The sequence below is a fragment of the Anoplopoma fimbria genome, chromosome 7 (genome assembly GCF_027596085.1).
Source record: "Anoplopoma fimbria isolate UVic2021 breed Golden Eagle Sablefish chromosome 7, Afim_UVic_2022, whole genome shotgun sequence".
Lineage (NCBI taxonomy): Eukaryota > Metazoa > Chordata > Actinopteri > Perciformes > Anoplopomatidae > Anoplopoma > Anoplopoma fimbria.
Window position 1 is genome coordinate 5,702,365 of NC_072455.1, and position 288,358 is coordinate 5,990,722.

Genomic DNA, 288,358 nt, shown 5'->3' on the forward strand with positions numbered 1-288,358 from the left:
TAGGTCAAACCCCAGTTAATTTAAAAGAATGCAAGACTGGCTCACATGTTCATTCATTCAGTGAGAGACAAGTCATGTATGTGGAGAAGGGAAAGACACACGCTAACATGCACACACACAAACACACACACGCACATCTGGAAATTTCCAAAACATAAAAACTCCCCACTTACTGACTGATTCCAAAAACACTTAACCGGATCTCACACACAAACACACACACTTACAAAACTCATTCCTGCAAGTTGAACACACACACACACACAATTAAAAAAACTCTGCCTGTTGGATCATAAACATCTCATAAAAACAAAAACAAAACTGAATATACTTCTCATTCATCGACACACAAACCCACTAACACAAAGGACACACTTGAAGACTCGTGCACTCAAACAAGCACACACCTGCATCAACAGGCCGCACTCAGAATGCTGACTCTGTCATCTGTCTAAACAGTCCTTACTCTAACCCAGACCCAGTACCGCTCCCACCAGGGAAAAAAACACCGGGTTTCGCAACCGCTCGTACTCCCTGTGACAAACTTGGTAGAAGGATTCTCTTTTTTTTGGCGGTGCAAAGGGCTCCAACTGCATTTATGTAGTAATCTTCCCATTTGCATGGCAAGGGATGCTGCTGCTGCTGCTTAACATGAAATATGGCGCACACATACATCATCCCCACTCAGGATGAATGGAAATAGCTTTGGTGATCTTTACTTTTCATGTGACGCCAATATAAGGAAATCTTTTTTGATTTGCCAGTACTGTGATTTATGCGCATATACCTGCAAAATTGATGACACATTTCTGTGATAATAAGCAAATGTCAGCATGCTAAAATGTCAAACTTAGATGTTAAACATAGTAAGTATTGTATCTGCTAAACATCAGCATGTTAGCATTGTCTTCGTAAGCATGTTAGCATGCCAAAGTTAGCATTTGGCATTCAAGTCTGGATACTTTTCTCATCCGACAAGCATTTTTTGGGGTCATCAGCCACAACAGGGTTTCGAGATCTCTCATTCAAAGGAATGAAGAAGTCTTTGAATGAGTCATCGCTGTTGTGTGCTCACAAGCTTAGACTTTACCCATCAGCCTTGTGTGGTACAGTGTACAGACATGGTTAAGAGTGGTGTGCAGATATTCCAGCTCAGTGGTTCGGACGGCCATGGCGCCTCTCCTATAGACTTTCTCCACAGGCGTCCTGCTCTCCTGATTCAGTGACTCATAGTCACATAATGCCAAAACGATTCACACACTGTGGCACTGAAACCCAGTTTTCAATGTTCCTATCAGAGCAGTGTCCTGCTCAAGATCCCTTAATTGTAGTACATGTTGAGAACATAACGCAAGTTCTGCAGGAAGCTTTAAAGCTCTGTTCAATGATCCACAAAAGCATGCTCAGTCATGAGTTTTACAATGATCTATTTGTAGTTATCATGTGCAGAATGGCAGAGAGCATGGAAAATGAAAACCATTCACACCTGTTAAGGAAATTAACACTAAAATACTTTTTTTTTTTAAAGGTCATGACTAAAACAAGTAAACAAATAGGTCTCACTACCTACACATCACATTGAAGTTACCATTTGTTTCCATTTCTAAAAAAAATAAAAGATATGTTACAATGCTTGTCGTAAGATAGAAGGTGTGTCACCTCTCAAAAGTTAATGAAAATGATGTCTTTGGTCATAAATTCCAACTGGAGAATTGCTGACATGCTCACACTCTGACACAGACGTTAATTCGTCTTCAGGTCTTTCAACTGCTTGTAACTGAAAGTAAAGTCGCACAATTATTGAGGTCAGTGTGTTCTGTAACACATACGGCACATTTACTTCAATAAATGGTTCTTACCATTTGCAAGTCAATGTCAGCATGGGCAGCATATTAATGTCCCAAAATAATAAGTTGTAAGTGCTAATCTTTATACCAGTTTTTATATTATAGGTGCTTTTAAGGCCTGGATTTATGCAACATGAACAAGCAAGATGAAACAACACTGGGGACATGGTAACAAAAACTGACTACTGTTACAGTAGGTATTTAGAACAGGGATTATTGTAGTATCACAGACAGTATTATGTGTAATTTAATCCTTTAAATACGGCTCCAGTTGAAATTACTGCTGAAGGAGAGGTAATGATGACCTAAACAAAAAAAATGTAGGAATGAAAGTTGAAGTTAAATGGCAGAGCAATAGGTATAGAGGACATAAGGAAAGGAAAGGAACTGATAATAGCATACAAATGGAGTGTGTCAAGTGAGGCCAAGGAAATAACAAGTCTACAGTAAGTGAGCGGTGTGAGTGTCAATAACGCCGCAATCGCAGTCCGTCAGTACTATGCCTTTGTGGTTTCCAGTGCTGAGAGGTCTGCGCTGCTGTAAGTGGATCTGTGCAGGCTTCGTGTCAGCACCCCGGACTGTACGCCATTGTGCTCTAATGAGCGGTGTCTCTGCCGATCTCTCTCACACACATTCCAGCCAAAAAAAAAAAAACCCGTCTCCTCCGGTGCCAAACCGGCCCAACTCTGGACGGTCAGAGGCAGCCAAGCACGCAGCACATGACTGTAAATACCAATACACCTACGTACACATACATATTGACTGTATATACAGTTATCCTCAAGGGACATATGAAAGTTTTGTTCCAAATAAAGACATCAACCATTTCATAGAACATATAGCGCATATTGCCAATCAATGAATATTGGTACCAAATTACAGTTTGTAAAATATACTTTTCTATGAATACTGCACATTGTTTTCACTTACTATTATTGAAATCTCGACACTGCACGTAGTGTTAAAGAGAAGTTTTCTTCTTATACTATTTGTGTATCAGACCAAGTCGCAACCACCTGTGCCAAAAACTGCAGTTCTTCAAATGGCCACTTGAGGCTGGCTTCAAAAGTGAGTCAGTACCCATTGAGATCTATGTTAAGATGGACAGCTTTACAGCAGAAATAAACATGTTTGCAGCCTGGTACAAAAAACGGAATTGGTCACATGACAACTATGTGGAAGAGGATTTTTTTATTACTCACTGGTTCAAATAATACTAGGGCTTAAAGTAATATATTATCAAGGGTGTAGCTGTTTTAAGTGACAGGTGAGTGCCATCCCCTCTGTTTTGGATGACGAAGCGGAGGGGATAGCACCTAGGAAAGATTCTGCTCTTTGGCCTTTTAAAAAAAATTAGGATGTGTTGTCTCTGAGATGGCGACAGACAGAATCACCCACGTTGAGATTAACAAACCTATGGGTGACGTCAAGGAGCCTACGTCCATATTTTCAACAGTTTATGTATGACACCTGCCGCACAGCTTGACATCATAGAGCCATGGCCTACCTTTTGCCGCCCAGGCCCTGAGGGGGCTGTTGTCGTCGATGATGTGGTAGAAAGTCAGCGGGATGATGAGGAAGGGGCTGTCGCTGGATGTGTCCACCTGGAAGGGCACATTGCGCTGGTCCAGCCGCACCGTCTCCCCCTCCTTGGTCAGCGACGTCTGAAGCAGCTTCCCCGTCACCTGGGAGCCAAGACGGAGTCAGTAAATGTAGCCAAGAGGTTGCAGAAAGGCATCCTGTAACCAAAAGGCCCCAGGTTTAATACCGGCATGGCCAAAATCTTCATCATAGGCGATGTGTCCTTGAGTATGGCTTTGTTTTGAGCACCCTACTTTACATTATAGTAGCCCCTTTAAAGAGCTTATGGTTCTCACTGCATGGGTTTCCAGGTATGACAGTATGTCAGGGGGTTCATACCCATCATGGGATTGCATCCAATCAAATGCTGTGCAGAGTAGGTGGAATCAATAATAACGCTCTTCAAAAGCATAAAAAAAGATACAAGACGGACAGACAGAACAGTAGCCATTTCAGGTTATAATTACTTCTGATGAGAGGAACCAAACTTGAACATATAGAAAGGAATAATACCTAAAAGTGACTTGCATACCTGGCATCCTAACAGCAGGCTTTTGCGCATGTTGGCCACTCGGATCATGAGGCAGGGACGACCCTCGTGATTTGACACAACGGCGTGTTGACTAAACTTCACTGTCTCGCCCCTCTTCTTGGGCCGAGCGACCTACAGGAGGCAGGAAACATGTCACAGTTGCAAGAAATGGATACATAACAATTCCTGTTAGTAAGTACTGTGAACCCTCCACATATAACCTTCAGCAATCATCTACAGGGGCCTCGGATTTCCTCTTTCTCTGTTCAAGATAAGTGAGGGGATAACGTTGCTTTTGACAGATACGAGTAGTAATAAACAGCTTGGTGACAATCAGTAAGCATAACCTTTAACATAGACGTTGACTGCAAAAAACATTGATAGTTTTACTGAAACAGGGAGGGTAAAGGAAGGACTTATTAAGGTCCGGGGTTTGAGGAACCAGCCGATGAACTGCAACATCCCAACTCAACTATCCAACAAAGACACTTTGAAGAAAGAACATATCACATGTTTTGGGTAGAAACAAACCTTGCACTAATAACTACACATGTCTACCTTTGCAAGGAAAGTGCCGGTGATGAAGATCTCCATCACCATGGTGATGACCAGCTGAAAGATGAGCAGGACAATGGCGCCGGGACACTCTTCGGTGATACACCGGAAACCGTAGCCAATTGTGGTCTGAGACTCCAGGGAGAAGAGGAAGGCTCCCGTCAGGGTCTTCACCTCCATTACACATGGAGTATGGTTGGAGGGGGGGTCAAACTCTGGAGGAAAGGAGGGAAGAACAGAGGATCTTGGGTTTTGGGGGGGTTGTAAACAAATTATCAAGGAACATTTTGTTCCTTCTCTCAATGTTCTGCCAGATCTTTCTCACGACAGATCTTTCTCACGCTCTCTCTTTGCAACTTTAAAACTGCATGCCTGTGTGTGTTTCTTGTGAACTCCTTCACAAAAAAGTACTTGAGCTTCATGGTTCCTTTTATATAAGCAGCCACAAATGGATAAAGACAAAGCTCCATCACCTTCCCTCCCTCCTCCTTACCCTGGAGATCTCCATGCACCAATGCCACCAGGTACCAAAGCACTCCGAACACGAACCAGGTCCCAGCGAAGGTGGCCGAGAAGAGGAAGAACTTGTAGCGCCACTGCATGTCCAGGAAAGTGGTCCAGAGGTCGCGGAGGTAAAGCGCCCCCCGTCCGCTGACGTGCTCGATGCGTACATTACTTCGTCCGTCTTTCGAGAGGACGCGCCGCCTCCTTCGCAGAGCGTTAGGCCCTAAGGCTCCCGTTCCAACTCCCCCACCTGCACCAGCACTTCCGGTCCCACCTGTGGAGCTCAGCAGGGGCTTGGTGATGTCAGTCTGCGTCTGGGAGTGGCATATCTTCTGAGGAGAGGAGCCTTCAGAGGAGGGGGGAGTGGCTGAGGTCATTGCCGGTGCTGCAAGGGGGGGATTGGAGACGGAGACAACAGGAGGTGAGGAGAAGAAGAAAAGTAGGTGAAGCGGGTGTACATTAAAAAAATAAGAGAGTTAAGATGGCTAAAAGAAAAGGGCAAAGGTTGTATAGGCGGCAAGATGAAGTGAACAGCAGGTGAGACCAAATGAAAAGGTGCAAGATGTGTGAAGAAGTGGAACATTTGGAAGGAGAGGGAGATGGCGACGAAGAGAGAAGAAGAGGAAGGGGATTAGAAGCACATTTTTCAACTGGACAGTGTCGTGGCTATCCACGGTGGTCCATTTTCCTTTCATTTGAGGCAGCTGGCCTCCTTTCAGCATGAAGGCACAGCTGCTCTTTCACATTAAAAGCGTGATAGTGCAGGCTCATTCATGTGTCGGTTGCACAAGAGGGCTTCTGAATTGAGTAAAGACCAGTTACTGTTGTTCCACATGAGAAAAAAGATTTAGAAAAGAGTCTTTAAATTTAAATCAAGGACGCTTAGGTCTTCTGCCGGACAACCGCTCTTCTTTTTTACTGAAAGTTGTTTTTTCATACACAAGCTCAACCCTTCATTTTCTGAGTTCTGAGAGACTTCATGTATGCATCATTTGCAGCAGAAGTGACAGGAAGAGGTGCGTCATTTTGCATAATTAAAGACGTGCAGTCAGATAAAGCTTTTGAGAGGTTGTCCACTGTGGAGAGCTGTACAAAAAGCTGCCTGTTATGTAGTTTTGGTGTAGTGCTGTTTTTCACGGTTTAGGAAATCTCAATGCTGCCACAATGATATGTGCACACGGCAGGGTTCATAAAGAAATGGTTCTCTCAGGTGGGAACCTCAACCCCATCCAACACCTTTATGATGAAGTGATAAGTGCGTGTTGTCATTTCGCAACTGTCAAGTGAAGGCATATGTCAAACAATGGGGGTGTAATGGATCTGTATATAAGTGACTGTGGGTCTCAACTGGGTGTCAGCATTATAATGACAGAATGAGAAGTCCCCCTCCTCACCCCCGGGTGCCATGGACACTTATTGTCACTGTATTTGTTTTCCCCCTGTACACACTTAACAGCTTCACCCTCATCTGGGCTGCAGTTTCTCCATGTCCTTCTTTTTTCTTTCTTTCCTTCCCTCTCACTCTCACACTCACTGTTCACCAAATGGCCCTTTTGTCTCAAACTGCCTCGTCTTTCCGGAGCAAATACGACAAAACCCAAAACAAAACAACCCAAACAAAAGCCTGAGAAACACGACGATCTGATACGCTCTGTCCTTTCTGACCCTTCTCTCTTCCCCTCTCCGTGCCGGAGCTCACACTGAGTGAATGAATAGAGATCTGTGTTGATGTCTGTGCTCTGAATACTAACATGTGGAGGGGGAAGGAGGGGAGGGAGGCGGGGTCAAGAGGAGGCACATGTGATTGGCCGTGTCAATCTCCGGCTGAACTCTGAACCCTGCGTAGCTCCGGCCTACACATACAGTAAACACACGCTTGTGTATGGCACATATAGACCTGCAGAACAGTTAGAGCACAACACCATTGATTGTGCAAAAGAATGTTTGGTTTGCAGAGTCAGGACTGTACACACAATAATACAGCAACTAGCAATAGAACTAGAATCAAACTAGTATTAACAGAGATTTTTGGCCACTTGGGGGATGAACAACAAGATGTAAACACAACAATGATATGTCAAGCCTATTATATTGCCTATTTACACATCCAGCAGGCACAGAGCAACATTAGCATTTCTTTTGTTTCATGTTTCTGGCCACCTGATAAAAGAAGGTCCAACATTCATGATCCTTTTAGCTTTGTTTTGGTCTCCACCATCAAGCAGCTAAATGCTCCAAAATGCCAAAAACTTGTTGCTATGTCTGCCTGCTGTTTGGTTCTGGGCAGCTTGTGCATATTGATTTTATCAAAGCTTTTTAACAGGAAAACGGCTGCTGTGTTTGGCAGTAAACAAGTTTGATGAGAGCGCTGAGACTGACCTAAAACAATAAGTTAAAAGATGCTAAAAACCTTGTTAAAACTAAGGTAAACTGCAGAGTCAAATTTTAAGATTATGAGATACATTTCTGTGGATACATCAGGGTACAACAATTTAATCATTTTTCTGGTGACGTTATGTCACGTAATGCTATATCATGGCATCTGTTTGTCACGTTACTTTACCTGAATACTTATTTTTGGCTAAACCACAGTGGGGGTTTTTTGTAAGCCTGAACCAAATTAGTTTTGTTGCTTACCCCAAACCTCCACTGTTTCACAAGTTTAACCGACTGAAGTTTCAGCTTTAAGATACTACACAAAAGGCTCCCCAAGCAGCAAATATGACGAGTAGGGATGAGATCAAGTTGAAATATTGACTAGCGCAGTTTTTTTCTTTTTTCGAAAGGTCTAAATAAGTGGTTTCATTTGTAAAAGCGTGGTGGGACTATTTCCTGCTGTGGATTAATACACATTTGGTGCTGTAGTAGGTATTGACAGCAGGAAACTACAGGTTCATGGTAATAAAGTAACTTTTCACTAAGTGCAATAGTTTGGTTCATTTTAAAGGTTGTTATCTACAACAGTGAGGGAAATATTTGTTCGATTTAGCTTCAATTCATTGTTGGTTTTTGGTATTTGTTGTTGTTATTTGTTAAATAGAAAAATCCAGAATATCACCACCCTTATCCTTTAACAGTATCTACAGTAACTACCCTTATAAATAATACAAAGAAAGTTATATACACATTAGTAGAGGCAAAACAATATTTGGGAAGTGTATCAATCACCCCGACAGCACAGTGATGGATTCCCTCTCTTGTGAAATGACTTTTTCCACACTCAAGGTTAGGATCTCTTCCTCTCCATCGCTCTCCTTCCCTCTGTCCCGTGTGCACAAGAATCCTTTTGTTTTCGCGGAGATGAAAGGGACAAAAGCCACCATTGAAAAATACGACTTGGTGAGCGAGTGAGTGAAAAGAGAGAGAGCAAGTTATACGGGGAGAGGAGAGCGGTACGGAGGGTTAAACTGAGTGTGTGTGTGTGTGTGTGTAATACTGTGTTTGATCATGTGTGAGTATGCAGCGCTTGACATTGTGAGGGCGAAGAAGGGAGAGAATAATCGGGTTTGAGGGGAGGATTGAGAGAGAATTTTAGCATTGGGTGACAAAGAGAGTGAAAGAGGAAAAGAGTGAGGGAAATGGATGGTGAGGGAGAAGTAGGAAGGGGTATGTGGAGTGAAGGTGGAGGAAACAGGTCGGTGACAAAAGGTGGTCATTAGTATTCCAGAGGAGAGAGTAATCCCTTCCACTCAGTGCCCCTGTCCAGTGTCCGCGGCCATAAAGAAACCCCATAGCAGCCGGTACACTGCGCTGAAAAGATTCAATACAACACATTATGAATGGCCGTGACCAGTGTCCACGCTGGAACGGCCTCTGCACCGCTATGAAAGGACTGTCTAAACATCAACACAGGCCGTGCCAAGAAGGCATGTACTCAGCCAGCACAAGACGTTAACGCCACAAAAACTCGCTGGAACCAAACTAAGCGCTGACCATCGGCATACAAATGAGCTGCTGGGGTGTCAATGTGTCTTTATTCATATAACAGTGAATGATTTAGGACAGAGACATTAAGAGAGAGCCTCTTTTGTTTTTGGCGGTACTTTATTTAGTTTGTTCTATTTCCTGTTTTGTCTTTTCACTTCTGGTCATTATTAAAGTTTAAAAGACTACAAATTCAGCCCTCTGATCGGCTCACACAGCCGACTATACGTTTCTCAAAAGCATCATTTATGTGCATGTGTGTGTTCCAAGCTGACTCGACCTCCTTCACCACCAATATCGGATTAAAAAAAAGATGTTCTTTGGCACAGAGGCGTTAACTAGCTTACAAAATTGCTCAACTAGCTTGTTGCAGCGGAAGATTAGCTTGATGTTTCTATGGTAACAGCACTGATCTTTAACCTGATGAGGCAGTTTATTGTTGTAGATTTAGGTTTTTTGTTTGCATTGACGCTTATGTACCCAACTATATAATATTGCTCACAAGCAGCAGATGTCCATCCACACAGCTCGGAACGTTCCGACCTCCGGTGCAGACGGGAAGTTAAAAGACAGAATTACAGAGTCAGAACACTTCCTTGTTGGTCAAGGTCAATATAAAAAAACACTTCTTATCATACATGTCAGATAGATGAGACCTAGATACCTAAAATGATTGCAATTTTCCTGTCCTGTGAAAACCATGTATCTCCCAGAAATCCCAAGCAAAGTTTTTTGACAAGGCTTTTTCAGATAATCCAATTAGTTTTTCAATTGTTCATTCATTAAGGAGTTGAAGACTTTTTCGACCCTTTAATGAAAATGTTATTGTAATCTGAAAAGTTGAAAATAACCACATTTGGGGAGCCCCAATTTACACTTGACAGTCTTTAATTTAAACTACAATCTGAAAATCAATGTATATGGAGGACTGATGGACAAATATTTATTTTATTTATTTCTTCCGAACTGCCACACTCAATAATCAGATTGGGGATGAGGGGGCACACATTTTGGTAGTCACACTAACAGTATTGCATGTGAAAAGTGACATAATTGTGTAAAACATTAGAAACAGAGCTCGAGTGTTCACCTTTGCACACTTGGCCAGTTGCTGCTTTGGGAAAGGGGAAGGTGGAGAGGGTTTCAATGCTGTTCGACCATCAGACGGACACTTTTGTTGAAGCATACTAAATCCCCAACATCCTCCTATGTTGCATCTGTTACTGAAACAATTATTTCCCCTCAAAATTAAATTCCTCATGTAAAATACAGCAGCTGTAGTAGCTGAGACTATAGTCTCTTACCTACGTTCAGTGTTTTATATTCTGTGTGTATTCCACGTTGACATAATTTACCTTCATGCGCAATTTAACAACAGGAAGCGAAAGTAATCAGTTGCCATGGTGATCAGACGTTTGTCTCAATGTGTCAGTGTTTCCCAACCTCCATCTAAATCTAAACACTTTAGCTTCCACTTCCTCGGCCCAGAATTAGTAGCTGAGGAGTTACGACACCGAGCCAAATTAAACAACAGAGAGCAGCTGTGGGCCACCGGGCTGTGATTTATGTCTGACTTTTACTTTCTTCTCCCGAGTCAGAGGTAACCGATGCTCTGTCTCCCTGCTGTAAATCTGACGGCTCTACTACTGTTGTGGTGCTGATGAGGATTCCTCAATGAGAACGTGTGATTTGTTTGGTCCGAATGTTTCCGAGCCGAGACTTCCTGTCGACTGGGAGTCAAAACACCATCACACCTGTTCTTTCCAATATGTTTTGTACTTGAGTACTGTACGACAACTTATAGTGTTCAGCAGAGGCCCAGATGTTTTCCCCTCTGTTGTTATTTACAGTAAACTGTGCTGAAAACCATATGTATCAATAATTTATTAATCAGAGCAGGACAGGCCCCTGATCGGAAACTTTTAATACAACGCTGAATTAATTTTGACTACAAAACCTTGTTGCACACAGTGCAGTATTAAATATTGTATGATTTTAAGGATTTTTTTGCCACTAATGCTAGTAAAATAGACTTATATAGATAAGATAATAAGAAATAATATTAAGATAATAGATTAATAGATTAAAGTAGATATATCTTTGTAGCAGTCAGACATAGCGGCACACATTCGATAGTGGAACCTCCTCTATTGTTTCACACTTCTGATATCCCTCCGCGATGTAAACACAACACATTAGATGCAGCGAGACGGAGCACCTGTTTGAATGTTGACCTCAAGCCTTGCATTACACTGTTCAAAAGTATGTTTCTTCTTATAACCCAAAAACACTTTTAGGAGAACTATTAATAAGATGAGGAGCCAAGAAAAATATCAGTGCTGTGTCATAGGAAATAACAAAGAAATAAGAAATAAAAGACAAACAAACTTAGTACAGTAGTGCTTAAAGGGATATCGCAGGGATGACACTATACACAATAATCTGTCAGATCTACACATTATTTCTTTGAATCAAACATTCCTTTGGTGTTTTTATTAGAAGAAGAAAAGCGACAAAATAAAAAAGATTAAAGACTGATTTTAAAACGTGTGTGTGTGTCTCTTACCTTTCTGTTGACTGGTAACAGAAGTTCACTCTGACCACAGCTTTGGAAACTTGAAGATTTGATGAGTTTCACTGTCCAGTAGACATGTAAAAAAAAAAAAAAAAAAAGACAGACAGCGTACAATTCAATCTGTCCTGGAGGGGGAAAAGATTGTGGAGAAAGTTCACGGTTTGGAACGGCGGGCTCTCGTTGAAAGCCCAAGCATGTTTTTTTTTCACAGCACCTCTCACTTTGACATCACATTGTTTGTTTTCTTTTTGCAGTCCTTCTACGCCGTTGACATCCTATATTTTTAAGAAATAGAAATTAAAAAAAACTCTTCACCAGAGATGCCTGGGTGAGGAGTAACCAGCGGTGAGTCGGTGTCTCCCAGCACACTGGTACTGACAGTACCGGTTCTGGCTCACTGTTACTGGGTCATTATGTAATCAGATTATCACAGTTTGCTCTTCTTCCCCTGCATGTGAAGCTGAGAGGAAGCCCTGTGTGTCCGCGGACGGAGAGAAGTTAAAGAAGCCTGTGCTGTCCACTCCTCCAGGACCCCCCCCTCCATCTCCTGCACGCCTCTCTATATAAACCCAAAAGTCTTCAGACAGCCGCTGTTTCACGACATTTTTAATTCATTAATTCAACTCTCCTCCCAGCTTCTCCTCCCACCCTCCCTCCCTGCGTCTCTCCCTGCACTGTACTCTATAAATGGGCCCCTTTGTTGCGAGGGCCTCCTCCGCCGCTGCAGCCTTTGTCAACTTTCTCATGTAAATGTTTGATGGTTATGAGATACAGGCCTGGAAGTTGTTGCACTGAAACGGAGGTATTTACAAATCAAAGGCGGGGAAGGGGGAAAAAAGAAAACAGGGCTCTTTTCTTGTGCTCTTGGCTACTTGCAGTTTTGCGTTGGCCAGTGTGCAGTGAATGGATAATGCCCGTGCACGTCTGTGAGGTTGTGCCATGTCCGCCTGCGATGGAAGGCGGGGGGGGTCTCGGTGGTGTTTAGGGCGAGGGCACATGGTTCCTGCTGTGAATGGACAGCACGGGACCACCAGGATGAATTAATCCACCAAAGTAACACACTGAATATCACACTGAGACAATTGTGCTGTCACTTTCACGGCTAATGGAAACATGAAGTACATTTACACAAGCACTAGGTTCCTAGCTTCTTATACTTGTACTCTCTACTTTTACTTCACTTCCTTTCAGAGGGAGAGATTGTAGGGTTTACTCGGCTTCATTTGTTTTACAGCTTTATTTACTTTGCAGACTTAACTTTTCTGTGCAAAACATTTGATCAACAAATGAAATACGATGCATATTTATAGATTAAACTGCCCAACAGCATAAAAAGTAGTATAAAATCAACTCCACTTACTTCCAAATGAATCCATCAATAAAAACAATAAGTTAATATTCTGTATAACTGTACATTAACACTCTGAAATGTCCTTCTGTTTCTGATACTTTTTGCTTTCATTACTTTAGCTGATAATACCTCTGAATATTTACTTGTAACAGAGTATTTGTCCGGGAAAATGTTAAGATTAAATCTTAAAGCAAGAGTGGTTGTGCAGGAATTTCTTTGATTTTTAAGATGCACTCCGGTGCACCTGCAATACAAATATTGGATGTGCTTTTATTTTTTTATTAGCAGGTATTAATTCCTGAGGTGCAAAGAGGGAATAAGTTACCTTTTCACATTGAAAAACAGCTACGATCACTGCAATTTTAAGAAGAAGGACAAATTATGCTGATTTTGTGGAAATGTTTTAGCTTTTTTTGTCTCAAACATGTGGAAAAGAAGGCAAGATTGGCTACTTGATTGTAGGCCACAGTTACATATTCTTTGTGTAATATATTTATAGTATAATATACACAAATATAACAAAGTATATGCTCCTACTCCCTATAGAGTTAGTGAATGTCTCTATAGGAGCAGTATTTTTTCATTCTAAAGAAAGTGAAAAGGGCAACCATTCAAAGCTCCCCTTTTAACTTTGTTTTGACGGGAGTTTAATTTACCGTTTGTTCAGATGAGAGTCAGCAGGCGGGGCGCAGACGCATGAATCTGCAGCTTGGACGCGCCGCACAATAAACCCCTGGCACTGCACAATATTCGGCCCCGGCTGGTTTCACACGCACATCAATCTGTAGGGGCCCCTCCAACCTGCCAGCAGGGTGTTGTTGCCCCCTTCAGCACCCTCTCCTGTCCTGCAGAGTTTGGGGCTCCCCTTATCCGGAGCAACGGGGCCCTGCATCCATAGGGGCCCCGGTTTATATGAGTGTGTTTACCTTCCGGGGGGACCATTTCATAAGGATTTGGCTCCCTTTAGGACGGGGTCATCCTCGGCTTCACCTGAAGTCATGAAGCAGCTGATAAATGGGGTAATAAAAGAAAGCAAATACATCAAGATTATTGCAACTGTTACAGAGAGAGATGATGAAGAACTGTTGCTGACCTGAAATAACCTCCTCTGTCAAAGCACCATATAACTTCTTTACCCGCTGTAACAATAACAGACATGACCTGTGTCATTGCTGTGTTGTTCTGTCTGTTGTTCTCCTCATTCTCCTCTTTTAATTTCTGAAAACAGAGCTCGGTTTTGTTTCTTTAACACAAACTGTTTTCTTTTTGGCCAAAGACAAAATATTCTCATTCATTTGATATAAAAGGTAGAGACAAAGTCTAGCAGTGTATAAGATAAGAGATAAGATAAGATAAGATAAGATAATCCTTTATTAGTCCCGCAGCGGGGACATTTGCAGGCTTACAGCAGCATAGAGTAAAGTGCACACAAGAGACATAGTAGAAGAAGACAAGATAAAAAATAAAAAATGAAAATGAAAAAAACAAGTATTATAAATAAGCAATAAAAAAAACAGTAGAAAAACAACAATAACTGATATTTACAGACAGAAAAGGGAGGCTGTGTGTATCTGTGTGTATCCCAGTAGCATTAATTTCTGTAATCTCAGTTTCGGAGCTAGATTTTTTTGTTGCCCAACACTTCGGAATATGACCAAACACTTGCAAAACTAGAGACAATCCCATCGGCCTCAGCTGCACACCGTGTGCACCAAATGTTAGCATGCTAACAGGCTAAGTTAGGATGGTTGCAATGCTAAACATCAGCATGTAAGAGTTGCCATTTTGAGCATGTTAGTATTATTCCTAAAGTACCACTGCGTTGCAATACAGCCTTACTAAAGAAACTTTTTGATACAAATGTCATCCAATACAATGTGTGCATGGAAGTGAAGGAAAGTAGCCCTATAAAACATTACTTTCAGAGTAAAAAACCACAAAACCATCACATTTACCTCCAATCCAAAGAACTTCAGAGACTTTAACCCATTTGAGTACATCAAAACCCTATATTGTCTTTTATAAGAAGCTTCAAATGTCAAATGAAATAGGCAATCCTCATGTATTCCAAAAGGGTTTATTTGGCTGCATTAAATATCACCGTACAGTATAAAGGCTCAGTTTTGCTCTACATCACATTTAACCCACTTCATGTACGTTTGAAAGAATGTGACCTCACTAAGCCAACACAAACTAATCCATTGCTCCTCTGTTTTCAGACCGGCGAGAGTTTTAGGAAAACTATGTGACGGAGATCAGCGGTCACTGAGAGGGAGTCAAGAGAGGAGGGAGAAGAAGAGGAGGAAGAAAAGAGAGACGGAGATGAAAGAGAAAGAATAGGACGGGAAGGAGGAGAAGAGAGAGACAGGAGACGTTAAATATGGAGGAAAGAGGCGTTTGTGGCACAGAGACAGATTGTAAGAGGAGGTAAAGAAGGAAGGAGACAAAGTAGCACATGATGGCGTAATGTGGACCGGTCGGAAGGCTCCCTTCCTTTTTTTCACCTCCTTCTTCCTTGTTTCTTCCCCTCTCTTTGTTGATCTGCCTCCTCGGCCAGTTTGTGTTTCCATCACATGTTGCCCTCCCCCTTTGTTTTTTCTTTCGTTCTTGTCACTTTCACTTCACTCACCCTCTCCCTCTTCCTTAGTGAGGGACAACCTCTTCCTGCAGATAGAAGAAAAAAAAAGGTGAGATGATGTGCACACCAATGCAGAAACCTCCAAAACCACATTAAACACAGACACATACAAACAGACAGATAAACAAAAACAGGAAAAAGGAAACAAACCAGAAAAATATTGCATGGTATGAAACTCTGTGGGTTTTGGTCAGCCCGTTTCTGCAAAGAACATCTGCAGAGGAAGAAGCTGGTCTGGCGCCAGAACTTGGGCCACCATAGAAGAAGAGGAAGTTACAGAGCCCTACTGCAGCAATAGCAACAACCTGTCAGTGCTTTGCATTAATGCGTTATTGTTAACAATTTCTCATTGGAAACCAAAATAAAAAAAAGCTTTCAAGTCAGCATTAATCTCTCACTCCATCTGGTGGTTGTCTGTTACACACACACTCATAAGAGATACAGACAGACAGACAGACAGACAGACAGACAGACAGATAGATAGATAGATAGATAGATAGATAGATAGATAGATAGATAGATAGATAGATAGATAGATAGATAGATAGATAGATAGATAGATAGATAGATAGATAGATAGATAGATAGATACTTCCATACCGCACCTGACCTTCTGACTTCAGCAACCCTGAAGGCCATTTTTCTGGAGTTGTAGTCTGGACAAATAGCATATCAAAGCTTTTGTTTGTTGAAATATATTAATTACAATATTGTCAAAAGGAAAATGGTTGTAGTCCACTGTTGGCTTAATGTGAAAAAAAATATTTCACCAAAGTTAATTTCAATTTAACAAATACCTTAAACACCAAGATCATACAGATTATGTCCGGTTAAAACCTTTTACCTTATTTTATTTAGATGACTGTAATCAATTAGCCTCGATAGATAGATAGATAGATAGATAGATAGATAGATAGATAGATAGATAGATAGATAGATAGATAGATAGATAGATAGATAGATAGATAGATAGATAGATAGATAGATAGATAGATCATAGGAAGCTGGATCTTCTTAAATCCTGATTGGGAGATTAATTTTAATTGAATTATAAGCTGTATGGAGAAAAGAAAAACTTCATCCTTGTGACTAAAAACTCAATTTCCACTCATGTGACATGCAGACGGGTCCCCAGTTAAAGGAAAACCTGACTATACCACGTAAGTCAAGAAACATTATGAATGCAGATGCTTATCTATAGAGCACAAAGGCACACAGTCACCAAATCTAAACCTCACTGAATACCAATGGAAGATTTAGTTTTGTTAGCACAGCCTCTCAAAATTTTAAGCATCAAGGTATTATTTTTTTCTTTAATTTATCTGTATTCTTTTTTTTTCATCTGACTTGTCTAAAGAATTTCCACTGATTAAGATGAAATTATCCCATCCAACAAAGCATAAAGATAATGTACTGACATAGTCCAACGCATAATTTGCTAATCCTGCAGAGAAACAGCTTTTATTCACGTTTCAATTAAAAAACTAAAACGGGAACCAGAATTTTTCTACTGTTTTTATTGCTTATTTATAATACTTGTTTTTTTTGGGGGTTTTTTTTATTATTTTTTATCTTGTCTTTCTTTACTATGTCTCTTGTGTGCACTTTACTCTATGCTGCTGTAAGCCTGCAAATTTCCCCGCTGCGGGACTAATAAAGGATTATCTTATCTTATCTTATATGACATATCAAAAAGTTGATGTGCAAAACAAGATACCAGGAATATCAAATCATTATTTGTCAGGTAGCCTTTTTCTCAAAATGTGCCGCAAACTCCAGCTTTCAAACTGACTAATTTGTGTCTCTGCTAGAGAGAACAAACTCTTAATTTTATAAACCAGCGATTCTAAAGAGGCTGCAGGAGGAAACAGTTAACTTGATCTACAGGAGGCACATGTACACGTACAAACAACTGACAAGTGATTCCTCCTTCTCCATTTGTTTTACCTAATGCGCTGCAGCATGGCAGCACGCAAATAGCTTCTCTAATTTCTTCCTTCACGAGGTCAAGTGGTCACAAATCCGAAAACCTGATCTGATCTTTCCATGTCATCACATGATCGGTGCAGACCTGAAGGCCCTTACAAAGTCATTCTTAAACTGATGCTATCTTATATCTTATGTCTCTGCTATGATCGTCATTTGTCTTTGTTTCCTATCAGTTGGGTGACTGTGATAAAATGTTTTTCTAAGTGCTGCTTAGAATTGAAGTCATAGGATTCCACATCAGCCTAAAAACAGCTGTCGTACTGCTTGTTAAAGCTAAACCAGGTTAAAAAGGTTAATGTTATGAAAACATGGGTCAGATAAAAAGTCTTTACTGCTATATAAAGCGTTTTTTGGCGGTGCAGAGATTGTCTCGGGGTCCCCAAAAAATACATACAATTAAATAGATTCTAAGCAATGTTAATAACTGGTTTGTTTATGTTTTAGCTGGTTCTCCAAATGAAGTGCATGCAGTCAAAAAAGCTTGGGAAATAGCTGCAGTTGTGCCTGCTGGGTGACAACGTTAGTCTTAGAGTTCCATAATTGTTTTGCCCATTTCTAAGAGTAGAATCATTGACACAAATTCCAGCAAAAAATTGTAAGAATTTCCCCTTTTAAGATGTTTCAACACATTCTCACACCAATGCTTGGTCAGCGGCAATAAGCTTCAAACTATGACGCTCTTCCTACCCTTCAATGTGCTCGACAATGTGAGTTTGTTACATGCATAGAGTATTTTCAAAATAAATGTTGGTCATCACAGGAAGGTAGGTTGAGTCAACGAAACTTAGGGTCAAGAAAAGAGCATGGTTGACGGAAACTTGGCTGACTAATGACTCCCAGGAAGTAAGTGCTTTTCAATTTGGGTTAACAGCCGGCCACAGTGACATCTATGCTGCTTCTGTAGTAATGAATGACATCGTATCAGCCCTTGGCCAAAGTTTTTGACAGGTGATCATGTTATTCTTCTAAAAAAAATGTCTTGAACCATCTACATAATACTAAAATAGGAAAGGGAACCTAACAGTTGCATTTAGGTTTAATTCCGGACAAAATATTATGAATTTCAATGAGAATGTCAAGCTCAACCTCATGGAGCGGGTTTTCAGATAACTTCCAAATGGTTTCATAACTAGCTTTTCTAATAAAATTCAGCATGTGGTGCAGGGCAACTAAAGAACTGAGCAACTTACTGTATCCAAAGGAGTTGCCCAAAGATCTATTCTGGGTCCACTTCATTTCATCTTCTACATACAAATACTTTGTTTCACACTAAGGTACCAGAAGCTAACATCTCTATGCTGATGACATAGTCTTATATTGTTAAGTTCTAAATTAGGATTCTGATTATGTCCATGACAATTTTCTTTATTTTTCAGTTTTTTAACCTATTACAGTTATGTGAATACATATTTAATCCCTATCAGGCACTTTTTGGATCTCCATTATGTTGCTTCATAGCTCTTTCTCCCTCTCTCCCCTACATTGCTTCATCTGATCAATGCTGGAAGCAACACAGCTGATAATGACCCTTGGCACAGACAGACAGGTCATGTTTGTGGACCATCTGTTACATAACTCTGACCACACAAATGACTCTGTGTATACCCAAATTCCCACCTTATAAGTGTGTAATCAGTCATTTTTGGCACTCTGTGGTTAATGTTGTTTCATACATTTTCTAGAAATGACAAAGCTTATCTTGAAACCAAAAGATCATGAATATCTGGGATTGTTTATGAATCCTTACCACGTGTATTAATCAGAGTCTTGGTTGGACAGGAATAGTTGTTACAGTAAATTACTAACCTGCTGAATTCAGTTTTGCTGAATAAAGTTGCATGTAATGATCTTCCAGGTATAGTTAACCACCAGTCTGTGAATAAGGTCAGTGTGTAGCATTTCAAGAGTCCTTGAAAATGAGACCACATGATTTAGTTTTCACGTGTAGTCACAATGTTCCACTGATGCAAATCTTTACAGCTGCATATGTGCATGTGAAATGTGTCTCTGTTGCACCCTGAGCTCTTCCCCATTTACTGTATAACTTTGCGACCTTAAAGGGGCAAAGAGTATATCTAAAGCCCTGTAGCGTGAGAACAAAGTGGTTTTATCAGATGCTGAGATTTCATTTACATAATGAAAAATTTCAGCATTTTAGAACAAGCTCCCTTTTATATTAATTCATGCAGATATTTGTGCCTTTAAGATACTCTGAGTAACCTGAAGTGCCTGGAATTTTTCAAAGCACCATCTGACCATAATCACTGTCAATGTGAAATTCAACTTTCTATTTGTATCCAGCCTTGGTCAGGTGGTTGTTTTCCAAACGCTCGAGTCACAATTTTGAGTCACAATTTTGCATTTTAACACTGATAACTTGTGACTTTAATTGGACTTGAGCCTTTAGATTAAAATATATTTCATACTTATCCCCAAGCCCAAACATTAAAACATATATACTTAAAAAGTGTGCCACGAATCAATTCATTTTTCATTTCTTGAATTTCCATTCCCAGCCAGTCCACACTTAACTCCAAATCTTTTTTTATGATGAAGTTCAGTCACACTTGTTTGGACAAACTTTAACAAACTCAAATTTTTTAAAGAGTTTAAGATTTTTGTCATTTAAATGTATTATTACTCTGTTGTTAAAATGGCAACTCCATTTGGTGAAGAGCGCATTATTTGGACTCAAAACTCTAGTTTAGTTTTGGACTTTGCACGTGACTTCGGGACTTGCCTGTCTTGACCCAGAGCCTGAGAAAAAAGACTTGAGATTTACATGTGACTTGGAAAAACAATGACTTGGTCCTACCTCTGATAGAAAGATAGATAGCAGATAGATAGTTAACTTTTCTACCCATCATAAATACCTTGACAGCAGTTATATGTGCGTCTGGAGGGTCAATAACGTGCACATTTTGCACAATACTGTTCATGCAACAGTGGGAGCATTTGAATAATGTGTCCTCCTAAGACGGACTGTCGTACACTGATGGTATTTGGCACTCAGTCACCATAAATGTAAGCACTTGTCATAACCAAGCGCTCATTCACAGTCAGTGCTTCAATGTTATGTAACATGGGTGACATTGCAGTAAAGAAACCAGGAGACCAAGTAATTCTACTTTTATGTAAAGTAATATTTCTGTTTTTACTGCTCCGGGAGTCTCAGTGTCAAAGTCTGACATTCTTGTAAGTAAGCAATATATCCATGCAGGTTTTTTTCTTTTATCAGTACATCAAACTAAACTATGTGTTATCCCTTTGGAAAAACAAACTTTGTTAAAATCACAAGGATTTGAACGAGAAAATACCCTGGCATGTTAAGTTATGGCTATAGGGCTGCTTTCCAACATTTCAACAAAGAATATCCAAGAAAAGTAGGTCTGGAGGGAGCAATGATTTCGTTTGTTGCACTTATGCTTGTCTTCAGTGCCTTGTGTGGAAATCTCTCTCTCATCTTGCACTATATGTTCTGTCTCATAAGTTCAATATTTAATATATGATAAGTAGGTTTTTTGCGGTGACTAGGCATGTTTGCTTGTAGGACACTGGGTGCAGAACAACTAATTCTGCATTGCTCTGGAAAAGTATCAAGGCCAGGCGAAAGGATATTTTGGTGATTTCTGTGACTCCAAATGTCAAAAAATATTTGCACAAACTCAATTGTGCAGTGAACTTTGTTTGTCTTTTTCTTATCGCTACTTAAAAAGCAAACATGAAAATTAATATGGAGAGCAAATGTAAAAGATATGAAAATCTGCTGCAAACTGAACGAAAAGAGTATGGAAACATTATTTTTGCTCAGAGTGGGTGTGTTTTAAACTGCCTCTCATGTCAACATGCACCCAAAAGACCAGGCTGTTCTTCTGAGGGTCAGGCAGCCAAAACAGTTTAGTAATATCTGTCTCTATCGTGCTGTTATCAGCTCATTATTCTATACAGGACTTTTCTAGCCAAAAAACTGAGGGAGGCTTAAAAAAACACTCAACAGGTGCAATAAAGCCTAACGGGCAGTAACAATGACTTTACACACGCACGCAAGTCCTGAGGGAACATCTAATCAGTCAAAATATTTTAAATCACATGTGTGGGTGTGCCATGGGTGTTTAGGACCTTAAAAGAGAACCCGATTTTACACATCAAAGTCCGTTTACAGGTGAAAGTGGCTACTATTGGATATGTGAAACATTTATGATTTTCCAATCACTGCAACAAGTAGGAAACCAGTAAGAATCGTTAGTTAATCGTTAGTTATTGGTTAGTTAATCGTTAGTTAATTGTTAGTTAATCGATGGTTAATCGCTAGTTGTGAGCCCCATTGCCTACTGGCTGCGACCACAGCTTAGTTGCATTGTGGGTAATGAGGGTGCTAGGTTTTGACAAGAGAACCGATTGTATGGAATAAAAAAGATGACATCTCTGGATCTGTTACATCGAGGCGGACTATTTGCAGATTGCACATTTCAACCTTTGTCTTGTGTACCATAGTCCGAGCATTAAAAGTGTAACAATACTGTAAGAGATTCACATCTTGTTAGTCATTGTCAGAGTGGGATAACAAAACTTTCCACGACAATTGTCACCATAAAAGACAAAGAACAATCGTTACATTCAGACAGGTCAATGTCCATTCCACTCCTTTTTTTATTTCTATTGTATTCAGCAAGTACAATGGCATGAAAACACACTGTGAGAAAAACAGAGATGACAGTTTTTCTGTGGTACTTTCTTGCTGCCGTCAGCGTCTACATTGGGAGAATCTTCACGCGCATTTTTTTGACAGTACAGTTCGTCTGTAAAAAAAAAACAGCAGGTTAACAGGATACTGTGGGCCGTCAGGCTGCAGGCAGATGGTCCCCACTCATTGGCTGAGTCAAAGGCGTGATAGTGATAACCGAGGGGAAGGGTGAAGAGGTCAACGTGTCAACCGTGTTATCGGACATGAACAAGTGTCCTGAAAGAGAACAAGAGATACGGAGACAACAGAACCCAAACAGAGAGGTGGTTGACTCGGAAAGGAAGTCATAATACGACTGTCATCGTACAGTGTCAATGTCAAACAACAATTCAAGGTCCAACGACGTCAGGCTGTATGTTGTGATGGAGGCTCTCCCTGTTTTGGTTGCTGTTAGACTTTGACAAGCCTCTGTTGGGACCCTCTTCGATTTGTATTTACCAGTGTAGTCCTGCAGAAGTAAACCAAGGCGAAGTTCAAAAATTGGCTTTATGAATTACGTAATGACCTTCAGTAGATATGTTTACTGGAGTTCTTTTTTTTTTAATGTACCGTATTTTATAAGGGGGTGGGGTGTTATGTAATCTTCGTCAGTGACTAGTGGGATTTTATTTATCTAAGTTTCCCGGTTTCTGTGTCCCTGGAATCTGTGGTGTCCTGTCGGGTTGGAACAGTACACAAAATCCACAGTTCTGTATGTACAGTGGTTTTTGGGGTCACAGTTTGATAATGATTAATAAGATGATTAATAAAATAATCCTTCATTCGTCCCGCAGCGGTGAAATTTACAGGATTTACAGCAGCGCAGAGGATAGTGCAAACAAGAGACGTAAATGAAAAAAACAAGATCAAAACAAGTATTATAAATAAGCAAATAAGCAGTAAAAACAGTAAAGAATATTAAATAAAAAAAATCCACAATAATTAAAATAAAATATATACAGACAGGATAACTATTATATTACACAGTGTATTCATATTGCACAGATTTTTTGTGTCAACAGTTAACAGTTAAGGCACTCAAATTCTGGCATACTGTCAATAAGAAAATATCAAAAGTTACTTATGCCCCCATCATAATTATTATGTATTATCATTATTAAACCTTTATTTAAGCTGGTAGTTAAATCCCACTAAGATTGGAAATATTATATAATATTTTCAAAGCGAGCCCTGGCGAGGACAGCAGCAATAAGACTCTGACCTTTTGATAATTGGAACGGGCTGCTATTCGATTATACAGATAAGGCACATGGCCTGGAGCACTCTGATCATATGCTTTAATGCTGTATTATCTATGACCGAGTGTGGTCCCACAATGCAGCGATAAACTCAAGCATTAGGTATTGATTTGGCACGCTCTGAATCTGCAATGAGAGACTCGTTTTTGTTTCCTTGACACATTCGCCTGATGTTGTTGTTAAATAATATTTTAAGCGTACCCACAGATATACCCTACTTCAAATGAAACATGGCCGCTTACAGTTTGACACAAATAGTAGTAACCATTACCGACCGTATCGAACGGTTAAGGACAAATACATTTGCCGTTCCATCCCTATTGACATCAACGCTAAAGGGATGGTTGCATTTTCGTCAAAAGGATGACTGATTTTCTTACTAGCTGTGATATAAATGCATTCACATAAATTCAGGCTTGGAGTCATTTCGAACTAACACATAAACCGTGCCTTTTTCTTCCTGTAGAGAAAGGGAAACACCTATCTCCTCATGTAAATAACTTGAGAAGATAAGATAAACCAGCTTGTGTCTTTGCATGCAGAGTTGTATGTACAAGGCTGCTTATTCAGTGAGGTAGAACCAGTCCTCAGTGATCTGCTGGAACTAGTCTGTGTTACCAAAAAGCACACAAAAAGAAGTTCTTAAGCCTTTTTCTCATGGTGGATTTTGGGTTCAGCGGCTCCTTTTCAGCGGTCTAAACTTTATTTGAATCATTGAAGAAAGTTGTCCAAAACATGTTTACAGTGCACATCTCCGCTAGGTGTGTCTGCAACGACCACTGCTGTATTATGAGATTGAATGAATACAAACCACAATAGGCAGTAGTACAGTGGTAGTACAGTGGTAGTTTCGTAAGCTGTCAGCGGTTAGCGGTTAGCTGTGTTATCATTAGCCACCTCTGCGGGGGGGCAGGTTTGAGAGGTGAGCGAGGACTCAGCAGGCAGTGAATGGCGGTATTTATTCATTCATTCATTCATTTTGCGTAACCTGCTTATCCAGTTAAGGGTGCTGGAGCCGATCTCAGCTGTCAATGGGCGAAGGCAGGGTTCACCCTGGACAGGTCGCCAGTCTGTCGCAGGGCTGACATATAGAGACAAACAACCATTCACACTCACATCCACACCTACGGGCAATTTAGAGTCTTCAATGCACCTAAGCTGCATGTCTTTGGACTGTGGGAGGAAGCCGGAGAACCCGGAGAGAACCCACGCTGACACGGGGAGAACATGCAAACTCCACACAGAAGGTTGTCCAGCCCGGGAGATGAACCCAGGCCCCTCTTGCTGTGAGGAGACAGTGCTAACCACTACACCACCTGAAGCCCTGAATGGCGGTATAAAACAGGAAATAAAAGTTGCTTTGAGAAAGTATGAGTCACCACAACCACAAGACCAAAACGTGATGCAGTTCGCTGCAGCAGAATGCCAAATCAGTTGTGGACAGACACATATATGCATAGTCCCTCACAGACCCACCCACACACACACACACACACACACACACACACACACACACACACACACACACACACACACACACGCACACACATCCCCGATCGCATGATTCTCCCAGCGGAGATAGTAAGTTGAATAAACTGGCTGATTTTTTTCATATATTTTAGGAAACTTAGTAAAGGATGTATAAAAATAAAGGATGTATAAAAATAAAGGATGTATAAAAATAAAAATAAAAGGGCCATTCTGCTTCTGATATTTAGTACTTGTACTTTTTATACTATCTAATTTAGGTGGTTAGTGAAGGACTACTTATCTTCACACTGTGATATCGATACTTTTACTTAAGTAAAGGATGTAAACACTTCCATTACTGGCTGAAACTGGTGTGTTTTCCGCCGTTTCACAATTCCTTCGCTTCCTTAATGTGTGTCCTTCGCTGCTGAATGTCTCGCTCCATTTCACTCTTATTTCTGGCACATCGATTACACGACATTCAGTCCAGGTGACATTTCCTCGTGATTGTGTGTGTTAGACTGGAAAAATACCCTCATGACTACAATGTTGAGCCATAAATGAGCAAATAAAATGAATGTTTATTTACAACTTCTAGGTTGTAATCTTCCTCATTTACGACACACACGTGGTTTAAACAAGGTGTGTCAATGAACAATCGAGTCTTACCGGCAACAAAAACACACATCATGATGCAATCTAATGACGAAAATGCCTTAAACACTAAGTAACAGCAATTTAAACAAGTATTGTTTAAAAAAAAATTCAAATGTGGTGTAAGGTGTTGATGCAGCTTTGTCTTTTTGGTAAATGTTACTTTTTTCGATCTCAGCTGTCAATGGGCGAAGGCAGGGTTCACCCTGGACAGGTCGCCAGTCTGTCGCAGGGCTGACATATAGAGACAAACAACCATTCACACTCACATCCACACCTACGGGCAATTTAGAGTCTTCAATGCACCTAAGCTGCATGTCTTTGGACTGTGGGAGGAAGCCGGAGAACCCGGAGAGAACCCACGCTGACACGGGGAGAACATGCAAACTCCACACAGAAGGTTGTCCAGCCCGGGAGATGAACCCAGGCCCCTCTTGCTGTGAGGAGACAGTGCTAACCACTACACCACCTGAAGCCCTGAATGGCGGTATAAAACAGGAAATAAAAGTTGCTTTGAGAAAGTATGAGTCACCACAACCACAAGACCAAAACGTGATGCAGTTCGCTGCAGCAGAATGCCAAATCAGTTGTGGACAGACACATATATGCATAGTCCCTCACAGACCCACCACACACACACACACACACACACACACACACACACACACACACACACACACACACACACACACGCACACACATCCCCGATCGCATGATTCTCCCAGCGGAGATAGTAAGTTGAATAAACCGGCTGATTTTTTTCATATATTTTAGGAAAGAAACAAAAATTGATGATCAAATAAAATTGTTAAAATCAGTTCCGCTGTGATCAGCTCACATTAAAGTGCTTCTTACAAGTTAATATAAAAATAAAAATAAAAGGGCCATTCTGCTTCTGATATTTAGTACTTGTACTTTTTATACTATCTAATTTAGGTGGTTAGTGAAGGACTACTTATCTTCACACTGTGATATCGATACTTTTACTTATGTAAACACTTCCATTACTGGCTGAAACTGGTGTGTTTTCCGCCATTTCACAATTCCTTCGCTTCCTTAATGTGTGTCCTTCGCTGCTGAACGTCTCGTTCCATTTCACTCTTATTTCTGGCACATCGATTACACGACATTCAGTCCAGGTGACATTTCCTCGTGATTGTGTGTGTTAGACTGGAAAAATACCCTCATGACTACAATGTTGAGCCATAAATGAGCAAATAAAATGAATGTTTATTTACAACTTCTCGGTTGTAATCTTCCTCATTTACGACACACACGTGGTTTAAACGTGGTGTGTCAATGAACAATCGAGTCTTACCGGCAACAAAAACACACATCATGATGCAATCTAATGACGAAAATGCCTTAAACACTAAGTAACAGCAATCACAAGTATTGTTTAAAAAAAATTCAAATGTGGTGTAAGGTGTTGATGCAGCTTTGTCTTTTTGGTAAATGTTACTTTTTTAAAGCTATTAAGACAATTTGGCCCCTTTGGCGCTTTCTTAGCTCATGTTACTCTAATATCTTAATACATTTCAGCTCAGAAAAATGTCCATAATTACACACACACAAAAATGTATAAATAATTGCTTCTTAAATAAATTGCATTTTGCCATTGAAAAGCCTCAAATGATCCTTTTGGGAATGCAGCAGAGTTGAGCAATGCTTATCAGTTCATAACATGTAATAAAAGCTTATGCTTCCTGATAACTTCATACAGCTCTTTTTGTGTCGAGCATTTGAGTGAATATTCAACATGAAAAGTCATATCAGCGATGACTTTATAATGTTTCTGAAAAAGTTTACACATTGGAAGTAACAAGCAGAATTGTTATATGCAAAACATACTTATCAAAAGATTAAATTCCAAAATGCTAAATTATCATAAGTATTCATTATTATTATTTCATGCATGTTGGGTATTAATTAATTAATTGCTTAATACATAACAATGTATCATATTTTGTTGAATAACATTTTTTAATCTGCACAGTCTACTGTCAGACACATGTAGTGAATAAAAAATAACAAATATAATAAATACTAATAATATAATATAATATAAGACAATATAATAAGATATATGATATAATATGATATGATATAGTATGATAAAATATATATATAACGTAATATAATATAATATGTTATATAATATTATATAATATATATACTTGATTACAGATATTGACACATGTACAAGCCAGTGTTGTCGTATTTGATAACATATACCTGTCAATGAAAGCGCTAACTGATGGAGAGAACAGGAGCACCAGTCACATGTCATAAGTGTGATGTTCCAAAAAGAAATGCTGAGTCATGCTGACGAAAAAAGCCCCCATATCCGGGAGAATACCCGGATTGTTGATCAATAAGCGGCCGATTGTTCATTGCTGAATGGGGGGGGCATATTGCACGAGCATATTTCCTCGTGTAAGTCGCATGCTATTTTGAAGGTGTGTTGGCCCGGCCAATGAGGCTGCAGCATCCACATGCGTCATATTGAGCAGCTGAGGGCTGGGGGGGGGGGGTCTCTGTGCCTATAATAAACCCAGTGACTGAGCCTTTTCCTCCACAGACAAGTGAGAGCTGAAGACTTAACAGATATAAACTAAATAGAAGATTTTTTAAAACTTTTCTTTTCATCTATAATATTTTTTCTCAACAGCTGGACTCTGATTCAACTTTCTTCTTTTTTTTTTGCCTCTTTGGAACTTTATTTCTCGTGCTTTAAAAAGTGCACATTTACTTCTTTTTTCTTTTTGTAAACACTTTTTGTTGAATCGTTGGCGATGTTTCCAGAGGCAAACAAAGGGTGAGTGCTCTCTTGAACAGACTGTACTCTTTCAGCTCTCCTCTCTCCATTCTGCAGGTCACATATTCTGTGGGCAGCAATGGTTTGAATGAAAAGCCGTTCATGTATTATTATGGGATTCCTACTTGGATTTAAAGGTTTCTTTTACACTTAATATTGACCATATAGCACAAATTTACTGGTTAGACCATTAGTAATATGAATATCATTTATTAAGGTTTGTCTGTGGCAGCAGGTGTTAATTAAGCACTACAGGACTTGCTTTCTCACGGCATATTTATTTATAGCACAGTCCTCTGTACCCATTGATCCATGCATGTGTTGGGGGTGAAAGCAGCTTGTCATATGAGAGGAATTACACAAATTGTCAAATTAAAGAGAATTAGTGTGTGGATTAGGACAGGAAGAGAGAAAAAAAAAGTGTGTGTTAATGTCACCATTGAAGTGCATAAGAGGAGTGCTGTGACTGCAGGAATGTGTGTGTGTGTGTGTGTGTGTGTGTGTGTGTGTGTGTGTGTGTGTGTGTGTGTGTGTGTGTGTGTGTGTGTGTGTGTGTGTGTGTGTGTGTGTGTGAGACAGAGAGATGTGTGCGTGTGTCTCTTCAAGTTGTATAATTATCAGTAGCAGTTCTCAGATCAGGCCGGCCGTCTAGAAAAAGGCCTCTTATCCTCTAATGTGATTATATTGACCACATCACATGATACTTAGTGAATCAGGAGGCAAAGAGAGGTTAACAAGGTCTCTGAGAAGAGCTGACATTTATTTTTTTGCAGTTAACTTGACCCCAGACTCTCTGTTTATGTCATCCAGCTACACCTATGAGGACTGCAAGGCCACGGCCGATTGGCTGATGGCCCAGACGGACGTCCGGCCCACGGTGGGCATCGTGTGCGGCTCGGGGCTCGGAGGGCTGGCTGACATGTTGAAGGACCAGGTAGCCTTCAACTACAAGGACATCCCCAACTTTCCACAGAGCACCGGTGAGTTTTAACCACAACGAACCCTCTCTGTTGCAGGCTGGTTTCCCATTTACTGTTCTTATTTACTGACCGGTTTGTTTGTTCTTCCTACAGTGCACGGACACGCAGGTCGGCTGGTTTTTGGAACCTTAAAGGGGAGGCCGTGTGTTTGCATGCAGGGACGCTTCCACTTGTATGAGGGCTACCCAATCCAGAAGGTGTGTGTGTGTGTGTGTGTGTGTGTGTGTGTGTGTGTGTGTGTGTGTGTGTGTGTGTGTGTGTGTGTGTGTGTGTGTGTGTGTGTGTCCTGCAACAGGTTACAGAGTGCATTGAACCCTTGGACTGAGCAGAAAACTGCCATGAAATGTATGGCCTTTAAAGAATGCTGTAAACCTTTAAACCAAAGTCCCCTCTGAGTGGTTATATAACATCTATGTGTGTGTGTGTGTGTGTGTTTACAGATTACACTGCCCATTCGCATCTTCAAGCTGCTGGGCGTGGAGACGGTGATGCTGACCAACGCGGCCGGAGGCCTCAATCAGGACTTTAAAGTGGGAGACATCATGATCATCAAAGACCACCTCAACATGCCGGGCTTCGCTGGCAACAATCCGCTGTCTGGACCCAACGACGAGAGGTAGGAATGGGGGTTTCCTGCACTGGGGCACGTTGCGAATAGTGAGCCTCTGAACCACCAAGCAAGTTTTATTTTTGCTCAGGTCACATTTTACTCTCTTTTTTTTTAAGTACAGCCCCTCTATGAAAACAGCACAATCAAGATAACTCAAAAATGCAGCGTACTCAGCAGCATGCAGTTTAGTCAAAGTTTCACAGATTTTTTGACACGTGACTGTTGGTCTCAGGCAAATCAATCATGGCTTCCTAGTTTGGGTGGGAAGCGCAGAATATTTTTTTTTTTTTTACAGTATCTGGCTTAAGTAGAAGGTTTATCCAGAGGGAGATTTTAAATGAGACATGTGGAATAAAATGTTTTTGATGAAATTACCACGACTGTAAGCAGCTCATGGACCGTTGGAAACATGTAAATCTGACAATAATTAGAGTTATTTTACAGCTTCTAGCTAAGGACAGTGTAGAAAACATTTTTTTCAGTCCAGCCAGCTGGTTTTGGTGGTGAGAGGGTCAGCAACCCGGCCTAACTGGGCCTGTTAAACCGGACATATATCAACATTCCCCTTTAAGTCTCCTTCCATCACTAAACCTCCCGCCTGTCCCTCCACGTCTTCCCCTCGCAGGTTCGGCGTGCGTTTCCCCTGCATGTCCGACGCCTACGACAGAGAGCTGCAGCAGATGGCCATGGACGTGGGACAGGAGCTCGGCTACGGAGACTTCCTGAGGGAGGGCGTCTACTGCGTGCTGGGCGGGCCATCGTTCGAGACCATTGCCGAGAGCCGCATGCTGCACAAACTGGGCGCCGATGCTGTTGGTGAGTAGCGTTTTATGGACTTAATAGGAATTATTTAGCAGCAATGTTTTATAATCACAGTGCAGAAGTGATATAGGAAAAATGTACCTTTAAAGATGCAATATTATTCATATTTAAAGATATAAATATAGATATAAAGCTTAATACAAACTTTTATACCAAAGCCAGCAAAGTTATTTCTTTCCTGGTTCCTAATTAGTAAAAATAAACATCTTGTATTTATCTCTTTTATATTTATCCCGATATTTTATTCTGAATGGACTTTTTTTTCCTTCTCCAGGCATGAGCACAGTCTTCGAGGTGATCATCGCCCGCCACTGTGGCATGCGAGTCTTCGCCCTCTCGTTGATCACCAACCAGGCCGTGATGGACTACGACAGCGAGGAGAAGGCCAATCACGAGGAGGTCCTCCAGATTGGCAAGCAGCGGGCGGAGCAGCTGGAGCGGCTGGTTTCCACCATGGTGACCAAGATCGAGCACAACAACAACTACGCCTAAGAGACGCCCCACGAAACCAGATCTTTAACCCTTTTAGCATGACTGAGGGAGCTGTAAAGTGGTGTATATTGAACGCTATTGTGCCAAAGAAAACCCCCAATTTGTTTATTATTAAGGTGATCAGTTGGGCTGTTTTTAGTCTTAGGTCAAAAGATTATAATATAGTAGAATCTCACTTTTCTCACATTTTTACAGAAAAACAACTTTTATTTTGCTTTTTCTGACATCTCACATTCCTCTACAGAAGAAATCTTCTTTTTTTGTATCATTCTAAACGAGACGTATTTGTTCTAACTTAAAACTTGTGATCAACTTATGTGTAAATGTCAGCAATTTAACTTAACAATGAGCAAAGAAATCAGCTGTAAAGATCTTAATTGTATGATGTTGTTGAAATGTGTACATTAGTGGACTTAAGGTATTTTACTGTGCTTGTTTTTTCACATGAATGTTGTTACTAAAGGTACTATTTATTACTAAATCACGTTTGTGTGTTTGGTTCTTTCGGGTGTGGAGGGGAGGCTTTTTTTTTTTCGCTCATCACGAACATAAAAATAATCCTTAATATAACAACATAAATTGAGACTCATGAAATAGCCATGTTTATTTGAAAAGTATTGAAGTTTTACAATAGTGCATGACAAATAGATCCAACTGGACCTTGACCATTGTAAACATTTGGTAATGTTACATAAGCATTACGCTGCAAAAACTGAAGACATGAATGCTGGCATTGTCTGACTACTATTTCAATTTGAAGGGTTTCGGCAGTCACGTTTTTGATTAAATGTTTCAAATTAATTTTCTCCATTTACAAAAACAACTAAAATAATTGGCAGAACAAACTATTTTGGCATTTGAAACACTTTGATAAGAAAACGATAACACTTCACATGTGGATCCTCCTTGGATCTTATTTTGAAGACAACTCTTCATTTAAAAACTCTTGCTCCCATGAACAGAAATCAGGCAGGCAGACAACAGATCACATTTCACACTGCATGCTCACAACATATCCATCCATCTTGCATAATAGTTTACCTTCACCTAAAGCATCGGCGTGTTCTTGTTCCCCCTTGAAAAGCCCCTTTACAAAAGGTTGATGCATCCCTTTTTTTTGTAACCCACTATGACATCCATGTCCAACCTTGATAGCAAAAACAGTCAGTTAAAAAGTGCCATGCATAATGATAAGCTAAATAGTCTCAACACATTCTCTATGATACAGCACGACACCATTGTCTCCGCACCGCAGGGCCCAGTGAAGCTTCATGAGTGGACTCTTGATGCCGATGTGAAAGCAAAAGTTTGGCAAATATTGTAAACAGAAAAGTGGCGGCGCAGCAAATGAAAGGCAGAGTACAGATATATATTTTTCGGCACATTCGTATGCGCTGAACTTCTGGCATTAAAGAGTACGTCCGGCACCGAGATTGTGAAAGCTGACGGCAGGTTTCAAAACCTTTCCACAGAGAAGCGTTTTTGCAGATTGTCCTCAAGTACATTAACTCTTGGTGGACTGGCCACAGGATTGTTTTCACGTATAGATGAATTGAGTTCATGGATAATCTGTCAAAACGTATTATTTTCCCATGTACCCATGCAGAAGTATCCCTTAGTGCTCATTATTAGGTAGAGTAATTGTTGATTGCTAATTCACTATAAAACACAATTTAAAAACCACACTAATTGACTTAAAATTTCCCAGTTGACCTGCTTAAAAGAACAGTGTGCAGCATTTACTGGGATCTAATGGAAGAAATGGAATAAAATAGTATAAAGTGTGTTTTCTTGAATGTAAAATCGCCTGAAAATAGGAATCGTTGTGTTTTTCGTCCCCTTAGAATAAGACATTTAGGTTACTACTGAGCCGTCCGCCCAGAACGGACAAACCGAACCCTGACTCTAGAAAGGGTCATTCCTGTTTTCACATCGTTCACCACAGTTCTCCTAAACGCTTGGCACACGGGAGGAAGTTTCAGTTGGTTGCAACCTCCACACTGCACCTTTAAAGGGTGGAGTTTTTATTCTAGAGTAAAAATATTCATATTGGTTGAGTTTCGGTGCAACGTGGACAGCTAAAAAAACTTTTTTTTAAGCGCTAGTTAACTAAAGTTAGCTTGGCTTTGCTGACTTCATCAGTTGATATGGAAACCAAAATCAGACTTTTTAGGAAGAAAAACTTGTTTTCATATTCAAGTCACTTAACCTCTTCTAAGGAAGTCTACTTAAAATAGTCAGCTAAATTCTAGGGAAAAGAATGAACGCGTTATTAATACATATGTTTCTCCTTAATTTCTCTATGCGTTTCATGTGTTATTATTGTATTGTTTATAAGGCAATTCATCAATTTATTGGACTCTTAATCCATCCATTTACTTTCTTATTATATAAGATTTGGCCTTCTTTAACCTGGTGGATACATGCTGAACAACAGCTAAGATAACCTTTAAAGAAATTTTATGGCCAGAATCCTTTTTTTTTGTTGCACGTTTTGTCTCCACCCACTGAAATTGAACCAATAAGTTTATTTCTGCTCCCAGAGTCTCGCTGCCTCCAAGAAATGTTTGTATAGCTGCGACCTGCAGAGTTGACCGCCAGGCTATGAGAATCGAGCGTCCCACTTGTTGGCAAAACAGGTGACAAATAACAGAATTGGCACATGTTTACAATGTAGGCACCGTATACACAAAATGTACAGTCTTGTAGCATCAGGGGGGCCTCAGCAGCGAGAGGTTGGAGAAAGAAGGCACTTCTGAAACAACACATACTGGGCCTGGAGCTGCAGCAGGATGCGGGGCAACATTTACAGAGGGGGTCCGCTCATCTCTAGGCAAACATGGTCAGAGTGATCCACTGTGGAACACAGAGAGCGAGTAGGAATTAGAGGAAAAGAAGTGGGAATAAAAAGACAAATGGTTTTGCGTCTATAGTAGCATCTCTGTTTATGTGTGTCCGTACCTGATGGAAGTTGAGGGACATGAAACCATCGTTATCCGTGTCCATGGTCTTAAAGGTTTCTGCAGAAGAAGGACACAAACGTATTTCAACTTATGTTCCGTATTGCATGTTATTTAATTGCAATTTGAGTCTGACTTTTTTCGTGGTGAAGTGAGATGGCAACAAGTTTCACTTTGGCCTTTTTCTTTTTTTAATAAAACACCTCAAAAGTAGGTGAACTGTTCCTTTAAAACACAGTGAGGTTGTGCCGTAATGGGACTCACTGAACATGGTCTCCAGTCGGACCAGACAGGTGACAAAGTTGTCGAAGTCGACAGACATGTCGGCCTCCGTGTAGCGCAGGATGATCAGCTGGAACAGCTGGTTGGTCAGCTTGAAACCTGAGCGAGAGACAAGGAATAAACAGGAAAATCAGATCACAATCAGAAATCAAAAGCGTCAGAAAAACTCTAGAAATAAGTGAAAATGCTTCATACTCTTGTGTTTCTCTTTATTCTCTTGTTATTGAAATAAAAAAGGAACTTTACCTGCAGATTCAAGAGCCATCCTCATCTCGTAGGAGCTCATGGTGCCTGATTTGTCCAAGTCAAACTGTCTGAATATGGTCTGGCGTGGTGACAGGAACGCAGTATAAGCAAACAAGTAAAAAAATTTAGAAAAACAGTCCACTAGTCTCATGTCAAAATAAACAACAGAGACGCAAGTACCATGAAGCAGAATCAATACTACTTTAACCCGATTTCCAAATCTGACCGATCGGTGATTAATCTCACCAGGTAGCGTTTAACCTTTTCCCAGAGGACGTGGAACTCCGTCAGGCCCAACTTTCCGCTGCCGTCCGTCTGAGCCCAGAAGTTAAGGGAACAACAGTGACTTTCATCTGAGCAATAACTACTATAACTTCACAAGCAGACTGTTTTAAAGGGGAATTCCTCTGATTTTACACTTCATAGTCTGTTCACAGGTCTTTGGGAGTAGAAATGTGAAAAAAGTCGGAGAATTTGCCTCAAGTGAACATTGGTTTCAGCTGAAGACCACAAAAAATAAAAATGTAAAAAAGCTTAGCCCACTCCAGCTGCTACTAGCACAACAAACCTGAATATTTGACCTTTAAAGGTGAGTTGCATTGTCGGTAATGTAGCTGCATTGATTTTTTGATACTTTTCATAACTGTCTATCAACACAATGATTTAAAAATGCAATGCTAAATCAGTGCTCTTTCATTATTATTAGTATTATTATAAAATTATAATTGTTATTATATTTAGTGCATAATGTGTCATATTATTGTTATTATATTCGTCATTATTATCTTTTTAATAAATATAAATATTTACTTTTTTATTAAATGTTATATATTTTTGTTCTTTTAATGTTTTTACGATTTTTATTTGATTTAAATTCCATTTCAAGGATACGTCCATGAGGCTTATCATACTGCGGCAAGCTTCCTTTGTGAAGCCGTCGGTCTTCAGGTCTTTATCTGTTAGCATGAGAAAGTAAAGATAAAAATAGAGAAGATTACATTAAACACTCTATATTGAAGCCTTTTAAAAAAAATTATACAATTATGTTATGAGCAAGCTTGTAATTCCAGAGAGATTTACAGCAGTAACTAACGTTTGCTGATGATCCTGTTCAATATGGTTTGCAGCTCTGTGAGGCTGATCTCCATGTCCTGTCGGCACAAACAGAGACGGTTGAATTATGTGAATATGACTGTGTGTTTGTATGTATACCATGAAAAATAATATTTTCTCCAGACGTGCTTACCGGCCCGGCCAGCTGTCTGAAGAGATTCTTGAAGGCGGGGTCGATCTGGCTCTCGTCCAGCTCGACCTAAAACCCAAACACACACATTCTGAGCACACGTTTGGTTTTATTAATCATTGGCGGTCAGTTATTGTCGCCGTTTCATCCCCTCACCTCTGTTGGAAGCTCTGCTGTGACGTCATCGTCGAGCTCCCTGACATGGAAAGAATAAAGATTTAGAGTTACCTACTTTGTTCAGTTTTATCATGATGTTCTGCAAGTATTTCTTTATGCATTTATTTCTGAAAACACGTTTATTCCTCTTTCTAATTTGTCTTTTACTGCATATTTATCCTATTTATTGCCAGATAGGACACTGTCCCTCAACAATTACGCTTTTTGATTTTGCTGACCCTTTACCAAGAATAATTATGAAAAAATTGCTTATTTTTTACAAATGTTCTCCCCCCCCCAAAACATCACACTCCGTCACAGCCACTCACTCTGAGTTGGCGGGCTTCTCGGAGAAAACTCTGAGGACAAAGTCGGCCTCTTTGTGCGGCTCGAAGGTGGAGGGCACGATGATGTATTCCCCGGCCGGCAGCTGCAGCCGCGAGCTGACCTCCCTCAGGTTGATGAAGAGCTCCGAGCGAGCGCTGGAGCCGTGGGTGAGGAAAAAGTCTCGCTTCAGGTGGACGCCCGATTTGCCCGCAAACTGAGAGGGGAGAGAGATGCGTTCAATGAATACTTAAAAAATGGGTTTGGTACTTTAAAAGGTACTTCTTATCTTGTCAAGTTTTGGGTTGAATCCCTTTATTTATTTGTTTTGCAATACGTGGGTAATATTTAAAAACTATTAGGTTGTTCTCATTATGCAATTGATTACATTTTACGTTACATTAGATTTTGCTAACAAGAGGGATGGTAACCCCTCTCATTCCACCTCAAATTGCCGACTGGTTGTTCTTGAATCACAAGAAAAAAGTGGAAAGAAATAAAACTCATACCTCCTTTGGAACCTGTAAGAGAGAGAGAGAGAGAGAGAGAGAGAGAGAGAGAGAGAGAGAGAGAGAGAGAGAGAGAGAGATGAGATTATTGCCATGATGGATGTGACCAGAAACAACAAAAGACAGCAAAGAAACTAGAAAGTAGAGACTATTCAGCTCTACAAAATAAAAGAAGTATATGTGAATCCTGAAATGTGAAATTATAAAAACTTAGAGAAAGAAAGCTCTTTCCCACTGCAGGAATTTAAAGTTTAAAGTTTAAACTTTTCTCAGCACGCTTTGGAAAAAAAGTTACTGAAATTTCCACGTCGCCGAAATGCAAGTCAATGGTTTGCGTTTTATCCTAAATATCCTGCATTTTCAAATAAACTAAAAACGCAAGGAACGAATGAGGTTGCAAAGCCTCACAAGGTTCTTCAAAAACCCAGATTAGATTATGTCCCTGCAGTAAAAAAGGATCTAACTTGTCTTTCAAAGATTACGTTCCTACCAGCAGCGTTTGTTGGACTGCGGCTAACCCCGTACCTCATAGAGGGCGAACCCGATGGTCTCCATGTCTTTGCCCTCATGCCGTTTCCTCCTGCGGTCCTTCTGCATCAGGCCGACCAGGAAGCTGCAGTCTGATTGGCCGGGAGTGTCCGGGTGCTGCAGAACCAGCTTGAACTGAGGGTTCAGCCAAAAGGTTGCTGGAAAAAAAAGAGTTGAAAAATTGTTCTGTGTTTTTTACTTTAATTTTCATTTATCCATTGTTGATAATCTGTTTTAATCAGTAGTAAAGAAATGAAGCTCCAGTAGGTCGATAAAACATCATGTATGTCTTTATTCATGATCTAAAATGTATTTTAAAGCTGACCATGTTTAGTTACTTAGTGTATAAATGGGAGACACTGGTTCACATTCATCCAAATCCTCCTTCCATACCTCCTTTTTAATTTGTTTTATTTTACTTTTTATCATAAAAATTCCAGTGTCTGGATAAAGAAAATAACACCCTTGTGTGATCCTTAAAAACTGGTTTGGTCAGTGTTAGGAGAAGCTCTGAATAAATCTCCAAAATGAAATGAAAGGAACTCCTCTATCATGTATCATGCCTCCATTTCACTCCTTTCATTTATACCTTCCCGCCGTTTTCCCCACCCGTCATACCTGGGAAGTTCCTGCATCCTCCGGCGGTGCTGCCCCTCCTCCACTCGCCCTGATACAGCGAGGAGCTCCACTTCTTCATCTGGCTGTTCTGCAGGGCGTCGGCCGTCAGGTTGCAGAGCTCCAGGCGAGAGAACTCACGCAGGAAGTCGCTGAACGACATCCTTGAAAGACGGAAATATAAGCACTTAGTTAGGATAAGTATAAGAGTTTCAACCCTTTTTGAAAAACAATGCTGCATCTAACATACACCACTTGTTGCTGAGAACATCCATATATTAAACAGACATTACAAAGGGAAGCAGAAGTGGAAGAAACATGTTATTTCATTATATTTAAATGGATGCAAATGGACACAAAAGTTTGCAAATGTAGTCAATTTCAACGGTATAAAGTCTTTGGGAGTCGGGTTGCATTCGTGGCCTTCAGGGGTTTTTCCTTCAGCCGCAGAAAGGCAAAAAAACTGCTTTTTACACAAGTAATGAGGAGAGTCCACGTGCACAAGAAGACTCACCAGAATTCACCGTCCTCGCTGCGGTTTTGTAGCCGAGCTCTGACTGAGCGATCCACACTGTCCCACTCTCTGGAGCTGAGGATTTCACAGAGAAACAAACATCAACTACAGAAGCATTTGTTCTGTAGGTTCACATATGACTCAGCAACAAAAAAAAATTATAATGTTGCTTAACACAGACTTACAGCAATCTCTAGAATAATTGAAGTGTTGTATGTGGTTTTGTTTCTCTATATTTTCTTTTTCGCTGACATTCAGCAGACGTTTCACACCGGTTTGAAGTTCAAAATGCTGAACTGGATTGTGAAATAATGTCTGGCACTTTCATAACTATGGTGATGTGATATTATGTAATCCCCCCATTTCTGCACTCTGACTCTTCTTCCAAATGCTGAGGACGGTCCTGGCTTTGAGAACTAGTTTATAAATACGTGTAAAAAACCTATGTAGTACGCAGATAAGAGGTAAAAAAGATTGATGCCAACAAAAATCTGAAACAGCACTAGAAATGCTGCACAGTATCTGATTGTCTTTCTCACTTATAAGAAATAGGGATATGTGTGTTTTTTCCCCCATTATGTGTTTCTATTTAACGCCAAAATTTCAGTGTATTAAGTGTGAAGTAAGATCGTACTTGTCGCTCCAGGCTCCGGTCCACTCCACTTCCCCCCACGGGTTCCTGATGCGGACCAGCTTGGTCATATTCCCTCTGTACACCACCTGAGGACAAAGGAAACGTTAGCACACTTCCTCACCGCATAGTCATGTGAATCTTCTGTCAGTCACTCTGAAATTACTTGTCACGGTAAAACACACCATGACAAAAGGAGAAATCAGCTCCGTCATTTGAGGCAAATTCATTTATTTTACAGAACGGGGCATTACCGATGATGTTATGTTCTGACATCTGAATTAATCATGTGACAATGACATTAGGGACGCAGCTTTACTGAAGAAAATGTCAAACAACAAAGATGTCATGATAAATGTATTATTCAATCTATACATCTTTAAGTCTAAAAGTTAACTAAACTGAAAAAAGTGAACTTTGAAACTGTCCCACAGCTCGTCTTCCGCTGGGAATGAATGAATGAAACACAAAACTATAAAAACTGCATTTCACCTTAGTCAGCTCAAAGTCATGGACATTTTAAGAGCTTAAATTGGGCAAATGGAATTGTTTTCATGTATGAATTAAGTTTTTGCTGATAAATGATGTATCGAATCAATTTCACGACTCTCTTTGCTCATATTTCTCCCAAAAATGACTTAAAAGTTTCCTTTCAGTATGTAAATTTGTGTTTGAGGGGCGAAAGATAAGCTTTAAAATGAATTGAATTTTAAGTCATGTCTTGAGAAACCACCATGTTATATCTTCTTCCTTTTCTTACACTTCAAACTGTATTCCTGAAATTGTTGGATCTGTTTTGAATAACTTTGCCGCCCCCCCGCTCACCTCGTCCACGGCGGTCACAGAGTAGGCGTGTCCCTTCACCAGCTTCTTGAACGTGACGGCCTCCTGGTCCTTGGTGCTGGTGATCTGAGGGCGAGAGTAAAACGGAGGTTTACTGACGTCAGGAGGACGGTGACGAAGACGGGGGGAGGATGTAATCTGCAAACTGCTGCTCCACATGTGACAGGGTTAGAGACATCAGCAAACTTTACATCTACCTGTCACTGGTTGTTTTATAGGGACAAACAGCAACACAAACAAACTCATCAATTATGCGGCACACCAGCAAATCTTTGTTCGACAAGGTAAAATTACTGTTTTTGTCAATGGAGTCTGTTACCTTACAATAGAGCATAAATAACGGTGACTTATATTCATACAATCATTTTTTTCTTTAATCAATTATTAGGGATGTTCTGCCTTCTCATTTAAACCCTGTCACAGTAAAAAGGAATGTTTCTCACTGTCTCAATATTTCAATATTTCATCATCTCCGGTTCAGAAAGCTCTTAGCGAGTCTGTAGTCTTTAATCTTTAGTATTTGTCTTCTTTTATGTTTCCCTAAGAAATCAGCTGAACAGGCAGACCTTCATACCCAGACGGAGCAGCACTGATAACAGAAGAAAATGACGAAAAGGGTTCAGTCCCCTCTGTCTGCAAACACTCAGTGTCCTGGAGGAGCGTGTTGAATTTCTGCCAGCTCCAACCATTTTTACCACCAGCTATCCTGATCTCTACCGCCCTCTGCTGGTCCCAGATCAAATTTCCTACATTTTTCTACCGTTACAGCAAGCAGCCTTTCACTCAAACTGCCCCCCCACCCGCTCTGTGAGACTGATAAGGGCTCTACAAGGGAAGAAGAAATGCGGTAACAACAGTTCTCTTTTCTTCCAAACATTAAATATATTCTGTATGTAAAACGTGACAGCCTATGAAGAAAGTGTCATTTCAATCTGTCTGGTTTCCATGATCCCCACCACCCCCCATCCCCGTGTGAAAATCCTCCCAAACTTTTGGACGTCCAAGATCAGTTTGTATGGCTCTTCTGACCTTTGACCTCCTCTTAGAAGGGGACAAGCTAAAGTATGGGTCAGACAGTGAGCCCCAGTCTTGCATTCTAAACTTTACAATCACCTGTTTGATTTGTAAGTGTTGAAGCAATGCAACCTTTCGTTGTCAAATCAAATGATAATGAATGTATTCTCACCGTTCGTTATTTAATTATATAAGTTTCCATTGTAAGTTAACAGAAACCACAGAATTGTCTCTTAAACTGCTTGTTAACATGAAAAGGCCTTAACAGAAACCACAGAATTGTCTCTTAAACTGCTTGTTTCACGAGAAAGAACAAACTTTTTTTACAACTTAAAATGAATTATTAAATTGGGACAAATCATGAAAAAGTCACTTTTTTAGTGCTTGTGCACAAACATTTGTGTGTCTGGAGTCTGAACACTTTGAAATAAGACAATCCAGTGAGTTTATTGTGAACCGTTTAACCGAAGTTAAAGGAACAGTTTCACATTTTAGTTAAATGCTTATTTGATTTTTACCCCAAAGTCATATAAGAAGATGGATAACACTCTTGTGTCTGTATGTTAAATACAAAGCTCGCACAGGTAGCTTAGCTTAGCACAAAAAATGGAAACATAGGGAAACAGCTAGCCCGGCTCTGTCCAAAATCCTCCTCCCAGCACCTGTAAAGCCAAAGCAAAGGATGCGTGAATGTTGCGGTACTGACGTCTATGGAGCAGCCCAGCAGCGATCCTCTCTCTATGGCCCTGCTGATGATGCTGTAGAGGTCGGCGGGGGCTTTCTTCAGCTCGAACATCTCCGTCACGCCGCCCGTAAAGTCCTCGAAGCCCTCGCAGGTGCTGCCGCCTGACAGGGCCTCATAGCAGCCGCTCAACCTGGGACACAACAAGAGATGAAGGAGGTTTTTAAATCATTAAAGAGTATAAATGTAATTATTAGGTGCTTCAGCAGACCTTAAATGGAGTCAAAGGACCTGACTAAAAGGTTTAGAGTATGTACTCTGTCAGATGAAACTCCACAGTACCATATATGAACGTGAACCTACATACAAGCAAATACAACAATGCATACATTTCACTCTTGCCTCACACTCTTCCCGTTCTGCTGCTTTCTTAACTTGTCAAACACTTCCTGAAACAATGCTCTGTTTCACTTTTACAGCTCACCAGATTTACAACTTGAGACCGCAGCTGTTCCACTGGAGCAGCTGCGGTCTCAAGTTTCTAAATAGCGACGTAAATGGATTCAAGTGTTTATCTGTCACGCTGCTAACAGGTTTTTTCTCTTCTTCCAGAAACTCTCCAGCGGGCTCTTAAGCATCTTTGTACAAATTCCTGCCACTACTTGAAGTCTTCAATAAGCCTTGACTTGTGATCATCTGACTGGGAGTTGAGCAGACCCATGTTTATGTCATGTTTATATCATGGTGGATTTGACATACATGTGAACAGCTGACTGGAATAAGCATGCAAGAACGTTCACTTTAACCTCACAAGGGTAATCAAAAATAGGATATGTGCATTCGTAATATCTCCAACTTTGTTACACAAAGTGAAGGTGAGTAAACTCAGGCCGCAAACAGCAGCAATGCTGAGAGTTAGCAACAGTTCTGTAAACTGCTTTTGTTGGACGATATATTGACCCAGGTATTATTACGATAAACAACATTCCTGTAATCTTAAGACCTTTTAATGCCACTGATATAATGATAACACAATAGCATAATATTGCAAGTACTACCTTTAAAAGAGCAATGAACTTTTAATTCTTACGAATATTCACACTTTGGAATATTAAAATATTCAAAACAGGACGAAAATAAATAAAATAAAACTACAAAATCTAAAATGGAAGGGAAAACCCTGTTGTGCTTTGTGGCATCATGTTGGCTAAAGTGCTGGTGACATTCTCAGGTAAACAAACACACATGTAAACACAACGGGCTATTTTGAGGTCAGCAAAAACGAACGAGGTCGTGACCCTATGTGGTCCAATAAGTCAATAATGTAAAGACTATCACGGTCATGTGCAAACATTTCTCGATAAATTGATTATGTAGAAACAATGGTGCGATAAGTTGATAACGTAATAGCGATCAAGGTCATGTCTAAATACCGTGCGATAAATCCTTCATGTAAGTATCGTAAAAGCTCTAGTTAGCGATCACATTTAATCCAAATGATCAATTAAAGGCACAAAAATAAAGCCAAATTTAGGTACAAACCTAAGTGATAAATACAAATTATCTTAAATGTAGACATCCTGAAACGTTAAAGGTATGGAAACGACGACATATGATTCAACCCGAAGCGTTTTCTGATGTGACCTTAACACATCATTAGCCCTGAGTTCTTTAAGTGTTCATTATGTCGGCCTTACTTTGCGTAGGCCTTTTCCAGCAGAGCGCTCCAGAACTCGGTCCCCTCCGCCGAGTGGACAAACAGCAGCTTCCCATCCTTCACCGGCAGCCGGTCATCGATCACCACCTCCACCCACTCGCCAAACTGCCAGAACTGGAGAAAAAAAAAAAAAAAACGTCACCACCTAACAGACAAGGTTTATACAGATACCCAGCATTTCATTCATCAAACCCGCAGGATTAAATGACAAGAGATGTACTTCTAGATTCATGGTGCACATAAACTAAAAGATGTAGAGGAGGAAAAAGAACAAAAGTGGAAGTAGAAGTAGAACGTACCACAAAATGGAAAGCACAAGTACCTTTAAATAATGTACAAGTACAAATCTGATATGCCTGTCTTGTTTGAATATGTTTTGCTCTCAAAATAGTCCTTGTAAATACTAAATTTGATCACAGATCAGTCAGCCCTCTTTTATTTATGGTGCTGCCTAATTTATCGTGCAGCTGGCTGGATTTACTGACGCTTCAACAAGCTCGAATTTTCATTGGTTTGAAATATATAGAAGAGTCAGATTCAGTCAAGTTTTATCAGGTGACATTGAGGCGATATCTGAGCGATGATGTAGTTCAACCCTGCTTTTGTGTTTCAACTCTTAAATAAATACAGAGACTAAAATAGGCAACCTTTAACACCGGCACCCTAACCAATAATTGAATCTCCTCTAAACCAATCCTGCAAGCAAATGTTTAGTTTACAAGGCAAAGTAGCTGCACCTTGTTTACCTGCTGTTTCTTACAGGAAACCAATTCTTATTATCAGAGAACTTTCAGAGAACTTATATCCAGAGAAGTCAAGAAAAGTTTTGATTTCGGGGAACTCCCTCTGCCGGTTTTTGAAATGTCTTTTAAATCTCTCAGACAAGAGGTTGAATCAGGTGACAAAGCAAGGCTTTCAACGCAGCAGCTGAACTGAGATTGATGACAGCAAGGTGAGGTTCTCTGAAATGTTTTTTTCTTCAGTTTTCCTGAATTGTTTTCCCACAATAGGCCTTAACATGTGGCTGTGTGCTTGTTGGCCAGCAGGGAGCACAAGAGAGTAACACAACATATAGTATACAGTATATACTATACTAGTATGCCATCTGCCATCAGACTGTATAACAACAGCGGAGACCACAGTCTGTCAACATGCTGACCAGGCGGCCCCCCCATGTGGATATACTGTACATTTTTATTCCTGTTCTATCTTTATGTTGTTGTATAGCATGTGTATTTATTGTCTGTGTCTGTGTAGTTGAGCTGCTGCAATAATTTCCCCATGGGGATCAATAAAGGAATATAATAATATATATATATATATATATTACTATATATACTGAATACAAGCCAAAGTCAAAGTGTTTCTGTTTTCGACTCCTGCTGTTTCCTAACAATTCAACCACAAAAACATGCTTTTAATTTGAAAATCCTTAAGGAGAACTTGCCATCAGAGCTCAACCTGAGTCTGACTGAGGTTGATAGGAATTTGCTCACAAAAATGAAAACAACTCAGGACATCACATCCTGAAATTATGAGACAAAAAACAAGTGGGAGAGTCAACACTACATCTGTTAACTGTATAATAAAACAAATAAATATTCATTGCTGTTTTTGTATACTAAGTTATTAATACTTGAAGCAAAGCATTTGATGGTTTTTGAACAATTATGTAAACCTGCACACAAAGTCATTGTTGTAATAAGCTACTCTGTGCTGTTCTTCTGCCCGATGTTCTGGCATCAAGGTGTGAATTACATTCTGGAAATGTTACAAGGCTTCAAATAGACGTCATTCAACACCTGCACCTACATTTGAAAATATATCTTTTGCACTTGGCTGCTGCCTTTTTGCGTTTTTCTGCGTTATCTTTTCATGTAGGTTTTCTGTCATCTTAAGGGACTTTGTGCAAGTGCAGAAAACCCAAACATAAAAAACAAGCCTACTCATATAGAAAACCTCGTGGGCAGTAATACAATAAACCTCATGCAAAAGAGGAGCAGAGTGCAGTAATACAGTGTTTGATATACAGAGAAATATTTCTCTGTCACTATAATTAGGTTTGTAGAAGAGAGGAATAGGGAGAAGGAAGTTGCAGGGTTTCATAAAAAGCAACAAAAAAAAGCTGCAGCTGCTTGGCGTTCATGTTTATGTGAATTTACAGATTTCCCTTCATATCAGCGCGTGTGTGTATGTGCGTGTGTGTGTTAGTTCATACAGCGGGAAGATAGACTGATGGATGGATGAATTCTGCATGCTCCGCAGAACTGAATCCACCTCTGGGAGGAGCTGTGTCACACAACCGCAGACTGAACACACACACACACACACACACACACACACACACACACACACACACACACACACACACACACACACACACACGCTTGCCTCTGGCACACGCAACTTCCTCATTTAACTCTTTCACACAGACACTGCTGAGTGTTTATCTTACAGCAACGAAGGAAACGAACATCTCTGTCATGACTTGCAGGCCAAACTTAAAGGGGACACATTTAACACATTTCCTGGTTCATACTTTTATGTATTTTGGGTTTCTACTTAATCTACTTGAACATGCTGACATGGATAATGTTAAAAAAAAAAACTCATTATTTTTCTCATACTGTCCATCTGAAATGCTCTGTTTTAGCTCCTCTCTCTTAAAGCCCCGCACCCCCCAACAAAGCCCAGTCTGCTCTGATTGGCTTTCAAGAAGAATGCGGTGCACCTTTGCAAAGGTAGTTATCAAACCACTGGCTGTATTTTCTAATAAGTCTGCATGTGATATAGAAAGGGGAGCCAAATATGAATGTCTTGTTAAATCGCATGTTTTCTGATCAAAGCAGCAAACAATAAACTCACTGGATTATCTTATTTTACAGTCATATGTGTTGGTAGGTATTCCAGGCGAGAAATCCCCAACACAACTCAACAAACAGTTCAGACTTTTCTTGTGTGAAACGCCTGCTATAATAAGAATATGATGAAAGATTCTGCCCCAGTTTGGTTTCATTTATTTTCCGACTGAGACGGCTGAGATTGCCTAGTTTATAATTTATTCTCCCTCCTTTTGTTACCCCGCCTCGCTCGCTTGCTCGTTTTTCGCACAGACTCCCTCCTTCCTTTGCTGTCCTACTTCAATTAAGATTCCCACTGCAATGCGCTCATAATTACATTTTTGGCATGACTCATCCGGGCCTGGGTAATTTTTCTGGAGGCTTAAAGGATCCAGACTGATACAAAGGGGAATCCCCGGAAGACTCGGCAGCACACAAAACAGAATGGAAACATGTCCGAGCAGTAAAAAAAACTGCAAGCAATGGAAACATTTATTGGCTGCAATACAAACACAATGACGAGAAGCTTAAACAGAAAAAACATCATTCAAGCATGATAGAAAAAGAGGGCGAGGAAAAGTAGGGCAACTCTAACTCATGCTAAACGGAGAGCAGCCATATGTATATTTACGAGCCATTTCACGCATGTACGTGCAACACAGGCGTGCGTTTACAAGCCCTTCAGAGCAAATGAAAGTATTATTTCCACTCATTCTAGCAGAGAGAACAAGTATGTCCATGTTCGTATAAAAATGAACACACAGAGAGAGTCTGTGGAAATAATCTGTGAAAAACGGGGTCAAATATTCTGCTTCCCCCCCTCGGTTGCCTTCTCTGTCATTGAGTCAGCAGCCCCGGCAGACATCTGTAAATGGGAGCTGTGTGTGTGTGTGTGTGTGTGTGTGTGTGTGTGTGTGTGTGTGTGTGTGTGTGTGTGTGTGTGTGTGTGTGTGTGTGTGTGTGTGTGTGTGTGTGATGGAATTCATTGATCCTCGGGTTACCAGATGAGTCAGCACCACAGCCCCAGAGCTCTCAAGAATGGAAAATTAACAACCCAAAAATTTACAACCCAAATGTTCAAGTTTTTGTCTTCAGGGCTAACGGATGGATTTCCCATTTACTATGCTCTAGACTGTACTGCATGTGTGTGTGTGTGTGTGTGTGTGTGTGTGTGTGTGTGTGTGTCATGTTCTACATTAAAGGCCGGTTTCTATACATGTTCACATGTGTCTTTGATGTGTGGGAGCGTTCCCTCTGTTCCCTGTTTCACTTCCTTGTTCCCTCTCTCCCTTGTAAACACTTGGCAGGCTAACAGTCTGGTTGGCAGAGTTCTCACTGCAGCAAAGAGGGAAGCCGAGACACGCTCTCTGACACAGCAGGTTGAGATGGTGGAAGTTTGCATAAAAGAATGAAATATCGAATCATTAAAAAAATGTGAGTGCTGAGTTTGGAATCTTTTTTTTTTTCTGGAAGCTGTTTTTCTGAGAACGTGAGAGGAACGAGTTTTTAAAGAGGGTCTGAAAACGAAACATAAGAAGATCAGAGGACTCACACTCAGGTTATGAGATATGTGAGATCACAGACAGACACACTCTTCCACAACCCTTCCTGAGGTCACTGATGAATAGAACAGAATAGAATAGTCAAAGTAAGCAACGTATCCTCATACAACGGTTCGTATGACGATCTTAACGAAAAGTCATTCCTCATTTTTATGCGTTTTCATGCAACTATATTCACGGGAAACTCAGATAGGTTTAGGCAACAAAAAACAATTAGTTAGGTTTAGGAAAAGATTGTCGTTTGGGTTAAAATAACTACGGAAGAAGTACTAGAGATCACGGTAAGTAAGAATAGACTTACTGCATTCTGATATTGTTTCAGATGTTTCATTCTTTTATTCCTAGCACTACTGGGTCTTGCACATACTCACTCTAGGGTAACAACAAATTTCTTTGAGTTCACGTCCTTATCTGCAACATCAGGTTTGTTTACTTATAAAGTGGATGTTTAAACATATTGTATCATAAAATGTTAGCTTTTTACCATCATTTTGTCACCTAAAGTACACCTCAAGCACAGCTACAGGAAATTGATGATTAGTTTTAAAAGTTTCCCATCATAAACTGAAGTGGAAAAAACAATTAAATGTGTTTCATACTATTGCAAAGAGCTGGCCATCACTTAAGGCAAAAATAGTTATTTCTATGATATATAATCAATATCTGCTATAATATATTGCAAGTATAGTTGCGTACACAACCAAAAGAACCCTCAGTGGAACTACTTGCTGGGTCAAAATGTCACCAAGATAAAGATTTATGATGCCAGTGTGCAGGTACTTTTCTTTTGCATTCATTTTGGTTGTGAAATATACTACATTCAAATCGAGCTTTTCATTATTATAAAGCACTGCCGCCAGGATTTCCCTATTTCACTATCTCACACTGCACTGAATGCACGTATTGTTCACCTGCTCACACTGACTGCAGCACACAAGGGTTTGTGATCAGCCGCTCCAGTGTGCAGCAGCTACTGTTTTGCCTGTGCTTTGTTGTGTGTGTGTGTGTGTGTGTGTGTGTGTGTGTGTGTGTGTGTGTGTGTGTGTGTGTGTGTGTGTGTGTGTGTGTGTGTGTGTGTGTGTGTGTGTGTGTGTGTGTGTGTGTATGTTTGTGCGTGTGTCTGGAGTATTTTGTGTACAAAGCAAAGTTCAGCTGATAAGGCCCGGCTCGCATTGCGGAAACAGAAAATATATAACACATATTTTGAATTTAAGACACAAAGCAGAAGGACTGGTCCCTCAGGCAGGAGAGGTGCTACTCAGCTACATTAGACACATCAGTGATAGGTTGTCAACAGTTTTTCTTTTGCTAGACGCGACAGACAGATTAAATCTCCTCTCCTACGTGTGATGAAGACATGGGTGTTGGTCACTTCAGGAGAGTCTGTTTAAATCAGTTTTGGCGGTGACTCAAACCTTCCCAGGTTTAGTTTATTTACTTACTGGGTGTGGATCTGAAAATGTCAGTTATCTCGGGTGACTCAGTGAGGTTTAACAAAGCACAGAAGAGGAGATTATTAAAGAAAAGATTATCATTTTGAATCCTTATTCTTTCTAGGAAATCCTTGGGAGAAGGAGAATAAGTTAAACTCTTTACTGACTCACTGATTCAATTTATTTACTGACACTTAGGACTACAACTGCAGATGTTTTTTAAATTAGAAAATAAACCATGAATATTTTCAATGTATGGCCAAGGCGTCATCCTGTAAATGCTTATTTTGTCAAAACAAAAAACCCCAAAGGATTCAGTTTAGAATTAAATGAGAAATGAGCAGGGAATCCTTACTTTTCTTAAAAAATACTTAGTCTTTTTTTTTTACTGAACTTATCATTTCAGCGATAATTCACATATATATAGTGGCCAGAAGCATGAATTCTACCAACTGTATCAATATAAAGCTGTAAGCTGCTCAGTGTTTCTTGCCAAAACACAAACAAAGGCATGAATAAAAGGAGAGAAATATCTAACAGATAGCATCTGGGCTCTTCCTGTGACTCAGTTTCAAAAACTAAAAATGACATCATGCATCTAACCACAGCGAGAGATCAACAAAATCGTTCTGCTTAAAAGAAAACTCTCAGCTGATCATGACGTTAGTTTGCTTGTAATGTATCACTGTCATGTCAAACACAGCTACACACAAAGATGCTACAAAATAAGCTTTTGAACCAACGATAAAACAAACTCATTTCGATTTTCACTCTAACAGTTTGCACAACCGGTGGTGCGACTAACAGGAAATTACACAACAGCAAAAACACACCAGAGTCAGTGAGCTTGCACAGAAGTTTAGGACCCTGAATACAAACGTCTTGACTTCCCCACAATAACAGAAAGTCCTCAGTTGAGCGTTTGATAAGAAAAAAGTAGTATTAATAATAGGGTTATTCTACTTTGCATGACATCGATCTCTGCTGTACTAAAAGCAGCAGACCCTGGGATATGTTAGTAATACGTTGCATAAATAGCCGAAGTCAGTCACAGGAGGAATATGAGACAATGGGCCCCCAGGCAAAGACATGCAAAAAGGAACCACCATCTTCCCTCCACATGAGCAACACACAGACTTTTAAATTCTTTGCCCCTTTTTTCGCTGTTTTGTTTCTCTTTGTGGTTGTTTTATATCTCTTGGTAGTCATTTAGTGTCTCTATAGGGTCTTTTTAGTTCTCTTTGTGGTCATTTTGTATCCCTTTAAGGTTGTTTTGAGTGTCTTTGTAGTCGTTTAGTGTCTCTATATTGTCTTTTTATTTGTCTTTGTGGTCATTTTGTGTCTCTTTGTAGTTGTTTAGTGTGTCTTTAAGGTATTTTTATGTCTCTTTGTGGTTGTTTGGCCCCTTTTGTAGTTATTTGAGATCTCTTTGCAGTTGCTTTGTGTCTCTTTATAGTTGATATATGTTTCTTTGTGGTCATTTTTGGGGGTAGGCCCATTCAATAATCATATCCATAAAAAACTTTTAAAGACTGATGCCCTGTCTTAGCACACTTCATCCTCTGGCGGCATGACTCATGCAGACATGACTTAACAACATGAACAGGTCATGATGAGATGTGTTGGCTGTATTCTGTCCTTAGACACGTGTGTGTGTTAATGCAGGAAGTGACGCTGTTGTAGTGAAGAATCTGTAGTCACCTGGAAGTGAAAGATGCCAGCGTAGCCCTGCTGAAAGCCCTGTCCGTGAGGAACCACTCGGTGGAGGAGGTTCTCGTTTAAGGTCAATGAGGCAATTGCTGCCAGCAGCCAGCAGTCGCCTGAGGAGACACACACACACACACACACACACACACACACACACACACACACACACACACACACACACACACACACACACACACACACACACACACACAGTTTTATTACACTGAATGCCAAACCTTCCATAATATATTTGAATGTTAAATTACAGCAGGATAGAAGAGAATCCTAACTATCTTCTAAATAATTCATGCTGCTGAGATAAAGTTGGAATGTTCTTTGAAGGCTCAGTGAGAAAGAAACGCATAAAACTGGAATTTCTTCTCCCAGTTAACAGACCAGTAAAGACAAGAGCCCTGAACTATGTTTGAACAAGCTTTGCCCTCTGGGGAAAAGGGAGAGGCACTTCTTCCACTGGACTTAAGAGAGGGTCTGAAACTAGCACTTCTCCACAGTAAGTCACCGATGTTATTAGTGGGAATCTCGCTGTGGGTTTCGAGCCATAATTTCTGTTATGATACAATGTGCTGCAAAAGTTTTCACCATCTTGCTTTTACATGTGCAGGCCGTGGCGTGGTCTTTGTTGTGTTATCTGGGAGTAGATTAACATTTTGATCTATTCTAATATCTTGAATGGGAAAGGTCATTACTCTTCTTGCAACTTTTTGTTTCATTATCTTCACACACAGTAATAATAATAAAAAAAAGGTAAAGGCCATTTCACTTTTTATATCTACCCATTAATAATCTTATCCATCATATAATCCATAAACAGCCCCTGATAGCAGCCGGTGTGTCGTCATAAAGATAACAACGTAGCATTTAGATAAAGACTTCCCAGTCGTTGTGCATTTGGGCTGTAAAACAAAACGGATATTTTCTGGCTCAACATTTTTTGGGGGTTATTGTTTTTTGCGATTCAGCCGTTCCTGTGGGAGTGAGGGGGAGTCGTTTCCTGCGCTGCCAGAGCGACTGGATCGGAGGCAGGGTGGCCTTGTTTACAGATGTGAGGCGGAGAAACAAAGCATGAATTATAGATGCAGCTCTGTGTCGAGCAGGAAACATCTCAGGCAATAAATTCTTACTGGTTCCGCTGAATTGACTGTTAATCCTCCATCTCCGGAGGTCACTTGTGACCTCATTTAGGTTGCTCTGGTGGCTTTGATCACTCATTTTTTAATCTGGCATTTTGTCCAAAGAGCTCAGTCTCATTTACACAAAAAGGAGGATTCTCCAACATGTATGCAATGGGAGCTGATTAATGGTATGAATGGTTTGCAAAAAAATATTCAAGGTAAATAATCTTGACTGAAATGATCGTGATATAGAATATTTAGAGAATTCCCTAATTTTAACATATACACAATAGTAAAACAAATATTTCTACACATACAAGGAATTTTTCATAGTGTTTGATGAATACAATAAACACATTATGAGGAGATGAAAAGTGAATGCAACTATTGCAAATAATATATGTTTTTTATGAATTTAGAACACAGAAATGACAATAAATATATGACAAAATACTATAAAAAGGATGTTGAGTATAACTGTTGAATAAATGAGAGAGCTGTACATTTTTGTGTACAGCTGCAGATGGATGTATGATGACAGATGGATGTTTATAATTCTGTCTTATGGTATAGCAAAAGATGAATAGAGCTTCCCAGTAACGTAATTTAGGATTAGAGTATCACATTTTCTTCTAAACTAACCTATTAATTTAAACCTGTGGCAGTCTGACAAAAGCTCATTAGGGGAATATCTTATTTTATTGTGTGGGATTATGCTGTCTGTGTTTCTGGAGGGACATGAAAGCTTAACTTATTAATGTCCTAAATCCACACTGTTACACTTGGAAATGCAACCTGGCAAGCCTCCAGTCAATCACCTGTTTCTTTTTGGCCTCTGCCATCATATCTCACTTAGTCTTTCTACTAGATTAAACCCAAAACATCTCTCTCCTCTCCTGACCTCCAATAGGTGAATCATGCAGTAGTAGCAGTGAAACAGATGTGAACTCTCTTACCCAGAGCTCCCTGGCAGATGTCTGTGCGAGTAGCTCCGTCTACGATGAACTCGGGGCGCTTGCAAAACTCCTGTAGAGTGGGGAAAACACAAACAAACACATTATTGCAATGCTTGCTTTTGGATACCAACTTTACAAGCGTGTTACATTTTCTGTCTTTCTCGTGAAGAGTGGGTTGGCTAATGGGCCTAATCCATTGAAAATGACACAATACATGGTTTATACTGGTTTAGTTCCTTTAAGATGTTTTTTTTCTGAGAGAGATACATGTCTTAAAGTTTATAAATAAGTCAAAGAAAAGTGCAGCATTTGAAAAACTGTCAGAGTCACGATGTGGTTTTGTGCGAAGACTTGACGCAGGAGCGAAGCAGCTAGCATCTGTTTCGCCGTCGTTGTTTAGATTTAACTCAAAAGTGAAAATAAGACATTATGGTTTTATTAACAGTCACCGCAGTCGTAGCCACAGTGTTTCTAGTAAAGCATGCATGATATTCATATCTCAAAAGCTTTTTAATGTCACTTTGGTTCAGCATCCAGTTGACGCTAGTGCACAAAAGTTTGCCACACTACATCCAACATCTGAGATGCTAAAGTTGTTGGTCAAGAAAAAGCTCCTCAAAAACTGCAATGTCTCACTTTAGATTGTTTTGGCTATAGTAACAGCCAAGATACAACACACACACTTCTGTATATAAGCTTTGAAGTTGTACAATGGTGTATTTTTACATTTTTGACTAAGCTAGGTTAGCCTTTTTCTCTTGTTTCTAGTGTCTGTGCTAAGCTAACATCCCAATGCTATCTGTTCTGAACGGATCTCAATCTCGTAAAAAAGTATAAAGCTGAATATATTTGTCAATTGACAGATAATTACATGGCAACAATTTTGCTAATACATTAACTGTTTGGCTAGTTAAGTATTCACTGGTTTATGAAATGTAAATATTTGCTAGTTTTCTTATCAATATCAATTATATTCCCCAAATGTGAAACTGCTTTTTTTATAATTGCAAAGCTAAAATATACACCAGACTATTTTAGGACCGGCAGAGGAGACAAAAAATTAACATTTCAAGGGGAACAATGTTTCTGTGTAGTCTTGTTTCCCATTATTTCCTGCTCCGTAAACCATCTTCGACTCGGCATGTTGAGCGTGAGAAGCCCCACATGGAGCTATAAAAAGAAAATATTCCATTTATTCTCGTGCCCTTACACACTCACACACCATCGGGCACATGGTTGAATTCACAGAAACAGTCGCCATCACATACACAGATTTTAATTCTCTCTTTCGGGGCTCACACTGAGCACAGATCTTTTGGGGAGGTGAAATGAGAACACTGCTAACCCTCTTAGTGTTATGCAGCGTAAATATTACAGATCCCATGGTGCAGGCGAGGGGCATGCATTATAAAATGTCAGACTTTTTTATGGAGAAACGAGACCCCGGGAAGCATTAGAGCACTCTCACACACGGCGGCTCTCGCACACTCAAACAGAAGCTGGAAGAGGAGATAACAGGCCGCAGTCACGCCAATGATCTCGACCCAGAGAGCTTTTTTAGGTCTCACTGCTCTTTTGCGGGGCTGACTGCAGCGACCCGTAACGGTATTTGCAAATCAAACAGTTATGAGAGTGCGCTGTCTTCAGGGCTGTCGTGATAACACCCAATGAAGACGGGCCTCACTTAGTTCTCTGGTGTCATACTCGGCTACAGGGAGAACCCTGATGTATTTATAATGTAGCGAGCAGTGATGAGAGACTGAGACTGAGGGGAAGGATTAGGGGCCTGGGGAGATACATGGACGGATAAAAAGCAGTGAGGAGGAGAAATAAACCTCTCTGAGACACTTGCAAACTCTATGCTGGTGTTGTGGGAACATTAAAATGTCAACCAATCATTCCTGACAAAATGTTTAGTTGCCCAGCAACAGATGAAATTAAAGTCTGGGAGGAAAAGTTGTTAAGGAGGTAAAAAAAACTATTATAGCAATGGCTATTTAGTCATCTGCTCACTCCTGAAGTCATCAGTCAATGTCTGATGGATTTTATACAATCATCAAACATGTAGAAAGTTAGTGTCCGTACTTCACAGCTTTCTCTAAAACTCGTTAAGTTAAAGGACCACATCTGCTTTAGCATCTTCTTGCACATGTCCTTAATACACATATACTATACAGTTCACTGTTATTATACACATTATATTGTTTGGAAAATCAGACAAATTAGTGAAATAAATGGGTAACAAAGATATATATATATATATATATATATATATATATATATATATATATATATATTGTGAAATAAATCACATTTCATAGCTTCTTGCATTGAAAAGGGTGTCGTTTCCAACAGCACTTGAACACACCAACTAGCAAGGCTTCTAATGAAGCAGAGGAAGATGTGTTATCGTACAGAGAAAAGGTAACTTTGACATGAAACAACTACAAACCTGTAGCTAGCTGGAAAATGCATTTTATTTAAACGCAAAACTAATTATATGTTCAGTTTGTTTTTAAGTACACATGTGATTTGTAATAATTAGGTTAAACAAAAAATAAAATGGTCCCTTAGCTAGAGTATATGTGTGCTTTGTATCTGTAATTTGAGTAATTACCAGATTATCTCCTATATTTACCTCACAACGAATGCTTTGACAGAGAACTATACAAGATAATGTAAAGTTGATTTAGCATGCTCTTTAGGAGCTTTAAAAGCACAGGCCTGCTAAGTAAATAGCCTGCAAGAACATTACTATGTCTGATGGACAAACTTTCTGGATGAACATTTAATAGTTTTAACTATTCGATTACCAACAATTGTCTTGGTTGCTCCATTTGTGTAACTCAAAAGCCTGAATTAATGATAATATCCCCACTAAGACACATTTTCTGCAAAATCACTGAGACCCCCCCCTCCCTTTCTCACCGTGGGCCTCATCCAGCGGACTCCGGAGGTCTTGGAAGATCTCGGGCCGAGCTCGTTGAATCCCAGAGACGACGCGGCGCAAGGGAACAGATTATCCTCGAACAGCCTCCGACCCTGGAGGCTCTGGGCCTTCAGACTCTCGTAGTCCTGACCCAGAAACTTCACCGCCTTGTGATTCTGTCCCAGACCATCATTTCGATCCCACTGGCTCCTCAGCTTGGCGGCCATGCCGGTTGCATAAATGGGCTCCTCCATCCAGAGCTCGTTGAGTACACTGTAGGGTCAGCCGTCACTCTCTGTCGGATGTTTGTATGTGTGGAACTACAATAAGATGTTAAGATGTTTTAATACTTAATGAGGGCAACTGTGACCTGCTCTAGCTACAGTTTGGATTAAAAGCGCTGCAGCAGAGCCGATGTAAATCTGATATAAGGTGGTAATGACTTCAATGTTCAATCGTATATCAGAATGAACTATCAGCGGCCATTAAGAAGCTATAAAATATTGACCAGCCCGCCGCTTAGTTGCGGTACTTGTGGTTCTGCTGTTGCCGGATGCTTCGAATGCAATAACAATCACAAGTTGTCGGGGTTTCAAATGCAGAAGCTGTACAGGTTCCAAGGCAGATCTTGTCCCAGTGAGAAACCAATCACACAGTTTTTCAGTCCTTCCTTCTCCAACCAGCAGGTAAACCCTAAAAGAAAGAAGTTGAAATGAGAGCCTGGGAAAGTATGCAGAGAAGAAAGCCAACATGGCTCTATACCTGTTCATGCAACACAGACAAAAGCAGCACCTATACACACTCTGTACATACATTCAGGGTTTAAAAGTCAAACGAGCCCTGCCTATTTATTCGACTGCTGGCGATGCATAGCAGAGGGATTAGTCACAATGGGCACATCGGTGCTACTTTTACTGCGCGTGAATGTGTTCACAGTGTCAGTCAGAAACGTTTCAAAGTCGATGTTTAATCAAAAGAGGTGTATTAACAAAGTGCTGTGTGTGTGTGTGTGTGTGTGTGTGTGTGTGTGTGTGTGTGTGTGTGTGTGTGTGTGTGTGTGTGTGTGTGTGTGTGTGTGTGTGTGGGGTTGGGGGGTAGGGGGGTAGTTATTGGGCAAAGGGGTTGCGGTTGCGTGTGATGCACAATGAAGGCAGCACAAGGCCCGGAACAAGCAAAAGCTCTCTCTCCGACTCTTCGATTAAGCAGAGACAGCGACGAGGAAGTGTAAACTGCCATTACTGCCACCGAAGCTCTTGACAGAACTGGAGCTTCTGACGCGGTTCATCTCAGTTCGCCGCGTCGCCGCTTGCTTTGCATCTTCTTCCTGTCTCTTCACTTTTCTTCTGAAGGGGAACACACGGTTTATTTTTAACACCTCTTTCTTTTTTATATATATCTTTCCGCTGTCTCTTTTTTTTTACTGGCCTCAACTCTCCGTACTGAACGCTCTTCCTTCCTGTTTCAAAGTTTGGGCTGTTAGTCACAACAGAGGCAGAATGGAGTTTGACTCTCATAGACTCAAAGGAACTCCAGCTCCCACAGCTCACTGTGAACCGCACCCATTAAAAACATCTCAGTTCACTGGCTGAACAATGTCCCTGCTAACAGAGCCAGAGAACAGAACATGTGGTTTACAGACTGTGATGAAGCGGGTTTTTTTGAGAAATTAAATGAATGATTAAACACTTTTACTACAATTTCTGCAGCTGCTACCAAGGGCAGCACTACAACTACTAGTACTACACTAGCAAGAGCCCTACAATTATACGGTTATTATGTTTAATAATTTACTTCTACTGCTACTTGGTGGTGCTAGCACTACCACTGCTAGTGCTATACAACCTACTTCCACTTCTATATCTAAAACTATTTCTACTATTCTACCATTTTTACTAGTGTTATTATGAAGATCATACTTTTGATAGTACTAAACTTAACACTTATTAGTAACCGAACTGAGAGCTAACATTAGCATTGAATGTTTGGCCTGATTTTTACTGTTTTATTCGACAGTTTTTGATTTAAGTCATAATTTTGCCACTTAAGACTTGTTTATTCTGGCTAAGCTCTTGTACTGCTGTTTTTATTCATCAAAATAAGGCAATTTTAAACAGTATTGCTTTAGCATTTATACCAAAACTCTTATTAGCACTATCAAAAATGCTCGACTGATACCTGTATGCCACTGTATATGGCATTTTTTCATTTTTAAGCTACTTTAATACCAGCTATTAAAGAAAATATAATGTCAAAGTATGTGTGCCACTGTAGCACTACTGTAAGCAACAACTAAAAATACCATATTCCACTAACAACACAACCATGTGGTCCTTTTTCATCCCTGCTGCGTGTTATCGGGGCGCACTCTGCCTGACGTGAGTTCAATCTGGATGCAGTGAATATTTCATTTCCCCCTCACATGTGAAATACACTTACATACCCCCCACTTACACACACACACACACACACACACACACACACACACACACACACACACACACACACACACACACACACACACACGTATATATATATCCTCCACCTCAGTGCAGGTAGTGACATCTAATGAGAAAAGACAAGCAGTAGACTGCATGTCCAGACGCATAAAGAAAAGCCACCACACTGATTCATCAGCAGCTACAGACCAACAACACAGAGCTGAATAACAATACAGAAAAATACTCTGCTGGAGCTAATTCAGCTATATGAGGAAATAATATGCTTGCATCCACAACATAACTTATTGTGTTTATGTGTGTATGCATGTATTGAAACAACTCCAAAAGGCATCAGCTGTTATTATACAATTTAAAACATGATAGGCAGCTGTAAAATGAAAAGTATGCAAGATATGGGGGCACAGGGGTCACAGGAGTTTTGAAACCAACCCAAAAGTCAGTACAGTCTGTCTCACTACTGTTTTTCTGCTCATGTGTGTCTGGGCCTCATGTGTGTCTGTGGTTTTCCTCCTGACAACACAGCAATCTGCTTAAACACACGCTGCTTGTAGCAAAGTAATGCCCGTGGGTGTGTTGGAGGTCCAGTGTTTGTGCAGTGAGTAAGCACTCTGACCTGCCTCTGGTGTATTTCTGCACGCAGGGTTCATATTCCAAACACTGTGAAATGAAAAAAAAAAAGAAAAAAAAATAGACCTGCAGAGAAACTAGACACTACACAGTGTCTTTTGGAGGACAATAAATGCTGACTCTCGGAGTGATCTTTATCAAAGTAGGATGCACAACATTGGCTTCACATGCGTGGCTCGCACAGATAAGCATGCAGTCCTGTCTTGGTGGGTGTGGTCCCCGCAAGAGGAAAACAAGTGTCCAGCTGTCAGAATGCAACTTTTTTTCTCAAGTTGACCAACAACAGGAACAACTGGGCGACCCGTTTGGTTGCACATCCATCTCATCAAAGTAAACAATGAGCAGAAAAGGAAAAATGCAACCAACAATAGATTCTTGCGCAAGTAATAGGCAGATTTCATGATTTCATATGCTGTTGCGAAAGTTGTGAGTGCTTTACTTGATCGGTTACAGTTTTCACAACACGACTCACAGACTTCTGAGATCTTCTAGTGTAAAAAAAAAGAAAAAAGAAAAAACTTGGTGCCAGGATGTAGTAAAAAAAAAAAAAAAAAAAAAAAGCATTTAAAAGATATGCATCTGGCTGCAGCGCGACGCAAACTGCAGTGGAAACCAGTGATCAAGAAGGGATTTCATATTTACCTTGACGGATGTTTCCTCTTGAAGGTTATTTAGACATTCAACATGCAACTCAGCTCTCCTTCCATGTTTAAGTGAAGGTTCAAACCCCTCCCTTTGCTCTGTGCCAGCGCGTCTTTTTCAGAAACAAACGCCCTTCTGCCTCTCTGCACTGGATCTATGTGCACCCTTTACTGTCACTGCGTCTGCGCAATGTCCGCTGGTCTTAAACCACACTACACTGAGCAGGGAGGGCTGTATGCACCCTGTGCTTTCATGTACTGTAGTTGTTTTGGCACAGACCATACAGGGGCAGAGAAGTTCAGTTTTGTTGGGATGGATTTATATGCAGTGTAGGGACTTATTTTAATCATAAAAACGTGTTTTCTTATTGTTGTGCATTATTATGAGAGTCAATGTGTCCTTATGGAGCCTTGCCCCTGTTCCAGTGCTGGGATTTAATGAACATACAGTACCAGTCAAAAGTTTGGATACACCTTCTCATTCAATGTTTTTTCTTTATTTTTATTTTTATTGTTTTCTACATTGTAGATTAATATTGAAGACATCCAAACTATGAAGGAACACATATGGAATTATGTGGTAAACAAACAAATGCTCAACAAACCAGAATATGTTTTATATTTTAGACTCTTCAAAGTAGTTGAATGAGAAGGTGTGTCCAAACTTTTGACTGGTACTGTATATATTCATATTATATTTTTTATTATATTTAATACACTTCAAAGCTTTTAAAACATGTCATACATTCATACTGAATGATTATTAAGCTATCAACAAGGACATCTAGAGGCTATACTCAGTAAATGCGGCGTTCCAACTTTAAGACTCCATGTCCCAGCAGGGAGTGCGGCAGGCTGCTTTTCCCGTCATGCATTGCAGCAGCAGCGACGCTCACTCGCGTCACGTGTCCTCCACAGGCCGCCGTTGTTTCATTGAGAGAATCTGAACATGGCATCCGACGGACCGCCGGGAACCGAACCTCTCCCGTCCGACATAGGCAGTGCTATCGCGGCTCTGAACACATGGAGCCACCCGGAGCTCCACGCCAAGCTGGCGGAGCTGGGAGCACCGACGATGGGTGAGAAAAGAGCCGGGAGAGCGCGCCGGAGGAAGGGGCTGTGTTTAGCTAACAAGCTAGCTAGCTAGCCAGATGCTAACAGCTAGCTAGCTAGCAAAACGTAGCAATTTCGTTGCTGCTGGCTAAAGCTAGGCCTGCTGTTTGTTTATGTGCATGCATTACCTCACTCACTCACTTACCAATAATAATAACACGTGTTCAAAGCAACACTAACACCACAGTGCTTCTCCTTTTAGCTAAGTAGCCCATTTGAGTTAGCCCTTAGCTTGCTAGCTTACTCCAATGGAATCTCATGTAACCTTAGCTAACAACTTGTGGTGGTCTGTTTAGAGCTGCAGGGGCTTCACTGGTCTGCACACACAGCAGTGTTGTGTCATGACTGTGGTTCACTGCACACTCTGCGTTTCTTCATTGAACTAAGTGTGTTTTTGTGTCAATCTTCAGGTCCCAGAGAGGAGCTGATGGACAGACTGAAGGGGTACATGATCCAGGTGAATGGAGCTCCTGAGTACTACTACTACTAGGAAGTCGGTGGATGCATGTTTCACCAAGAGTTGTCATTGTTTGTACCAATTAGCTCTGATATACTGCTTGTAAACATCCCATTCTGCACTTTATTTTCAGCAGCACTCCTTCTTTCCATCACAAAGATGTTTAGTACCAGTCAAAAGTTTGGACACACCTTCTCATTCAACTACTTTGAAGAATGTAAAATATAAAACATGTTCTGGTTTGTTGAGCATTTGTTTGTTTACCACATAATGTGTTCCTTCATAGTTTGGATGTCTTCAATATTAATCTACAATGTAGAAAAAAAAAATAAAGAAAAAACATTGAATGAGAAGGTGTGTCCAAACTTTTGACTGGTACTGTATATGTGATGGGTGTCTGTTTTAATCACATCATTGTTGTCCACCTTGCCAACTGCACATGACTACATGGGGATAAAGTAGTGCCTTGCTCCTGGATTCCTCAAACAAAGTTGTGAAGAGAGGCCGATGTCGACTATTTGGACCGTTACCATCTAAATATGATTATTTAAACAATGCACAATCTACTGCCGGAGACTGTTGCTAATAAAGGCTTCAGCATAAAAAAGTATTCACCCATTTGTTTTTCTTTTTCTTCTTCTGTAGACTGGGATCCTCCTCAGCAAACCCAGTGATGACAAGTCAATGGGCTCCCAGGTAAATTACATTACATTACATTTAGCAGACGCTTTTATCCAAAGCGACTTACAGGAAGTGTATTCAACATAGGTATTCAAGAGAACTACTAGTCACCAGAAGTCATAAGTGCATCTCCTTTCTTAAACAAGCATCTTAAAGCATAAACCAGAGCAAAAGTATAGTGCAGAAGCAAATTACTACGAAAACAATAATTGCAACAGACTAATACGAATACAATAAGTGCAACAAACTAATACGAATAGGATAAGTGCAACGAACTGATACGAATACAATAAGTGCTACGAGGAAGGCTCAGGGTAGTACTTCATGAAGAGGTGAGTTTTCAGCCTGCGCCTAAAGATGGGCAGCGACTCTGCTGTCCTGACGTCAGTGGGGAGTTCATTCCACCACTGAGGGGCCAGGACAGAAAAAAGCTGTGACCGGGTGGATCGGCCGCAGGGACCTCTGAGCGACGGGGCAACCAGTCGCCCCGAGGCAGCAGAGCGAAGTGGTCGGGCGGGGGTGTAGGGCTTGACCAAGGCCTGGAGATAGGAAGGAGCTGTTCCTTTCACTGCCCTGTAGGCTAGCACCTATGTCGCGTATCAAATGGGAAACGTATCTGAAAATGTGTGAAGCTTTTTATGCGTACATTACATGCATCATTTTCTCACATTGCTGTTTTTGTGTGTTTATAAGGAAATATAGTTGGTGTGATCTCACACACACTGCTGTGAGCATTAACACCTAATGTTTAATCTTAAAAATGCATGATATTTTCAAATATCACCCTATTTTGAAAGTGTAATGATGGTGTTGCGCCATTATTCCACTCTTAAAGGAAAACCCCTTGCTTCGTTTGTACATTTCTGCCAAATACAATTAGAATATGTATTATTTTTAATACGTTTTTAATTTCTCCAACGAATGGACGAATAACCAAAATGAAGCCTGACTAATAGCCTCAATGTGAGTACACTTCCCACCTTCATACCTCCTGTTCTCCTCCTGTGTTTCCTCCTCTCCAGATGTCAGGTATCCCTCCGATGCCCCCGATGCCCATGCCACCCATGCCTCCTGGCATTGGCATGCTCCAGGCTATGAGCATGATGCCCGGAGGGCCCCTCCACCCGGCATCCACATGGGCATGGAGCCCCCAGGTCTGCCTCCTCCCGGCCTGTCGCAGGATGATCAGCTGAAGATGGCCCAGCACAGAGCAGCCATGGTGTTACAGCAGGAGGAGAGAGCCAAGCAGCAGGTGAAGTTTACTGACTACGTATTCCTCTCGATGCTTTCAGCTTTCTTTTTCAATCACAAACGCAACACTGAGATGCAATCGGTTTGTGAGCTGGCGGGTTTAAGAATAACTATAGAAGCAAATCCTTAAATATCGCCTCAAAGCAAGGAACACAAATTACAGAAACAAAATCTATATCTGCATTAGATTGTAGAATCTGACAGATCCACAGCAACTACTGCCACACTTGCCTGTCTGACATCTGCAAGGTAAAAGTCACAGTCACTACAGAGCAGACAGAAAATACTGTAAAGTGACTTTTTGTCTGACTGTTGCTCAGTCATTCACTGATTCTGTGTATCACAGGGTGATTCCCGTGTCATGGATGAACAGGATCTCCTGGAGCAACAGGAAAGGGTGAGACGATAGAGATAGTCCACCTCGTCAGATTTAGAGATTTGATCAAATGTAACAAAGACTCTTAGGAAAGAGTTTTTGTACATTTCCAAATTGTATAATAGTTTTTTAAAATCCCCTTTTAACAGTTAGGGCGCATCCTTTTCTCCCTTCTACCTTTTTCTTTTGTTCCTACACCCTTGAGTCTACTCCTTTTCTTTAACTACGTGTTTTAAGTCCCATCTCCTTCCTTCTTCTATATCAGGCTGCGGTGATGATGGAACAGGAGCGTCAGCAGGAGATGGTTAAGATGCATCAGGGTCCGGGGCCCAGAGCCATGCCTCCTATGGGTGCAGTGAGAGGTATGTTGGTAATGACGGGATCATGTTAAGATTTCTTATTCCTGCTGCACGTCATCATACCCATAATATGTAATCGTAATATCTCAATTTCATTCCGCCTAAGCCACAAAGTAAAAAGAGAAGAAACATTTGTCGGGTAATCTTGGTAACCATCGTCGATCGGTCTGATGTATGGTCTAAGACTTCCTTTTCCGTGCGCTGCTCATTGTCTACAGTCCGATTAGCAACTTTAGAGACTGGTGTTGGAGTTGAGAGACGACGTGTGTAGCTGGATTGTTTTAAAAGTAGCCTGTTAAAAGCTAGTATCGAACCAATAAAAAGCTTAATCTGAGCTGTATGTGAATGCAGGATCTGTTTAAAGGTTGTCGTGACAGTGGTTTCATCTCTACTCCAGTGAGGTTTTAAGACAGACTTTTTATTCCACGTTTGGAGTTAGTAATCATATCATCGGGGAGGTTTTATCACCGGCAATCTCTCTTTTTGCAGGTATGGATCCACGTGGGCCGCTGCCTCCTGGTGTCAGTATGATGCCAACCCAGAAACAGAGAGTGCCACCTCCTCCAGGAGAAGATAACCGAGAGGTGAGCAGACAGATTTCTCATGTGTTGTTTTTTTTTGGGTTTTTTGTGTAATAAGTTGTAGGGAAATGCTAGACCTGACTTCAGTTCAATGGTGGTTCTTTCGAAGATTTCACTTGAGCTTTCATATTCTTTTTTTAATTTTGCCAAATCACATTGACTACATCTATAAAACTTATTTACATATTTGCAACATGTCTCAGGTGTTGACAACAAAAAGTCAATTTGTCTTTATGCCCTTCATGATTTTTTGCTCTTGATTGCTGGTTTTGTATGATTGCACATTTGCATACATTATAGGTCCAGTTAAAGCATAGAAATGTATTGGGCATTAGCTTTACAATCAATGCAAATTTCTGGTTTTTATTGGGTTCTCAAAGGCTCAAATCTCTCATTGATTGATTGATTGATTGATTGATTGATTGATTGATTGATAGCAGGAGACTACCTGTGCTGTATTCTTAGTCACAAGTTATTTTTGGCTTCCATTCCAGGTGTGGCAGAGCGAGGAGGTGAGCGTCAGTGGGCCCAAGATCCCTCAAGCTCTGGAGAAAATCCTCCAGCTGAAGGAGATCAGACAGGAGCAGCTCACCGACCCCGCAGGTCCGTTCAGCTGTTACTCGAACTTTAACTGGAATATTTGTCCGCTGGGATGAAGTAGCATCCCGTTTTTTATAATCAGATGTGTCTGTTTACGTTGTTGTTCTCTTTCTTATCAGAAGAGGAAGATGATGAGGCAGCAGAGACGGACATGAACTCCTCTGCACCCGTCATGTCTGAGACAGAAGATGATGACAGCCAGATCTCTAAGAAAGATGTAAGTCTTTTCTCAAACTATCTGTCCTGTAGAACGACGCCGCTTGCACTTGTGTTATTTCAGTTGTTTGTGTTGTCACTAATTCACTGTTGAGAAAACAAAACCTCAACTGACTGCACATTTTGACATCTGACTGTGCTGCGTGTGTTATTATCCCAAGATAAACACGTGCATTTAATGCAGAAAGAGACATTTGTCACATATATGTTTTTCATAAATACGTTTATAAGTTCTTTTCACTCCAGTAATTTAATTTACGAACCAACCTTCCTCGCAGAAAAACCGCAAACGCAGAAACCGCAAAAAGAAGAGCAAGAAGAAGCGAGCCCTGGAGAAGAAGGAGCAGGCGGAGCATCAGCAGGAGCAGGAGAAGAAGGATGGCAGCGACAAAGAGAAGGAGAAGGAGAAAGATAAAGATAAGGACAAAGAGAAGGAGAAGGAGAAAGAGCCCGAGGTGGAGATCGAGTACATCACAGAGGAGCCGGAGATCTACGACCCCAACTACATCTTCTTCAAGAGAATTTTCGAGGCGTTCAAGGTGACTACGGAGCCCTAGTGACTTGCTGTTCTCGGGCGACCAGTGTTTTTATATTGCTTTCAGGTGTATTATGGCATTTGTTTTGCTGTAACGCAGTCATTTCCTTGTCTCTCCTAGCTGACCGATGACGTGAAGAAAGAGAAGGAGAAGGAGCCCGAGAAGACGGAGAAACAGGAGACGGCCGTGCTGCGGAAAAAGGGCTTTGAGGACGAGAAGAAAGACAGCGACGACAGTGATGATGTATGGAGCCCTTCTACCGTTATGGAAATGGAAAAGAATAAAACAAAATCCTGTGTGTTTACATGTAGTGATTTCAAATATGTTTCATGTACAGGATATGAGACCAGATGTACCTAAACTCTCAAAGAAGAAGCTGAGGAGGATGAACAGGCTGACTGTGGCTGAGCTCAAACAGGTACATTAAGGCTAGTGGTCGTTATTATTGGTCGGAATAATGGTGTTTCGTTTTTAACCTTCCATTTCTCTTCCTGCGTCTTTGCTCCAGCTGGTGGCTCGTCCAGACGTAGTGGAGATGCACGATGTGACGGCCCACGAGCCCAAGCTGCTGGTCCACCTGAAGGCCACCAGGAACACGGTGCCGGTGCCCCGCCACTGGTGCTTCAAAAGAAAGTATCTGCAGGGCAAGAGGGGTATAGAGAAGCCTCCGTTTGAGCTGCCCGACTTCATCAAGAAGACGGGGATCCAGGAGATGAGGGAGGCCCTGCAGGAGAAGGTGGGACACCAGAGTGACATTAGTTCTTTTTTCCCCAGATGATCCATATTTCAAGGAGACACGGCTTCTTCATTTTTCTTCATTTTCTGTTAACAGGAGGACGCAAAAACCATGAAAACCAAAATGAGGGAGAAGGTTCGTCCCAAGATGGGAAAGATCGACATCGACTACCAGAAGCTCCACGACGCCTTCTTCAAATGGCAGATCAAACCCAAGCTCACAATCCACGGAGACCTTTACTACGAGGTGCTCGATCCTTCTATGACCTTTCTGTAAAATCTTCTTCCTATCCGATGGGGATGAACATTTTGTTATATATTGTTCTAAGACAATCACCCTTTCTGTAAATGAAAAGTCAGTCCTGCTTTAAAAAAAAAAAAAGGCCCACATAGTGACCCACTATTTTTTTTCTGTCTCTGCAGGGGAAAGAATTTGAAACTCGTCTGAAAGAGAAGAAGCCGGGCGATCTGTCTGATGAGCTGCGTATCGCTCTGGGCATGCCAGTCGGACCCGTAAGATCCACCAACATTATTATTCCGTGTGAACTTACCGAGCCAAACGCAGCATAACCACAACTACCAAGTTAGCAAAGCACTGAAACAAGTTACCATTTCTCTACACAAATGTGACCCTATACAGTGTTAGTATGAGGTTCCACTTGTGTCTAATTGTGTTGTTCTCCTTACTGTTAAGTCACATTAATGAATCTCAAACAAATATATAAAAAATATACCTGGGAAGCTTTTGTGTTTATTTTTTATTTTTTTTTACTTAAATTGGAGCCAGCTCTAAAACAAAGGATGCAAATAGAATTGTTTTGGCGTTCAAGGAGCACTCTGTACTGTATTTTAAAACATAAAGTGAGGAAACATTGCTGTTCAGTGAGCTCACGATGCCGGTGTCTCTTCTCCTTCCTCCCCAGAATGCACACAAGGTGCCCCCCCCCTGGTTGATAGCCATGCAGAGGTACGGCCCCCCTCCCTCCTACCCCAATCTCAAGATCCCCGGACTCAACTCCCCAATCCCAGACGTAAGACAACTACTCCTACTTTTTTTAACCTGCTTGATAATAATGATAATAATAATAATATTCCAATGTATTATTCTGCTTATTCAGAACAACAAAGATGTTCTATTTATTTTATTTTCTTCATCTTCTCGCTCCTCTTTCTGTTAGAACTGTACGTTCGGTTACCACGCTGGAGGCTGGGGGAAGCCGCCGGTAGATGAGATGGGCAAACCTCTTTACGGCGACGTGTTCGGGACCAACGCTGCAGACTTCCAGGTCAGGACTACACAGCCTCTTACACACACACACACACACACACACACACACACTCACACTCACACTCACACACAAATACATATATAACTGCAGGCTTCTTGTAGTTTTATTTTTGCAGAAACTGTAAATATCATGTATACGAAAGATGTGCTTCCTCTTCTTTTTGAAATGATTTTGAAATGTGAACGCTACATAATTCTTTATCCGTTTGTCCTATTTGAAGCTAGAATAGTTCAGCTTATTTTAAAAGTTAAAATACATTAACTGAATATAATAAATCTAGAAAAGTAAACATCATTATCAAAATCTTACACAGGAGATGGTAGGAAATCATTTTTTTTCAATTTATCAGAATCACGAAACGTTTACAATCTACTAGTATATACTCTACAATGTACGGGATCATGTTTCTTCAAATTGTCATCAAAGTATTCACCTTTGATGACATTAATTAATTGTATACCTTGGGGGCGAACATGTCTAGTATATATGTCTAATGATCTGTTGAATATGTGATCAGGCCAAAGCGGAGGAGGAGGAGGTGGACCACGCACCGTGGGGAGAACTGGAGCCTTCGGATGAGGAGTCGTCGGAGGAAGAGGAGGAGGAGGAGAGCGACGAGGAGAAACCAGACGAGACCGGATTCGCCACACCAGCAGACAGGTACTTGGTCATTGCAGAGTGTGGTCAACACTTGGAAACAAGAAGTCATGAAATATAAATATCGAGGAACAGAAATGGGAGGCTGTTGAACGACCGCTGAATGCATGTTCTCGTCCTCGTCCTCATGTCTCATTTGCTTGCTTTTTCTGTATGCATGAATGAGTCGGGCCCTTTCTGCCTATACGTTCCAGATTACTCTCAAAAGCCACAGGCGCTTAATATTCATAGAAGCACACAAAGATGCGTTCATGGAGATGGAAACGCATGGATAAACTCATCATGTACTGCGTTATTTTCAGTGGGCTGATCACCCCTGGAGGCTTCTCATCAGTACCCGCCGGCATGGAGACCCCCGAGCTGATCGAGCTGAGGAAGAAGAAAATCGAGGAGGCCATGGATGGGTGAGTGTCGCTCGTTATTGTCACGGCGATGTCGCTGTTTGAATCTCCAATTTACTCCCAATAGAACAGATCCTGCTGTGTTGATAACCCCGCACGCTAGAAAACAGACGGGAGAATCTGACAATTCATTTACGGTTAATGGGTTCATCGAAAGAGCTGAGAATAACATTTATGGAGCATTTACACAAACATCTCTTTGTATAAATGGAGCTACATAGTTCATCTAAAAAGTAAACTGACTGAAACTACTCTTTACTGCCCCAAATTGTAGAAATAAAGGCCTTACACCCTTCAAATCTTCATAAGTTAATGGAATCACAGTTGTATTTTGAATATTATAATTGTTTTTAGTAGAGCTGTACTGAATGTTTTTTTTGTTGTTTTTTTGCATTTGAAGCTTCTGTTTTTTACGAATGAAGCTTCGAATGTAGTCATATTTTCATCTGACCTTTTTAAAAATCAATCTCATACAAAATTCTCAATTTAAATGAAGGGATTAATCGGTTTCAATGAGTTAGTCTTAACTTTTACTAAATCATCTTTCTTAAAATGAGTATTGCTCATTAGTGCATGCCTCCCTTTGTGTGCAGGAGAAAGCAGTGGAATTGTTGTTTTTGAAAGGCTGATACAAACAAAAATGGAAGCCGAATATTTCGTTAGATATAAACATGAACAAAAATTTGTGAACTTGTTTTGTGATCCATTTTGACTTTTGAACTTGCTAATAGTATAATATTAATGTAGCCTGATCGTTATCTGCAACTGTGCCAAAATTCTGTGTTTAAAAAAAACAGTGCAGCATTTCAATGTCAATTAAAAATGTGCTTTTTAGCTAAGAGCTAATATCAAAGCCCGAAGTATCATTTAGAGACATTATCAGTTCTAAACCATGTCATATTTCATAAAAAATTTGAGATGTCTAAACTAAGCTCAAACATTCTGGTGTTTTCTGGGTCTGACCGTGCTCTTGTGTTCATAGAAACGAGACGCCACAGCTGTTCACGGTGCTCCCAGAGAGAAGAACTGGCCCCGTAGGAGCCGCCATGATGGCCTCAACACACATCTACGACGTGTCGGGGGTAAGACCGCTCTGTTGTGTGTGTGTGTGTGTGTGTGTGTGTATATGTGCAAATGATCTCAAACACTGCCATGTTCTGTCTGCGGCCATTGCTTAAACCTCTTCCTCTGTGCTGCTTTCAGGCCATGGCAGCCCGTAAGGCGGGCGGCGGGCAGGAGTCCCAGGGCGTAGAGGTGGCCCTGGCTCCGGAGGAGCTGGAGCTGGACCCCATGGCCATGACGCAGAAGTACGAGGAGCACGTCCGGGAACAGCAGGCCCAGGTGGAGAAAGAGGACTTCAGCGACATGGTGGCTGAGCATGCTGCCAAACAGAAGGTACACACACAAGATATATCGCCCTTCTTCATGCAGACGAATTCACTTTTTACACAAAACACTCCAGTAATTCAGTTCATACCCAGCTCTTGAAAGAGTTTACGTTTGCTCTTCTGAAGCCTGACTGCAGAAGGTTTTGTAGTCTTGATATAAAAAAAGATCTACACTTAGTTTTAGAAGTTATAAGATTCATATGGTGAAAGCTTTTAAAGTTGTACACAGTTTCTACAACAAAAGACGGCAGTGAAATCAACCGAAAATCAGTTTTACAATGAATGAAAAGGTTCGTTCTTAAGTCTCAGCTGGGCTTCTATTAGTTAAATCATAGTTGGGATCAAACTTCAATGTATGGACTTTATTCTTGGCTCATCAACATCAATAACAGACAACCAGCTGCATCATTAGAAATCACACAGTTAGTCTCATTAAAGACCAACGTGACAAACAACAAAACATGACTCCAAGTGTTTCATTTATGGATTATAAAGGAGGCTGTTACTGCATTGTGATTTACTGTCATTTCCGTTTCTCTCTTTGGGTGACATTTGAATATTAATAACTTCTTCTTTTTTTTTTTCTTTTTTTTTTACCCCACCTCTCTCTCTGCTCTCTTGTCCGCGTACAGCAAAAGAAGAGGAAGGCCCAACCACAGGACACACGAGGCGGCGCCAAGAAATACAAAGAGTTCAAGTTCTAGAGCACACAAAAAAAACACACCGAGACGAAAGCGCCGCGAGAGAACGAGCCCCGACAGGAAGCGAAAGAGGAAGAGCTGTACGCAGATTTTAAACTTTGGAGGATGCAGACTGCAACATCGATCATCTGTTAGACCAGTAACCGTAAAAACAGTTTTGTTTCCCTTTTTTTTAAAAAAGCTGTAATTAGATGATGCTTTCGTGACGTAATCCGTGTCACATGAGAGATGGTGACGCGTTTCCTCCGTTTGACCCCACATTTTCGTCTTGGTTAATTTTTTTACATTGTAACCATGTTTTTTTTCTGTTTTTTTGTAAATAAATGATACAAAATATACAGCTGTACTGGCCCTGGATTCCATTTTTTTTACTCCATTCCAGCTCATGAAGAGTTCACTTGCATTAGATAATCATGTGCTGGTGGTAAAAATCCAACATAACTGCCAAGTCTGAGTCAGCTGATCCGGTCACAAGCAGAGTGACTACAGGCTGAAAGCAGGAGCTCTCACTCTGCACCATATTTACTGGCACAATAAAGAACATGGCTTTAGCTACCATTTAGGACACTATAATATGTTCTCTGTAAGATTTTAAGGAATTTGTAGGGTTTTAATTACACGTCGAAGAGTTCATATTGTTGGATTACACATGTTTGAGGTTTTAAGGATGATTGTGATCAGGTCTGTAGTCAAGATTACTTCAGTTTAGTTCAAACAAGCTTGAGATCCAATAAAAGGCTAAATATCTTTAAATAACTTTTATTTTTTGGCATTAAAATAAATTGGGGAGAATTACTGTACGTGTCTAGCAGTATAGAGAAGGCTTTGAAATGTTTACTGGGCCGTAATGTGACAAAATCATATTGACAGAAAATGTAACTGAACAGTTGAATTTATAAATAAAATGTCATTTCTTTAGTTGGAGTTTGGTTGGTGGCTGGTCCATCATTTCTAAAAGCAATAGTTTGATAAGTAAATGATCAAAATGATGCGTATTATTGGAAATATTCTGCATTTAAAATCTGTAGTTTATTTGTAGTGAGGAGCATAAGTCATTTTTAAATTTGATTAAAGAGGTTATCTCATATCTACTCGCTCGGTTGCTACGGTAACGCTGATGTCATTATCACCCAGACCAGGATGCCAGGGGTGCACAACATGCACGAGGGGGCTGCCTTTTTAATGTTAAGTAATGACTCATCAATTCCCAGAACAAAAACGGGCAGGCAGACTCAACACGACGAGCTGTAGTTCACGTGTCCACCGCTGGGGGGCAGCAAAGGGCCCTGAACGCAGCAGTCACCTGACCGCGTGGGAAGCACAGTGACCTAAATAGCTGCAGCCACATGTCGACTAGGTCACTAGTGTACACACACACACACACACACACACACACACAAAGGGGGCAACAGCCTGTGCTAAATCAAAGGCTTTTATTGTCTTAAATAACACAAGGAAGAATGTTTCACAGTGACACTTTGTGAGTGAGACACGTGCCCCATGGGGTTAATGACGTCATCTCTTGTTCACTTCTCACTCTCGATTGATTTCAGTTTTGGAGATGGGTATCGATCCATCCACTGCATCACTGCTGTTTATCACGGTGATCGACATTCAGAAACTCGTTGGCTTTCACATCTAAATGACTTGTATGTAATATCAAATATACATTCATTCATTTATGTTCAACTAAAGAAATAGTGAAACGCAAAACATGCAGGTTGTAAAAAGCTGAACTGATTGGTTGATTAAAAGACTAGACAGTTGATTATTTTATTAATTAGTTCATAATTTAAGTTGATTTTTCCAGCAAAGAGTTGCTTTATATACATATATATTTATATATATATATATATATGCAAAACCCTTATAGAATTGGTTTGGTTTCTCTGACATTTTGTCTTAATTATTCTGATGTGCTGTGGATTACTTCTCTTTGTATTTGCAATATTTGGCAAAAAATATATTAAGGTTGCAACTTTTATATATGTCTTTTGGGTTTTGGACTGTTGGTTGGACAAAAAAAGCATTTTAAACATATCATCTTGGGCTCTGTGAAGTTATTCTAAGTTTATTCTACAGACCAAACAATTACTGGATTGATCAAAAAATGAAACAATGAGGCAAATAATGAATTAGTTGCAACCTTATATATATATATATATGATGTTGTGTATTTGCCAAATATTGCAAACACTGTATCAATACTTTATGAATGTGTGATAATCACCATAGCAGATCTGCACATAAGGGGCTAATAACTGTGTTGCATAAGATAAAGTGCAAACTTAATTGAGTCCATGAGTCAGATTTGGGAGGCACTGTGTAAAAAAGTAACCCTGGGATTATCCCGTGACTGTGTTTTTAATCTGCTTGATTCTAATCTCTTTCTCAGTGGCAGAGGCTGCACAACAGTGAGAAAAGCCCGTTAAAAAGAGCAGACAGGAGGGGTTTTCATGCTGGCTGATTATCCAGAGATAGGCAGTCGGGCGTAGAGTCTCCACGCTTTTAAATCCAGTGAACCGTCTGATTGTCTCACTTTTCAAATCTGAGAGGAGAAGCCGGAGACGTCATCTTTTTGTTTTGCGTGGTTGGAATGAAAAACAAAGCTCTCTTTTCTCTGAATGTAGAATCTGAATGATTCGTTTGCAGGAAGACAGTTTTACCATCTTCAACCTGCAATCTACAACACATTAAACAATCTTTTCCACCTCTAATAAACTGTCTGCACACCATAAAAAAAAAAACACAGAGCTGGTAGCCAATGCAAACAGGGAGCCAGTTTATCACCTGCACACCTACACCGCTTTATCACATGCGTAGGCAATCATTAAAGGAGCGTGCATGCAGCCTGCAACAGAAGTACACAAAAAGTAAAAGTAGTATCAGAGACAACGCTTAGCATTTAATCAGTATAGTGTCTGCAAAGTACAACGTAAAGCTAATACAAATATCAAAATGCTGCCCTAACACTACTTTCAAACATTGTTAAATGCTTGAATTAAAAATCAGGTACTTCTGGTTGTAAACACTAACAGAATGGGTCTAAACATGTTTTTGTTGTGGTATTTATTTTATGTTTTTGCTCCAAAAATCAAGCAGCAAAGTGCTCAATGAAAAAAAAAATCTAATGGATTTGATATAAACAAATGCTTCCTGTTACATCACCGCTATGAGTGGTTGTTGACATGCTCTCCAAGCAGCAACAATGTCCAGTTTTTTTGTTTGTTATTCATGAAGTTGTGATATTTCCAACATCCCCCGAATGCTGCCTACGTGAGTTATTTTATATAAGATTGCTGTCATTTTTACCTACTGGTTCCAGTTAAACCATCCAGGAACATTTCAAGCACATGATGTAATTTTGTTTTGTAAGCCCCGATCACAGCTGTGATAATCTGCCAATAGAGAAACGTCAAGCTGGTGGCAGCCGGCCGTGCGGTGACGTTGGTGGAGCGATTAGGTCACCTTCTGATTCATATTCAAATTCAGAGATTGTAACCACATGCCCCACCTTTCGTCACCCGAGGGTGCAAACACTGCAGCCCTATAGGGAGAGCTACTGTGTGGTGTTAGTTTTAAAGAGAGAGTGCTGCTTCCAGACGGTGATTGTAAAGTAAACGGATGTGGAAGAATACACAAATGACTGCTTGAAAAAACACATGCATAGTATATTTAAACATCGTAATCGCACAAAGTCTTCCCCTGGACATTAAAAGATGGGGTTTCTCTTCAGGGAAAAGGTTAACAAGTTCATAGCATGAAGTAAAAGCAAGGTGTTTTCTCAGACTGTAACCGGTTCTGCACCTTTGTGTATTTGCCTAAGCTGAAGGAACGTGTGTGTGTGTGTGTGTGTGTGTGTGTGTGTGTGTGTGTGTGTGTGTGTGTGTGTGTGTGTGTGTGTGTGTGTGTGTGTGTGTGTGTGTGTGTGTGTGTGTGTGTGTGTGTGTGTGTGTGTGTGTGACTAATGGGAATCATTTCAGAAACACCTGAGACTCCAGTGGATTTGCCATAAGGGCCCTAAAATACAACCATTCACAAATTCACCCAGTAAAAACACCAGAAATACCTATTGTTTTCCTGTATGAGAGTAATACTGCATAATACTAAAACAATACTGGCTCATACGGAGTGGGATTCTGCAGGTGGTGTGAGGGTGAAGCAGTGGATGATGGGGCAATATTGGCCCTGGTGGTTATCTATATGGTTTTAATCAATGCCATTGTAAGGAGGAAAGGTGACGTATCACTGTGTGCTATTGGTGTTAATCATCTATTTGTTTTGTTTGTATAATGATAACCTGGAAATATTCAAATTACAGGCCTGTACGGGTGAATTGTGACCTTTTTAATAACCCTTAACGAGACAAAAATGATATTGTTTTGCCAGCACAGTGTATAGATATGCTTCTAATGACGGTTAAATTGATAATGAATGTATTAGTTTACATCTACTTGATAGAGGTTTCTAAAGGACCACACCTTTTAGGGTCTGTAGCACCTGTAGGAACTTTTTATTTATTTTAATTTAAAATGAAAAACATACTGAGCGCTGATACATTATTCATTATTCATTGGGATGTTAATAGCAGCATATACATATAATATATATATATATATGCAGAAAATTATTCTGAAAAAATAGTTTGGTCAGTTTTTGTATGTTTTCAAACACATTTCAGAATATATTCTGAAGTGAATGTTCACATGGCAATGCTTACTTCCTCCTTTGTTTTTCAAATTCAAATTTGCTTTATTTGCATTTTACCAAAGGTACATTACCACAGAGGATACTGTACTTTGCATATACTGTTAACAAGGTTCAAGGTTTCCTTTATTGTCATTGTACAACACAGGGTTGCACAATGAAATGGTTTACACAGTAAGTATAATAATCCAGAACGTAAGCAAAAAAGACAAAAAAAAATATTAATAAATACAAAAATCTAAATATTGTAAAAAAACAAACATTAATAAAAAAGCATTCATGAAAAATTAAAGTAATGAAAAGATGCATGATATGTTGATTTCAGAACATGAATACAAATAAAAAATTAAATAAAAAAAATCAATTTAATCCAATGAACTTTACACATAGGAGGTACAACTGAATAAAATAGAGCCTAAATGTAATATTAATAAAACTTAAAAAAAACCCATATACTGATATACAGTGTAGTAGTATTATGTGTAAATATATATTAGTACAGTAAATATAAGAATAGATGACACATACAGAAAAAATCACCACAAATTATTTGTTTTAACATTATGATATTATTTATAATAGTTAGTGTTAGTGTTTTTACTAATTATTAATAAATACAAAAATCTAAATGTATAAAAAAAAAACATTAATAAAAAAGCATTCATGAAAAATTAAAGTAATAAAAAGATGCATGATATGTTGATTTCAGAACATGAATAAAAAAAAAAACAATAATAAAAAAAAATCAATTTAATCCAATGAACCTTAGTAACATAAGGTACAACTGAATAAAATAGAGCCTAAATGTAATATTAATAAAACTTTAAAAAAAACATATACTGATATACAGTGCAGTAGTATTATGTGTAAATATAAGAATAGATGACACATACAGAATAAATCACCACAAATTATTTGTTTTAACATTATGATATTATTTATAATAGTTAGTGTTAGTGTTTTTACTAATTATTAATAAATAAAAAAATCTAAATATTGTAAAAAATATAATAAAAAAGCAATAAAAAGATGCATGATATGTTGATTTCAGAACATGAATAAAAAAAAAAACATAATAAAAAAAATGTAATCCAATGAACTTTACACATAGGAGGTACAACTGAATAAAATAGAATAAAATAGAGCCTAAATGTAATATTAATAAAACTTAAAAAAAAAAACATATACTGATATCCAGTGCAGTAGTATTATGTGTAAATATATATTAGTACAGTAAATATAAGAATAGGTGACACATACAGAATAAATCACCACAAATTATTTGTTTTAACATTATGATATTATTTATAATAGTTAGTGTCTTTACTAATTATTAATAAATACAAAAGTCTAAATATTGTAAAAAAAATATAATAAAAAAGCAATAAAAATATGCATGATATGTTGATTTCAGAACATGAATAAAAAAAAACATAAAATTTTTTTTTAATCCAATGAACTTTACACATAGGAGGTACAACTGAATAAAATAGAGCCTAAATGTAATATTAATAAAACTTAAAAAAAAACCATATACTGATATCCAGTGCAGTAGTATTATGTGTAAATATATATTAGTACAGTAAATATAAGAACAGATGACACATACACGCTCCCTATAGGCCAGCCCTCTCTCCCTCCCTCCCTCCCTCCCTCCCTCCCTCTCGTTACGTCCTCCCTGAAGAGGCGTTGCTCGCTGCTTTTCTTGCCATTGTGCGGCCGACTACAGCGAGAGAAATATCCGCTTCCTGCACCACACACACACACACACACACACACACACACACACACACACACACATTTTTTGGGGGGTTTTAAACACCCACCACCTCCACCACCCCGCAATGAACACCGCAATGTGTTCACCATCAGGCGGAGAAAAGCGCGTCGACGTTGCGCGTTAAACACCGGAGCGTTTTTACGCATTTGCACCACCAGGAGCCGGAGAGAGAGAACCAGAGGAAGGAGAGAGAGAACCAGAGGAAGGAGAGAGACTTAAAGAAAGAAAGAGAGAAAGGACAACACGCACACACGGAGCAGACTACGGGTTTCCCTCCCTCTCTCTCTCTCTCCACCTCCTTCTCTCCTTCTCTCCCTGCGTCTCCAGCCTGCAGGATGTCGGAGCGCGGAGGGCTCCCGCGGACTCCCTGAAGAGGCGTTGCTCGCTGCTTTTCTTGCCATTGTGCGGCCGACTGCGTCCCGTCCCCGCACATGCAGCCCTCCAAGCCGGTCAGCATCACCTCCAACCGGCCGGTCCACATGAACCTGTACGCGACCTGGGAGGTGGACCGCTCCTCGCCCAGCTGTGTGCCGAGGTATGTGTGTGTGTGTGTGTGTGTGTGTGTGTGTGTGTGTGTCTCCAGTGTGTGTGTGTGTGTGTGTGTGTGTGTGTGGTGTGTGTGTGTGTGTGTGTGTGAATGACCCAGACTGTGTGTGTGTGTGTGTGTGTGTGTGTGTGTGTGTGTGTGTGTGTGTGAATGACCCAGTCTATGTGTATGTGTGTGTGTGTGTGTGTGTGTGTGTGTGTGTGTGTGTATGTGTGTGTGTGTGTGTGTGTGTGTGTGTGTGTGTGTGTGTGTGTGACCCAGTGTGGAATGTGTGTGTGTGTGTGTGTGTATGTGTGTGTGTGTGTGTGTGTGTGTGTGGAATGACCCCTATGTGATGTGTGTGTGTGTGTGTGTGTGTGTGTGTGTGTGTGTGTGTGTGTGTGTGTGTGTGTGTGTGTGTGGAATGACCCAGTGTGTGTGTGTGATGTGTGTGTGTGTGTGGAATGACCCAGAGTGTGTGTGTGTGTGTGTGGAATGACCCAGACTGTGTGTGTGTGTGTGTGTGTGTGTGTGTGTGTGTGTGTGTTTACACTGGGGGATTTTCACATTGGCAAACACCCATGGGTGCATATGTGTGTGTACCCCCCCCCCCCCACCCATCACCTCATAGGATATGATTTCAATGTAACAAAGTCACATTAAAGGCAATAAATACCTTCCTTTTTTTCTTTGTTGCTCTAATTTGGATATTTATCTCCCCTCTGATTGGTCCATTTCAGCCCCAGATTGATGACCACCAGCTCACCTAAATACTCATTACCCAGTAGTGGCTTTTTATAACTCTAATCTTACAGCACAAACAGCCACATTCCCCCCCCCGCCTCCCCCATCATAAAGACTGTTTGTTTGTTGGTGTTGGGGCAGGTGCAGGTGCAGCCTTTCCTAGTAGATAGCCTCAGCTGTTGCCCCCGCCGGATCAAACCAGACACAAAGATTGATGAGGCGTTGGGCATCGCAGGCTGTCACCGCGACTACTGAGGGCCATTTTTCTTTGTTTGTTTTCCATACGTGACACTGCTGTAAGACATTTGCCGCTGCGATGAATGATTCTTGATCAGATCTTTTGCCTCTTTTCCCCCTCGAAGCGTTTCACAGGCTTTTGGCGTGACGCGAGTTGTCGTGCGTGTTCTCGTGGACAGATGCAGCAAGGTCACAGTAGTCTGGACACCTTGTCCACCTTGTTTCAAAGACATTCAAAGGGGGGGGATTCAGCTTGGCTGGCGTGTTACCACATGTCACGCCCGCCGACAGAAGCTGATGCGCCTGCTCGATTGACCTGTGATAGTTTGACACACATTAAATGGGACTTCCCCCCCATTGTGTTTATGATGCCGTGGTAATAACCGAGGTCATGAGTTAGATTCAAGGTCAAGGGTTAACCGCCGAGGCTGCTCACGTGATTCGCGACCCCGGCTAAGCACACTGTGTGTTAGAGCTGATGATTTTTTTTTTTACAGCAAACCAAACTGAGAAGATGAAAAAGAAAAGCTCACAAAAACATTATTTTATTATTTATATTGCAGTTCTCACCTGTTACACCCGGCTTGTAAATCTGCAACTTCTGCGTGTTGTTGTTGTTGTTGTTTCTTTCCCTCGCTGCATCCCTCTAGATGTTTACCGAAAGCAATTAGTGGGAATAAAAAGCTTCATAAAAAGCTTCATAGAAAGCTTCATAGAAAGCTCACATGCTGACATTTTAATGCTGCTTTCAAAAATAAAAATGCTCTGGGGCTTTGCTGGGTTAGAAGCAAAGCCTCAAGGGAATGTTTTGCCTGCCTCTTAACGTTTTGGCAATGGGTGTGTGCACCATGCGCTTGTTAAATAAATGATCCAGTCCTGGATCTATATTTTGAATAAAAACATCCATTGTTAGCCTACATTTCAAACAATTCTTCCTCCTGACCTCGAGAGAATGACCTTTTATTTGTGTTCGCGTGCAAGACGAATATTTCGGGGTTTTTTTTGGGGCAGGGGCCTTTTTTTTTTTTTTTCAGCAGCAGTCACGGTCCGTCAAATATGTTGCAGCAACAGAGAGAGAGAGAGAGAGAGAGAGAGAGACTCACGGAGCAAGAACAATGTAGATAGAAGTGAGAGATGGAAAAAGAAGCGGTGGCTCATGCGGTGGGAAAAAGTCTGCAGAAACGATGCAACTAATCTGTGGCGCAGTCCTCCAGAGCTACAAGAACCCGCGTCTGCTAAACGCTTCAAACTCAGTCCTGGTGATGTGTTGCAGTCAGCTGAATGTAGCCTGTTTTGCTTTTTTTTTTTTGGTTGCTCAATCTCTGTTGCTGCAAGAAAGCAACCCCCCGCTGCCGCTCTCTTGTAGCAGAGGTGTTGCTGCTCTAACCTCTTCCTGTTTGCCCAAAATGCCACTTGGTATGCTGTTTATGCAGCGCCGCTGTGGATAGAATTTGCCCCCGGCAGGCACAAACATGCACTCGGCTGCTTTACTCCGAATATTGTAGCAAAAAAAAAACCAGCTAAACATGTCAACCACAGGCTGTTTGTTTGTTGTTGTGGCGTTTTAGGTCACATACAGTGTGTGTGTGTGTGTGTGTGTGTGTGTGTGTGGGAGTGACAGGAAATATTCAAAAGTTAGAGATGATATCACCGGGCGAGTAGTAGTACACTGCATCTGCCTTTTCGAGTTTAAGCAACCAGGATGCAGAGAATGTTTGTTTTGAAGGGCACAGAGGAGGCAGAGCCGTCTGGAGTCAGCTCCAGAGCAGCTCCGGTGTCTGCCTTCAGCTCTCCTGACCTTCCATTCTACCGCTTACAAGGGAGGAATAAATCATGTCACTGTCTCTAAACCAGCTCTTTCAGTGTGGTGCAGTGGGTGATTCCTCTCTCTGCGGTGTCAACAAGCAGCACACACACACACACACACATACATACAGGTGCTTGGCACTATCCACAGGGAGTAAAACCTCTTTTCTCTGCAGCCACATAATCCCTCCGGTGAGCGCAGCAGCCGCTCGTATAGTTGCTGCGGTGAATAAGGCATGTGTGTATTTTATTTATTTTCCGGTCAGGTGGAATGTGGACGGTGCCTGCAAAGTGTTCACGCCGCGAATGGTTCGGATTCCAGCGTCCAGAGGAGTTTAGCTAAGGCCTCCTTGTGCTGCGACGCGGCGTCAGGTATTCCAGGAATGAGCCCCTCCGTCGCAGAGCTCCTCGCCATTTTTGCATTATTAACGAACGGCTTCCTGCCAGAGCTTAAAGTCCCGCGATTCAGCTGCATGGGAGCGGATGCCGGATCTGTGCTTGTGGCAATGTGGCTACCAAGCCATAAGTGAGCGGGGAGTCTCTTTACCGGAGCGACCGCACATCTATAGGCAGGAGCGGAGGATGGAGGAGAGGTTAAGCTTTTTGGCTTGCGATCCCTTTAGAATGAAGCTTTGTCTACTTGTGACCAACGTTGGGCAATAAATATCCTGACCATGATCCTATGAAACCTCAGAGTGTTTGTATGAATCAAACAATCAAGATAAAACCGGAGAATCGCTGAGTCGACGAGTGTTGCTGGGTAGATTTTGAAACTTTGACCACATGACAGAGTAAAGCTAACTGTATCCACCTGCTTTCAGTCTTCATGCTAAGCTAGGCTAATGGCCTCCTGCAGCTCCAGTATTTTGCTCGTTTCATCCAACGATCTGCAAGAAACCGAACGAGCTTCTTTAAATCTTACAGCGGCTCAATAAGACTTCAACATTAGAATTTGTTTCATTTCCTGAATTTCCTGTGATGACTTCAAGGGGCCGAGTAAAATAATTAGAACTTTGATTTTCATCTCATTTTAGCATTTGCAAATACTGATTATCAGACACTGGATTTCGTCTTGTAATCAAAGAAACGACCCTCAAAAGAGAAATCCTTCCTTCCTTTCATTCGAATGCTTCACCACCAAATCAGAAAATTGCTGAAAAGTTGTAATTGCTCAGACAATCACGAGACAAACAATTGGGAACCACAATCCAAGATATGAAGAGATAACATGATCGTCCAAAGGAACCTTTAAAACTCTCACTTTTAGTTGTTTTCTAATGTTTGTAATCCATCAAATGTAATGTAAATAAGGGAAAGCAGCATGGGCATTAAAAATAAATGCTTATCCAGCGGCCCAGTAATGAATACCGTTGGCGTGTAGAAGCGGCGCGCGGCGCAGAAATGCAGGATCCTCTGAATTATACATTGTGCATTTGTAGGACTATTGTAGTTTTGCTATAATTACCCTGCGACCACAATAGTGGGCCGACACTCGTTCCTCGAGTGTCAGCATTACATCATCCACCCTGCCAACCCTAAAAAGAGAAAAAACAGCTGCTGAACACACACAAATGGAAAGAAATGGATGCAGCGCCAACAGGCTAACGTGTACACACACATACTTACACACACACACACACACACACACACACACACACACACACACACACACACACACACACACACACACACACACACACAGAGAGGCAGACGGGTATTCGTGTTCATTAAGAAGTTTTGCCACTTGCCTTGGCGCTGCTCGTTCTTCCACATAGCTGAGTGGCCGAGAGGTCCGAAGTTTTCCTCGCCTGTTGGACATGAAGGGGGAGATAGCGGGTGTAAAGTGCAAACACCCCCCCCTGACTTTCCATGATTATTTACTCTCTCCTGATAAAAGCCGTCCAACCTCGAGCCTCAGGGAGCGATTGGAGAGAATGACATACGTGGCCAATAGTTCAATTCAATTCAATTCAGTTTATTTTGTTTAGCCCAGAATCACAAATTACAAATTTGCCTCAGAGGGCTTTACAATCTGTGCACATGCGACATCCTCTGTCCTTCCCTCACATCGGCACAGGAAAAACTCCCCTAAAAAACCCCTTTAACAGGGAGAAAAAAGGAAGAAACCTGTGGGAGAACGACAGAGGAGGGATCCTTCTCCCAGGATGGACAGAATGCAATAGATGTCATGTGTACAGAATGAACAGCATAACAGAGATACAACACATTCAATGTATATGACATAAATGATTCATATAATAAGACTACTTATAATAACAGCAGCAATTATTACAGTAGAATTATAGCCATGAAAATAGGGATAGTAATGTGACTAATAATAATAATCGAAGTAGCAGTGGGTGTCAGTCGGCTCACAGCAGGAGGCACGACTACGGTCCAGGTACCACAACGATTCATGGAAACCTGCAGAGCGAGAAAGCAAAAGGGCTTCAGGGTGGAAGTAAAGCTAAAATGCTTAATGGTACAGGTAATAGTAATAGTAATGTGACTAGTAATAATAATAATAATGGTGGTAGCAGTCGGTGTCAGCAGGGCCTTTTCTTTTAATGATCTGTTTATCCAACGGTTTCGGAATGATCCAGGAATGTGTTTTTATTGGTGTTATTCGTCGATATAAACAGTGTTGCAGTTGAAACCAGTAAAAAAAACAAAAAAAAAAACAATTGCCGCAGTGAAGAGAGTATTTTCACGTTTTCATCGGCAGCTTGAAAGCTGGCAGGCTGTTAAACAAAAACAAAAAAACAACCTGCAGTGAAAACCTCTCACCAGCTTTTTCTCACTCACATGAAATGTTTCACTGCTGTGCCTTTCAGATGTGATGTCCAAACAGTGGCATAAATGCTCTTTCATAGGCTTCTTCTAGGAATAAATCCCACAGGATGACAGTGTCGGTCTGGAGGCTTGAAAATGAGTCAAAAGTGTCGGCGTTGGTATCGGACTTTAAAGCCTTTAATAACCGATTAACAAAAAAAAAAAAAACAGCTTTTGGTCGCTGCTCAAACAAATGAAAAAACGCTTCCGTAGGGGCCGGAATATAAAAGACAACCCCACCCCACCCTTTTTTCCATCAGTTGTTTTTGAAGGGACGAGACTTTCAGGCTGTTGGGGAAAATCCTGCACAATACTGTTAAGTCCTAGAAAAAGATGGTGCTCATTATTGAAGCCTTTTTGCCCTTTAAAGTGAAACATGAACTACTGACTGCCGCACCATTAACGGACTGGAAGAAAACCTGCTCGCTTTGCACCATTGAGGCAAAAAAAAAAAAAAAAAACAAGCTGTAAATCAACACTCTGAATAGCTGGTGTTGTATTTACATGATTTCACGATGTTATTTTTAATCCCATTTATCTTTAACCTCACTTGGCCGCCGTCTACATCTTTTAGAAGTCAGTTTTTGGAGGAGAAGGAAGCCTCCAAGTGATGGTTGTGTCAGTAAGAGCAGTCGAGCAGAAATCATGTGGACGGTTTTATTGCTCTCGCACAGTATTTGGGAGTGAGAGAGAGGAGATTAAAGGTAGTGAAAATGAGTGGTCGTCCTCCTCCTCCTCCTCCTCCTCCTGCTGCAGCCGTGTAGATGTTGTGCTTGATTTGTGCTGTAACGATGGTCTGAGGGAGGCTTCGTTACGGTTCAGGTTTGTGTTGTTTTTATTATTTTGAGAATTTATGTCTCCTGGCAGTGATCCCCCTGCTGTGGAAACATAGACTCCCATCTGGCAGCACACACACACACACACACACACACACACACACACACACACACACACACACACACACACACACACACACACACACACACACACACACACAGAGAGAGATTTCCAAAGTGTAGTGACACCCATTCACCCGGACAATGTCACTGGCATATGCTTGGCTTTCACCTAATGTGCTATAAACAAGGACACAGTGGCATCCAGTTGCATAAAAGGACATGCTGTGAAGGGGAATGCAACATCATGGCGACAACAGGTACAGAATCACACAGGCGCTCACTCCGGATAATGTTATGACAAAGCAGTTTTTTTTTCTCCTACGTAATCCCATTTTCAGCCTGTTGGAAAACATAAGCCGGATGCTTAGATGGGAGTGTGAGCGGAGGGGGAAATAAAGGTTTCCCAATTCAGTGCATGCTGGAGTTTATGTTTTATACACACACAGACTCGCAACAAACGCATCAACCGCACCGTGGATGTAAGCTACTCGACACCGGCTTCATCTCATGTGTCCGCATTGTCCAATGCAAATGATGTGTGCACAGGCCTGTAATCCCCTCGGAGCTCAGGTAACACACAGTTCCTCCTGTGTGATAATAACACAAGCTTGTAATGCACTTAACACAGATTGACCTTGACACTGTGCCACAGTCACAATTACGGACAATCATTTATTGACGTTTGTTTAATTCTTGGGTTCGTTACGCGGATGTTGAGGCAGAGTCTGTTTATGTACGACGGACGCAATTGTGCGATTCTGATTTATGATGGTTATCAGGGCTTTCCGCGTGTTTATTTGAAGATTGCTATAGCTAATTGCTTGGATTGCAATATGTGTATTATTCTCATTTTGTGCTCCTCTGATTGGATCATTTTTTTAACTCGAACTGCAAGATGATTTGTTGCACAGAACCATCTGAGACGGACCAGATGGATTTTCTTGTGATATATGTGATAACCACGAGTCTCGCGTGACCCCGTGACATCACGATAATCCAGCTGCAGTGCAATGCTAGGATTATTTACCCAGCATGCAACGTTTAAATAAGAAGCAAGACCGTCTTCACATGTCGACTGCAGCAGAAATACATAATTTTGAGCTTTGTCACATGTGCACTTATGCATAAATGTAGCAGTAGTAAGTGAAACCAATTTTGAAAAATGACACCTATCCTTTTTATTACTAAATCCTAATGATATAGGATTATATAATAGGATTGATACCCTTGTCATGTCTGCACGCTAAATATGAAGCTACATCCGGGAGGCCGTTAGCTTAGCGTAAACACTGAAAGCTAACGGCAAACGGCTCGCCTGGCTCGTTTGTTAATTATTTTCAATCAAAAAAATACAGTCATGTGCTGCTAGGTGGAAAAAAACCCACCTTTTTTTCATCTTTGGACAGGGCTTGGCTAGTTGTTCCCCCATTTCAAGTATTGATGCTAAACTAAGCTAACTGCCTCCTCTTCATATAACAAGCAAATTAAGCAAAATGTCGATATTTACCAGTTCAGAAACCAAAATACGACTTAAATAAAGAGATGCACCATGGGAAAACTAACATCCTCAGGTCGCTGTTCCACTTACACTGTCACTCTGATACCCGCTGCATCGAGGCAGGAGAGCCTCTGATTGGTTGATAACCAGGAAGCTAATACGATCGCCCATTAAGATATAGGTTTCCTGTTCTGCAGCTGTGCGGGGCGGCGGACAGCGAGCTCCGGTGGCATTGTCTTCTCACGCTGGAGCTAAACTGGATTAGGCGGGCACTCTGCTCATTAATCTGTAATCGCTCTAACGAAGGGTCAGTCATATTATGTGTGTGTGTGTGTGTGTGTGTGTAATGGTGTTGTGTGTGTGTGACCACAAAAAGCAGATTTCTTCTATGTGTGGGATCCTGATTGATATTGTAAACTCACACATATTTAATGAGCGCACAGATACATGAACACAGAATAGCTTACAAGCAAGCATTTCCACTTTCTCCAGCACATATCTCGTCTTACACACACAAAGACAGACACACACACAGACACACACACACACACACAGACACAGACACAGACACGTTCTGCAGGTCACATGCTCAGTGTTCCAGTCCTAGACGAGGGGGAGAGGCCAGACAACAGCCCTGTGCTCCGGTTAACAAAAGTGCGAATCAGCAAAAACAGGATTAGCAAACTTGCCAACAACGTTTTTTTTAAACATACTAACCTCAATTTGCCTCGCACATGCTTTTTTGTTGCTGTAAACATATCAGATAGACTTTGACAGTGTTGAGTTTTCTAAATGAGTGTGTGTGTGTGTGTGTGTGTGTGTGTAAAGGATGATTTTGCCCTCCTTAGGAAGTAGCAGGCCGCAGTGTGTCCTTGCCTGTGGCTGTGGGAAGTAGAGCAAGACTGAAAGAGATGGAGAGAGAGAGGTTGGCACAGAATGAAATATATATATATATATATATATATATATATATATATATGAGTAAAGAAGAAAAGGGGAACTTCTTTTTGTCTTTTTAACACACCAGAAAACTCGGCTTGTGCATCTCTGTGTTAATTGCCAATACATACTTGTATTTCTTGCATTGTGAGGACTGACCTGTATTCATATTGACACATCATGGGGACTAGTCTCTCATTTTTGGGACGATAAGCTCGACCTCAACAATTGAACTAGGTCAAAGGCTTGGTTTGTGGTTACCTTTAGGGTTAGATTAGGTCATGCCATTTTTGAAGTTGCACATACTTCTCTCTTCTGGTCTCTGCAGAGAAGATGTCCTGGATGATAAAGTGACTTGCTGTTATGTGTAGAGTTGCCTTCTAGTACTTGAGTCTAGTCACCAATCATATCACGTTATCATGTCATTTATTAGCTTATTCATGCAGCACAGGATCAACAACAGTGTCACTCCGCTACCGGATCCATACACCCTGCCTGATCTGTACTGCACATGTGCAGACTAGTACTACACACCTACACACCTGAGCTAGTTGACGTTAGCTGTTAGCAGCCGGTTGCAGCAGAGCCCTGGCTGCTTGGCTAACGTACGGAGGTTGCATTGAGCTACATTACGACACGTTCAAGCGCTATTCGGTTAAAGTGAGTATTGGGCAAAGATGATTTAAAACATGTTCGTGATGCGTCAAATGTAATTTAGCTTTTGTTTACAAACTTTAATAGATAAGGTTGCCTGAAAGATATGTTTTAACAACAATATAAGAGAGGAAATCACAACCTTTTTTCTACCTTTTCTTTTTGTAACGCTCTGGTATCGGATCGGTACTCAGTATCAGCTGATACGCAATTTAAGGTATCGGTATCTGAAAGGAAAAAAATAGCATCTGACCATTTCTAGTTGTGCGCAGTGTTTTCACATCTGATAATAGCTCAAAATGTCTTTTCCTGACTTGTATTTAATGTTCTAATAGTACATGTCCTCACCCAAACCCAAACCCACAGAAAAACAACCCCCTCACCTCTTAAGTTTAGTCAATTATGTGTCTTCCGAAGTGACAAAAACAACTTTGTGTGCCAGTTTGTGCAACCATGTCAAACTTCCCCTTTTCTGCCTGTGTGTCAACGTTTCCTCGAGGTCTGTAGCATTTTAGTGACAGACAGAGGAAACAAAAAAAAAAGTAAAAAATGCACTAGCTGGGGGGTTTCAATCAGTCCTACAGTCACATCTCAGAGTCTGCCTATTAAAAACAGCTTCCATTCATTTCTGTTCATTGTGTCCTGCACTGTGTGTTCAGCCAACACTATATTATATATATACATACATATCATACATAAAGATGGCGATGGGAGTCATTTTTCATCACCTTTTGCTTGCTTTACATTGACTCACCGTCTCACCTTGAGCCTCTCATCATATGGAGGTGTTGTGTTATTGTGTGTGGACACTTTAAGAGCCTTTTTCCCTGCATCTGGCCTCGGCTTAGCTCCTCCGTCACACGCTGCTGTCTGTGTGCTGTTCTGTGTTTTGACACTGTCATGTTTTGCAGCACTTGTAGCATCGTCTCCGCCATCTTGCAACTTGATACAAAGGTGTGTGTGTGTGTGTGTGTGTGTGTGTGTGTGTGTGTGTGTGTGTGTGTGTGTGTGTGTGTGTGTGTGTGTGTGTGTGTGTGTGTGTGTGTGTGTGTGTGTGTGTGTGTGTGTGTGTGTGTGTGTGTGTGTGTGTACTCGGGCTGCATGCTGCCTTTCATGGTGTGATTTTTATTACAGCTGCTTCTTGCTTTTCCAGTAAATGGTTTTTGTGTGTGTGTGTGTGTGTGTGCACTTTTTCTGCTGTTTTTAAGTATCGTCTTCACTGCATTCTTTGCCGCACTCAAGTCTGGCCAGTCTCACCCGCACAGTACATCAAATAGAGGTTGTGTGTGTGTGTGTGTGTGTGTGTTGCTGTTTTGTCCACGCCGGGCTTCCACACTGAATATCGCCTTCAGTGGTGTCATTTCAGTATATGTTTGGCAGCGCTGGAATCAGTATCCAGGCTGACCTTGCACTTAAATGCTGCTTTTGTGCATGTGGGTCTAAGTGTCCTCTTCCTGTATTTCTGCCTTGCTTTATCACTGTATGCTTCACTGAGTGCAAATCGTCTTGCTTCACCAAGCGACTTGCATCAAACATCGCTTGTGTGTGTGTGTGTGTGTGTGTGTGTGTGTGTGTGTGTGTGTGTGTGTGTGTGTGTGTGTGTGTGTCTTGGCAGGGGTTCCTTGCTTTCAGGCGAAGTGTCGGCTCATGTCAGCAGGGTGACAGTCGCTCGCTACAGAAACACAGCACAGAAAAAGACTAGAGGAGGAAGGAAATAGAGAAAGGGGGATCAGGGCGCCACGGAAGAGAAGACGATGAAGTGAAGGGCGACGTTAGTCTGGTTCCAGACCTCTGAACTGTCGCCCCACATGTCCCGTTTTGTCGGCCGGTACGAAATGGTCTGGTGCCGCTCACGTGAATTACAGCTTTACTCGGTTTGAGAAACAAGCGAACCAGCTCGAACCTTTTGTTTGGACTTTTCACGACTAGTTTCTCACTGTCTATTTAATCTGCAGATCATTTTTTTGATTATGAATCTATTTGAAGGCCAAGGTGGCTTCTTTACAATGTTGATTTTGTCATAGCAACAGTCCAGAAGCCAAAAATGTATTCAGTCAACTTTTGACTGACCACAGATTGGGAGCATTTCTCTGGCCTCTCAACACGGCAACGTCTGAGCAAATGGTTGTTTGCTGCTTTATCGATGCTCTGAATGTCGTACATTCCTCTTTTTAAGGTTCCCATCTTACAATAAGAACAATAGCCGCGGAGGGAGGCGACTCTTATTTTGCATAGTGGACATCCTGCCTTATCTAGCCAAACATTATTGGATTATTCATCCAATAAAATATCCTTGTATAAACAACATTTACTGCCATTGTCTGTTCACCTGCTCAACTATGCCTAACGGAGCAGAAAATCTCTTTTAGGGCATTATCAAAGACGATGTAACTGTTAATAATGGAGTGATAACAAAAGGGCCATTCGGTCTGAATGTCAAGCTAAAGTAAAGCAGAGCATACCACGCACAAATCATGAGGCGGAGGGTGGCGAGGAAGATGGGTCGGTGGGAAAGGAGAAGAGGAGGGCCCCGTTATGAGAAGTCAAGGGGGAGGGTTAGGGTGAAGCCGAGGCTGAGATGAGAGAATGGAAAAAGAAAGGGATTAGGCTGTGAAGGAGAGAAATTCAGCTTGAGTGGATGAAGGTGAGAAGATGGGGGAGGAAAAAGGGAGAGAGGGCGACATCAAAGCCAGGGTGATGAGAAGGGAGCAGCTAGGACACGAGGAGGAATAAAGACTCCTTATTTTACTTGTTCTCTCATCCCTCTCGTCTCCTTGCTCTTTCCTTGTCACCTTTCCTCCTGTCTCTCCTTTACCCTCCGTCTGTCTCCTGATCAGGACATGACTGTCGTGGCTTAGCGTTCAGTCCTGCGGCGTCATTTTGAAGCTGGCTCACGATTTAGTAAATGTAAAAAATACATTTTAAGCATCATTTGGGGTGGAGATCTGTGACATCTCCAAGGCATGAATAGAGAGATATGAGCTCATTAGTGTTGCTGCGGTATGATATCTGACATTTATATACAGCTTCTACTGGGGCCAGGTACAGAACGGGATGCTTCTCAAACCTGTGATGTTTTACTCTCTTTCAACTATTTTCTTCTGTTTCGTGGCGTGACAGTTATTTTTGACATATGCCGCTGCCAAAAATTTAATTTTCCAGGAAAAACCCTGAAAGGTGCGAGGGGTATTATTTCTGCCTCCACGAGGGATTATTTTCCTGCTATTGTAATCTGCTGCATGTAGGAGTTGTTGAATGTTAGTGAGACAAAAAAAACCCCAATTCACTCTGAAGAACTGTATTAAAAAACAAATGGGCTATTTGTTTTTTTTTTACTTCTTTTGTCTTTTTTACTATGCTGCCCTCCCATGCTTGTAACAATGGCTTCTCTAAAGACTCCGCGCATTTGTTGCTACTAATTGCTGCTCGTTGTTGTTATATTTATCATGTCTTATATATCTAATTGAAAGGATATATGCTAAGTAACTTTATTCAAACTGTTATGAGACTTGCATCACAGTTGAACACTCCCACAAACACGTTATTATATTGCATTAGAACAAAAGGGTCATTGTCAGTCTCGTTCTTCCTTCTCTAATGTATTAAATTGCACATTTTTTAAAGGAGCATCTAACAGTGTTTATCTCAGCACCTGGAAATATGTGTTTTGCACACTGACGGTGCTATTGTTTTCACACTTTATGCCTTCGCACATATTGTCTGATACATATTGTCAGATTAAGGTCTATTAAAAGCTCTGGAAATGTTTATTCTCCTCCGTGCATCTGCACAAAACATTGAAACGTATCATTTTTGAGATTCTACCTGCCCTTAGTATGACTAGTCGTATGAGAGAACGATAAGACAGTGGCTCAAATGTATCCAAAATAACTACAGTTAATATGTGAAGTGGACAAATCTTTGATCTATATCACTCCGGATTCTTAATATCCACATTTCTGTAAACCTGTGAACTCAAACCTGTAAATACTGGTAGTTTCCGTCCCAAAAGCCCCTGAAAGTCCAGATCGTTCTCTCTCTCTCTGGTGCTTTGAAATGGAAAGCACTGTGTGTTGTGCATTCAGGTGTTCTGAGCTGTAAACACAATGGATGTCCTTCGGAAGTTCCTGCTTTTTGCTAGATTTGATCTCTCATGTCAATGCAGTGCTTTACAACCACAGCGAAGAGGACAACGGCGTACTAGAAAAGGACATTTAGTTTCCAAACGAAGTCAAATTAAAACATTCTGCTGTTGAACGTTATGTTTGTGTGTCTCAGAAAACACAACACCATGATGGCCCCATACGACCTCTGTCCTCCTGGTTTCATAAAGCTCTCTCTCTTCACACATTGAATTCGGGCCATAGGCTGCTATTTTGTCACCATCGCCGAGGAAAAAAAACACTTTTCCACTTATCTATTTCTGCGAGCCATTTGTTCAAAGGGTTGCGTAACAGACTGATAAGTGTATTGCGCGCGTGTGTGTGTGTGTGTGTGTGTGTGTGTGTGTGCGTGTGTGTGTGAGAGAGAGTTTGTAGCCGGAATTGGATGCCTTGTTCTTTTTAAATGTCTTTATTTATATCTTCCTGTGCTGATGAGGAGCAGAGCGAAGGAAAAAAAAACACACAAACACACACACACACACACACACACACACACACACACACACACACACACACACACACACACACACACACACACACACACACACATTCATATATTTATTCTTCTCCATGAGTGACCTGCCTTTACCTTACCTCCTCGCTAACACACCTCTGTTATGTTTAACGCTATGACTCAACGTTCACCTTCACTTTCTCTCTTTCTGTTTTTTTTGGCCTTCTGTTTCATCTCACCAGCTTTCTTTTTTCATTTCACTGCATCCATGGAATCTTGTTTTGTGGTTTCACTTTCTCCCTCCTCTCTTCCTCTCTCTCTCTTTCTCTCTCTCTCTCTGTCATTTCACGTTAAGCCCCCCAAAAAATGCCGAACCATTGAACCGGTTTTTTTTTTTGGTCGACGTCGTTTACTTCTCTCCTCTACAATCTCTCGGATTTTGATTAGTAGCTCACATCTCACACACACACACACACTCGCATCTCACACACTGCCATGCCTTCCAAAAAACCCCAAAACGAGGCAGCTGCCACCCACGTACCAATACGCATTCGACATAGCTTAGTATCACAACAACGGAAAAAAAAAAAGAAGTGCCCACCCACCTACATGCAGTCACACACGCTCAAATAGCTCCGCTGATGTGGGCAAAAAGCACACAGCGAGAGAGAGAGAGAGAGAGAGAGAGAGAGACCAGGGTTTTGGTCTTGGTGAGCAATAGGTCCACACATACACACACACACAGGAAGCACACACACACACACACACACACAGGAAGCACACACTGATTGACACATAACTACCTCACCTAAAGCCACTCACTGCGACCGTGTTACGCATTACCTGTAACCTACTTATGCCAATATACACTCACCCACTCTGTTTCTGTGACTATTGTTCCCACACACTCCGACTGACACATACATTTACACACACACACACACACACACACACACACACACACACACACACACACACACACACACACACACACACACACACACACATGTGCTGGCAGAATGATGTGCTTATTCATCAACGCAAACACACGTGCATGCGTGGGAGATCATCGCATCACAAGGAGAAATGGTACAGGCAGGGTTGAGAGGGGGAGCAGAAGAGTGTGTGTGTGTGTGTGTGTGTGTGTGTGTGTGTGTGTGTGTGTGTGTGTGTGTGTGCGTGTGTGCGCGTGGGCCAGCCAGCCAAGAGCATGCTTTGCTGCTCAGAGATCTTGGTGTAAGCTGAATATTTTTATCATTATTTGGCAGCCTTGAGCATCTTCACACATTGGAGGTCTTTCAAAATAAAGGTCAATATTAAATCATGTAAATCCAGCGGAAATCCTGTTGGTTTTAGATCGTTTTTTTTTTTGGGGGGGGGTATCCCCCAGAGGATGTGGTTAGGTCTCGATCAGTCATTGTCTCTTCCTGATTTGAATCATCTCGTCCTGTGATCAATGTATTTACTAAAAGAAGGTGTGAACAGTTGCCTCACCACTGGAATATATGACCTATATTTATATTTAAATAGATCACCAAAATACATACTACATACATACATACATACAATAGCAAGGGGCGGGATTTATTTTAGGGAAGGCGGCCGGAAATCCGGACTAGTCAATTAGAAAGTGTTACTAAGAGTGAGTCATTACATTACATTACATTACAGTCATTTAGCAGGCGCTTTTATCCAAAGCGACTTACAGGAAGTCTTCCTCCTTTGTTATTCTGTTGAAGAAGTTGGTCTTCTTCCAAAGAAATGATCCAATTCTTATATTTAATATTCAAATTTTTGGACCTTTTTATCTTAAAGACAGGACGTTTTTTTTAAACGGTATTCAAACATGGGATGCATGAATACGCGGTTAGACCATTAGACCAATAGACCACAGGAGACTGCATTTACTGGGCTGCAGGTCAAACCATTGCTATATTTGTAAGTGATCAAGTGTGGCAGAAATGACATATTATCATACATCATATTAATGGTAGTTATCTTAATTCCACGGTCTGTAAAGGCCTCTAATGGCTCGTATTTAAAAAGACATTAAATGACAGACAGGCAGTTAGCAGAGGGACCAGACAAGCGTCATAAAGTGAAGATGGACGTGAAGAAAGAGATAGACGGAACCCATTGAGGGCAGACTGGACCGGAATAACACAGAATGAGTTCAGATCTTATGTTGGAGCAAGATGGAGGTAAGCACAGATGGAGGTAAGCACAGATGGAGGTAAGCACAAATGGAGATCGAACTGACAAAGGTTTTTTCTTTTTATAGTAAGGGACCAGCATACAAATTAGACTGATTCTGCAGAGAGAGAGAGGGGGGAGGAGCCGGTTGATTGGATGGAGGGAAGCTATCAGATGAGACAGACAGACGGAGGGGGGGAGCATTGTGGGATCGCCACAGGAGGAATGGGGAGAAAGCACTGGATGATGAAGAAGGAGGTAGTGGGCAGGAGATGGGAGGAAAAGGGGGAGATAATGCTGCTTTTTGTTGGCGGACAGTGGTGGAACCGTTTGTGTTGCTGGGGGAGATAAGAAACGGAGCAAACGAGGAGCCCCAGCACACACACACACACACACACACACACACACACACACACACACACACACACACACACACACACACACACATATTTGGTGCTAATGCATTGTGTCAGTGTGACCGTGACCCTGTTGTAAAAGCCCGCCATCCGCCGTTGCAGGTGACACACCTTCGAAGTGAATATCAGATCTATTTGGACAGAAACGCATTGTCAGATTCAGGCCGGCGAAAAATATTAATAGATTCAGTAAAAAAAAAAAAAAAAAGGGGGAATGTCACAGAGGAGAAACATGATTGACGTTGGGCTTCATTTCACGTCTAATCTTCCCGAAAAGAATATCACGTCTCTTTTATCATCCGGCTTCCAGTAGCCACAAATGAACCCACGGTTCATTTAAGTACAGCCGCCGACTTACAAAGCACTTCTCCTAGATTGCCATGAAAGCTGCCGTTTACCGGAAAACAACAAAAAGCAGACGCAGACGGGGAGAGATTAAGGAAGACGGGAGGCAAACGTCTCCCTAAGCCATCGGCTGATGAGAGCTAGTTTCGATGGCGTTCTTTGCTGTTGTTATTTTGATACCTCACCTCGTATGTCACGCTGGATCTATTGTTGTAGTGCGTTTTTCTTTCTTTTAAGCAGATTTGAAAAGAGGAGGACAAGAGGTCAGAGGAACGGGAAGTCAAAAAGCACATTTATAGCAGATTATTTTGTTTATTTTAAGCAGGAGGTAATTATTGTTCTGACTTTTGGTGCTTTCGAGGAGCTGCTCTCTCTCATATCCACCAGCCTGCATACAAACTGACAGGCTGAGCTTTTGTTGGTGTTCACAGGGGGAATGAATGCAATGGAGTCGAGATAGTTCTCTATTCAAGCTGTTAAAAATGTTTCTCTTGCTGGAATCTAAAAAAAACCTGAGACAACATTTTGCACCATCTTATGAAGAAAAGAATTATGAATATGATAAACCCAAACTAATGAGGCACCTCGAGGCGGGACGCACCAGTGGCGCCGTTTAAAGTACGGGAACGTCTAGGCTACATTACTTCTTTATGAACTATTAACCCCAATTTAATCCCAGTTAACCCCATTTAACACCCAGCCATGATAGCTGGGATATGAAAATATGAACACCTGAGCTCTGCGTCCCTGTTCATTGCTGGATGTTTTAAGCTTCATGAGAAGTTGAACTGAGGACTTAAGATCTCACTTGAAAGTGAACTTTAAAGCGTAAGGATTTCTTTAACCGGGCTTTGTTGTATACTTTACATAGTTAACATTTAGTTAGTGTGGAAGTAAAGGGAAATGCATATACAACTAATATTAATCTTTTATTATTCAATACTTTCAAAGAAAGCAGAAAGGCCTAATTGTATGCATAACTTTTAAGAATAATGGTTTAAAAATTCCGAGACTTGGTAGATTCTAAACCCAAATAAAATTCTCTACTTAAAGAGATGACTTTATGGGACATCTGGAAAGACATACTGTACATGTGTAGCATATTTGAATGATGATTGACAAATATAAGAATTTGTGATCAGAATAGAATTGTGGCATTATTATAGAAGTTTTTGTCTGATATTCATTTTGATGCTTTTGTGTATTGTATCGAGGGTTGGCATTCTTCAAGTTTTAGATTTTTGGTTTATGTGTTAGGCTACACTTAACATTTAAATTACTCATTCAAATTAATTTAACTATATTTTAGGACATATACTGAAAGAGAGCAGAGACTGAGAGGGGCATTTCTGTCTGACAGAAGGACAGCTTCTAATGAAACTACACAAGCGTTATTGCAGTGGATGTAAAATATCTATATCCATATCACCGTGAGCCCAACCGGCTCTCTAAACTGGCTGCAGGGTTGCAGCGTGGATCGATACCCACTATATTAAAAGCTACTGGATTAGTGTCCCTTTTTTTTTCTTATTCTCTCCCTCCGTTCCTCTACCGCCCTGTATCTCTCTGGTCGAGGCTTACAGTCAAACATTCATATTAATTAGCCGAGCCAAAATTAGCTTCCTCTGTAGTGTGCCCTTGTTTGTTTGCAGGTTATTAGCGGACGGCGCTATCACACCTGTAATGTGTGTCAGCAGAGTTGTACGTTGTGCTCCGCTCGGACAAACTAATAACTAATAACTGTGGAGAGATGATCATAACACAAGATCCAATTTCTTGCTGTTAATGGAGCTCCCCTGTCAAAACCGTGAGACGTGGTTGAAAGCTCCGGACGGTAGCTAGTCAATAGATGGGTTTCCGATGTCAAGAATGGACTAAAAACATAGCCAGCCTACCTGCTAATATTAAGTACAATTCTTTACGTATTTCCTCTGTTTCCTTGCAAGCACTGTTAGGCGTTAGAGTTGAAATCAGGAGCTTTAGTTTACTGTTGAAGCAACAGATTTAGTCAGAGTCGGTGATTCATACTCAAACGGTCCATTCTGGTTGGCATTTCTCTTAAATGAATAAAAGCGCAAAGGTGCAGCTGTGGCTCCTCTGGCAACCAAATTATTCATCAAGTGCAACCACCACATCTCCTGCTCCGTGACTCAGACGATCTTCAAAATGCGATTCCTCCCACTCGCAGATGGGTGTTTGCTCTTGGTGGATGTAACCTTTTTATTTTATTTTAGTCATATACCCTTTTTCGAGACATCCCCATGAAAACCTTTTGAGAATGAAGCGCTCAACCTCCGAAGGCGTAAAAGATAACTGACAAGCTTTAACCAACCGTTAAAACAAGTCCTTAATCTCAACGGTAAACTCAAGTCATAGTGATAAACTCTTCTTCTTCCGGATCCGCCAGATTGTAACCCAGAACTGTTTAATGCTCATGATGAGTCAGCGGATTGGAAGTCTTCCAAGCTACATTTGGTGTGATGATGATGATGGTGATGATGTCTTCTTAACCTCTGGTGATGGGGTTGGATGAGATGACGAGGATGTTCTGTGCCTTGAATTTGAAGTGAGTGTGAGTGGGAAGCACATGTTTTACATAGTTTTATAATCATTTTAATGTCTTTTATGTTCAAGTTTGTGTGTGTGTGTTCTGTTTAAAAAAAGCAAGAATCAAAATCGATGCAGCAGAAAACAGAGATATCGTCTTTTTTTTTTTTATTCCACACGTGTTTTCTTTCTCGACAAAACATGGCGCCTACATTACCCACGATGCAACATGACAGGTCAGAGATACAGGCGTGTTATGCTAGTAGCGGCTAGTGTTGTCACGGGCTGCTAGCCTGAAGCGGAGGAGCGGCCTACAGGAGCTCATCTTTCACTCCCACATTTGTTTTATTTGAAATAACTTGTAGTTATTATTATTATTACCTCAAGTAAGGACATCTATCAGACTCCACACAGCTCCTTCTGGAGTCCCAAAAGGCTTTATAAAACTATTTTTCACAAATGCAGAAGTACTTACCCAAGAACTGTAAAAAAAACAAACAAAAAAAACTTTGATGTGTAAAATCAATCCAGCTCCCCTTTGAAAGGAAACATAAACTGGCAAAAATACGGCTTATCCTCCTGTCTTTGTGAAGAAATCTGGGCCTAATATGTAGATAAAAGAATTCTTCTCTCACTCACACACACTCATACACACATAAACATATACTCCTTTCAGTAAAACCCCAATGCCACACTGTTTATGCTGTATTGTCTTTTTATTCTCATGTTAGCGGAGCAGTAGTCTGCTGCACCACTGTAGGAGAGGAAGCCTGATGCCGATGTGACCAGCATGCTAATCATGTGTAAGAGCAGAGCAGAGGGGGGTTTAGCCTATATAAACACACACACACACACACACACACACACACACACACACACACACACACACACACACACACACATATACACCTACAGCACACACACAAAACCCCAATCTCCAGACTTAACACGATTTCTCTCCCCAATGATCGATGCCTCGAATTCCACCAAGAGCCAAATGTTGTGTAGTATCTTCTCGAGCTGATTAGTCACCACCAGATTAAATGACAATGTTGCATTAAGGATTTTTTCATGGTGGTACATATTTTGCAGTGGTCCCTAAGAAACAAACAGGATGCTGTGTCGATCTTTTTATAGCTGTATTAATTATATTAGTGTTGATTTATTTGATTTTAACACTGGCACCAGCTTGTCGACACCCCTGTTGATTTTTCCACAACTGTGAGAAACCTTAGCCAAGAGGAATTCCCTCATTCAGCTCCTCATAGTAACAGGCAGCAGGTAGTAACGTATCTTATTAAGTGGATTTGTACAATATGTAGGGGCCGGGCATTGAGCTTTACTAGTTTTTTAGGTGCTGACTGAAATGTTTCCGTGCTGAATGTCTTAATCTGTAGTGAAATATGGCATTGAATGTGTAATCGGAGATATTTCCTGATATATTTAATGAATTTGGGGTTTTCTTCAGCGCTTAAAATAAAAAAAACGAATACATTTGAGTTATTTGTTAAAGAGATCGGTTTTAGATTCCTCAACGATAGACGTATTGAAAAATGTATAATTTTGGTATGTGTTATTTTTTCATTTGCACCAGTATGGAAGGATTTCAGATCATACCAAGCCCTAACACTATGGCGTGAACACAGTATACGCTTTAAAGTAACTTCACAAGCAATAGGGCCGCTTTTGTCATCCTGCATCTTTTGCTCGAGTCAACACTGGAGTTAAATCCATGCTGACAGCGAGGCAGAAGATAACTGAATCCTTATTTCTGCTCCTCCAAACCCTCCAAACCCTTCTGCAGCCTCCAATGTCTGCCTCTAATGAGTCCGAGCCACTAAAAGACTAAAAAGTAAAATTATATAGTACAACTAAGGGTCATATAAAGCAGCTTCTTTCTTTATAACACAGATTGGGCTCATATTCCATTATATGCATATGTGAATTATCAACAACATACTCTTGTTTCCTCCAACCAAGTCACGTCGTCTGTGTAACACCAAAACCCAATTTCTGCTCACACTGCGCTGTCACTCATCCTCTCTTCTAATGAGAGCTCGAGATCTCTGTTTTCAGATGAATTATTCTGTTTGCATCCTAATGTAAAAGCAAGATGAGTGGGAAAAAAAAAAGATTCAGTGCTGCTCCGCCAAACTGTTGACATCTTTACAGGCGGTCTCCACTTAGTCGCAATCTATTTTAAGACTCTTGTTAGTGAGGAAACCAAACGCTTGTTATTTCTGCTGCCTGTGAGGCTCCACAACCTCCCACCCCTTTACTTCCATTCTTTCTCTACCTTGTTCTGTCTTTACATGGTGTTTTCCTGCTTCTGTGTCTGTGTCTGTGTCTGTGTGTGTGTGTGTGTGTGTGTGTGTGTGTGTGTGTGCGTGTGCGTGTACATTAGTGTGTCAGAGGTTAGCGGGTTGAGTCCACTGATAAGCTTATTGAGGACCTCGGGATCAAAAAGCCCCCATGTGAGGTTTTAAGCCACATCAGCTCCACCTCTTCCCTGAAAACACAACACACACACACACACACACACACACACACACACACACACACACACACACACACACACACACACACACACAGAGAGTTCAAAGTCTAAACTATGTGTGTTATCAGAATTGGAATGCCAGATTTTTCGGGGGTTTGAACACGGGCTGTCTCTGATAACCTTGATATTTATTATTAGGTTTGTTTTGCTAAATATCTTTTAAAGATTTTCAGAGTTTTTATTCCACAAGGGTAGATGATACAAAACAATGATAATAATAATAATTATAATAATAATAATAACAACAATAAAGGTAATAATTATAATAATTTGAACAATAATAAGACATAATAATTATACATAGTAATACAACAATACTACTACTACTACTAATAATAATAATAATAACCATAATCATTTAAGATGAGGTATTGATATTGCATGTAATAATATTGTGTAAAAAAAATTCAGCGCCTCATCATTTCACATTTTATTTACATTCATGGATATGCCTCTCTCTTTGCCTCCTTACACTTGTATTTTTGAGTGTAGTGCATTTGCCAAAAAAAGAGACAAAATGCACGATAAACAAAGTTAAAGTCGAATTTGACTGATGGCATTATAATAGATTTTTTTTCTATAAATATCGTGATAATATTGTCATTGTGAATTATTTTGTCCTCAATAACAGTGTAGAGAAAACTTGATAAAATCGTGACAGCCCTCATTTGAATGCTGTAAAAACCTTCCTCTGTATGACGGTGGTTATTTCTTCCATTTTTAGAAAGTGTGTGTGTGTGTGTGTGTGTGTGTGTGTGTGTGTGTGTGTGTGAGTGTGAGTGAAGGCCACCAGGCTCGCCCATAAATCTACCAGGATCAAAGTGACTCTGGAAAGGTGGCGGATAAGTGGATGAAGGGTTTGAAATATTGTGCTTGGCTGACTTTACCTCAAGTGCTCACACTGAAACGCACACAAACATCACATCGTTCTATTTGTGATATCACTGTGTGTGTGTGTGTGGGGGGTGTGTGTGTGTGATTAACTAACTCTTTGCTCGGCCTATTGTACTTGTAGTTAACTGCTGAGTGAGTGCATGTGTCTGTGTGTGCGTTGCCTTTAGGTTTCCATAAAAGCATCTTTTGCAAACCATACCATTTTGAATTTCTAAGATACTAAATTCTGGTAGCCGAGTTAAGAGTGAAGTCCCAGTTTCCTCTGTTCTGTTCCGTGTCCTCCCCCTTTCTCACTTCACACATATTTCCCGTCTCTACCGTCAATAAAGGCTAAAATTGAACGCTTTCAAATCTCCTGCAAAGAGCCTTCAGTCACATCCTCAGTCCTTCAGTTCAACTGCCAAATATGCCTCTTTGTTCCCTCTGCATCATTGTGCTCAGAACAACACATGATGGAGGTTTAGACCGACAGCACAGCCTGAGCGGTGGCTCTGTTGTGAGCAGACGGAGACGTTGTTTTTACAGCTTTAGTCTGCGAAAAATGTCACACGTCTGGTCTTGAACAGTGGCTCGATCTGCTGCAGGTAGTCCACGGTGCATCAAGCAGCACGGCCTCTTTTTGTTTATACGTTGTTGTTGTTGTTGTTTTGCGGTATTGTGGTTAAGCAGACACTTCTTCGGAAATTCTTCACTGAGGTGCATTTGGGTACTTTTGGGAAGTGTCGGAAAAGTGGATGTGAAAAATATGCATGTTTTCTTTTGAAATTCCACTTTGTTGTGATTCAGGTTTAGTACAGTAAAAAAAAAAAAATGTGGCCTTTGTTAGGTTATCTCATTGTTATGCAATGTTTCACTACATCGTTATTTTATTGATAATATTTAATCATGCTTGGAGGCATACTATCTTTAAAAGGAATCTTATTATTATCACGGGATGATGACATTGTGTTATTCTTTTATAAGATTCAGTTATCCAAATTGCTCAAGCAAGTTGTATTTCAAAATTTGTTAAGTTTTTTGTTTTGCATGATATAATGTGCAAAAATGGCACACAGGTCATTGTTTTAAGCATCATTTTGATGATTTAATATGCACATAATACATTATTTATGCATTTCTTTGAAGCTACTATGATATTAGGTGTGTAATAATATATTGATAAATTATTTCCGTTGATCTGATATTGATTCGAGCCATATCAGCTAGTCCTGTCACCTGCTACAAATGTTGTACCTTCTTCATTTATTGATACGTTTCATATAAACAGGTGAATCCCTTTGCTTTGGATTGCTACTTAAATGATTCGTCTGATTATTGTTCCGTCACTGTTATTTATTGGCACATTTTAAATTAATTTGCTTGAAATAGGTGTCGGTTGAGAGTTGAGAGTGTCCGTCATCTATAGGATGTTGGATTTCATTAGGCCTGTTGCTCTGTGTCCAAAGTGTTCGGTCCAGCTGTGTGTCGGGGGCAGAGACTAATCCATGTAATGGGATGATAATGAGTCTGGAGGAGAGGAGCAGGGGGGAGCTAGTAAAGGAGGAGGGTGAGACTCTTACTCTTTATGTCAGCGGCAGAACCGGCGCCGCCATTGATCGCCATCACCGCCGCGTTATTCCAGAGAGGAGATGGGGGGGCGGAGGAGACGTTACACTGGGGAGGGACGACGACGGCGGCGGCTAAGGGAGACGAATCACTCGTGATTAGAGAAGAAGACGAGAGCAGTCTGGAGGAGAGGAGGACAGGGGATGTGGGGGAGATAAGTGATGATAGATAGGGGGGAGGGGACGGGAGGGAGAGAAGGAGGAGAAGTTATTAAGGTTGAAAAGCCGAGGGAAGAAAACAAATGAGGGATCGTGAAGGTCGGCGTTCCCACAGCGCTACACTGTGTACTTGGCATGTTGTTTTGCTTGTGCGACACGGCAAGGTCACGAATCCCATGACGGACTGTTGTCAAGGGAACCATAGGCACCTTCCTCCTTAAAGCCACACACACATTTAGACTTGTTCTTCTGTAATCCCCTTGATGTAAATTTTGACGCTTAAAATTCTCTACGTGTTCATTTTTCAATCATAGACGTTTTTGTATTCTCCATTTTTTTTTTTTACTCCTGCTGTAGTTTAAAATAATGATGAGTCACTGAGTTGACACTTCTTGATCATCTCTTACTAGGTCGAGTAGTTCATCAAGAAAAGATGCCAAACATTTGCTGGTCATGACTTCGAAAATGTAATTTTTTTTCTGATGTCCTTTTTACACCCAAAGAGATACTTCAAGTTTCATAGTGTGCTGACATATTCTTTTACTAATTAATTCTTCTTCTTAAAGCCTAAATCCAAAAGTGCAAACCTTTTTACATTGCTTATCATTATAAAATGTAATAATTTCGAACAAAAAACACAGTTTGAAGAAGTCACCTTGGGCTCTTGTAAAATGTGAGTGGCATTTTTTACTTTTCTTTGACATTTTCCAGACTAAATATTCAATATCTTAGTAAAAATACCTTAACGTGACAGTTGAGTCAATCAAATGGGCCCTTAATGAGCCGAGCACAAGCCTATTTCTTGGCATTTTGCTTCAACTTGCTTTTTCTTCTAGTAGCTTGATATTTCATATTGTTTTATGTCTTCATTTGTGTGTGTGTGTGTGTGTGTGTGTGTGTGTGTGTGTGCGTGACTACATTTGTCGTCTCTGACGGACGCGCTGTCTTTTTTCAGAGACTGGCCTTTCCAAAATGTCAGAGGTCAATCTTCCCACAGACATTATTGAACCGCTGTCTCCCTCCGTCAGCTGCCCCCCCCCTCTTTCATCCGCCCATGCCTTCTTCTCTGCAACTAATAAACAGACAAATAGCAGCGACTGCTGGGAAAACACGAGGCGCTGGCAGCCGGAGGGGCATTAAACATTGGTTCAGTGGTGGTGAGTCACACGGCGAGGTCTTCCCCAGTTTTTGTCCTGTGGAATCGTGAAGGCTTTCTATAACAAATTGATGCTCTCAGTAACCCACTGAGGACACACACACACACACACACACACACACACACACACACACACACACACACACACACACACACACACACACACACACACACACACACACACACACACACACACACGGAGGCCTTTCCGGTCTTTTATTACGTAATGTCAAACGACCGCAGCACAGTTTCACAACACAACACGGGGGAATAAATAAATGTCCCGCATGGGGACTTGACAACCAAGGATGCATGACATTGAGAGATGAGATCAGTTCATTTAGGAAATGGGGAAAAGTTGCTTCATTTTTTTGTCCGACATTCCAAAAAATATATAAAACAGATGAAAAACAGCATCTTGAACAACCACTATTTGGCATTGTTGAGTGAATTAAGTGCTTTATCAAAATATTCCAATCAATCTCCAGTAATGGTCCACTTACTTGCTTTTTAAGGAGCTTTTAATCGTACCACATTGGTCATTTAGCTTCGGTTCTTTAATGGAACTGGAGAGCTTTTAATGTCATCACTTAAAGACCATGTGATACGGTGGAAATGTCACAAACAAGTTAAAAAGTAGAGCTTGTTTATGCAGTTTCCAAGGTCAAGAATTATTTGTAAGGGTCAAAAAAATATTTTTTTAAGCTGCAAAGAATTCTAATAACATTTAGCATTCCCAGGGCCCAAAAGGAATATTTATTTTATTACTTGGGGGATTTATGTGGAACCTATCCATAGTCATTGTATTACCTACAGTGGGTGGTGGTCAGCACCCCTGCAGTTTGGAGAAACAGACTGGAGCAAAGTAATGTACTGCTGTGGATGTGGAGAGCAGAAAAAACGTAACGTAGCCACCCAAAGAAAGGCTCACATAAAATAATCAACATGTGTTTAAGAGTATGCTATATTTAGAATATTGTCCAACCAGAAACTGTCCGGGGTTAGGGTCTTTTGGTCTTTTGGCTTTAAAGATAGTTTCATTTTCACTTTAGTTCCCTGTTGGAAAGAATTGTCTAGATAAAGAGCTTTTATGATAAATAAGTGACTATTGTTCACTAGCTAAATCTGTAGATTAATTCTCTGGCAATACACTTTTTGCTAAATCAGGTGGTGGAAAGTTGTCAAGTAGAAATATGACACTTAAGATTTGCTGGAATATTCACATCTGTATCCTGTACTTTAAAAAACACACATGAATGTAGAACTTCTCATGTGTGTTTGTGAAAAGAGTTTTTAAAGCCTGGTTCCCTCATTGTTGTCATTTTCTCAGCTGTTTAAAGCCAAAAAAATAAATAAAAAAATCCAAACTTAGCCCAGGGGGTTTGGCTGAGACCTGACAATAAAGCAAACACACACACCTGACTCAAGTTCTGTAAACTCCTAAACTCCTCTTCACTGGAACTAGAGTTTGTAGATTTAGAAGAAATGAAACTGCGTGTCGACACGTGTTTTTCAAGAGAATTTGTGGTGTTTTCCTAGTCGGAGCTTCCTGATAATCTGGAACCAGCAGCCATTAGAGGAACTGCAACTAGACGCGCTTCCACACGGGCTCTAATGTTTACTTGTGGTGGCTGCGGCCTGGTCCAGACATTATCAATAGTACGTTTAAAACTGCGGTGGGGGAGGGGGTGGGGGGGTTTGTGTGCGTCTCTGTGTTTTTATTGATCATGTGATGTTGAAGCGCTGTAACTGCAGAGCTTCTCCTCTGACCGTCCTCGAGGCGACGTGTTGTTTTACAGAACAGTTTCATTACCCGACAAGGACACGCGGAGCAGAGCTCGCTCACAAAACTGATCTGAGAGCACCTATTTTGCAGTTTGTTTAGTCCTCAGTAGGTGTCGGCCGGTTTAGACGACCACAGGAAAGCTTTTCAAAGTCAGTTTAGTACACTTTGGAGTATTTACTACTTTACACCTTAACTCCAACCTGAGCCTCTGAAGTTAAGAGATAAACAACTTCTTTACTTTCAGCTGCTTTAGAGTTTAAAGTTCAGGTTTTAAAGGCTCATTTAATGATTTTGCTTTTTTCACAATAATGTAATTACATGCAGATTAATAGATAATTTAAATGATTGTTAGTTGCACACCTAGTCCTACATTCACTAATCCTGTTGCCGTGAATACTCTTCTTCTAAATAACAAATGGGTATTGGTCCGCCATTGAAAATAGTTCCCATGCATTATTTCATTTAGTTTGAGTAATGTTTGCTAAAAAACTACAGTGCCCAGCAAGTTAAGGAAAGTACTTTGCCTTAAAATATTAAACTTTGTTAGTTTAAGATTAGATTAAAGAGTCTTCTCTTGAATAGAGAAAGGAGCCGGACTGATGCATCATCGATTTTTTTTTTTTTTCTTTTTTTTTTGTCTTTTCAATGGGATTTATTGTCAATATGAAAAGAAATCCCTGAATGATGCTTAGTAAGAATGTTTTGCTCCTATCAAAAGCTGAAGCAATAAGTAATATTTCTAAGCGTACACATTCTCTAGTTCCAGCTTCTCAATTGTAAGGGTTTGCTGCTTTTGTTTATCTTGTGTGATAGTATGACAAATATTTTTGGGGGATTTTGGAATGTTGCTCAGACAAAACACACAACTTTAAGACGTCAGATTGGGCTAAAGGAAATCAGGATTGTGAAAAATAACTTTATAAACCAATTCTGCCGATTCTTTAAGGGAAAGAATCGGCAGATTAAATAAAAATAATTGTTAGTTGCAGCCCTACATAAACTATAATCAAGTATTTGTGTTCACCTTTATATACTTTAATAAACAGAAACCCATCTCTGAACCTCAGCTTTGTTCATATAGACCTTTGAATACAATGCAGTTGATCCAGATGCTTTAAAGTGAAGAGACAAGTTAAGAAAGGAGAAAACAGAAACATGAGACCGATGCAGCTTTCCCTCCTCCTGCAGATTTTAATAGACCAGCTGAAGGGAGTTATTTACAACATGTCAGAACGAATAAAATATTTCTCAAGTATGAGTTTAAAAACAGAGGTAGTTTCTGCTGGGAATGAATCAACATGACGGCTTAGCTGGACTCCCTAAAAGACAAAGTGGGTTTTTTTGGGGGGGTTTTCCCATTATGCATTGCAGCTTTTACTTATATCCCAGCTGTTTTGACAGGTTCGTAAATATTTGTGCAAGAAAAGTAGATGCCGCGTTCCAATTTTTCCATTTCCCCTCTGTCCAATCAAAGGCTCTGGTGTGGTTCCCTCATGGCCGTGCCGCTCCCTGCCGTCTTCCACTTATGTTTTTTCTTTCTTTTTTTTTCTTTGAATCCTCCTTTGGTCTTGTCCGTCCCTTTAGTCCAGATTGATGATGATGTGTGGCGACTGTGGAGGTGTAGTGACAGGCTGTCGAGGAGACGAGGCCAGAGAAGTGAGAACCGGACCGGGTGAGGAAGCGCTTGTGTCAGGCGGACTGTTTTGACCTTTACAATGTGATGCCCCTCGTCAGCTGTGGTGACAAGCGCTGTAACAGTGTGGCAGTCGAGGCTGGAGCTGGGTTTTTTTTTTTAAGCATTTGGCTTATTGTCTCATCCAGGAGGGGATTTTTACAGTAGTTCAGTGCAGCAGATGTGCCGTGGCTGTTCTAATGTGAGATAAAAGGTCGTTGTTGTTGATTATTTTCATTCCTCTCTTCATTTTTCTACATAGATTGTGGTTTTTCGTGTTGTTTTTTCTTCTGTTGTCGGCTGTTTCTTACGTTTTGATGTAAAAGAGTCAAACTAAAGTTAATATCAGTAAAAGCAGAAGTCCCACTGGCACTTGTTTTCATTTACTGAGCAACAATGAAGTACCGCTCGGCTATTTATTCATTTATATCTCAAGGGGGAATGACTTTGTTGTGTTATGCAAGTAGTGTTACCAAGGCAAATTGATGTACTGCCTCTCCAGGGCCCTGAGTCTGTGTATATTCAAGGTACTGAACAGCGAGCACCATCGGTATGACGTCTTATTCCAGATTTGATTCATCATACTGGAGGTTGGAGGAGTTTAAGGACCTTCAAGCAGCCATAACGTACAGCTATGATGTCCGGGGATGAAGGCCCTGATGGTGTCATAAACATTTAGTGCCTCGGCAGCTCTGTGATGGATCAATCTCTGGGAGGGAAGCCGGGCAGGTGCAGACCGACGCTGTCCTTCTGCACGTTCTCTTGTTTTTTCGCCTCAGATGTGAACTCGGTCCTGAAATGCACCTGTGCAAAAGCCACAACTTCCGGTTCTCCTCTGACTCCCCCAGCACTGCTCCACCAGTCCGACTCTCTCACCCCTTCTCCCCCATCCATTACTCACCCCCCCACACCTCTAGGGGTGGGGATCTCTAGGCACCTCACGATTTGATTCCGATTCAAAGGGCTACGATTTTGATTCTAAAACGATTATCGATTCATCTTGATGCATCAAAGTGTGTGTGTGTGTGTGTGTGTGTGTGTGTGTGTGTGTGTGTGTGTGTGTGTGTGTGTGTGTGTGTGTGTGTGTGTGTGTGTGTGTGTGTGTGTGTGTGTGTGTGTGTGTGTGTCTGTGTGTATATATATATGGATTTTTTGGCTATGGCTATTTTTAAAACACTGCATATTTGTAATGATTGATAATTAAAAACCAGATGAGTTTACTTCCATTATCTTTTATTGATTTAATATTAGTAACAAATAGAAGAGATGTGTCAACTCCAGGGTTACACTTCCAAGCATAGCAAAGAGAACCAACAGAAACAGACATAAAATGTGGTTTTCCTCGTAGTATAAACACACAACTCGGCATGTTCTGAGTGATTTGACATAACAAGCTGCTCTTATTCACAAATAAATAATCTAGACGACTTCTCCTCCCTCTTTCTGCCTCCTCTCCACCCCGATATCACTCCGCTCAGATCCAGCAGGTGTAAGCAGAAGCTGCACTCAGCCGGCTCTTTCTATCAGGGAAAAAAAATAAAATTGATTTGTTTTTTTTAATTCGTATAGATTTAGCCTCCGTCGGCCACTTTGATCTTGTGCAGAAAGCCTCGGGGAATCGAGGAGGAAGTCTCTCGGCGTGTGTCGCTGAGTGTTTGGGTGGTTTGCATCAGCAGTCGGGCCATTTGTCCGTCTCTGAGTGTCGGGATGGGAGCACTAAAAAACAAAAAGAAGAAAAAAAAAGATGAAAGGCAGGAAGTGTGGTGGATTTGGAGGAACGCCCAGGTGAGATGAGAGAGAGAGAGAGAGAGGAGAGTTTTCTGTCCACTCTGTCTGCCTTTTAATCTTTCTAGTTGCCGTTAGAAGTTTCAGGGTGTATGTTTGTGTATCAGCAGCCTCCTGGACTATTGATCCATGTAGAGCTCAGCCGACCGGTTTTCATCATTGATCGTGTTGATTGCTTTTTTTTTTCTATTGTTTTCAGTCACGTTGAATGGATTACTATGTGACTGGCTATATACAGAGCAATGATTGGGGGGTGATAGTAACTCACCCCTGAGGGAACTTAGATTCATAGCGTACTGATGGAGGTTGGGCCTCTAAAAAGGGCTGTGAACAGCAGCAGCAGTGGCAGAAAGTTAACTGCAGAAGTTGCGGGACAGCATTCGGATGCAGCTAAGGAGTGCGTAAGGCTATGAGGGCCTTAAGTAAAGGTTGCATCGGAGACACACTGCACGTGTCAGTGAGAAGATTATGTTACGCGTCAAGCTGTTTATCTGGTCAGCTCATACAAACGCAGAATATAGTGAAAACTGCACCTGATCCGGAAGTTACGCCTTTGTAGTGCTTGTTTTATTCACCCAAAACCTAAGATATCTTCAAGTTAAATGCTACAAAACACAGAAAAGCAACAAATCTTTGCGAACAAAAAAAGAAAAAGGTTAATTGCTTATCCTAATTTTTTGGCAGCAGAGGTACATATTTGTCCTTTTATTTCTCTCCCGCTTATCTCCTTTTTGTTTTATCCTAAAGATGTGGACCGTAAAATAGAGCATTATTATTCCCTCCTAAAATAATTTTTAATCATTACCAACGTACTCATTTCTGGGCTTTTTTGTTGTTGTTGTTGTTACTGCTATTGCTGTCTGCTTTTGTAAAGTGTTTACACAGGCCTCTGCAAACAAACGCTGTACGGCTGTTTATCATACATTATGATTTGCAGAATAATAATTGCATTTTTCCCCCCTTTCTCTATTTGCTATATCATACAGTTAATCTCTTTCTCAACACAGTGTGTCAGCCTCTTTCATCCTCAGATCATTGTCTGTCTGTTGTTTGTTTCTTCCTCTCCGTATTCATCCACATCTCCTTTATTATTTGTCATTTTCCTCCATCTTCCCTTCCGGCCTCTTTTTTTCCAGCTCGTTTCTCTGTCTTCTCCTTTTTCCTTTTCTTTGTCTCTGCCTCTTTTTTTTTTTTTTTTTTTCCTTCATGTCATTCATTCTCTTAACATTCATGTCTGTCTTTGTATTTCTCCTTTGTTTTCTCACTGTCTCTCTGAATCCCTCCAGGCAGCCCCTGCAGGTCTATTTTAGTGGTTTACTTTCTGTCTCTAAAGCCCTGGAGATGAATTATTGAACAGACTGACCCCTGGATGCACAGCTGCTGTTTGGGTGTGCCCTTTCTCTGATTGTGTTTCAGTTCTTTGAGTGCTTCTGTTCTCGTATCTATGGCTTTGTTTTTGGACAGTTTTCTCTCTGTGTGCAATTTTGTGCGTGAAGCGATAGGAAAATTGTACTTTTCAAAAGCTCTTCTTTCTTCTACGTTTCTCAAATCGAATACATCAAGCATCATTTTGATTGTGTGTGTGTGTGTGTGTGTGTGTGTGTGTGTGTGTGTGTGTGTGTGTGTGTGTGTGTGTGTGTGTGTGTGTGTGTGTGTGTGTGTGTGTGTGTGTGTGTGTGTGTGTGTGTGTTTGTGTTGACGAAATATTGGCTTCAGTTGGAAAAAGGACACTTTTACAAGAATAGCAAACCATTTTCAGTCCCTTTTGGGAGCATAATTTAATCTTTTTTTAACAGCCTGTCATCAGAAATAACACAAAGCTGCACTAAAGGCCTCTTCGAGTTTCACTTTTCATTTTATTTTCGCTTCATCCGGTGGTCCACTGGAGAGTCAGAGAGTGAAGAAGAGGCAGGACGGGTGTGACACATGCTGATGCCTCTCATGCTTTTACATCGCAGTTAAATCAAATGTCTTTGAGTCTCTCCATTTTGCACTTTCCTGTTAGAACAATTTCCATCACAGGAAATTATATAAGTAGGGCATTAAAGAGCACAAACATCTGAAAAGGAGCTGATTTCTAATAAGTGTGTAAAGGAGATAAGCTCTTTGTTTTGCTCAGCATATTGTTACCGTCCACTTATTGACAAAACTCTGGTAGCTGATCTCTGTACAGATAAACGGACCACCGACGACTTAAAGCAAAGCACCATGGCGTCTTCTTTACCAAGTCTCTTTGTGTTTTTGTCTACAGGCTGTTCAACCTGACTCTGAAGAAGCTGATCATGCTGAAGGAGCTGGATAAAGACCTCACCTCCGTGGTCATCGCCGTCAAACTACAGGTACGAGAACTATCTACAGCCGGACAGGGAAATGAAAAAAGATGTGACTGACAGCAGGATTTTGTCATTTTCATCCACAAAACCGTGCTTTTGTACATAGAGATATAATCCAATATAATGAGAAATGATTCTATGAAACGCAAAGATATCCAAACCCACAGTGAAACTAGAAACGTCATTATTATCATCGCAGAAATAATTATTTCAAGCCCCCCCCCAAAAAAAAGAATCAAAAAATTGCCAGAATAAGTACAGAATGTGTCCTTGGGCAAGACACTTAACCAAGTTGCTCCTGAAGGCTTGCCATCGGTGTGGACTGGATGTTGCATGAATGTTAGTTAGAGTCTGATGGTGGCACCTTGCATGGTAGCCTGTCATCAGTGTGTGAATGGGTGAATGATATGTAATATACTACTGATTGTAAGTCGCTTTGGATAAAAGCGTCTGCTAAATGACTGTAATGTAATGTAATGTAAAACATAATTTAGGTCATTAATGTTTTTAACGTCTGATTAAACTTTCCTCAAAAATAAATGAAGCCCCATCGATCAATTTTAAAGCTTTATAGTTTTTTAGGACTTAAAGACTTGAATTTCCTTTATTTATCTGAGTCAAGCCAGTTGACCAGTAGATGTAGAAACGCTGCTGAATAAGCCAAAGAATGTTTCTGTAGGAGTCGTTCATTGTTTTGTCGAGTCAGGTTATCGGATCTGGACACACTTCCTCCTCTCTGTTTACGGCCAGAACACTTGTGCAACTCCTCCACAGTCGTGGACTCTAATTGACGTTTTTCAAATTCTTCAGGGGAGCAGTAAATATTTCTCGTTGTTAAAAGTCCAGCGAGCAGCCAAAGTGGGCGGAAGTGAACATGAATAATTGAGTTCAGAAAATAAAGAGTAATATTTCACAAAATACAGTTAGGATGGGAATATAAGAGTTTGTCAGTGTTTACTTCATCCATATTATTCATATTAATTTAATTTCCACCTCTGCTGCACTTTTAGTGTGCTCTCCGTCATCTCCATCTTTTCCATAATTGAAGAAAAACCAACATAATCCTTGCAGTTTATACAAATGAGTGCTGTGGCTCCTTTCCCAGTTCCTCCACTTTGGCTTGTTTTCACTCATCACCACCATCCCCATCTTGTTTTCTCTCTCAGTAAACTGATAGATTCTCTGCTGTTTCTGGCACATAATACACTTTAAGCTGTTTTAATTCCTCCATGCTGCTGCTGCTGCTGCTGCCACTTCCTCACTCTTCCCTCTCTGCTCCCTCCTATCAGTCACTTTCTTCTTCTTCCTCTTCTTCACCTCCTTCTCTGTCTCGACCTCCTTTTGCTCCCACGCTCCTCTTTGCTGCATGTGGTTGATGGGAGTTTGTTGTTTTGACTGCTGGAGTTAGCAGCGGTACGCTAACAGTAATCCTTCCCTGCTCTGACGACGTTCTCTCCTTTGTCGCTCCTCTTTTGCGTCTCCTCCATCAGGGCTCCAAGAGGATCCTGCGCTCCAACGAGATCCTGCTGTCCTCGGCGGGGCTGACGGAGACCGACCTGCAGCTCACCTTCTCCCTGCAGGTAAAGACAGACAACAACTTTGTTCTTGTGCTTTTTTTTTTTTTTTTTTTTTTATCCATCTGAAATAGACAAGACACAAGAAGTTTTGACATCTTCCTTTATAAATAGTCGAACTCGCATCAACAAAAGTGCTTTTACTCAAATTCTTAACACTTAAGGTGGAAACACACCACAGATAAATGTTGAAAGTTACCGTCTTTGATGCCAAGCTGAACTGTTTAAATTTTTCGGCTGACAGCTGTTGTGTACCTGCTGTTATGATCACATTGGATGTGGAATTATTTTCTGTGAGCAGAAATATTAATTAAAAACAATCTAATCTTCTGCAAAAAAAACAACCAACGAGACTGGAAGAATGCATGCTTATATAATCACCACGGTTTTCTTTATGAAAGTATGAAATATATGAACAGTTGAAAACAAATCAAGCCTTGTTTTTTCTCTTGATGTTACAGTAGGGAGGGCTTTCTTTTTCTTAGTTCCTCTCTTCTCAGGTAGTGCTTAGCACCATCTTCAACCTAAAATCTTAAACAGTTATTTGTTTGGAACTTGTTGACTTACCTTATAGACGACACTCAGGGCAAATCAAAGCTATCAGCTCTCTGAGGCTAAACTCCGGGACAGCAGCGCTATTAGAATGCTAACAAGCTCACACATGCAGATATTATATATATATATATGTCCATTATCTTCTTAACATGTTAGCATAATGCTACTTAGCAGTAAACACATAGTACAACTGAGGCTGATGGGAACGTCTTTAGTTTTGTAAAATTTCTATGGAATGTCTCACAAAAGAACAAAAAACAAACAAAAAAAAGAATAATCAATTTTTACCTCAAACATTCGTCATATAAAGTGTTCTTTGTTGCTACGTGTCATATATATCGGACCCCTTGCACACAGCGCCTTACATTCTCTACCTCTGTGCATTCAGGCCGAGCTCGGTTGATGTAATTCCCAGCAGGGTTCTCTTCTGCTCTAAATCATCCTTTCCAATTTCCATGTTTCTAAATGCTGCTAAAAGGTCAGGGAGTCTCTCTCTCTGGATCTTAGCGAGAGCGGCGAGCCAGACATTATACATTGTACGTTTAACTTTCTACAGCAGCAGTGCGGAGTGGAAGCCCATTAAAGACCAAGCGGCAGAGCGATTTCACGGCTTTGAACATGTCACAGGAGTAGGTTTTGTTCCATTTATAGGGCAGCCGGTGAGAGACTTAATGATGGGTTATGTCATAGTAAGGATGTGACTAAGTGGTTTGACACATCAGGGCGCCGGTGTGACGGCCTCATCATCACGACCTAGGAAGCAAATGTAGGGAAACAAACGTCGCCTCCATCTAGCAACGGTCCCACTTTGTCCGTTGTTCTGTGCTTGTGTTTGATTATGTGTGTATTTGTGTGTACTTGTACCCGCAGTACCCGCACTTCCTGAAGAGGGACGCCAACAAACTTCAGATCATGCTGCAGCGACGGAAGCGGTACAAGAACCGGACCATCCTGGGCTACAAGACCTTGGCCCTGGGCCTCATCAACATGGCCGAGGTATCACAACTCAAATCTACTCTTTTACAATGTGACCCCCAAACGCAACATGGAGGTTTAAAAGAAAACCCACCGCACTGTTCAGTGCCTTGATATGTCATGTGTTTATGTGTACTTTTTTCCACATTTAGTTCTGCTTACGTTAGATTCCCACATCTCTCCATTTATCACATTCAAACCCCCCAAACATTTCATTTTTACAGGAACTTTTTTCAGTCAATAAATAGGGGCAGTTGTATTAAAAGGCAGAATTATGTATATCATAGCTGCTTTGATATTATTAATTAATTATTAAAAAAATTTCCGAAACTACAAAATGTATGAAATTAATGGTATTTATTTTGATAGTTTAAAACAGGTGTACAGTAAACTGAATTTTGATTTTAAGTGAACCCTTAATTTTGTTTTAACTGGACTAATTCTCTGATCAGACAGAAATGCTTTGCTACCAGCATTTGTCACTGTCCCAATGTTCCTACCACATGAAAACAGGAAGTGGTTAAGTAGTGACTTGCTTGATTTAATTGGCCGTCTGGGCCAAAAAGGGACATTGACGAGGGGTGGAACTCTCTAATTGAGAATATTAAAACTTTCATCTGCGTCTTAAAATCACTAGAAAAAGGCATCACTAACTGTCCTTGTTTCAAGATGACTTCATTGACGGTAATGAACGATAAAAAATCTTTCCGCAGCTGCAAACAAAACTTTTGGATTTGGAAACAAAATGTGTTTAAATAATCTCCTCCTGTCAAAAACAACCTTGAATATCATAGTTGAAGTCTCTCTTCCCTCTTCACAACAGCTCGGTAGATTCTTTTGCATACTTTCTGCACTTCCGCGGCAGCAGATGGAGGTCAAGCTGTGTGTTTTGAAGTCACGTCAGCGGCCAGTTGTCGAGTCAGCGGAGTCTCGTTCCTCTTCAGCCTCACAAACGTCCCAGCTGATCGGAGCTGTTGACCCAACAAACTACCGGTCACAAGCTCATTTCCCTAAACATGCAGCCTCTGCCTTCTGCTACAGTCCAATCTGAGGTCAACTTTGTTTCACGAGGTGTCGTCACAAAGTGATGTCTAACCTCATATCAACATGCAGATCTGTTATTCTATGTTCCACCTTTTTATCAATCTTTCATTCCCAGCGTTGCATCTTAAAACTCATTCAGCACTAACCTTCATTTAACCTTCGTTCAAACTCAATTCAAGCAAGTGCACTTCCAGATAAAAGTCCGATTTCGATCTTTGGCCACAGCGTCCATTTCTCTCATAAACGTCGCCATAAATCAAACGCCCAATAAAATTTGAAGCCTCTGCCAAAACCCTTTTGCAATTCTCTGCTCCCACAATATGAAACATTATAAAAGGGTTGTGATTGATGGTGTGTCACGTCTGTACTTGTGTGTGTGTGTGTGTGTGTGTGTGCACATGTGGATGATTCTGACATCATGAATGTCTGGTGGTGAAGAATTATTTACAGTGTGAAACACCTTGAACAAACAGGCTCACCACAAAATAGACAGAAAAGGACGTAAATAAAGACTTGATGAAGAAGTAGGTTTGGTGTGAGTCTTTTATCAAGAGCAAATTAAACCAAATACAGCGGTGAAATAAGCTTATAGACCACACAAATAAAGAAATAGTTATTGTGAACTGTAAGCCAAACTGCATAGAAAAGGCTTTTTTTTCTTTTCTAAAATATGAACTAATGTGTGTCTCCAGTCTCCGTCCTGCTGGCTATCTGAGGCTGCCTCTGCATGTAAAGTGAAGTCAATTTGTATTCATGAAGCCTCTCCAGCAGACAGGTTGTGCTTCATAGAGGGCAAAGGACACAAATGCAGACTCATACGCATGATGGGTTCAAACTCATTTTCCTTCACAGGCGCAGTTTAAAAAGTCAGAACGCTGCCCAGAGCTCTGTGTGTGTGTCAGAACAATCACATGCTATAGGGGACAAACTCTGGTTCTCTGTTCCATGCAGTCCTCTCAAAGAAGTCACAAAGAAATGTCAGTTCGATGGTGCTTCTTTGATATGACATGTTGTTTCCATGCACTCGTTGAGAGGATGAATTGCTGAACGAGGAATGTTATTGCATGTAAACTTCAGCTCTTACAGAGAACTGAAAACATTCTAAAAGCACAAACACAAGTGGTAATCGCATAACATTTTAATGTTGAATTTACCCTCATTTCCTGTGATTATTGACTCTTTAAAGACATCATTTTTTATCTGCGACATTCTGAAATGTTACTTTATTTATATTTCCGCGTTAAGGGTAGAGCTAACAAACAATTATTTTCATTATCAGTCAATCTGCGGATTATTTTTCTTGATTAATCATTTCAATCTACGAGACATACAAAAGTAGTGGAAAACCACTACTAGTGGAAGTAGTCCTTGTTACGTCAGCCTTAGGTTTTGTGGACTGCGGTTTGGAAGTTTCGCTTTCGGCATCTTGGTTTTTTGCAACCAGTGAATGGAAGTTACCATGTTATTTCTGTGGAGAAGTGACGCCGTATACGCCTCTGGTGGCGACCTGTCAATCACAAGGTGGCCCGCCCTAAAGCATGCCCTGCTTTATGGTCTATTTTACTCTAAAGCAGACCTTCAGAATCAGAATCAGCTTTATTTTTTTATTCCGGTTATTTATTTGGCTCCGGTTACCTAAGCTCAATAATAGACAGAAACAGACAAATAGACAACAAATGAAAATCATGCTGTATTGAAGAAGACTTGAAGCTACATATTGAGACCATAACCACCTTCAGCATTGGCTTCACCTTTCAGAACCGGAGGTTGCTGAAAAAACATCACACAAAACCCAAAGTGATCGTTTTTATCCGGCTAACCAAAAACATATTTAATGTAATTATTTATATATGTTATATTTATTCATTTATAAAAGGATTTGAATATACTGTATGATTTAAAACAAGCAGCAACTCCTCAAATTGGGAACTGGAGTCAGCACTTTTGAGTTTCTGTTGAAGGAAAGACTGTGGTTAGTATTGCACATCTAGCAAAAACCCTTTACACTGCGGACCTCATTTTGATAGTCTGTTCAGTTCCTTCTGTCGCTTATGAATTCAGCTTTAACAGTAGCACAAGAAGACATAAGACTGCAAATGAACTCATTAAAGTAATTTAAACAGAATCTATCCAACGTTGGCTAATATTAGCCACCTTAAGCTAGTCTTTTTAAAGGTTACGTGGTGCCACTTTAAATAAAATAAAAGGAAATACAATGCAAACTGTGCAAACTAACGTGTGTCTTTTGAAACTTGTGAAGTTTCAGGTTTTGTATGGAGTCACTGGTTTTTTACTTTTATGTGCACCATTAAATCACCACTAGAGAAACATTTTACAAGAAATAAATGTCACTGAGATCACATAAAAATGACAGGGTCTACTTTTTTTTTTTTTTTTATTAATTTATCGTGCACGTGCTTTTATGATGCTTTAATTTGACTGAGACCTCTAAGGATAACAGTGTTGTAACCGCAGTTTTATACCCATTAAAGTCTAAAAATGTTGCGGCACCATTTCCTCTGCAACACATTAAAAACTACTTACCGAGTCATTATTCCTAACCACTGTTTGTACTGCATACCCCCTAACATGACTTCATTTTGCAACATCATGAGTGGTTTGAGTTCTACCATTTATCTTTTTTTTTTTTTTTTACACAAATCAAGCTCGCTCTGCCACAAATTACATTTTGCTTCCTCAGTTCCAACCGTAGCAAATAATACTGTGTAAAAAACAGAGAATTCACAGCATGTTTTTGAGCATAATGCGTTACATGAGTCTACGCTGCGGTTCCAGAAGATGAACCAGCAGTGGTCAGATTTCCATAATTGTCTCTCTGAATGGGGAAAATTTTTTAAAATTAGCATCTGCCGATAGCTTAAGAGAGCTAACAACAGCATTCCAAGCATCTGACGCAGGTTAGCTGAGCCTCAACCAGGCGAATGGATGCACAGCAGTAATGTCTCTCTCTAATGGGAGGCGGTTGGCTGTCTCCATGATGAGCTGCTCAGACTTCATTAACTCGCAGAGTGTGACCAGACTGCAGAGAGAGGCTGGATGTCACTCAGCTAGACGCACACACACACACACACACACACACACACACACACACACACACACACACACACACACACACACACACACACACACACACACACACACACACAGGAGACTCGATGCAGCCGTTTGCTGCAGTGAAATGTTTTGTTATGCCTCACGTGTTTGTGTTTTCTGTGTCGGCGGCGGCGGCGACAGCTTTTGGTTTTGTCCCCGATTGCTATTTTTGTTTCTCTTCTTCAGCCTCCTCATTCCATTACCAACCTCCTCTGAACATCTGCTCCCCCGTCCGTCCTCATTTCTTCTCTCCCTCTCTAACCTGTCTTTGTATTTTCTCTGCGTCTACACAACCTTTGTTTCAGTCTCTCTCATTTAATCACGTCCTGTGTTTATACCTGCTATGTGTGCAGGAGAGTCACGATTGTAATAAATAGATTTCTGGTGGAAGTTTATGCATCTGACTTTCTTTCCTTTAATAAATACCTTGTATCCATTTGCATGCTCATATTTAAGCATTCAGATTCTCCTCATTTATGTAAAATCTGGAATTAATTCAAACCCCAACGGGACACGTTCAGAGTTTAGAAAAACATGAAGAAAGCTGTATCTTTCTTATTTCATTTGGTTGGAAATCCATCAATAAATGTTTTTTTTTTTTTACTCAAGTAAAGGTGATGAAATACTATTCTATTGTGATATGAGACTAGTTATCATCTAGTGTTTTCTTGCTGTCATGATATTAAATATAGTTTCTTAAGGGTTTTAAAGGCTGCATTTTGTACTTGACTCTGAAATATAAAACATCTCCTTAAAGCAACGTTTTGACAAAACAATTAGAATATTTCACTTTGTGCGTCTACAAATCGCTATTTTTACATGCTGAAAAGCATCATGGGAAGAACACAGAATCATTTTGTGCATTTTGTAAAAGATGATGGATGTCTAATGAATAAAAAAAAAGAAAACACAAAGATTTATACAAGCTCACTCCGACCTTGTCTGTCTTCTCTGCGTCCAGGTCATGCAGCACCCCAGTGAGGGGGCCCAGGTCCTGGGGCTCCACAGCCAGCTGAAGGACGCCTCGGTGCCCGTCGCCGAGATCAGAGTCTACTCCCTGTCCAGCCAGCCCATCGACCACGAGGGACCCAAAGCAAAGATGTCCGGTAGGCACATCGTCTCTACACATCTCTCTCTCTCTCTCTATCATTCGCTCTGTCTGCTCCTCATCTTTAAATGTCCTTCGTCTCTCCAGATCGCTCTCCGGACATCGACAACTACTCCGAAGAGGAGGAAGAGAGCTACTCGTCAGAACAGGAAGGCAGCGACGACCCCATTCATGGACAGGTGTGTTAACCATGTCTCCACTTTTGTCCTTAATATGTCCTGCGATGTGCGTCTTAATGTAGCTGGGATTTGTCCTTTGAAGTCCTCAACAGTTTAAGAGTCTTTAAACTCTTTAAGATACTAGAAATGCAGTTAAAAAAGTTCAGTGGATCAAATTTTGCCTCCATGTTTTTTGGGCTGAAGTTTTTCTTTGCTATGTATTTTATCAAACAATATTTTTGTTTAAATATTAAGGTAATTTCCTACGATGTCTTTGATATTAGTCTTTTAGGTTATTAAAGCTTTATATAAAGACGTATATAAATGTACAACATCAAATCTTTTCATTTTCCATTCATTTCCATATTTATTAACACCGTAATATCCCTTGATATCATGTAATATAGACAGCTTGCATGTTTTTTTGGGGGGGAAATGTATGTCCACTCTGATTGGTGCAGAACAGGGTTGGTGGTTAAACGCATCCTCTCTGCTTTACTACATGCTATTAATCAGAAAAACCCTCCCTGGAAAATGTAAATATGTGTTTTCCTCATTTCAAAGTGAAAAGTCTTTGGCCACCACATCGCCATCTTTGTTCATTCAGGTTGAATGAGCTGGGTGCACAAAAATGTATTGTTGTGTCACCTTCTCTCTCTCTCTCTCTCTCTCTCTCTCTCTCGACTTATGAGAGAGAGTGGGTGGCTGTGCTCGGAGGGGTGAGAGGGGGAAACCGGCGCCCATCGGTGCGTGGAGATTGGAGGAGAGCTTGAAAGGAGCAAACAGACAGCAGGGAGAGATAAGAAGGGAGCAACACTGCTTTGGAGGCCGCATTGAAAAGGCTGAAAGGAGGGAAGCTAGGAGGGAGGGGGGGAGTTGGTGGTAAAGGGGTGAGGGAAGCTACTGCAGGACCAAAGCAGTGAGACGAGACAGATTAGTGGGGAAAAAGATGGCGACATCCCTAGAAAGAAGTTGATAGGTCATCCAATCATACGGGTTTTAAACACACGCATATGTTCATTTAAACACACTCACACATGCTTCTTGCCCCGGTTGACTTTGTTGCATGTCATCATCATCAAAGACCTCAGCAGTAAAATGTTATCAACCTTTATAACCAATAGAAACAACCGGCCTAAGTTATCGAATTGAGAAACAATTGAAAACTTAATTTTCTTATTGTCAAAGCTATAAAAAAAAAAACCTTAGTCCTTATATCTGAACTTCCTGTCTTCCCTACCTGTCTGTTTGTCTGGTTTCTACTAGTTTCTTTTTTTTTTTTGTTTTTTTAAAGGCTCAATAATCTTTTGAAACAGCTGGGCACTGAATGTCCTATCAAACGTAACTCAAACTAGAGTAAATGGTGTATTTGTTTGGGACTATTTTAAGCTGTGGATTAATATGCTACATTTGCACTCACGCTTATCAGCAGCACCCGGACAGTGTAGTGTTTGTGGAATGAATTACAAAGAATACAAACACAACAATGGAGGAGCGCAGACTTCACTCGTTAGTAGGATCAATTCATTGTTGCTTTTGCTCTTTTTAATTGGATTTGTTGACAGCCTTAACCTTTAAAACCTCAAATTGTAATAACCCAGAGTTAACCTCTCCTCTTTCTCTCTTGCTCTCCTCCTTCCTCCCCTCTCTGCCTCTCTTCTCCGTCTCTCTCTCTCTCTCTCTCTCTCAGTATCTATTCGACGAAGAAGATGAGGTGAGGAAGAAGAAACCCAGGCGCAAGCTCCCTTCAAACGCCGCCATCACCAGAGTAAGAAAATCACCTCTTTCACCTCATCATCCCTCCCTCCCTCCCTCACCTCCCTCTCCCCCTCTATCTGTCTGGTTTTCTATCTCGTCTACTTGTTTTGCCTGCAAAGCAATTTGCGGCAAAACCTGCTTCATGAAAAGCCCTTTCCAAATAAATTTGATGAGACTGGACTCTGAAACCCTCGCCCTCATCTGCCTCTTGCCTCACCTCATTCAACCTCTCCCCCATATCTGCTCCCCCGTCTCTGCCTCATTCTCGGTACATGTAATTCAGGCCAATTTCCATTGAAAAAAAACATTGAAACAAGTCTCCACAAGCTCCCTCAATACATAATCCACTTCCTGTGGTGCATTGACTCTCTCACACACACACACACACACACACACACACACACACACACACACACACACACACACACACACACACACACACACACACACACACACACACACACACATATACATACATACGAACACTCAGCAGGAGCACAGATTAACACACGATTGTTAGCAACCATGAACATTAGAAAAGACCTCCAATTTGACAGAAGGAGAGCAATGTGTGTGTGTGTGTGTGTGTGTGTGTGTGTGTGTGTGTGTGTGTGTGTGTGTGTGTGTGTGTGTGTGCAACAGGAGTTTGTCTCAGTAGGTTATTAATGGAGGTCTCTCTGAGATTGTCACTGCTGCTCCCCAACACCACCGTCCTGTGGTTATTAATGGAGGTCTCTCTGAGATTGTCACACTGCTCCCCAACACCACCGCCACACACACACACACACACACACACACACACACACACACACACACACACACACACACACAATAACCCTAATTTCTGCGCTGCTTGAGTTAAACAACACACACATGTTGAACACAAGCACACACTCAAAAGCCTTTACAACAGACCCTCTGCCCCGTACTGCAGTTTGCAGACACACACACACAAATGGAGAAACATTTACATCCCCAGAGTCCAGCATGAAGTCGACCCTCTCCAGTTTTCTAGCAGCAAATGAGGACACGACCTCGAACACACAACGGCTCTCTAACGCCTCTCAGACTTCCACTTACGTTGCTCAGAGCTGATTTTCACCCAAAAATCCCACCCAGGTTTGAACTTGTGTGTACCCACGCATCCAAATATTTTACGTGTCTCCCTCCTACGAGAAGACGCTTTTCATTTCTGTGAATCACTAAAAGACAGTAAAGAGATAAACTGGAGAGAAATGAGCTTCTGATTATACGCCAGAGTCCCTTTAAATAAATATAAAAATAAACCCAATTTTGCCAATCAAAAAACTGATAATATCTCCAAATTAAACGGGTAATAAATTGTAATAAGTAATAATGCCGTCCCCCGGCAGAAAAATTTGAAAAAAATGACTTTCATTGTTTCGATTTTCATGCATGTAAGTCATCTTATCTTAATGCTGTGATGGCAGTAATGTGAATAGAGGTGGAGGACATGTAAACACCATGAGATGATCAGTATGTTTGTGATCCTAAATCATGATATTTATCATTTTAAATAGAAATAGTTTATCACCATACTGTCCATTTTCTGCCAAATCATTTACGATGTTTATGGATCAAAAAAAGAGACAGAAATGTCTGTTTTTAACAAATCCAACAATCAAATATCTTAACAAACCAATTGCTCAATATATCGTTGTCCACAAAGCCTTAATACAAATCCAGAGATATTAAGCTACCTCAGTGTAAACAGTCAAAACTGTAAGTATGTTATTATGACACAATTAAAAGCATTGCCATATTAAGACTCAAATCATTTAGTGATATTCATACGAGTTTTTAAACGGACACAGTTGGCGACTTACCGGTAAACAAAGTGTAGAATTTAGCCGCTAGAGAGCCAGATATTTCCTCCAGGAGTCGGTAGGGACCAAAAACAGAGCTAAAAGAGAGTGAATATTGGACAAGTGGACACAACCAAGACTCCAGAATGAATGATGATGTTGCTCTATAGCTGCTGGATGTGTAAATAAGGGTGCAGCTGAAGATTCACTGCCTTTCATAGAACAATGCAGTAGAGCTAACAGTCATAATTTCCAGTATTTTTCAAACCCTGAGCTGGTGATTCACTTTTAATAACCTGTACTTGCAGCGCTGTGCCCTTTTTTTCGAATAACATCTCTCCGTTAAATACATAAAAAACCCTTTCAGACAAACATCTGCGATGGGAGGCGTCGACTTCCTCGACAACCTCAATAAACACGCACGCTCCCACATCTTCCAGTTTAATAACACAGGATGCAGTTCATAGAAAAAACATCTGCATCGATGGCACTTTTGCTTTAGGTGACATGCAGAAGCATGTCCTGGTGTTGTATCCATTAACTGCCTCCGTCATCTCTCTCTCTACGCCTTGCATCTTCTCCCTCAAACCCAGAAATATGAGCATCCATCTCCTCATGTTGTCCTTTTTCTTTCCTCACAGCAACCCAACATCAAGCAGAAGTTTGTGGCCTTGCTGAAGAGGTTTAAAGTCACCGATGAGGTACGCGTTTCGCCCTTTTTTTTTTTTTTTTTTTTTGCCCTCCTGTTATCACACATCCACGCTCCCATGCTCGAGGCTCAGAGTGTGTATTTATGCTTCAGAGGTTGTTGCTGAAGTCCATGTGTGTTTCAGTTTGGGCTTTTGAAGGCATGGGGAGTTGCGTGGGAGAGATGTGGCAGAACAACTGAGATGCAGCTGAAATGCTAAACATTGATTTTAAAATAGAACAGCAATGTGTTTAATGTGCTTCTTGGCGCTGCTCACACTTTTGCTATCTGAGGCTGTTTGTGTTTGTATGTGTTTGTTTCTGTTCTCTGAAGATTTATTTGTGTTCGTGTGGCTGCTTTAACCTTCATTTTTGCCTTTCTTATTGTCATTTATTTTCTTGTATTTTGGTAACTCATGTTTTGCTTAATTTGTCCACTATGTGTTTCCTTTGTTCTGTTGTAGCTTCCTAAACATCTGTTTTATTTCTATTATCTGGTTTCATGTTTCATGTATAGGAGTACACAAACTGACTAATCCTCACTTGCCCAAATGTTATGTTTTTAGTATGAAAATGTCCATAAAAATGTCCTGTAGATATGTAGATTATTGCTATTTCTTACATGTAGATCAGCTTGTGCCTTTGCAATCAATCACTTTGAGATAAATAGGTTTTAAATGGAACACAGTACAATGGATAAAAAAACAAATTGCAGATGGAACAATCTGCAAACTGCAACATGTACCCGTCTGTGTTTACATGCATGAAGAAGACAGCTTTGTACCCAGTTTAAGGGTCAGTTTATAATATAAGTGCCATAACTGGTTCACAGTGTCCCGGTTTAGCGTGCACACTGATTATAAGTATCCTGTTAGAGCAGATGTTGGATTAACTGGTCACTCTAGCATGTAAACATGTCACTTCTTTCACTTTTCTCCGCCTGTGAAATCTCAGACCTGCATTTTGATGTCAGACGGAGAATCTGTCTGTGTTTAGTATCACTGTTTGATAAACATATCTCTGCTCTGTAGGGAGGTTGTTACGGTTCATGTCGACACATTTTACAGCTTCTATACGTGTTAAATGCTTTTTTCCTTGCGTGCGTGTGTCTCTCGGTCACTCGTGTCCCCCTTTGTCTGGTCCAGGTTGGTTTTGGCCTGGAGCACGTGTCCAGGGAGCAGATCCAGGAGGTGGAGGAGGACCTGGACGAGCTCTACGACAGTCTGGAGATGTACAACCCCAGCGACAGCGGGCCGGAGATGGAGGAGACCGACAGCATCCTCAGCACGCCCAAACCTAAGCTCAGGTAGAACACATCACTAATCACACAGCTATAATATAGTTGCCTACCTGGGTGTATATACAACTTTGTCTAGGACTCACTGCTCTCCATTGACAATTCAGAGCGCCATCTGTTGGTGAAGAGGCTCACTGCAGCCATGTATTGAAGTTTCTTTGAGGTTTACATGAAACAAGAAGGGGGTCAGTTAACTTTAAATCCATCCAAATGAAAAACAAAACCTCAGAATGTAAAAATATCTTATCTCTTAAGCATAAGTTTAAGGAAGTGACTTAAACTCACAGCTGGGGTTCCTGTGATCATAAGGGTCAAAAATCTAAAAAGCTCTTTGACCTTATGACCCCCAGAAAGGCTTGTTCTTAGGATGTCAACAACAGAACCGAAGAGTAGCAGATAAACCTTTTTAAAAATAGCTCTTCAGACTTAATTTTAGTCCTTTATCTTAATTCGGCCTACATTTTGCCTCAAAAATAGAATAAAGTACTCAAAATAGCACTATTTGATGGTGTCCGTGTGATGTAGTTCTATGAAACCTGAAAAGCAAAGGAGCCATGTAGATAAATGTGACACTAATAGCATACTGGGGAGCTATTTTCTGTTTCTGCTATAACAAGTCAAAATGTCATCTGTGAAAAAGGGCCCCAAAAACAAAAGACACAATACGTTTTCTTGTGTTTCAGGCCGTTCTTTGAAGGAATGTCTCAGTCCAGCTCCCAGACGGAGATCGGCAGCCTGAACAGCAAAGGCAGCCTGGGTCGAGACACTTTCAGCCCGGTGAGTAACTGAGATAAACGAGGAAACAGCAACAGCAGCTGCAGCTTCAGCAGGAATTTCACTCATGTGACACTGTGGGGGAGTTCATGTGGCTCTCAAGAAAACCTGAACTGTTTGTTTGATTTTCCTCCGTCTCATCGGTGCTGACTGGAGTAAATGTTTATTGTTCCCAAAGAGCGTCTGACTTTGACTACATGTAAGTCTTGAGCAAATATAGCCGCTAAACGAGCTGTAATGCAATCGCTCGGGGCAACTCCTCATCGTCCATGTACGTCCACTAAAAGTGCTTGTTTTTGTTATTAAAAGTGTCCTAAAATCTTATGGAAAGAACCCTACAGAATAACAAAACCTTTTCTCTTTACCTTTTACTCGATCCGGTCTATTTGTTATTGTGTCTCGCTCTAGAAGAAGTCTCGTTCTGATAAGTCAAAATCATCTAAATTCTCAGCTATGACATTGACAATCTTTTAAGATATCACTAAGCTACAATTTCTGTCCTTTCAACACTACAAACTCTGACAACACCTGCACTCCTCTCTCAAAGTCTCACTCACGTTTACACCATTTGTCCTCCGGCAACAAGTCACATAACACAACAACCAACAGACCAGATTAAGCCAAAGGTAAAAAAAAGACCTATTACTTCTCTGTAGGGTCCTTTCCATAATGCTTACACTTACACTTACACTTACATTAGCAAAATACAGCACTTTTCGTGGATGTACATTGATGGTGAGAAGTTGCCGATGACGTGTGCAGCATTCTCTCACAATAATGGACCAATTTCAAGGCACAAAAATGTAGCAAACAGTATCAAAGTTAACCTTTTAAGCCCTTTAAATTGAACTAACACTTTTGGTCTTTTAGCCTCCAATTGATTTTGATTTGATCAGAGATTTTAGATTGCATTTGTATTGTTTTTTTCCTCTAAATGTAGTTGTTTTTGCTTTTTGTTCTTTTGACATTTTATTCAAGTCAAACCTTTTTTTTTTTTTTTTTTTACATCATGGCAGTTCATTCATTTACACTTCGTATGAATGTTGTCATAACAAGCACACAGTGAGATGTATTCACAGAGTCCTAACCCAGTCATTCATTTCACAAAGTGCTTCACACTCACTGTTTACACGCGGCACTAAATAGCACACAGTAACAAATACGTAGCGTATAAATACACCATGAACTGAAGCAGCATAAGCTTTGGAACAACATGCGACTCTGCATCGATGAAATAAACATCCAGACTCCAATGAAAGCCAATGAGAATCGACCAGCAGGGTCGCGTTGTGCAAATATATGATTTCAGAAACGTTTTTCCGGAATGGAGCAGGAATCCAATAGCTCTTTGACGGCCGCCATCTGCTCAATAAAGAAAAAAAGTGTGTTTAATCTCTCCGAGCTGAATGGATCTCACTGTCTCGGCTGCATTCAAACAGCTTCAGTTCCTCCTTTCATAGTAATACTGAAGTAAGCCTTTTAGTGTTGTGACAGCAGTCTGCACACTTTCTTAAAAGACGTTTGTTGTGGAAAAGTCTGCTTTTGTATCTGTTAATATTTTAAAATCCAATTTATTGTGCCGTAAAAAATCAAAACGCTGCATAAAGAATCTGAGAAAACGAATATCTTTTGGGTATCGCAGCTGTTATGTTAAGATGCTTTTTTTCTTCCTGTTGCTGCATAATGTTAGTTAGAGTCTGATGGTGGCACCTTGCATGGTAGCCCTGTCATCAGTGGGTGACTGATATGTAATATATATACTACTGATTGAAAGTCGCTTTGGATAAAAGCGTCTGCTAAATGACTGTAATGTAATGTAATGTAATAATGAATTATGTTATTATAGTTTTATTTACTCAATCTGGAGTCTCAATGAGCCTGTAGACTGAATGTCGCTCCCTCCTCTCACCAGCAGGGAGAGCAGCCTCCTATAGAGAAGATGAAACTCTCTCGCAGCCGCAACCTGGATGAGGCCCTGTCTGAGACCGACACACTGGTAGGGTACTGATAATGTGTGTGTGTGTGTGTGAGGGAGAGAGAATTAATGGTGTGCCGGGATCTTTGTTAATATCACTCTGAGTTGGGGATGCTCTACCATCTGTGCTGTAAGTGAGACTGATTAAGAGCCTCGGAGAGAAAACAGAGGAAAACAAAAAAGGGATGAAGTGTCTGAGAAGATGGCTCTAGAACTGCCTGTATTTCTGTTTTCTGACACTGACAGTCTGTCATTGTGTGTGTGTGTGTGTGTGTGTGTGTGTGTGTGTGTGTGTGTGTGTGTGTGTGTGTGTGTGTGTGTGTGTGTGTGTGTGTGTGTGTGTGTGTGTGTGTGTGTGTGTGTGTGTGTCAGGAGCTTACAGATCAGGAGCTGTTCGCTGAGGTGGGCCCCTGCATCACGGTGTCAGTGGCAGAGAAACCCCGTACACCCATGAAGAGCAGCAAAAGTGAAAACCAGGCCATGCCATCGCCGAGGTAATACACCCCAAAATACAATAAAAACAAACAAAGCACTTTGACTGTTTTTATGCATTTTGTTCAAAATTAATATCGTCGTGTTTTGGCTTTAATGTTAGTAGAGATATCTGTCACCATTTCTTTGTCTGTTATGGCTTAAAATTTGGAATTAAAGTTAAATGTATACAGCGGGTTAACCATATTTTATTGCCTTTTTCCTTTCCCCATTTCGTCTTTGTTTTTAAAGCAATAGTATTTTTTTTTAATTAGGATCTAACACAATGAAAAGTTGAATTCATAAGCAAAAAAAAAGCAATTCATTATATTATTATTATTATTATTATTATTATTATTATAATTGTACAGTCTCTTCCCTGCATTCAAAACCAAATATTTTGGAGACACATGATGCCATTTGATCTTGTGATTTAATCGTCCTTTGTCTCTCTCTCTCCCCCCTCAGGTTGGACGGAGGCCACACGCCCAGACAGAAGCGCATCAGCACTCCCATGAAGGAGAGACAGCTGTCCAAACCTCTGAGTGAACGGACCAACAGCTCCGACTCTGAGAGATCCCCGGAGCTGGGACACAGCACGCCGGTTAGTTAGCGTTTCCAAAGATCTCACTACAATCTGCTGCACCATTTTAACCTCGCAAACAGACATAAATCATCATGTTGCAGTATGGGGATTGTTCTGTGTCCTCCTCCTTCCCAAAGTAAAGAACACAAATGCATGCTGATGATCTATGACTCGCCTGGAGCTCAGAAATGAATTATGTATGTGCTGATGAGTCATCTGGAGAGTAAATGTGTTGCTGTAGGGAGGGTTAATGTACTGAGCGTGTGTGTGTGTGTTTAGCTCCTGAGGAAGGTCGTGTACGACCAGCTGAACCAGATTTTGTTGTCGGACTCCGCGCTGCCAGAGAGCCTGATCTTGGTCAACGTCAGCGACTGGCAGGGGCAGGTGAGTGTGTGTGTGTGTGTGTGTAGAGCATTTAACCCAACGACATCAGGTGGGCGTGTTTTGTAATTCTGCACGCTCTTTACCTTTCGTATGTTGCAGTACGTCGCAGAGCAGCTCCAGGTTCAGAGACACCCGGTGGTCTGCACGTGTTCGTCGGCCGAAATCCAGGCGGTGCTATCAGCTGTGCTCACTCGCATCCAGAAGTTGTGAGTCCTTGTGATTTCTCACACACACACACACACACACACACACACACACACACACACACACAATGACAGACTGTCAGTGTGTGAGTTATAGCCTCCTTTGATTTGCAGGATGACTCATTTGTCGTTCTTCCTTCTCTAAAGCCTTGTTTTTCTGTTCTCTGTCCTCCCTTTGACCCTTTTCTCTCTTCTTCTTCCCCTGCGTCCCCCACATCTCTCCCTCCTCCTCGTCTTTGCCCTTATCTATATCTTTACTTCTCTTTATACCAAAGCAATACTTTGTATATCTCCCTTATCTGTGTCCGTCTCCCCCCCCCACACACACACACTTCGCCAAAGCATCTAAAGGGAAATAGGGGATAAAGAAAATTGAGTGAGGACAAAATAAATATAGCTTTTAGTTTTGTATGAATCATCTAGTAAGTGTGTTATTAGTACAAATCTAATTTAAACCTCCGAGCAGAGACCCCCGGTTGGGATCCACTGCTGTAACAAATAGTAGATATTAAAGTGTTTATCTTTTACTTCCATTCTCAGGCAAATACATCAATGTTAAAGGATCCATGTGTTTTTGGTATTATTCAGAAAAGCGTGTTTTTCTTTAAAAACACACTTAAAAAGTCATAAAACCTGGAACTCCTTCATTTGTCAAGGAAAACAGCTTCTCAAATGCAACGATTTGCTCATTTCTACTGTTTTATTGTCACTGTTATTGAACATATTTGGGTTTGGACAGTTGATTGGACAAAACAAGCCATGTGTGGACGTCTCATTGGGCTCTGGGAGGTTGAGGTGGACATTTTCCAACATTTTCTGACTCTGTTTTGAGGTCTAGGTGTCATTTGTTACAGATATATTCCCCTGATGGATTCTATGATTTCATATATATATATAAATACATTTGATGGATGTGACAGTGTGGTGGCTCCACCTCCAACACATCACTGATAACCCCCCCCTCTCTCCCTCTCCCTCCCCGTCTGCAGCTGTAACTGTAACTCGTCCATGCCCAGAGCGGTGAAGGTGGCGGCGGTGGGCAGCCAGAGTTACCTCGGAGCCATCCTGCAGTTCTTTGTCACTCAGCTCGCCAACAAAACGTCCGACTGGCTCAACCACATGCGCTTCCTGGTCGTGCCTCTGGGTAAGAGGGTCTGCCTGTGTTACCTTGGTGATTCAGAATATCTTGCCGAGTCATGCTGCAGTGTAGGTTTTATTATTTTGTGGAGAGAACCGTCTGGGGAGTGACAAACCTTTTGCTCTTTCATTTGCAAGACATCCATTACACACAGTCACTTGGGGTCTGCAGTAACACCTCATAAAAAGCTGAAATCACTTTATTTTCAAGGGACGTTAACTATTTGATTTATCTCTTTTTTTTTTTTCCCGTCCACTTTCCTTTCCTTTCCTTCCCTTCACTTTTACTCCATCCTCTTCCTCAGGCTCTCATCCGGTTGCCAAGCACCTCGGCGCCATCGACAACCGCTACAGCTCCTCCTTCCTGGACGGGGCGTGGAGAGACGTGTTCAGCCGCTCCGAGCCGCCGCAGACAGGTACCGCCACCGCCACCGTCACGCGGATAAACACGTGCCACCTCAACGGGTGGTAAACGTCAACACAAACACACAACATTTCTCTCTCCGTCTCATCCAGATCAGTTGGATGTCGCGGCAAGAATCTCCCAGTACATCAGCGGAGCGACGGTCACACACCAGCTGCCCATCGCTGAGGCCATGCTCACCTGCAAACACAGGACGTGAGTGCAGAGGCCACAAAAACACAAACAACACATATCACTCTGTGTGTGTGTGTTTACTCTAATCTGTCTTCTTTCTCTTGCTTTCCAGGCGGGATGAAGACTCCTACCAGAAGTTCATTCCTTTTATAGGGGTACGATTTTATTTTTTTCTCCTGTTGCAGTAGGTTTGCCAAAAGAAAAATCTGAATTGATAGATTGTTGCTGATCGTTTGGATGTTTTGCTTGTTTTACCAGGTGGTGAAGGTCGGTCTTATCGAGTCAGCTTCTTCTCCAACAGGTGAGTGTCTGGAAACAGTTTTAAACGGACGACACAAACTCATTATATCTGCTGCAGCCGATGGGATTATGTTTTTAATTCCGTTTCGTGTTTTTTTTTTTAAGGAGACACAGAAGAAGGCGTGGCCGTGAGCCTGGCTGTCCCCTCCACGTCTCCCCCCTCCCACGGCTCCCCCACAGGGATGATTAAAGAGGCAGCCACGCCTCCCTCCTCCCCCTCCATGGGCAGCGTCCTGACAGTACAAGGGTAACACTGGCTTCCTCCCTTCTTTCTCTGCTTCTTTTTTTGCTTTTCCTTCATGAAAAAGTCCTTTTGCTTAAGAATCCTTTTTATCTTAACTCTCATTATATCCTCAAATTCTAAAAACTACTACATACAAATATTCCATTTCCATTCAAAATGTTTAGTATTATCAGTTGCAAAATGTGAAAAAAAGTAAGTTCTGAATAGATTTACTTCACTGGTATTAAATTATATATTTATTTATGACCAGGTATTGCTCAGTGTTACTGCATTACACACTGATGGGTACAGTCAACTACAGTTTATGCCTCATATTTCAAGTTTTGCATGTCAAATTGTGACATTTGGAATAACTAGTAGCCGACAGATAAAAGCAGTGCTGTGAAAAGTATTCATTTCCTGGATAAAATGTTTCAATAGTGGTTTGAAACAGATTTAAAAACCCTTTGCAACGTTGTATCTATGTTTGTTCTTTGAGCAAAGAGTTGCATATCTTGCTACTGGCACCAGTGTTGTCAACCAGTGGGAACCAGTTCCGAAAGGCGAGGCGACTCTTTGATACTCCGGTCGTGTTTTCATCTGTTTGTTTCAGTAGTTTTGTTTTCTCTGCAGTCCATCTCTGTAGAGCCAGACAGACCTCAGCTGTGTCTGATCTTATCTTTCTATTTCACTCTCTGCAGAATACATTTGGTGCAAATGTTGCAACGTAATGTAGTTTAGAATCGAAATGAATTGTGTCAGATCAGATGCTGCAAAAGCCACCCTGTCCACTCAGCAGAACTTCTACCTACATTTGTTCTGCTGATATTCAAGACTGGAGAAAACGTCTTAAAGTGTAAACTGTGTGTTTTCATAAACACTTCCTGTCCACAGGAGTCCCAGTATGTCTCACGGCGTGGACGCCATCGGCCTGCAGGTCGACTACTGGCTGGCCTCTCTGGCCGAGAAGCGGCGGGAGGGCGAGCGGCGCGACACGGGCTGCAAGAACACGCTGAAGAGCGCCTTCCGCTCGCTGCAGGTCAGCAGGCTACCAGGAGGGGGCAGCAACGATTCACAGGCCCAGGTCAGCACCATGGCCATGACCGTGGTCACCAAGGAGAAGAACAAGAAAGGTGAGATCAAAAGAGTGGAAACCATCAGACGGGAAATGTTAGAGGAATTATTCATTTCATGTTCCAAGTTCATAATCATGTGAACACATCGTTTCTCTCTCTACCTCTCTTCAGTTCCCACCATCTTCCTGGGAAAGAAGCCAAAGGAGAAGGATGTGGACACCAAGAGCCAGGTCATTGAAGGCATCAGCCGACTCATCTGCTCCGCCAAGCAGCAACAGACCATCCTGAAAGGTGAGCTGAAGGATCGGGACGGTTCTCTACCTCCACGTTCTTAAAGCTATGTTTGCGTTGCACCGTAGTGCAAGCATGCAGAAAGGCGTTTATGCTCAACGCGCTTTGTTTGTTGCATTATTTTCCGAACACACCATAGGGCACACAAACAAAATGTACTGGGAGGAAGCAAAAAGACAACAATAGTATCCAGAAAAACGCAATATTCTCCACAATGAAGAGGAGGGATTGTAATTACCTGTAAAATCATATCTCATATTCAGGGACGACTTTATTGCCTTTGTACAAGCCCTTGTAAAGAAACAAGTCAAGTATTAAATGCATTGTAAAGAAACAAATGTTGAATATCTTGTAAACAATTTGATTTGGCTGCAAAATATTTACTCAAATGGAGATTTTTTTTTTTAAAACCTCCAGTTTCTAAATAATCTGAAATAAATTGTGAAAACCTCAGACGTGTTATTTGTGCTCTTGTCGGCCTTTAGAGCCTTTGCACACATAGCGCAGTATAAACGACGCTTTAAGTGTGTTTATTTCACTGTTCATGGTTGTTTTTTCTGTTCTTGTATTGGTTTTATTTCATCATTCTGTCATTCAGCTGAGGTTTTAATGTGTCCTTTCTGTTTCCCCTCCAGTGTCCATAGACGGCGTGGAGTGGAACGAGGTGAAGTTCTTCCAGCTGGCCGCCCAGTGGCCCACTCACGTCAAATACCTACCTGTCGGACTCTTCGGCTACAGCAAGCCGCCCTCCTAGGGGCGAGCGCCAGCCGACTCCTGTGACCCCGACTTGACCTTCGACTCTCCTCGATCCCGTTAAAACCTTCGCAGAAAGACCCCGCCCCCATAACACCTACAGATCTGACAGACGACGTGGAGTGGCCGGACTTTATTCTTTCTTTAGTTCCGTTAAGGCTACAGTCGTCTAGTTTCTCTTTGGAGAAGAAGAAGAAGAAGAGGAGGAGGAGGAGGAGGGTGGTGTTGGGGTGCGGCGTTGTTACAAGTCACTTTAATGCCCCTTTTAGTGTGTGTTTATGTGTGTGGCGAGTGTGCATGCACACGTGAATGTGTGTGTGTGTGTGTGTGTGTGTGTGTGTGTGTGTGTGTGTGTGTGTGTGTGTGTGTGTGTGTGTGTGTGTGTGTGTGTGTGTGTGTGTGTGTGTGTGTGTGTGTGTGTGTTTACAAAGGGGCCCCACAGCACAAGTTTATTAGCTAACTGCCATTTACGTTTCCGTTCTATGGAATGCAATAGCATGCAACTACTCACCGATTTCAAGCCCTTGAAGTCTGACCCTCAACCTTTGACCCCCATCAAGGTGACCTGACCCAAACGCATACGCTACAAACTTACAGATACACCACTCATGTGCCAGACAACAGTAACTCAACAATAACAATAAAAAATGAACGTAACAGGGCTTCAGTGTTTGCATGAGCCAGTGAAAACACAAAGAGAAGTGTCCTATCCTCACATTATGCAGTCAAATAAAAAAGACTTGCACGTGATGAATATCTCCTCCATACAGCAACAGACGCCCTTTCAAAATAAGACCCATTATTATTGTTTTTATTTCAAGGGCTTCCATATCATTTAAAATGTATTCTCTGTACTAAAATGAGTCATTTGGATGTCTAATGCCAAATGATTCCTTTCAAGAAAAGTCAAAAAAAAAAAAAAAGATACTAATATATTAAAGGGAAGTGTCTCTTTATTAATCGTGCTCTTGTGAAAAATAGTAAAAGCCTTCCCTTTAACCGCTGTTTTGTGATGATTAGTGTCCATTTGTGTGAAGAGTTCAAGGATTTCAGGGCAGGAGCTGCTGTAATGTGCAGTTTTCTGTCTCTTCTTATTTGATATGCCTTACGGAGACACATCTGGGTGTTTGCAGAGTCCAGCTGGTAATATTTGACCCAAGCAGATATGAGACTGGAGGCCTAAACAACAAAATGCATTTTTAGTCCAAAACTTAGCAGCGTTAATGGGAATATGATGGATAAACTCTGCTTTTCCATGAGTATCTGAGAGAGAAAAACACCTGCAATAAAGCACAATGTTGTTGCCAGTTTTCCCCACAATAATCCGTTGTTTATTGGCAACAAAGCATTTTGCTCTTCACTGAAAACAGCAGACCTGGTATAAGAAATTAAGATATTTTTTTTAAAGCATCTCCCGTTTCTCTTCAGACATCTTAATAACCGTCATTTTTATCAGAGAAATTGAAGCGTTTGGGTTAATGTCAGTTACTTTGGCACAGGTCCGCTCCATGCTTTCTCTAGGGTGTCGTGAGGTGACTAGTGAGTGTACAGTAACTGGTAACAAGTGTGTGTGTGTGCGTGTGCGTGTGTGTGTGGTGAAATCAATGTAATGTGGTCAGAAACTTTGAAAAGAAAAAAATAATCACTAAATAAGAGGAATACTTTTTATACCATGTGTCAGAGGGCATGCAAACGGTGCGCGTGTGTGTGTGTGTGTGTGTGTGTGTGTGTGTGTTGGCGCTGGGAGTTGATAACATGGTCATTATCAATATCATTGATAAATGGATTACTTTGTAGCCTGGCACAAGGCGAATTCAGATTTTTCCACCAGTAAAACACTCTGAAAACAAACAAAATCCCAAAATAAAATTCTGTTTTATTGAAACAAGTAGATTGAATATCAACTTTGGTGCACATCCAATAAATATAACCACAACAGTTGCTTTGTAAAAGCTGTTCTAAAAAGCAATGTTTTTTTCAAAATGCAAAGCTCACCAGGCCTCTGCCTTGTGTCACCTACATCGTAACACTTTCCATCTCCAGCAAAGTATTAGAAAACTATTTTTTATTTTTGAAATAGTGTTAATGCCAATGTGTTGATCTAACTGCTGTTTTAGGTTTTTTTTTTCCTGTGTCGATCTTACAGTGTTACAACTCGGCTCATTTCTCACCTGTTACACTGAAGGTTTCACACTGAAGGGTTTTGCTTGTTTGTTCACTCGCTGTTTGGATTCCAGCTCGTCTGTCAACGCTGAACAAACACTCAGTTTTGATGTTGACTGACTAGAAGTACTTCCAAATATTTGAAGGTATCAAATTTTGTTTACATGGGCAGTTTTAAGGCACATGTTGATGTGTCGCTACAATACAACCTGTTGGTGTCAGTCAGTCTGGATACTTTACCAAAACCCAAACAGCCAGTGGGCCTCGTGGAAAAAACCCTTCTGGAAACCTTTCATTTCACTTCACTTGTGTTGCTGAGAACCGGTCAAAGTCCTGACAGACAGTCAGTCTCAAACACAGGCTCAGTTCCTAAATATCAGTGAGTGTTGAGGTGCTATAGTTTGACATCATTTCATTCCAAAAATGCTCTTTTTGTAGAAAAGCAAACATAATTTGATTTTACGAAACTTTGCTAAGAAAAAAAATCTTGGTGCCACTTCAGAATATTTAGAAAGGGTTTATAATTTGCCACTAATGATTTCATTAATGTTAATACATATTTTAGGAATGCATCAAAGTTCAGGATTGAGTTGCTATTTTGCATAATTTTGCATTAGTTTACGACAATATGGTTTATAAAGCTGCACTTAAAAATATGTTTGAATTAAGAATGGGTCAAATTTCCCTCAGGAGTTGGTGGAGACTCAAATTGAGCTAAAATGAGAGTGAATATTGGACATGTTATGAGGAAGACTGTAGTGTAATTAAAATATAATAGTATTCTGGTACAGGATATACTGTGGATGAACTAAGATGTGGCAAACCAAAACTTAATTGACTTTATGCATTATAATATGTGTGTGTTTTAACCTTTTAATGAGGTCATTAGTGACAACTTAGTAAACTTTTTTTAATGATGCTTTATTATGAAAGGGTACCATGTTTTTAAATTTGAAGAAAAAAAAAAGATTTTAAAAAAGAACAATCTGACCAAAATTTTTAAATGGAATGAAATATTGTTTTTTTTTTAACATTAAAATGTGACCATGGAGGGTCAACAATCTTTGTATCTGCTGTTAGGAACAACCTCTACTGAATCAAAAAAATGCTCTTTGCCTTGTAGAAGTGTTAGAAGTCTAATTATTGCTATGATGTGAACTTTTCCTAAATGGTGTTAAGTCCTAGTGTATTGATGCCTCCACAGAGAGGTCAAAGGTCAGCTGACTCCCTCGGCTCCCTGCTCACTCGTTACACCAAACTTGGAAGATATTCTACAGAAAGAGAGGCATTACAAACAAAAAAAATCACTGCCAAAACTAAAATGTAAAGACATGGTGATTATATTCACATAGATTTGTGGGCCGTGAGGTTTGCTGATAACTGAAAACACATCAACAACAAAGTGATCCTTGTTCTAAAGTCGTCATTTCAATGTTTGGAGGAACTTCATCTTCACCACTTCACCTTTCATCGTCCGTCTTTCCCGTCACACTTCCAGTTTACACGTTTCTCCTAAAAGTCTCTTTTAAAAAAGAAAAAACCGCTGGTTGTCATGTGTGTAAGTGTTGAACTTGTTCCTGTGAGTTTTTTACCTGTACCTCTGTTCCTGTGTCGATGTGTGCGTTCTTGTGACGGTGTATCGACGGTTCCTCTAGTCGTGGTTATTGATCAGGAGCTGTTTGGTCGATCAATAATCTCTGTCAGTGATCAGCAGTGTCTTTTCTCTCCACCTTCCTCAGATATACCTCTGATGATGAGAGTCTTCTTCACCAGGCCTCCACAAGCTTAGCTTTCTAAAGTCATCTGAAATGACTGATCGTCCCCATTCACTAAAAGCTTGTATATTTTGCCGAGATCGGGATTTTGCGTATGATCGCAGTAGGTTTCTGCTCAGTGCAGAGCGTCCTAAGCTTGTGGACTTTGTGGAGAGCACATGCCATTGTTTCTTCAGCCGCAGTCTTCAGCTTTTTTGCCTTTTGCCTATAACAATAATAACGAACTATAACGCTTGTACATATCAGATAGTACTTGTTATATTGTATTCTAGTTCTGTTTTTTTCTTCTTTTTCTTAATTTGACATGTTTTGTAGTACTGCTTTTTCATGATTACGTTTGTCAATCAAACTAATGTGGGATGAAGAGTGGAAGTGTTCATTGTTTCATTTGTTTTTTTAAATAAAGATATTCCTGATTTTTAGCTCAGTCTCCTGTTCATTATTTATTTTTAAATAAATAAACGTATGTAGTGTGTTCGTGTGTTTGGAGCTTATATAGCTTCTTTATACTTACTACAAATTGTGGTAAGTTTGCAATGTAAAACACACATTTAATGATGAGTGTTTTCCAAATAAAGATGACCCAAAAAAAAGAGTCATGGAACAATTTGGGTTGCAAGTAGAAATAAAAACGACAATTGACGCCTGTAAACCTGCAGTAAAACATCCCAGACAACATATAATCCTACAGAGCTTATCATGCAGGACCAAAAATACATTGATTTTACTGAAATTGCACCAAATAGTGATACCAAAATCTAATGATTCTTATAGATCAGATGAATAAAAGTGCTTTTTAATTGAGAATTTGGATATAGGTCAACATTGTACTTTAGAGGCTGTAAATAAATAATGTACATGATGCTTGTTTAGCAGGTCAGTGGTACACATTGGGCCTCTCATTGACCTGATGCCCTCTCTGGTGTCTTTGGATGGGGCCTGTACTGACTTCAGGACACAAAGAGTGTTAACACATCAAGATGCTGCACTTCAAGATGCTGCACTTCAACGTACATCCTGTTATGTAAAAAAAAAACTGTTTAATTATGAAGTTAGTTTAATTCACCTTTAGACTATGAGTAATATCATTATTTTTAACGCTAAATCAACCAGCAAAAATCACCTTTAAAACTGGAGATAAAGAAGACACTAGTTTGGAGTGGCACTCTGTCAATACGCATGCGCAGTAATATTTCCCGCCCCGCTTGGAAAATGGCCAACGTGATTCATCTTGATATTTCGCTTCATCTTTGGTTGTTGGATTCTGGGAGAACAGCCATTTTCATTTTATTACTGAATAAAAATGTTTAAGGGGATGAACAGTCACTAACGGCTCATTTAAGCTCATCTTGCTGCCCTCAATTGTCAAGTGACAGCCTGAGTAAGGCAGTAGTTGAAGCAGACGGTATATAATCGTATTAAACTGAACTGAATGGTGTGTGGGGGAGCTATGTCAGTGCGCGTTGTCTCGCTCCAAATATCGCGAGAAGTGTGAAACGAACGCGACAGGTAACCCAACGGGAATTCAAACCACCCAACGGCTGTAAGCTGCCTTCACAGTGACGTCAGAGCTGGGGTAACGTATTTTTTATTATTAATTATTAAAATTATATTTTTTGTATTCATTTATTAGAGTAGTTTCATCATCTGTAATCACCTTTTATTATCGTGTTTGGCAGCGTTAAACAGCGTCCGTTTTTTTTTTTTTTTTTCCCCACTACTCCAACCGGAAGTGAAGCTTTATTTTGAAACACACAAACCGGAAGCTGTGTGTTTTGCAGCGAGGCCGGTCCGTCAGCAGCATCACAACACTGCCGCTTTGTTCGAGGCGCAGAAAGCAACGCACTTGGTCTTCGATGAAGGTAAATATACAAACAGGATGAATACTATTTAAAAGAGCACGAGCACGACATTTAGTTAAAATAGATTAGATTAAAAGCTGTCAAATTAAACGTCACATCCTCAGCGTGGTCCGTCAATGTGTCATCTGCAGACACCATGTGCATAGGTTTATACTTATGAAACAGCTTTTTTTTAAATTGTCCTTAATGCATTTTTATTTGTGCATATGGTAGATGGTGCACATAGAGGACGGTGGCATAATAGCATGTGCATTAGTGTGTGTTGTGTAACATCCTGGTGTGCAGGCCTGTTCTGTTTACAAACAATTCAATGTATTTGCATTGAATGGTGATTATTGTAGGAATCATCTGTTTCTCTCTCTATTGTCGGTCACCTTGATTGATATGCTGCCAAGCCAAACCCACAAACACAGGCCTCGACCATCCACCGGCTCGTTTATTCATCTGTGGCCTAAAATAGTTCCCATTAAATGGGCCTGGATAGGTGACAGCATTCATAAAGGGATGCTTTTATTTTGTACGTTTCACAGCTTCCCCATCTCTGCATTGGATGCATTTGAAGAGAAGTTTGAATAATGGTGCATTGCAGTGTGTGTGTGTGTGAGGCTGATGGGAGGGGGGAGAGCAGGATGAGAGAGAGGGAGAGAGAGAGAGAGGGAAGGAAGGAGGGAGGGAGGGAGCAGGAGAGGAGAACAGGTGCGCCTCCTCCATCAAAGCAGGAAAAGGAGAGAAAGTCACGATGTTGCACAATTGGCTCCCCCTGTCCTGCTGCTGCAAATGGTTTCATTTACAGCCGGTCAGTGTTTAGGCTGACTGCTCAGGAAGTGATTATTTACTGTTCCACAGATCTCTCCGCTTGGCTCTGGCTACACCTGTGAGATGTATGTTGACATACTGATGTGGAACCAAGCATTTAAATACAGCTTTGTTTGTTGTCTTTTTCCGAAAAGGTTAAACTAGGAATAAATGCTGTGTTTATCTGTGAGCTCTGGCTGAAGAAATAAGCAGTGAACGCCTCCTCCAAACAAAAGTACAGCACATGTCGTGCTGTACTTTTGAATGTGTTATTCAAAAGGTTTCAACAACAACAACAACAACATTTCTGAATAATTGTTCCAGTCATTTCTCAAACAAAAATGACTCATTTGTGCTCGTACCACCTTCTCAAATGTGAAGGTTGGCTGCTTTTCTCAGTTTGCTTTTGTCATTGTGAATTTAAAATATGTGGGTTTTAGACTGTTTATCTGACAGAAAGGAACCTGAAGTCTCTTTAGGTTCTGCGATGTTTTTAGAGTTATGGGAAAAAATGTAAGTATTAACTGATAAGGAAAATAATCAGTAGTTGCAGCACTAATCACATAGTCAGTATAAAGATAGTGAGTCAGTGTTTTTCTGGAGACTTAGGCCAGTAAGTGGTTATTAGCATGCACATTCATTGTTTATCATAAACGTGAAACATGAACATTTTTGATTAGAATGCTTTAAATGTGGTCATTAATAAATAGTGACTGATGTGATTTTGTCATTATCACCTCTCTGAACCAATCCCTCTGCAGCTCTGTCGAGTGACAGCGTCTCATTATAATTGGCTTTACTGGCAGCTAATGCGTCAGTTTGAAGCTCAGAGGAATCCTCTTGTATCTGAATGGGCTTCACCTATTCACACACACACGTTGTCACTTTCCAGCTTGTCTAACTACCTGAGTAACATATAATGTAATTATGAAATGGGGAACTATTATTTAGCTGTTTACTTTTTTGTAAATGCAGCCAGAGAAAGAAAGGGAGATCTGCTGGAAAGTTTTTTTTGCAGCAGCAGCAACTTACTTTCTTTCTTATCTGGTCTGTTCTCTCTCGTTGTCTCCCTCACCTCCACATGACCTCAGGGACCAACACATAAAGGATGTGGTTGCACTGAGCAGGTCGTGTGTGAATTGTGAGAATGTCAAGCCGCACATTCAGCTAAACATATGCTGTCCCACTGATTGATAAAACAAACAAAAAAACCCTCCTGGTCATGCTGGTGTTTTATCTTTCTTTTCCTTTCCCCGCAGTGTGTATGAAACCAGGCCAATGTCCGCTATGGTGTATCCACGTGAAGAAGCCCTGGAGCGACTGAGTCAGGATGAGATCGTCCTCAACACCAAGGCCGTCATGCAGGGCCTGGAGACGCTGCGCGGCGAACACGCCCAGCTCCTCAACTCGCTGCTGGACTGCACCCAGCCACCCGCCGCCCAGGAGAAATCTGGGCTGCTTCGCAAGAGCATGGAGGCCATCGAGCTCGGCCTGGGAGAGGCACAGGTGAGAGGCTGCTTTTTTTTTTTTTTTTTTTTTTTTTTTTTGCCGTATGGGATGCTTTTAAGGAAACAAACATACCAAGTACAAGTCAAATGTTCCCCTTTCCCCCCCCCAGGTGATCATCGCCCTGTCCAGCCACCTGAGCGCGGTGGAGTCGGAGAAGCAGAAGCTGCGGGCTCAGGTGCGTCGGCTCTGCCAGGAGAACCAGTGGCTGCGGGACGAGCTGGCGGGAACGCAGCACAAGCTGCAGCGCAGCGAGCAGAGCGTGGCCCAGCTGGAGGAGGAGAAGAAGCACCTGGAGTTCATGAACCAGATCAAGAAGTTCGACGACGACGTCTCGCCCTCGGAGGAGAAGAGCCAGAGCTCCGGGGGCGGAGGAGGTGGAGGAGACACTTCAAAGGACAGTCTGGACGACTTGTTCCCCAACGACGATGACCAGGGACCAGGTATGACATCATCATCATCATCATCATCATCATCAGCGGCAGTTATTAGACCACAGACAGGCCTCAGCTGTGCTTTGGGAGATTATAACAAGATGTTTAATAGACACACAAAGGGTTTATCGTAACGATCATTATCAATTATTCTACAGAGTATTTTCCCTCAAAAAGAGAATTTTAATTTACTGTCATTCAAGACGAAGAAAAGCAGCTAACTCCACATTAGAGAAACTGAAACCAGCAAGTGTTTGTCTTTTTTTGCCTGAAAAGGGACTCAAGCAATCAATTGATTATTATAGGACTTGTAAAAATTGGATTTCTTTTGATGGATTCATCAAATGAGTGAAGTTCCTGTTCATAGTGAATGTATATTTTGAAAGGGATGGATGAATGATTCAGTCTACAAAGGACCCAGTATACTGATGCTGGAGGAGAGTCACCGGAAGTTTGTAGACAGCAGGAAGAGGAGACTATCTGTTGTGTTTTGGGCAGTCAGCCATTTTTGAACACTTGACCTTTTCCTGAAGTGAACTGAATCATTCTGTCTTCCACTCAGTTGTCTTCAGGCCTAGTAAGGCTGCAGAGGCCTGAATGCACAGCAAGAGAATCAATGCTGTTTATTATTATTTCATGTATGCTGTGTCAAAAGAAAATCACTCAGAGGTCAAACTGCAGATAGAAAAAGTCACTTATGCAATGTGATACATTATCCAGCATGCTCAGCTCTTCTCCCCATTAGCCAGCCAGTAAGTGTTCTAGTACTGGCCTTCAATAATTAATAACTCAATTCTCATAAAAGTTTTGTCTTTTCTTTTAGTCAATTGCACATTTAGCCATATAAAACAAAACTGTTTATAAAAGATCTCCTCTTTTCACATCTAATTTGACCTCCTGTATTGTGTTCTTTCTGGACATTTTGTTCTAGTTTTGCTTCATTGGATACTTTTGTAAAAAGTAGCTATTAATGAACTATTTTTACATTATGACATTATGGTCTCTTACAATGTATAAATTGTGGCAGAATAAAGGAGAGGGGGGGAAAAGAGCAGACTTGCCCTTTAAACCTTAATGAGAGGAAAGCAAACCAGAGACACCTGAGAGCAGGGGGGAGGGAAACAGAACATAGCAGCAAGAGTGTTCAAAAAATGTGATGCTATAAGACTTTATCCAGTTTCTGCACAATAATAAAATAGACAAACCTCCTGTTTCTTCTAACAGCTGCCACTATTTCCTTTTCTGTACTGAGTATTTTTTATCCCTCACTCGTTCTCCTTGGATCTGGCATTCAACTTTGTCAACTGTCTTTGTTGGACTTAAATCCAGCACATGGATTTACGTACGTAAGCCATTTGGATTTTGACGAGTAAAGTTAGAAACCAACAGAGAAAAAGGGATAAACGGGTTTAAAGGAGACAAACAGCTGTGAGAGCTGGACAGTTGGGGAAAAAACAACAAGTTGGAGAAGAAAACATTTTCCGTCTGACCGGACATCAAGTCTTTAATCTCCTCCTCTCTGTCCCACAGCCCAGCCCAGCGGAGAGGTGGCGGCCCAGCAGGGAGGCTACGAGATCCCGGCCCGCCTCCGGACGCTCCACAACCTGGTGATCCAGTACGCCTCTCAGGGGAGGTACGAGGTGGCGGTGCCGCTCTGCAAACAGGCCCTGGAGGACCTGGAGAAGACGTCCGGACACGACCACCCAGACGTGGCCACCATGCTCAACATCCTGGCTCTGGTGTACAGGTAAGGGGGATGGAGAGGAGGGTTCCTTCATGAACACTCGGTTGGCGTCGAGACTTTTAACAAAATTCTGCGGTTCTGGTTTTGTTTTCCAGGGATCAGAACAAGTACAAAGAAGCGGCTCACCTCCTGAATGACGCGCTGGCCATCAGGGAGAAGACGCTGGGGAAGGATCATCCAGCTGTGGCCGCAACCCTCAACAACCTGGCTGTGCTGTACGGGAAGAGGGGGAAGTACAAGGAGGCCGAACCTCTCTGCAAGAGAGCGCTGGAGATCAGAGAGAAGGTAAAAACCCACACCAGCAAGATGAAACAAGTCTCCCGTCTAAATAAAGAGGATACATAGTCACGAAAAACTCCTTGTGATTATACGTCTGTCTCCAGGTGTTGGGGAAGTATCACCCGGATGTAGCCAAGCAGCTGAACAACTTGGCCCTGCTGTGTCAGAACCAGGGCAAGTACGACGAGGTGGAGTACTACTACAGACGGGCCCTGGAGATCTACGAGTCCAAACTGGGAGCCGACGACCCCAACGTGGCCAAGACCAAAAATAACCTGGTGGGGGACATGCATTAAGACGTGGCACAAATTTATGAGAGTTTTTAAGTCTTGTTTCCTGCTCTTCTGTACGCTAATCTGAATTTATTTGATAGATAATTCATTATTTTTCGAGTAATACTACTTCAAACACGTGATTTAAACGTCGCCCATGTTGCTTCTCCTCAGGCTACCTGCTACCTGAAGCAGGGGAAGTTCAAAGACGCTGAGTCTCTGTACAAAGAGATCCTGACCAGGGCACACGAGAAGGAGTTTGGATCCGTCAACAGTGAGTAGGGCCATCTGTTCCGTCAGAATATTTGCGCACTTATTGAAAAATATGCACATGACTGTCCTTCTGAGAATCTTTTCCCTTTTTTGGTGAAATTTGGCATGAAGAAGGATTTTTTTTTTTTTTTTTTTTTCATACCGTGCCATTTCCAACTCCCCTGACAGCTGCTGTGTTTCAGGGTTTGTGCTTTGCATTCGGCCACGCCCGCCCCGATCCCTCCCGTCGCCCTCGGTCCTCTCAGCAGATCAGAGGATTATGATTTCGTGCTATCGTAGCGTGCGGAGCGGCTCTGTGTTGATGTTTCCCCCCCCGCTGCTGCTAAGCCTATCGAACCCTTATGTGCTCACGTGCCCGGCCGCAGCAGGAATTTGGCATTGCCCCGGTTTTGATGAAAGACAGTGTTTTTATTTATAGGCAGAGAAGCTTCAGATTGTTCCAGGGATGCTTGTTATCTTCTCTGCAAATCATTTATTTCTTCTTTTCCTCGTTTGTTTGGTTCCTGCTGCAGCTTATTTTCATTGTTGTCTACTCTAACTACTGTTCTCGTATGTCAAATAGCATTTATGTGATCTTTTTGTTGCAGATGACAACAAGCCGATCTGGATGCACGCAGAGGAGAGAGAGGAGAGCAAGGTCAGTCATTCAGGTTGACCTTTTTTTTTTTTTTTTTTTTCCATTGCTGCTGTAGGCTGGCAGGCATCTGATTATGGAAATTAAAAATGAGATTGATGGAGAACAGCCGGCTTTACAAATGACAACAAGGACATTTTTAATAGGCTGTTTTAATATGCTAATGTTTGATACTTGGCTCCTCTTGATATCGGCCTCTTTTCATCTTTCTCTCCCTCTCTTTCCTTTCTCTCCCTCTCTTTCCTTTCTCTGTCTCTCTCTTAAGGGTAAGCGCAAGGACTCTGGCCCGTATGTGGAGTATGGCAGCTGGTATAAGGCCTGCAAAGTGGACAGGTGAGTCAAACATTTATATTCACGGGAATCATTCGAATAATCGGGAAATAGATGCAAATATTTGTTTTTAAATCAATTTTTAAAACTGTTGACCATTTATATGCCAAGATAAATTGTGGACTCATTATATGTCTCCTCTCAGAACGATTGCTATTTTCTATTAACCGTTTCTAAGAAAATGTGCACAAGTCCATCCATGTGTAATACAAGCTAATTGTTATTCATTCTTACATGGTTTTGTAAGAACACAAAGACCATAAAAGCAACACATCAAATACAATTACATCAAATATTAACAATCTTTGGCTTGTGCAGATGTACTGCAGTGAGTACTTAAACTGTTTCAGTACACATAAAATAGAAATCCAGTCTTCATGAAATGCATTGTAAATACTGAGATCGAAAAATCAAAAAGTGTCATCAGTGCCTTTAGTATTGCAGTGTACCCTGGGAGACCGTTAAATATTGTTTTCTGTATCATATTAAGGAAGTCACAGAAGGACAAATCTACCAGTTTCTCCCAGTTTTGTCTCAGGGAATAAAAAAAAAGAAACAATGTGAAACAAAGTCACACTGATAAAGCAGACTTCAGGGTCATCAGGTCCTTAAAGCAACATTTAGAGTTTTCTTACCTCACTCAAAATGCACACTGGACAAAATGTTGTTCTAATAAAGGCAGCAGACTCTGCAAACTGATTTTAGTCTAACCTTGGCTGTGGTTTGTCTCTACTGTGTATCACAATAGAAATCCCCCGAAACCTTATATGACTCATTCTCCATGTGTTACTCAAAGTGAATAGAACTAAGACTAATTTAGTTGAGAAATACCTTATCTTAAAATGTGGTTACACACATTTAAAATAGTAAATAAAAACATAAAATATGTTTGTTTTTTTTTCTCTCTTTTTTGCAGCCCCACCGTGAACACAACCCTCAAAAGCCTGGGAGCTTTGTACCGTCGCCAGGGCAAACTAGAGGCGGCAGAAACTCTGGAGGAGTGCGCCAGCAAGTCACGTAAACAGGTGCTGAACAAACACTCTGCCTGCTGCATGAAGGGGTTGAATTACTCTCATTAGATTAGTGTTCGGGGCTCTTTTCAGCGGCGCGGGCAGTTAAGAGGCCTGATTAGTTCAACAGGCATTCCAGCTGTGATTTATTAGCCCGTAAACTATGAATTAAAGATCAGTAGTGAAGCTAATGTGTCTGCGTTGTAGATATGCTGTGTGAGCTATTGTGAAAAAGCTGTTATTTTCCTTTCAATCCCTTTTTAATCAGTCTTCTCCAATCTTTGTTTTTCTTTGTCTCTTTGTGTGTGTCCTCTCTCTTTCTCTCTCTCTTCCACTTCAGGGTATCGATGCCATTAACCAGAGTAAGGTGGTGGAGCTGCTGAAGGACGGGGGAGCCGGAGGGGGAGACAGACGACACAGCAGGGAGGGAAGTAACGGACCAGGGGGACAGCGGGGGGAGAGCGAGGGCGACGACCCTGCTGAGTGGAACGGGGTCAGTAAACGGACACCAATTCATTACACCACTAATGGAAGTATTAATAAGTTCATCGTGTGCAATACAGTAGGTCAACACCGCTTCGCACACACGGCTGTTTAAGACGTATTAATAATGTAATTCCATAAAGACTTGTTTCCAAAGCAAATGTCTCTCAGTAGGGCACCTTAGCTCGTCTCTGTGATTAAACACGAGAAGGGAGTCCAGTCTTTGTGGTCTGATGCTCCGTAGCAGGAAATCTTCTTAATATTTAATGTCTCCAGTAAATGCTGACTTGTTTTTTTTTTTTTTTTTTTTCTTCGTTTCATGTTTCCTCAGGACGGCAACGGGTCTCTGCGTCGCAGCGGCTCCTTCGGGAAGATTCGTGACGCCCTGAGGAGGAGCAGCGAGATGCTGGTGAAGAAGCTGCAGGGGAGCGGACCTCAAGAACCCCGCAACCCAGGGTAAGATAACGTGTGTGTGTGTGTGTGTGTGTGTGTGTGTGTGTGTGTGTGTGTGTGTTTATGTAGTTATGATTATTGTTAGTCTTGCTGTAGGTGTAGGGCTGCAACTAATGATTTTCATTGTATTAATAATCATGTTTCCGTTCATTAAATAAATAAGGTAACGTCTTCAAATTGCACCTTTTGTCCGACCAACAGTCCAAAACAAAAATACATTTTACTTACTCTAAGAACAGTTTGGCAAAACCATTATTATCACAAGGTCAACCTTTCTAGACCTCATCCATCAGCCAACGAAGGCATTCTTGCTTGATATATGAAGATTGATTATTAAAGTTTTTGTCATTACACCTTTTGTTGTGAGTGAAAGAATTTACCGATAAAAATGTGTTTCTATTAAAGTCATGTGTCGTGTGTTGAAATCAATTATAATTGGCCCTCTCAAGCTTACACACTTTTTCATCCTTAAAGCTACAGTAAAAGAGAAATAAATCATTTTTATATGAGGTATGTCTGAATAAATATGTCATATAAAGATTTGAATTAATTAGGACAGGAATTTAAATGTTAGTTTGTCATATTTGATTTGATAAATGTAAAAGCCTTGTGTTTAAGATTTGTCTTGAATATATGTGTGTATATATATATATTTATATGATATGCTGTTAATGCGTTTTTAATGGTTTGATTGTGTTGTTTTGCTCAGAATGAAGAGAGCAAGCTCCCTCAACTTCCTCAACAAGAGCACTGAGGAGACCACACAGGTATTAATATTATTATTATTATTTTTCAATACTTTTCTAACGCAGAGCACTTGATTTAAGTAGCCCTGTGCAGTATGAATTTCATTTGGTAAACACTTCCATACTTCAATGTATTTCCAAAAGGTATATTGTTTTATCTGTTTTGTAATAATCCAGTGATTTTTGAATTCCTGACAAAGGATTGCTGACCAATTCAAATCTCACACAATATATGATCCAACCAACAGTAGTTTTAACATTAACTGGTCTTTTTTTTAGGACACAAATCCCGGACTCTCGGACTGCAGGGGACTGAGCGCCAGCAACGTGGACCTATCCAGACGCAGCTCCCTGATTGGCTAGTCCGAGACAGGAGGTGGGACTCAGGAGACACAAAGCGGCCCGGCGAGGAGAGGCTGTCTGCAGCTCGGTTTGATTCAACAAAACACAATTAGAGCTCAAAGCAAGATCAAACATTTGCACTTGCAGCATATTTTTTAAAGAACTCTGGGGGAAAAAAAATAAAATAAAAATTGCCACGCTAAACGTCATCCTGTAAAACACGGCCACCGTCGCCACCGCCTCGCTGTACAAACCGCTGCCATCAATCACAAAAGAGAATATTTAGATACACATTAATCAGCATGCTGCTTACTAGAACGTGGAATGTCTGCACCTGAACGCCTCGTGTTTTTGACTCATAGCTCCGTAGCAAAGCGTCGTAATCCACATCGTGATGAGTCCGTTTCCTCGAATATACACCATGTGCAGACACTCAACCTTAGGTAGGCTAAATGTACTCCGGTTTCAGTTCAGAGAGCTTTGCACTCTGTATATTTCACCAGTAGCATGAAGTATTTACTGATGCTGAAGGCCCATCGACTGCATATCACAGATGGTTAAAAAAAATGGTACGATCCGCTTTGATTTTAACAGGGAGAGCAGAGGCATAAAAGAGAATAAGTATTCTTTGGGGATTTTCAAAAAAACATTAGCACTAACCATTTAAACCTCACTTCTTGCCTTCTTGTTTTTTTTATGTATATACAGTTTTAAATTATTCGATATTTCATTCTTTGTATATAGTGCACTTTTGTTTCTTTTTTCTGTTTACACTATCGGGTTAAAGAAGGTCTCAGTTGGAGAAAATACTACTGATCTGAAAGGGGAGGACGGGGAAAAAAGGAAAGGAAGAGAGGGAGTAAAAGAAGGAAAGATGGTAGGGAATATTGAAATGGATGTCAATGAAAAAGTTTGAAAATGCTGATGAATTTAGTACCTCAATTTCCTAATTCTGCTGTCATTTTGAACAATGTTTCAGTCCAAAATGGAATAATGCACTTTGAGCGTGACAATAGTACGGTAGTTTCCACTGCGTCCTCTACTGATCAAGATCATCATTTTCAAATTTGTTTTTTGGTCGTTCTTTTGAGAAACAAAAATGAAAAAGGGTCAGAAAGTTTATTTGAAATTTTAAATAACAAATAAACCTCAAACCCTACTAAATACTACCTACTGTATGTGGTACAACCCGGAAGTAAAATGAAACACAACAATCGTTACTTTCAGGTACCTTTTCCTCACGTGGGATTTCCAGGCTTACAGCCATAAGTCTGAATGTTATGAAGGAAAATTAAAAATGTGAAAGAGAGATTTAAATTCCATTTGTTTACAATCATTAAATCAGGATATTCAAGGAATCATCAACACTCATTAAGAATATGAGTAACTATCTTATCTTATCAAAGCCGATGCAGTGCATCAGCTGCAATATGTTTACTTTCATTAACGGGATTTCTCTTGTGAATTTGTTTCTTCCTTCATTTACTGTTGCTGTATATGTAACATTTTGTATGAAACGATGCTCAGTGGGACGTTTTCAATGCTGACCAGGATGGACGTCATCAGTCGTAATCAAACAATCGTAGAAACCTGACTGTCGGACATCCGTTGAATTTCTTTGTTTTTTCCTGTTTTGGATCTGAGCTTTTATTTTGAAAGTACTGAACACTGATTATTTGAATGTTAGATTTCATGTCGATTGTAGGGTCTGGTGACATTTACACTGGATCTGTTTTTTTTGTTTGTTTGTTGTTGTGCTGTTTGCAAACTCCACCAAAATATGACCAGTACCAAGAGAACTGTCCACAGAATGTACACGTCTTATTATGAGAAGTCAAAAACGGGCTCGCCATCACTTCTTCACCTGTGATCAGATCGTCAAGAAATCTTTTTTTTTTTTTTTTTTTTGGCTTTATTTGTATGTTTTCCATCTCAACAATTATCTAATACAAGAAAGCCAAAAAACAACTTTTGTTCTTGACAACTTGAGTTTAATTTCAAAGAATGTTTGTGATGAAGGCCTTTTGTCAACGACGGTGCATGTACACCATCACCATACACCTAAAAAAACCTTATGTCACCCTTTCGATGAAATCCCCTTTCGATGAAGTGACATCACCGAGTCTGAAAAAGTGCTAACTATTCTATCAGCTTCTGAATGTGCGAGGTGGAGCAGGGTTTGGATCATAATGAAGGAAAGGAGGAGTAAAGGAAGTGTGTGCGTTTAAAGCAGGAAGGAGTCGGTGTTCCTAAAGAAGTCATGGGAAGTGTTTTGGAAAAGACGTTGCGGGAGGAGAAGTGCTTTAAATGTCGTTCGCAGCAAATAATGTACAGAATTATCCGTGTATACGACCTTTATATGTAAACTGTATGTCACTTGTTCACATAATGATGATAGGAATTCCTTTAATCACACACGCAATGTCGACACCACGTAGCTGTGTACAGAAGTTAGTGCAACACTGATTTGTAGTTTAAAAAAAACTCATACACACAATACTGTAGGACCAATACTAAGCATCCTTTAGTGTATTAATTATTGCTTAGTTTCAGGAATGTCTCCACTATCTCTGACTATTAATCACAAACTCCGTAAATATATGAACATTAATACAATAATGTTGCTCATTAAAACAGCTGAGAGGGAAAAAAATACAAAACTGCTACTGGTTTGATCCAAAGCTTCAAAGACAAATCAGATCTTCTGTTTCTCACGATGTCCAGATATTTAAGGAGATCAGCTCAGAGCCACGGATGGTAAATGTTCTAAGGGATGAAGGCCTTGTATATGTGTGGGGACGCTTTATTCCAGCTCCTGTATTGTTGGGGAGTTGAAGGATCTTATTGTGAAGGGGCCAACCTCAATGTGTATTTTATCAAAGGTTCAATAAATACAAACTCCACTTTTCAAACTGATTCTGTGTCTCTTGTACATTTTCATCCCTGCTGTCAGAAACTGTAGAGAAGGTGTTGACCTTTTTTTGAAAGTGTCTATGCATGTATGTGTGTGTGTGTGTGTGTGTGAAACGTTTCACAGCTAACGCCTGGTGTGGTGTTAACCGTAAGCTGCACCATCACAGAGGTGAGTCTCCGTCTGTGACTTCCTGTTTTATCGACAGCCGAGCCCCACATAAAGGAAACCAGACCCACTAGAGTACATGTCGAGAGTCTGCAGCACAACGAGAGACTGATCAGATCAGCTGTCACATGGTGGAGAAACAGTCCTGCGACTGAGGTGAAAGATTGGAGCTTGAAAGAAACCGGGTTACAAAGTAAGGTTACTTATGTTATGAGTATCTTGACATGTTATTTATGTTTTTTATTTTAGTAATAGGAAACTAAAAAGAAATTAATTCATCATTTAAATGATGTATCTGAAAAATGTCCCGATCATCATACTGCGTATTAACTTATGTCCTATCATGTCTTCTCCATCTATCTGGGGTTTAATGTGTTTTTAGGGACAAAAAGATATTTGCTACTTAAAATGTGTCACTTAATATTAGTATAAAAAATGTAATCTGTCACTAAAAACTAAAACTTTACATCCTCATTTCATTTTAATAAAAGCCAATATCTAATATGCACAGCAGACTATAATGTGCTTTATTTTGAGACACCAGGAGTAGTTAAGAAAATAACTTTTTCTTTATTAAAATCCTTTTAAGTTTATTTTTGTCTATTTTTATCAAAAACTCTCAAAGTAAAATCTGTAGTCCTAAATATTTCTTTGTTTTAATAATCCCCCAAAATTAATCCCACGTTGCCACAGAATCTTTCTCCATGTTCGCAGTGACTCCCTCCAGTCCCACCAGTCTCACGACGCCGGCTCTGGTCCAGTTCCAGCTCGGCCTCTTCAGGGAGGTGGTTCGAGTCCCCGCCAGCAACCGGAGCTATCGCCATGCCAAGAGGCTGGCTGCAGACATCATAGAGCACAAGGTAATCCAAGCCTCACACCACGGCCACATCTCCAGAGTTTTATGCAGTTAATCAGGAAGGTGAGGAGCCTGAAAGGGGCATTTCATCAAATGAATTAATAAAAGACGCTATTGGCATTATGGGAATTGTGGGATCAAGTTGTTTTTTGGAACGTGACTCATAGGAGGGAATGAAAGTCAGGAGATTGCAGCCTCTATTGCATCAGTTTGACCATTAAAATCTGTTCCTGTAATCACACATCTTTATGGACGTGTAATATCACATTTTACAAGAGTGATTTATCTTGAAATTGATCTGTTTTAATCACCTTGGAACACCAGATGGGTGGAGTTTAATCTACAGTAGGTGAGCCTTTTTTTTTCTTCTATATGGTAAACTCCTTCTATACGTCAGCTTTAAACAAATCAGACACAGTTTTTAAAAGTCACTGTAACTACCGGTTAACACGGAAACACTGTTCAGCTTGTGGCCAGAATGCGGGCGGGGGGGGAGGGGGGTCAAATCCTACACCTGCAGGTCAAATCTGACTCTGATGATGGAATCGCAACGATCAAGCGGTCCTTGGGAATGACCCTCAACCCGAAGCTGCTCCAGTGAAGATTATCAGCAGCATCAAATACCTTTTGGATTATCAAAAACATGATAAGAGGCCTAATTAGTAAGGAAACATGAGTGATCTTTGACCGACTCCACACAGCACCACTTGGAAAGTATTCAGTTGACGTTTCGAGCCTCTCAGAAGAGTCAGGAAGTGGACTCAGAAAGGTCACGTTCTGCCTGAAGGAGGGCTGTGTAGGTTTCTATGTAGAGTGTGGCTTCTGTGTTGAATGAGTTTGAATGATGCTGTAGTGGTTTTGATCTGGAGTGTATCCTTATACATACTTATACTTGTGCATCTGATTTATCCAGCGTTATCAGAGTGGAATTGAAATCTGCATTAATTTGGGTTAACGGTGCATTGAAACCATAGTTGAGGTTAAATAAAGATGTTCGTGAGTTGCAGGTGTTTGGTCTCTTGTCTCGATGTCAGCTGGTCTGGTCTCTTCATGCTGCCTCACTCACAGAGACTTTGTGGTAACAAAGACAACAGCAAACTTTCCAACCACAGCCTCTCTCTCTCTCTCTCACTCACACACACACACACACACACACACACACACACACACACACACACACACACACACACACACACACACACACACACACACACGTATACAGTCTAACTCGCTCACTCCTCAGACGATACTTTCAACTTTGATCATGTTTTGAGTTTCCAGGTAGCAGGTCAGCACGAGAGAGAGAGAGAGAGAGAGAGAGAGAGAGAGAGAGAGAGAGAGAGAGAGAGAGAGAGAGAGAGAGAGAGAGAGAGAGAGAGAGAGAGAGAGAGAGAGAGAGAGAGAGAGAGAGAGAGAGAGAGAGAGAGAGAGAGAGAGAGAGAGGATCTTGATGGCAGTAGCATGTTATGTATTATTGTATGTATGTGTCTGCTGGGAGAAAACTGTATCTCCACTTCTAAACATCTTAACTTTTTTGCGGTCAGAAAAATAAATTGATATATTGTATAATTTCACAGTTTATGTAGAAAAGATTTGCTGAAATACTCTCCTTGTATTCAGGGGGTCTCAGAATCTTTCAGTTTATGTTGAAACATAACAAACACTTTCTTTGGTAAATGTTTTGATCATAGGATAAGTGGAGTATGAATTGATTTTTTTTTATATAAATGTGCTAAAGATTAGTATATCTTTTATGGTAAATATTGAGATGTTGTTTGATTTACATGATATTTCTCATACTTGTCCACCACTTTATAATGTCCAGGTAGAAATAAAAGTATAGTAAAAACGTAGATGATGGTTTGGCCGTAGTAAAGCTCTTTACGAGACGATAAAATTGAAGACTGAATCTTTTCTCTATGTTCCTCTGAAGAGCTTTGAAGCTCAACTTACCTCTGCTACATCGCTCACATTATCGCTCTTCAGAATAACTTCTCAGCCATGTGGCATATTTTGGAGTGGTTTTGTATCATCTTTGATCTCTTATCCACCGAGCACATGAGACCCCATTTCTTTTTACAGCTCAACAAAGTCATAGTTTTGAGATGGCAAAAAAAAGATTTACAGAATTGTTTCTTCTGGTTTCTTCTCTTCTAAATGTTGTGTACTGAATCTATCTCTTCCTTTCTGACCAGGCAACACTCAGCAGTTACTCATATTGAAACTTTTCTTAATCCCCTGAAGCGTACAAGCACTTGAAATGACAATTTAGAGTTGTGTCATTAACTTTCCCTGAAATAGGATTCCCACATTTGTTTAGTCAGTATTCAAACCGACAACTGCACAATCTTTGTTTTCATTCTCAAGACAGAGTATTCTTCTTTGTCTCCAGACTTGAGATCACACAGTTGTTGGTGGTTTTGAATTAATAATGAAGTATTACATTTATAAAGCAGACATGGAAAGGTTGTTCACATCTTTTGTAAATGTTTTTTTTATGTTTGTTCGAGAGATTTGGTGGAAAAAGTGAACTATGTATCTGCTTCATCCTAGCTGGTGGATCTAATTTGTTCTAGCAGCACTTTAAAATTTAGCTTGTTTCTTGGATGAAGTCTCAGCCTGTGTCTGTGTGTGTGTGTGTGTGTGTGTGTGTGTGTGTGTGCGTGTGTGTGTGTGTTCAGGCTCCAGACTACAACGTGGTCGGTGTCGGGGAGAAGATTCTTCTGTTCAGACATCAGTCGGCCTCGGAGCAGCTGCTGCAGCGTCTGACGGACCAGGACGAGCTGCAGGATGGAGACTTCATCGAGGTCATCATCGCAGGTCAGCCAACGTAAAAAAAACAACGTATAATCTTGCAGTTATTTATTCTCATTCTTCTTGTCTGACTCACAGATGTTTTGTAAGATAAGATACAAAAGAACAGCTGCTAGATAAGGGTGCTAAAAACAGCCATACTTTTGTTACAGCAGCTAACAGCTTTAATTAAGAGTCTTAGTTTGGAAGGGAAACAAATCATAAATACTTGAAAAACACCTCATTTTACAAATCAAAAGCCTTGTGCCTCTTATAACACAGGCTGGAATTTCTTTGCTCCCTCGGTCTGTTATTTTTTTTTACCATTTCACACCGCTCAGATCCACACAGGCCGTCTAGTTATCTGTGAGGTTCAGACTCGGGATGTATTTAAGCCAGCAAGCATTGCAAAGCTCCTAAATCCCACCGTGAACATCAGTCTGGCAAGTTTCCCTCCTTACATAAGAATCCCACTGAGTTCTTGGACACGAAATACAAAAATACTGCAAAAAAAAACTACAGGAAAAGAAACTTGAAAGCTTTCAAATTAGGTCGCCTGAAACCTCAGTGCTACTTACAGGTAGGAAGTGGTAATGTATATTTCACATCTTCCTCTGCCATTTTCCAAAAATGTAATTTAGTTTACTGCAGATTAGAACCTACATGTTTCTAACACAATGTGAATATATATATATATATATATACCAGCTAATAACTGATACTAATACATGTCTGAATTTCCTGAACTCACGGTGAGGTGCCAGATCAGGCTATAAAGTCTATGGTGAGCATTAAGGAAAAACTTATGTAAAAGTGGAGCTGGTTTGCTTCAGGACCACAAACAAACATGCAAAACCAATGAGATTTGTTAACCAAATGCTTCTCCGGAAGTGATGAAGTACAAGCACAAGGCATTGGTGTCAAATACTGTCAAAAAAATACTCAGCATTTAGATTTGAACTCCAGCAACAACACGTGATATTTCCCAGTAGCACTGACTGTACGGCATCTCTTTGTTTTTTTAATATCTGACTCAGGATCAGCCTCGGTGACCGAGATGAGGATCCGTCCACACACACTGGTGGTCCAATCGTACCGGACTCCCACTTTCTGCCACCACTGTGGAGAAATGCTGTGGGGCCTCGTTCGGCAGGGACTCAAATGTGACGGTAAAAAGCCACTCGCTCTCCTTCATCGTTTGCTTCAGTAGTGTCTTTTTCACAGTGTGAGAAAAAAAAAAGTTGTTTTATTTGCCATCATCTAATGTAAAATGTCTCCCCCACCTCTCCCTGTCTTCAGGTTGTGGACTGGACTTTCATAAACGTTGTGCTTTCCAGTTGCCCAATGACTGTAGTCGAGCGCGGCGTCAGGTTAGCACAAGCCTCTCCCTGTTTCCTCCCCGACGACCCCGAACCCACTCACTGTCCAATCAGGCCGGAGGCAGCCTGGAAGAGGTACGATTCTTTTTCAGTCGACTGTTTAATAAAAAGGTGGTTAAAGGAGGTGAAAGGTCATTTTTCTTCTGCACCGAAACACTGGAACCTGTTGTGTTAAAACGTTTACTGATGACTCTCACCATCCGTCCGTCTCCAGATCAGCATGACCAAACCCTCGTCCAGGCCCCCGTCCTGGGCAGAGCCCCCCGTCTGGCTGGGAATCGGCTACGGCGACGTGAGCAAGGCTCAGGTCCCTCACACCTTCCACATCCACAGCTACACCAAACCCACCGTGTGCCAGTACTGCCACCGGCTGCTCAAGGGGCTCTTCAGACAGGGGCTGCAGTGCTCAGGTGAGAGGGACGGAGAACTTTCTACTAGTCGGGTTAGATGGTGTTTAAGTTCCACCAATTCAAACTGATATATTTATCCCATTGATTCAGGTTTCATAGTCAAAATTTTTCACTTTTTGTTCAAGAACTTTTCATCCTGTGAGGAGACTATCTTGGTTGCCATTGGTTACAGTTTTTTAATATAACCGAATTAAAGGGATCCTCATCAAAAGTTGTTTGTTTTTGTAAAAAGAGATTATTTAAAGACACTTTGGAGAACCCAGCACCATCAGCCCCTTAGCTTAACTTACCTTTAAGACTGGGAACAGGGGTAAACGGCTAGCTTGGCTATGTCAAGAGCTTAAAAAAATCCACCTACCAGTAACTCAAATCTCACTTATTAAAAGTTGAAATCAAATTTTGTTAAATCCCAATTAACCGTGAATTTTTAGTCCAACATTTATAATGCAATGTAAACACTTGTTGCATTATCACGCTTTGATGAAATTACATCTAACAACAACATGAAGAAGTGATTTCCCAGGTAAACAAATGAACTGTTGCATCAGCAGCATAAGATCATTTTATATATAATTTGACAACTTCTCATTAGCTTTTTCTGCAGCTTTCAACCGCGTTCCACGGTTTTCCTCAGTGGATGGGGTTTTCATCTTATTTGAGCAACATTTCTGAGCTTGGAAGCTGTTAAAAATCTATAAAAAATGATGTACCTTGAGTTGAATATTCAACATTTACCTTGTTTCAAAACCGTCCTCTTCCAGCATTGAGTCATGTAACAGATTAAAACGTTTTCTTTCACTGAGGATATTTTTAGATGCTGTTTTCCAGGAGCACATTAGCTTTGATGAGCCATTTGTGTATCAGAGGTTCAGAAACATGAGCTGGGCCCAAAGAGACTAATGTGTGTTTGCTGTGTCAGCAGGAAGTTTGTGTATCCCCAGATACTTGTGAAGCAGATATATTGAATCTTGGCTACTCTCCCTTAAATGCCTCGGTGTTTCTCAGAGCTCAGTCTGAAATGAAAACGAAACTTTAAATCATATTTATAGATCAAATGCCGTCACTGTGATTTTGTATTTTTTACATTAATTTCTCCATCTGTTTCAACCTGCCACCTCTTCCCTCTGATTTCCTTCTCAGACTGCCGGTTTAACTGCCACCGGCGCTGTGAGCTGCTGGTCCCCAGAGACTGTCCAGGAGAGAGGAGGGGCCTCAACGGGGAAAGTGAGCCGGCGCTCCCTGGAGGTCTGCTTTCCGTTCTGTACTCCGTCACTCCTGTTAGATCATGTTCTTTGTTCTCATAACCCCTGTGATGACTCAGAGCTGATTCACCCTCCATCTCCAGGAGGTTTGATAGATTCAGGACTAATTTTAGATTCACAAAGAAACATCGTGTTCCTCAGTGAAGAAGATGATGATGTTTGAGTCAGGGTTAGGTTTAACATGGTAAACGTTTACATGTTAAACATTAACATGTTAGCAACCTCTGTGCAGCCTCACAGAGCCGGTAGCATGGCTGTAAACTAACAAAATATGTAATTATATAAAAAACATCACAAAAAATCATTAGATAAAAGATGTGATATTCTATTTCAATCTATAAATAATGATTTTATTTCTTCTTTGATATCAAGTCAGTGAGAAAAATGTGCCTTTCAGCGAATTAAACCTATTGATCAACAGAAAATTAAGCAACAATCATTTTTAAAGTAATTTATTTAGCTTGTTTCAGCTTGTCATATGTGAAATGTATATATATATATATAATCATTACAAAGTGACTTTATTAAGGTTTTTGTTTATTTGTTCGCAAAAATCAAGAAAAATCACAACTTTTTTTTGTCCCTTTTTAAAAAATGAATCAATAAACCGGAAATGTTTTGTCTTGATAATCATTTTTTGCATCCTTGATATCTTTAGCACATGATGTCATTTTCCCAGAATCCACAGCAGCGGGTCACAGCTGCCCACCAGAACCAGATGACGGTGATTCAGAGCTCACCAGCACGACAACACTAGAACTCTCTGACGATGAGATGTCCACAGACGGAGACTGGACGGCTGAGACGAAGGAGGACGAGCAGCTACGGGAACCGATGAGGTCAGAGGGTCGTTAATTTATTCTGATGATGTCATCCTGCATCCTGTTGGCACCAGACGCTGTTCTGATGAATGTGACTCCTGCGCAGACTGAAACACTCATATTTTCTGTTATCCATCACTGAATTCATCATAAACTTTGTAGTCAGTGATCGTACTGTCCCCTAGAGGCTTTTAGAAGAAACTACAGGACACAACTGCTCCATCAGTGCAACAAAAAAATACTTTTTTGTCAGTTTTTAACCCTAAATCAGTCTTTTTTGTTTCATGTTCTATTGTCTTTTGTCTTCTTTCCCTCCTTCAGTCCGTGTTTCAGCAGCAACATCCCTCTGATGAGGCTCATCCAGTCGGTGCATCACTCAAAGAAGAGAGCAGGTGGAGTCCTGAGAGAGGGATGGCTGCTGCATCACACCAACACTGACACACTGGTGAGACACACACACACACACACACACGCACACACAGATTCAGTGTGTTTATGGGTATAAGAAATGTAACACTTGTTGCAGTGTTCTGTGTGATTGTGACCTGCCAAAAAAGAAAATACTGCAGATGAACATTAAATAAAAATACTTACACATATATCTTCTCATACTTCTTTGCATTTTCTGTCCTTTTTGGCACATTTGGGAAGTAAAATACATGTTTAGTCAAATGTGTTCCAATTCCAAGATTGGTGCCCAGAAGATAAGCTGAGAAACATTTAAAATAAACCAGAGTAAAAGATAATAATTTGCATAAGTGGACCTGACTGACGAGACAGCGGGTCTGAGAGTCCGTCCTAATGGTTCTTTTGGGATTTAACTGGTTCATTAACTTCATAAAAATATGAACATGAATTATTCCTGTCGTCTGTTGTCCCAGAGGAAACGTCATTACTGGATCCTGGACTGGAAGAGCATCACTCTGTACCAGAACGAGAGCAGCACCAAGTACTACAAGGTAGAACTGACCAGCAAACAGTTGTTATTCAATCTGATTTAACTTTATTGACACCAGGAGCTCGTCAGGATTTGGTTTGTGAAGAGTGTGAAGAGTGAAGAGTTATTACGTCAAGATCCATATCAGCTGATTCTAATGCATTTTCATAAAAGTTTGTATAAATGCAAACAGGTCAATCTTTTCATACGTTCTTATGATTTATATATATATTCTTAAAAGCCATTGTTCTTTTGTTTTCAGTGATCGTACAGAGTTTTGAAAATGCGTCATTTTATCAGTTTTGTTTTCAAGGTTAGGAATATCCTTGAATACATAATCTGGTGTTTCTCGTGTAAATAAAACAAAAACGTTTAATATTTGAAACAAACTTTGTGTTGTATTATATCAAATCTTGATCAAAACATACAAAGTTAATATGAACAGATGGCAAATTAAACAAAGTGACAATATTCAGTGATTGCTGTGGCTACAAAGGAATTCTGAAAACTTTTTTCATACTTGAATTTAAAGTAACAATTTAGATGTGATGATGAAGCTTTGAGAGTTTGGAAATGTTTGATTTAGGCACCTTGAAAGGTCTTTAAAAAGTATAAAATTCACTCCAAACACAGGGTTCCTTCAGGGTTTGTTACGAGTGAAATACAAGCAGTTATTTTAAGTAACATTTCTAGAAAAAAAGATTTCAAAAGACTAACTCCACATCAGCAAAACATTTATATAAATATGATATAAGGTAGAGTTTATATTGCTTTTAAACACATAAATATTTTATACAGTCTGATGATGTAATGATACAAGTCTGATAATAAAGAATGACAAAACATGTTTGTGTTTTATTCTGAACATAACTGATAAATCTCTCTCTCTCTTTACAGGAGATCACTCTGTCCGAGGTGCTGCAGGTCCGAGGCCCCGCCCAGCTCACCGTCCCCTTGTTGCCGGGCAACAGCGCCCACACCTTGGAGGTGGAGACATCCTCGCTGGTGTACTGCGTGGCGGCCGGAGGGAGCGGTGCGGCCTGGGAGAGCGCCATCCGTCAGGCTCTGATGCCCGTGCAGAGCAGCGGGGGATGCGGCGAGGAGAGCCGGGGTGAGTCAAAGACAACCCTCTGGATTATTTATTTTAGTTATATAAATAAGTTTTACACAATACTAAAGGTGGGCGTTGAAACATGATGCATTTAGATGAACAGTATCAGGGTTATGTAACAAATATGCTTATCAATATGATTCTAATGAGTCAGACAACCTCCACACAAGCATGAGTCAGAGAATATGTTATGTCTAATAGATAATAAATGTTTATTAAAATGATTCTGTTTCTGTGTGAATGAATCTCTGATTGCAGATAAAGATTCATGCAGTGACGGCGTGGTAAGGATCAACTCTATACTTATTTAATTTAGAATAAAAAACGGTGAACTTCTTCTTCATACCTCACTGTGTTGTTCAGTGTTGAAGTGTGTGTGTGTGTGTGTGTGTGTGTGTGTGTGTGTGTGTGTGTGTGTGTGTGTGTGTGTGTGTGTGTGTGTGTGTGTTTCAGGACATCAGCTCGGTGTATCAGATCTACACAGACGAGGTGCTCGGCTCGGGACAGTTTGGAGTCGTGTACAAAGGTGACCACAGTGTTCAAATTATTACAAAGTCGTGTTCAGATGGTCAGCAAAGAGACAGCTAAGAATGATTTTATATTCCTGGAAGGTTTGCAGACGAGGAAAAGATGACAATGTCAACGATGTACTTTATTTTTCCCTAATGTACTAATGAGTTCTCTAATAGTTTCCTGGAAAAACACACCATGTGATCTTGTACTAATTAAAGGGAAAACTGTGAAAAACTTGTGAGCTGATTTCTAGAAGAATTACCTTGACTCATTTTAAATGTCAACAATAATTCATTGATTTATCATCATCATTCTTCACATATACCTTAATTCATTCATAATTGTTTGCTTCCCCCTGGACACATTTGACATTTTTGGACTTGTGGGTTCTGAGTAGGGGAAACTATAGAGGGCTATTCATTTTAATTATTAAGAAGTGTGCTAATAAACAGTCACTAATAACACCAATTACCGGGGTTTTTTTTAAGAAACGTTCCATGAAATGAATATAAAATGATGGACTTGTAATTTAAAGCAAAAATATCTGTAAAGTTTTTGAATTTCTGACTAAAACTGAATGAATGCAAAATGAATAAACAAAAACAGTAATATGAATGAGTGATTTACTCCTCATTCCTCAGGTACTCACAGGAAGTCGGGTCGGCCGGTCGCCATCAAAGTCATCGACAAGACGCGTTTCCCCAACAAACTGGAGAGACAGCTGAGGAACGAAGTCGCCATCCTACAGGTTCTTATGCACGTTTTATCTCTGTATTTATTTTAAGATTATTGTCCGTAACATCTAATATATATATGTGTGTGTGTGTGTTTGTGTTGCCCAGAATCTGTCCCACCTCGGTGTGGTTCTGTTGGAGGGGATGTTTGAGTCGGTGGAGTACGTCTTCGTCGTCATGGAGAAGCTCCACGGAGACATGCTGGAGGTGATCCTGTCCAGTGAGCGAGGCCGACTCCCTGAACGCAACACCCGCTTCCTGGTCGCTCAGGTGAGATCACGTTCCCATCATTAAAGCTCTGGAGGTCTTTTTAAATCATGCTCATTTAATGTTATGTTTTATGACAGCGGTTCCAAACAGAAAATATCCTGAATTTATGTTCTATCTAAGTTTCAAAGACAGGAAAAATCAAATCTCCCTGTTACAGAAGTAATTACTAAACTCATGGCATTGTCCTATTATATCAAAGACCTCTTATCTTAACTTAACTAAAATACTATCAATAACTGTAAGTTTATTCATTAATGCCTGTATTTTAGATTTGAATGAACCAAAAGGTTACTTGAGATGGACAGTAATAATATCAACAACTCTCACTTGTCACTAGCTTATCATGGACGGAGGAGAAGAGAAACCCCACTTTTTAAAATAAATGATTGTCTTTACAGTAGTATCTACCCATTAATAAATGGTTCAGGTTATTTAAAGCGTCATCAAACAATTTATGTAGCATTTCAATCGTTATATTTTAGTGTTCATGTTGTACCCAATGTCCATCATCATTAGTTCTGCTGACATTTTTATGGCAGTTATTTTGAATTTAGGACAGACTATACCATCCTGATTCTGTCAGACATAAAATGTTATAGACATTGGGATTTTCTTTGTGTGAAATACTGAAGATTTGGGGATTTTACAGACTCTAAAAACTACTCAAATTAAACAATCGGAGAAGTGACATTACTCTTTACTCAAACCTTATCACAGCTTATAGATATATGCAACTTCGGACAACTTCACAAGCCCATAAGGTTGGGAAACGGATGTCAATGGAACGCATTTTAATGTGAACCTATTAGTAATGCTTATCCATCTATCACTGGGTAGTTTTTACCAGTAACAGTGGAATTATATCCAGATTATGAACTGGTTTGTCTCATTTGAAGCTGTTTTTTTCAGTTAGATTTGTATGTTTTCTAGTTGTCAGTTGATAAACAAACCACTCAGCATCCATTGAACTAGAAACATTTTTGCTTGACTTCCTGCATAATTAAAGCTTTAAAATATTCTACTATAGCTAGTCTTTCTCATGTGTTTCTCCTCTGTGTATGTGCGTGTGTGTTGCAGATCCTGGAGGCTCTGCGGTATCTGCACTTCAAACACATCGCTCACTGTGACCTCAAACCTGAGAACGTGCTGCTGGCCTCTGCGGACCCTTTTCCTCAGGTGGGAATATCTCATTGTTTTACACAACGTGTTTAAGGACCAGTTGTCTAAACAGCTTGTTAAATCCACTCTGTGTTGCAGGTGAAGCTGTGCGACTTCGGCTTCGCCCGCATCATCGGAGAGAAGTCCTTCCGGCGCTCGGTGGTGGGCACGCCGGCCTACCTGGCGCCCGAGGTGATCAGCAACAGCGGCTACAACCGCTCCCTGGACATGTGGTCCGTGGGCGTCATCATGTACGTGAGCCTGAGCGGCACGTTCCCCTACAACGAGGACGAGGACATCAGACAGCAGATCACCAACGCCGCCTTCATGTACCCACGACAACCGTGGGCCTCCATCTCTCTGGAGGGTATGGAAGTTTATTTTTCTTCTTGTTAACACTTCCTGTCGGTGCTTTTCAATATGATATGAGGTGCTTATAAAGACACGGATATGAGATGCTTTTGTTGATAATAAGTCTATTCACATCATTCTTTTCCCAAGGTTTTCTTTTTCTTTATCTTCTAGCTTTGACTTTCTGACCACAGAGCTTATGAACACAATTTAAATGTCGGTGTCCTTGAATGCATCATCAGGGAGAGTTTAAGATGCTGGTAACTGTATTACCATGTAACAGAAAGGCAAATTGAACTAAAGTAAATACTAAATTGACTTGGGGTTAGTAGAGGACTTCATTTAAAGTTTCATTCATGAATCACTGTTGAACATATACAGATGATTCTCCATTTTTATTTTTTTATTTATGGAAATAAAATAGCAGTGTCTGCTATTCTTGTTTATATTTTTTGACCCCCTTAACACTAATTTTGCTTTAATCTTCCCTTTTTAAGATTAAATAATCATGTTGTTTCACACACGTGTATGTTCTCCTGTTGTCCACTGGGTGACTCCAGTGGACACATTAAGACAATTAGAGTAAATCCTCTCCGTCTCTTTCCGCCTCCAGCTGTGAGTCTCATCAATAACCTGCTGCAGGTGTCGGTCAGACGGAGGTTCAGCGTGGGAAAAACACTGGGACACCCGTGGCTGCAGGTGAGATTTACTACACGAGTTTATAGTCTGATATGAGCAGGATTATAAAATAGTCCGTCAGCTCATTTTGGCATCCCAGTTTTACCATCCTAATTTATAACCGTAATATTGAGTTCTGTAGTTTGTATAACTCATTAGAGACAGCGGGCAGTAACATGTTCATGAAATCCTCTCAATGATAAATGTGGAGGTAGAATAAACTGTAATGCTGCTTAGATTTCATGTCATTTTCACTTCCCATTACATTTTTTTCAATATCATTTTCTGTAATCCTGTTGCATGTGTTTACTAAAACATGACAAAGAACATACATGCAATTTTCCTCATGTGTTTATATCAAATATAACAATTTGTTTGTAGATGTTTATGTGACAATATGATAAGGTGGCATTAAGTCAAAACTAATAAAAACTGTCTCACACATTAAGAAAAAAATGAATAATCGGGGAACCAACTATAATTTTTTTTTTCCTCATCTTGCCTCCTGCAGGACTTCCAGCTGTGGTGTGACCTCAGGGGGTTCGAGCATAAGGTGGGCTTGAGGTATCTGACGCACTGCGGTGACGAGGAGCGCTGGATACGCTACGCCCAGGAGAGAGGCCTGGACTACCCGCCCAACCTCTGCTGGGACCCCGACAAATACCCCGACATGTGACCCCAACACGGAGGGTTAAAGGTCGGACAGTTTTATTTATCGTTACTCGTGTGTTGCTGTTATTCCTACTTGTATACTATAGAAAAAAACAACACAACTTCTGTTTAGTAATATACTTTTCCTTTTTTATTCCAAGTTGAGGTTTTTTTTTTTTAAATGAAACTGTGAAAGTGATTAGTTTTTTTGGCATCTGTGATGATGGACAGAATGAGAAAATGGAGCACATGACATTAAAATATCATCATCATCATCATACACACAGAGGAGTCAACTCGCACTGATCATCATGGCCGACCTGACAACGGGACCAAAACCCTATTTGCTTCGTCACTGACATAGGCCTGCTATGGTCCCACATACAGTATTGATTCTTCTTATTTATTTTGTCCATAACTTTCCTGATGCCCTTGTTGTCTCTCGCTGCTCGACACCTCTCTCCGTCTGCCTCCATCTTTGTGTGTTTAAGATGTGACGTTAACTCAGACTAACTCTAGAGAGAGGTGTGTGGGATCGGTCTGTCTGTCTGTCTTCGTTCTTAAGTCCCCAATTCAGCCACGGCCCCTCTCTTTGTCTATTTACCCACAGTGCTTTGCTCCGAGTTGCTCTCTCTCTCTCTCTCTCTCTCTGCATTTTAATGTTTAGGTGCTCCCATTCACCCTCCGTTTGTTCCTGAGCTTAACGCTTTAGGATCTTCAGGCTTCACAGTGCTGTAGTAGTTATTTTAACACAGTGGGTATGTTTTCTTAGCACCTGACCTGCTCTCTCTGCTCTGCTGACTTAAATGTGAACAGGCTCCTAGGATTATGGTTTGTGTGTGATTTAAGGAAGAGTCAGAGACTCACATAGACGTCGTTTCTAAGCTTCAACATGGCATGCATCTGCACAATTACACAACCAACCAAACCAACTGACCAACCAGCTTTTTTTTTTTTTATCATGTCTTCTTCTTTAATTACCCTTCTACAAAAAAATATGTCATCTGAGAGAGAGAGGGGGGGAGCAGGAGGCTTTGCTCAAAGTAACTTCTTTTCTCTAACTGGCTCTCTCCCTCATTACCTCCTTCTGTTTGCCGTCTCCTAAAGGCAGGTATGGTATATGTATGCTGCTTACATAATTCAGTGCAAAACCCGGCACGTTCCTGGTTTTTAAAGGCATTCTAACAGACATGAGGGACGAGCTGGCCGGTCCACACAGCTTCTAACATTTGAGCAAAGCCTTCTACTCTCATCCTCTCTGGACAGTGTTTTTGGGGGGGTTACAGGTGAGGGGGGGGAGGTGAAAGGGGGAGAAAGTTGAGATTTGAAAGAGGAAAAAATTATAGTATAGAAGGACAGTGGAAGGGGTTTAGTCGCTCTCTCCATAAAGGAGAAACAGTAGGAGCTGGGAAGAAGGGATAGGAGGAGGAGGAGGGGAAGAGAAGCAGCTTTTTGTTTATAAGTCGCTCTCCCCGTAGAGGGCGCTGGAGAAGGAGATGTAGTCCAGGGCCCCGGTGGACCCGTCGACTCCGATGTACCGGGTCATGCGGCTGATGCAGTACTCGGCCTGATCGGGAGGCAGCTCTCTGCGCAGCTCGTCCACTGTGATGTAATTCTGGAGGGGGAGAGAGGCGGAGTCAGGATTTATACTGTCCCATAGCACAAAGAGCCGTTGACTTAATCCAATAGTGAGGTTGTATGGAAGCTAACAGGACGCCGTATCGGTCTGCTCACCTTGTCTGAAGCCAGAATCTTGAAGGAGGCCATGACCTGTTCTGCAGTGTCGGTCTCGGCGGTCTCGCGGGTCATGAAGTCGATGAAGGCTTGGAAGGTCACAACGCCCGTGTTGTTGGGGTCCACCAGGGTCATGATGCGAGCAAACTCCACCTCACCCTGTTAGAGAGATTAGCTCAGTTAGTACATTCGTTACATCGCTTGAATTATCATTGTGTACTGGGACGTTCTTAAACAAAATGAATCTACTCACTCAAGTCAAGTTTTTATCATTTATCCTAAAAAATGTGCTTGTTGTACTCACCAGATCGTAACCCATGGAGATGAGGCAGGCACGGAAGTCGTCTGGATCCATCATGCCGTTTCTCTTCTGCAGGGAAAAACACAATTGTGTTATAAAATGACTAAATTCCCAGAATCATAGTTACAATGCCCATGTTTTTATTTTCTTAATTGTGCTTGAATATTAAGCATTAATTGGAGTATTTAATTTTAAGTTAAAAAAAACAAAACAGATGTGTCAGATTGATTTTCAATGTTTAAAAATAAAAATATAAGTTCCATCTTTAAGTGAATGCTTCTGTATGTCATTAAGCCTAATTTACACCAAGATCCAGTTAGAAAGACAGATCCTCTTTTAAAAGGGTCAGTGAACGCCTCACCCTGTCGAAGTGGTTGAAGGAGGCCCTGAACTCGTTGAGCTGTTCCTGGCTGATGCCCTTGGCGTCGCGGGTCAGGATCTGGTTCTCCACCTCGTTGATGGTTCTGGCGATGGTGGTGAGCAGCTGCTCCCAGCCCACACGCACATGCTGCAGAGCGGGAGGAACAGAGAGCAGAGAACATACACTTCAATCAAAAAACAAAGAGGTGGAGGCTCAGAGGGGTCAGCCTGTCGTCATGGCAGCAGTAAAGCCCAGCGTACCTCCATGGTGTAGTTGGTGTGCTTGTTGTCGAAGATGAGGGACTCCTGGCTGAGCTGGTGGTCTCCCTCCAGCTTGTCGATGTTGGATTTGTAGTTGATGATGTTCTGCTCGTACTGCTTCAGGCTGTTCATCTGTTCCTCCAGAGAGCCGGCGATGTCCACGGACACGTGGCTGATCTCCTGCAGGGCAGAGAGAACATTTTAAATGACGTTTTTATATCTGTCGTTAGCAGCATGTTTAAACGTATCTGTGTTCTACATGCTGCTGTTTATATAGAGGCTCTATTGGATGTACTTCTTAATCATTTCTGTTAAGCTTTTCGATCATGATTAATATCTGAGGAATGAGCTAAAGGTAAATTGGGTAAATCATTTTTGACAATCATATCATCCAAATTCTATTTATATTTTACTGTATTGCATTGTTCTACTGTTTTATTACCTTTTTATACTTATTTTTTTTCTATGGTCAACAAAGTGTCATCAAAGTATAAAATGTAAAAAACAAACTTAAATAAAAAACTTTATTGTATTTTGTTGACTACAGAGTTTCTTTACAGTTTCCTTTTCTACCTTTTGACAGTGTTTCAGTAACAGCGTACCTCCATCTTGGTTTGAATCCAGGGTCCGATGATGTTGGCCTGGGCGGCAAACTGGCGCCTCAGTCTCTCGTTGGCTTGCTGTCTGGCCACCTCCTCCTGGAGCATTTGGTCCCTGAGGGGAACAAGGTGCTTCACCTGCAGGAGAACACATTAAACAACAGTCACAGGAGCTCCTTCTGAACAGAAAGAGAAGTTTGTTCTTTTGATGGTGTTTGATTTGACTCACAGCGTCCCACTTAGTGCTGATGTCCTGGGGGGAGAGGTTGGTGTAAGGGTTGATTCCGGACAGCTTGATGCCGTAGGTCTGGGCGATCTTCAGGATCTCGTTGTGGATGCCCATGGTGGCCATGCGCTCCTTGTCGGCCTCGGGCAGAGTGGCCTTGAACTGGTCGTGAGCGGTGATCAGACTCTACAGGGCAGATTGGATCGGTGTTACAGTTGGCTGGTTTTAACGTGGAGGACGAGGAAACATTCATTTAGAGAATTTGTTTTTGAATTTCTTGTTTTTGTAGCATTTCCTACTTACGAATGGACAGAAAATCTGTCAAACAGCTGCATTCATGTTCAGCTAAATGAGATCCTAAATCACAAGTTAACTCATGAATGCAATCTTGATTTGCACAGAATTTAACCCATCGGGGCCCGGCCCAGCAAATTATTTGTGCTATTATACAAGTACAATATCTGCCTGGGTGAAATAATGATTTATATTCCTCCTGATCATTCTTTGACTCCTTTTCCTGTCATTGCAGAAATTTAAGTTTAAGTAGAAATATGTTACTTTACTCTTCGGGACCAGAATTAAGAAAAATTCAAGTAAACTATCAATTAGAGAAAAATATGACAATCTCTTATGTACTTTATATATTTTACCAAACTAGAGCAAGTTAAAAAAATCCTAAACTGTAAAAAGGTAAATGACTGCAAAAAACACATAAAAAAACTAGACAATAAAGACACATAGTGGCCGTGTCTTCATGCATCCATGATGAGGCCAGCTGTACCTGGATCTCCTCGATGCTGTGGACGATGAACATGTCCTGCAGGTCCTCCATGGCTCCGTCCATCCAGTTGTTGAAGGGCGCCGCCCTCTTGGCGAACTCCAGGTAAAGCTGGTCGATGGTCTCCCACAGCTTCTCCACGCGCTGCAGACACACAGACAGGTAAAGAAGGTGTGGACGACAGCACCGGCTTGTTCTGAAAATGAAACTTAATAACTGTAATTTATACTGTCATTTTGTTTCAGGGTGTACCTCCAGTGCGTCCCTCCTCTTCTGGGTGAGGGTGCCCAGGTTGTCCCACTGGTCACAGATGCCCTGGCAGCGGGTGTTGACTGTGGCGGCATCATGGTAGTCCAGCTCACTGAAGGACGAGACGAGAGCGTAACATCACGATTAATCATCCAAACCCATGACAAAATAGATGTCACATAGACCGACACGTAAATTCCTTTACAAAATGACTCGGAATGTTCTGTACCGCTTGGATTTAATCCATCAGCATTAATGTTGACTGTAAAATGTCATATATTACAATAACTCTCTAACTCATAGTATTTATCAAAGTTAATGTCGATGCAGAGTACTTAACTTTTAAAAGCCCTCCAACAAAGTTAAACTCAAATTTTCCCCAAATATCTGAACTGGGTTTTTACCATAATCTGCATTTGAGGGGTCATCTGAGAATATTTTGCTTTTAAGTGCATAATATCTGATTATGTGTGGCACGCATACATATTCAGCGTTATGGTGCTGAACTCTGTATATAGCATCAAAGAGATCATATCAGATCTACCAGTGAAAAAAAAAAAAAAAAAAAAAAAAAAAAAAAAAGCCCAGAGGAGTGGTGAGGAATACTGAAATGTTGAGATCAGAGGTTTCTGCTCTTTCATCTTTTCATCCCTCTCATTAATATGCTTTTCACTCATTCCAACTTTTGTTCTTCACTGTTTTCACATCGTCGTCTGCTCTCCGCAGATATCTCCAATAACCACAACTAGAGTCCTGGAACACATCGTCCACCTTCTCCTCTACTGTCCTCAATCTAACATCTCCATTCTTATCCCTCTTTCCACACCTTTATTAAACGGACACAACAAATCTCCCAGCACATTCATCCTTTTCACGCTCTGTCCCGGCTTCTTACTTCAGCTCCTGGGCGATGGCGGCGATCTGCTCCACTCTGTCCTGGTGGGCGGCGAGGTCGCTCTCAAAAGCCTCGTGCTTCCTCATCAGGGCTCTGATCTCCATCAGAGAGGCCGACTCGTAGTCCTTCTGGGACAGCAGGTCCTCCTTACCTGCAACACACAGATGTTTGATCTGCATTTTAATCACCTGACCTTCAGAGACTACGAGCTTTTATGTTTGAACAGCTGTGACTTTAGTTGGTGTGATTGATGTGTTTTTAATACTTATTTCGACATGCTTTACCATGACTCTTTTTCAACATGTTATACCTCAACTTTTTTCAATATGCTATATTCTGTGACTATTTTCCACGTACTATACTATGACTTTTTCATGACTTTTTTCCACATACCATAATTTGACTTTTTTTGTGACTTTTTTCCACATACTATGGCTTCATTTCCACATACTATACTATGACTAATTCATCACTATTTTCAACATACTATAGTATGACTTTTTTTGACTTTTTTCAACATACTATGGTCTATTTTCCACATACAATGCTATGTCTAATTCATCACTTTTTTTGACATACTATTGTATGACTTTTTTTTTTACATACTATAATTGACTTTTTTCTACATATACAATACTATGATTTTTTTCATCACTTTTTTGATATATTATACTAAAACTTTTGTGACTTTTTTTCAAACTACTATACTATGGTTTATTTTCCACATGCATTACTATGTCTAATTCATCACTTTTTTACACATACTATAGTAAGGCTTTTTATTGTGACATGCTTTTCTGTGCTTTCTAACCATCACCAGTATCCACTTCCTGCCACTGGGAGCTGTCCACAGCTTCTTTCCCTAAACTGTCACCTTGCTTAACTCTGCACCTTGGTGCCATAGTATAGTATTTTAAAAAAGTCATAGTATGTCAAAAAAAGTAAAAAAAAAGTCATAGTATAGTATGCAAAAAAAAGTCATAGTATAGCATGTCGAAAAGAGTCATAAAAAAAAGTCAGTATAGTATGTCCAAAAAAGTAAAAAAAAATGTCATAGTATAGTATTTCAAATAAAAGTCACAAATAAGCCATAGTATAGTATTTTAAAAAAGTCATAAAAAAAGTCATAGTTTAGTATGCTAAAAAAAGTCATAAAAAGAAGTCATAGTATAGCATGTTGAAAATGATCAGAAATTACAATTTTTTTACACTATACTTTATGACTTTGATCAACATGCTATATTATTACTTTTTTATGCCTTTTTTTTTTACATGCTTTACAATGACTTGTTTTATGACTGTATTTTGACATGTTATACTATGACTTGTTTAATATTTAATTCTACACACTATACTATGACTTTTTTTTAATGATTTCTACATAGTATACTATGAAAAATGTAGACATACTATACTATTACTTTGTTATTACTTTTTTCGACATTCTATACTATGACTTTTTAACGACATAATATATTTGAAATGATACTATGATTTTATTAATTATTTTACTATGATAGTTTATTAGTAAATTGTTTGTGACATTCTATAACAGGAGTTTCCAATTCCAAATCAAGGGCTGTATAGAAACATGGCCCGAATATAACAAAATATCTTTATCTCATTTCAATATTAAACTGCAGAGTTGTTCACGGAAGTCATTAACTTTATTTAACAGCACTCGCATCGCTGACAGTAACATAATTCCTGCAACGTCTGCGAGAGTCCTCTAGCTGTAATACCATAAGCTTTCTATGAATTCTCACTCCTGTCATATAGAGCGTTTTAGGGGTGAGCAGTTTGACGCAGTAGTGTATTAAATGTAAGCTAAAATGAAAGAATTGAAAAAAAAGAATCAACACCTGAATCTACGAACAGAATCCTGGTTACCTGTGGATTACGTTCATCACACCTTTCTGTCATCCCTACCTCCAGTCCAGGACTCGTGCATGGAGCACTTCTGCTTGAACTTCTCAGCCAGGTGGTCGAGTCTCTCCAGACGGCGGATCTCGGTCAGCAGCCACTCCTCGTAGCCCTTCTCCACCCCCTCCAGACCCTTCCAGGCATTGGCAATATCCTGGCGGAGAGAGAGGCTTCGTCATCTTTGTATTTTTTAATACAAGGATTTCTAAATGTTCTTTTGATAAACGTTTGAGGGAATTGAGTGTTTAGAATGTAAATAAAGAAATGTATGCCATGAGAATACTTTAATATCTGTTGATTTCTGGGAAATTAGAAATGAGTGCAGCTTATAGTTGCATCTCGGACAATTTAAACTATGTAACCAAGCTCATTATGTTCTGAGCTCTCCAAGTTTTCCTTTCCTACTTGTGCATTTTTTCCCATCCTTTCTTATTTTTCCTATTTTAAATTGCTGTTGCAAAGTTATTTAAAAGCTCAGTCTTGTTTTTGTTGGAGCACAAAGCAGAGGATTCAAATGGATTTTACCAGCTTTATGGAATGGAAAACAAAACAGAAAGAAGTAATCTTTCAATTGGAGTCAAAGCCTGAAAAATCTTCAGTTGAACAATAACAACACAACAACATAAAAATCTGTCCTGCTCACCGACACCATCTTGCCCTCAGACGGCATGAAGGCGGGCCTGTTGCTAAGCCTCAGCTTGGTCTGCAGGGTGTTGAAGTTGATCTCCAATTGGCATTTTTCCTGCACGCGAGGTGGCTTGTGGATGCGGCGGTAGTCTCGGAAATCCTCCAGCTTCTGCTGCATGGAGCGCATGGTCTGCTCGGCCGTGCGGTTCTCCAGCCAGGGGATGGTGCGGCGGATCCATTCCAGCAGCTACAGAAGGAAGGGGAATGTGAAGATTATTCTTGTCTGTATTATTAGGTTGTATTACCTGTATGTATTTTTTTCTACTGTCTTATAACTGTAATACTGTGAGACATTTGGGTAAATCTGTATCTCAGTTGGTTCATTTCATATGTATGACTATAAAAGGCCAAATTGTCAGTGACTTTGGATTTTAGATTTGTGAATTGGCAGTTTTTCTCCATGTCTGACTGTTTCTTTACCAATTCTCTACAACAAAAAGTATTCTCAAAAGAACAAGGACATTGTTGTGGGGTAGTTTTTCAGTATGTTTCTTTTATCTCAGTTGGTTATTGACTCTCTCCTATTTCCACTTAATTTAACTGTTTTATTCAATTATGGATCTATACAGCTTCACAAATACACACTTTGAAGTTTTAAGACTTTATACTGTGAATGAGGAAACGTGTGATGCCCTTTGTCATTATTTCTTTCAATGGAAAAGCAAATCAATTAAAAATATTTCTCAATAGAATAATGAAAAGGAAAATATTCAGTTGCTCCCACAACTTGTTGAAAGCTTCTTTTGCAAACCAATAGCAAATGATGTTACATTGATTATAACAGGTTATATATATATTGATTATCTGCATTTCTGTAAATTTCAAATGTATATTGTTCTTGGCTGCTCTTTTAAAGTTTCTGTGGCTGTAACACTTTCACTAATCATCACACTACTACTATTTTTAGAGCCGTGTCATGTGAAGTCAGTGCGAGGATCAGAAACTTGAGAAAAAAACCCCATTGTGTTTAAACTAGCGGAGCGTTAAAAGTGTTGTTGCAGAGGAGGATGTGCAGGACAGACGGAGCGTGGGAGTAGATGGTTGCAGCGGTTTCTCACCTCGCTGGCCAGCTTCTCGTACTCCTCCATCAGTTTCTCATTCTCCTGGTTCACAGCCAGCACCTTGCAGATACGGTTGGCAGCAGTTTCAGCCTGAGGGAGAGAATAACGATTAATATACATTTATTTAATTAATACATAACATAACATTTCCACTGTTATAAACAAAGCAATGTGGTCCAAAGAGGCTTTCCAAATATGAAACCATAGAATATATTACTACAACATGACAGCAAAACACCATCTGACCTGCTCAGCACCAGCAAAAGCGTGGTAGAAGCAGGACACATAGGTCATGATGGCCTTCTCATCAGGTTTGGGTGTGTTCACAATATCTGAGGGAGGAGGAAATAATCATGTTAGAATATTATACAATATTCTGAACAGTTAGGAAAAAGCTCAAATAATAATAATTATTATTATTATACCTGATGTGTCATTTATCTTTTCACCTTAATATTATGTAAAGCAGCTTTGTTAGGTTATATTTCTAAAAGTATTATTTAATAAATAAAATGATTTATGATATCTTTCTATCCTTTCTTTAATTTAAAATGTGATGTTCCTCATTTGAAAATTAAATGAGAGAATGATTGCTAACATGAATTTAAGAACATTATGATTGACCGTTGTATTTATGAGTCATTTGAGTCTTTTTGTCTACAAAAAAAGAACATATTTATGAGTTCAGAACCATCAGTACTTCAAAAGATGCTTTTAAAGTGATTTATGCATATTTTTTTTTATACTGATGGTTGAATTTTAAGTACGAAAGCCCTCTCGTCCTTGTACTTCCTGCAGACGTGTATACTGGACTTTGCTGCGGTGGAGGCCATCTGTGTGTTTCAGCACTAACAGAGGTTTGTCATTCTGAATGTTGTTTCAGGATTTAGTTTCACAGGTTCACAGTCTCACCTTCAGCGTCAAGCATCTTGGGGATGTCCAGGAACTTCTCAGCCACCTCGAAAGCAGTGTTCAGGTTACCAATGGGGTCATCCTACAGGAACACACAATCACTGTCAGACATGGGCATATAGGATTGCACTGCACTACCAATAAGACTAGAATCATAATAATGGACATTGTCATGATCCACACTGAGAGGAAGGAAATAGGATTATCAAACAAGGTTAAATCTCATAGAATTATCATTAGTCTTTGGCAAGCTAACAAGTGTGTGGATCTCATTTTTGTTTCCTTCTGCTTCTCAAACAACCTTCATACATTTTGGAGAAGGGATGTGTCCGCTTTGCTTTTTGACCAAAGTGAAAAATAAACACTGCTCTAGAGGAAACAACAACTACTTTTTTTTATAGTTATAACATTTTCCCATTTTCAGTACAAAATATTGACGTCTACCTTTAAAATTCCATTCGACTCATACAATAAAGTGGTATTATATGACTTTGAAATTGCAACACTATGTTTGCACTGCATACTAGACTGCATATAGTGCATAAAGTTTCACAGTATGTGCTTTGGAATCCAAAGAAACTGAGTACTGAAATGAAAGATTTCTGAAGACATAAAAGGAAAGATTGACTGTCAATCATCATAATTCAGTATAAAGAGAGAAAATAAAGCAAATCAGAAGAGGACAAAAAGGATAAAAAAAAGGAAAGGGAGGACAGGGCACCTTTCTCAGTTTGGAGTAGTCAATGAGGTCAGGTCTGTGTCTGTGGATGAGGGCGCACAGAGCCAGGCCGTCCTTCCAACTGAGCCACGAGAAGAGGTGAAGGACCACATGAATGAAAAGTGGGAAAAGGAAGTTTCAGAGAAGACTCGTGACACAACAGGATGAAGAGGGAAAAGGTAGGTAACAAATCAGGATAAGGAAGGGCGTTAAATGTAGGGGGAAGTTGTTACATAGGAAGACAGAGAGTAAGAGACATGGTAAAACGTTAAATCCAAGAAAAACAAAAAAGATGGTTGCACTTCCCCGTTAGTGCCACAGTTCGGCGTTGTAGACCCACCTGATGTGGAAGTTCTGCACGTTGACGTTCCTGTAGGGGGCAGTCTTCCTCTGGCACCACAGCAGCAGACCCTCCTTAGCAGAGGTCTCTGGGGAAAGGCAAAAGGGAGGGACATGATGAGTATAATAGCAAAGATAGTACTTTATCTTAGCTTTATTATCTTAAAAAAAAGGAGGGAAGATAGGGTATTTTAAGAGAGGTGGATGGAATAGTGAAAAGTGGATCAATGATGTAAAGAAACCTACATGGTTAGGATTAGATCTGTAATGAAAAGGGGATAATAATTGAGTCTATAGCTGATATCCATAAATATTAAACAAACTTTACTTTTAAAGTCAGGCTAGTGCAGATATTGTTTCCTGCACTAGAGGAGAGAGAAGAAGCGTTATGAGAGGTGAGAAGGAGGTTGATGGCAAGGGAAGTCAAGCATGTATGACAGCAGAGGATATTAAGGAAGCAGGAGCAATAAAAGGAGAGTTAAAGAAGATGAAGGCGAGGGTCAGAGGTGTGAGGAAGGTCTCAGACTTTATAAACAATCATTCATTGGAAGATAAACCTGCCTGACACCATGAAGGTTGTTTAAAAGTGACATGCGGTGCAGATGAAGTTCAGGGAAATCTGTTAGATGGACTGAATCATATAATCTGATTTACTGCACAAATCACACAGTACAGTAAATATACATGAGTAAACAATCTGAGAGGATGCAGAGTTCACACATGTGACTGACGGGTCAAACTCTACATGTAAATAAGCAGAGCGTGAAGAATTTGAATGTGTTCTTGTGACGTTTGAAGTGTGAAATGTTTTGACTTTTTATGCCACTTAAAGACAGAAGGAGTATCCAGTGTGTGATTTGTAGAAACATGAAGTGGAAAACAGATTTTGTTCCACTGTATTAGTGTGTGAGATTGTGATTGACACGACAAAGACAAATATAAAACTGGGTCTGTATGTTGTGCTCATATGACAGACATGGTGATTATAGTCAGTCAGCTTCCGTAGTGTTTGGAGCTTGAACCAGGAGTCAGATGAGAAGAACGATTGTGGTCTCATATCTGTGTGTTACACATGAAGCTACACATAGCTGCCGGTTAGCTTAGCTTAGCATAAAGACTGGAAAGAGGGGGAAACAGCTAGCCTGGATCTGTAAAAAGTAACAAACTGCATCTATCAGCACCCCTGAGGCTTAATAATCAACATGTTTTTGTTCGTTTCATTTTTACAGAAATGAAATAACATTAATGACCTTCAACACAAAAACATGTTGCATTAAGTTGTGTCATTAATGTTAAAGTAGTGTTTTTATTACAAAAGTCAATGTTTCTTTATGTAAACGAACACACATACACACCTTCCACAGAGATGTCCTGGATGGCAAAGCGCAGGATGATGGTCCAGATCATACCAAGGGTCATCTTGGCGTTACCGTCAACGATTTCTGTAAACACACACACACACACACACACACACACACACACACACACACACACACACACACACACACACACATTATTAATCTCGGCAATAGAGAAAATATAAAAAGGTCAAAACCAGTTATCTCAGTCATAGAAGTTCTGTGTCTGCTTTTTTTTTTTTTTCTTCAAGGCCTTTTGATGCTGTTGCTGTTGAGACAAATTGAATTTCACACGGCTTAAAGGCTCAAAGGGAATCTTGACTGCAATTGGAGTGAAGAAAATGTATGTGAAATGAAGTCACATGAAAATTCACTAACTGTTTTTGAGAGTTTAAACTGACTAAACTCAGCAGAGTACAAAATCAAGCAGATTTAGAGGGATAACAAGAGAAAATCGGAGCATAACATTTGTATTGAAAATGTCAATTAGGAGCATTTTTACAACTTAAAACATATTCAAGTTCAGTTACTGTTACTTTTTTTTTATCTCTTCAGGTTTCACGCTACAGTATCTCTCTCATTTATGTAATCATTTTAAATTACAACATTAATACACTACAGTTTTTTAATAGTTTGAATTATGTATCTAACCACATCAGCAAAATGGCAGAAAAAGTGCTACGATTTGATCCGGGATAGCTTTTAAATATGCAGAGTAAATTAAAGTATTTTAAAATTAATTATAATATTTCTACTGCTGCTCATTTCTCATGTTTTCTCCCAGTTGGTTGATCTGTAGTTTGCTTTCCTGTCGCTGCCTCGTCTCATCTGAATTCTCATGATACTGTGAACTTCACCAGCCATCTGGTGCTCCAAAAAAAAACGTCCAAGAAATGCAAATATGGCGTGACCTTGGTATATTAATTAAAAGAGACGAAAATAAGGTAGCAGAGGGAGGAAATTAATAAAAAGGGGAACATTGTTATTCAAAGCGGGACTCTCACCCTCAGCACCGATAGACACCAGCTTGACCCCCTTGCTGCAGATGAAGTCCAGAGCTTTGTTCACGTTGGCGATCTTGTGGAAACGCATCTTGCCTTTGTCGGGTTTGGGCAGCCTCTCACCTGAAAACAAAGAACAAAGGAATTAACAACAGCTGAAACAATTATTTCTTCAAGTCTATTTTTTTCTGGCCCTGGCTTCAAATGTGAGGATGTCATCTTAAAAATGGTGATGGACATTTTATTTCTAAGGCCAAACAGGTACCCGGTTAAAGAAACTTTTCAGTACATCTAAAGTATATTACCTTAGAAAACTGCTTTTCATAAAACAATATACATGTTGTTTAGGGTATCATTCCTATGGGTGATATAACAGCAGGTGTAATTGGTGTTTGTTTTAAATAACTGGATTAAAAGTGACTTTATATCACCTGTGTTTGCCGTGTCATCCTGTTTGTGTTTCTCTGAAATTACTCTTGTGAGTAAAATTTTACCATAAATGAGAATTATGGTTAAAATGATGATGGATAAAACAATTTCCACTCCCATTATGTGTTCAGTATTTGAGAGATTGTATGCATTAGTTATTAAAATGTAAAAATATTGTTTAAGAGTATCAGAAAATGACAAAAGGGAGCAAAAGCCTGATCTGAAGAGTTTCCAAACAGCATTATTGCATTGTATAACACAGTATATCATCCACAATGGCTCAGTCACAACAAATGTGTGTGTATGTGTGTGTGTGTGTGTGTGTGTGTGTGTGTGTGTGTGTGTGTGTGTGTGTGTGTGTGTGTGTGTGTGTGTGTGTGTGTGTGTGTGTGTGTTGATGAGATCCACCTGATATGACCTCCAGCAGCAGCATGAGTTTGAGGCCATTTCTAAAATCCTCTTCAATGTTCTCAATCTGTGTACCGGCCTTCCTCAAGTGGGAGTTACACCAAGCTGTGAAGGTCTGAGGGGGAGAGAGAGAGAGAGAGAGAGAGAGAGAGAGAGAGAGAGAGAGAGAGAGAGAGAGAGAGAGAGAGAGAGAGAGAGCGTTACACTGTCACCTCTCTGACTGTATGACAAACACATTCACAAACACTGACAGGAAGTACTATGACTATACCTGCTACACACATACTTTATATACACACACACACACACAGCTTGACGTTTCCTCTTTCGATAGCCGGGTCAAAACTGCCTAGCAATGCACGACCTGTCCACTTCAATTTGTGACATTTTTATCGCCGTGGCTGCTGACGGCGAGAGCGCACACACAAACACGGAGACGTTCATGTCAGATTGACTGTTGACTCAACCGTCCTGAACAAGTTGTTGTTTAGTTAGTTTGACTGTTTGTCTTTTTTCTATTCCTGTGGGAATCACTAGATGAATACAAAATCACTTCATCATTGCAAATGTAAAGTGCAGTCTTTTGTTTAACAAGATTAAAACAAAACAAGTTATTTGAAAACAATATATTAGTTCGTAGTCAGAAAATGAATGTTTTTTTTTTTTTTTTTACCAGATTAAATGTCCGTTAACAAAGAAAAAGACAAACGTAAAGAGATGATCACATGAGAATAATATTACATAAATAAATGAATAAAGACAACAATAAAGTCTCTGTTTCTTTTGTTTCTGGTGCAACATCTCCAACAAAACCAACTTTTAATGTGGTTAAAGCTGAAACATCTGTAGAGCGCACACACCTCTGCACACATCAGACCTGTTGGTTTAGATTACCGGCTTTGGCGTGTTTTTATTTCTTAAATGGCATTTCGGTGTCAATGCTGCTGTGTCACATTTTGTGAAATGCAACCATTTACACGGCAAGATACAAAAGACTTGATTGGTGCAACTATTTTTCCATTGCACTTATTAGCTTTCCCGACAGACACTGCTATGTCCAATGCTGGAAGACGAGTACCGTGATGAGACTATTTGTGCATGCATTCGGTCCATAATTGTGTTGAACATTTTGTAAAAGTAGGTGCTGCGTCTTTCAAAAGCCAGATCTCTCATTTTCAGAAACCAAACTGTTCATTTAGGGGATGCTGGCGCGTGTGTAATGGGCAGAATGCAGACGGTGATGTAAATGGCTCTTAGCCACTGAGTGCTTGCTTTGGGTCTGTCTGGAAAAAAAATTGCCTAATGGCGTCAGCTGTGCTCGTCGGGGGACAATTCAATTGGTTCCATTGGGCCATTCAATCAATCTCTGAATGGTATTTTGAGAGGCTTTCATGGTGTTTAGCTTCGAATGTGAATATGGGATGTGTGTGTGTGTGTGTGTGTGTGTGTGTGTGTGTGTGTGTGTGTGTGTGTGTGTGTGTGTGTGTGTGTGTGTGTGTGTGTGTGTGTGTGTGTGTGTGTGTGTGTGTGAAGCCTGCTACTGTAGAGCCACAACTTTGTCAGGGTTTGAAGGATGTGTGGGTGTAGAAGCAGAATAAGTACATGAGCTGAATAACTAACTACAGATGAGTGTGTGGGCGGAGTGAAGAGAGAGAGAGAGAGACACCGAGCAGAGACAGAAAGAGAGACATTTATGAATTAGCAATGAAACAGGGTTCGTGCTCAGCAGAGGTGCGAGCACACAGTTCCATTTTACACTCTAGAAATCAAAATGTATACGTCCTCGTACAGTATGTTGGTGTGTGGTTATATATGTGTGTGTTTCCATGTCTATCGCCTGCACTCAAGTGTGACTGTAGAGCAACATGGACGGGGAAGAGATGGTGACAGGAAGAGAGGGAAGGAAAAGAAACCGGTGTTTTTTGACAGAGAGAAACCAGACGAGTGGCTCTCAGACTCTGACTCAATGCACTCTAGAGCTGAAGTAATTAGTTGACTGACAGGAAATGAAAAAGACCCCAAGCAACACCTTGTTCCAGTTCTGCTGATTTGCACGACAGCAAACTGAATATCTTTGAGGTTTGGACTGTTGGTTGGGCAAAAGAAGCTAACTGTCACCTTGAGCTGTAATTTGACAATTTCTATATACGATTTTGAATTTTTTTAATGAGTTACTTTGGAAATGCAGATTATAGATAGACATAAATACATGATCATTTCAGAAATGAATATGATCATATCTACATATATATATAAATATAAACATGCATACATATATACACACATATATATAAAAACTAGTAACAATTAACTCCACCATAACCAACTACAATATTAAAGTGGTTCATATATTTTTGCAACAAAAATACCATACTATTAATCCAATGATTTATTACATAAAACTACACTTTTAATGCTTAAGTAACACTTTGCTAACAACACCTGTGAATGCAGGACTTTTACTTTTAATAAAGTATCTTTATATTGCAGTATTGGTACTTTTCTTTTAGTGGAATCTAAATACTTCTTTCACTACAGGCAGTGGTTGATAAAAACTTTGTCCCGTCTGTAAAACATTATTCGATTCAAACAGGATATCAGAATTTTAAAAGGCTACAGAAAGACACTTGTGGACGAGAGTGGAGAAGTGAGAGGAGTGAGAGGAGTGAGAGGAGTGAGAGGAATGCCCCGGCCCCGGTGTAATTTGATGTAAGGGTCTGGAGAGGAGAAGAGGCCGCCTGTCCAACCAGTTGGGGTCCCAGCAGTTGCTCTTCTCCTTTGCCATGCATGACCAAATTTAGACAGACTCCTAATCCAGCACACACGGGCCACTAGGCCAAGTCGGTGAGGAGACGAGGTGCATGAAGGAGGTAAGGAGCCGAAGGAGCAGAGGAGGAGGGGGTAGGTAGGGGCTAAATTAGGTAGAAGAAGGGGGAGGAGGAGAAAAGACTGAAAAGTGAAGGAGGGAATTGAAGAGTGGGGGGGGGGGCGGAGGCGGCTAAATCGGGTTGCTATGGGACACCACCGGACAGCTGAGAGGGCAGGATTCCTGAGGTGAACTGTAAGAGTCCAAGACGGAGAGAGAGAAGGAAGAGGAGGAGGAGGAAAGAATGGATTGAAGAATACGAGGACGTATGGAATTATAACTGGAGAAAGTGTGGGTAAGACGAGAGGGGTGAAGCCTCGCCGACATCAAAGGAGGGCCGTTAGAAACTAAACTGGTGGTAATTGAAATCAAGGATTCACTCGACCTAATAAAAACTGGAGATACAAACATAATCCAGGATACATTAAATCCAATATGCTTAAACGACACCGCGGGATAAAAAAAAACTATTATGTGCCATACTTAGGATAGCGAAAGCTGATATTTCTAGTCCTCTGCGTGTAATGCTCGCTTATATCATCCCACTGGTTTTGTTTTAATGCCTGTGGTGGTCTCCAGAGTCCACCGGCATGAGGTCACCCTCCATCCTGGCATCACCCCCCTCCCTCCCCCTTCTGGTCTCCCCTCTGTCCGTCCACACCTGTCGGTCTGGCCTGGCTCAGTGAGAACAGGGCCTTTTTTTTTTTTTTTTTTTTTTTTTTTTTTTTTTTTTTTTTTTTTTTTTTTACAGGTCCTTCTTGTAAAATGAGGTCACGGTGGCCCAGCTGAATGCCTGTCATAACTGCGCCCCCCCAAGGGGAATCAGGGCTGCTGACCCTCAATACAGCTGACACACACACACACACACACACACACACACACACACACACACACACACACACACACACACACACACACACACACACACACATCCCTCTTCCCATCTGAAAGGGCTCAGAGCTCTTAATATTGTCAGCTAGCTCAGCTGTCCGTCAACGAGCTGATTCAACTACCGGGCTGAGTTACCGCTGCCGGCCTCAGAGGGGAAGTCATGAGCAAGATACAGTTTACACAACAGGCCTGTTCAATATCTGCTCCTCATATTAAATATCAGCAGAGACCTGATGTAGTTTGGTTAGAGTAGAAATTAATAATATCTCTAGGTGGAAATGGTAATATCGTTCACTAAGGAGGTTTCTTTTTTGGGGGTAAATTAAGGCAAATTATTTCACCCATTTGCTGAAAAAAATAACTTTCTTTTCTGCTCAATTGTTGTTGCTATGGAATCATGATTATGTTTATTAATGATTTGGGAAAAAGAAAAAAATAACTTTTACAGGCAGAGCTTGTGCTGCAGAACATTTAGCCAAAAAGCATAAACTACAATCACTACCAGAAACTTTGGTCGTTTATTGTTCTGAATAAAAATGATCCTTAATGTGTGAATGAATTCTCCGAATAAATTATTTTGTGTGTATGATTTAAACTTAAACTACATTTCGTTATGAAGTCAACACTACATTGCTTCATGTTTGAATGGCTGCTTTCCCACCAGGGATCATATCGTGTTTAACTGTGACGTAACTCTCACCTCAGTGTATAGACACAAAATGGCCTCCTGCAGTTGACCATCTCAACACATTACACACACTCACACACACACGCAAACACTTCAGCTGTGGCTGACCTGATGATTAGCCCAGAGTGGGTGTCACTCCTGCTATGTCAAGGTGCTCTTTACACTTACAGAGCTCAGTTTCTCCGGCCGTGGTTACACTTGTTTTTTTCAAACTTTTGTGACCTGATGCGCCGGATCAGAACTCAGCGGTGTCCTCATATGTGCTTACACACTTGACACTTCTATACAAACTGCCTGATCGGATATATTTTATGGCTAAGGAGCAGCTTTAAAAACGCTGATGAACACATTTAATTTCCTATAATTTTTTCACAATAAAAAGGGTTACTTTGTTAATTAAAAGCTTTTATTTTGTAGCAGCAAAATCTGAAAAGGTTGAGCTTTGATCAGCCGTAACTTAACAGGACTTGGGCGGTTTCAGCTCCAGTTTTCCTCCTCTCTTCCCTTCCCTTCGCTCCTGTTTGGGGGGGGAAAGATGATGCGAGTCCTACGTTTGATAAATGTTCCGTGCTGTCCACACCTCACTGAGACCCCGAAACTGATCGGATCTGAATGCCAGCAAGATCTCATCTCTTGAGCGTACAGACTTAGCGGTTAACACGTCCTTGCAAGAGGTCACATTGAAAAGACAAAAGAAATTATAATAATATGACTTTACATTTCTGCCAATTTGATGGATAATTGATTAAACCTGCAGGATGGTCTCAATTAGCACCTAACCTCTTTGCAATTTTCCCTGACTGGTGTCCAGCCGTGTGCCATGGCGGGGGACTTCTGTAGCTGATTTCACTAATTAGCACCTTCAAATCAGGGACGGGCGGTCTAATTGGGGAAATATGCCGGTGTGGCGTTTGTCTGGATTGAGAACTTGCATGCTGATTTCATCTGGTTCACAGGGAACAACGCCTGTTTCCATGAAAATATGAGGCCGAAGAAAAAGGGTTCTTTTTAAAATGGTTCATTCAGAAGCACATCAAGCTCAAATGCACTTTGGAAAATCTATTGTCGTCAAGTTAAGTATCAGAGAGATTCATCTTGTGAGGTATTCGGTTTCATTCTCTTCTACTCATTCTTCAGTTGTTGTTTTTTTGTTTTTGTCCCTTTTTGTGTTTGAGATAGAGCTGAATGATTCTGAAAAAATATATAATTATTTTGACGAGTATTGCAATTACGATGTGATTTGCGCGTTAGAAGGAATGATCGTTTTTACATCTTTGTCATTTTCACTAAAATTAGTCATTTAGTTGGTTATTTTTGCAGGGTTCTCTAGCAAACATTTTAACACACATTTTGTCTTTAACAAGTATTGCGGAAACTGCAGTAGGCCATACTGCGATTTCAATACAATGTTGAATAATTGAACCCTAGTTTGAGCCCATAAACTCATTCTTTTAAATCTGTTAATTTAGCAATCTAAATACATTTAATTTTAATATTGATAGAAAGTAACAATAATGCATTGTATCTAGGTCGGCATTGTGGTTGGAAGCTTCTTGAGAAAGAATAACATTTTCAGAAGAATAACGCAATTTTCAGAGCTTAAGCTGTAGAAAAATATAATAACCTACTGCTTTGTAATGAGCCACTATGAATGAGCTGCTACAGAGCGCTGTGTTTAAAGGTTTAAGTTAACATATAAACGTGCCTTTTTTCTCAATACAACACAGGTATTTATATCTCACTGCCGGTGTGTTAAAATAGTTTGCCTACAAGGTTGGCATGGTTGACTCCATTGCCATTGTCCTGTCTACTCAAACTACTTAGTCACGCACCTTTTCAGAAGTCACACCGCCACGGATGCCATATCAACAAATCACAGACCGCTCACATACATGCAGTGTACACAATAATAGCAGCACATAAAATAATAAAAAAAAAACACTGTGTTCTTTTGCTTACGAGGTCACTACTTGGACAAGGTACACAGAAATACGCTTTCAGAATTAGATCTATAAATTGTTAAATGATCTCCAAACCTTGCATACAAATCTCCAACTCTAAATAATGTAACACTACGAGCCAAAACCAGAGGCCACATTGTAATAATAATAATATCTTGGACCACGGCCCCTTCAGTCCACTTGTCTGTCTGACAGTAATAAGTGTGTGCACAGAGAGGGAAGTGTGCCACCTTCCCGCTCACAATGACAAAAACTGTGGCGCCCAATGTCAACTCACCACAGGTCAGTAGATATTAAAAAACACAGACACAGAAGACAAATGAGTTCTGCCTCCCCTGTCCTGTTGAGCCTGCTCATCTCAGTTATTGGATTTATTTTTTTTTAAAGCAATAAAAACATAAATTTCATCAAGGCTTTGAGAAAAGATGACACTCTTTTGCACCATTACATATTTTCAATGTATATATTGGTATTGGTTCTTTTAGGAATAAAGCAATTTAGAACTTATAAGTGAGTTAGCACTTTTGTACTGTAAATGACGTAAGACTAAAGACAATCCTTTACAGACACTAGAAGACAAACTTCACATATTCTATTCCTTTTCATATTCATATAAAAATGCTGCTTATTCTCTCGCCCTTTTAGTGTCATTTACATTGATGGCTGACATACAACTTCCCATTCTAATTGGCCACTCAGAGTCACAGTAGGACGCTGTGAGCTGAACAAAGCTAACAGACAGTGTTAGAACTGTAGCAGGCTATGTTCATCTGTCAGAAGATAACAGAGCGGAGGAAAAGAGCATAATTTGCTCATCTGTCAGAGGCTGATGGACTCAAACTGCTCCGCTGGTGAGCTCGACTGCTTCTCACGTCAGTAAGAACTCAACCATGTGAAGAAAAGAAAAAAAAAAAATCTTACATCGATCCATTGAAGGCTTCCTTGAAAAGAGGAACTATTCAAAAATAGAAAAACTAACCTGTCGCACTTATGTTACAGCCATAAAAAAAAAAGATATACTTTATCATACCTTGCTACAAGAAAGAAAATATTTTTCTATAAAACACGCTTTCTATTTTACTAGAGAAAAGCAATCAAATGTTAAATATCTGAAAAAAATAACCTTAAATTGGCAATTAAAAAAAAATCATGTTTGTTTTTCTGACTGACTTCATGTCTGACATCAATTTCATGTGTCAATCGCTATGAATTCCTACACGAATCTCAACAGCTGATAAAGTGACAGGAGCAAACGTGAAGGGGGGGGGTTACAACACACAACAGGTGGAGCCCCCACCCTCTCTCTCTTCCCCCCTCCAACTCCTCCTTCTCCTCCCCTATGTGGCCTTTAAATACCCTCAGCCCTCAAAACAGACCTGGAGCCCTGAACTTGGGTGCCACAAGGACAATTTAGGACAATGACAAAAGAGCCAAAAGGTCGATGACCACACAGACCCCCCAACACAAACCGCCAACCTCAACTCACCTACAACTCACCTCTAATCCCCCGTAAGGTCTAAACAACTATTACACATACAGCAAGGAGCGGCAACTTCCTTCTATACTATAAAAGTCACGGTGCTGTTAGATCTGTTGCTGCAGGTACTTTTATTACCATTCATCATTTTCAAGTGGAACAAAAGACTGTGGTATTGATATCTGCTCTCTACTAGATATCTAAAAGGCCCACAGCTGAGGAAACTGAAACAATATTTTAAGATTGTTAACATAAGCGTGGTGTTAAATTATGAGTCAACTAAAGTCAGTGGTTTTCAATCAATAAACCTCTTGCGAGATGGTTACCAAGATAGAAAAATGGAAAAATAACTTTCTGCTATGCAAAATACTTTCTCTAATCTATGTTTTTTACTGAAAAATACTGGACGGCTTTACGTCTTTATGCCCCTAAAAACTATTCAAATCAAACAATCTGTTTTTGGTTGGAGTACTCGCAACTGGAGTAGATACTACTACTCTAAAGGGTCCCAAGGTAAAACTGTTGAAAACCACTAACTAAGATTCATTGCTTACTTTCATCTCATTTGTATTTTTAAGAAACTGGCATAAAGATTTATCTCAAAAGTGTTACAAAGAGGAATTTGTAGTGTATCAGAATGGCAGATGAAACTGTAAAATGAAGATTATGGTGCAAAAACTTGAGAACTATGGTATGCTTGGTGGCAAACTTCCTAGAAATTGCTGCACTGAAACAGATACTCTGCTATTAACAGGAGAAACCACATGCAAAGGTCAGCAGCTTAAATTAACAAAATACGACACTGCACAAGCACAGCATTGACATTTTTGTAAGTAGAAGGAAACTTAGCAAGGGTGAAAGTGAAGATAAAGAGGAAATCTGGCAACTTCTTCTAAATATCAACAGGTCAATTCATATAATATAGACAGACCTATCTTTAAATATCTATAAATCATTATTATGATGTGAACAGCTGTTCCAAGTTACATTATCAGCAGCTTGAACTGTAAGTATATAAATCCCCAACATTAATTTATCAGCCTTTCTTTCCAACGCTTTCCTATAAAAGGATTAACGAGCTAATATCCCAGAGACCTCGCTGACAACAGGGCCACCACCGGCCTCCAATGCACGGCCCGAGTCCAAACCAATGGATTTATGCCCCTGTTTAGAGGATAAAAGGCCTAGCACACCTCTTGTAGTCAAAGTGTGTGTGTGTGTGTGTGTGTGTGTGTGTGTGTGTGTGTGTGTGTGTGTGTGTGTGTGTGTGTATCACCCCTGTGCCAGATGCCAGTGAGATACACTGCGGGCACAAGGGGATTTCAGCTGGTGAGCGAACAGGTGGAGCAGGTGATGGCAGACAAAAGCCCTCCGCCCACCGACACAGCGGGAACAATGCTAATGTTTTTAAATATTCATGGGTGAGTTTTGTACAAACAGAATGTGATATTAAGCTCCTTCCTGAAATGTATATCCACAATGCCATGCTGTGTTTACACATCAGAAATCCCTGCGCTACCGCAACATCACCTGTGGCATTTTAATGGGAACAACTCTATGGAGGACATCCAATTTTTGATTCGCGGCACACGAGTTAAGCCGAGCACGAGTCACACAAACAAACACACAGAGAGGAGAGTCACTGTGCTCTAAGAAATAAGGTTATGACAGAAACAAAACAGCTTGTGCCACATGGATAAACAGGGACAATCCTGCACCACATTATCTACAACCAAGGTACACAATTTATTTTTCTGTCCGCGGCTGAACAACTCAAGGGAGCGGATGGTTAACCTGGTTCAGTCAATCACCTTGTCTTGACACAACCATCTGTCTGCGCCGTCATTTTTAATTGCTTTCGGCTCAGTGCAGGGAAACATTGTGTCCCGCTCAGCTCCATTATGCTGCCTCACATTGTGTTCCACTGCCGAGCGGTTCCAGGATGCCGTGCCACCAGATTGATGATGCCCGCCACAAGTGCAAGCCAAAACGTCACAATGAGCTCCTCCGGCAGTGTCTCCGTGCATGTGTGTGTGTGTGTGTGCGTGCACGTGTGCAGGTGCTCACTTGTCAGGAGTGCAGGAAATGCTGACAGCAATCGAAGAGCAGGAACACGGTGGCACATCTTTCAAATTTCGGGGTTTAACGATGGCAAGAAGTCAATGCATTGGCAATCATTTAAAAGAAAAGAACTTATCATTTTTGGTACCACAATGAATTGGAGTTTTGGTTTCCTGTATATGATATCATTTTAGATCAAGCGGATGTTGTTAATCCTAATTTGGGGGCCGAGGTTTGATGGGTTAGCGAGATCAAAGTTGCACATGATGGGAGGGATAATGCGTCAAATATTTGTGAATCAACTTTTTATTCTTGGTGCACCATAAAGGCAAAAAAGACTAAGAGCCTACAGCGATGTTGGTAGCTCTGTGAGCTAAATGCTAACAGCAGTATGCGAACATGCTAACAATGACTAACATGCTGATGTTTAGCAGGTGTAATATTTACTGTGTTCATCAACCTAGTTTAGCATGTTAGCATGCTAATTGGCACTAAGTACAGCTGAGGCTATGGGAATGTCATTAGTTTTGCAGGTATTTGGTCTTTACCGGATTTCGTTACAGTCCATCCAATAGCGTTTTAAGACATTTTAATCAAAACAATTAATGGCAAACCAAAAATGGTGGTACCAGGGGATAAGTCAGGGGACCACCAAAGTCATCCGGATCCATCCTCTGGGCACCATGAATGCCCATACGACATTTAATGGCAATCCCACCGAAACGATTAAGATTTTTCATTTTGTACCAAAGTGGTGGACCGACTAACCGAATAACCGAATAACAGACCGACCGACGACAATACCATCCCCAAAGCCAATCTGCTAGCTTGGATAAAAATATGAAAGAAAAAGCTTTTGATTGAATAAGCAAGAACATACTATTTATGTAACTATTGGTATACTGTTATGTACGACAGACAAGGTCAAAAGGGATTTTCTATGCCACTGTGACTTTCAATTGTCAGTAAGGTCGTATGTAACAACCCTGAGTTTCTGCTTGCGCTGCACACACATTATAATCACACACAGGGCATCCTTATCTTTCATTGTTCACTCTATACCGCCATCGCCCTCTCTCTCGTTACACAAGCCATCTGATGGATTGACTGACTGCGTGATCGATGGTGGAGAATAAAGGTGAGTGTACAGGTTCATGGTTGACGGCAGCGGCATGCCGAGTCTTTTTGTCATTTGATGAGCTCTGGACTGCGGGGACTGACACAAGAGACATAAATTGGCGTAAGTGGTTGCGAAGGATTTATGACAGTGCGGCTGGCCTGAGAAGGGGGACGGGTTGGGGGAGGGAGGAAAGGGAGGAGGAGGTGAGGGAGGAGGAGGTGGGGTTGTGTCTAATTTCAGAAGGCAAGTTCTTTCTCTGAAATAAGACGCAAAACTGTCCAGGCAGATCTAGGGTCAGCTAATTCCTGCTGAACAGGAGCCTTGACCATTAGGGACCTATGTGTGAAACTGAGGTAACGCTGTCTTCTGTAACATACTACCCAGCTATGTTTCCCAGCATTCATTTGGCCAAAAGAGCAAGTCACTGCCGACCTTGCGATTCCACTTCTGCTTCAATTACAGAACCACAAAAAGATTATTTAACTCTCAAGTCAGATGATCTCACAACTCAGATCTCCTTTTGTCATTTGCATGTTGAGAAACTGAATTGAGTCCCGATTGACGTCATGTGACTGCTGCTGTACACCTCGTTATTCAGGAAGTCCTCCTTTAGCTGCTAGCATAAAGCTAATAAACATATTTCGCTATGCATGAAACAGCTCGGACTATAAGAACAGCTTTCCATTTTTCCCATCAACTGCACAAAATCCAAACAGACCCGAGACATGTTTAAATGTTCCCATCAACGATGAGGTGAAACACATTAAATTACATCTCAAGGTTGGATAAAGTCAAAGATGATGTCTTCTATTCATTATTTCAACCTGAGCGACTGCAGCTTTCTCAGCCATTATAAAGTACATAACGGTATCCCCATGACCTCAGTCCTATTATAAGAGACCCATCATCTCAGCAGACGTCAAACTGACGACTGTAACTTCTGCTCTCTGCTACCTAAAAATATCCAGCGCATGACAAAACATTGATTTTTTTTTTGGTTTTTACAAAGACGGGTCAGTATCCAGTTTTTCTCATTACTAAAGGAAACCGACTGGTTGACATAAATGCAGCATTAAAGTCTGACACCATTAGGACCTAAGGTGACATTTTGGAGGCCATGTATCCTCTGTGAGTCATTTGTTACCGAGGTCAAATGCTTGGCAGCTTGTGTCTTCCTGCTTCCTCATAAGCAAGACTCCTTTTTTAACACCAGTAAGGAGCCTAAAGAATAATAGCTATAACTGGGATGGTTGGAGCTTTGTTCTGTATAAACTCAAACTTAAATTGATGGCGTTTTTTTTTGTTGTTTTTAGTTTGTCTGCACAAACACAAAAACTAATAGAACTAGCATCACTGTCAACCTTGCAATTTCCTCTAACTAATCCAACCTTTTATTCTATTTACAGACCCACAGGATTGCTCTGATCAGATCAAGATGGCTGCCCTTACAGCCCATCAATCATCATTTCTACTTTCGCCCGCTGGACTCCGACACCGCGGTTGTATCGTGTGTCTGCGTTCGTCATTAAAAACATTCTGCAAGTGCTTTTCTGTCTTCAAGCTGTGTCCCTATCCTCATAATAACTCAAACACAAAACTATTTTTCTGCTAATAAAATACAGAGAATGAAGAAAATGTCACACATATGCACACACACACACACACACACACACACACACACACACACACACACACACACACACACACACACACACACACACACACACACACACACACACACACACACACACACACACACACACACACACACACACTCCTCAGCCCTTCCTACAGCCTCCCAGGGCTCCTGCACTAAAGCAGTTTATAGAAGCCTCCCTACATGGACACAGCTTCTGGAATAGCAACTGCTATTTGATCTGACTGCAAGTTCTCTCACCTCTCCACTTACATTCAGCCCCGGTACACCTACTCTCTACATGTTTCACACAACACAGTACAGTACACAGTACTCTGCACTAATCAATGCTATTTTTTTTTTTTTTTTTTTTTTTTTTAAACAAGTCACCTGGAATAAATTTAAGGCTATAATTTTCTTTTATCAATGTCCAACTCACTGGTGAACAGCGAACTAATGAATAACCCTGTTAGACTTTATTAAAGAGAGGCATATAAAGAATATTCTAACTTAGCAATGTTTTAGTGTCAGATGAGTTGCATATATTATTGAGGCCAAGCTCTTGACAAATTGTATTTTAACTTGTTGTGCCCCTTCAAGCCCTTTGATCCCTGTCAGCCCTGCCTTGCTTTGGTTTGTTTATAAAACTAAACATATTAAATACTGAAATCAGAAAATCCCACATTTCCCAAAAGAAGTCCCTGTGAGATCCACTGGTCTGGTGAGTGAAAATATGCTGAGAGATCCAGAGATCAGCTCGAGTAACTGAACTGGGATCACATGATCCTGACAGAGTGAATCATGGGAGGGAATCTAAGATGCCACGTACATCTTGGGATTAGGTACTGTAGCCCGATCAGTGGGCACAAACCAGTGGAGCAGGTTTAAGGCGGCGAATTACAATCAGTTCTGTTATTTCTTCACTAATGGTACAATATAAGACTAAGAGGAAGGAAAGTACACACTGAGTGGCCTCATAATTTCATGAAAAAAGATCTGTGTACTTCCATTTTCTAAAAGTAAGACCTACGACCTGGATAAATACATTACATCTCAGATAAGAGAGCAGCGTTAATGCTACATAACTATGAAGACAGCTGTGAAGAGTACACATGGCCAATTAATTATCAATGGCAACATGATTTCAGTATTTTCAGGTTAACCGATAAGATTTATGTAACGCACATTTTAAAGTCACATCACAGAAATTAAGAGACCAAAAAAAGGACCTCAATGTTGCCAAAGCAAAGTCTATATGTAGTGTTACTAATATTAATAGAAAATGATTGGGCCTGAAGGCAAGAATGTCATGCACTAGGGAGCATTGAAATCTCTTGTTTGGACAGTTTTTTCCTTTTATGCCATTTACAAAAGAAATGTCCACAGGCTACAATTATATATACAGCCATCATCCAACGTTTGCAAAGCTACCTTTAATGTAAAAAACTAAAGCCAGTGTTTTAGTATTGTCTCACGAAACATCAGGTAAAGGTGAGGATCAATGACCCCGTCTGGCTGCTGCACTGCTGGCTGAGTTGTTAGAGTGCAAAATGAGATTAGACGAGAATAGATTTGATTACGCAGCACCTTAACTTCTCTCCTCGCCCACACAGAGGGACATTACATTAGGTTGAGTGGATAAATATCCCATTACTGAATGTAACTTTATAACACTTGAATCTGACGACGATGATCAGTCTTTTGGCCACTTCATTCATGTCTATGCCCTGTGGAACAGAGCGGAGCAGCATTGAAAAGAACTGAATTTTTATTTTTAAAGAATTTTGAGGATTACTGTTAATATATGGGGGAATAACCAAAAAGCTGAATGTCTTTTTTGCATGATTATTCAATTTACATGATACTTGTTCATGAGACTGGGTGATAATTCAATATTTAAGCTCAGCATTTGCTTGCACAGTGGCAAGATTCAAATTCAAATTGAACTAACTATAATTAATTCTTTAACTAAAACAGAATAACTTTTAATTGATGGGAAGAACTGGAGTGTTACTTTTTTCTATGTGATCTCTTCAGTAAATATCACATATCAATGTGTTTGCGTGCATAAATTAACAAAAACACCAACTATTTTTAAGACAAACATTAATTTGAACACAAAGAGAGAAGGAGGACAAAAACATGAGATTTCATCCGTATGTTTGAGGATGTGACTATACATTAATCGTCCGCCATGAGGCTAAAAGGTCAGCTGCGCCCATAAGCTTGTTGATTACCCTCTGTAATGGGTATTTATAGGTTATTGCTAGCATGAGCTTGGCTATGCAGCCAGTCATTCACTTAGTCAGTTAGCAGCTGAACTCCTAAACTATGTGAAACAGAAGATGACTTCACTCACAGTGGTGAACTGTTTGGTTCATTTTCTTTTCGACCTTAATACATTAATGCAAAAAGAAAAGGAAAAAAATGTAGCAAACTACAACATATGGATGCAAGTTATTTCATGAAGGGTCTACAGTACTGTGCACCAGCATGCATCTAATTAATAAGCCACACATGCAGCATTACAGCTGGTCTTGTGAGAGCTGTACTCTGAAGTGAGAGTTAATCTTTAAACAGCTATTGATCTCCCTTTGAAAGATCACTGCTTTTTGTAGATGGGCTCGAGTAAGACCTCTCTGAGCCGTCAGCCCAGCATCTGGGTGAGGCAGACATTAATAAGCTTTGGCTGGCCGTGTCTAGTTCATGGAAACATCTACTTCTGGCCTGTTCACTGACTTAAACTGACAATACAGCCTTTCTTATTTCTAGGATTACAGTTGCTTTGGGAAAGAATATCGCCCCCGACGAGATGCAGCTCATGAGATTGAGCTGCATCTCGTCGGGGCGATATTCTTTTCTTATCTCAATCCATCAGACAACGTTTGCTAGAAGCAATATCTAACCCGGTTTTTAGCAACTCCTATTAAATAGACTTCCTGTTCCAGACCAAGCCATGACTCATTAAGCTAGCAATCTCACAAGAGCTGCTTCATGATAAATATAAACCAATGTGTCAAGATGTTCAATTCAGACACACACACGGACACACACACACTATATCTAAAGTACAGTATCGAATTCGGCATCACTGTGTGTTGACAAACACTTAACTACCGCATCAAGTGGTGAGCAGCTTTTTCCACTGAAATTTCAAGGATAGAGGAGAGAACAGGTGGTGCTAAGACTTCCTCTCATATTCATTACATCGCAAAATGATGCACTGGCTATATTTATGGGCTGATATCACCTCCTTAAGCTAGATTTTACATGCCAAGAGGAGCAACGGGGTACGATGACCTCCTCCCCCGGGAGGTTGAGAGGTGAAGACTAAAGAGAGCGGGCGTGCTTGGCTGTGCAAGGTTCTTTCAAGGCCTATTAATATCGTCTTACATTCAAAAGACTGACAGGTGCACGACAAGAAAAAAAAAGAATGAGTCTTCTATAAGACAATAAAATTAGGAAAAACAAGACAAAGTGTAGCGTGGGAAAAGATACAAAGATATATATCAAGAATGGTCGCAAGAGGAAGTGTTCACCCTGACTGGAGAAAAAGACAGACGAGGGCAGGGAAGGAGGGAAGTTGGAGCCGAGCAAGTTGAAAAGTATTTTTAGGAAGATGTTTATTTGTAGGTCTGTGAAACCAACCCGGGGTGTATATCTACCAGCCTTGCGATCTCTCTCTCCTTCTCTCTCTCTCTCTCTCTCTCTGTTACCATCTGTTGAGGTCTCTCAGCCTGTCACAGTGCTCTGGCTCTATAGGTGGGGGACATTCTGCACAGACGGAACAATTCTGCAGATTCGTGCAAAGTAACATCTGAACATGCCTGTTAAAAATGATGCTGTTGCAGTGTCCTATGTCCCCATTCACAATAGTGCAGATTTGGAGATATTAGATTTAATTAAATTAGTTGAGATTAGGTTAGATTGGAGACGATCCCGGGAAATTATCTTGTGGTGCCACGAGCACAAGAATAGAATTAGGCAAAGAAAAAAGTATATAAATTGGTATAGAAGTATTACTATTGACCGTAACATAAAAATATGTTACTTTTACTTTATTTTTTTGGGAGTATAAAAAGCCAAACAGCTTATTTTGTGTTTCTTTACTTGCTCAAAGACTCTGTATGTATATATTACTGTCTGTAATCATCTGACTAGAGTCCAACATTAAAAGAAAGAACAGTGGTGCAGTCATACAAAAGCATATAGCTTGGCATCCACGTCTTTTGACAACTATGACGTCGGTTCATGAGCCATTTCCACATTTCTGAAACGCTCAAAAACTGACAAAAATATTACATTTGTCTCACAATAACAAATAATTTAACCTGTCTTCCAAATTGAGACTCTTGTTGAGCCAATTAAAGATGGCAACGTAACAGGAAGTGGCTATATTTACTGGTAAAGTGATGAAAATGAATCTAAATTCATATGATTGTATATGTACACATTGAAAACAATGTTTTGAATTCAATATAGTATGTAATTGTTGATATTAAAATAGCTTTATTGCACAAAATGAGTTGCCTGTGTTTGGTTAAAATCACAACTTTTCTTTTCATTGTGCCACAGATTGAACACTTTATTGTTCCAGCTATAAAGAAGAGTCTTTAAAATATATTGAATATATATATATTTATTTATACTTTGCTCTGTGATTCAAATGTACAATATATGTTACATATGAATCATATCATATGTAACATATATTGTTAATTTATTGGACAATTTGTGTGTCAGGTGAACATTTACACAAATGTTAACAAATGTATTAACCTTTGCGGTTTGTTGTTTCTGTGCCAGTTTTTTTTTGCAGGGGCTGACGTCACCGGCGTCAGTTGACTTTCAGCTCAGACAGGTAATTAAACGCACCTGTCAAGCTTGTCCTCCACGCAGGCAAGGCCAGCTGGTCGCCTAGGCAACGACAATATCCGGTTTTAAAAGAAAAAGAATATTTTTAAGAATTTTTTGTTTTGTTTTGTTTTCTTAGGTCTACTTGTATACACAAACGAATTAAATAATAAATTGATTAAATTAATTTAAAAAAAATGCAAAATGACAAAAATGCAGGGTTTTTTTTGTTTATAGTGTTTCTCTCTACCATCACTTTACAACCTTAAGTGTTGTCATTTAAACTTAAAACCCTGACAAAACTTATGTGCAATTTTATAAACCTCATGCAGGCGAGAGACTGGGGAGGGTGGTATTATATTTAGACAGTCTTCTGGAGGCAAAGGGGTGAGTTCACTGAAAGACAACACTGAGAAAGTTCCAAGGCCTAAAATATCTGCTGCCCACTGGCTGAAATGCCAGATGCCCACTTTCACATTGGTGCTGTTTTAGACATTACACTATTAAGGGGAGGAGGGGGGTCGGTGATTCCCAAAACCCAAACAATTTGTCGTGTTAAAATGTACAAAAAGTCCTGCGTTATAGTAGTAATAGTGTGAGCGCATGGGTCACTCTGTGCGTAATTACGCACGGCGGCACTGTGCGCTCTGCTCGGAGTCCTCCACATCCAAACCTACCTTTCTCTGCTGCTTCTCCCAGGCAGGGTCCAGCAGCAGGTCCCTGTCCCAGTCGTCCTCTTGGGTCATGTACACCTGTTCCTCGTTGATCGTGTAGGAGTTGCTGTATGTCATATGGGTTTCGACAGCTGTCATCTTGCCGCCTGTGTTAGGACTTCACGTCCTCCTCAGCTTATAGAAAGAAAAAAATGTAAATCAGCAATAGACGACGCCGTGAGGGCCAAGAACCACCTTGAGACGTGGGGTCTCGCTTTCGGAAGGGGGGAAGAGATAGGAAGGGACAGAAAGACCAGACTCCACTGGTGCGAGGTGCCTGTGCGGAGGTGGTGCTCCCACTACCAGAAACCCCTGCTGGTCCGGTGCTCCTTTCCTGGTCAAAACTTGCACACGTGACCTCACCCCAATAAGTATGGGAACCGACAGCATGGGGATCAGGTTCGGACACTAAAAAGGTTTAAAAGGCGGGGTGGTCTGCTGCGGGGCAGGGTGAGCTGGCTCCTGAGTGGTGGGGAGGGATGTCAATTACGCCCCCCTCGCAGCAGAGAGGTTTTTATGGCCTGTGCGATGCACCTGTTGCTGTTAGTGACCCTCAATGGCAAACCCAGGTCCCTGTAGTTGCAGCCTTACCTCTACCAGAAAACAGGACCAAAGGACATTAACTTCACTCAAAAGCAGTCTGAGCAACATTCTGGAGGAGTCCGTCCCTCTAAACACAGCTTTCTAGCAACAAAGTAGTCAGACAATGACACAAATCCTCTTATTCTACAGGCTGCAGGGAAATGCATTTTATACTGTATATTTTCTATGATAACCTGTAGGACAGTGTATGCAGTCTATATATAAATATAAATATCAATTAGAAATAAAAGAGATTGAGGCGCTTTTATGAGAGAAAAAAAAGAATTTATTCATGATTGGCATGCAGACTGGAAAATGGCTCAAAACATTCTAAGAAATACAGATCAAAAGGCATATATATATATGCATACACAACCTTACAGTATAATTTGTGTTTATATATCAGGATTTGTCATTCACAGTAAACAAGTTGACGCGAAGATTTCATCTAACATTCATCAACAACAAAAAAATCCCCCCCCCCCCCCCTCATTTCTTATTCGACTTTGTGCTGGAACTAATTTCCTTGAAATGAGCAGACCCAGATTGCTATCCTCTCGAGGTGACACGTTATTCTGTCACCCCTTGATGTGTCTTTGGAAACTAGAAATGGTGTATGTCATAATTAAATCAGGCATATAAATGTAACTACAGTCGGCTTGGTCCATTAACCCACTTGAAGTAGATTAGCTACTGTGTGACTATTTGTGGTTAGCATTAGGTACATTACTGTGCTACTACTGAGCTGAGGGATTTGGATCGATTGACCCCTGTAAACATAATAACTGTGTGAGTTTTATTAATAATATGGACCACGGAAAAGGACAAGACTTGGCCTCTAATCCACGGACAAAGGTGGACAAAATAACACCTTAGAATGTGGTGCAAGCCAATACTCCGTCACCACACCCTGCAGCATCACGAGGAGCCAATTCCAATACGAATCAACAGACATTAAAAACATTGAGCTTCTTAATAAATGCAGGGCTATTGTATTGAATTCTACAGGTGTTGATGTTGTGTCAATCCTCTGTAGATGAGGTATAATGGCTGACGTATGACTCTACAACTAACGTCTTTATCTGAAGACAGGATGAGCAGCAGTAGAGTCTAATACCTGTGATTCACATCTGTAGCTAGAAGAGCTAGAAAAAGTCATAAACCTACTGAATCTCAACTCGCAAAACTCAAAAAGGCAATGTGGTCTACGGGGTTTGTGTGTGCTCTAAGCCAAACTGCAGCGTGCTCCAGATGCACACATCCCAGCTGATACCTGCCGCAGGAGAACAGACGTGCCCCGTGGGATCTCCATCAGAACAACACAGTGCACAGAGATGTGTGCACAAAGAGAGCAATCTGCAGTTCTCCAGCTGTCCAAACTGCAGAAGGCATGTCGGGGGGGGGGGAGGAGGAGGGGGAGGGGGAGGAAGTAGGGAGGAGGCTGCAGCGAGTCAGTACAGCGCGACCGTGATACAGAGCAGTGTGGTGGGGTTTGAGAGATGGCGTGGCTGCATTCACCAAAAGCAACGGGTAGCACCGGAAGAAGCCTTTAGTGAGAAGTTTGGGAGAGCGGGGGGGGGGAGGCCGGGGGGAGTGTGAGGAGGCCGGGGGGAGGGGAGAAACACTGGAGCGCCCTGATCATGGAGGCCGGGGAAAGGAGTCGCACTCCTCGTTCTATAGCTGGATGGTTTCAGGGTTATTGTAATTACATTTGGCCTGGAGTTGTATAGTTTTTCCTAAATAGAATAAAAGGATTACTTTGTCCGTACACATTTCTACATTTCAGTGGACACCTCAAGGTCAAAGCTGCATTATCAGGACACTCTAGGGTCAACTTAAAATGACCAAGGCCCTTTCAAAATAAGATTCTGGCCAGTATATCTATCATGGCAATTAACGACAGGGTCCTCCAAGATCAGGAAGGTGAGGTTAGGGAGCAGCTTTTGACAGAGGATCCTTCCACGACCAACTCACCTTATAATCAACTCATCTATTCATCCCCCCTCCTTTGTTTTGTTGGGCAGACAGAAGGCCACGCCCCCTTTGACTCCGTCCTGCAGCTGTCAGAGAAAATGCCGGACAACTCATTTGGGATCGTGTGTGTTTGCGAGGGTACAGCTAATCTAACTCGGCACATGAACAATCTTAACAGGTAAAAAAAAAAAAAAAACACACACACACACACAAGTCACTCAGAGCAACATACCCAGCCAGTCCTACTGATCCCAGTATTAGAGGAATAGAGCTGCCGTACCAGAAAAGTCCTATAGGAACCCTGAGATTGAGAATCTACAGGTCAGACTGGCCTCATACCTAGGCCTATCTTATAGGACGTTTCTGGTTGGCACACAGGCTGTGAGGGACCTAAGAAAATTGTCTGAGGTTGAGTAATAACCTAAGATGTAATGGAGCCAAGTTTCTTTTTGGGTGACTTGAGTTAAGATCCCTTTTCACAGCCATGTGGAGCAAACCCGGCACTCGACAGTTTTTTTTAGCAAAGCGACTTGTCCAACATTGAAGTCTCTCTGTGTCATGTTTACTGAGTCCGGGGCGGTCGGGCCCACCACACAAACACTGTCCACTGGAACACGCCCAGGCCTCTATGGTAAGGAGGACGGGGAGGTTGGGTTCAGGTGGGTGGTTCTGGGAAGTTGAGTCCGAGCCAGAGCCACGAACCCAGATCCGAGGTGGCGACGGCGGTGGCGGCGGGAAAAATAAAAAGCGCTGTGTGTGTGTGTGAGTGAGTGTGTGGATGTGTGAACGGCGGAGAGGAGAGGCGCATAAGGGACAGTAGGGGATGAGGTGGAGGAGGAGGGAAGAGGTCGGGGTGGAAGGAGGGAGGGACGGGGGGGGGGGTGAGGGCGGCGAATACGGCGGTGGAGAGGAGTTGACTAAGCGGGCAGGGGAGGGGTAAGGGTGCCAATCAATGAAGCACCACCCAAAAATGTCTCCACACATCCATGCTCTCTTTCTGTTACACACACACACACACACACACTCTGTGACGCTTCCCCTTATTCACTAGCGGGACAGTCCTGTACGCTGATGCGAGACAGGACTCAGTCTTGTGGAAGGGGGTCCCTACACCCTACACCCACCCGCCACCCGTCAACCGCCAGCCCCACCGATGGCACTGCCATTGCAGCGGAGGAGGATGAGGAGTTACGGAGTGTGGGAGGGAGAGGGGGAGGTGGTGATGGGCGGAGGAGAGGAGGGAGGGGGGGGGGGGGAGTGTTGTGTTCAAGGCACAGTCAAAAGGAGGGGGCGGCAGGTGAGGGAGAGGAGAGGTCAGTGCTTTTGGTTTCGTTTCGTTTGTTTTGTTTGTTTTTTTCATTTACCTTGGTGGTGAGGAGAGAGAGAGAACAAGTTTCCCGCTGCGGTGGCGTCGCGCTTAAAAGGCGTCCCCCATGGCTCACGCCGCCACGCTCACGCACGGCTGCACGCTGGCCTTCCCAGGTGACCCGGTGACCTAATTCAGTTGAGATAGTTAGTTCAGAGCTGGACTGTCGCGGGAGGTGTTTTTTTTTTTTTTTTGTTGTTGCTTTTTGTGCGGCAGAGTTACAGGTTATCACACATGCAGGTCTGAGTGGACACAGAGACACACGGAAGGAGAGGGGGGAGAATTTGGTGCAGCAGGGGAGAGACCAGACCAGACGCACACCCATCAACCCCAGAGAACAGGACTGCTCCACAGATCAAAATGCACCCAGGCCATTCTATCTGTGTGCCTCTCCCCAGCTCTCAACATGATGCCACAGTTTGTATCATGTCCTTTCTGGATGAGAAAAATAAATAAAAATCAATTAAAAAGAAAAAGGACCATTCCCAGCTTTTCTTGCCAGAATTGAATACTGATGTGCATTTGGTCGAGTGCAAACCTCTTCGTAGAATTTTTTTTAGTTTGCACCCAGTTTGAGAGGCTGGAGAGAGAAAGGAGCACCAACCCGCACTTACCCTGACCAAAGAAAGCAAAGCGGGGGCCAGCATCTACACCTGTGTGGTCGTTATACACAAGAGAGACAGATAGTGGAGAAGAACAACATAAACAATAAGGGGAAATGTCCAAACCCTTTGCTTTCTTTTTACCACAGTAGTGAGCCAAACATTCTTTATTATAATAATGATTATAGTATACATATTCTCAATAAAAAGCATGCCGATTTTTTTTTTTTTTTTTTTTTTTTTTATTTTTTTTTTTTTTTTTGTATTTTCCTAAAAAAAAAAAAAAAAAAAAAAAAAAAAAAAAAGGCAAAATGAAAAGTACTTCTCTAAAAAATACGGTCTCAAACATGGCAAACAAGACATTTTCGCAAACCACATAATTCTACAAAGGATGCAACTGGTATGTGTTTGTATATACAACACAGAAAGATTACACTGTGAGATGCAAAAAGTCACTTAACCACTAAAAACCACAGGAGGAGAGGGGAGGGGGAGGGGGGGGGGTGAAACAGCGAGGCAGTAAGGTGAATTCAGAGGATGTCTGTGTATGCGCATCAGACCGCTGTCAAACAGTAACTGCGAAACAAAAGTGATTTGTTTTAAGATAATTTTTTAAGAACCAAATGGGTGGAGTTTGGCGCTCAGGACAAGCTTGTGATTATCAAAAAGGACAGGTACTTCCTTACAAGTCAAGCTTTTGTTATCCTGATGCAGCAAACCCCACCTACCGGATCCAAAAAACAGATTAAAACAGACACTTAAAATCTCTTTGCAATTACAATCTGACACAGGTCTGGTATTTGGAAAAAACAAAAGTCAGATAGTTTGGGCATCTGGAAGACACTTCCCCATCTCTCAGTTCATTGGTGCTATCACTGTCGTTCCTGCTTAAAAACCAGCGGCTAATTAAGAACCTGTGAGGCTCAGTTTGTGGCTTTATTTCTAAAAAGAAAGAAAACAAAACAACGAAAAAAACTACAATATGAAACAAATCTTGCACAAGAGTGCAAGTCCATGAAAAAAAGCTTGTATCCTTCTGGATACTAAGCTCCGGAAGGTTACCCCCCCTTTGAAATGATTAAAATGCACTTAAAAATAGGAGATCCCTCCACGTAATGCACTTCACTCAAAGCTTATAGGCACATAATTGAGCTTGTCACATATCATGATTCCCAAAAGGATGCAGTGTACTGATCCTTTGTAAACAGCTCATTCAGTAGTCACACAGGGGTTTTTTGTTACTCTCCATATACATTTCATTACACCCCAAGTTGACTTGTATTACATGTAAACTACACTAAAACAAACAAAACGCAAACACTCGTGTTTTAAAAGGCCTCTGGACATGTAGGAGGACTTAATACAGAATATCTACAAAAACTTATTGTCACTGAAATCCAATCTCCCCGCCCCCCCTTAAACTCAATACCCTGTACCTTTAAAAAGGGAGCAGGAACTGAACTGCTGACTGGGCGAAAAGTGTTGAATAGAACAGAATAAAATAGACTCAGCACTGAAATTTACTGTCAGAGGTAGGCAGCTGTAGTTAGAGAGAGAGAGAGAGAGAAAGAGAGGTGAAGCCGTGTCTTCCAGTGTTGTTGTTAGAGCACAGGTGGAGAACAAAGGGGGTCAAGGAGAGATCCAAACATACATTACAGTACGTATTATGTGTGCTTTAAGTGATTTTTTTTTTTTTTTTTTTCTTTTCTGCAAGGCGCAGTCTAAGCTGCTGCGTTTGTGCGCTGCAAGGTCAGGAGCCCGCACTCTTCTCTTTCACACAACCACATCACATTCGAGACAAACACCCATCATCCCCCCCCACAAACAACATGTCAACCTTGGTTCTATTGGACACGATGCAATGCAGCCTCGACACACAATATGTGTTTATCTGGCTTCCCATCTGATTACAATACAAATCAAAAACTCTCCAACATAAGGCAAAAAAGGTTTCAAATTAGCTGCCCTAACTGATCATCTAGGCCCTCAGGAGGATGGCTGATAAAAAAAAACGCTGTCTTTTTATCGTAGATTTGGCCGTAGAAAAATCATAACTGGGTTGCGGAAATAAAGGCATATGAAACCACCGACCGGGGCGGTCTAATACTGGCACAAGTGTGAGACTGGCACGATAAAAAAAAGTAAAACGGAGAAGCACAAAGAATGCCCGAACAACAGGTGAGAGCCTCCCTTTCATGGCTGCACTGTGTGTATGCAAACAGGACCAAGGTTAGCCGACCAGGTCCCTCGTAAAGCAGGTTAACAAACCAAACCCCCCACCCCACCCCCACACACTGAGATCCCGCAGACGCACTCACACACACACACATACATACACACACATACACACACATACAGCTGCTGTAAGGTGGTCAAGTTTGGGGTGGAAGAGGGAGATGTGGGATGGGGTTCAGGGCGAAGAGGGAAGGGGTTGGGTGGGGTGGGGTGGGGGGCAGAGAGTTGTGTGCGACTATCGGAAGGGGGCTCAGGCGTGTGAAGGGAGAGTTCGGGCGGCGGAGGATGGCCTCCTTGCGCGTGGGCGGCGGCAACGGCGGCTCATACACCCTTGGTGCAGCCATGGCGGCTGCCACTGCCGCAGCGGTGGGGACCACTGGCCTGAGGGCGTCCAGCGCGGCCACCGACTGGGCCGACATCGCGGATGACACTCCCTGCATGCCAGAGATGGCTGTCATTGCGCTCGGCGGCGGGTAGGCGTACTGGAACTGGGGGTACTGCTGCAGCTGCTGGTAGTACTCGGCATAGTACCTAAGAGAGGGAGGGTTCAGGTAGGAGGAGGGGGCGACACAGTGGGAGTAACGGGAGAGCGGTGAAGCGAAGAAGAAAGATGCAATAAAGCATTAATCAACCATGGATAGTGAAAGCATGACTAAAGACAAGAAATAATCTGATTCCTAGAGAGAAAAGTATACAAGTAGAGAACAAACTGGACTCTCTCTGGGAATGTCTCAGTGGTGGCCTCATAGCTGAAGGTTAAAGAGGTTTGAGGATGATGTCATACCTGGCCATCGGGTCCTCTGCGGCCTCCGCGGCCTCTTCTGCCGCCCGGCCGGCTGGTGTGGGGAGCAGGGGCCGGCGCGGCTTGGCTCTCTGGTACATGAACGGCTTCATCACCGGGTCTGGTAGCAGAGGTACCGACCTCCGTAGGGGACTGCGGTCCCTCTCACCAGACTTCGCCGCAGCCGCCGCCGCAGCCGCTGCAGCAGCCACCGTCTGCTGGTCAGCCATGACCTGCTGGCCCTGGGCAAAGTAATGTGCCTGTCTGGCGGCCTCAAAGATGGCCGTGGTGTGGTCCGCCGTTCCCATGGCGCTTATATGAGCGTAGGCCGGCCCGGCGCCGCCATAAATAGCTGGAGATACAGTGTAGGCGGGGTTGACCGCAGCTGCTGCCGTTTGCATATCTAGTCCATGAGCAGCAGTGAGATAGACATGGGAGTTGGCCATGGTCGGGGTGTAAACTTGAGGGGAGTAGGCGGCGGCAACCGCAGCAGCAGCCGGGTTCCCCGCCATCTGGCCGTAGATGTTGGGCGCCATCGAGCTGTACATTTGGGTGGCGCCTGATGTGAGAGCTGCCTGATTGGCCACCGATCCATAAAGCTGACTGGCAACATTGGCACCGTACACCTGGCTGGCAAGAGCCCCATAAACGGCCGGATTCACTGGGTTCCCATCAGTGCGCGTGCCCGTGGTGATCCCAGTGAGAGCCGCGTATGTGGGATCAAAGGTGGAGGTGTTGTAGACCGAATTGTGCACGCTCTGTTGGACCTGTAGCGGCAGGCCGGCGGCTGCAGCGGCGGCGGCGGCCAGGACCGCGGCCTGACTCTGGTACTGCTCCAGAGAGGGCTTCCCCACGGGGCACTCTCCAGCATAGTGGCCCTGCTTCCCGCAGTTAACGCAGGGGATTTTTCCTGTAGGCGCCTGCTTGCTGGGCTGGACCTTGGACAGCTCTACGGACAGGGGGCGGCCCTTAAAGGAGGTGCCGTGCAGGGCCTCGATGGCCTGGAGCGCGTCTTCCTTGTTTTCCATGTGGACAAAGGCATAGCCTGCGGAAGAGGAATGCCTGGCTGTCATTGAGCGCAGGGACAACAGTTAGGATCACAGTGGCATCGCCACAGGCACTTACTTATTACTGCTACCAAGAACAATGAATTGCACCAAAGGAAAACAAGGACGTGAGCGTTTCTTGTTTTGCACACGGAGAACTTTGCACCCGTGTCTCATAATAAAACATCACATGGTCTCAAACTTATGCAGGAGAGCCCGAAATCTCCTAACAACTAGAATAAAAACTGTCATTTGTAATCTCTTACCTGCACTACGGCATGACATCAATCATTAACTAGCTCCACATTCCACACACAACAGAGAGATGTTACTGGGGGCTTTAAAGAAAAAAAAAAATGTAAAAACAGGTCTTCGCTCACCTTTCACTTTATCACACTCGAGAACTTTCCCAAATGTCTGGAACAGCTGCTGGAGGTCCTCGGTGGTGCACATCCCACTCAGGTTACCCACAAACACCTTGGTGGAGTGCAACGGCCTCCCCCTCGACTCCTCCACCACCAGATTCCGTCCCCGAAACTCCCGTCCGTTGAGCTCCCGGATGGCTCGCTCGGCGGCGCCCTCGCCCTGCAGGTGGACGAAGGCGAACTGCCGCAGCACGCTGCAGCTCACCACCTGGCCGTAGGGCTCGAAGATGGCCGACAGCTCCTCCTGGGTGGTGTCCAACGCCAGGTTGCCCACGAAGAGCTTCACCGTGTTGCTCTTGTCCATGGCGCTGTAGAAGAACAGAGGAGGGAGGGACATGTTGTGGTTAGAAGATAAAGAGAGTGGGGTGGGTTTACTGCACAGTACAAGGAGCAGCTGGCACACCTGGCGAGTGAGAATGAAGTCTGAATACAGGGCTGGACTGCAGTACAGAGGGACATTGCTGACTCAGCGATTTAGTTTATTGGCTGAAAAATATCGGTTAGGGAGGGGTTGCTTCTGACTTTGAAAAAGAAAATATTTGCTGCCGTTCTCCAACATGAAACTTCTGCTCACCATCCAGAGATAAAGCAAATAAAAGACTAAGGATTGAGCACACAAATAGGTGAAGCGTAATAAAGTGATTTAGTTATCCATACGTGCACTCTGGATAAACGAACCTCAGCGCATGAACGAGCAGCCAGATTCAACATTCAAATATCTGACCTCACATTTGCCTGTGAGCTCGGCCCACTCAGATCAGATAAACTCAGATTACGAAGAGTTTCCCTGCAGGACAACGAGGGAACGCAATACTCCGGCGAATAGCAGCGAGAACATTTCCCAATAAGACATCGTGGAGCAGAGGCAGCTTTGAAGGAGGATCTCATTAAATATCTCACCCTCACTTGAGAGCAGGCTGTAATTACACGTACAGCTATGAGTCACACTGGTACACAGGAGACAGACTGAGAAAAAGGAGCATTTTCTTTTTCTTTTTTTTTTTTTACACCAATACCTTCAAAGTAAAAGCACTGCGGATCAACTCACGGGGCATTTACAGTGATGATTCTTTAAGAATGGCACAGATATGCACTATTGTGTAACTTCTTTTTTTTTATGTCAAACTACAGGAGTGTATCTACAGGTTGGTCCACACCTTTTCTCCTTGTGAGTAACCTTCATGGCTGGCTGTAAACCAAAAGGGCAAAGTGGAACACGACACCAGATCATGACATTTCTATTTTTTGGTTTAGGCTCCAAGTGGTCTGCCCCTGACAGAACTACACCTCCTGCTGCTGCTGCTGCTGCTGCTTAAAGAAAAATGTATTAAAAAGACATGCAAGCCTCGGTGTGTGTGTGTGTGTGTGTGTGTGTGTGTGTGTGTGTGTGTGTGCTGCAGGCCTACACGTGTGAGTGCACCCCTCTGTTACATATGGCTGCTGCATGAACACTCAGTTCATGTGAGGCATATAACTAGAGAGGAAGGAGAGGAGGAGGAGGAGGAGGAGGGGAGAGAGAAAGCTGGGTTTTTTGATGACGCAGCACGACGCTGAGTCAACACATTTTTTTTTTTTTTTTTTACAGCTTGGGTATTTGAAAAAGCGACATAATATTTGGAATAATACAAGTTAAGTTGTTTTTTTTAAACACGTTTGATGGGTTTCAATGTGTTATATACTAGATCAGGAATGTGAATGGATGCTTGTTGGGGTTTTTTTTTTTTTTTTTTTTTTTTTTTTCTCGCGTGTCCAAAGCACACAAACCCCCTAAAAAGCGAAACCCGGCGTGGAGTAAATATGAACATGTATTTTACGCACCAATGTAGCGCACAGAATAAAACACGCACAACAGCTGGCTCCCCAGTGTGAGGTCGATACACTGTAGCATGCTTTTTTTTTTTTTCTTCTCCCCTCTCCCTCAGCACAGGAATGAATACAGTGTAACACCGAGTGATTTCCGTGCCACAACACGGTGGAATAGACTTTTACGCACAAACGCACCCGTCAAAAACACTCGCGCTTTTCTCTACCGAGCTGTTTATTGGAGTTAATCACCACACATGCGGCTCAGATTTGAATAAAAACGGCAGAAGAGGGTGATTAAATAAAATAAAAAAGAGGATCTACCATCTTACCTAGGCGGTGCTGTGTTTCAAAATGGTAGCGCCTGCTTCCGTTTGCATGTCGGGCATTCTGCTGGAGAGGCTGCAGAGAGGAGGAGGGAGGGAGGGAGGGGCTGCTGCTGCTGCTGCACCCAGAGGATGCTGAATCCTCACAAATATATATCACACACACACACACACACACACACAGTGCACGTCCACGAGAGCATGCATGAGCTTGTTTAATTCATAAAAGCCACAAGAAGAAGAAGAAGAAGAAGAAAGGATGTCTCCAAGCCGCAGGGTTCTGCTCCAAGGGGGGTGGAACAGGAAACAAGTGAGTGGGTTCAATTAAAGAGCTCATTATGTGCTATGAAAAAGAAATATGACACATTTGCTTAGCCACAGAGGGCAGATCAAGTGCGAAATTAATCCTAATGCAGGCAAGTGTATGACAATGATTCACACAGATTCACAAACATTCAGGCAGAAAATGAATCAGCAAAAACAGTTGATGGTTATTTATCAAGCAAAAGCTTTCAGTTTAATTTTTTTCTGGTTCTAGCTTCTCACTGATTTACATAAATAGTTTTTTTTTTTTTTTGATTCATTGTCGGACACAAATAAAAATGGCTATTTAAAGACATTACAATAGGTTCTCATTGTATAGACAGACGTATTGATTGAATCCACACATTGAATCTGTTATATAAAACGAACACTGGTTGCAGCCCTACATTCAAGTGGCGTTCACAGCCCTCAGACACAAATGGAAAAAAAAAAAGGAGACCGACTGAACATTTGGGGGAAAATTCAATAAGCTTATTCAGGCATCACCGGGCACAAGACAGATGCTCAATTTGGACAATCAATGCAAAACTTGCCTCACACACACACACTCATATGGCCGATAGGGTGCTGCACACAATGTCACAGTATTGATGGCGTCGTCAGGAGGAGAGACGCATGTTAAGAGGAATCAATGAGTGTGACGAGGTAGAAGTTTAGTACATCATTAGATTATACTTCAATCCACATGTGCAATTTGTGACGGCAGAGGATTTGAAGCGGGACGGATGAAGCTGTGCAATTAAAACACCATAGTGAAGAAACAGCTGAGCATGCAATCCTTCAGGGAACCAAATTTATGGATTTAAAATGAAAAAAAAAAAAGAAAGAATGGAGGAGTTGCAGAATCTGTCCACATCCCAAGTTAGCCCCAAACAATATTTGTTAAGCTTTCGCACATTGAGCCTCTTTGTTCTATGGAATTTTACAAAAGAATCACTTTGGTCGATCCATGGCTGCACATGTGAATCCCCGATCCTGGAATTGTTGATCTATTTGGACTGTTTTGGCCAGTTTTTACTTAATATCTTTGCGCATTCTCAATCAAAACACTTGGTGATTTTGTGCAGTCGGGCTATTGCAGCTGGAAAGCTTTGTGACAGTAAATATCCTTATTATAAGCAACACATTATTGTGTAATCCTATTTCTGTGTTGATTTCCCTGCTTGACTCAAAATGCGTGAACATGTTTTTAACAAATCATTACTACTACTGTTTTTAGGAGGCTTGTATAATTGAATTAGACACTTTAATTCATTTCTCCCAGCCATGACGTATATTCATTTAGACAGAGTTGAGCCTGATGTGTCAGAGGCGCTGTTTATACAAATATATAACAATATCAACAGACATCTAGCTAATCAAAGGTGACTTTCACAAAGCCCCTGTTTTTAATCTGCTACAGTGCTTTTTAAATCCTCAGAGGACAGTAAACTGTGACTGTAAGAAGATTTGATTTCAAGAAAAAATAAGGCCATTCTTCTTTGGTCGCCTGTCCAGCTGTGTGGAAACATATATTTTCTTCAGTGCTCTGACCCTGTAGACAAATGTCCACTGCATTTCTCCTCAATGTGCCCGACACGGGGTTAAAGATGGGGTTGTTGTTTGTATCCGAGGTTTCAGAGGTTTGCCGACGGTGTTTCTGTGCCGGCCTTGCTCCGACCTTTCCCCGCTATCGGCCGGTCTCTCTCCTCCCACAGCGTGACGCCGTCACAGGCACAAATCTGTTTGGGGTTCTGGAAAAGACCTGCCGATCGGGCGATGATCCCACAGGCCAGTCTGTAGCGGAGAGGGAAAAGAAGCGGCGTTTAAAACGGGGAAGAAAATCAGTCATTCTTGTTACTTGGCAACTGTTTTAGAGTGCTCATATAATAATTCATAATCATGTTTCAACCTTGGACCATCACAACTGAAGGTCCATTTACAGATTGTGTGTCTTGAAAAAAACAAAAAACAGTTACTCACTTAATGAAGCTCCAGTAACAAAAAATGTAAATGGGAACTAATGTATTACTGACACAGAGTAGGGCTGTGTATGTGGTCAAAATCAATATCATAATTTAATACAGATTTTAAATATAGATTTATTCCGATACGGCTTATAACGTACGTTGACTGCCGCACTGCATGTCAATGTTAAGTGGGACATCAAACGAAACAATTAGAAAAATTCAAAGAAATCCTTTAAGCCAATATTGATGAGGAAACCCTAAAGAAATGTACCATTAACTAGAATAAACAATGTTTGTGGGACTCTGCCAAACTTCGCCGTCATGGTGCAGTTAACATTAATGTCTGTCCAAATGTCATCACTTTCTCGTTTGATCCTAATTCACAGTTGTGCATAATTATTATAATTAGTGTACGAATTCTTGAGGCATGGCCCAAAACGAGTTTTGTGTGGTCACAGTGACCTTTGACCACCAAAATTTAAATCGGTTCAACCTTGAGTCCAGGTGGACGTTTGTGCCAAATTTGAAGACATTTCCTCCAGGAGTTACTGAGAGATCGCTTTCACGAGAATGGAAACATACGGACGAATGGAACCAAATACATAATGTCCCATAAAACCATTTTTCTTCCAGGTCTCAGAATAATGAAATCCAAAATAAAACCACTCCATACTACATAAACTACCATAGCGATGGTTCTCTTCCTCTCAGGGACCTGGTTCTCTGTTATTTTGTCCACCCCCTTATAACATCGAATGCCTCTATGAATACTGAATGCCCATCTTAAACCACTGCTGGTGACCCACCTTTCCCCAGAGTTCCCAGTCTGTTTGGAGAGAGGGTGATCTCCTCGGCCCAGGTCGTCCTCTCCTGCATCCACCACCAACGATCGGCCAATCACATCCCACACCTGCAGAGTGAGAAGAATTTAAAAGCCCTCATTTAGGGGCCTGTCCCCATTTCCTAGTTTGTACATCCTTAATTCCTTCTCTCGCCTCCTTTCCTCACGCTTTAGACCCGCCCCCAGGAGGTACGAGAGGAGGTAGCAGGAAATGAGATGGGCATCTGGTGTTGTTTTGGAAATCAGATGTTTTTATAAAACATCTTTGTTTCCTAAAGCTAAATATACTGCAGTTACCTGCTTTTCTACCAGTGCCATTATGTTGTGTGTGTGTGTGTGTGTGTGTGTGTGTGTGTGTGTGTTACCTTTATTTGACTGTCCTCTTGTCTAAATGAGGCTCTGCCATCTGGTCCAGCAACAATATTTCCCAAATCACCAGCATGCTGCGGGACAAACGACACACAGAACACACATAAATACAAACGGAGCCACAGAGAAGTAAACTACACGAGAGTAAACAGCATTCAAAGTTTGGGAACACAGCCTTAAGACTTGTGGCTCCGACTGTCACACACTTAATTGAAAATGTAGCACCTGAAGCAGAACTGCTCAAAACGGCTCCTGCGGGACATATTTGGCAATCGGAGTCGGGTTTCACATTTCACATATATATATATATATATATATATATTCATGTTTAAATAGTAATAAATCTAACGCAGAGATTTTGTCAGAATTTATGAGAAGGGGATCCATTATTTACCGATTTCTTTTACGACTAATTATTCTGGCACAAGTGAACTACAGCACGGTCTCCAAAAATGATAACAATGAATGATTATACAGGAAGTTAAGGAGCAGATGTACCCTTTCAGAGTCCCCTGGACTGCCGTGCTGTCTCCCAAAGGGGTTGTAGTGCTCTCCACAGCTGTAAAAAAAAAAAAAAAAAAAGAGGAATTTGACTGTAGTGTATTTAAAACAGTTGGTGCTGTTGTTGTCCACCATTAACGAGGCCAAGACACTGTAAAAAAACGGATAATTCTAAAAAAACGCTGGATGGGTTTTAAATGCTCGTATGATGCAGTGGTCCTACCTGAGGCAGTCCAGCGTGAGGTCCCCCAGGGTGTGGACGTGGAGGCCGTGGGGTCCGGGCTCCAACCCATCAATGGTCCCGTCAATCAAGCAACGCTCCTCGGACAGCTGCAGGAAGCGCACCACCCCCTGGATCTTTCCCCCACCGGCCAGCATGGCCACAGCTGAACCCAGGTCTGTCATTAAAAAAAATAAAAAACACACAGAGACGCCCTTAATGTCTGTTTAGACGTTCTAACATCTGGACGCACTAGATGTTACTTTATGGAATAAGAATGCATAAAAAATGCATCTTTAACGGCTGCCTCTGATCATTATTGTTCTCAGATCACGATGGATTTTATCTTAAATCACTTCAGATCCTTGTCTGATATGTTGTCAACCGTAACTGACTGTGTTTGAGAGGTAAGACATGCTAAATGTGTCCTACGAGGTCAGAGATGCATTTTCCTTCACACTACACCACATATCAGGTCACATACGTTCCACCAAGACCACCTCGGAGTGATCAGATCACAGTGCTCACTAAATATGTGCAATCACGCTTCTATTTAGAGCTCTCTACTTCTGATATGATAATCCAGGAAGTGTTTTATTGATACGTGTGAATGTATTTAAGTCAAATTATTAGGGATAATTAACAGCACCTTTAAAAATGTAAGTTACCGAAATTTGCCTGCAAATAAATCCATCCATTAGAAGCCAAATAACCATACCATATTGTGCTTTAAAAAGGAGCTTTTGGAGCTGTTTTTCTGTCAAGCACATGCAAGTACACCCATGCAGGTGAGTACTTGCATGTGCTCATTGGAAAAACACAATTTGACTGATCTCCAGGTGGCAGCAACACAAAAAGATCTGCTGCAAGGCATCAACAAACGTAAGAAAAAAGAAGATGGCTGGCAAGTAAAAACTGCTGGATTGAAAATACTTCAAAACAATCACCCTTTTAAATGTTTAAAGTGGAAGAAAATGCATTCAATGCTGTTGTTAGACCTTAGTAATGCACAAGTTTTGGTGAGTGACACAAAATGGAAACATAACTTGTGTTTGTTCACAGGAAAACTCAACAGGGGCCCTTTAAGACAGTGAGAAATAAAAACTAAAAGACGGTTAAAAAAATGAATCCTGTCATCACACTCTTTCTGTTTTTCATTGCAAAAGAAGCATTAAAAGTCTTATAAAACAGTCTACAGCTAATTTATATGAGTAAATATCTGATTCAAGAAAATGTCAACAAGATTACACATTGGACCAGACTTTTGATATCTGAATATTTTCATTCCTTGAATGCTACAGGCGCATTTTGGTCGTCAACAGAACGTTTTTAATCCTCACTCTGGTCCTGCTGTTTCTCACCTTGCTCTGATCCTCCGATGCCTTTCAGCACGGCCCGTCGTCCGGTGCTCTCTATCAGAGCCTGAACCTCTGCACTGGTCAGAGCCGACTCCACCAACACCTGCTCCTTACCCACATCCACACTGACAGACGTCACTCCTGCAAACACATTTAAATTATCATAGTGAAATTACACAATTGCAGGCAAAAATGAATTGAGAATGAATGGTCTAAAAGCAAGCGAGAAACATTATCCGCTTCAAATCTTCTAAAATGTGAGGATTTTATGATTTTCTACTTTATACTGCATAACTCTAAACTGAATGCTTTGTCACTTTACTATTTCTCACGCTAATGAGTGCCAGTCTGTGTCTGCAGAATTCATTTGTGATTCTCTAGGTGGGTGTCTTTCAACGAAGTTCTCTGTAAATAATTAGGTACTAGATACAGGAGGAAAGAGAGAATGTTGGGACAATATGAAATATTCATGTCACAATAACTCTGGCCAAAATAATTGCAATTTACTATATTATCCTGATTATCCCCAAAATATTCCTAAAAATCCAAAGATGGCACAAAAACACACTGGAATGACTTTAACTTACATTCTGCTAACAAACACATATTTATATTGCATCACAGAGATCACACACACACACATCTATTTCGTGAACATCATTTTTTTACAACAAACAACAATCCTAAATAAGGTTATCATTAATCACAAGGTCCAACTGCACAGATAAAGTATAAGAATAAAAAAACAACATCATCAATCATTAATCAGGATCTTATTTTCCACTTCTCCATTAGAGCGATCCAGACAGCCTTTTCAATACTACATTGTCTCATCACCTACATTGTTCTGTTATATCAATAAGTTGTGCAAAGTTCAATAAAATGTTATATCTGTTACAGTATATGTCCTTTTTGTATCTGCAAAGTAACTGAGAAATAGAGCTAATTCATACATGTAGTAATTATTTGTTATTAATGTAATTAAATTAATGTAATTAATGTTTATTTTTATATATATTTTTTTACAATATTTAAGTTTGAAGTGGCAGAAAATTTGAACTACTCACTTTTACTTAAATACAGTAGTTCAGTAGGAGTACATACTTATTCATGCTAATAATCCAGTAGGCCAGTAGTAGTATAAAAAATAAAAAAAAAAATAACAACATCATCAATCATTAATCAGGATCTTATTTTCCACTTCTCCATTAGAGCGATCCAGACAGCCTTTTCAATACTACATTGTCTCATCACCTATATTGTTCTGTTATATCAATAAGTTGTGCAAAGTTCAAGAGCTGTTGCTGATTTCTAGAAGAATTTCCTTGGATTTACCCTTCATAAATGTTGCATTGCATGCTTGTCTGCACACATATTGCATATTTTGTTGCATGATCAGCTGATTTTCTGTTAAGCATTCAATCTAGATGAATCAATTTGATGTGTAACAAAAGTTTTCTCTATTTAGCCCATGATTCCTGCCAAATGAGACAGTTATTTTGCAGATGCTAATCCATCAGTGACAGATGACAAACAGCTGTTTAAACAGGACTATGTAAATGGTCCTTTAGCCTTCCTGGTAAACCAGCCTTTCAGTGTTGTCTTACCTGGTTTACCTTCCAGAGCAGCTCTGACTTTCACTGCGCAGCTCTCACATGTCATCTGCACCGCAAACTCCAGCTGTGGAGGAGTAAACAAACATTAAACACACGTGCAGCTCGCTGAATAAGGCATGCTTTAGTTTTAAAATGAATTAATGACATCGTGACTCATCATAAAACATGGCAGGGGTAAATGTCAAACCCTGGTCGGCCGCTCGGAGTCCATTTTGTTCCCGCTGCTCGCCGCCTGGGCGAGAAACACTGAATTAAACAGATAACTTCCCACTTTTCGAGAAGCGGAAGCGAACCAGCTGTACCTGCAGATGGGCGCCGCCATCTTGGTGAGGTCACAGTGACGTCAGAGCTCGTTACCGCCGCAACGTGGCGACTGCCCGCAACTGCGAGGGTCGATTTGGTCTAATGGAGAGTTTATGATGCCCTTTTTACTAACTAACTAACTAACTAACTAAATAAATAAATAAATAAATAAATAAATAAATAAATAAATAAATAAATAAATAAATAAGCATTATTAAAAAAACATCACATATTGAAATAAAATCCCCAAGTGTTCTATTTATATATATAAATTGTTTGTTAATGTGGAGCTAATTTTCACTCCATATGCTGTCTACTAGGTTAATCTATAACAATACAATGTTATATCTGTTACAGTATATGTCCTTTTTGTATCTGCAAAGTAACTGAGAAATAGAGCTAATTCATACATGTAGTAATTATTTGTTATTAATGTAATTAAATTAATGTAATTAATGTTTATTTTTATATATATAGTTTTTACAATATTTAAGTTTGAAGTGGCAGAAAATTTGAACTTCTCACTTTTACTTAAATACAGTAGTTCATACATACTTATTCATGCTAATAATCCAGTAGGCCAGTAGTAGTATAAAAAAAAATAATACAAAATAACAACATCATCAATCATTAATCAGGATCTTATTTTCCACTTCTCCATTAGAGCGATCCAGACAGCCTTTTCAATACTACATTGTCTCATCACCTACATTGTTCTGTTATTTCAATAAGTTGTGCAAAGTTCAAGAGCAGTTGCTGATTTCTAGAAGAATTTCCTTGGATTTACCCTTCATAAATGTTGCATTGCATGCTTGTCTGCACACATATTGCAGACAAGCATGCAATGCAGACAAGCATGCAAAGGAATGCTTGGAGTCCATTTTGTTCCCGCTGGTCGCCGCCTGGGCGATAAACACTGAATTAAACAGATAACTTCCCACTTGTATACATTCAGTATGCAGACTGAATGTATATGTATATAGCCTTTGTTTTAAATTTGGTGATGAATAAATAAATAATCTTAATGGTTCAAACGTCTTCAAGGAAAATAAAAGTGAGAGAATTATATCAAATTCTCTTCTTATCTCAAAAAGACTTCCCAAACGTTAGATGTGTGGTTTTCACCAATAAATGGGCCAAATCATGAAATCTACTAATATGATGATGCGCTCAGATCAGGGTCAGAGGAAGACGAAGGGGGTTATCTGGACACAGATAAGATTGCAGCGTTTGGATAAACCATATAATAGTGATTGCGTCCTGCAGTATGCGGTGGCCTCCAGTTCAATTTCATAATGTGTATAGATTATTGTTACAAAGACGATCTGCAGATTAATTCGGTTCATGGAGAGACCACCACTAAGCTGATGACTGCTTCTCAGAGGAGACCAATGTGTGTGTGTGTGTGTGTGTGTGTGTGTGTGTGTGTGTGTGTGTGTGTGTGTGTGTGTGTGTGTGTGTGTGTGTGTGTGTGTGTGTGTGTGTTATCTATACAGCCCTATCACATCTCCTTTCATCTTATTTGATAGTGGAGATAAGCCACAGGAGGTAGCAGATGAACATGAAGTGATTTAAGAAAAAAAAGAAGACAAATCTGGGTCGTGAGTCTAAAATAAAAGCTTCTAAAATCAGACCTCCTCCGACTAAATTTGGGACGATGAGTTTAGAGTGCGACACACATATTTGCCGCCGTGCACGTTGGGTGTCGATCCAGAAATGTGTCTGTCGTTAGCGTCACCGCAACACCAACAGGCCGATGTTTTTGCACAGAAGGAAGCCAGGCGGCTTGGCTAGAACACAGCTCTTTCTGTATGTGGTGGCTCATTGGCTTTGACCTTTGACCCCGTGCTCAGTAATATGACCACAGGCTTTAAGATGGCTGAGCCACTGTGCACGAGGCTCAAAACAATGTCTTGTGTGTGAGTGTGTGCTGAGCAGTCTTTTTCTCTCTGTCTCACACACACACACACACACACACACACACACACACACACACACACACACACACACACACACACACACACACACACACACACACAGACACCGGAGTCCACACAGCAGCAGGTAATTTATTCGGTACATGGGAAACTGTCTAAAGCCTATCGCCCTCATGTTGATCCTCGGCACTGAGCTCTCCGTTCAAAGGAACGAAGGCAGAGCTGCTGTGACACCTGAGCCCGGGGGGGGGGTTCACCAACACACACACATATATACAAAAAGAAACACATACACACAAGAGAGACCACAGAGGCAGAGAGAAACCCAATCACTACACAAATAGGAGAGAGGAGAGAAAAGAGGAGGTAGCAGGGATGGAGGGAACGAGGAAGAACAGGTACGGAGAAGCAGAAGAAAGAGGTTGACAAAGAGAGGTGTGTGTGTATGTGTGTGTGCAGCAGTGCTGACAGGAAGTGTTGACAGCCCTGTTTGGAACAGTCGAGGTATTATCTGTTCTAAACGAGGCTCCCCCTCCCCTCTCCTACATCCCGTAAGCACTGACCTGGAGTCTGTTATGTTCTTCTTATTAAAGAAACTTCAAGAAGGTGAAGCAGCTCTTGTATCAGCGACTGAATTCAGAGGAAGCAAAACTGTATTTTTAGAGCGAGGACGACACAACGACCTTCACACGGAAGCAGAAAGGAGTGAAAATGCACACGTTGTGAACTAAACAACAAGACAGAGTTACTCGAATGCTCATGTCTCGCTCAAGCAGCTATGACACCATGAAGAAAAATGTTTTAACCCTTGGTGTGACTACAGATGACCTACAGTATCATTTTGGATAAGCAGGTCAGAGAAATAGGCCATGTGCAGCAGGAATAAGTCCTAAAACCCGTTAATGAGATAGCATTTTTGCACTTCTAGTTCCCTTGACTCAAAGTCAATGGGTTCTTTCCAAAGTTTTTTTTGGGTGAGAAGCCGTACATTTTTTCTGCAATAATCCAACAACCAATGGAAAAATCCCATTTGATTTTAGTCAAGGGGGAAATTTAAGATTCAAAATCAATTCAGAAGTGACAATTTATAGTTCAAAATTATTTCCATTTCCAAATTTCCAAGTGGGTCTTGTAGTTTCATTGTTTTGAGAACTACTAGAACTCTGTTCAAGGTCATGAATACACTTTGAAACTCTAGTTTAAAAAGTGTCCAGAAAAACTCAAATCTCAACTCACCTCTGACCTGTTTACTTTTAACTTGCACTTGTTAAGTTTCAGGAAAACCCAGGACTTCCCTTAATTTACACATTTAACACAATAAACGTTCCCAACTTTTGATGAAAAATGACTGATTGCAAAAAACGATTCACTATAGTTTTTAAGATATTTTCCAAGTCCTAAATCATTTACATGGTGTTGTTGCCATTTAGGGATTTGCAAGTCCAATTCATTATAGAATTATTCACGGCAACTGAGCTTTACACAGGATTATAGATTTGCATTGTTCTTTTTCAAGGAAAAAGAAGAGCACATAAATACAGAAAGAATGTTATCCAAGTTCCAAATAGCATATGAGATAAAATTGATTTTTTTGCTGGAGTCTGAGAGTTTGAAGGGAGGTCAATAAAATTCAGCGATAGAAATATTTATAAATGCACAGTGCGCCTCACAACTCCACAAGATCAAATTGTTAAAAGCTTGGCCGATCCCAAAGGGAATCAAAACATTCAACCTTACCGAGCGACGCCATCCACAACCTCATGACGCTGCATTATTCAGCTCCAGAGAGGAGGGGCGGCGGGGGGCCTGTTAGCGGTGTGAGGGGACCCCCGCAGAGGTCAGAGTGATGTCACAGTCCAGCCAGAGCGCCCCTCCACTTCTGCTGATTGCACCCTGACAGCTCAAATGGAAGATGAAGCCAAGCGTGTCCAGGGGGGACGGCGTCTAACAGCGGAGGGCCCCCAACACATCCAACCTCCTGCAGGCGTGCAGGGAGCGGGGGGGGCCATGTTTGTCAGAAAACAACCTTGGACTCTGACTTTGTCCTGGTTTTCACTTCTTTTCTAAACTTTGGAGAAAATACAGAGGACGAGTGTATAACATTCATTCACAGGAGGAAAAATAAAGGATATTTCTCGAAGCACAAAAAGCCTTTAAATCAAAAACCTGAGCATGTCATCAAACACTTAATCATTTTTGCAGATTGCTCATATGTGACCACAAACTTCAGGATAAGACACATAACTGAGAGTAGCCATAACAAACACAGTTTATCATGTTTGTAGACCTTCAATCGTGTCATTTCTGCCTGATTGCTGTGTGGATAAAGTCAATAAAAGTAATTCTAGAGAGTTGTGGTTTTACGCATGCAGTGACTTATTAAGAGCTTGTCTATAGAACCACTGTACAAACATCTCTCCTTTAAATCAATATGGGGGAAAAAAGAGCAGGGAAGGAAACAAAAGAATCCATCCAGTCGATTCAGAAAAAAAAAAAAAATCTTATTATTATTGTCCATTCAGCACAGCGGGATCATGCATTATTGCTGACATGCAAACAAGCTAAAAAACAATGAATTATCATGCCACTGGGGGTGTTTAACAAGCTGTGGACAAACTATACAGCTCATCACAGGGAGGATCAATAGGAAGAAGAGACAGCGTTGCCTAATCAAAGTCTCCTGTTCCTCGCTTGAATAAAAGACCCGTGTGGAGGACGCAATACGCTGCAGTTCGGCTCCCAAACACAACACCTCATTTAATCATCGCGCCCCCAGAGTCCCCATCATCGCTCAAACAATCTGCCATGATACAAAGAGTATCTGTCGTTGGAAAAACATCTAATTACAGAGGGTTAGTAATATAACATCAAAAAGTAGGATTTAATAGGCGGTAAAGGCAAGAAAGCACAATAACCTCACCAGCAGTAAATGGTATTTATAGCAGCGGCTCATTTTGAGTATCTACAGGAGCTGTGTAAGAAAACTATGTTAACTAACTTGTTCTGCTAGCTGGGTATTATGTAGCTACATTTCAAGTTCTATGAGTTCACCACGCATGCAAGGACCGGTTCTCCCAAGAAACCTTGCTTTTAAATCTTGTGCTTGTGCCATAATAAAAATTGCAATTGAGTCACTTTAGCGCGCTTAAGGAATGTTATACAGAAAGGTGTAAAAAAGGGGTCAATATCAAACGTAGATGATATTTGTCAAGTTCTCTTAATAATGCGCGTGAGACAGACTGTGTACTAACGTTGACATGTTTATTCGGATGTTCACTCCCTCCTCCTATTGGTCCACAGCCTACCAACATAGGGGCTTCCTATTGGCTAAACCTACATGTCAATCAACTGTTGTGAGTAACATTGAACAATACCACAATATTGTAGCTGAGTAGTGGTGACGTGTCGTTCATTTAACGTTTGCTTTTTACGCAGTTGCATTCACGCTTCAAAACACGTAAAAATGGCATTAATAGGGGACGGTATCTTGTTGAACAAAACGTGTAAGTATCATAAACGTTTGTTTGCCACAGAGTTTATTTACTGCAATGATCCAACATCCGATGGAAAAATGCCATTGGTTTTTAGTCAAGCCTGCAGTACTCTTTGAAACTTCACGTAAAAAAAAATGCATTCAGCAGTGACAATAGTTCAAAATGATTGACATTTACATTCCCACATTTCCAAGTTGACTTGTAGTTTCGTTGTTTTGTGAACTACATGAACTCGATTTAAGGTCATGAATAAACTTTGAAACTCAAAGTGTCCAGAAAATCTAAAATCTCAACATATAAAGTTCTATGACAACAAACTCTCTCTGCAGAGGAAGATCGTGTAATATGACATAAACTCCTGAATAGCAGGTAATACCAATGCAGAGATCAGGTTTGTCAGGAACAAATGTGCTCTTTCAGGTTTATGAACTTTCACACTTCTGACCTGTTCTATTTTTAACTTGCACTTGTTAAGTTTCAGGAAATCACGACATCCCTTAATTTACGCATTTAACACAATAAACGTTCCCAACTATTGAGGAAAAATGCCAGATTGCAAAAAAAACGGTTCACTATAGTTTTTAAATATATTTTCTGACTCCTAAATCATTTACACATTTAAGTTCTTGTCACTGAGGGATTTGCAAGTGAAGCGGGCCAAATGTTTGTTGCTCAAACAATTTGCAATGATCCAGAGAGTATCTGTCGTTGGGAAAACATCTAATTGCAGAGGGGGACTAGTATAAAATCAAAAAGTAGGGTTTAATAGGAGGTAAAAGCAAGAAAGCACAATAAGGTCACCAGTAAAAAAGTATTTTAAGCAGTGTCTCATTGTGGGTCTCTACTGGAACTATGTAAGAAAACTATGTTAACTAACTTGTTCTGCGAGCTGATTATTATGTAGATTTGTAGTTCTTTGAGTTCAACACTCGTTCTTGCATCTCCATGTAAGGAACCAGTTCTCCCAAGAAACCTTGCTTTTAAATCTTGTGCTTGTGCCATATTACTGTGGAGAGTATTTTAAAACCTGCAATTGAGTCACTTTAGGAATGATATACCAAAAGGCGTATAAAGGGCTCAATATCAAATGTGGATGAGTAGCCAAAAATATTGTAGCAGAGATAAAAAATATATTGGATTTAAAAGGGCTGCAGTATTTACGGACACAGTTTTGGGCCCATGAAACTCGGTGTGATCACCAAAAAATGTACTATTGCCCAACAGAAATTGGCCCTTTTTAACAATGTGTTTTATAGTGTGCAGTATAGGGGCTGACTGGAAATGAGGGGAGATAGTTAGGGAAACATCCTCAGCCAAACTTGGACCAGGAAAGCTGGAATAGTGTTTTAAAAATCTAAGACACACAAGAGTCCATTAAAGGGGCACTCCAGCAAATTAGCATCACATTACCATAAAGTTGGTGGACTCACATGAAACATTCAAAAGAGAAAAAATGACTACATACATAACAATGAGCATCCTCAGAAATAATAATAACATTTGTAGGAAAAAAGCTGAGAATAATTCATGAATGGGAGGGGGGGGGGGGGTTCTTTCCTGGTTTCGCCTTGGGCCCACTAATCATTAAAGGTGCCCCTGGCCGGCTGTAAATTAACATCAGCCCACTATGAGGTTCCAGTTGAAATTCAAATGAAGTTTATTTGCATGTCAGACGCTTTCAAAATAAAGCTCAACACAGCAGATAGTAAAGAACACAATGCAGTGTGAGAAGAAGAAGAACATTATAGGCACAATGCTATGTGAGTATCCGTTATGAATGTGAGAGAGAGAGAGAGAGAGAGAGAGAGAGAGAGAGAATGAGAGAATGAGAGAATGAGAGAGAGAATGAGAGAATGAGAGAGAGAGAGAGAGAATGAGAGAATGAGAGAGAGAATGAGAGAATGAGAGAGAGAGAGAATGAGAGAATGAGAGAGAGAATGAGAGAGAGAGAGAGAGAGAATGAGAGAATGAGAGAGAGAATGAGAGAGAGAATGAGAGAATGAGAGAGAGAATGAGAGAATGAGAGAGAGAATGAGAGAATGAGAGAGAGAATGAGAGAGAGAATGAGAGAATGAGAGAATGAGAAAGAGAGAGAGAATGAGAGAGAGAATGAGAGAATGAGAGAATGAGAGAGAGAATGAGAGAATGAGAGAGAGAATTAGAGAATGAGAGAATGAGAGAATGAGAGAGAATGAGAGAGAGAATGAGAGAGAGAGAGAGAGAGAGAGAGAGAGAGAGAGACCATATGTGCTCGCAGTGTGCGTGCGTGAGCGAGTGCCAAACCCCCAACCCGGCGATACTCATCACCCGCATCACAGGCACAAACGCGCATTGGGCTGGAGAGAGAGAGAGAGAGAGAGAGAGAGAGAGAGAGAGAGAGAGAGAGAGAGGGAGGGGAGGGAGAGACCGACTCCCGTTGTCTTGCACGAGGAGAGGAGTCGAGAGGAGCCACCGATGACAGACAGACAGCAGATCACTGACTGCGACACCTGAACAATCACCAAACAGATGAAGGAGAGCCAAGTGTAGGCGAGGAAGAGGAGGAGGACCGGAGGCTTCCCTTAAAGAAACAAATAATAAAGGAGAAGAGGAGGAGAGGAGGAGGAGGAGGAGGAGGAGGAGAGGCAGGCAGCAGGCAGCAGTGCAGCCGGCTGGCCGGGACACGGAGCCCGTCCACGGGGGAGAAACCAACCACCGCGTCCCGTCCGTGACATCACAACCCAGCTCCCGGATAACAAAAGGTGGGTGACCGGGCGCTCCCGTTGTGTAATATCAGCATCCCTGTCCTACATGGCGCCTTTAATCCCCCGCAGTAGACTATTAGTAGACATGTCTGTTAGAATAAAAAAATGTAATAATAAGCTTGGCAGCTTCCTTTCTGGTGTGCCAGCGCACCGTGGTGGTGGTGGTGGTGCTGTGGTGGTGGTGGTGGTGGTGGTGGTGGTGGGGAGGACAATTACGCACAGACTGACGCGCCGTTTTTGTAATAAAAAAAGCTGAATTGATTCAGGAGAATGCGCTCACGGCACCGACATGTGTGTGTGTGTGTGTGTGTGTGTGTGTGTGTGTGTGTGTGTGTGTGTGTGTGTGTGTGTGTGTGTGTGTGTGTGTGAGCAGCCGGCGGAGTGATTATTTTTTTTTTTTTTTATTATTCAGCACGTCCCCAAAATCTAATCTGATCTGGCCCACATTTGGCGCTGTGACACCTCTTGGGGAGATTTTTTTTGTTGTTGTTGTTATTATTGTTGGTTATGTCCTGTTACAAGCGTCGTGTGTGTGTGTGTGTGTTGAGGAGGATGATGAGGGGATGAAGAAGAAGAAGAAGAAGAAGGAGGAGGAGGGGGGATTTATCGTGATCGTCTCCTTGAGCGCCCGAGGCTTGTCTGGATGATTGATTTCGCCCGTTCATTCAGATTATGAGTGTGTAAACACCTTCATCCGGCAAAAATGGATTAAATTGCAAATATTATCATAGCATATATATATATATATATATATAATCAAAGCAGATATGATCAGCTTGAACTCTTAAAGGAACAATTGATGACAAACTATTCATATCTTGGAGCTTAGATGGGTGTAGTGGCCCCAATTGTTGCATGCCTGCTCAATATTTTCCATAACGCAAAATTTGTTCCATTAGTTGATTGGTTTTTAGTGTTGGAGGCAAGTTGGCTGAAGTTTTTTTTTTTTTCTTTTTCCATGTGCCCTGTTTGGTGTTACAGCATCAATTAGATTTGAAGTCAATATGTCATTCAAGTCTTGTATTTAGAGCAGCTGGGAGGCTGAAAAAGCTTGTTTGATAAAAAATCTTCAGGATAAAACGCACGGATTTGACAATGGACAAAGATGTGTGTAGCACAAAATCATATTTGCATCTGCAGTTTTGATAAAGAGACCCCCCCCCCCAAAAAAAAGAATCCATGCATGCCAGTGGGAGCAACATGAAGAGAGTTCCTTCTCCCAGCTCAGACAGAAAACACAAGATAATTGACGAACTGAAGAGCCATTTATGAAACAAAAGAAATGCAAAACAGTTGAAGTGTCTGCAGCTTCTCAAATGCAAAATAATTTGTCCCCCTTTTTTTTGTGTGCTTGTAAATTGAGTACCTTTTTTTTTACCGTTGGTCACTCAAAACAAGCTGTGGAAGCTGTGATGGCACTTATCACTTGTAGACAAATCAGCAGGGGGCACACACACACACACACACACACACACACACACACACACACACACACACACACACACACACACACACACACACACACACACACACACACATTCATAAATTATTTGCAGGTGATGGGTACAGCGATCTATCTCGTTAGTTATTCTTTGGTTTTGCATGACCGTGACCATGTAAAACACTAAGACTCTTTATTAAATGTAAAATAAAGATATCAATATAGCTCTATGGACAAATGTCCTCCGTTCACTCTCCCATCCTGTCCGTTTATCTGTCTCCTCACCTTGTGGCCGTCCCTTCTCCTCCTCTGTGCATTCAGGAAGTAGGTTAGGAGAAAGGAGGGGAGATTACTTAATAAACCTTGTTGTTGTTTTTTGCGGCAGGTCATTTACAAGCACAGACCTGAAAAAGGTTCCTCTTTATTGTTATTTTTCTCTCTCCTGGTATGTCCGCAAGAAAGGCAGAAGAGCGAGTGATGAATGTGTGCTCTGGTTGGAGGGAATAGCAATGCAGGGAATAACAATGGAGGCAAAAGGGGGGGGGGTTAGGACAGTGACACACCGCTCGTAAAATACAGACTCACACACACGTACACAAAAGCAAAAAAAGTCAATATGATAAAGTGCTGACTGAGATTCACTGCATCGTTGGGTTAAACCTCATCAGAAGAGTCTTTTGAGACCAAGGGCGCCCTTTAAAGGCCGACGCTCTGAGAGAAGGAGTTAAGGAGTTATTTATACAGTGTGGACGGTGATGTACGGCTCTGTGGCTGCTCGCATGCACAGTACAGTGTCAATGAAGATGGTCAGGTTTACAGCTTTTTGCCCCCGGAGCAAAAAAAAAAGACTCAGAAATGTTGGTATGTAACATAAATTCCTCCATTTGTCAGAGTCTCTGTTGTTTCCACATGTTGTCTTGAAGCTAAGTATGGGAAAAGTACCTGAGTACCTTTGAGCAACAGAATAGTGGATATCCTTTGATTATGGCGGTAAACCGGATCCGCCGGACAGTTTGGTCACGCACAACCATCTGAGACTATTTGGAAAATGGCAGGTGCTTAGAAAAAACACGTGACAGGTGATTGGATGAACCATCAATCAAATGACGAAGCCATTCTTGAGAAGACATAAAACATATTTTCCGTCGTTTCTTTTGCTCTTTTTTCAATTAAGAAATACCTTCCAGTTCTGATATAACGGATTTTAAAGCAGCATCTTGACTAATCTCGTGAGGAGCCGAGCCGCAATTTAATAGAACGCCTCCTCGTGTCATCACGCACACACCTAAACCATGCTTCCATGTAGCTTCCTGTAGCTCATCGCAGGACACTGATTGGTCCGTGCTCTGGCTTACCGGAGACTAAAGCATTACTCAAAGCATAACAAATTGGATTTTCAATCTTGCCTGATCTTCTGACATTGCGACATCGCGTGAATCCAGCTGCCGTGCAAAGTGACAGTCACAGCGTCACAAAAATACAACAGTTGATTTCTTCTCTCATTTTTTTTATCAATATGAATCAAGTAATTGTTCGGAAATGAAATCGCTTGTTTTGTCAACCAGCGGTCCAAACCTCAAATATATTCAATTTACAATCTTATAAAACACAAAAGCATCCAATCCTCACGGTTGAGAGTCTGTAAGATAAATGTCTCAAATCTTCTGTCAGTCAACTAATCAACTAATCAATTAATAGTTTCAGCTACAGGTTCAGCCGGGATCAGCATGTTCTTCTTCACGTGTATTAAGTGGAGGTCGGCACTGGTGTTTAAGATGGACCTGGAGTGATTAGAGAGAGCTTGTGATTAAAAATTTACTGGCGGGCATCTCAGCTCGCCGCAGAGATCTGAGGGAATGTGTGTGTGTGTGTGTGTTTGTGTTTGTGTTTGTGTGTGTGTGTGTGTGTGTGTGTGTGTGTGTGTGTGTGTGTGTGTGTGTGTGTGTGTGTGTGTGTGTGTGTGTGTATGTTTCCATTTATCTTGCAACGTGTGGATGTGAGCCCAAGAAGGATTAATGCTCCATGTTAACAAACCTTTTGGTTTGACCCTGGCTGGCCGGCAAAAACACACACACACACAAACACACCAATTCCTCACTTCATCCCCTGTTGGGTTAATGCCGGCCCTCTTTGCAGAAGCACACACACACACAAACACAAACACAAACATTGAACTCTCGCCAACTTTCAGCCACTTTGATGCATTAGTGCATTTTTTTGTCTCATTGTGGCTTGGGACCAAATTGATTTTGATGTGCAGCCGTGCTCGTGCATGCACACACTAAAGATGCTACCGTATTTCAGATTAGAGGTGAGATTAGGAGTGTGTGAAGATCAAAATGACCTCTCACCCCCCCCCCCAGATGTTGCTTATTATTGAGTCACATCGAGCCCCTAATAAGGGGAAGACTCGTTTTCAAATGTTATCTCGGAGGCTTCCAAAAGTGTTTCCCAAATGATGAAAAGTTTAGTCTGTAAAGCTCTTTAGCGCAGGTCAAAAATGAAAAAAAGGCTTTTATTGCGGCTGCCCGTTAGCCGTGGTTCTGCCCGCTGCCAGATGAAGACAGATGGACGAGGGTTTTTGCCGGGGTCTGGGCCCGGCTCCAGGGAGCTGCCCTCGTCGCGAAGGTTTTCATCTACTTGTAGATGTCCGACAGCCAGATGCCAGCAGACCCTGGATTAAAACGGTCTGGGCAGGAAGATTACGGGAGCAAAAGTCCCGTATCTGGACGGCCCTGCTGTTCCGCACCAGCACGAAATGCATTATTTATTATTAATGCTGAGAGCATGTCTGTTCGGTTGTTGTTGCTGAAAGTTCTCCGTGCGAGTCGTCCCTGGTGAACAGACATAATTTAAAGCTGGACCTCGATTATTTTAAAACTGTGATTATCTGACCTTCAGTGTATGGATAAACCAAAGCCTACATACATGTAGTTAATCTGTAGTTTCCTATGCACATTATACTTTTTTGTGCTTTGTGCTGTGTTTATTTTTGACTGAGTTTCAGTAACTGTAAAAGAACAAAACTGTAAAAGAACAAAACAAAGTAAGTTCACAGAAACCTTTTTCCAACCTGAAGTATTTTCTGCACATTTTTCTTTGAAGGATGTATGTAGCCTGAAAGGCAAACAACCCATAATATATTAAACAAGCACATCTAAAACAGAAAGAAGAAAGGGTTAAGACACAATTGATTTTTTCACTCTTGAAACTTTGAAACTTTGAATCTCCTGATAAGGTCCATTTAGTAGCTGGAGCTAGCTGGAGCTTTCTACCACATCACATAATCTTTAGGAGTAGATTAAAAGTCCTCAGAGTGCTCCTTCAGAATGGAAACTTGAACTTTTGGAATACCACATCAACTAGACAAACTAGGACGATCATGTGACATAATCGAAAGCTCTGGAAGGGCTACTAAATGGTCTTTGTGTGATTGATTGAGTACAAATGTTTGTGCCATTCAATTTATGATTGTACCATTTATTCTGATTAAAATAATCTGATTATAGTTTTACATAACTGTAAAACATGATAAGATTATTGTTTTAAATGGGATTAGAGTGAATTACTGGCGTGCATTTAGACCAGATGTCATGTTTATTGTTTTATGTTTTAAATTGGTTACAAATCTTTCACTGAATTTACATTTTTTCTGACTTTGGCCTGCCTAAAACCTGAGGTGAAATAAGGGCGTGTACAGTTGGACTATCCTGGTGTTGATCACAGTTCTGATTGAAAGGATGGGTGTTGTATTTACTCCTTGTTGTTGCTGTTTTCCCATGAACCTTGAGGAAACACAAACCCCTCCGAGAGGAGAAAGATAAGGTTGATACGGCAGATAAAAAGCCACATCACACAAAGCTTTACCGTCCAGGAGCACAAACGAGACTGGTCAGTGAGGACACACTGTGTTTGGCTATCAACTCCACGGCCTGCGACAACGAGCCACTCGATACGTTATCTATAGAATCCGTCGCACAAAATAACCTAGAAACCAGATACTCCGAAGTCAATATCACTTTTCAGCGTCTGTGTCCAACGAACGGCTTCATCAGAAAGATCTGGGTTCGACAAACGCTCAACACCATTGCCTTCATAAAAAGAAGTGCAGGATATGATAAGGGACTTTTTCACAGTAACTTTATGACTGTCTCCAAACTGAGCTTCCCTTTTTTTATTGCAACACACCATATTACTTCTTATTCAGTAGCCGACAAGGTGAAAGCTGAATCTCTTGGACAAGGATTATTATGGGACACCTTCAAAGGCGCTGACAAATGAATTGCTATTTTTTATTGGACGTTGTAATCTTTTGATGAATTTCCCATGAACACAGTCACATCCATTTTTACACCTCATTTCTCAGGGTTTTAGATATCTGATTTATTTTAAGATTTGCTCATGCAATAAGAGGATTTACCTCAAATCCGTTGTGTTGTTTATTTTCCCTAAAGAGCAATGCACCAGGAAAGCTTATGTTAAGACACCTGAATCGTTTGATTTCTTTTTTTATTCTCCCTTAAAGACTACTTATATGATAAAAGGCTGCACAAACACAATTGACTCATGCTTGTGAATGAGATTTTTCTCCTGTTTCCTTTTTGATTTATTTTCCTCCATTTCCTCGGTTTGCACCGACACACCTTTTCATCCTGAAACGATATGTTCGGTCTAATAAACGAGAGGAACTTAATGAGTGTGCTGAGCCGCCCAGGCAGGCGAGTAAAAAGCCTCCGTTAAGTGCCAAAGGTGTTTCCTCCGGAGTCTCACAAACGCTGCCAGTGTTAGTTAGAGAAGGATGTAAATCCGCCGGGGCAGATGGGAATGTTTTGAACCAGCAGAGTGTGTGTGTGTGTGTTCCCATGGCACGCTTACCTGTGTGCAAGTTTATGAGGTCTGCTTGGCTATGCATGTGCACATGTGCTTTATATATTCACACCGGTGTGTCTGTGTGTTCGGTGGAGGGGAGGTGCAGAGGGCGACCTCCCCTGGGGGGGTTCCAGTCGGGTCCTTAATTAATCCGTTTTCTGGCCGGAGGGTCTCCGTTATCGGGGGCCATTACAGCGAGCCTGGCTGCTTCCTATAACGGCACGAACCCAGAGAGACTGGACGCAGGTATACACACTGAAACACACGGTTTGTTAGGGCACTCATTGATGCTTATCCATACCCTAGACCCTAAACCATATCCTTAAAGAATGATTCACTGATTCACACCACTTGGGTCTTCAGCTCTAGTTTTGGCATTGAATGCGAAAACAAAGAAGTCATACAGGGCAAGAAACAAGATAATCAAACGGGTTGAAATAAAAGTTAGCGTCGCTCATTTTGAATAGGCGTTTATTAACTAAATCACTGTTTACAGGCCGACTTCCTGCTTGAACTTTGACCTTTTGTACATGTTGTAGTTGTTCACGCATCCTACTGTTTTCCTGATCAATCGAAGGATTATCAGTGACATTTAAAGGGCGCTTCATTTTGAGTTACCCCCTAAAAGCATGTTTACATCTTGGTAACCTTTTGTCTTATTTAGAGCCTGGATGATGATGTGATTTTTGCCCCAGCAGACTTTGTTGTCGTGCTGTTGTGGTGTGCAATTAATTTGGTGTGTTGCATTATGTAATAAAATATAGAAATTATGGATTAAACTGAAAAAGTTACAAGACGTAGCCCAATAAACCAGAATTTTCCTGTAACCTGTAAATACATTAATCTGCGATTTCATCACATTGTTCAAACTTTAGGAGAAAATCACGGCCTTTTTTTTTCTTCAGGTATTTTTGTCATCTCACAGATGATAAAATGTATAAATCCAATATATCCACAGATTGTGCCATTCTGCATTCATCTTCTTCATTGATATGTGTTAAATCAGTGGCCTGTGATACCAGATCTCCAACAACGCTTAGCTTGACCTAACCTGAAATGAACCTAACCCCTGAAAAACATGTTTTACCGGTGAAACTGCCCTTTAAAGAGGACGAGCCAAATGACCCTATTATGCAAAAATACTCGCATTCTCGAAACACTGGGTCCTTGATCTTTGGTCCTGGTCATCTTCCTGGTCGCTTGGCAGAGAGACAGTAAATACAGGTGTGCAAGCAGTGTGATATAGGCCCACACATAGGCATACCCATACACTAACTATACACACAAACACATATACTGTATGCACACAAACACTGTCATACACAGGCATAGCCAACACACACAAACACACACACAAAGTTTTACTTTTCCTGAAACACATTTCGGCCAACTGACTGCAAAGGAGTCTGGGTGAGATGTTTGAGCAGCGTGTGAAATCTTATTACAGTCTCACACAGCTTCCATCAACGGCGGTACGGCGATCACCGTTACTGCCTCCGTCCAGCCGCACCTCCACCCGATATTCCTTTCCCCTCTGTGGGTCTCTCTGTGCATCAATACCATATAATGTATATAAGAAGTTGACGTAGTCATCGTGCCTTGAGTTCGCCTATTTCGCCTTCGCCATCTTGCATTGCGGCCATCGCCATGTTTCGCCAAGTTACCATATTTGGAATGCGGAGGAGCGACGTAGGGACGGCGTATACGACTATACGCTAGTGAGCTAGAAAGCAAATGACTTCAACTTAAACGTAGAAGACATTTAACCACGGTAATAAATGGATAGACACGCAATCACAGCAGTTGGTTTATTTGCTCTCAAACAGATATGAAAAAGTAAACCATGTGGGCTGGCACATTTGTTTAACGTCTGGTGTTTCTGCAGCTTTCAACGACCTATTTTTCTCAGTTCAACACATTTTCTCTCTTTCTCCTCTATCTGTGTTCGTCTGCCCTCTGAACATATCTGTTTTTCCACCTGCTTTGTTGCTTCCATCACTGTTTTATTTCCTTAGCATGTCGAAAAAATCATAAAAAAGTCATTGTATAGAATATTGAAGAGAGTCATAAATGATGCAGCGATGCAGTGATACACTAAAACATACACTATCACCTCCAGCATGATCCATAACTGTAAAAAGAAGCGAGGACGGTTATATTCCCTTTGCTCTTTTATACTTTATTTTTATATCATCCATTTTAAGGAGTCACAAATAAAAAGTGGGCCACAAAAAAACCCACTTTGACTGATATTTGTTATCTTGCCCTCCTTTTACTTTTTTCCGTCTCTCCACATTCTCGCCTCTCTCTCCGCTCTTCACCAAAGTTTTTGCCGCAGGCAGCGTGCCATCTGCTTTTGACATTTTTAGAATAAGGGGAACTTGTGAGAACAGCGTGTTTATTATTCCATTGTGGTTAATTATTCAGACTCCGGCTCTCCGACTCGCTGTTAAGAGCGGTTGGCTATCGGGAGACACAAAGCCGGTCCGACACTGTGATGAATCCAGGAATTCGGAATCCATCGTTTTCCGATACCAGAATGAAAACTCCTATTGTCCGGTCCAGCAGTTGACCTTTCACCACTCTACTGCGCTCATCGCCAGTACAGCCACATGGGTATAAGTCACATATTCACAACATATTCACATCAGAGGGACTCTTTGTAAGTGGGGAGCGGCCAATAAAGGGTGCAAGTGCGATGCTCCATCAGCCACAAAGCTTAATTTAGAGCCAGAAAGCTTTAAATAAATTATTGAATATTAAGTGAAATGTTATAGTGCGAAATTAAACACAAAAATGAAGGCTCTTGCGTTGCGTTTACACACTTTTGTTTCCCTTAAACTTATCATTACCAGAAACAGTTTAAACTAATATATATAAAAAAAAATATCTGTGTGCTTCTTTGCAGGTTCAAACTGTAAGAAAAAACAATGTTTAAATCCTAAAGTTTGAAATTCAGCTCAGCTCAATTGCCTCCCTTATTACATTTTTTTTCTTAGGTAAAGATTCACTGTCAGTCCTCAGTGAAACATCCCATCAGTCTAATCAGAACTGGACTTCCTGCCTGTTCATCTTACTAATCACTCCGGAAGTTATCGTGAAACATCGACCACAATATTATGGCTTATTTGCTTTTTTATTTTCCCCTTATCACCGCAGACGCAACCCTGAATTAACAAGGGCCCTCTCCTCTATCGGTATGATAAGCGGGGTGATTCACTTGCCTCGACGATAATCAACAAACCAGACAACCAATTAAGCCCATTTGACCCAATCATAATTGGGTATGAGCGAGGACGCCGCCTTCTCAAGCACTACCTAATTGCTTGCAGAATTTCCCCAATCAGAGCGATGTTGCATTGATCCAGTGTGAATTGATCTTGCTCATTGCTGCTTGCACGGGGACTTATTGGCTCATTAGCCCATGCTGTGGTAGGAAATGCAGCAATAAGGGCGTAAAGCCGGCGAGGGGTTAGGGTTCAGCATCAGGGGTAATGGCATCCGTTGTCAACATTAGATCTTGGCTATTGAATGTTGTTTCTCTGCAATTGTGGTCAATATTGTTTTTTCCACACAGAGCACCTTAACATGCACATTAACGCAATCATTTTTGCATAGAAGTACTAATTAGAAATCTTGCACTTTAGGGTCTCTGTTCCAGGTTTATTTGTTTCATTAACCTTATGGCTGTTCTGGCAACAGTACACGGTGTGAAAATCCTAACTGCATGAATCTGATCATCTAATAAAAGGTTGCAGGTACAGTTGTTAAGGGGCATAGTGAGGGAAATAAGTTCACTAAGTATCCAGGAAGTTCAGGTGAAGCAATAATGTAATTTAAGTGTTTTATCGCTGCTAAAACTTCAGCAGCATCAGAAAAGTTTATAACAGCAGCTTCTGAAATTGTGTTTTAAGTGTCTAAAGTTTTATTCTGGTACTTCAGAGGGGGCTGGCACTTATGTGCTAACTAACTGTAATACAGAAATCTTTCCTCAGTGTAAGGCCCGGAGAAAGATGGCTTCCCACTTTTGTTATTATGAAGACCTTAAAAACTGACAGAAATAATGTTTTAAATTTGAATAGCGAGAGCTTCACACAGATAAGAGGGCTGAAATGGGCAGAGATGTCAGATTGTGCAATTCTTTTACTGATTATGCGCGCATTAAAAGCCAGCCCACTCTCACCAAATTTCAAGGAATGACACGACAATTTGTAGGTAATACAATAAAAACGCCTTTCTAGCTTTTTGTGTGTCATTTGTATGCACTTGTAGTCTCGACTGACTGCAAAGGAAATGTGTTCACAAAACTATGATACGCTCTCAACAAGTGACGTAGTGTAAAATGTAAGAGAGGCCGCTTCTGGCGGGCGGGTGGGTAAGGGGCATAGGTCAAACAAACACAGGACTTGCAGGCATTCTTCCCGTTTCATTGTTTCCAGACCAGACCAGTTTACGTACTTATTTGATGATGTTTTTCCTTAACCTAACTAGCTGCTTTTTTTGCCTAAAATGCGTAATAATTTGTGAGAGAGACTGCCAATATGGTAGACGGGTGAGGAGGTGCATGGGTCAAACAAACACAGGACTTGCAACCAAGAGACCGGTGTTGTTTGGGATCACTTGTTCAAAAGTGTGTGTGTTTGCTGTTTGTTTAAGTGATGTTAGTGACTTGTTTTCCATACTTATGTTGTTTTCTTATGTATTTGACTTAGTACACATACTTATTTAAAGCCCATGATGTATTCACTTAACGTGGTGTCCTACATCTTCCCATGAGATCAGATTGATTTAAATGGGAATAAGACCAATTGAGGCTGCATACATTTTGGGCCCAGATGTGATCAATAAGTACAATACATAAGTATTTGCACATGAGCTGTGATTGGTTTTATTTGACCACATTAATGATACGGTGATTAGTGCAACCTTAATTGCCGTGTCACCGATCAAGCACTTGCCTCAACCTCAGGCTTACACATCTCTGCATCCATTGTGTGGGTCTTTTAATACTAATCACCACAGACCACCCTGTCCGTCTGTCCACCTCAGGAGCATTTGCATCTCGCTGATGAAAGCCGACAGCCTTTTTATGGGAGCTTGTACGTGTTCCGCTGCGGTGCTGGGGAGCCTTTAATGTTTCGTCTGTCTCCAATCGTGACAGCATCTCTGCTTAATTGCGGCGTGCAGGCAGCTCTTTTTGGTTTTCTGCTCTGTTGTCGGCAGAATCAAAGCTCTCCGGTTTGAGTTACTCCTGGCGGGGGGATGTTGGATGAGATGGGGGGGGGGGGGGTGTTTGGGAAGTGTTTACCACTGAAAAATATACAGTTAGTTTGAGAGAAGCTGATTAGATGAATGAATCTTGCTCATTTGTCATGCTGATGAAGTGGGGCCTTCTCTTTTATCTTTAGCGTGAAGGGTGAAAAACAAAAACTGCAGCAGAATAAACTACCATCCAATGAAGCAACACAAAATAGGCCGAGGTCCAAATGAACCTGCTGGATGGCTCAGCTCCCTCGGCACAGCGGCACAGGGGGCTTTGTGAATAAAAAAAATAAAAAAACACAGTTTGGTTTCTGTAACAGGAGCAACAAAAAAGCAAAGCGTGTGTGCGACACCCTGGTTAGCTCAGCTGATGTGAACTCTGCAGGTCGGACTGGCAGGAAGCTGTGACTTCGTCTGGTGGAGGTGCGTTAGAGCTTCGCCTCGGAACATCAAAATTAATTTGGCGAGGAGGAAGCCTGCGTCTTATGTAAATGAACAGCTGAGTTGCAAAAGCACATTGAGTTCCCTGAGCGGAATATGAATGCGGATAAATAAAGAAGAGGGAGTGATATTTTGAAAGAGTGCTTCCCCTCCTGAACGTACACACACACACACACACACACACACACACACACACACACACACACACACACACACACACACACACACACACACACATACACACACTCGACCACCCTGCTGGATTGAACTGTACACATAAACACACACACACCTCGTCCAGACGAAGAAGCACAACAGCAACCTTTTGAGTGTTATGGAGCACTTATGATACAAATTGCTTTTTTTATATTTTGCAGCCGTGATTGTGACGTTCTGTAGTCGCTCGAATGAATGACAAAGTGTGGAGGCCTGCTAGAATAAGTACAAGCCTCTTGATTGTTCATTTCTGGCTGAGGCCCGGAGAAAATTGAAGTGGTCGCCTCTGTTGTTTAAAAATGATTAAGGTGCTTCTGTATGGAATTGCTTTTCTCTTGCTGAAAAGGAAGCTTTTTCCCTTCCACAACAAAATATTAAGTCCAGGTACTGCAAAAGTTAGTGTTCTTTAAATTATTGGATGAATTGGTCGGACATTTTGTACGGACATTCATGGTCCCCAGAAGATAAAACGACCTGACATATCCTCGGCGTATCCTCATGCATCGGTTTGTATCAGATCTTACCTAAAGTAATTCCTACCTTTTGTGCGTCTTCTTAGGAATGCCTAGCTCGTTACTTGCACACAGCTTTTTTTCAAAATAAACTTCCGTCTTCACAGGAAACAACTTTGTTAGGTTTAGGCAACAAAACTACTTGGTGAGGTTAAGGAACAGGTTACGGTTTGAGGCAAAATAGCTGCGTAAGACTAATAACTCAACATTTGGGTAAAAATAAATGCAAAAAGTTAAGTGAGAAATAAATCAATGTGACTTCTGGTTGCACACGGGACGCAAGCAGCTGTTCCCTGGTGTTCTACCAACTTGTCCACCCTGACCTCCTCCCTGCGAGGTGTTTGTTGCTCTTTATACTTCCTTCTTCATGAATACATGGAATAAATACAGATTCATTCTCACAAGTATTACAGTGGATTCATTTTTGTAAGTGTAGCTACGAACCCCAACATCTCCTCCTGTGCAGGTTGACATCTGTGGTTCAGAGTGAAATATCTTCGATTGCCATGAAATTTGCTACAGATATTCAATTCCCACAGAGGATAAACCCTACTGTCTTTAGTGATCCCCTGACCTTTTCCTCCTGCGCCACCATGAGGTTTATATACTTGTTTTTTATTGAAAGATCTCAACAACTAATGAAAGGATTGCCGGGAAATTTATACCTGCAAAACAAATGGTATTTAATCAGTCTCAGGTGTACTTTGTGTTTAGTGCTAATGAGCAAATGTTAGCATGCTCACAAAGCCGGAAAGGAAAAGCACTTGAAGCACACCAGCAGCTTTAGTCTTTTAAAAAAAAAATGCTGTGTCGTTATCCTTCTTTTAGAGCAGTGACTAGCTTTCCTTCTGCCACGGTTATCATTCAAACGTAATCACAAAAATGTTTCTGATGAAAAACACGGTACATCCCAGCTGTTAAGCTGCAGATACAGATGTATTAAGCCTCAGACGAGGAGGAGTGTGTTTACATGCAAAGAGAAATATCAGAAGATGTACTCGTCGTTTGACTTCGCCAAAGGGAACATTGTCTCGCTGATGTTTTCCGTATCTTTCTCTTGTTCTCTCCCTGGATTTGGCTTGCCGGTAAGAAATGATCTAAAAAGGCTTTCATCAATAAGCGCACCGGTGCAAGGCCAGATGTTGATTCTTCCCACTCAATCACACCCTGGCCTCTTTTCATATTCTCTTTTACATGTTATCTTGTTCTCTGCTTGTTTTTTGTAAAATCTCATCTTTCCTCTGTCCCCCTCCTCCTCCCACTCTGTCCTAGAGTCAACCCGTTTTCTCCCTCTGTTCTCCCCCTCTCTCTCATCACTCTCTCTGGGGGTCATTTAGGGCGAGATAAAGCCTGTGTCACAGGAAGTCTACCATGCAGACAAGTAATGATCCAGACACACTCTCGGGCAGCACAAACACACACACACACACATGCGTGCAAAGACAACATGCATGTTCAAGTGCAGACGTACACTCGATTTGCTTTTCTCTCTCTATATACGTGTCTAACAGGTCCAGGAACAGGGTGGGGCAGATGCTTAAAAAGCACCTTAGGGACACTGGCCAGAGAGCCCTGACTACCTTTACTGTAAAGATTTAAAGATTTAAACTGGAAGATAGAGAGATAGAGAGAGGAAAAAGCCCAGTGGAGAGGAGGCGGAATCAGTGAGGTGCAGTTCAGATTAAAGTAATGAGGACTGGAGGGAGACGATGTTGGGAAGATGTTGGGAGGAGAGAGAGCGATAAGAGAGTCTTTGCACAGGAAGCTGTGAAATTCTTCGGCTCAAGGCTCAGGCTCAGGCTTTCTGCTCTCTTCAGTTGTAATGCACACTCTCATACACATGTGTCACCTACGTGTCCACCCTTAGGAATAATGACTGCTTTGCCTATTTTTTAATAACAATAATATTTGTATATCACATTTTTGGGGTTTTATTCTGATTAGATGAAGCATTTTGTTTTTGTTTGTTGTGCTTTGTTTTGTCGGTCTCCCTTTCTTCATATTCCTGTATCTGTATTGTGTACGTATTGTGTCCCTTTTTGTGAACTGCCTTTCACACCGATAAAGACAAACAAACAACAACAACAAATAGTCTCTAAGAACACAACACTGGTGAGAAAAGGTCAGGTTTGAGTAGACTCGAGAGTTTGAACACTTTACATTGTTTTATAACTCTGGACATGAAGTTATCAGGACGGCAGTTACTTAGTAAAAATGCGATAATGTTTCAATATGATCTACTTTAATACATGCATTTCACTGGGCAACACAGCAAGTTGCTGGAAGATATGGTTCAATGTTTTTTGCTCGACCAACTCTGCTTATTTTAGTCTGCTGTGCCAAAGCAGCGTCTCATTGAAATGAATGAGGAGGCTGCGTTTTTAAGCAGTTGTTACAATTTACATATGCGGAAATGCTTTTTATTGCTTGTATCTCTATATCATGAAATATTTGTGACTCACCAAACCTCTTCAAACCTGTGAGACCAGTAGCCTACAGATAATAAATAACTGCATTGAAAAACAGGTTTTCCCGGCTTTCAACTCTGTGATACACTGCAGAGTACTGCAGTTACTCGTGTTATGCTGCTAGAAGCCTCTATGTTGTTGGCCGTTGATGACACAACTTCCCGATATTGCCTTGATGTACCCATCTAACCCCTACTGTGAAAAAGCTTTAAAAATATCTCTGCTCTTTGGGATGTCGTGGCTTCACCAAATGGCATAAAGTGGAAGGGTGGAGCACTGTGGAAAATAATTTCAAGCCTCATATCTCAGATTGTTTTTGAGGATTTGAGGAGACGTAAGCAAACAGCCTTCCTGGAAAATTATCAGATTTTCTAAGATCGCCCAGAACAGCCTTTGAGGATTTCTTAGAAATTTAAAACCACTCTTTTTCATTTCCCCCTCCCCCCAAACACAACCCCTCATACAGTAGCTCTATACCATGTGCTTCATAGTTCTCAGCATTTCACCGTCCGACTCTTAAAATAAAGTAAATCCTCAAGTCATTAATAAACGTCTTTGTCTCTTGAGCTGTGACACATTGGCAGCTGCAGATGTTAAATTCCCTGCATTGGGCTGCAGCTGTTAGCAGCACAGCGTCGAGTCGGCCGTCGGTCCAGTTGCTGCTTCTTTTTTTTCCCCCTTTCTCTCTCCAACAAGGTCACCTCTTGAAAAAAGTCAAACCAGAGTCACTGCACCTTGTAAATGGTAATAAACAGATGGGAGACCTATTGATCCCTGCTGGGTAGGAAAAGTTGCCGGTGCTGGGCAGGGTCAGCAACCCTTTGAGCTGAGAGAGATCCAGTGTCTTTCTCAAGGACTTTTTTTAGCAGAATATGTGCTCGATCTCTAACACAGGGGCTTTTAAACGTGCCTCTCTTGCTTTACTGTATCCAACCATGCAGGTCTGGCAGAGCCTTCTGATTTGGATTAATACGGGAGCGACTATATGTTTACGTGTACATTCATATTCCCCTATTTTTCCAAATATGACGATATTCTGAATTTTAAATAGCTCATGTAAATATCATATTCTGTTTGGATATTAAGAATTAGGCTTTATATCAAATGGAGCATCTTCTGATTAGGACATGTGGGATATGCTGATATTATTCAGGTTTTAGGAGGATTCTTTGGACATTTATACAGGTTGGACTGGCCCCGGTGGCGAGGATGCAGCATGGGGTCGTTTAACGTTAATCTGAATATGCACGGCTGCATGGAAATGGGAATATTACTGGAATATTAATTTGCATTACATAAACAGTTTATTAGGAATATTGTTTTTTTTTTTCGGAATAAGGGCAATTACTGGAATATGTGATTCATGTAAACGTAGTCATTGTTTCTGGAAAGGCATCTCCCTTTTTACATTTTTAAAGGGGCACTCCACAAATTTCACATGTCAATGTCGACTTACTAGTCACAGTGAGTACCTACACACTTGTATAACTCTCTTAAGAGCTCTGTGGTTGCTTTGTAAAGCTTGAGAAAATTAGTAAAGTAACATGAATGATGCTATAATGTTGGTATAATATGGTAACTTCTGTTCACTGGTTGCAAAAAGCCAAGATGGCTACGTCCAAAACACTAAACTCAATGCTTCAAAATGGCAGTCCACAAACCAATGGGTGACATCACTGCAACTATTTATTTTTAAAACCTGCTTCTCACAAGTGCGCCAACTTTTGTGAAATGCAATACAAAATGTTACCAGTACCCTTTTTAAGATTTTTTTTTTCCGGGAGGGGGGGCATTTAACCTAGGTTTTACAGATAACAGTGAAGAAATGAGGGGGGAGAGAGGGCGAGAGTGAAGGCGAGAGTGAAGGATATGAAATGTAAAAGAGTTCCCAAGGCAAGAAACCAATCCTGGTCGATACTGTTATATAACATACACTGAAACCATTCGGCTAACTGTAACATTTCAATGCTGTTAACCTACATTATATTCGGGTGGTGGTGCCTCGCCACAAAAGCCAAATTCATCTGCATGGCCAGATACCAGCAGAGGAAGTTGTAGTTTGTGTGAACTGACCCTTTAACCCATGCTTGTCACTGTTAATATTTGATTTGTGAGCATATTTTTGCTTATGTTAGCTTTCATAGCCTGTTACCCAAGAACCACATAAAGTAGCATCTTCCACATTGCTATTGAAGGGCAGCGCTAATGCTAATGTATCCCTCAGGTCTGAGTGTGTGTGTGTGTGTGTGTGTGTGTGTGTGTGTGTGTGTGTGTGTGTGTGTGTGTGTGTGTGTGTGTGTGTGTGTGTGTGTGTGTGTGTGTGTGTGTATTCACAGTGTTAGATGGTACATCGGGCTTTGCCCTTGGTTTCCCGCAGCAACAGTCCTCTAGTTACTGATGGCCGGACTGTGGGTCATCTCCCTGGTGGCTGGGCCCTGAACAGCTGTGCATGTGTGTGTGTGTGTGCGTGTGTGTGTGTGTTTTTAGGAGGGAAAATGGGCAACAAGCTGACATATGTGCATAAGCTTTCATTGCACATTCTTGGTATGTCGGCTGGTTTATATGCACAAGAATACACCGTATGATCACAAAAATGGGTATATAATTTCACTGTTAGATTATTTTGAGGTAGAAAAGCCCCTTAGGAGAGGTCAAAGGTCATCACATGAGATCAGTTACAGATGACAGGATCATAAAGCAAAGCATCTGCTGTTGCCCCGGAGGACTGAGCATGAAGCTACCTTCATACGCTAATTAGGTGCATCTATGTGTGTGCGTGTGAGGACTGGAGTTGTCATTTTTGCTTCTGTATCATGTAGTCCATTTCTTGCCTCTGTGTGTGTATTACATGTCTTTGAATTGTACGTCTCTATTTGTTTGTCTCGCTGCTGTTTTTCTGCAGAGCCGCTGTGACGCTCACCCAGAGTTCAAGCTTAGCAGGAGACTAAACTATTTCAAAACTTCTTCCGTTGATTCATAACACAAGACGTTTTGGAGATGCCACATTTTCACACGGAGGCAGCAGCAGAGACATTAAAAAAAAAGAAAAAGAAAAAGAAAGACCTCTGGGAGAGATGGAGGCAAACTGACAGAAAGATAGAGACAGTAGGAAAATAAGTGCGAGGGTAAAGACGGGAAGTTTGAATCACCTGCGGGAAGAATTTAAGGGAGGTATGAGAATAATTCATTCACACATCCTCCATCTTTAGTCACATTATGTTCTGTCACATGATAGCTCCAGTGCTGTGGAATATAGTCAAATTCAAAATGTTACACTACTCAAAAATATTGACTTATCTAAAGGAACATGTAAAGGAATGCAAACTCAAATAGAAAAAAAAAAAAGCCAGTTATCATGCTACTAATTTTGAGGTTAACAATAAACTTTCAAGTTTCAATTTCCCAAAATCCATATAGATACATAAATGTTTGTCACTTTTTAGGTAAAACAAAATAAATATCAGCTGTTACTTCATCATCAGATCTTTCGTATTCTCAAATATTGATATCAGCCTAAAAAATCCAGTGTTTATTGGTCTTAAAATGTCTTAAATGCAGATGAGCTAAAATTAAATTGTACCTCCTATAACCTTTTTACCTCAAAGTCTAAAACATTCAAGAATAAACCAGTTAATGCGCTTATTTAAAATCTTGACTGCGATGTAAAACGGATAATCCACTCCAAGATCCGCGTTAAAGGATTAGTTTCTTGCTTCTTTACCTTTGCGTCATGTGTCGAAATCCTCCACAACACACACCTTGTGGATTATCCCTCAGTAAATCATTAAATCAATACAGTCCATAAGATGAGGTATCTTTTTCTCCTGTCCATCTCCTTTTGTCTGAATCGTTGTCCGCTAACAGAGGGATCAGGTATCCTCATATCGTACCGTAAGAGAAACCTAATCAGACCTTTTTTAATTAAAGAGGCCATAGTGTTGGTGGGGACGAGGAGGAGAGGACGGCAGCAGATGAGGGTGGATGAAGCCACTTAAATCCCTTTGTTATTAACTCTCTGTGACACATGATCTACCTCCATCCCCTCACACACACACACACACACACACACACACACACACACACACACACACACACACACACACACACACACACACACACACACACACACACACACACACACACACACACACACACTCCAACCGGCTCATCTTACCACTATAAAAGCAGCCCCCCTGCAAGGCTTCATTTTACTGCATCCCACTACTCAGAATCAGTGCTTCGTTTCATTCATGCCTCAGTCCAATCAGGTATAAAAGTGACATTTTCCTATGCAGATGAGATCAAACCTCGAGCCGAGAAGGCCAGTGTACCTAAATGTAATTGACCAACTTGGTGAAGGTGACATTTCTTAGGACTGTAATAAAAAGTTCGTCCTGTTCAGCTTCATGCAAGTGTTTTTAATGAATATACAGATGTTGGAGGAAAACTTTTTATTACCATGTAGGTCTTTTTTCATCGTCTTAGTCTTCATATCTGTAGACTATTTAGTTACGACATTGTACTCAACAATAGTGATAATAATTTTGAACAGTTCAAGCACTTTTTTTGCAGGTAAATTGAAAATAAGTGTATTCAGAATGTTGGTAATGGTCCTTCATTGAAGTTTGTTGTCTACTTGCAATGGGAAATAATTCTATTGCCTATTTTAGCGGCTTTTTCTTCGTTTAAATCTGCATATAAATTCTTTAATTATAGTCCTATATAAGCACAATTCTCACACAGATTTGGGCTAACTATGGTGGATTTCCACCTCTCAGTCTGAACACCTTTAGGGCTTTCTTTGCTGTTTTTTAAATCCAAACCGAGCATCCCTCGCTAAATACAATAAGGATCTAACAATAAAGTTGCTGAGGTCAGTGTAATGTGATGAACAATAAGGAGAGGATGACGTGAGGAGGGCACAAATATGAAAACACTCGACTCGGGGGCGGTCAATAAAACTGAAACCCTGGCGGACCCACATTAAAACGTCATGTTTAATTCGATGGATTTTCCAGCTCGGGCACTTTTCAAGTCACTGGAGGTTGTTTTTTTGGTTGTACGAGATATAAATGCCTTCTTCTGAAGGGAGGAAGACACAAATATCTCCCCCCGCTAAGGCTGTGTTCAGACAAAACCGCAACAAGGTAAAGGGGAGAGGAAACATGTTTTTAAAAAAGAACATTTTATTTATTAAAGAGTACGAAGGAACCTTTTTTTCTAACCGTAAAAGTGCTGTGAGTTGTTTTGTGCTGAATCCTGAACCGTCTCTAAAAGCCGATGTGTACGCGGAGCAGAAAACAGTTTTGGCATGCTACATATAAAAGGAAACACTTAGAGCTAAACTGCACTTTTCCCAGGAACCTTGCTGGGTGAACTACTTCACATCACTGAAGTTAAATTAATCTAAAATGTGATGGATAAATCTTGGATAAGTGTGAATTTGTTTTCTTGTCACTGGTGATGCCAATGATTGCAAATGAATGACATAAGAATACTTGAAAGATTCATCAATTGCTATTTTCCTGATGATTGACTTATTATTTAAGTGATTTAACAAGCAAACACATCAAACAAAGCTTCTCAAATGTGAGGATTTGTTGGTGTTCTTTAGCTTTTGTTTTGCCTATTAAACATCTTGAGATTTTGGACAAATTGGATAAATTGGATTGCTTTTGCATCCCTCGGTCTTTGATCAATGTGGACAATATCAACTCAACTGACTTTTACTGTAAAAGAAAAAAGTAGAAAGTTAAGATGCAGTTGTGGTCAGATTATTGGGCCATCAGAAGGGCAGAGGACATGCTGTGTTGACATCGACAAAGGATTAACTTAAAAAAAAACTAAAAAATGTTTCTACAACAATCTGTGCATCAATTACAGTGAAAGCTTTACTGGCTGTTTGTAAACAGAGTGGGTTTAGTGTTTTTGTGCATTTGTGTGTGACTGTTGGTCCAACCAGTTAATCCCAGCTGTTTTTGGAATCGAAAAGTAAAATGAATGTCAGTTTCTACAACTCGTCAGGTCAGCTGTCAAATTTTCGCTGAATGCTTAATTTGTATTCTGGAAACATATTTTGGTTTTATTAAGAACCTTTGGGATCATCTCTCTTCACCAGTTTGTTTATTTTGCACATGAAATGATTTCCCATCTCATGCCTATTTATGAGCTTTGCATTGAAGGGTGACTCTTTGTTGTATGTTGTTGTTTTTTGTCTGTTAGTTAAAACTTAGGTTAGGTTTTAGCCATCTATTTAGATAATTGATTCATAATTTAAGTCATTGTAAAGCAGAAAAAAATGCGAAACATTTGCATATTTCAGTTTCTCAAATGTGAGGAGTTGCTGTTTTATCTCTCTTTTGTAAAAATTACAACTTTATTTTCATCCTCACATACAGTTTGGACACAGCACAGTGACATTTGATCTCTGCATTTGACCCATCCACGAACAGTAGGAGGCCGCATTAAAACCGCAAACTAATTGATTGAAAAACAACCCGCTTTACCCCCTGAGCAAACAAGCAGTTTGAAAAAAATCATCTTAGGTTTTGGGAAACTTTGACAGGCATTTTTTTTAAATATTTTTGGACATTTTATAGATCAAATGATAAATTGATTGATCCAAAAATGACGGATTATAACAATATGATAATAATTATGCTGCCCTAAGGAAAATAAATGCCACAGCTCTATTTGATTTGAACGCAGGTTGCTTGAATCTTAATCAAACACACCAGTATGTTTGGGCAGATTTAACGCTCATTTGAATCCTTTACCAAAATAAGCAGCAAACCCTTAATGATCCCGTTTACCTGAGTGGGCGACATTAACACCGCCACGGGGCCACACATGCTCAAAATTGACGCTTTCATGCTCCTCCACCATGATTAGGATTAGAGCACCCACCAAATGGAGTACGCCGTGTGAAAATCCGCCGCTTTGCGAGAAATGTCTTTTTTTCGTCACCGCTGGCATGTGTGCGGATGCTAACAGGGCGGTGTAATCAAAGAGAGAGACGTCGGCCCCATTGTCATGCAAGTGAGATGCTGTCGAGAGAGGCTTGGACTCCTTCCCAGGTTCCATTGCTGTCGTGGCGTTCTGGGCGGGTCAAGTGACACGGAGGTAGTTTCTGCCACAGAGTGTTCTCACTGTGTAGCGCCGTTGTTTTTTTCTCTCCACATAAACATACATCAATCGTTACTGACAGGACCTAATGTACAAGGACGTCTGTTCTGTTTGAGCCAGCAGTGAGTGTGACTCTTACAGCTGTGGAAGTTAATGAAGGTATCATTCACCGTATTATTATAGAGTGACAAAAGCTAAGCCTCGCTGGCCTCCGCCGCTAATGGATACCAACCATTATTTGCTGAGTAAAAATCCTCATCACCAGCGTTCGCTCCCTCTTTTCCCTTTTTTTTCCCTTCTTCGTTTCTGCTTCCTGTCATTTTTTATTCCTCTGAAACCCCCCCACCTCTTGTTTGCCTCTTATTCCTCCGTCGTTCTCGTTTCCACCTCATCCCCATTTTCGCTTCACCTCATTAAACCTCCACCTGAACCACATTCTCCCGCTTTTTCTTACTCTACCTTTACGCATGCCCGTTGTTCACTCTCGCTCTTCTTCTCTTCCTCCCGCAGGAACAATGAGACGGAGAGAGATGGGGCAGAAAAAGATATTCCTGGTTTTCGTCGCCATCAGCACTGTCAGTCTTCTGCTGCTCCATGGGGGCCACTTGAGCTGGTGAGTGATTGAAACACGCCCACACTTATGCAAAACCCATACATTACTTACCCTCTATCTCTCTATGAGTTCATACGGTGCTAATTACTATGAAGATGTCAGTCTTTTTCTTTTCAAGTCAAATTAATAGCGGGACCAGCTTATTATAGATACAGAGACTTTGAGTGCAGATGCACTGCCAAACTGGTCGAGGGACCAATTATAAAAGCAGAGGGATCATAGATCTTTGACAGCCCTGTATTCTGTTCTCGTACCCTTTTCAACTTAACGTTTTGCTCATTAAACCTTTTTCCACATGCCCGTCTTTATTGTGTCCGTTATTGCTATGCCCTTCGTCTTTCTACTTTACTTTTCACACTTTGTTTCCACACCTTTTAAATATCTGACCCTCTAGTTCAGTCTGCAGTGAATGTGCTGTAATACTGCAGAGTATTCAGTGTGTGAACACCTCCTTTTCTGGGATTTTTTGTTAGCCCTTTTTCCATCTTATTAAAAATGATACTCCAGTTGCAAATTGTAAACTATAAGATGCAAAGCAGTTTTATGGTAGGCCCTAAAGTGACATCACAATGCTCACGCAAAAATTGTAGTATTACTATGTAATAGGACTGGAATCAGAAATTTAAAACGAAGATTAACAGGTCAAAGTTTTTTTAAAAGGATATCAATTCAAGTGTAATCATCACACTATGAGTCCACTGAAAGTCAATAAATTATAATATTGATTTATCACCCAGTCGTAAATGCAGTACAAACACACCTCATAATTACTTCTCTCTGTTACTCCGTCCTCTAGCTGCTTTATCCTCCATCTGCCCTCTTTTCTCTGACTCCTCATTTCAATTCCCCACATGTACACTGATTTCTACTTCCCCGTTGTACCTCTGTCCTGTCCTACACCTCAGTCTCCTCCATTATCTGTCTAGTCTCTGTGCAATTATGTCTCTAATGTCTCCAAATTATTTGGAGTAGCTGCTCCTTTTTTTCCTGGAGCTAATGGAGCTTCAAATATATCAATGCATTTTCTTTTTTTCTTTCTCCAGGAACATGGAGGCCTTCAACATCGGTTGTCCTGCAATCCCTTCCCACCCTTCTCCGGGCCTGAAACCTAAGCACAAAAATGTGGTCTTCCTCAAGACCCACAAAACTGCAAGCAGCACCATGCAGAACATTCTTTTCCGCTTCGCAGAGCGCAACAACCTCACAGTGGCGTTGCCATTGCAGAACTGCGGCCACCAGTTCTGCTACCCACTATTGTTCACTTCTCACTTTGTCCACCCACAAACGCTACCGGCGAACATCGTCACCAACCACATGCGCTTTAACAAGGCGGAGATGCAGCGCCTGATGCCCAACGGCACAATTTATATCACAATCCTGAGAGAGCCGGGCTCCATGTTTGAATCCTTGTTCAGCTACTACAACCAGGTTTGTCAGAGCTTCAGGAGGGTCCCCAATGGCTCCTTGGAGGCTTTCTTAGAGGAGCCCCGGCGCTACTACCGACGTGATGACAAGTTCTCCATGTACGGACACAACGCCGCGACCTACGACTTGGGCGGAGACAAGGACCGCCCAGACACAGATACGGCGTATGCGCAGAGCTTTGTGGCTGAAGTGGACAAAGTTTTTTCCCTGGTGATGATTGCCGAATACTTCGATGAGTCGTTGATTCTCCTTCGCCATCTCCTCTCTTGGGATCTGGAAGACATCCTGTACATTAAACTGAACATGCGGATGTCGAGCTCAAAAAAGAGCCTAACATCGGCCCTTTCTTCAAAGATCCGTGCCTGGAATGTCATAGATACACGTCTCTACGACCACTTCAACGCCACATTATGGCGCAAGATTTCAGCTCTGGGTCCGGCTTGCGTGGCAAGGGAGGTGAAACTCCTTCGGCAAGCCCAGGAGAGGCTAGTAAAGAGTTGCTTCGGTGGGCGGACGCCGCCTCTCCGATCGGCTGCGAAGATCAAAGATAAGGAACTCCGTCCCTGGATTCCTAGTGGAAAAGTTGACATTGTGGGCTACGAACTCCCGGTAAATCTCAGCATGGGCTTCACGAGACAGGTCCACGAGCTCTGCCTCAAGCTCATCATGCCCGAACTCCAGTACACAGAAGTGCTCCTACGTTCGCAATTACTGCACTACCGCCGAAGCCACCAGCTGCGGCCCGCACAGCAGTCACATCCCCCCCCACAGCCCAAACGCAAATCCCTGCCTTGGCATCCTCAAGTGCAAAGTGGCCAACTGCCACCTGCAGCCCCGGGCTCCGCAACAGTCACAAGGTCCACCTCCACCTCAAACCCTGCTGCAGGAACTCAAGGTCGGACCACAAAGTCAGGGAATGAATCGACACAGACTCAGGCCTCACTGACTCCAAATTAGACAATGTATAAAATCTGAGTGCCCAAAAGACTGCATTGTCCTACCCATCCTGTCCCTTGAGACATTGGTGCTTGATTGGTGGTGGGTTTTGGAAACAAGGGTGTCCTCGGGAAAGAGTCTGGGTTGTTCTTGAATCAATGTCTCTTCTATCCTTTCCAGACAGAGTTTGGGATGAAAATAAATGAGGGAAAAAGGAGGGAAAATGGGGGGTTAGACGTATCTGGACTTGAACTTGAATCTCTCCCCTCTCTGATCTGTGAAACAGCATCAGGGCTGGCAGACACAAGGGCGGGAGAAATCTACACCAGGACTCGGCTCGATTGCACGACTCTGCTCGCCCGACAACGGCGGATCGGAGAGGGGTTTTAGGTGAAAGTGGTGCTTTGAAGCAAATCTGTTATGTGCACCCGGGACTCAATAGGGAAGTGGCGATATCTGGGCCTATTGTGAGGCACAGAGTAGGCCTTGTGTGCATTACAATGATATAGTATCATGTTACTTGCTTTCATTCTCTGTTTCTCGGGCCCTCTCTTGCTCTCTCTCCCTTACATATGCCACTTTAGGTCCTTAAGAGGGACATAATGACATAGAGGGATCAGCTGTCAGGCGTCCAAAGAGCCTCCTAAGAGGCCAGACAGACATTAAGATCACATCCGACCATTAATACAACAGCACAATCAACAAATCTTTTTCTTCTTCTTCTTCTTCTTCTTCTTCTTCTTCTTCTTCTTCTTCTTCTTCTTCTTCTTCTTCTTCTTCTGCTCTTACAAAGCTTAAAAGCAATGTAGGGTGGGTGTTTAAAAAGACCTTTTACAGATGGAAAAAGCCTAAAGACTGGATGCTCATCTTGGCCAACCATTATCGCTATGACTCACACAGAGATTTCACACACACATCAAGGCTGAGTTTTCGACCTCTTTGGCTTCCTCCCTGCTTCCATCCTCTCCATCCCTCATCCCCGCTGCTACCCTCGGGTTAAGGCTCCCAACCCAAAGAGCAGCACTGACATCTTGTTTTTCTTCAACCCCGGCTCACCTTTGATTCCAGTTTCCTTCAGACCACCAGCTGAGATCACATCTCGCAGCCCAGAGACTTTCTAGGTTTCGGCATGTGGGGTTTTTGTTTTTCATCTTATCGCAATAAGATCACCAGGCCTTCGTTTTATACGAAAAGGCATGGATTTAGTGACCAACCAGCAACCCCACACTGCACACACTGGCACAAACAAGAAGGTAAAAAACAACTTGACAGGACAAAGACTTGAGGCCTGTGGGTCGCGTTATTTGAATATTTAATCGTCTCCCCTTCGCGGCGCTCCTATGGCCCGTGTTCTTAGGTTACACAGCCGTACATTTTCATTAAGAATACAAGGAGCAGGCGAAAGCTGCACATTCTTAACGCCGGAAACGCAGGAGGACGAAGCGAGAGCAATCGATGTGACTGGTGGGCCGGATGGTTTGGCTGTGATCTTAAAATGTCGCCACTTATCTCAGCTGTCATCCATTTTTAATCCATTCTGCTCATATTTGATGTGTCGTTTATGTTCTTTTATTCCTCCAGTGATCAGCAGGACACTGCTAAGTAACTAGGGGGGCGGAGGAAGGATGTCTGTGTGTACTTATGTGTGTGTGTGTGTGTGTGTTTGTGAGAGAGCCAGGTAGCGTCACTCTCTGCTTCATGTTGTATTTTTTTCCCAAGGCCAGCCAAGTTGGCATGGCAACAAAAGGAAATAATGGTGTAAGGGTTATTAAAACTATGTATTATTTATAATCGGGATTTAAAGAGTCCCATTACTGTATTTTAAATGTTATTTTTCATGAATCACTGGATTAAAAGCCTTCATATGTTGAGCATACCACCTCAGGTGGAACACGGCATGTGGCAATGATATAAAGAATTAATTCTACACAGGTTTTACATAATGCAAAACTTATGAAAAACCGCACATTGCAACAAGTGTAGTCGCTTTAAAATGAATCTTTCATTCGGCGGTGCTTAAGTGCTCAACCACACAAAGCTTTTGTGGTCACACTGTAGGTTACAATAATGAAAAACACACAAACCGCTGCTGAGCTGACAGGAATAGAAAAAAGTGCAGCGGGGTGGAATGCAGACATGAGTGGAGGATAAACAGTTTCATTAAGTGGCTGTGAATATCTGAATTCAAAATGTGCTTATCTGAATTTACCGCAGAACCTCGGCTTAGAAAGCTGGAAATGGACAGCATATTTTTATTCATTTACAGGGTTTTGAAATGTGTTCAGATATGTGTAATATATTTTCAAGGTACATACACTGCAAAAAATCACTTTAAAGGATAAGGCTGGAGTTTATCTTTATTGTTCCTACGTTAACAAATCCCTGTGTCTGCTGGTTTCTCCACCCTGTGTGTGGCACACAGCTTCAAGTGTGTTGGTTCCTACTGTAAATTTTTAAATATGGGTCACATATATGTGGCTCTATTTTTTTAAAGGCTCATTAATTCCCTTAAACAGCTGGGCACTGTAGTTTTTAGCAGCTGTTACTCAAACAGAAGAAACAGTGAATTTGTTTGGGACTATTTTCAGCTGTGGATAAATACACATTTAATGCAACAGTCACTGTTTCCAGCATCAGGACGGTGTGTTTAAGATGACTCAGAATAAACTACAGTGCCCCTGTTCGTCGTGATGATGGAACATGTAACCAAGTGCACCGGTGTGACACATTCCTTTGTTTATAATAGGTTTTTGGAGATTTTGGGATCGTTTCATTGTTGGTTTTGGTGTTTTCATGGGATTTGTTGACAACAGGATAAATACAGAATATCACCAGCCTTATACATTACATCAGTTTGCTGATAACCTATATTTTGATAAGTTTGAATTCAGCTGCTACATGTAAAGGAAAGCATTTTGGCTTTGAGTTAAAGTCCTGAACTGCTTCAACCTGCTTTAAAATATTAATAAAACCCTGAATATGTGTTGAACACTAATTAAGCATTTACGGAGACCCAAAGTTTTTTTTTTTCCGTATGATAATTTATATCAAATTGTCTATATTCATTTATTTTGGATCCAGAGACGCATTGGCACACTTAATTTTTAAACTTAAGGTGGAGTTCAGATACTGTCAGCACATTCCTGTGGTCTGCCAGTCATTTTGTATTCAAGTGAAGGCAAATAAATGATCAAAATGTGATTTTTGAAAATGCATTTCCTCCCATGTCTGTCTGAATGGGAGCCAGCTGAAGAATATGTTTTTATTTTCCGTTCAACTGTTCATTTATGATCCATCTCTTCGTGGCTGTGAATCTCTGTAAATGCTGATTTGATTGCACGAGTTGTTCGCCCGGCGGTTCTGCTTCTTGTGGGAGAGTTTCAGTAACGGTCATGCTGCCGTGTCTAATATGTTGTATTTTTCTGTGGAGAATGAGGGGCTGTGAAAAACAGAATGCTGAAATCTCATCATCTTCTCATTAGGTGCCCCTTCTTTACTTTTTAAGAGCAACATCGTGAAACTGTTTTTTTTTTTCGTTAAACTGGGAAATGAAACTTCTCTCTTGGGGTGTCAGGTACATTTCTTTGGTGTCTGCTGGGCCTTTATGTTGCAGGGAAGTGAAACAGACAGGTTTATTGACATTGGATGAAAATGGCATACTCGATGATTAACTGACTGTATTTCCCATCACTGCCTCTTTGATCTGCTCGTCATTTATTTCCGTCTTCTGTTTAAGGACTTATCTGTGAGCTGTGAAGAATTTTTGCGATTGGGCGGAAAGGTTTGCGTGAGTGACGGGGCTCTGAGCAAATGGCTAACGACAATCAGAGCTAGGGGCCCCAAAGCTTTGTAACGATGGACAGTGAACGTGACGAATAAAGTTTAAATGATTTAAATTCATCTGTGAGTGGATGTGTTTTTTCCGTCTCTGCCATTTCTCTCTTTCAATGCAGATTTATTCAGATATGCATTGACTTGAATTATTGAGAATATTAGAGCAATGCACACACACACACACACACACACACACACACACACACACACACACGCTGTTCATCAGCAGCGATACATAACACACAGCGACAGTTGCTCAATTAAGATTCAGATTCTAAATCGTTTCTATTTCCCTGAAGACCAAAACCAGACTTTTCATCCTGCAATCAGTCGTTTGAAATTACCTCCATACTAAATGAGCGAACAAATTGCTTTTCACAGGGGTGAAAAAACCCAAAATGCAAAGCAGTGTGTTTGATATGACTGTGATTGAAGCAATCATGATGCTGCGTCCCCCCTCTGACTGTCTGTCATTATGGCCTGCTGTTGCCATGGCGCTGCCCGCTGGCCCACCGGACCATCGGACCAGCTGCCTCGGCTCCTTTTTCTGTTTTTCCTCTCACATCTTTGCTGCCTCTCTCCTTTTTGTCGCTCTAATCTTTCATATAATCATAATTCTAATCATAACAATCATTATAATAACTAGCTGAAAATAACATAACGACAACAGGAATGAAACGCCAAAGGAAGAATGAAAACAAACAACTCATGACGACATGAAATTCACATAAGAATGTATGTAAATGACTGTAGTCTTTACATTAATTTAATATCTACTGGGGGCGGCTGTGGCGTAGTGGAGAGCAAGGTTGTTCTCCAATCAGAGGGTCGGTGGTTCAATACCCGGCTTCGGCAGTCGATGTGTCCTTGGGCAAGATACTTAACCCCAAGTTGCTCCCGAAGGCTTGCCATCGGTGTGGACTGGATGTTGCATGAATGTTAGTTAGAGTCTGATGGTGGCACCCCTGTCATCAGTGTGTGAATGGGTGAATGATATGTAATATACTACTGATTGTAAGTCGCTTTGGTTAAAAGCGTCTGCTAAATGACTGTAATGTAATGTAATACTTAATCATTAGTTATTGATTTTTTAGCCCTGTTAGTGTCGTGGCTCTGTGGATGACAATGTGAGTTTGTCTGTCTTTCCAACACTTTGGTCCAGACGGAAATATCTCCACAAATGTTTAATGGATTGTCCTGACATTTGGTTCACATATCCATGTCGCCCTCAAAATTAATTACAATCTCTGACGTTACCTCTAACGCCATTCGTCAAAATATAGTCCAGTGTAAGAGAAAATACCAGCAAAACTGATGTAATTTCCATCTGCCACAGCTGCATTGTGTTTTGTGCTAATTAAGTATGCTAGCGAGCTAAACCAAGATGCAGAAAATTAGACCTGATTAACATCAGCTTTTTAGCAATGTCTTTTTGAGTATGTTAGCATTTAGCTATAGCCCTGCTGTAAATCCTCACAGAGTTGCTAGCATTGCTTTAGACTTTTGTTCTTGTTTACACACATATAGCCAAACTAGTTTATTTCCTTTCTGCTACTTTTCAGGAAATATAGCTTTATAATAAAGATAACATGGGGTTCTGCATACAGTAATTACAAAAAGCAGGTATTTAATAGGCTTGTAAAAAACATAAACTGTCTGCAAATCATCTCAAACCAATATAAAACAATATCTTTGATTCAACATTGTAGTATTTTGCTGTCCTGATCAGACTTGGCGTTATAATACATGTCTGAAAGCAACTAAAAAAGGTCCTAAATCAAGATAAGTAAACCTTCATTGAATACAAATTCACAAATGCACACTTTTTAGCTCAGAAAGACTAGTTTACATATTATACAAATGTAGCACAACATTTTAAGTATTCATGTAGGCGTAATTGTGGCCAGCTGCAGGTCGCTGTCCATCCTGCATCGCATGATTGCACCATTAGAGAGAAAGTAAAACCTCCCTACACAGAAAACAGCAAACAAGATTGTCAGCGAGAATAATAGGGTTTACATAAAAAAGGCCACTCATCAGGGTACGTGCACTCACAGGATCACATTGAACTCCCTAATAACCCATAAACAAACACTCTACTGTGCATCATGCACTCAAATGTACTAAATGTCTAGTTACTGCATAAATATTCACTCTCGATGCAAAAAAAAAACCAAGATGAGACAAACAACGCAACTATGGATTTCATTAATTCCATAACTTGGCGTTTATGTGTCGTCCACATGCTGTTCTGTGTAGCAATGTTTTTTATTATGCATTTGAAGGTGCACAAGTGGGCAAATGGCCGTAGCTTAACTCAAGTGCTCTGTCTTGATTGCACTGCAATGATTGGGCCTGAAATGTCAAGCAGCTTTTCATCACCGAGGAAGAAGGGCATTTCGAGGCCTTTAAGTATTCCAGCTCTGTGTCTCACGTTGTTGTAATCACAGGGGAAAAGCAAATCACGGCGCTGGGGTCAAATATGTTTACACTTGACCACCAATTCTGATTTTGGCCACTTTATGACTCTTTTGAGTCACTAAACAGACTTATAACAGTTTTTGGGGTAAATTCACAAAGAATGTTGATGTTGCTTCTGGACATTAGACGACTTTTTGACAAGGACATCAAACATTACTTGACCATATTTCACCTCGACTTTGACTTACTCGACACTTGACCATCAAAATACTCTTGGCTTTGCTTATAAAGAATATATTGACTCGATTTGGATCTGCCCCCCAAAACCCTAGAACTGAGATTTGAGTTGGACATGTCTCGTATTACTTAAGACTTATATTACACGTGCAGAGCTGGACACCTGAGACTTGGACTTGAGTCCAATTAAATCAAAAAGATGAGGACTTGAAGACTTGATCTTCTAATGAATTGATTTGACTCGTCACATCTAAATGACTTGCAGTTTGATCAAGAAGACTAGACACTTCACTCAGGCCCTAAGTGACTGAACTTGAGACCTGAGACTTGAGAGTCTGCGAACTCTGGCAAAACTGACTTGACCCTGATTTGAGAATAGAGAGCAAGTCTTACTCAGACACCTGAAGGTCTAGCATCATGGCTTTGCTTAGGAAGAATAGGGACTTGACTATTGACCTGATCTGAATGACTAGGACTTCAGATGGACTTGAATTAAGGGACTTGAAACTTATACCAAAGAAGCAGAGCTGAACAACGTTTCAAGTGACTTAAAGACTGTTGACCAGGTAATTTAGTTGCCTGAACATAACCAAGTACTTTTGTTTATTTCGTTTCAATTTCGTAGTCATTTTAAACCAAACCATGATGTTTTTTCTAAAACTAACCAAGTAGTTTAGTTGCCTTAACCTAACAAATTGGTTTTGGTTTTATACTACTGCTTTTTTTATGAACCATGTGTAAGTGTTTAAAACTTCAACAATAATCATCAACATTTCCCTTAAAACATAAGTGAGAGTGCAGTTTTGTTGAGCGGGAACATCATTTTGTTGGAGACAGGGTTGATTTCAGTTACGCAGAAAAGATAATCTAGAAATTTCATGAAATATGGAGTCTAAAATTGATTTTCAAAAAGCCATACATCCATGTCAAGCAATTATTCCCAGACATGCATTCTCTAAAAATACAAAGATCAACTGAAATGAAACCAAACCTACCACTGATTCTTATATTATGAACTGCCACTATATTCTTCTCCAGAATTGAATGTGTCTTTTCATAATATTTTAATGTCTACCTGTTACCAACCCCCCTTTCTATGCACTGCTTTAACATTTCAGCTTCAACCCCAGCAGGAGGACGCACGCAGCTCTTTCGTCAGGCTGTGTTGGCGGACGGACGTTGCGGGCTAAATGTAGTCCAGCTTTGTGAGTCACGGAGAGCAAAGGAGGCACAGCAGCACCAAAAGGTTTCAATGTATTTTTTATTTTTTTCCTTTTGTGAGTCAGAGTGTGTTGGAACAATGCGGGTGCGCAGGAGGCTGGCTGGGTGGGCTGTTGGAGCAGCTTATCCCCAGATAATGTGCGCTCGTCCCGTCTGTGAATACCCACTCCGCTGGGCTCAGAGGTGACACTGACATCGAATCTAGCAGTTGTTCTCGCTTCTGCTCTCTCGTCTACAGACAGGAGGAATTTATAGTTTTACATGTCTTTCTCTGAGGCGGAAATTATATAATTGAGGGAGTTAAACCTCGACTGATGTAGCCAAAGGACTGGAATTTTTTCCAGACTGAATTAAAAGTAAGAAACATCTGAGGAAGAATGAGGAGGCAGCTCAAGATTTCATCTCTTTAACTTCAGCAGAGACACTCTGGTCTGTAGCTGTCTGGCTAAGCTAAATGTTGGTCATGAAAGAACATTTGACCCCCTTTTTCTTTGCCATTCATGTAGCAGTTAGCTAACAAAACCCTGAAACATTTAGATCCCTTGAAATATATTAAAAATGGCGTAAATGTCTGAAATGCACATGGTTGCTCCGGACATTAAAAAAATGTGAGATAAATGTGTTTCAGAGTAATTAAGAGAAATATGTGAACAAAAGAAGTATTTCATTATGGGAAAACTGTTCAATTAAACATGAAACACACATCCTAACCATAACCCTTTATTTGTCTTAGCATTAACCTTTCTCAACTAGTTTTTTAAGTCTTTGTCAGTGAGACAGTGTGGGCTCTTAGGCAAGACTTCTGAGATGAAAGAAGGGTTACTCAGTCAAAATCAAAACACAAAAAACTGCAGTCAGATGGAGTCCGAATCAGAATATGCAAGAAGCAAAATTCCTAAAAGGCAGACAGGATAAAAGGACAAGAAGGCTAAATAAATAAAGGTTGAATGTGACTGTTACTGCTGTGTATGTTCCCTTTTCCCTCTCTATTAGCTCTGCTCAGGTGTGCTGCATTGCTAAACGAGGTGCACCTGGTAAGGTAAGGTAGGGAGAGGGCTGCTGGTCTTGCTGCCTCTCATTTTAGGATTGTCTTGTTCATGGATTTGATTGTTTGTTTTTGTTTTTTATATTATGTTTATTCTCCAAAGCACAAAGAACACAATCATACACAAGTTTCTACTTCCAAATTTCACCCAACACTGAACAAATGACATTGCCTCAATTGTCATGAAGCACGACAGTATTCATAACACAAGGAGTATATACAAAATAAATAAATAAATGAAATACAGGAATGTCGAAGGTCTCCATTCTTTTCTTTTCTACAAAAGTTGGAGAAATTAACATTTTTAAGTGGAAAGCTCTGACATTATTTCGCCTCGAGTGCATCCTCTACCAACTCTATCCGTGTCTCGAAGTTTATGCACGTCTCAAAAACGTGTATGACATCATGCAGAGTTATTTCAGTTTGTAAACTTTTATCTCAATAAATTCCTACATGACAAATTCACCATCGTGCATTCATACTCTTTGTCTTTCTCTGGACGGGATGCAGCCTTTCGCACACAGCGATGTCCCCAATCACTCATTAATCTGAATGAGTGATTGGGGATTAGAGGAGCGCCTGACTCTGTGTGTGCTGAGTGGACTTCTGTCAACCCTAACAGCATACGGCCGGAATGGTGATCAAGTTTTAGCTGCCAGGGTGTGTGCAAATGGCTTGAAACAATAGAGAAGAAAGACGAGGGGAGGTTGTGGTGTGTCACGGTGTGATGACGAGGCTTCAGGGAACTTTCCACTATAATTCCTTAAAAGGTCATAAAATAATCCTTGAATGTCTAGTTCACGCTACACGACTTCATCCCCGAAAATTCACCACTCACGGACAGTTTTTGAAGCTCCGGTGACAAAAGCCCCGGGTCAGAGGGGAATCAGCGCAATATGTGTGAACCGTCATCACGTTCAGTGGCCTTGAGCTTCAAACGTTGATGCTCTAGCTTCCCCTCTACGGTCAGTGATGGCGTGCCAGTTTCCTGCGTGGTGTCTTTTCAAAATAAACACCGTCTTCACAGGAAGTTCGATTTAGGCAACAGAACCATTTATATAGGTTAAAGTAAAAAAAGTTTGCTTAACGTTAACTTGACTGACTAATGACTCAGGTGACGAACGGTAACTGTGAGCGTTTAGAACAAACAGCAATCTCCTGTGTTTGTTTGACCTTCTGGCTTTTGTTTTATTGTGTCCTGTTCGGTTTTCACTTATTTGCCTTTAATTGTCAGTCAGTCTCCATTTTTACATCTCCATTTAAAATCAGAGCCAATGAAACGTCCCATTAGAACCAATGAAAGACACAGGGTGGGGTGAAAGCGATCTTTACTGTATGTGTTGTATGTGTCTTTACTGCTGATTGCTGATCACACATCCCTACTGTGAGCACACACCCAATCATCCTCTCCTTTTTTTTACTGTATACACAGAGGTTATACACACACTTTGATGCAGCCTTTTGCATCCCACATTCACACAGTTATTAGCCGGGAAAAACACACAGGCAGAAACACACATCGCCCGCAGCGGTTCCGGCGGCTGAGTCCACCTACGGTCCCCGTTGAGACTCACATGACCGCGGTTCAAAGCCCACCTCATGCTTCCCTCTGACCCCCCTCTCGCCCACACAGGAGCTGTGATCTAAAATAAAACCAAACAAACGCTTTGTTCTCTGCAGAGTGAAGCTCAATATCGAAGGAGGGAAACCTCCCGGAGGATATGTGTGTATTCCTTTTGGAGACGAGTTCGACAAACATGTGTGTGTTCGATCAAAGCATGCATGGGGAAAGTGTGTTTGTGTGCTGATCAAGTTTGTGAAAGCAAATGAAACATACTTTAAGGTCGAGGTGAATCTTGTGTTTTCACGCACGCTATGAATATGTGTCTGAGTTCGTCTAGCGAGCTGTCACGAGTATGCCTCTATCATTGGCTGGCGGTGGAAGCACCTCCATTAACATTCGTTAGCTCCAAACATCAAGCAGGAATGCGAGACCGTGTACAGCCGCGAAACCGAGTGCGTAGGTGTGCAGAGCTACAAAGAGCATGAGAAATGCCGCAGACAGAAGACGGGGAAGAGAACTTCTCTTTTCTTCGTCTAAAGCAAAAGCAGGAAGATTGTTAGTGACATGTGATTTACCAACTCCTTGGTGAACCATATTAGATGTAATTTAATGTTAAAATGAACAGGATAACAGATTTAAGTCTTATAAAGGAGACAGAAGTGGAGAGACAGAAATAGACACGATTAAGTTTAATTTGTTGCAGGTCTCACCCAAGTTTGTTTTTCGTTACTCTTTCCTTTAAATTTTACACAATTTCTATGTTCCTCGGGGTAATTACGGGTCTCCTTACACACGGATGAATGAGATGCAAGCTGCTCAGCTCTTTAGTTTTTAAGCAGTGAAATTCGGTAATGAGTCAAGCAACCACAGCAGAAATTTGCATATTTCCGAGGGCATCCTGCTGCGTCTAAAAAAACTTTTCCCCTCCCAGCGACTTAATCTCCAAACCACATTAGTGGCACAACACAAACCGAGCTGTTGTCGGCAGGTGTCAGTGATTGTTGCGTAACAGCCCAGGGGCAGAATGTTTAATTCTTCAGGTCTAAAGTGCAGACGAACCCAATCGGCCACCAACGCAGGTGTTTCCACTCATCTCGCTTGATTAGACCTCTTCTATAGTTATGAACACACTCTGGTTCATTAACTTCTTTACTCTGGTGGTGGCTCTGTTACACCTGGTAGGAGTGAGACAAATTATACCTTCAGCTTTCTTCATTAGTGTGGCCCGTCTGATGATTGATTTCCAGCATGAATCCACTGAAAAAAAGTCAAAAAATAAATAATTAAACCCTCATTTTTTGGGGGGAATGAAATATGAACTACAGTGACAGTTGCAAACAGTGTGGCAATAACAGTCTGTTGGTCCGTCCACCACTTTGGTCGAGACTGAAATATGTCTATAACCATTTTCATTTGATTATTTTATTATCTCCACCATGTGGGGAGATCATGCGTTCTGTGTGTGTATCTGTCTGTCCACAGCTAATCTTGCTTACTACTGGATCCATCAGCCTGGTATTTTTTGTGCACATTTATGGCTGTATGTTCAAGGATATATCTTGGTTTCTGGTTTTAAAAACCTGCGCTATTGACTGTTTTATACCATCATTGACTGCTGACTCCTCACTAATCTTAACTGCCTTATAGGTGCCGCAAGTGATCAAGAACTGCGTCAGAAGCAAAACTAGCTAGGCTAAAAAACAAGCCATATCTAATCTGTTGCAACCAGGAGTCAACCTCCAAGACTAAAAAGTGACGCCAATGTGGAAGTGCTCCACTGCACTGGTTGCAAATAGCCAACATGGCAACCGACGTTATCCACTTCTTATATACAAACTATGGTCGCAGGCCACATTGTAGCCTTTGTTGTGTGTCAAGACCATTCATAGAAAAGTTTGGTCTCATTTTGAGCTGGAGCATCTGTAGTATACTTCAATACCCGATATGTTGTGATCCACTAAAATTAGGCACAACACTTCATGAATACATCACTTTCTCTCTTAACTTTGCTGCCATCTTTTTTGTAAGTAAACCAGGAGGGACAATTGATTGAGATTCAACTGTTCTTTGTTTAGGATGGGAGAGGGAGACACACCCTGATCTCAACTTCCACTTTTCTAGTTTATTTATAGATTATAGATAGATGTCAATAATCCTTAACCACCAGCAAGTTGTTACTTATCATGTAACATCTGCCTACATATAATTCTTAAGTGGGATAAACTTCATACACAGAGCAGTTGCTCAGAAATGGCTAAACATTGAACCTAGCACATGTATATGTTCTGTACATTATATGTGTACTTTACTTTGATAGGTTTTCACACACTACGCCTACGGCCTGGCAGAAGACCCTTTTTTGTTTTTGTGCCTCTTTGCTCTAATAGGGTAATGAGAAAGAGACAGCGGGCGGTGTCAGAGAGATGACAGAGCCTGCCTCACTTTCATTAAAACCTCACACAGACCCCCGTCTTCCCACGCAGATGAAAGAGCAGAAGAGGAAGACGGGAGGATAATTGGAAGAGAAAATGCAAATATTTAGCCATTTAGAGGATTCGAGGATGTTTGTGCGTGGCGGTGGTGGGTGGTGAGGCTTGTGTTGGTTTTTGTGGGAGTGTGTGTTTTAATGGAAGTTGTGTTCTCTTCTTTGGGAGGGGGGGGGGGTCGTCTGTGTGTCTTCTCCCCAAGCAGTTGATGTCACTCTGTAGCCGAGCGGAGTAGCATCTCCGGTTTCCCAGAGCTCACAAAGAAAATAATGGCCGCTCTGTTGCCACAGAGACCCCCCCCCCCATTCCTCTCCTCCATCCGACTTACAGTTTCTCTTAAATCCTCTGACAGAATTTTCTGTTGCCAAACATACTAAAAAAAAGATATATTAAAAAAAACATAATGTTGGCGAAAGAAAAGCATCAAAGGACTACATCAGCAAAGCTCAAAGTGTAAAATGCGTCACCTTTTTTTTCTCCCTTTGCACCATCTCTCATCTTCTTCCCGGGATCTCTCCGACACCTCCGACTTAAAACTTATGATTCATGTTGTGTTTCAAAACACGGAGATGTGTTGCCGGCTGAGAAGATGCAGTGAGAAGAACTGCATCTTTCCTCGAGCAAGCTCTTCTGTGGCCTTTTTTCAATAATGCAGCTGTCTAAAGCAGCCATACATCATTCAGAGCACTCAGGTCCGCTCTACTCCTCACCTATACTTCCTGAACTCACCTCTGCAAAGGTCCTCCTGTAACAAGATCAGCTCACAAATCTTGGTACAGAAAGTGCAAATGTAGAGCAGGTTAAGAGTTTGAATAATAATTTCCTGGTGTTTTATTGTGTGGATATAAGATGCTTTAGAGAATAACAGTTTGATCTCTGACCTTCTGGCTGGAAAATAGCTGCCGGTCATCAGGACAAATATCCATTTCTTAACATTTACAACTGCAGAAGGATTATTGAAGCAACCTTTTAAAAACTACATGCAGGTGACGTACGAACAATTGCTGATGGCTTACTGGAAAGCAAAGAAATTCATGGCTCTTTATTAACATGTTTCTGCAAAATGTGTTATTTCATTAACCTTTATTTATGACTTATTAACATTTATATCTGTAGACTTGTTGTCTTTGTAGATAATTGACAACTCTCAAAGGAAGACATTTTTCACAACCTGGCAACCTAGATGTTGTTATTATTAATGGCTTATAACTATTATTTAAAGCATTTAACATTAGTTATTAACCTTCAATCCAACAGAACAGCAACAGAGTGTTTGCTTGTGTATTATTTAGTATCCAATTACATATTTTAACAATTTTCTTTTCAAGTTTTATTCATTATTTAATATAAACACAGATAAATTCACTGTTTTTCTTTAATAATAAACACTGACTGGTTGATGCCTGAAGAATGTTTAAATCAACACACATAGCGATTCTCTTCTGAGTCTTTTTCTCGGTCATGTTCAGGATCTTAAAGAGCGAAAAAGCATGAAACTTGATCCTCCGATAAAAGCACTTGGTTAAAAGGTTATCGAACAGAGGGACAGAGAGCTGGTGGTGGTGCAGGAGGAGGAGGAGGAGGAGGAGGAGGAGGAGGAGGGGGGTGGGGGTGGGGGGTGAGGCGGTCGTCTTAACTGTCCGCCTTGGCCCCCCGAAAGCGGGAGTCACGGATTTAAAAAAAACAAATGAACGGTTACAAGAGGAGGGAGGAGAGGGGGAGTAACATGACCCTACTCTGGTTTTGCATTCACATTAAATAACTACTCTCTGCTACTTCTACCCCCCCATCAACTCCACCCACCCAGTCTAAGCACACACACACACACACACACACACACACACACACACACACACACACACACACACACACACACACACACACACACACACACACACACACACACACACACACTCCCCTGAAAGACAGCTTTCAGAATTGGATTACCAGCTCTGAATGGGGTCGGTTCCCCTCCGCTGGGTTTCGTCTCCATCCCCTGCCGGGACTAGTGGTCCACGCACACACACACACACACACACACACACACACACACACACACACACAAACACACACACCAGTCCTCCTTAATTGGTGGGATGTGCCCTCATTACATGTCCAAATATATGCATGTGCTGCTATTGTCTCTCCCCAAAGACTCCCTCTTTGAATGCGGATTGAAAGAGCGCACCATGCTGTGTGTGTGTGTGTGTGTGTGTGTGTGTGTGTGTGTGTGTGTGTGTGTGTGTGTGTGTGTGTGTGTGTGGTTATCCCAGCTGGGGATGTGTCCTTGATGGCGGTGAACTTGAATCTCAATCTGACCCTTTTCTTCAGAAGTTGGGGGGGTTCAGAGACAAAGCTACATACCTTCTCTGGGGACACACTTCGAGCAGTCATTTACTGACACACACATATGATATGAGCCTACACTGTAGTTTCTGACACACACACACACACACACACACACACACACACACACACACACACACACACACACACACACACACACACACACACACACACACCTACATGCAGGTGAGCTCAGTGGGAGTTCGTAGAGAGAGATCTGGTGTCTTGTTATCTGCCGCAGGCTGTTGTTCTCTCTGCTTCCCACTGATAAATGCCTCAGAACAATTACCATAAAATATTCAAACACAAGTGAATAAAAATGGGTGAAACATTTCAGCGAAAAACCACAATTATCTCGCATCCAAACCGCAAGCGATGGCTTTGAGGGGAACCCTACAACAATATGAGAGCTTATTTCTGGTCATGTAAAATCCAGACCAGCTGTTTCCTACTGAAAATATTATAATGTAAAAAATAATCCATCTCCAGACAGCAAACAGGAATCCTTTCTATTGGCAGGCCTTCGTATATTGAAGCTGCCAATAGATGCTTAACAGCATTTTACATATTTTATTTCCTCAACATGGTACAGTGTTAAAATAAACTATTTGTAACTGTCCACTCTCCTTTCTCTTTGTCGGCCTCGATAAATTAATCAAAATGCTGTTTTCAATGATTATCAAGCAGTGGAGGTGTTTGAAAAACGGAATGATTGTGTATTCTGCTTGAATTATAAGAAAAAAATACTCAAGACATGTGAAAAAGTCCATAGTTGTCTTGATGATTCGTTGAAATTCATGATATATTGATAAATATATATTTTGAAATGTTTATTTCATTATCTGTAGTTATATGTCAGTAATGTGTTTACAGCTTGTTGTGCTGCCCCCAAGTGGACAAAGAAAGTATGCAGCTTTAAAGGAATACCATTTGTATAATCATTAGTTTTTCTGGCATGTGTCCACAGTGAATGGAGAAATAAATGGAAATTGATAAATTGGAGGAATTAGATGTCGTGTTTGACCAAAGCAAAACTATATCAAAACGTCAGTTTACAAACTTTCACACAACTCGTGCACTATAATCCAAGTTTCGTTTTTCCAGACGTGTGCTCAGTTCTTCCAAACACATGCATCTTCCCCGAAATCTAAATATATAAAACACTTCCACCAATACCATTTCATTTTGCATGAAAAGGACTTCCTGATGAAAAAGAATTACTCAATTTTGTGATTCTTTGTTCAGTTGGTCATTCTTTAAGAAGGAAAATTAATACAGGAAGGGACACCAACATGTCATTTCTCATATTTCCTCTCAATAAAGTGGAAATCACAATGATAAATACTTGGATTTAGATCTTTTTTTTTTTTTACAGTAAAAAGAAGGGAGGGCTAATTATAGTGCACAAAAAGTGTTGATTTGCAGCTAAAATATCTTCCTTCGGTTTTCATTTGTCCATTTCGTCAGACGTCTATGAGAACAGAAACACCTTCCAGTAAGGATTTTAATAATTCTCATTCTGATTTTGTTCGTCCATTTCCTGTATTCATCCGACCAGCCGTCAATCATCCGGGCCTGTCTTCGTTTAACAGTTTAATTTGCCTTTGGCGGAGGAGGGATTAGTCAGCCAGAGGTGTGATCGTCACGCCTGTCATCTCCCACTTTACACCCCCCCCAACCTCGATAAAAAAGACACTTAACCATATTCTCTCTCACATTCTCACACACACACACACACACACACACACACACACACACACACACACACACACACACACACACACACACACACACACACACACACACACACACACACACACACACACATCCCCATCACTCCCTCCACTCTTTCACACCTCCCCTCATTTTCCTCCATCTACCTGTCTGAAGGTTTCCTGCAGGATGACCTGCCGGTGCTGGCGGGCGACATGCTTATGCAACACTCAGACAAAGAGCGGAGGAGTGGAGGTGGAGTGTTTGTGTGCATGTGTGTGTAGACACTGTGTGTGTGTGTGTGTGTGTGTGTGTGTGTGTGTGTGTGTGTGTGTGTGTGTGTGTGTGTGTGTGTGTGTGTGTGTGTGTGTGTGTGTGGATGTTAATGTGTGAGAGAACAGCTGTGGATCATTTTCATATCAGTGGCTGTTTTTTTATGTCTGTGCTGAGGATACACAACAACTGACTATGAGAGGAGAAAAGTGAACATCAGTACGCTTTTGTCAGTGGTCTAATATGAAAATAATATATTCATTTAATAGACTAAGTAATGCATTTATAATCAGTGATGGGCTTCTTTCTGCACAATTGAGTGGTTTCACACATTTTTACATACATTTCACGCTCACACAGATTCCACTGAAACTAAATTTCTCATTAAAACCACAAAGAATGCATTAAATAACGCATCTTTCCATACAAAGGGCCTCATTCTTGACCATGTATATTCAGTCCATGCACAAACACACACACATAATACTGACTCTGCAGTGTGAGGGACAACAGCTGTGACACCTGAACAGATTTTCAGGTACGGGGAGTTTGGGATTGTGTGATTTCACCTCCGTCTGAGCGCTCTAAACTCCGTGATGACAGTGTGGCGAGCGAGACGACAGCTGCAGGAGATTCGGAGACATCAGCTGACGTGGGGCGTCTCCAACAGATGTTGGTGTCAAAACATTTTTATGAAGTGTCTGTTTCAGTGGTTTGGCTCTGATCTGGGAGTTCTCCCTGTCCCTTTCTACTCGTTCTCCTTCTGTCTTTCTTTAACACCACACACACACAGAACAAACATTCTGCAGCATGTTGGCATTTACACAAAATGAAACTTTTAATTATTGAACAATATTTATGAGCATATTCAGTTTCTTCCTTTGTTTCACTCTAAAAAAAAACCTCTGAAATTGCTTTTATGCCATCTGGAAGCATCAAACAGCATTGATTAATAACTTCACTTCTGGGTTGGAGGCTTTTTTTAATAGAAGCAAACTGTAATTGGCTGAATTAAATTAATAAATGGAATGTGAAGGCACCACAACCCTTTTTCCCGCTCTTTTCCAGGCAGCCTGGAAAGAAGGAAATCAACACCAAAACTTATGAACTTGTGGTTTGCTCTGACACAGTTTTCAGTTATGTTGAATAAACAGTATTCATAGTTTATGGTCTATATAAAGTACAGAACTCCTGCACTTACATCTAAATCAGGTTTTGGTCACGTGAACTTCAGGCTTAGATTTAAACCTGTTGGTCGTAACAAATTAGTTACACGTGATTTTATTTGATAAAAAACGAGAACTAAAGTTGTTCATATCCAGATGAACAGTTAGCTTCCTTTTTTTGACTCAATTTGATGCTATGAACTCTGGGAGGTGCTAAAGGGCATGTTTGACAGCAAGACTGTCTTTAACAAACACAATTTAAATTCATGACCTTATAGGTGCTGTTATTTCTGACCTTATATAGTTCTTGCAAGAGGGTCACATGTGTTTTTGTTCAGAGTGCAATTAGCTTTCAAACTGTAAAAGCTGACCTGGAAAACCTGTTCTGCTTTAACTATGTGTGTTTTTCCATCTTGTGTGTGTGCAGAGCTGTTGCCCAATTTATTATTATTTAAATTGGGCAACAGTTAAATTATTTAATTGATTTTCCAACATTTACTTAACGTTACTAATATGTTACTAATACACATAATTCAGCCACACCTTGTGATAATTAAGTTATGACTGATCCTTGTAATGTGTATTATGTTTTCTATCTAGTCACTGTTTAACCATTTGTTAATTAGCATGCGAGAAACTACAAATGCAGATTTCCTTTGAGAGTCAGTTGTCTAATCACAATTGACGTAGGACTGGACCACGAACATATGACCATGTCCGGCTGAGATAAACATCATTTTCTACCGTGATGGACATTCAAATGATTGCGCAGTCTCTCACAGTCTAATTAACCGGGTCACATTCCTCGTGTACGGCGTCCGCTTGGCAGACACCCTCACTTCTCACTCTGGACAGCAGATGCATGCTGCTCTCTGACTAGACTGAGGATTAACTGATTATCAAATTCAACCTTGTGTAACTCTCACAGCCCTCTCCTGTCCAGCATTACTATATTTCCTGCATCCGTGCTTGTTTGGCCCGGACTCTGTGACTCAGCTGTCAGTTTCTTAAACCGGGAGATGTGAACGAGGCGTCAAGTCGACTGCGTCACTGAGCCGTGCAGCGGAGGACTGATCTGTCATGAAGGGAGGCAAACAGACAGACAGATAGACAGACAGACAGACAGACAGACAGACAGACAGACAGACAGACAGACAGACAGACAGACAGCGGAATAAACAGTGTGCAGGGGACGTGGACGACCGAGTCAGCTCTTCTGCCTGTTGTCATACGCCGACTGGCCCCCGGGCATTGTGGGAAATGTGCATGTGAGAGTGTTGGCACGTGTGTTTGGCATCATATGTGAGCGGATGCCTTCTCTATAATGTCTGTCTTCTTTACATCATTTGAAGTAATGATTGAAGGGTTTCAAAAGATGGTTCTGTGTCAAATGTGCTTTATTATTTTAAACCTTCAACGGACAATTTTACCCTTTAGTTCCCTCTTTTCTTTATGTTTGGGAACTGTTTTTATGATTGCATCTTTCGTCAAATTTAAATATTGTAGATGTCTTTAGCATCATGTTTTACACATCTCTCCAAAATACAGCCAGACTTAATTGGTGTCTAAGAACAAGAACAAGTGGCAGCTTCTTGGTATGAAAATGTCTATGAGAAAATGACCCTACTTCTCTCTTGAGTTATTGCATCAGTAAACATGTTAAACATGAGTTTATGGTCTCAATCTCTAGTTTCAAGTCTTCTTCAATACATGATGTTCATTTAGTAAATTATGGTCCATTTAGAGTAAAATAGACCATAAAGCAGGTTATGCTCTAGGGCGGGCTTACTGTGATTGACAGGTTGCTACCACAGCGTTGTTTTCATTTTACAATTTAAACCCTTTCATTGTGTGTTTTTAAGTGTATGACAGTAAACTGTAACATTTTGGTTGCCTAAAAAATGTCTCATTCAGCTTTCTGTTTTACTTAGCTCCACCCTCTCTTTTTCTAAAAACCAAGAGGGCGACGCCCAAAATGACAAACTCGAGGCTTCTAAAGTGTCACCACGGGTTGACGTTGCGTTGTCTACGTCCACTTCTTATATACAGTCTAATTTCAAAATATATGTTCTTTGGATTTATTCAATGTTTTCTCTTGCATTAAATAACTCATCAGTGCGTCAGTAAGAGCTTAAAGGTTCCATCATGCAGCAAACATGCTGCTGCAGGGTTAATTAGACATAATTGCATTGTAATGACATAATCCCACATTACTCATCTGTGGTTTGGTAGAGAGACAAATGTACTATATTATTATAATATTTGCATGCATTTACACAAGCGTTTTAATTAATAATCCCTTTATGATCTCGGATGAGTTGACCAAATATCATCTACTTTGAACATACAGCTGAAGTCACAATCAGTAAAACGCCCATTTTATTGGAGGGCGTCTTTGATCCTCGACTGATATGAAGGCGGGAGTTTAAAAATGGATGAGCACGCACTCACGTACAGAATCTCTCGACGGCGCTGAACACACTTCGGCTACCTGTCGTCCATCCATCATCTCACCTTGAGTAAGCTGACACGGAGAGGTCTGAACAGAGACACACTCGCCTGTCTCCAGGACCGCCCGACAGCATATGATATGAGCCTACACTCAGTTTTCTGACATGCTGACACCGTCCACACACACACACACACACACACACACACACACACACACACACACACACACACACACACACACACACACACACACACACATTGACAGCATCTTACATGAGCAGTGTCCGTGTCTCTGTGTCTCTGCTCATTTCTCTCTCTGTGAGTCAGAGATGCTTTTTGCACACCACAACACATCACTTCCATTTTAGTTCACACTCTGAAAGGCTGTGGGCGGCATCTGTGTGTGTGTGTGTGTGTGTGTGTGTGTGTGTGTGTGTGTGTGTGTGTGTGTGTGTGTGTGTGTGTGTGTGTGTGTGTGTGTGCGCGTGTGAAGAGAGAGAGAGCAAGAGGGCAGAAAAGGAAATGTGTGTGTTCCAATTAATTAGCATTAGCTTGACGTTGCTGCTTTTCCGAGTGGCTGCAGATTGCCACACTAGTGGATTTTTTTCCACTCCATGGACGGAGGGGAACTGGCCCACAGTGATCTGGCACGTGAAAGATGTTTGAGAGAGGGGGAGCTGTCCTAACGCCCAGGAATGAAACACTGACGGCCACACGACATCTGAAGCGATGTTTCTCTTCCCCTGAAGGCGTTCAGCCGACCGCAGCTCGAGAGAATGGGAAAAGAAGAGCACATCACACCATCCTGACCTTGGAGTGACACAGCTTCTTGTGCCAGTCTGATCAGAAATGAGTTATTCACATTACACATGAAATGCAGCTATATATCTATATTTGGCAAATGGTTTCCCCAAGTGCACAGTGGATAATGGGGAAAAAAAAGGTTACGGATAATTAGTTTTGCTTTTTGAGATATAAAAATGTCTCTCGTTGCAGACGGGGCTGCACACTGCAGTTTTGAGATCGCAATTTTGTAATTTAGCCCCGAAAATACAGACGGAGTCAATAATAGCGGGACTGATTCCACCACTGGGGACACTGAGGTCACGTCTGTATTTTAGGCGTCGCTCTGTCTGCTGGTCACTCCACCACTTTGGTCCTGGGTAGAAATATCTCAGCTACTATTAGATGGATTGAAATCTTGTACATATATTCATGTTCCCCAGAGGATGAACCCTGCTGACTTTGGTGATCCCCTGACTTTTCCTCGAGCAGGGCTTTTTAAGCAGCTTTTACACTTGTGTGAGAGTAAATAACCCAAACACAAGGTCCATTTAACAGCTTTTTTTCAACTGCGTCTGACACACTCTCACTATTATGTGTTTTTAATCGGCATTTCACGCTTCGTTTAATGTGGCTGTAATTTCTGTAATTATTATGTAATCCTATACTACAAGAACTGCTCAGTTTAAAGAGACAGGGTATTTGGTGACACCAAGACTGCGATAACATGAGCTGCCAAGTTTAAAAATCAGGGAAATACAGTTTGCTTTGCACATTGGCCATTGTTACCGTGATAACACTTGTTTTATTATACACTAAAGAAAACAGTTGGGAATATTAAATTCTGCTAATCTGTCCCTTCAAATGCTGCCCCTTTAAATATAATTATAATTGAGCAGTTATTGAATAAATTAAATATGAAAATGACTTTCTCTTTGACTCATGGCATCAGTATTTGTTCAGCAAATTCTTGGCTACAGCTCTTCATGATTCTTAACATTGTGAAGCGTTCAAACAAATGTTAATTTAAGGGTCTGGGACAAAAGCAAGCACAGACAGAGAAGAACAAAGAGAGAAAATCTACTAAAATTATGGAGGAAAACATTCAAAACACTCACTGAGGCACTCTTGCCCTCAGCTTGTAAGTGTCATTGTCATCATTTCGAAAATGGCAGGATTTCACAGTTACACTCATCTCTAAGGATGAGTCCGGAGAGGCATGAAAATGACAAGAAAACAAGTCTTACTGGGAACAAAAAAATAAATAAATGGATTAAATCAAAGAGGAGCAATTGTGCTCATAAGATGCATGGCAGAGGCCCGGACAATAATGATCCACTGCCAGACACCAAACAACATCTGGAGCTGGCAGAGCATCAACAAACCCTGCTATTAGACTAAAACACTACTAATGAGGAATGTGTGTAAGGAGGCAGGAATCAGAAATAAGAAATAAGATAACATGCCATGAGATTTATAGGAGTTTAAATCTGAGCTCACGCTGAATCACAATAAACATATGGCCAAAAGTATGTGGACAAACAAAGTGTACATCCATTTGTGAGTGTTGAACATTTCATTCCAAAACTGTGCCATTTGATCTGCTGCTTCAATAAGATAACTTGAAAAAACAAACTTTGCATTTGTTGCTTTGTTTGTTTGGGCATGTTGAAACAGGAAAGGGTTAACACAAAGTTAAAGAGCACTATTGTCAAAAAATATCATTGTAAGCTGCAGCATTAAGATTTCCCTTCGTTGGAACCAAAAGGCCAAGCCTGAACCAGAAACAACAAAAAAAGCTACACAAAAATATGTTGTGTCCATCTACTTTTGTTCATATAAGCATGGTGCAAGAGGATACGATCCATCATTCAGAAATAATTGATTTAATATCATGAAAGTTAATAAATTCATAACTAAACCAGACTGTATCAGCAGCAGTATAATAATAATAATAATAATAATACTAACAATAAGTTGTATTATTATTATTAATAATATTGTTAATATTAACGTGAATATTAAATTAATTGTTGTTATTGTTCTACTTGTTAATTATATTATAAAGTGGATAATAATAATAATAATTATTATTATTATTATTATTAAAAAAAATTAAGAAAAAAGGACTGTAACAGACTGTAACCTCGCAGCCTTCACTTAAAACTAGGATAGAAACATAGAAAACAGAGTCTGTTGTTGCATATTTCTGTGTTTTGTGGTATGTTTTTGTTTCTACTGTTTCACACTTTTACTGTGCAGTTATGTGTAAATGAGACCTTGAAAATAAAGTTTATTCAAAATGACATACAGCACCTCAACCTTCCCCCATTAAACATTCAGTCCTCTATAATAAGTAATATACTACAATATTCTCTCCTGAACGTCACACTGGCTACTGCTCGTGGATTTAATCTTGGCCTGTGGCGCCCTCCAGTGATTAGAAAAGGAACCACAATCCCTCACCTGTAAAAAAAAATAAAAAAAAATGATGGATGCAGCAGTCCAGAAATAGCTCTCACAAAAAAAAAAAAAAAAAAGAAATAGCACATAGTGCGTCAAAGTCCAGTTCCGGGTATATGACGCGTTTAACAGCTTTTTTCATGGTCAAAGTGTGAGAGGATTGTGATATTTATAATTAACACTCCTCACATAATGATTCAATTAGCATTCTGAGACCCTCAGCTGTGTCCTCCCTCCTCAACACAGCTCGAGCCTGTAGAAGTAGTTTATGTAATGGAGGATATGTGGACATATAGGGAAGAGGATGAGATACAATTTAGTGGCATTACAATACTTTTTTATGATATATTTATAATGTTTAACCTGTTGTTGTTGTTGTTGTTGTTATTATTGTTGTTGTTATGGTTTATTATGGCTTTAAAATGCTGTATGTGTTTAAACTATTTATATGATGTAATCATCTCTATGTGTTTGTTAGAGTTACTGTTTATGGAGTTTCTATACTTTATCACTATACTATTATACTTTATCACTATTTATCACTATACTATTATACTTTATCACTATACTATTATACTTTATCACTATATATCACTATACTATTATACTTTATCACTATTTATCACTATACTATTATACTTTATCACTATCTATCACTATACTATTATACTTTATCACTATACTATTATACTTTATCACTATACTATTATACTTTATCACTATACTATTATACTTTATCACTATTTATCACTATACTATTATACTTTATCACTATACTATTATACTTTATCACTATACTATTATACTTTATCACTACTTTATCACTATACTATTATCACTACTTTATACTATTATACTTTATCACTATACTATTATATTATACTTTATCACTATACTTTATCACTATACTATTATTATACTATACTATTATACTTTATTATACTTTATCTATTATACTTTATACTATACTATTATATTCCTTAAGAGATGTATGTTCTTAAATGATTTATAAACTGGAAACACCCTTTTTTTATAAAAAATATATTTCCCTAGTTGACAGAAGTGGTCTTACTGTCCAAAAAATGATATATATTTTTATGGTTTGGTGTGTGGGTCAGATTCAGGGAGGAGGGAGGGAGTGGGGGTGCACATACTCTAACACACACACACACACACACACACACACACACACACACACACACACACACACACCGTGTCTCCGCCGTGACTGTGTATCACTTCAGTTGCTCAGGCGGAATTAAAATGCGCTCCTCCGCCTTGTCGCCGGCGTTGCGCGCATCTCCCTGACGAGCCTCCTGCTCCCCCACACAGGCATGGTGCTCGGACTCCGCGGCTCGGCGCTGTCTCCATCCACAACCACTACAACTCTCCCGGACGCCTAATTGGGCAGCAGACCACGCACGGCGGCGCGCAGCACCTGTTCCCACCTTCCAACACACACACACACACACACACACACACACACACACACACACGCACACACACAAGGTAAGTTATTCTTGAAAGCGGAATTTTGCGTTAAAAATACAAAAAAAATAAAGGAGAGAGAGATGTACAAGAGTGCAAGTGGATGTCATGTTTTTAAAAAAGAATAGACTGTAAGAAGAAAGCAAAAGGAAGCAGCAGCAGGAGTTCCTGGAGAGTTGGCACAGGCAAGCCTGGCTGCAGGCTACAGTCCGGATTAATATATGTATCCTCCCGGTTTTGAAGGTCTCTTTCAATTCTCAAGTTCAAAGCGCGTTGGCGTGTGTTGTTTAACGTAGTTTCCGGTGGGGACGTCTTGGTAAACAATGCTGCCCGGTGATTCATGCATATACATGTGTGTGTGTGTGTGTGTGTGTGTGTGTCCACTTTGACATCCAATTAATCAATTAGTGATCAGTGTGGTGAGGGCGGTGTTGATAGGGAAAATAGGAACTTTGTTTAATTATAAGACACGTTTTCAGCCCTTAAGAGAGGATAAATTAGGGTTTTTTTTCTAATTGTTTCTGACTGGCAATGAAGGCACAAGGTGTTTGGGCTCAGGTTGTAAACAGAGTTGTGTTTTTTTTTCTCAATATGTTGTTTTCTTTTAAATGTAGATGTCTTTTGGGGACATCTTTCCAGAGCCTTAACGTTTGATTCCATGCAGCTGATGTTTGAACCTGAATCCAGCACCCATGAGAGAGACATCCAACTAAAATATGCTTTTTTTTCTTTGCACCTTTAGATGTGCACTATAATGCACCTTTAGATGTGCACTATAATGCACCTTTAGATGTGCACTATAATGCACCTTTGCTTTGTCCGAGCTGCACCTTTTAACCAGCCAGAGCTGCCGTTCAATTAGCCACTCAGACTTTTTAATTGTTGGAGTATCCTGATCTGAGGGCAGAGTGAATGTAATCTTACACCACCGGACTGTTACATAACTTCAAAACTGAAGTGCCATCCTGCGTGCGTGGGAGTGGATGTGATGTTCCCACTTCCTTGCTGTTGTTTTGCTCGTTAAATCTGAGAGGCACATTACTGTAAGTGGTGTTTTTGGTGACTTGACTGCTGATTTTTGAGGGATTTTTTTTGTTGTTGTTTTTTTTCTTCTTTTATGCAGATGAGGCCCTGAGCAGCAGCTGATTGCTTTAAAAGTCCTCTCTGTGATTATGCAGCCTACCTACATGAAGTCTGTGATTGTTGGATGTGGAATGACATGATCATTTTGAGGGTGGCAAGACCAAATGTGTGTGTGTGTGTGTGTGTGTGTATTGATCTGTGTGTGTGTGTGTGTGTGTGTGTGTGTGTGTGTGTGTGTGTGTGTGTGTGTGTGTGTGTGTGTGTGTGTGTGTGTGTGTGTAGGGGGGCTGCGTTCTGCCCTGTGTTGTGTAGGAGGGGTGTGATCGCAGTGAGCCCGAGCATGACGCTCAGAGCTGTTGGACAGAGTTCAGTCCTTTTTCTGAGCAGTCTGTCCTCTCTGTGTGCTGAGAAAAAGTGGTGCACGGACAGACAACGGTACAGTGACCTGACTCATGTGTATGGCAGGCTTCCCCCATCACTGCCCAGGAACTTTGTCATCCACATCATCATCATCATCATCATCATCATGGTCGTGCAACAAAACGCACGGGAACCAGGGATGGAAATTAGCCCTGGATGCAGTTGGCCACCATTTTGATAAAACCTGGCAGCTACCTCGAGTAAAATGATGGCTGGCATGCAAGAAAAAAGTTGTTTTTTTTACTTTAGATGAACAAGCTTTTAGAAATACTGATTAGTGTTTTTTATTATTAATGCTACATAATTTAAATTATTGAAAACAGCTTGTAAGACCGTCTCAAGAAGAGTTAAAAAAGCCCTCTCCGCTTATTTTAAAGATTTAAATTCATATTAAAATAGGTTAACACTTTATTTTATGGGTGTGTTAATGTCCCACTAATTTCCAGGTCTTTTTTCTCCAATTATTTCCTAATATGTTACTGTTCAGTCTTAAAGCATTTCCTGGAAACGGGTTATGTAATATGGTAAAAAAGGAGAGATTTTTCCAGTTGTAAATACTTTCTCATTATAGAGTTTTTAAGAGACAACATGAATGCTGATGTTCAGTTTCGACACGCATAAAAGTGTTCAGTGGGTTTGTGATTTACAGATATGCAGCTGTGAGACACATTAATGTTACAAAATAATATTTCCATGGTTACCAAGTGGACCCTCAGTCAGTTATAGAGTTGTTGAGAATCTCGGTTATTAAGGTTTTGCTGCTTATGAAGCGTAAATAATGTGTGGGCGCATTACTTTTTACATTCTCCTCATAATTAGCACAGATTTACATCAAGCTTAAGGTTGAATTGTCTTTTATACAATATGGTTGTGTTCAGAATATATTCAATGCTTTCTCATTGTTATCCTTATCCTTCATTTACAGTCTTTTAAGTTTTATTTTGTATTGCATGTTTTTGCCTTTGCTTTCATTGCTCCAATGCTCTCATTGCACCAAACTGTATGATTAAAAGTTGATTGAAAAATACCCCTTCTTATTAAAAGTCACATACCAGTAAGGAAAACTTCCAGGAAGTTGGCATGAAATTAAAGGACATGTACAATAAAGCAAATCTCACGTTTGACTTTTGTATTCCACACCAACCCTAAACACAAATCTTACCACTGCTTAGAAAGTAAATGTTAAATATCAACAACAAAACTTTTCTATTTTATACAGGGAGATACTGTGGATAAAAATACACTCCCTGATTTTTGTTATAGCATAACTTCACTTCACTTCACTTCATTTTTTAATTTCCAGTGTGTCTAAGTTGTGCAAATTCCTGAAAAATACTTATGTTTCATGGTGCACTATTTTCCTGAGACTTATTTTCATATTTTTCTAAGGCAAGTCTGAAAAAATGCTCAAATGAAGACATTATGATCCGAGTCAAAACATCCCTCCCATGAAAATTGGAAAACTGAAACATTTTTCAAAAATGTTTGAAAAACATTCAAAAGAGTTGATAAAAGAGCAGAGCTTGAATAAGGAGGAAGACTGACTTGGCCCCCCCTCCCTCCCTGGCCACTTCAGAGAGAACATTATTAATGCAGGCTTTTGTCCTCTTGTGGTCACTCTAACACAATCTGAAAATAGAGGATGAAAGTGATCACTCATTGTCATCGTCAAGACAACGCTCAGGAGATTTGTATGAGGGTGTAGAAAGCTTTGAGAGGCGTGGAAAATGGAATAACGTCTGAATGTTATGGCGGTTAGAAAGATACACAATATGGTCAAAGTCTTATGGGCAAAATAAGAGTTATTACTCCTGAAAATGCTATTTCTTTTTGTCTGTTTACCCATAGCTTTGGGGGTTTGTCTTTGGAAAAAAAAATCTCTAGTTTTTAGTTGATCTTTACGGATTTAGAGGAAATAAACCCATGACCCTAAATATATTAAACTAGGCCTTGAAAGGCAGTTAAACTGGAAATAAACACGATGCCCTGGACACCTGTGCAGCCCGATTTTGCCAAATATCTACTTAAAACATCACCAATAAAACTTTAAAAAGCACTTAACGAGGTAAAATTCATACTCACATATGGAAAACCGCTGACATTACCTAACAGTCCTTTACAAAAATATAATTTTGTGTGAAGTGCTCTTCATGCCGACCCGTCATTAGTCACACTGTGAATCACACGGTCACCTGGAGGTCAAAACAGATAGAAGGCAGGATATGTCACGTTAAAATAACTTTTAAAAGTGCATTATTTAATTATCTCTAAGCTTTCACTCTTAAGAATTATTCACAGTGTCAGTTATTTTTTGTCAGATATGTGATTGTTTTCAAAAGCAATTTGGGCTGGTATCCAGTCTTGTTTTTATTGAAATAAGTGTGAAAACTCTGACAGCATGGTGAGACTATTGCAGTTGTTTTGTCTTTTGAGAAGTGACAGTAAGAAGTGACAGCATCTTGGAAAAAGTTGGTTTTTTTTCACAGGAGAGAAGTGATAGATTGGAACTAGATTGTTATTCTGGCAAGTTTCACTGGCTTATTGTGAGAAAAAATAAATAAATTTCATAACTCAATGCTAGATTGGATGACCTGTTCAGATGAACGGAAATGGCATTGCAAGCCAAGTGAAGCCTTCATACAAAAACAAAAGTTCAAAAACAAGGTGAGAAAAACAGGATATTGTGATAAATATTCATAAGTCATTACTTAGTTTGAGTAACCAACACACATCAGTTAAAACTTTTTTCTATCACTGTGAAATCATGGCTATTATGCACCCACATCACCCCCACAGGTGTTTCCACTCATGTTGGCTGATTAGACCTCTTCTTAAGCCTGTACAGACTGTAATGACCAACAGCTTCATTAGTTGAAATACCTTGACCATTAAAGTCAACTACAAATACAAATTTAAATAATTATAATGTTGTTTACCATTTTAATTTAACCAGTTTTATTATTAAGAATGTATCAAAACTATTTGAATTATTCTATTACCTGTAATAACTGACCATGGCCGCCTGGGGGCAGCAGAAACAAGATGACTTGATTTGGCTAACGTGGCTAACGTGTTAGCTAACACTTCCTCATTTATACTTCCAGTAGTTATGGAGCAACATTATAATTCAAATGGAGTCATGTTTGTGGCCACCTGGAGTGGAAAACATTTACTCTCTTGTTTAGCTGCCGTTTATAAATTATACTGTAGTTTTAATTATATGTGATAATAATCAATAGCAAGTTCATTGCTAAGTAGGTTTTCGCATACGAAGATTTGTCTTCAAAGAACAAGTACTGCAGAAGTCGAGAATCATAAAAGGAAATATACATTTTAAATGACAAATATATATATTTCTAAATGTATTATATCACATTTTAAGGTCAAAAGTGATGTGAAGAGAGTGACGAAAAGTTTAAGAATAATATGAGATGAACTGAGGGTAGGGCTGTGAGAAAACTCAATATTTTTGCTCATTACATCTCACCTTAATCACATTTACAATATTTGATCATAGTATTCAAATTTTTGTAGGGCGAGAAAGAGAGAGGGATGATGACATGCAACATAGGTCCCCAGCCGCCAGATTTGTACCGGTAGCATTGAAGAATTACCTGTAGTTTAAATGAATTGAGTTATTTAGAGAAAGTAGTTATTACATTTTCTGTTTGACACATAACAGTGATACACGGGTCATTGCTTTGATTATCAGTGTGATTATTTCATAAATGATTCAAACCATTTCCATATTGTGGTACAGCTTATTTAAAAATCGTATCACCAAGTGCTGAGGGACTTACACTTAGCAGCCTCTTATTCGCCTCAGCACCAATAAGAGACAAATCAAGAAAATTATTTTATGACATCAGCCTCCCTCCCTCTCTGTCTTTTACACATACACACACATACACACAAACACACACACCCCTGGTCTGACAGAACTATTTGTGAAAATGCCCCTTCTGAATCACCGCACCAGTAAACTGATTTGCTTCTAAAATTATGAATATTCACAGTTATGCTAACAGGCCATCTTCTCTCCTACAGTCCCAGTGTTACTTCTGACTCACACTAATGCCTTTGTACAACTTCGTCACACACACACACACACACACACACACACACACACACACACACACACACACACACACACACACACACACACACACACACACACACACACACACAAACACGCACTCAGTAACACACAGCTCTCACTTCCCTGTCACTGGCCCTGAGTGCCATCGCTACGGCGCTTTTTGCAGCAGGCATCAAAACGGACACCTGTCATCAGTCAGCAGGCCCCCTGTGCCCACTGTTGCCCCCTGCGGATACTTATAGCCCACTGCAATTATGTTGTTCCATTAGTCATCCTACGCATGCACTGATGGGCAGCCAGCTATACTTAGCCACCATCATGGTCACTCTTATGCAAAAAACGAGAGATTAACAGTCTGACGCTTGTGGTTGGCGTCAAACAAGAAGAATAGAGATGAATAATAAAAGCACAGTTGTTGTTTTGTTGTGTTTAAGACCAAGTTTGTTTGTGAGGAAACAATCACTGTTCATTAGTGTGTGGTCAACTTTTGTTTAGCATGTTTGTTATGTTAGAGAAAGTGGCTATTTAAGGTTAAAGCTGGTACCTATCGACCTGTAGGCCTTTAGAGACTGTACAGTTTACCCATCAGCCCAGGACTGTGTGGCATCTCTGCTGGTTTCCTATCAACACACAGTGACAACATAGCTCCAGGAAGTTACCAGTTACATACAATATCACGGTTTGATCGTCATTATGGATTTTAGATTTGGAGAGTTATGGACCTTGACAGACAGTTTGAATATTTATTGAGTCAGGGTTAAAGTTAAAGTTAAGTTTGTGTGAAGTAAAAACTGTCGGAAATCAGCAAGGCTACTCAAAAATACTCAGTTCTGTTTATTAAGTATTTAATTCACACAATCCAAAACATGTGGTTATTTTATATAGAGTCATTTTTTTATTGAACTACCAGACCACGTGCTCGACATCGAGATATGAAGTGACCTTTATCGTTATAGAAGATTATGGGTCATATTGCCAATCAAATATAAAACAAAAAAACTCCAAAAGAGAACGAAAGTGGATAAGACTATCAAAATAAGAAGATGAAACAAAACTGTGAATTTAACGTGGTCGGATTTGTGCGTTGCTAGCTGCCTGCTTGTCAAAATCTCCAGATGGAAACACCGTATGTAGGATGTGACAATGAGCAAAGTGCACGGCGTCGCAGTCTGTTTTTCAGCATCACTGTCATTACATGTTTCGTTGGGTGGAGGTTACTTTGGTGGAGAAAAACGTTGCGAAGACTCTTGTGTTGCACCTTGGATGATGAAGCAGAGGCTGGAGACGGCGTGTGGCTGCATCAGCTCAGTGTCGAGGGGGTGGGAGATGTTGTGGAGGATTTGGTTTCCTCCTCATCCTCCCTCCGCTGCTGTCTCAGGAGCCCCTGCAACTGTCTCCAGACTTATTTAGTTATGTTTTGTGTTGCTGTGGATAGCTGGCGAAATGTAATGAACAGTGCAGATGATTTATCACTGAGCTGTTTCCAGCGCAGCTAAAATTGAGTTTGTGTAAACATAAGCTGCATATTTTTGTCGCAGTATTTTGAACTTATGATCAGAAACAATCTTAAAAGAAGCAGAGATATACAATTTTGCCTCTGGTTGTGTTGCCTTCAAGAGACCAAAATGCATTGCAGCTTGAAGATGTGTCGTGTTTAGTGTAAAGGGCAGTTTTTCTTCACTGGACCCCTTTGCTCTTTTACTCTGACTATCTCTATCATTAGGGCTACAACCACCTACACAAAATACTTAGCTGAATACAAGCTCATGTGCATGTGGAGGCTGCTGAAAGTAATCCTGGGAAATGTAGGAAAACCAATCGGTAAACATGGATGAAGATTGTGTAAACTTTCTTGGTTTTTGCACTGCACCACCATGCAACGATGTAGTCTAGAAAGAAGGTTTTAATATTTTCTTTGATAATTTATCTCAAGCAAGTTTTTCATTTCAACAAGCTGATATTCAACTCCTTGAAATGAATGGAAATCTGTGTATTTCTGGGATGTTGAAAATCAAACCAAAGACTTCTGGTATGCTTCAAAAAATGGAATGAAACATTAATTTTCTTTTGCAATTTTAATTTCTCTCAATCACCACCGTAAAGGGAAAAATTCCAGCAACAGATGTCATATTATAATTACATTACATTACATTACATTACAGTCATTTAGCAGACGCTTTTATCCAAAGCGACTTACAATCAGTAGTATATTACATATCATTCACCCATTCACACACTGATGACAGGCTACCACGCAAGGTGCCACCATCAGACTCTAACTAACATTCATGCAACATCCAGTCCACACCGATGGCAAGCCTTCGGGAGCAACTTGGGCAAGCCTTCGGGAGCAATTATATTTTCAATCTGATGTGTTTTGTGGCTTATAAGTACCTTGCAAAGTACTCAAACCACTTCTGTGGTAGTTCCTGCTGCAGTAGTTTGTCTCCAGAACCACATTTTCCCAGGAGGACACACACAATGTTGAAAACAATACTTGCATTGATCCCATGGCTGGTAAATATACCAATCTAGACCCTTTAAGACTTTTTTCTCCATGCACTTTGCAAGAGTGTGAAGCTGCATGATACATTTCCACTCCACTTCATACACCACCATCAGGGAATATCTGGAGGTGGCACAAATAAGGTTGAAACCATTGATCCCTCGGGGGCTGCCATTGTGCTTATCTGAAACCAGATGGGGGCACTGGTCTGGAGGTGGACAAATCTGGACTCCATGATATTGTCCATCTGCACCAGACTGAGCTTCCCGGTGAGCAGCTGCTCACTGTCAGTGATCTCTTTCATCCTACACTGTTCTCCTAAAAATGTTTTTCTCATCCTCCTCTTCAGCTTCATTCAGGTCAATTTAACTTCTGTTTCACCTCTCGCCCTTTTTTTTGTCTTAAATCCCTTCTTCTCTTTCTAAAAATTGTGTTTCTATCAGATCAACAGATGCATTACACTTTGGTGTGATGAATAACAGCTGCTGATGTTCATCCTTATATATAGGTTGCACAAATTTATTTTAACACCTTGAGAATGCACAGAAAAAATCGTCACTGATACCTATAGCACCTGCTATGTTTTTCTCATATCAGCTGAAGAAGAATTGTATTCTGTAAGAGTTTGAGTCACTCCATCAATCCGTCATCATTTGCTCAGCCAGCACATCGGTCAGTCCTTCTGTCCAGTTTTTGCATATCTTTCCAAATCACTCATCCTTTCTGAAAAAAAAGGTGTAAACTAGTCAGTCAACATTAGCACAATAAAATCTGATGTTCGCTTTCCAAAATGCCCATTAGCAGCCTGCTGATTTTTGGCATTTTATACACTCACTCCAGATTTGCCTGTACAAGCCAAATCCCCTCTACTGAGCATGTCTCCCAGAAGAGAGAACATTATTTAGGTTTTTTTCCGAGACTCCACTTTCCTCTACAACTCCCATCAGATTCTCACTACTGGGCTCAGCACTCTTTTTCCTCCCTCTGCTCCCTTCATCCTCCTTCAGACAAAGTCTCGCCCTAACTGTCTCTTCATCTACTTGTTTCGTCCTCACTGTGTTCAGAAGCATCAGACTTTCTGGTCCGCCCCGTTGGGGTTTGCCGGCTGCCGGCTGCTGCCCTCGGGTGCAAAAACACCTTGTTAGATATACAGTGTGCGTCTCCTTCTGCTTTATTACACTTCCAGTCTGCCGGTTTGAACATCAGCCCTGCGGGCCCCACTGAAGTTGTGATTTCCTTACCCAGCTTAAATTTTTCAGTCCCGGCTTTTCTCTTCTCTTTTCATCATGTTATCTTTTATCTTTCTCTTCTGTTTCTCTCTCTCTCTCTCTCTCTCTCTCTCTCTCTCTCTCTCTCTCTCTCTCTCTCTCTCTCTCTGTGTGGCTCTCCTTCTCTGAGGGAATTACATAAGTCTTTCTCTGTGTGTGTGGGCAGCGTTGCACTTTATGTAAGGCGGACCTGGAAATGGCTAACGAAAACACAAGGGGTCTTGCTCTCTGTTTTTTTTCTTTCTTCCCTCTCGCTCCCTCTGCTTGTCTTATAGCCTTGTGTGGTTGTGTGTGTGTGTGTGTGTGTGTGTGTGTGTGTGTGTGTGTGTGTGTGTGTGTGTGTGTGTGTGTGTGTGTGTGTGTGTGTGTGTGTGTGTGTGTGTGTGTGTGTGTGGTTGGGTCATCGGACTGTGGATCTGCGTGGTGGTTGGCTCCAGATGAACAGTGAGGTGACCCCGCAGGCCCACTCAGACTCACACTTGCAGCTTATTTTTTTCAAAGCACACCTTGGAATAATAATATTATTTGACCTGTAATATGAAGATGATGATGCTTGTTGACTTGTAGTGCTCATGTGAAATGTTTTGAAGTGATATATGTCTCAAGTGAATCTTTGACAGATAAAACTGCTTCATTTATTTGCATTTGACGGTTCGCTTAGTCTTGCCTCCCTTCATTATTATTATTGCTACACCTGTCAAACTTTCTATACAACACATATAGAGGTTAACAAAAATAATGGTGATCCTCATTTCTCAAACAATGTGTTCTATTTCACAAAAAAGTCAACAAAAAGAAATGTTGTCGCTAGCAGATATATTAACTGTAGCTGTAAGCAAAGGCTAATGCAAAATCATGAGGCGGCTAAAAATTCACTCTCAGGTTACTTTATTATGTCTCCAGCAAACTGTATATCCTCATTTTTAAACAGAATTGAAAAGTTCTGCAAGAGTTCCCTCTAAAGCCTCACAGCTGCCAGAACAGTCCTGTGATTATTACATAACACCGACCCCCCTCCTTTGATTGATGTCTGCTGTACTTGATTCCTAACCCCTCTAATGCTATTTACCGCTAACTGCTAATGGTCCTTCAGAGCACAGATTGGCTCACAGAGAGCTGGTTTCCCCGGGAGGAGGGGAGAGTTATGTAATAGGTTGCAGCAGGTGAAGAAAAATGTGAAAAAAAATTCAAATGTGTTATTGAATGAAAACAATATTCATAATGCCTCCTCTAATATCACTGAAACAGGCGGCTGCATCTGATTTTGGAGCGGCACGGTCATTGCTTATTAATGAACTTTGGTGCTGTGATGTGAGAGAGGAAGCAACCCAAAAAAGACTGATTATGAACACCATCATTTTATTATTTATTTAGTTTCATATTCTATTTGTCAAACAAAAAATGAGAAAAAGCTACCTAGAAATAAAACACCTTACCCCCGGACAACCTGTCACCTCAAGATGGTTTAGATGGTGTGTGTGTGTGTGTGTGTGTGTGTGTGTGTGTGTGTGTGTGTGTGTGTGTGTGTGTGTGTGTGTGTGTGTGTGTGTGTTGTGTGTCGGCATGTCGGCATGTATGTGCGTGCACGCGCATCCTGTCAGCGAAAAGGGTGTCTCACTGAGTGGGAATGCCTGGTAGGATGTGTAGGCCCAGGTTGCTATGGCAACCATCTGCTGCTACGCTCACAAGCGTTCGCCGGCAGCCCACACAGTGTGACATCCAGCAGCAAGCCCATCTGAGAGAGAGAGAGAGAGAGAGAGAGAGAGAGATAGAGAGAGAGATACTGTGATTGAATGTTAACACTTACAGTAAGGGCCAAAAATAAGTAAAAACACACACAGTTCAGACTGTATGATTGAAGATTAAAGGTGCATTCTCTTAGTTCAAACTCATTGATTCTCCAGATATATGTTGAGTTTTTTGTTGTTACAGTGAAGACAGAGAGAGGAGTGTGCAGCAGACTGACGTAAACAGCAATACTTTCATTATAGATTGAACAGAAGGATGT

The 288,358-nt window shown here is 41.0% G+C and overlaps 11 protein-coding genes across 13 annotated transcripts in view; 6 read left to right on the forward strand and 5 right to left on the reverse strand.

The window, feature by feature from the left end:
* kcnj10a (potassium inwardly rectifying channel subfamily J member 10a) overlaps window positions 1-5,396 on the reverse strand; it is a 5,977-nt gene extending 581 nt beyond the window's left edge. Inside the window, exons 1-4 of the mRNA XM_054601679.1 lie at window positions 5,009-5,396; window positions 4,519-4,730; window positions 3,961-4,092; window positions 3,355-3,532 (exon numbers count right to left, since the gene is read on the reverse strand). Coding sequence (XP_054457654.1) covers window positions 3,355-3,532; window positions 3,961-4,092; window positions 4,519-4,730; window positions 5,009-5,396 — 910 coding nt within the window. The remainder of the gene's footprint in view (window positions 1-3,354; window positions 3,533-3,960; window positions 4,093-4,518; window positions 4,731-5,008) is intronic.
* A 22,797-nt stretch (window positions 5,397-28,193) lies between these two features.
* pnp5a (purine nucleoside phosphorylase 5a) lies at window positions 28,194-31,805 on the forward strand. Its single transcript, XM_054601231.1, has 6 exons — window positions 28,194-28,420; window positions 29,231-29,400; window positions 29,494-29,597; window positions 29,841-30,016; window positions 30,636-30,826; window positions 31,107-31,805. The coding sequence occupies exons 1-6, from the start codon at window positions 28,398-28,400 to the stop codon at window positions 31,322-31,324; spliced, it is 882 nt and encodes a 293-aa protein (XP_054457206.1). The 5' UTR covers window positions 28,194-28,397; the 3' UTR covers window positions 31,325-31,805.
* A 104-nt stretch (window positions 31,806-31,909) lies between these two features.
* On the reverse strand, window positions 31,910-60,021 carry capn1 (calpain 1). The gene is made up of 22 exons (XM_054600884.1): window positions 59,877-60,021; window positions 56,148-56,841; window positions 53,220-53,289; window positions 51,125-51,243; window positions 43,569-43,702; window positions 41,896-42,064; window positions 40,158-40,241; window positions 39,336-39,421; window positions 38,702-38,776; window positions 38,191-38,351; window positions 37,570-37,730; window positions 37,045-37,056; window positions 36,541-36,752; window positions 36,212-36,251; window positions 36,059-36,124; window positions 35,906-35,963; window positions 35,704-35,768; window positions 35,059-35,127; window positions 34,813-34,891; window positions 34,549-34,665; window positions 34,286-34,344; window positions 31,910-34,180 (listed from the first exon to the last, which is right to left on the reverse strand). Exons 2-22 carry the CDS (start codon window positions 56,400-56,402, stop codon window positions 34,154-34,156), a joined length of 2,118 nt encoding a protein of 705 aa, XP_054456859.1. The 5' UTR covers window positions 56,403-56,841; window positions 59,877-60,021; the 3' UTR covers window positions 31,910-34,153.
* A 731-nt stretch (window positions 60,022-60,752) lies between these two features.
* Window positions 60,753-71,554, forward strand: sf3b2 (splicing factor 3b, subunit 2). The gene is given in 22 exon segments (XM_054601346.1): window positions 60,753-60,954; window positions 61,399-61,445; window positions 62,091-62,141; window positions 63,149-63,239; window positions 63,242-63,378; window positions 64,019-64,115; window positions 64,602-64,696; window positions 65,188-65,296; window positions 65,413-65,510; window positions 65,788-66,048; window positions 66,166-66,288; window positions 66,383-66,463; window positions 66,554-66,781; window positions 66,878-67,027; window positions 67,204-67,293; window positions 67,704-67,811; window positions 67,959-68,066; window positions 68,587-68,729; window positions 69,029-69,130; window positions 70,110-70,209; window positions 70,331-70,522; window positions 71,148-71,554. Coding segments are annotated over 22 exon segments (2,613 nt in total). The 5' UTR covers window positions 60,753-60,824; the 3' UTR covers window positions 71,220-71,554.
* A 6,569-nt stretch (window positions 71,555-78,123) lies between these two features.
* On the forward strand, window positions 78,124-135,076 carry LOC129093126 (phosphofurin acidic cluster sorting protein 1-like). Its single transcript, XM_054601041.1, has 24 exons — window positions 78,124-78,238; window positions 111,821-111,908; window positions 113,393-113,482; window positions 114,902-115,027; window positions 120,126-120,270; window positions 120,360-120,451; window positions 122,121-122,198; window positions 124,656-124,715; window positions 125,847-126,007; window positions 126,682-126,775; window positions 128,688-128,768; window positions 129,120-129,241; window positions 129,687-129,822; window positions 130,084-130,188; window positions 130,288-130,394; window positions 131,381-131,535; window positions 131,834-131,944; window positions 132,045-132,147; window positions 132,239-132,281; window positions 132,385-132,427; window positions 132,532-132,673; window positions 133,544-133,782; window positions 133,897-134,016; window positions 134,652-135,076. The coding sequence occupies exons 1-24, from the start codon at window positions 78,135-78,137 to the stop codon at window positions 134,768-134,770; spliced, it is 2,664 nt and encodes an 887-aa protein (XP_054457016.1). The 5' UTR covers window positions 78,124-78,134; the 3' UTR covers window positions 134,771-135,076.
* Window positions 135,077-140,486: 5,410 nt separating this feature from the next.
* On the forward strand, window positions 140,487-152,768 carry klc2 (kinesin light chain 2). The gene is made up of 14 exons (XM_054600914.1): window positions 140,487-140,569; window positions 142,624-142,870; window positions 142,983-143,313; window positions 144,835-145,051; window positions 145,144-145,333; window positions 145,432-145,605; window positions 145,774-145,873; window positions 146,460-146,509; window positions 146,772-146,839; window positions 147,753-147,861; window positions 148,187-148,339; window positions 148,661-148,785; window positions 149,492-149,549; window positions 149,808-152,768. The coding sequence occupies exons 2-14, from the start codon at window positions 142,643-142,645 to the stop codon at window positions 149,889-149,891; spliced, it is 1,887 nt and encodes a 628-aa protein (XP_054456889.1). The 5' UTR covers window positions 140,487-140,569; window positions 142,624-142,642; the 3' UTR covers window positions 149,892-152,768.
* Window positions 152,769-152,996: 228 nt separating this feature from the next.
* On the forward strand, window positions 152,997-169,229 carry prkd4 (protein kinase D4). 2 transcript variants are annotated; one of them, XM_054600876.1, is made up of 20 exons: window positions 152,997-153,142; window positions 153,643-153,809; window positions 156,487-156,625; window positions 157,636-157,767; window positions 157,898-158,052; window positions 158,192-158,387; window positions 159,528-159,632; window positions 160,329-160,488; window positions 160,792-160,915; window positions 161,352-161,429; window positions 162,305-162,518; window positions 162,777-162,802; window positions 162,972-163,044; window positions 163,673-163,779; window positions 163,874-164,035; window positions 165,113-165,211; window positions 165,293-165,560; window positions 166,158-166,243; window positions 166,734-166,919; window positions 168,915-169,229. In XM_054600876.1, the coding sequence occupies exons 2-19, from the start codon at window positions 153,654-153,656 to the stop codon at window positions 166,896-166,898; spliced, it is 2,445 nt and encodes an 814-aa protein (XP_054456851.1). In that variant the 5' UTR covers window positions 152,997-153,142; window positions 153,643-153,653; the 3' UTR covers window positions 166,899-166,919; window positions 168,915-169,229. The 2 variants fall into 2 exon arrangements, with proteins under 2 accessions (XP_054456851.1, XP_054456852.1); XM_054600877.1 differs by having other exon boundaries at window positions 153,664-153,809.
* actn3b (actinin alpha 3b) lies at window positions 167,068-199,804 on the reverse strand. The gene is made up of 21 exons (XM_054600878.1): window positions 199,344-199,804; window positions 181,113-181,227; window positions 180,279-180,398; window positions 179,272-179,358; window positions 177,918-178,005; window positions 177,581-177,659; window positions 176,860-176,941; window positions 176,194-176,279; window positions 175,945-176,037; window positions 174,843-175,073; window positions 174,206-174,353; window positions 172,277-172,427; window positions 171,385-171,493; window positions 171,136-171,276; window positions 170,358-170,540; window positions 170,132-170,266; window positions 169,530-169,709; window positions 169,270-169,416; window positions 168,912-168,977; window positions 168,608-168,766; window positions 167,068-168,488 (listed from the first exon to the last, which is right to left on the reverse strand). Exons 1-21 carry the CDS (start codon window positions 199,476-199,478, stop codon window positions 168,330-168,332), a joined length of 2,694 nt encoding a protein of 897 aa, XP_054456853.1. The 5' UTR covers window positions 199,479-199,804; the 3' UTR covers window positions 167,068-168,329.
* Window positions 199,805-206,183: 6,379 nt separating this feature from the next.
* On the reverse strand, window positions 206,184-209,646 carry rbm14b (RNA binding motif protein 14b). The gene is made up of 4 exons (XM_054601280.1): window positions 209,548-209,646; window positions 208,346-208,698; window positions 206,923-207,985; window positions 206,184-206,669 (listed from the first exon to the last, which is right to left on the reverse strand). Exons 1-4 carry the CDS (start codon window positions 209,619-209,621, stop codon window positions 206,276-206,278), a joined length of 1,884 nt encoding a protein of 627 aa, XP_054457255.1. The 5' UTR covers window positions 209,622-209,646; the 3' UTR covers window positions 206,184-206,275.
* Window positions 209,647-211,014: 1,368 nt separating this feature from the next.
* LOC129093480 (copper chaperone for superoxide dismutase-like) lies at window positions 211,015-218,066 on the reverse strand. Of its 2 annotated transcripts, none has more exons than XM_054601512.1 (8): window positions 218,000-218,066; window positions 217,689-217,761; window positions 216,085-216,222; window positions 214,727-214,901; window positions 214,501-214,561; window positions 213,999-214,076; window positions 213,599-213,702; window positions 211,015-212,619 (listed from the first exon to the last, which is right to left on the reverse strand). In XM_054601512.1, exons 2-8 carry the CDS (start codon window positions 217,741-217,743, stop codon window positions 212,460-212,462), a joined length of 771 nt encoding a protein of 256 aa, XP_054457487.1. In that variant the 5' UTR covers window positions 217,744-217,761; window positions 218,000-218,066; the 3' UTR covers window positions 211,015-212,459. The 2 variants fall into 2 exon arrangements, with proteins under 2 accessions (XP_054457487.1, XP_054457486.1); XM_054601511.1 differs by having other exon boundaries at window positions 217,885-218,019.
* A 30,973-nt stretch (window positions 218,067-249,039) lies between these two features.
* On the forward strand, window positions 249,040-251,504 carry gal3st3 (galactose-3-O-sulfotransferase 3). The gene is made up of 2 exons (XM_054601998.1): window positions 249,040-249,122; window positions 250,166-251,504. The coding sequence occupies exons 1-2, from the start codon at window positions 249,040-249,042 to the stop codon at window positions 251,502-251,504; spliced, it is 1,422 nt and encodes a 473-aa protein (XP_054457973.1).
* Window positions 251,505-288,358: the final 36,854 nt, after the last annotated feature.

Excerpts from the sequence above, each read along its gene's own strand:
- prkd4 (XM_054600876.1), top strand. The coding sequence starts at position 153,654 with ATGTTCGCAGTGACTCCCTCCAGTCCCACCAGTCTCACGACGCCGGCT. Across the intron at positions 162,803-162,971 it reads ATTCATGCAGTGACGGCGTG|GACATCAGCTCGGTGTATCA; the intron begins GTAAGGATCAAC and ends TGTGTGTTTCAG. Across the intron at positions 166,244-166,733 it reads TGGGACACCCGTGGCTGCAG|GACTTCCAGCTGTGGTGTGA; the intron begins GTGAGATTTACT and ends TGCCTCCTGCAG.
- LOC129093126 (XM_054601041.1), top strand. The coding sequence starts at position 78,135 with ATGCAGCCCTCCAAGCCGGTCAGCATCACCTCCAACCGGCCGGTCCAC. Across the intron at positions 78,239-111,820 it reads TCGCCCAGCTGTGTGCCGAG|GCTGTTCAACCTGACTCTGA; the intron begins GTATGTGTGTGT and ends TTTTGTCTACAG. Across the intron at positions 124,716-125,846 it reads GGTTTAAAGTCACCGATGAG|GTTGGTTTTGGCCTGGAGCA; the intron begins GTACGCGTTTCG and ends TGTCTGGTCCAG.
- pnp5a (XM_054601231.1), top strand. The coding sequence starts at position 28,398 with ATGTTTCCAGAGGCAAACAAAGG. Across the intron at positions 29,401-29,493 it reads CAACTTTCCACAGAGCACCG|TGCACGGACACGCAGGTCGG; the intron begins GTGAGTTTTAAC and ends TTCTTCCTACAG. Across the intron at positions 29,598-29,840 it reads AGGGCTACCCAATCCAGAAG|ATTACACTGCCCATTCGCAT; the intron begins GTGTGTGTGTGT and ends GTGTGTTTACAG.
- gal3st3 (XM_054601998.1), top strand. The coding sequence starts at position 249,040 with ATGGGGCAGAAAAAGATATTCCTGGTTTTCGTCGCCATCAGCACTGTC. Across the intron at positions 249,123-250,165 it reads CATGGGGGCCACTTGAGCTG|GAACATGGAGGCCTTCAACA; the intron begins GTGAGTGATTGA and ends TTCTTTCTCCAG.
- klc2 (XM_054600914.1), top strand. The coding sequence starts at position 142,643 with ATGTCCGCTATGGTGTATCCACGTGAAGAAGCCCTGGAGCGACTGAGT. Across the intron at positions 145,052-145,143 it reads ATCCTGGCTCTGGTGTACAG|GGATCAGAACAAGTACAAAG; the intron begins GTAAGGGGGATG and ends TTTGTTTTCCAG. Across the intron at positions 146,510-146,771 it reads AGGAGAGAGAGGAGAGCAAG|GGTAAGCGCAAGGACTCTGG; the intron begins GTCAGTCATTCA and ends CTCTCTCTTAAG.
- actn3b (XM_054600878.1), bottom strand. The coding sequence starts at position 199,478 with ATGACAGCTGTCGAAACCCATATGACATACAGCAACTCCTACACGATC. Across the intron at positions 179,359-180,278 it reads GGTGTCTATCGGTGCTGAGG|AAATCGTTGACGGTAACGCC; the intron begins GTGAGAGTCCCG and ends GTGTGTTTACAG. Across the intron at positions 169,710-170,131 it reads GGATTCAAACCAAGATGGAG|GAGATCAGCCACGTGTCCGT; the intron begins GTACGCTGTTAC and ends TCTGCCCTGCAG.
- LOC129093480 (XM_054601511.1), bottom strand. The coding sequence starts at position 218,019 with ATGGCGGCGCCCATCTGCAGGTACAGCTGGTTCGCTTCCGCTTCTCGA. Across the intron at positions 216,223-217,688 it reads TGCTCTGGAAGGTAAACCAG|GAGTGACGTCTGTCAGTGTG; the intron begins GTAAGACAACAC and ends ATGTGTTTGCAG. Across the intron at positions 214,077-214,500 it reads GTCCAGGGGACTCTGAAAGG|CATGCTGGTGATTTGGGAAA; the intron begins GTACATCTGCTC and ends TTTGTCCCGCAG.
- capn1 (XM_054600884.1), bottom strand. The coding sequence starts at position 56,402 with ATGGAGGAGCCCATTTATGCAACCGGCATGGCCGCCAAGCTGAGGAGC. Across the intron at positions 51,244-53,219 it reads CATCTGCCAGGGAGCTCTGG|GCGACTGCTGGCTGCTGGCA; the intron begins GTAAGAGAGTTC and ends GTGTCTCCTCAG. Across the intron at positions 35,769-35,905 it reads GAACAGGATCATCAGCAAAC|ATAAAGACCTGAAGACCGAC; the intron begins GTTAGTTACTGC and ends TCATGCTAACAG.
- rbm14b (XM_054601280.1), bottom strand. The coding sequence starts at position 209,621 with ATGATCTGGTGTCGTGTTCCACTTTGCCCTTTTGGTTTACAGCCAGCC. Across the intron at positions 208,699-209,547 it reads GTTACTCACAAGGAGAAAAG|CGCCATGGACAAGAGCAACA; the intron begins GTGTGGACCAAC and ends GTTCTTCTACAG. Across the intron at positions 206,670-206,922 it reads GCAGAGGACCCGATGGCCAG|GTACTATGCCGAGTACTACC; the intron begins GTATGACATCAT and ends TCCCTCTCTTAG.